General features: G+C 41.2%; 12 protein-coding genes, 9 non-coding genes and 1 pseudogene across 31 annotated transcripts; 15 read left to right on the top strand and 7 right to left on the bottom strand.

The window, feature by feature from the left end:
* The first annotated feature begins 8,486 nt into the window (after positions 1-8,486).
* fgd5a (FYVE, RhoGEF and PH domain containing 5a) lies at positions 8,487-43,090 on the top strand. 2 transcript variants are annotated; one of them, XM_072382688.1, is made up of 21 exons: positions 8,487-8,756; positions 10,663-13,459; positions 23,679-23,796; positions 24,752-24,810; positions 25,178-25,208; positions 27,710-27,861; positions 28,502-28,658; positions 32,148-32,238; positions 32,376-32,426; positions 32,595-32,653; positions 33,295-33,366; positions 33,575-33,643; positions 36,701-36,784; positions 36,890-36,969; positions 37,082-37,178; positions 38,626-38,763; positions 38,950-39,052; positions 39,136-39,272; positions 39,714-39,842; positions 40,221-40,375; positions 41,094-43,090. In XM_072382688.1, exons 1-21 carry the CDS (start codon positions 8,747-8,749, stop codon positions 41,128-41,130), a joined length of 4,626 nt encoding a protein of 1,541 aa, XP_072238789.1. In that variant the 5' UTR covers positions 8,487-8,746; the 3' UTR covers positions 41,131-43,090. The 2 variants fall into 2 exon arrangements, with proteins under 2 accessions (XP_072238789.1, XP_072238790.1); XM_072382689.1 differs by having other exon boundaries at positions 39,714-39,815.
* On the bottom strand, positions 39,412-39,483 carry trnae-cuc (transfer RNA glutamic acid (anticodon CUC)). The gene has a single exon. It is a non-coding gene; the product is annotated as a tRNA-Glu (tRNA).
* Positions 40,433-40,504, bottom strand: trnae-cuc (transfer RNA glutamic acid (anticodon CUC)). The gene has a single exon. It is a non-coding gene; the product is annotated as a tRNA-Glu (tRNA).
* Positions 43,091-47,988: 4,898 nt separating the features above from the next.
* Positions 47,989-65,326, top strand: LOC140303805 (protein kinase C delta type-like). The gene is made up of 17 exons (XM_072382710.1): positions 47,989-48,138; positions 56,966-57,096; positions 57,338-57,610; positions 59,530-59,698; positions 60,443-60,474; positions 60,596-60,681; positions 61,004-61,133; positions 61,281-61,381; positions 61,505-61,574; positions 61,750-61,868; positions 62,178-62,351; positions 62,581-62,672; positions 62,785-62,847; positions 62,982-63,120; positions 63,369-63,557; positions 63,669-63,797; positions 63,955-65,326. Exons 2-17 carry the CDS (start codon positions 56,988-56,990, stop codon positions 64,111-64,113), a joined length of 2,034 nt encoding a protein of 677 aa, XP_072238811.1. The 5' UTR covers positions 47,989-48,138; positions 56,966-56,987; the 3' UTR covers positions 64,114-65,326.
* On the bottom strand, positions 51,840-216,328 carry rpn1 (ribophorin I). 2 transcript variants are annotated; one of them, XM_072382712.1, is made up of 11 exons: positions 215,967-216,328; positions 215,218-215,282; positions 214,577-214,883; positions 214,276-214,485; positions 214,004-214,196; positions 213,560-213,659; positions 213,330-213,468; positions 211,980-212,099; positions 211,564-211,809; positions 211,274-211,474; positions 51,840-51,858 (listed from the first exon to the last, which is right to left on the bottom strand). In XM_072382712.1, exons 1-10 carry the CDS (start codon positions 216,318-216,320, stop codon positions 211,292-211,294), a joined length of 1,917 nt encoding a protein of 638 aa, XP_072238813.1. In that variant the 5' UTR covers positions 216,321-216,328; the 3' UTR covers positions 51,840-51,858; positions 211,274-211,291. The 2 variants fall into 2 exon arrangements, with proteins under 2 accessions (XP_072238813.1, XP_072238812.1); XM_072382711.1 differs by lacking the exon at positions 51,840-51,858 and having other exon boundaries at positions 210,468-211,474.
* Positions 58,099-58,170, bottom strand: trnae-cuc (transfer RNA glutamic acid (anticodon CUC)). The gene has a single exon. It is a non-coding gene; the product is annotated as a tRNA-Glu (tRNA).
* Positions 67,032-87,180, top strand: sfmbt1 (Scm like with four mbt domains 1). 2 transcript variants are annotated; one of them, XM_072382708.1, is made up of 21 exons: positions 67,032-67,283; positions 72,718-72,775; positions 72,873-72,967; positions 74,313-74,556; positions 76,002-76,090; positions 76,800-77,052; positions 77,672-77,769; positions 78,057-78,158; positions 78,420-78,579; positions 78,711-78,793; positions 79,775-79,901; positions 81,263-81,376; positions 81,547-81,589; positions 81,692-81,759; positions 81,863-82,002; positions 83,161-83,270; positions 83,608-83,783; positions 85,155-85,333; positions 85,428-85,652; positions 85,935-86,063; positions 86,203-87,180. In XM_072382708.1, the coding sequence occupies exons 2-21, from the start codon at positions 72,751-72,753 to the stop codon at positions 86,341-86,343; spliced, it is 2,601 nt and encodes an 866-aa protein (XP_072238809.1). In that variant the 5' UTR covers positions 67,032-67,283; positions 72,718-72,750; the 3' UTR covers positions 86,344-87,180. The 2 variants fall into 2 exon arrangements, with proteins under 2 accessions (XP_072238809.1, XP_072238810.1); XM_072382709.1 differs by lacking the exon at positions 67,032-67,283 and adding an exon at positions 67,894-68,077.
* stimate (STIM activating enhance) lies at positions 88,035-104,891 on the top strand. Of its 2 annotated transcripts, XR_011915213.1 has the most exons (9): positions 88,035-89,040; positions 91,859-91,907; positions 92,005-92,100; positions 92,237-92,358; positions 92,504-92,616; positions 95,952-96,029; positions 96,263-96,406; positions 101,145-101,310; positions 102,974-104,891. XR_011915213.1 is itself a non-coding variant. In XM_072382713.1 (8 exons), exons 1-8 carry the CDS (start codon positions 88,824-88,826, stop codon positions 103,085-103,087), a joined length of 933 nt encoding a protein of 310 aa, XP_072238814.1. In that variant the 5' UTR covers positions 88,038-88,823; the 3' UTR covers positions 103,088-104,891. The 2 variants fall into 2 exon arrangements, 1 of the variants encoding a protein (XP_072238814.1); XM_072382713.1 differs by lacking the exon at positions 101,145-101,310 and having other exon boundaries at positions 88,038-89,040.
* Positions 97,303-97,375, top strand: trnar-acg (transfer RNA arginine (anticodon ACG)). The gene has a single exon. It is a non-coding gene; the product is annotated as a tRNA-Arg (tRNA).
* trnar-acg (transfer RNA arginine (anticodon ACG)) lies at positions 98,467-98,539 on the top strand. The gene has a single exon. It is a non-coding gene; the product is annotated as a tRNA-Arg (tRNA).
* Positions 101,259-101,331, top strand: trnar-acg (transfer RNA arginine (anticodon ACG)). The gene has a single exon. It is a non-coding gene; the product is annotated as a tRNA-Arg (tRNA).
* mustn1b (musculoskeletal, embryonic nuclear protein 1b) lies at positions 106,614-108,213 on the top strand. Its single transcript, XM_072382714.1, has 3 exons — positions 106,614-106,726; positions 106,813-106,936; positions 107,888-108,213. Exons 1-3 carry the CDS (start codon positions 106,718-106,720, stop codon positions 108,001-108,003), a joined length of 249 nt encoding a protein of 82 aa, XP_072238815.1. The 5' UTR covers positions 106,614-106,717; the 3' UTR covers positions 108,004-108,213.
* On the bottom strand, positions 107,244-107,315 carry trnae-cuc (transfer RNA glutamic acid (anticodon CUC)). The gene has a single exon. It is a non-coding gene; the product is annotated as a tRNA-Glu (tRNA).
* LOC140303788 (inter-alpha-trypsin inhibitor heavy chain H3-like) lies at positions 110,438-120,533 on the top strand. Its single transcript, XM_072382690.1, has 22 exons — positions 110,438-110,650; positions 110,985-111,014; positions 112,538-112,561; positions 113,536-113,696; positions 113,852-113,956; positions 114,048-114,210; positions 114,313-114,423; positions 114,710-114,838; positions 115,068-115,184; positions 115,267-115,435; positions 115,554-115,679; positions 115,783-115,964; positions 116,072-116,257; positions 116,354-116,493; positions 116,672-116,832; positions 117,067-117,093; positions 117,188-117,250; positions 117,729-117,842; positions 118,048-118,249; positions 119,234-119,406; positions 119,756-119,867; positions 119,962-120,533. The coding sequence occupies exons 1-22, from the start codon at positions 110,537-110,539 to the stop codon at positions 120,098-120,100; spliced, it is 2,748 nt and encodes a 915-aa protein (XP_072238791.1). The 5' UTR covers positions 110,438-110,536; the 3' UTR covers positions 120,101-120,533.
* On the top strand, positions 122,960-128,798 carry LOC140303789 (inter-alpha-trypsin inhibitor heavy chain H3-like; annotated as a pseudogene).
* On the bottom strand, positions 188,413-201,198 carry gata2a (GATA binding protein 2a). 4 transcript variants are annotated; one of them, XM_072382693.1, is made up of 7 exons: positions 200,850-201,198; positions 199,497-199,613; positions 196,646-197,056; positions 195,298-195,873; positions 192,471-192,628; positions 190,335-190,460; positions 188,413-189,660 (listed from the first exon to the last, which is right to left on the bottom strand). In XM_072382693.1, exons 3-7 carry the CDS (start codon positions 196,872-196,874, stop codon positions 189,361-189,363), a joined length of 1,389 nt encoding a protein of 462 aa, XP_072238794.1. In that variant the 5' UTR covers positions 196,875-197,056; positions 199,497-199,613; positions 200,850-201,198; the 3' UTR covers positions 188,413-189,360. The 4 variants fall into 4 exon arrangements, with proteins under 4 accessions (XP_072238794.1, XP_072238793.1, XP_072238795.1 ...); XM_072382692.1 differs by lacking the exon at positions 199,497-199,613; XM_072382694.1 differs by lacking the exons at positions 199,497-199,613; positions 200,850-201,198 and adding an exon at positions 197,297-197,414 and having other exon boundaries at positions 192,471-192,616.
* A 284-nt stretch (positions 216,329-216,612) lies between the features above and the next one.
* On the top strand, positions 216,613-216,685 carry trnaf-gaa (transfer RNA phenylalanine (anticodon GAA)). Its single transcript has one exon. It is a non-coding gene; the product is annotated as a tRNA-Phe (tRNA).
* Positions 216,686-219,469: 2,784 nt separating this feature from the next.
* Positions 219,470-224,547, top strand: LOC140303794 (ras-related protein rab7). Of its 3 annotated transcripts, none has more exons than XM_072382700.1 (6): positions 219,470-219,521; positions 221,851-221,913; positions 222,093-222,219; positions 222,338-222,556; positions 222,753-222,881; positions 223,003-224,547. In XM_072382700.1, exons 2-6 carry the CDS (start codon positions 221,861-221,863, stop codon positions 223,096-223,098), a joined length of 624 nt encoding a protein of 207 aa, XP_072238801.1. In that variant the 5' UTR covers positions 219,470-219,521; positions 221,851-221,860; the 3' UTR covers positions 223,099-224,547. The 3 variants fall into 3 exon arrangements, with proteins under 3 accessions (XP_072238801.1, XP_072238799.1, XP_072238800.1); XM_072382698.1 differs by having other exon boundaries at positions 219,478-219,827; XM_072382699.1 differs by having other exon boundaries at positions 219,478-219,814.
* Positions 224,548-224,588: 41 nt separating this feature from the next.
* Positions 224,589-226,719, bottom strand: hmces (5-hydroxymethylcytosine binding, ES cell specific). 2 transcript variants are annotated; one of them, XM_072382697.1, is made up of 6 exons: positions 226,531-226,719; positions 226,050-226,193; positions 225,791-225,958; positions 225,269-225,423; positions 224,979-225,171; positions 224,589-224,873 (listed from the first exon to the last, which is right to left on the bottom strand). In XM_072382697.1, exons 1-6 carry the CDS (start codon positions 226,717-226,719, stop codon positions 224,688-224,690), a joined length of 1,035 nt encoding a protein of 344 aa, XP_072238798.1. In that variant the 3' UTR covers positions 224,589-224,687. The 2 variants fall into 2 exon arrangements, with proteins under 2 accessions (XP_072238798.1, XP_072238797.1); XM_072382696.1 differs by having other exon boundaries at positions 225,749-225,958.
* On the top strand, positions 226,716-233,231 carry LOC140303795 (tubulin monoglycylase TTLL3-like). The gene is made up of 14 exons (XM_072382701.1): positions 226,716-226,803; positions 228,126-228,249; positions 228,915-229,003; positions 229,110-229,275; positions 229,347-229,402; positions 229,498-229,626; positions 229,726-229,840; positions 229,959-230,063; positions 230,143-230,335; positions 230,439-230,587; positions 230,661-230,904; positions 232,007-232,266; positions 232,415-232,590; positions 232,676-233,231. The coding sequence occupies exons 2-14, from the start codon at positions 228,162-228,164 to the stop codon at positions 233,168-233,170; spliced, it is 2,265 nt and encodes a 754-aa protein (XP_072238802.1). The 5' UTR covers positions 226,716-226,803; positions 228,126-228,161; the 3' UTR covers positions 233,171-233,231.
* A 698-nt stretch (positions 233,232-233,929) lies between these two features.
* uqcrc1 (ubiquinol-cytochrome c reductase core protein 1) lies at positions 233,930-239,055 on the top strand. Its single transcript, XM_072382695.1, has 13 exons — positions 233,930-234,039; positions 235,209-235,349; positions 235,484-235,570; positions 235,677-235,806; positions 236,061-236,259; positions 236,619-236,698; positions 236,796-236,911; positions 237,257-237,400; positions 237,691-237,851; positions 237,990-238,075; positions 238,162-238,250; positions 238,348-238,423; positions 238,518-239,055. Exons 1-13 carry the CDS (start codon positions 233,977-233,979, stop codon positions 238,580-238,582), a joined length of 1,437 nt encoding a protein of 478 aa, XP_072238796.1. The 5' UTR covers positions 233,930-233,976; the 3' UTR covers positions 238,583-239,055.
* Positions 237,493-237,614, top strand: LOC140304274 (small nucleolar RNA SNORA26). The gene has a single exon (XR_011915267.1). It is a non-coding gene; the product is annotated as a small nucleolar RNA SNORA26 (small nucleolar RNA).
* Positions 239,056-243,793: the final 4,738 nt, after the last annotated feature.

Genomic DNA, 243,793 nt, shown 5'->3' on the forward strand with positions numbered 1-243,793 from the left:
TCAATACACACATCTAACTTAAGCACTTTTAAAGCCAAAATCTTGCCAAGTGGTTTACATGCGTAAGTAAAACTAAACAGCAAGTAAAGATCAACTAAAAAGAGTGACACTGAGTGACACACATAAGTCCATTGATTAAAAAACATTAATCAATGGATCATGTTTGGGGAAAATTTCACTGTGAGATTGCATCGTACATTTGCTAAATACTGACATATTGTCGGCCACAGAGACCATGCTCGCTTGATTATATTAGCAGTATGCAGTTTCTCACAGAGCATCTGACATGGCTTTTAAATTTAATTCCAGTTTTCACAGTGAGACTTCTCTTTGCCCTCCCACCTCATATGATTTAATTCATTACTCTAAATTAAGTTCCATACCATGTCAGGGGAAAAATGCATTTTTACAGTTCATTTTGTGCTCACAGCGTGAGCTCCTTTCATCTTTGAGCTGAAACACAACAAGCCATTTTACATGTTAGACAGCTAAAAAAAACTGTTATTTTGGCTAATTACATTTGCTGACAAAGTATAAACTACAATGTTTACATGATATATTGTAGCCTGCCCATTTTTACGACCTCCAGCCCCATGCATCACAATGATTTAATAGCTTTAAAGGCATCAACAATTTTCACCTATCACTTGTCTGCCAACACTGGAAGTCAATGTCATTATGTCTACTTATGTGTTTTGATTAATTGTTAGGAATTGCCTTTTCGGTGCCTTCTCCCTGTCGGTTACAGTACTGGCTGTTGGCAGTCATTACCATAATCATGTTAGAGTTTGGCTCTGCCCTTGTAGGGACTCTGTCCCATTGTAATTCCACACAGTAATGCATGCACATTGCAGATGAGATTGTGACAGCTTTGTCCTCTGTAGGTTAGGACACAGCTCACAGCTACACAAAACAAACTCCTTTCCTAAATGTGCTTTGATCTAATCAAATTTGATAATTCAATGAAATGTGAAAACATCTTACTGATGAAAATTTTTCTTGAGATGCTCACTTTTGGTGCATAGCTGCTGAGGCATGTACCCTGGAAGAGCAAATCTGACTAACTTATGATTTATGTTACGCGCTGCTGACAAGTGTCTGCTGGGAGCTCAGTGGCTCTGCTGTTATGTTCTTTGCCGTTATCCATCTGACTGAGACATCTCTTGTGTCATCTCAGCCACTACCTAAAGCTTCATTTCCCCTCATGTCACCATTCACTTTGATCACTGTCTGCCACAAGGACGCACTGTTTATAAAAGCCACACAGTATCTTTCATTTCACTGACAGCATTGTGCACCAGAGGTACAAGGCCTGAGCAGACCTCACCTTTAGCTTATAACATTAAGGAAAATTACAAATGTGGATAAATGTACACACACACACGCACAAACACACATTTCTGAGGGAGATTTAAAAAACGCTGACTAGTGTTAAAGCAAGCAGTTGTTTGTTTAGCACAATAAGCATATGTCCATACTGAGGAGAGCAGGAATCCAATAGTGAGGTGTGCCCCCAGGAAGATATAGTTTTTTTTATGGCCTGTTTATGTCTGTGTTGGCACAAACTTTGTAATGGAGCCCATAAAATGTGCATGCTGGTTAAAGTTACAGATTTTCTCACAGCAGGGATTTATGGCTGATACAATGAAAAGAGCACCGATGCTTGTCTAAATGTTCATCTAAACACTGTATGTTGTGCAGCACAGCCACAACTAGAATAATTTTTGATAGAAATGTGCAGTGATGCATTTTTAAATGATACAACAGAAACATTCAAACATTGTGCCTGACAACACCAAACCCTATTACAATATATGCTAAGGTTAAATCACTTTTATAAAGCACTATGCATACAAAGTACCAGCTGGAAGGGCTATATGATGATAATGACAGTCAAGCTTAATGGCAGCTTTCTAGATTTAATTGTTTAAGAAACAGCTCTGTAATTTGAATACAAATCTAGAACACAATTGGCCACATTTCTTTGGTTTACTGTGAGTTGTTGCCTCCGTTTCAGTCTTTATTTCTCTGGACAAAACAGATGTTAAGTCATCACATTGTTCTATAGGTTCAATTTGGCCCATTTGAATGAAAAAAAAAACAAAGATTAAGGCTTTAGTTTTTTTGGTTTTTATTATTTGATTTTGCTTTTTGTTTTGTCTGGTAGGCTGGCCATGACAGCTGTGCTTCACTTCCAGGTTTTACTTAACCTTGTTAGAGAAGAATGAAGAAAAGGACACCCACACAAGTAAGATTTAAACAAATATTTCAACCTTCACACATTTGATACTTAAAAAAAAACTTTCTCCTCAGCAATATATCTTTATTACCTACTTAAGCTTAAAGTGGCTCCATCACCTGATGTTTAAATCCTGGTTATTGCACCAGTTCTATACACATCAGAGCCACAACTGTGCAAGAAAATGACTGTGGGCATTACAGACAATGGCCACTGGGTCAATGAGGGGTGAGCAGAGCAGTGTGTCCCAGGAGGGAGAACAGGAGGGATTTTCATTGCTACCAATAATGACAGCACAATATCACTCCGGCAATGTGTTGTGACGACAGTAACGATTGATTGTGGTTTGTTGTATCAAAGGTGACCCTTGTGACCACATTGTTGCCATGGATACACATCATCTCTCTCTCTCCCTCTCAGAATGATTGCTGCTGATTGACATCAGCTGACAGAGTGTTGGGAATAACATCCATCACCTGGGGCTGATATTTCTGAACGACAATGTTATTTTCAAGTGGTTTCCCCTCCTCTTATTCACCTCTGAGAGCATCACAGCCTCATTGTTTTGCGGTCACAACATGAAAAAAGAATAGCAAAAAGCAGATTTTCTAACTGGATATGCAAAACATTTTGATTTATGTAACAAATGTGTACACACTGTGTCTCAAATCACTCAGGCCTTCATTATATAAAACTATGCAATCTTTTACAATTCATGGACATAAAATGGTTTAATTAAGATGCATTCTCTCAAGGTGGATATGGAGCTGCAAGACAGAATCATTAAAAAAACATTTGGCATTAACATATTAGCACTTTGCAAAATGCAATCTAAAATGTTAGTTAATTGAGTCACAAATAGGCTTCCTTCTCTTTGTTGATGCAAATTGCATTACATATGTAATTACATATATTTAAAAAATATATGCAGTTGCTACTGGTCAAACACTTCTCCGTTATCTTCTACCAATCTAATCACATTATTACAGTATAACAACACTGGGACCTGCATTATCATCATTATTTTACCCATGATCAAATGTACATGCCGAAGCATATTCCACAGTTTAGTGGTTTTGCAGCTTCAAAAGATGAAAATTGACCGCCTTATTTGTGCTGATGCTGTAGAAAGCGCATGGAGCATCTCACAACCACCACACCCCTCACCCACTGAGGCACATTGTACATGAGAATGCACAAGAGCCTCCGAGTGAAACCACTTCAGCAAAACCTGAGAGACAGGACAGTTAGACCACTCGATTCCAGTGTGTGTGTGTGTGTTTTGGACCTTTAAGTCAGGATATATATATATATATATATATATATATATATATATATATGTATACACAGTATAGATGTACATGTATACACGTGTATTCATATGAAAACAGTCTTATCAAGGAGCAAATTCATGTATACACGACCAAATCTCTTAGATTAACGTTACATCATTGCACAGACTACCATATGCCTAATAGTATGTTAATATAGATCTCTCTCATTTCCTGTCTGTCAGGGACCCGTCCTGATTAGAAAGAAGTTAATTATTTCAAAACAAAGCCTCCTGGAGACACAGAAGGAAGGTTATGGCGCTTGCTGTAGAGATTGTTCTATCAGACAACTCGAAGGGAGGAAGTCCTCCGTCTGAGCTGCCAGGCCTGGCTGCTTTTTGGGTGGGAGGCTAGGGGGGCAGGGTGTCCTGGGGATAAGAGACTGCCCTGTTATCTTTGTGTAAAAGGTCACACAGGTCGGGGGGAGGAACCAAAAGCAACAACCAATCTGTGTTTTCCACACACACTGGTGCAGCTATCTTAAACCACAGAGTGAACACACACATTCACACAGATATCACATCATTCATTCATATCTGCAAATGTGGGCAATATGATGAAAGATGCATTGTCAGACGAAGTTGGAAAACCCCCTCATATGTTATTACACTTGTAATGTGTGCACACCAGCATCATTGTTTTCAAAGCAACAATTTATGTACTGACTGCTGCTTGCAAAAATAGTGTCAGAGATGTGAGTTATGTTTGTTGCTCATATTGTGTGGGATGTCAGGCACTTTTTATGTATGAAACAAGCATTCAAAAGCAATATTTTATTTGGCAGCTCTGACAAACAGACAAATAAATAAATGGTTTAGTTCTACAGTTAATTTCTTCTAGCTATTGACTGGCATTCGGATGTATTCAACTCTCATCTGTTGGTGTAAATTAAACACTTTCTTCTGTTACATTTTGTTACATAAGTGAAATAATGCACTTTCACCTTGAACCAGACTTGCGTGAGATTATGTAAAAGCTCTGCCAAAGACTTGTGTTTCACTTGCAAGAGTATCCTTTGGCTGAGAAATGTAAAAACACTCACAGGAAGAGTAAATTCTGGCTCGGGGGCTTTTTTTCACAATCCCATTGTTTTCACTGCAGATCCTTTAGTGGTATACACAATATGAGTAGTGGCTGTGGACAGAGCACGCACTTGTCGAGTACACATTTGTAGATTCGTACAGCTCACATCTGCATAAACACAAAGAACAAAACTTGCATGCTGGGATTTGATGAGATGACTGTTCAAGGCTATTAATGATAAACAAAAGCATTTTGCAGTTTGAAATTTAAAATGCAGTAAAAACCTGCAGGGGAACAGACCACAAGAACTCATCAGTCGCTTAGAATGAAAGGTCTCCAAGGACATGAATGCCTCTGTTTGCTAGAGCTACTATAGAAATTTCTTTTTATCCAGTCGATGTCGGTGTGCAGTTCAGCTTAGATGGCCGTCTGTGCTGCAATAGCGAAAAAGAATAAAGAATTCATCCATTATCAAAGTCTAGCCTACTATCTGGTTTTAGGCCAATTAACCACAATGTTGGCAGCTATTGCACCAAACCCAGTGCAGTGTACAATAACACAATAATGCTCTGAGATTATTGGAAATGGAGAAGCGCTGCCACTTCCAGCGAATGCCAGACTAACACAAACGGCACTTCTGAAACTCTGTTTGACTTACTGAGTAAAGTCTTACTGTCTTACTGAGTAAAGTGTCACACCTCTCAGCTTTTATTTGGAAAAGTTGTGTACTTATTTTTTTTTTTTAAAGTGCTTGCATGTGCAGTCCACATATTGGTGACTACAGCATGAAAATAATTAACTTACCTAAACATGTTTTCTTTGATTTGATGCTAATTTATTATTCAGGTGAAAACAATAGTAGAGAGTAGTTTGACTGATTTGCTGTTGAGCTGTGAAGGCGCTTTGGGGAACTTAACCTGTATTTGCTGATTTTTGATAAAGTGCTTCCATGGTCCACCTGTTTACTGTAAAGCTTTGCTGCATGTACAGGCAGTCACTGGGGGATGCTTGGAAAGGGTCCCCTTATACGCTGCTGACAACAGGGTTTCATTTTCACTTTTGTTCTAGAAGGCTGTTATTATAGATAAAGACACCTGAACTGCTTGGGCAGGTGGTTATTGTGGTTGCCTTTAATAATGTATCATCTATCTTGTCATAGGTCTTTGTCGAGAACAACCAAGCTGTATTAATCTCAAAATAATCTCCACACTCTTCAGTTTCTGACATTTTAATAAAGTCTGTTGTCCTATCATACCCATCTCGTCTACTCTGAAGGCTCTTAATCAGAATTTAAAGCTCGGAGCAAATACTCAAGTCCCAGGGGAACGTGGCTGCTGTCCCTACTGGCTCTGCACAGCTGTGAATCAATAAAATGTGTCAATGATGATTCAATCCATTGCAGCAGTCAAATCATTTTCTATCCAATTTCAAAGGTGGTTAAAGTCACTTTAAAATGTGAAAGACCTTTGCCTGATTTTTGCTGAATATCACATAAATCAGTATCTGCATTTAATACACTATATTTAGTTTGTACAACCTTGTAATTCAATGACTTCTACTATCAGAACCACACATAAGAAACATTTCACATGCATGCCCTGCTGTATCCCACTAAACATACACTATCTAATCATCTGCTCTGTTTGAGTGTGATGTCACATAACTTTAGTCTCAAAAGGAAACAAATACGCTCTGCAGATCCATTGAGAACATTGTCTATCCACTGTTTAAGCAGGTGTTATGGTTTGTCTCAGCTCTGGGAACAAGCTGCTGACCCTTTTCCCCGATCCCTTTCCTGTTTGGTGTTGTGTGTGCAGGCGAGTGGAGGGGAGATAAAGGGAGTTTGTTCCTCACTACTACAGCATGTTTTTCTTAATATCTCCATTCGGTCTTTCTCTCCCAGTCAAGCTGCGTTCCAGGTGGGGTGACAGAACACAGCTCACAGCCACAGGCTGTCCAGGAAACTCGTGTCCTTCGTCCAAAAACATGTTTTGACCGTCTGTGACACATCTGGAGGGATATTTAGTCCGAAAGCCATTCTTTTCTCCAGCAACATGACACAATACTCTTGACAGGTCCTATTTGCACACCCTGCAGAAGCAAAACATATTTTGCTCAAATGAAAGCAAAAAAGGTCACATGTGCGTGATATGCTCTTGAGAGCAGTACATTTGGCTCTGCTAAAAGACCGGAGCAGTGCTATCTTTAGTCATCCAATTCAAAAACAAAAGGTTGCTTTATGGCAGCTATAAATGTGCTACTGCTGACACATAAAAAAAACACTGCCTTGGCTTCAGCACTACACAATAGCTATCACAGTATCACACTTATAACAAGTGGAGGCAAAACAACCATCATGATTCAATCATGGAGCATAATGCAAATGGCATTACTCAGCTTACACACAAATAGTTTTATTACTGCAGCAAACACAATAATCACATCTTCAACACATTTAATACCCTCTTTGGTGTCACACTAAATAATGTAGAGATTCCATCATTACAGACATCAAAGCATTTATTGTTAAATAAGATTGTCCTCAAGCTAGTAAAAAGTTAATATGAGCTGATTATGACATGAATACTCTCTAATCACCTCTATGAGTCTGACTGCGCTTGGCGCGTGCAGCAAAGCCCAACTCGTCCTGCACCAAACCATCTGGAATGGGAATTTCACTGTGTGTAATAAATGGGTCTGTATGCCACTGCAGCAGTCAGGACCAGAGCCCTGTTGCGATTCAGTTCACCCAATTCTTTTATTGTGCTTTTCAGCTCTTTCTCTATCCACTTCATCTCTGCTGTGTCTGCTGCATTGTTTGACCTTCCAGTGTGTAGCAGGGAAGGAGAATAGAGGTGAGATAGTCCCACCCTAACATGTGGCTGTTTAACCAGCGTTGGGAGCCGTCAAATCAAAGACCTCAAGTGATGCTCCCAGCCTCCCCATGTTGCCAATGGTTCTTCTGTCCTTGGATTCCAACTGAGTCCCAGCTTCGAGCTGTTCATTGTTTTGTTTTTTTGGTTCCTCAAACTATCCCACTCTGAGCTCCACCAGTCAATCAGCTCTGTTGAAAACTATTAAAAGGGTTAACACTACCAACCTTTCCCATATGTTGCTAAGGAAGTGTTGCCTGTTGTGCAGGAAACAGGGAGAGCAGTTTCCTGTTATGAAGAGAGTTTCTTTTTTTTTTTAAGAGTTGCATTCATTCAGTCATACAACAGATGCTGGCTCAGGAAGCCCAGCCACTAGCAAAAGCTTTTGGTGTCCTAGAGAAACTGTTTTTGGAAACTGTTTTTAGGAACCTTTCTATGTTCTACTCTGGTTCAGGAAATACTCCATGAGCAAAACATAGCCTACTATAGACACCTGTGAGAAAAATGTCTGCTGCACAGATTAAAATGCAACAATAGCCAAATCTTTTAAAGCATGACAGTCAGCTGAGCGGTTTATGTGACTAGGTATGTTTAAATTCTGTAACATCTTATCAATTGTAAATCGTTGAATGGACTCCTGCTGTGCACGCAAACATGAACAGCTGTCGTATAAGTAAATAATATTCTTTGAGCAGTAGCAGCAGACTTAATGCTGAATTTCGGAGAATGAACTGGACATGAAGCGTGGCTTACAGCTTACTAGTTAAAGTCCAAATCCTTCATATGTAGTGGATTTTTTTGCCCTGCGTTTGACCCTGTTACTGTGCTGTTTGCACACACGTGTCCTGAAACAAACCAGGATTGCTCGTAAGAATAACTGTTCGTTAATACCTTCGGTTCATAAACTGTTGTGGTCTGCACAGGGAGAAAAAAAAGTGAAACATGTCCTGAGCTCCATCTTCGCGCCGTGCTGAAGTCCAGCCTCAGGAAGCGCCAAGCAGCACCTCCCGTTTTCACACACACAGGAGCGCACCAGTGCGCCGTAAGAGTAGGAGAGGAGATACACGCTGACTGAGAGCTCAGCTGCCCGTTCCGCGAGAACAGACACCTTGCACGTCTACCTCCGAAGAACAACAAGACGATGACTCGTTTGTCGCAACTTGATCTTCTCGCAATGCTCGCAATGTATTTGGATTAAGTTTCCGCGTCAGTTAGAGGGACTATCTGTGTGGGGGGAAATGAGGACAGCAATCGGTTGCCGTGGATGATGATGTCCCACAATGAACGCAGGTTGGTTGTGAATTCGTAAGGTTCACGGCAAGAGTCCCGACACCAAACTTTAAATATTTTCTATCTTACAAAGTGTCACAGCGTGATAAAACTTGTGATGGTGTACGAGGGTGTTGTTAATATCTGAAAGTTAACTATGTTTGCAATTGGCCTGCATTTCATCTGTTTATTTTTCATATTACAAGCTGATGAGAAAGGTGGTGAAAAGATTTGTGTTGTGTGTGCGTTAACATATAACCGATGTAAGTACGAAAATGCCTGTTTTCTCATATCAACAGTTGTATTTAGATAAATGGCAAGCAAACATTGGCGTGGTTAAGATCTGTCCTGTAGGAGTAGATTTGAATTTAGACTCAGTTAGGTTGCACTTTGTGGAAGTCCAGAGAAAGTGTCAGCAGGGAACAGTCAGCATGTATGTTTGGGTTGGAATTAGCAGTCCATGTCTATGAACTAGGAAAGATTAAGGCTGTGGAAGATTACCTGTGTTGCAGGTGCTGTGGTACCATCCTCAAGTCCAATAAGTTAAAAAAGAAACGTTCTTGTATGTTTACTAGCATTTCTCAAACAGAATTTTCATTGTAAAATGGAAAACCAGCTTTACTCTACTCTGAAATGCTGCCACTTTAGATTTCAGACAGGTTGTTATGGTTCGATGGGTGACATTCATAATCAGAACGCAGTGTGAAATCATATCCTGTGAGTTTGGCACAGTCAAGGTCCCAGTGTCTATCTCTTCCTTTGTTTCTCAAACATTTGTTTTAATTGAATTCTTGTTGCATAATTCACATCCTGTTGTTTGCGGTTGTGTGTTTTGTCAGACTGGGATCTGTGTTTTCTCTCCCTTTTTTATTGTTCTCTGGCCCCCTTAAAGGGCCTTTTTCAGGAGAAAAAAATGTGTGCATACTTACATGTGTGGTTGTGTGTGATTCTGTGTGTATGAGAATCGAGGAAGAATGAGGAGAAGGAAGTCCATTTGTGTCGCGAAAATGCATGCTCCTAGAGAGGTTTATGGAGGAGTGATTGGGGGCCTCGCTGCTAATGTCCTTCCCCAGTGGACATCCTGTGTGTATTCCTTAAGTGAGGCTCAGCTGGACTGGTTAATTAACCTGGAGTTCTTGAAAGCAAGAATTGTGTGACGCTAATATTGGAAAAAATTAATTAAAGGCTTGTTGGGGAAAGTGATATTATGCTACCAAGAGATTATAATCTCTTGTGAAACTGATATCTGGAGAACTATAAAGAGAAATAACAGGAGCTCGGGTAGAAAGAGTGAGCGAGAAAACACTAAGAGATAACCAGAGTGCACACAGGGTTTAATAGGATGTGCGTCAGGGCAGGTACTAAATAACAGGAAGAGACCAGGGGTGTACACACTTTGTTAAGAACGGGTGTGTTTCAGGTCAAGTCTAAAATTCATAAGTAGTTATCTGTAGTGACTTTACAATTTTCTAAAACTTAACCAAAGTCTGGAAAATTATGTTTAAAAACTTAAGCCTCGCAGTTATTCATTATGTTGCTGTTTCAATGAACATAAGGAATTTTGACAAAAATAGTATTATATTGTTTTTAAAGTTTTGATCATAATCAGCCAATCAATTATTTATCCAATTCTTCTATAAACACCCAATCTGCATGTGTCATTTCCCAGACGGAGATGTTATTGTTCCTTCTCTAAGTACCCGGTGGCTCTGTTGTTTTTCCTGCTGATAATGTCCCCTGCAGCTTTCTGCTTGTCACTGCCGACTGTACTGGACACAACTTCCTCTCTTCATTCTGTGCAGAAGCATATGCTGCGTTTTTATCCTCCTATAACATTATGTAGTAAGCAAACCGTGATGAGTGTTTAGATAGTAAGAACGATTTGGGTGACTTTAACTTTTAATTTTCTATCACTCTTCTCATACAGATTTTCAAAATCCACTGCAAGTCCCTCGACCAAAGGCCCGCAGTTATCTCACCATCAAAGTGCAGTCCAAGCTGATGCCAAAAACTTGTCCACCTGTCCATGGAGCAAAACCTCCTGTTGCCCCCAAGCCTAGGCCCCAGTATCAGCCTCACGCACAGGGAGAGCCCTTCCCTCAACAGGGCCTCAGTAACGGGGAACTGGCTCACTATGATGGGGAAACAGGGGATCTCCAGGAAATGGAAGAAGAGAATAAGGGCAAAGAGACAGAATCAGAGGAGGAAAAAGAAGCACAGGATGGGGTTAGTGACAGTGGCACAAGAGGAAATAATAGAGAGGACACAGTTAGAGGAAAAAGTGCGGTGGAAACAGAAAAAGAAGCAGGAATTTTAGATAATGATGGAGATGCAGACAGCAGTGGCTCTGAGGACACAGTCAAAGCTGATGATTTGATCAACACTACTGAGGATGAAACCACTGACAATGACTCGATCCAGCCTGAAAGTGGAAATCACACCGATGATGAAAATACAGCAACGCCTTCAGTTCCTTCAGCTGAAGATGAAGCAGGGCACGAGGAAGAGGAACAGATTTTAACTGAAAAGACTGAAGTATGTTGCTGCCCTGCAGATGAAAGTGCAAAAGATCAAAACCTTGATCAAACACAGTCCTTCAGTCACAGTGGTGAGAACAGTGATACAAGACTTTCTGAAGCATGCGGACAACTAAGTGAAGACAGTCACAGTTGCTTAGTCACAAATGAGACTGAGCTGGAAGCTGGGGGATTTGCATTTGGATTCAGCGTACTTCCAACTGTAACTGAGGAGTATCCCTACGATGTGATTGGCCCTACAGATGATGCAAGTGATACATGTGAGTCATGTGACCCAGCTGAAACAGGGGATACAGAGGTCTGGCAACCAGAAAGAGCCACCAAGGATGTTTCTGGATGTTTTCGATTTACATCCAGCACTGAGGACGTGTTTGGGCCTTATGCTGTCATTGAGGCAGTTCCAGGTGATGTAAGTGGCACTGCAGACCCTGAGTGGGGCCCAGATGATGATGAGAAACCTTACACTCCAAGCAAAGCTGAACCAGATGGGGCCTCTAGCCAGGAACCTTACTACGTGTCATCAGATGATGTAGACAAGCTAGAAGACAAGCAAGCCCTCTCAGAACAGCATCATATTGAGGAGTGCGCTGAACAATGTAATCAACATGAAGAGAAAGCAAAGGATAATGAGTCGGCAGATGAGTATGCAGACATTGATGATTCACTCTGCCCAAAAGCAGATAACTTTGAGCAATCTGAATGTGTCTCATCTGAGGATTATGTAGAGATAGGCGACGATGATGAAGAGGAGGACACAGGAAAGAAACATATATGTGTAAGAAGTATAAAAGAGAGGACAGCTAAGCGAGAGCAGGCTTTCCACAACCAGAGAAAAAGCTGCCAGCCTCGTCTCAGGTTGTGCAACATCACAGTGCCAACAGACCTAGACCTGGGCCGCACCCCAGAGCTCACGAACAGAGTGGTGTTTGCGCACACCACTGAGGCCTTTGAAGAAGACATTGAAGAACTGGACTGCCATATTGTGCCTTACTATGAAGACACAGACACAGACTCAGACAGTGAAGAGCATATATATGAAGAGGCTGGATTTGACTCAGAGGGGGAGAACTTTGTGGCACTTGATCGAAAAACGATTGTCACGCGATCACGATCGTATTCTGGGAAAGTTCCAGGTTACGTCCCAGAAACTGTGCCAGAGGAGACAGGGACAGAATACCAGACCCATGACTACTGCACTGTAGCTATGGATAAAAACAGCGAACCTCTCAGCCCCTCACAGCAACCTGCAGTTAACTGTGTGATTCCATCTACGAAGTCTCGTCGCTACATGTTATACTCTCGGTCTTCAGAGGGTCCAGAACTGTCCTTGAGTGTCCCAACAGAGAAGGAGCAATTGCTGAAAGATGAGATCAGGCTTAAGAGGAAGGATGACACCCTTTCCCTTCCATGTGTCATAACCTCCTCTGGAAGCTTCTCTCAGCGTAGCCATCAGTCATCCAGTGGGGTTTCTACACCAACCTCTCTAGTGGACATACCTCCACCTTTTGAGCTAGTATACATCACTAAAAGACCAGTCACCAAGAGTTCACCATCCCTCTTAATCCAGCATGAGCCCAGTGAAATACCTAAGAAGAAAAAGTCCTCATTCAAACGCTTTCTGGAATTCAAGTTCAAGAAGAAGACAGATTCAAAGAGTTTTAGTGACGGAAGTGTCCGCTCCTCACGCTCTTCATCTGAGTCCAGCCACCATGGCCCTGTGAGAGTTGTGGAGCTTGATCGCAGAAGCACTGACAGCTCTCCCCAGCTTCAGTCCCGCATGGTGAACCCCCAGCAGCATCCCCCAGACCTGCCATCCTCTTTCATCTTCTACAAAGACCACCAGAGGAGAAAAGGAGACCCCAAAGCTTATGGCAGAAGCATTTCCAGAGTTGAGTCCTTTGAGGAGCGCTCTCGGCGCTCTGTCATGCCTCTTCCTTTGACCAAACCTCGTTCCACCTCCTTCCCTAGTGCAGATCGCTCAGAGTATGAAAACATCCCAGCCCTGAGTTCAGAATATGAGAACATCCAGATTCCAGGAAGACCTGCCAGATCCCACACTGTTACAGTGTTTTTTGAGAATTCAAACCACTCATCAGCTTCCTGCAATGAGAATGATGGATACGTGGATATGAACAGTTTCCCTGGGATCGACAGCAAGCCCCAGAGATCGAAAGCAGACACTGAAAGGTAAGTAAATGGTTAACTTATTTAGTTTCATCACAAGCAATCGTTGAATATTATCTGACATTTAACCTTGCTTCTCATGGTATCCAGGAATATTGTTTTTCATTTGCCTCGATTTTAGGATATGTTTTAGAACTATAAGGTGCCAACTAACAGTGATGGACAGAAATGACTCATAGCATAATGCTGGTTTGTTTTCTTTGCAAGTTACAACTCACTTCATCTTGACTCTAATTGCTTTTTGTACCAGATACTTTTCTTTACTTTGTTTTCTGTTTTGAACAGTACACCTTCACTGTGGTGCTGCATGCATTTGCCATAACAGACTGGGGTCAGAAAATTGACACATTTATTCGTTGGCACTCCAGAAATGTCTGATCAACTGTGAGCGCAGAAGTTTGGGGCATATTTTCAGAGCAAAAATATCTGTGTGCTTAACATCTTATCTCGGGTCAGCTGAGAAGAAAATAGCCACGTGTAAATGTGTACTCTTGTTTCATAAACCACACTCTCAGATTTGTAATCCATGCACATGGGTGGCATGGTATATGCGTGCCATACTTCTACCGGTGACTATTCTGTTTAACCAGTCAGTGCTCTACTGTGTTTTAACTTCATCTTTTAGAATCGGTTCAGCTAGTTTGGAAGTTCGACCACAGTAGTATCAAAAGAAGCACCAGGTTTTATCTTTAGTGGAAAACTCAGTTATAGTCAAGTCAAATTGAGCCAAATAATGCAGTGGAAACATGGCATAAGTACAAGAATGAATATATTTTTTTCCGGTGCTGTGAGCTTCCCAAATGGAATTCTACTCACCTGCATTGTATTGATGAACTGTGCTTACATAATTAGTCAAACAATCGATGAGCTGATTTACAGTAAAGCTTCTTTTTCAATTTTGGTATGAAATATAATTGTTTAAAGCATTTTAAAGCTAGTGCGCACAGGTTCGGACTCATGTGGAAGCAAATGTTATGTTATTGAGAATTTCTCTTCTGAACTGCTGTATGGACAAAACAAGCTATTTAACCCTGAACCATCATTCAGTTTCACAGGGAAATACAAATTATTCAGAAATTAAAAGTCACAGCTTTTTTGTTAGATAGCTTCAGTGTCATAAGGTCAGATAAGCTTTTTAATTTACGATCAGCTGTGATGTTTCACCTAATCTTATTGCATGTGCTTTTAAACTGTGTCCACCTCATCGTTCGAAGAAGAGGTGAGGCTGTTTTTCTCTGAAATCGATTGTAAACTATTCAGCTGAGTTGCTCGGGCCACACCTTTTCACTCAGAGGGACAACCGAGACAACTGTGCTGTTGACAGATTATCTCACTGTATCTCAGATGAGCAAAAGTCACCTGGCTGAATACAATTGGATCTATTCCTTGTTTCAAAGTATTCTGGGTGAGAAACGAGCAGCCTGTTGTGTCAGGCATCATTGGTTTTGGGAAGACAAAGAATGCTTGTGGGAGAGCTTAGTCCTGTTTTTCATCGAGTGAATTTAGAGGTCACATCTGGTGCTGCTGCCTCCGATGCAAGTCTGAGGTGATAGAACAGGTAATGGCAATGAGGTAGCTCACTGAGTGCCGCGTGTACACATTAGAGAAAGTCATTATGGATGCAATTAAAAGTGAAGAAATGGGTGAAGTGGAGGAGGGGTGTGTGTTCTTTCACACATTGAAATGGAGGAGGATAAAAGAGAAAGTGAGAGCAGCAGAGGAGGTGTTAATAGAAAGAATCTGAAAACAGGGTTTACAACAATTTAGCAGAATGGTAGGCTGTCTCGTATGAACAGGAGAAAGAAAGCAAGAGCAGTTCTGGTGTAATTGCTCTCCTGTACCTGACACTGATGTTTAAGTTTAGGAGAGCTTTTATTAAAGTAGCTCTCTCCTGAGTGTTTCTCTTTCACTGGACCCTTGAGGGGCTGCAGGATTTACTGCAGTGTGTCATGGAGGGAGGAGTCACCGCGATCAAACTCTACAAAATTATCCCAGCCTGTGCTACAGCTTCAGTCATTATAGAACATAGTCTTCCTCCAGTCTTAATTAAAAAAGGTTTGTTTGATTACCTCTGTGTGATCAGAAACCCGTCATTACAGAGAGTTCCCTGATAATCGTAACACAAAGAGCTTCTGCTTTAATTTGTTTTACATTTTTATGATGGTTTCAGTTTATAACTGATAGACAGAAAGCTTTTTTGTTTGTTTAATTGTTATTTTGTTTATTCTAATTTTTTTTCTGTTCTGTGCCTGTGGAGAAAATGTTTCAATCTCTAGTTTATATGATATAGAAAAAGCAGTTTACTGTGTGGCAGTACAAATTCACATCAGTTTTTTTTTTTCCTGTAAGCCAGTAAACTTTATACATACCTCAGCATTTGAATCCTTCCCATTTCCTAGACAGTGGTTACTCTGTGCAGGCGTTTTGTGTTATAGTGATGTTATCAATGTGGCTCCTTGTGTGCTTGAGGTTTCACACCGCTCACAAGGATGCAAAGAACCTATCCATCCTGTCACCTCGCCTTCACTGCATTCCCACTAGAGAGGCTGCTGTTGCCAGGGCCACGCTTTGGTGAGCCGGCACAGGCCTGGTTTATGTTTATGTGAGGAGTGTATGTAAGCACTCATATGGGAATAAAATATTGTGTAGTCAGTGTATGGGTTTTTGTTTGCTTTTGTGAGTACATCTTGCTCTGTACTCTTCAAATCTCGACACTACTACTGTCTTTGAGTCACTTAGATGACGATGACAATGACATATTGAAAACACATTCAACACAGCATGGCTGCAGACCCACTGAGGAACAAGTGGATTCTTGTAGTGAGGGAAAAGACCAAATGGCCTCAGAGCAGTGCACACAAAAGCACTATGCCTACAGTCACAGACGTGCATTTTAAGGAGAACTTACAAAGCTGCTGTCCCACAGGCTTGCTTTGTTTCTACTCGTGTGATTAATGTACACCAGTATTCAGACACTATGTTTAAACAAACTATGCAAAGAAATGTTCATTAGCAACCTACTATAGTGTACACTGTATAAACAAAAGGAACACTAATGATTCATCCTAATCGCAAAAAAGGTGCTTGTTTGTAGGTGTGTGTGTGTGTGTGTGTGTGTGTGTGGGCTGTATTTGCATGTATGTGCAAGACAACTAATTTAGAGTTCTGTGCTGCATTATCAAAGATGATGCTGCTGCTGAGGATACAGAACTGTTGTTGCCAAGCAGCCATGCAGCAACAAATCAGAGTGCCAAAAGATAATATTAGTACAGAGAGTTCAGGATTTCTGATTTTGTTCAGCTTAAAGACCTTTCGCTGTCCTGTATGGTAACTTTAAGCTGTGCGGTTTAAGCAGACTTAGAGCAGTAATGCAACTATGTTTCTGTCCCACAGTACAAATATTCTATGTTGGGATGTTTAGTAAGGTATTTTCAATGTTTGCAGAACCCTACATTTCTGGCTTAACCTTTGGCATGATTTTTGTTCAACACAAACCTCTTAAGAGTGATGACAAAGCCCTGGCATGGTCTTAAAAACAGCACCTCCGCCCACTGTTACGTTAGTCTTAGTGGTGGTGAGAGACCCATCTTAAGTGCATTGTTGTATTGGGCGGTGTACTGCACAGTGAGGTGGTGAACAGGGCGTGTCACTGGCTCGCAAGGCCTGGTGCCAGTCACTCTGAGGTCATTGCCAGGTCATCCCCGGGGAGGAAGCATCCAGCACAGGAGCTTCCCTTCCAGTCTGTTTACAGGAAATGCAGGAGGAGGGTGGGGTCCTGGTGTGGTAGGAATATGGAGAAAAGGGAGGACAGATAGCTTAAGGTGGGAGGAAAAGGGGTCAACATTGTTGAAGACTTTTCCTTTAAAGATAAAATGAGGTGTAGTTTAGTCAGGAATGTCAAGTCTGCTGTTGTTGCCACGTTTGAAGGTCTCCAGTCTCTCTTCATGTACACTGGAATTAAATTGGGTGCGTATGAAATGGTTCTTAGACATTTAAGAGTGAACTTATTCCTATCAAGGTCAAGGTTGTGCAATACTGACTATAAAAAGGTGAGGTCTGTGCTGGCATCCTCTGCTCTAAGTTTGAGAATATCGAAAAGGAGCAGCTGATGACAATTTAGCACCTCTGTAATTACACTCTCTCTTTATCATTATCAAATATAAAAATGTTGACTTTTACCTGCTGTTACCAAGAGGAGCATTTTAATTTAGATTTAGTACTTTCAAAGAAAAGGAAAGCATCTACATTCCACAAAATTCTAAAAAAAATAACAGAAAAGTAATAATGCCATCAGAGGAAATGCTTCAAAACAACTTGAATCATCTTTTTCTGGGAAATGTGGTTGACACATCGACAGAATTACAATATATTTAATGTTTCATATCAGAATTGATTAACCTGGAACTACATTTATGGGTTGTGTGCTGCAAGCAAAAAGCTTTCGGGGGTCATAATAAGAGGAAACTTTGAGCACTAGACCTAACTTCAATGTTGCAGTTATGTAGTAACCATGAATATTTACCCCAGTCAGTTTAACCCCTTTTTGTGTAACTCTGATCTCACATATGTTTACTTTAAACTTCTAGCATCCTCACATACTCATTTATCATTAAATCGCTTGTAAATATCGTTTCACTGTTGACCATAGTCGTCTTTTTAATGTCTTTTGAGCAAAAAATCCTCTTCAACATGAGTTGGGCTGTAGTGGGTGGCTCATTTGATCAAGATCTTTACGTCCACATATATCTGTGTATTAAGAGTGATGTGCAGCGCCATGTAAAATGAAAAACTTGTGCAGAGAAATTTCTTTATCTCTCTGGGAGAGTAATGTTACAGGCTGTCGCAGTAACAAAAGATTATTACACTTGCATACTGTATGTGGCTCTGAATCACAACCTATCATTATGTAGAATTGTCAATATTTGAAGCCAATCTTTCACAACACAGTCAAGACAGCAGCAGACTTAAAGCCACTGATCTGTCTTCACAAGTTATTTCCTGCAATAGCAGCTACAAAACCATCACAGTCTACCTGCTAAAAGCAGTAAACAATTTAACACTGCCTCCATATTCTTAATCCTCCCATTAGTATTCTAATCTTCTATAGTTAGCAAGCTAATTAGCCCATTGAGTTTGTCTGATTTCCTCTAATAGTGCCATTATAAGTGTGAAAAAGCTTGCCTTAATATATATTTTCATACTCAGAGTTTTGCTCAGAATTAAACATTACAAGCACCATCAAATTCACTAGGTACTGGTGAAATACTCGGTTGACTCTTTCCAGAGAGTCATTGTATCCTCCTCTAGATTTGACTCAGTAGATTTAACTTTGTCGTGTTATCAAACTCAGAGGGATGGCATAATTGCATTGCCTTAATAGTCTTGTGAAAAGTTTTCTGCAACTCCATACTAAAAAACTCATACTTGCTGGTTTATATGATCTATCATAAACTGAACACTTTGTAGAATATATATTTATTTGTATAAAACATTACTATCAGTAATTGAGATTGTGGTGTTGTTGATGCTTGAAGATGAAAAGGTGAAGGTGAAACTCCTCAGCAGAGAGTTGCTCTTAGTTATTTGATGAATTGTATGATAAATCAGAGCTGACAAATTATTTCAAAGAAGAACAGTCCCTCCAGTTTTCTCGCCTTCGACGCATCACTCAGGAGCCGAAGCTCGGCTGACCTGTCTACTCTGAGGTCAGTCATGAGTAATGGGCCGTAGGTGCTTTCACCAGCCCACCCAATAAGGCTGATAGGTGACTGTGTGAGAGAGAGAGAGAGAGAGAGAGAGAGAGAGAGAGAGAGAGAGAGAGAGAGAGAGAGAGAGAGAGAGAGAGAGAGAGAGAGAGAGAGAGAGAGAGAGAGAGTTTAAGCTATAGTGTCAGACTCATGAAGTATGAGTATGTCTGAATGGAAATTAAATCCAATGGCTAACTTTGTTAACCTTTAGTCTTTCAGAAGCCATCTACCCTTATTTCACTCTGGGGTCAGGTTTAAGGCATCACGGGTACACAGTCATTACCAGTTAATGTGAATGCATAATGAATTATTCATTATATGTTTCTTCAACTTATTTACATTGAACTTATAAAACTGGCCGCTTCATATATTGTATTGTTTATAGAAAACAGAAAGTTTCTAAACAGGGCTGCAAGTAAATGTTTTTGTAACTGGTTGAATTAAATAATTGATAATAAATTATCTAAATACAACATGTTATTTTTCTGTTACTTACCTAATCATTGTTCCAGATAGACAAGTGTAGAGTCATCTTACTTCAAAATCGGAGAATAAATTACAAAATGTTTTCATCTGACATATAGTTCTTGTGTGCCCTTGTGCAAAACAGTTGAAAAGGAATGAAACGTTTTGTCTGACTCTACTGTTGTAATTCATGATGAGTGAAAGTACAGAATTTGCTTGTAATTGGCTGATCAGGGGGATCATGTCTCAGTTTATGTGAGCGATAAAGGCAAAAAAATGAATACATAGATATTCAAGTAGTTTATATATTTTCTTCTCTTTAAGTGTCTTCTCTTAAGATAAAGGAAATCTGGTTTGTCGGTCTTATCCTCTCAAAAGAAAGCCCATACTGTGTGACAACTTAAGACGAGAGAAAAAAGTCAGTAGTTGTAAAGATATCTCAACAAGCTGATGTTCAATGTTCTGTGTTTTTAATCAAATGCAACTCCATTCTGCAAAATCAAACTCAACTCTTGCTTTAACAACAAACTTTCCACCAACATTTCCCCACAAACATTTCTTACACGGCAGATGTGTGTTAAGTGCTGGTGTGCCGGTATATGTGCGTTACTCGCTCCTTGCTGGTTGGCTTCTGGTTGTGTTGAGGAGTGTTGTTGTAGAGGGATCCACCATGCTATCAGAAATGTGATTCCAGCTGGACCAGCACGTTTTTTGAAGACCTTTAACATTGTCACTGTCTACTGAGACTTTTTTGTTTGTTTTGGCACTAGAGGCCTTCTAGCTAGTAGCTAAAAAGGAAGGTGAACAGAGAGCAGGGGATGATATGCAGTTAGGGTAACAGGTGCTAATCTGGAGTGCTGTAAAGATACCACAAAGTGTCTGTGCATGGGGGTACCTGCTGAAGCATATCTCTGGTATATTTCACTGCTGCATCATCATCATCTGCCTTTTAGGATAAATTGTATCTCATCTTCTGGATTTCTGCTTCTTCCCGGACATAAGTCTTCCAGAACATGGACATCTCCTCCCTTTCGATCTTGAAAGACTCCCTATCTTCATTCAAGGCAGCTTGTTCTGCAAAATGGCTTTCTGCTTGTTGTACATAAACCTGAGTTCCCTATCAAAGGCTCCTTCCTGTTTTTCCTCTTAAGCTTGAAAACCTTCTTTCATCTTCTGGAAGAAGAAGAAGAAGAAGAAAGTTTTTCCTTAGCTTATCCTTAGCTTGTGGTGTCTGCCTTCTCATGGATACCAGCCTTCCTCAGCATTGTCATCTCCTCCTTCTCTACCCTGAGGGTCTTTCTGTCTGCGGTCATGACATCATGTTCATCCCTCCTTTTATTTTATATGCTGTTCTCTGAACTCTATGTTAAAGACTTCTCTTTCAATCTCCATAATCTTCTTTCAGGTGTAAAGCTTGCTTCACCTTCTGCAGATCTGTCTGTTAGGATGTATTTTCTTAACTTATCCAGCTCATGTTTTTCCTTTCCTCAGACATGGCATCCTTTTCTGCAGTGAATGCTGTCTTCCTCTTACTCATAGCCTTTAGTTCCTTGCTGTTGGCTTTTCCCTCTATTCAGATTTTTTCTTTCTCTTGTTGGAAGTCTTGTCACATCCCCTGGATGCCTGCCTTTACCTGGATGTTGGCCTTCCTCAAGATTGCCATCTCCCTTTTTTCTACTCTAAAGGACTCTCCATCTTTACATTTTAGCTTCCTGTGCAACCTTGAAGGATTTTCCCTTCATACGATGTTCTCTCAGCTCCTTGGTGAAGGCTTATCTTTCTTTCTCTATGCTTTCCATCTCCAGATAGAAAGCCTCCCTCATATTTTTGATATTTGCTATGTTTTTGTCAAACATAACGTCTTCTTCGGCCTTCTTTATTCACTGATTCGTCCTGAATCCTCTCTTGAAGACCTCTCTCTTTCATTTTTGTTCTTTCCTCTCTGAGTGGGAGTCATTCCTCATTTTAGTCATTTGTGTGCACTATTTCTGGAATACATTTCTTCTTTTTTTCTCAACCAATAGCTGTTTAAAGATACAAACAAATAAAGATCAGATTGTGTTTATTCTTTATTCTGATGTTTAAAGTTAAAACGACTGCAGTATGAACCCCTGGTTGACTTGACATGGTATGTCGCTATTATTGTACCTTTTTTTTTAATGTAGTTTTGGTTTAATGAACTCTTGCTGACACTAAGTTTTTACTTTTGGTGAGTTCAGTCTCTCAACATCAAGATTCACTGCCACAGAAGTGATGTAACTTTAATTACAGGGTGTAGATCAATGGCCCTTACTTTGTCTTCTTGATTTTACTGACCACTTGACCCAAATTAAAGTCACACTGGTGCACATATAGCAGTATGTGATTATGATCTATCACAGAGTGGATCATAATATAATGTTTGCATGGAATAAAATTAACTTGTCTACTACAGTTGTAACTCTGTCAAAACTCTGTGAGCCTCCTGCTTCTTACAGAGTCCTCTCAATATAAATTTTTTTAGTGCAGTGTTTTAACTATATATGGGGAGTTGGTGACAGTTTTTCAAAAGTAGGTCAAGGGCAATAGGAAAATACTATAAAAAGTCCTTTTGTTGTATCAATGTCTGACTCTCCCCAGATCCCTGAGACTTTTGCCCCATTACTAAACACCACCCTTTAAAGTTATCTTGTGCAAAGAGTAGATCTCTGACCAGTATAACGATGGCAAATTTATAAAGAAGACATTCCAGGAAAAGCAGTTCAGTTCAATTGAATTGAACTCAGTTTATTTATGTTGGGCCAATTCCAACATATGTCATCTTCAGGTATTGTAAACAGAGAAGGACAAGGTCTATAATAACTAAAAAAAATATAGTTATAGTTAATTATAGTTGTATTAATACAGTGCCTATTCATTAAAATTGTCAATCTAAGGAAGCCAAGAGGTTGCATAGAAAGATCATCTGTTTGATTCAATTCCCATTCCTGAGCATTCTTCAGTCCGAAAGCTAAGCAATTTGATGGAGAAAAGGGGAATTTTGCTATTTAGAGCTTTATATGTAAGGAGATGGAATTTAAATTGTGTCCTGAATTTTACCGGTGCTCCAACAGGCTCCAACAATGGCCATTTGAAAAACTGAATGGAATTCTACCAATTTTTGTGAATATGATCCAGGACCTAGAATGGATCAAAATCTTCCATACTATATTTTTGTTGATGCATTGTTTATTAGTTTGATAAATAGATATTCGATTAGTCATGACATAGTATGTCTTTTTGTCAATGTGACAAATGACATAAATGATTTACATTTTATTTTGTTTGTTTTTAAGTTATGATAGTACTCCTCATATTAGTTATAGCTGAACTTAATGTACAACAATATTTTTGTCACTGTGGCATTGCGTTACTTTAAATTTTGCGACTGCTGGAGTCTATAGATTGTACATCATGAAAGTTTGCATCTGAACAACTCTCAACAGTGTTAAAAATGTGTTGCTATTTTTTTCGTTTTTCTTGTCTAGTTTACTTCCTGGCGGTCTGAATGCTGTTAACCACACTGTATGGCTCTTAATGGGCCAGAGAGCTTTAATTATTAGCACAGGTTGCATTTAAAGGGATTATATGTGAAATTACCTACAGCATATCTCCCTCAGGTATAACAGTAAACAAAAGGATTACCACCACAGGGCACATATGTGCCAACTCTGCAGGTACAGATCAGGACAGGGATTACAGTGTACCTCTGGAGGGTTCTGCATGATGACTGAAATGCTTAGAGACACACAAAGGAAAAGGAAAAACATACATTTGCAGAGGACTGGGAGTTTTGCTCAGTGCTCCTTTGAGAATGTGGTGGCTTTTTACTCTAAAAGCACTGTTGGGTATTTGTGTCCCTCATGCTGCCTTGCATTCCCAATTGAAGATGTTACAGGTGTTGCTGTATTGTTAAAAGTTTCTCCACACTGGTATGTCAGCATTGGTGCTGGTATGATGTAATTGTGCTTTTTTTCCCCCTCATTTGGCAGTGCCTATACAGAGCCGTTCCCAATGAACCCCATCTCCACTGGGCTCTCAGCTGATGAGGACCATGGCCGAACCTCAGAGGAGGAAGAGGGGGGTGCAGAGCAAGGTTATGACCGACAGGTAAGCGATGGGATACACTGTAAGTGGTTAATCTAGTCCCCTGAGCAGCTTGCTGGCCCAGGGAAAGAGCCTGTATCATGGAAGTCTGCATTTTTTAGTTGCTTTAAACAGACACCAGATTGGGAAAAATATCTTATAGTTTTTGATTTGATAAAAATGAATAAATACATAACAACCACCATTACATAAGTAGTTAATAACGGACACCTAATGACTTTTCATCTCTGTGATAGTATGTCATATTGACATTGTGCCTCACTTTCAACAGCCAATAATGCTACAAATGAGAAAATGAGCCTTGAATTCCCCATGTATTAGTACAATAAAAAGCAGCATTTTCCAGTTACATAGAAATGGACCCCACCTATGCTGCATCCTATAATCTCAACCCCCTGTTCTCATCATGTGACACAAATATCCTTGTTTTTTTGTTTTGAGAAAAGTTACAATGAAATGGAGAAAAAAGTCAAGGAGGAAGAGGATTAAAGAGACTTAAGAGAGTGTGTCTTTCATGCACAATTTGTGAAAAGCTACACATAAGAAAACATAGGAAAAAATAACACAGAAAAAGCAGAGGAGTCATGTCGGTAAGCCTTTAAATGATCTCAATGTCATGCTTTGGCTCCCATGTTTTGAGATCTTGTGATTAGCCTCTAAATCAATGGGGAGCACTGTTGCCGCCGTTACACACACAACCTCTCATACATAATGCATCTGGATTTAAAAGTCTCCTATTTGAGAGAGCCATCACGTCCGTGCTGCACTGTAATGAAATAATCAGTCTTATTTTGACAGCCCAAATCTGAAAAAAAAGTGAATTTGGTTTTTCATCAGGCTCCTTAGCAGCAGTGTTGCTGTTCCTTTCAATGTTTGAGAGGAGTAAGTGCCCACTGAGAGCCTTTAAACATTAAGCGCGTTCATTCATCTCCCACTGTTCTCCCTCCCTGTCACACAGATTGATGGTCGATCTCGAGTGTTCTTCATCGCCAAAGAGCTTACGGACTCAGAGAGATTGTGAGTATGCCTTTGTGGATTTCCCCATATGAGTTTGTTCTCCTGCATGCCATCATAAACACCTTGCTGTGTCAATATCCTAAGTTGTTTTTTTCTTTTCTGTGACCCAAAGCTGCGGTTCAATCTCTTCCTTCTAACTATATATTTCCTGTTTCTATGCTAATTCATCAAGCTGGATGCAGAGTTCCTGACAGCCAATTACACTAGTGTCCTCCTACACACTCAGCCATTCCTCTTATGTAGTTTTCTCATCAGGCATAATTTGAATAATTTAATGAGTCTTGAAGAGAAATGAACGTAGTTGTTAGGAAGGTTCTAAGTCCTCGACTAGTTTATAGCTAATGGTTCTCTCTTCTTGTTTTTCTAGACACGTCAGTGCCCTCAAGCACGTTCATGAGGTAAGAAGACCTTTTCTGCCAAACCACAAATGTGTCTCATAAGCTTAAGGGCCTATTAAACTTTCTAAAAAACCTGCTGATAGAATCCCATCCTGTGTGTCTGCTCCACAGTCTCTGTCTCCGTCTTCTCCTCCTCCCCACTTTGCAACGTTCTGTGCAGGTTTATCAGTGTTGTTGCAGTGACATCTGCTTCCTGGTCCTGACAAAGTTGTCATGTTGTACTGCGGTGTGGTCAGTTGTAAGATGCCCGAACCACGCACTCCCTTTTATCCTTGCTCATCTGGGGATGAATATATTCCTACTCACTCACCTGGCAACCCTAAATGCCATGACAGACTTTTGGGGCCTTTTAAAATAGGGATATTAGATGCACAGTGGGAGATCCTCATGACCAGGTTGGCCACCATATGAAGAATTTCAGTCTCTGTAGAATAACAAATAGAATAACAGGTAATGCTGTACAGAACATTTGAAGGTGAGGTTTGGTAAGCTCCTGCACAAAGGCCATGCTTCAAACCAACTATTTCTATCATTTCTTACTCAGTGTCTTTCAACACGTCACTTTGAGTTACAAACAAAAAGAGATGTTTACTACATAAAATGACCTTCATGCTGTGAACACTGCGGAAGTCAAACCAATTATTTATTACCTGAATTTGCATGTTGGGACCCTTCACCGTGATTCTGATGAAAGTACAAAGTATCTGGTTTTTTTATGTCTAATTTGATTTCCCTAAACATTATTAATGTTAATGTTAAACAGTGGAACCCTTTAATGAATGGAAAGCTGCAGTCTCATCATAATACTCAATTATACTGATTAGCTGCTGTTTGCCAAAGGGTTGATAGAAACATGTGCTATGAGTCAATGTGGATATTGGTGCATTAAATAGACACATTATTCAATGTGTGAAATATACTACAGTTAAAATTTGCTGCTTTCAGAAATGGCTTCTTTGTTTAATAGCGAGTGACCTTGGCTTGCTTCAGTCTTATGGAAACCAGCTTTTTCTGCCTTTTAAAAGGTGACACACAGCATTGGAGTCTCATTATTTGACAAACTTTGAACAGTGATCTTTTGAGATATGATTTACTGTCTGATGCAGGCTAATGTCATATACTATAATGAAAGTGAGTAATTTAGGTGGGAAGTAGCGGCACAGCGTGTTCAAACACACAGTCTGGGAAAAAAACCGAGGAGTAGCGTTAAGTGAGAGGCATACATGAGCTATTGTTCCATTGTTTGATAAGGAATAACAAGAATACAAAGAATTTCCAGACCCTGTCTCCACATAGGAAGGGAGGCCGTGCTCCTCTTCTAAATGACTTTCCCCATAACAGCTTCAACATATGAGGCCCAGACATATTTTTTCTTGCTTGTGACCTCTGACCTTTGAACAGTTTCTCTCTGCTGAGCTATGTCTGAGCATGACCGACTGCTCAACCAAGTGCTTAATGTTGTTTCTTGACTTGCCTTACGTGAGGAAAATGGGGATACAGTGACAAGCTGACAGGTTAAACGGAAGGTAGAGCTCCTCTTGTTCATTGATCTGAGAGTGGATTCTGGAAGACGGAGTCAAGCAGAAAACTGGCTACTCTTTTCCACCACAGACATGATGAATGGCAACTCATACTTGATCGATTGTGCATGATGAATCGCATGTTCTGAAGCACCCAGTGTTACCAGATTATCTCACAGCCAACTGGGACATCTCTATTTGTTTTATGTCTGTGCTCTACACAGAACTGGAATTGATGGGCTCCTGACAGTTATCATTCTGAGACACAACATGGCTCTCCACTCTCTACTCAGTGTGACATTAGTTTTGCCATACAATTTAGCTCACAGAGAACACTGATATTTCTCAAAGCATGTTGACGTTTTCTGATGATTTACCTACTTTCAGTTACTGTTTGAGTCCATTTGTAAGTAGATGAATTACCTCTCCCCAGCTCTTTCATTCCCTTGTGCCATAACTCGTAATGTTAGTCTCTATAGTCACTGACATTGCAGCTATTATCGCCCATTGCACATAGTTTATGTGCACAGAATGCACTTCAAAGGAGCCAAATGAGCTGTTCATCGCTGAGTTTTTTTTTAGTCTTGTCTACAGAGAAATGATAAGTGTGGGCTTAGTACAAAGCAGCATTGTGTCATTGAGTAAGGTCATTATGCAGCAACACCTGGTGTGCAGCTCTTCTGCAAGCGGGGCCACCTTTCCTGAATGCCTGGACGGAGCCCAAAGTACTGAGATGATATGAAGGGAGGGTGGCAGGAAGGATGTTTAGGAGGATCTGACCTTCCTTCCATTTTTCTCTTCGTTCCTCATTCTTTTGTGCCTTTCATTTCTCCTGGCCCCACCCCCCTCCCTTCCTCCTTCCATCCTCAAAACCATTTCCTTCATTCCTCACTTTGCCTTTCTACCCCAACAGGCAAACCCTAACCCTTTGTCTTGTTAAAAATCTCTCCCCACAAATCCTGTTTTCCCCCTCTTGTGCAGGACTTTAGGTTAGCGGTGACTGAGGCGGTGGATGAGCAAGGGGAGCCGGTGCTGGAGGGGCAGAGGTTGGGGGAGATACTGGGTGTGCTCCCGCAAGTCTACAGCCTCCACACCAGCATCTTAAATGAGCTGGAGGAACGTATCAGTCAGTGGTAAGAAACTTTACAGTCGGCTGTGCTGTGGCTAATTGCCTTAAACTACAGCGGATTCCTATTTTTCATAGAATTTAATAGAGCGGTTAGAGAGGATAGATATTGTTTAAGGAGACTGTCACAGTGATGATGAGTTATTCTCCACTGAGCCCCTAACAATGAATCTATACCTGTCTAACCCTGTTTTAAGATGCTCAGCAGCACAGTGGAATAACTGAGGGGTCCTTCTTCAACTGCAGGCCCAGAAAGGCAACTGAACGGAAGTGCCTTTGTTTTTCATTTGAAAAATTTCTTCTGTTGCGGATCCTAATTAACTGATTCTTATAGTTTTGGTCAAATTTAGCAGAATGGCTGCTGATTAAAGGTTTTAGTAAGAAATTGAGGAAAATGGTCTTTTGACATGAGCATAAACTAATTTCGATTAGCAGGTTTGTGCCTCAGTATTTGAGAAACTCAAATGATGGCATACTGTTTAAAAGCAAAAAAATCAGTCAGTAAGGCTCTGACTTGTGTACTGTTACTATACTCAATGCAATAACAACAATAATAAATCACAGAATTTAGTAGGACTCTGCCACATTACAGACTTTTATTTTCGGAATAGACTTAAGTGTGTTATAAATTATTTTTCACTCTGTAGGGAAGAGAGCCAGAAGATGGTGGACGTCATCTTGTGCCGTCGTGACGATTTTGGGGTGTTTGACACGTACATCTCCGAGTATGATCGCAGTATGTCGTTACTGGAGGAGAGCTGCCGAAACAACCCAGCTTTTGCCAGCATCGTCAAGAAATTTGAGGTAAAACACTGAAAAGGAAGACGACGACGTGAATGGATAAAGGCATCTCGTTGTTTTGTCTTTATGTTACTGTGCCAGTAAGGGAAGTATTTTAACAGTAACACATTTTTAATCTATACTTCTCTTTCCCTGCTTGTGGAGAGTAGGTGAAGCTTTGTGGGTGTTATCAGAGCAGAGATCAAACCTGGTATTTCCCCTGGCATTCACTCAGTAGCTCTCAACTTATATTTTTATCCCCCAACTTCCACTGGGAGATATTGGCCTTTATAAACCTTCTCTATCCCACTCCTCTTCGCGGACCTAACCTTTCTGCTGTCATGCTTGCATTTATTATACCCGCTCAACAACAAATGCTCATTCTTTGTAAAGCATGAATCTCTTCTTCCTTGATAGTTGCTGTTAAACACAGAGGTGGGATTTGGGTGAGGGGATCAGCAAGGGTTCAGTGTAATACCATCACAGGCCTCAACAAATTATTTTCCTGGTCATTTAATCAATGCTTTTTACTTGAATAGGAATGGGTGCAGTCTACGCTGATAACAATACAACTAACTACTTTTTTAAACTAAAGCACAAGATGTTTAGAAAGCCTAAGGATAACCCCACAGCTGTCTCATCTGTATATGTTGCATCCTGATCAATAAAAGTCTAAAATCAAAACTACTGTGAGACAGCACAATTTTAATCTAAAATTAATTTAACCATACATGAAAATCCTAAAGATGCCCAGTAACTCTAATGATTTTCTTATATATTATAGTAGATTATGTAATACAGATTGTTAACAAGCGCTCCCATGGCTCCTGTGCAATTTACTTTATTATTTATGTTTCTCAAAAAAAGCTACATATTCAACTCTACCCAAATGCATACTGATTTACCAGATTCATGCTGTATGCTGATTCGCTGAGTGGCTGGCACAATGGTTCCAGGGATTTTATACTTTGATAAGAAAGGCGAACGGACAAGTCACCAACTGTCTCAGCTCATGAATATTCAACAGCAGCTGCATCTTTCCAGAAAAACTAAACTCAGCCAGACTCCACACTGAGCACTGGCCTTGGAACCCTACAGCTTGTTTCCACTCTTCAAAACATTTAGCTCTCAATGACCTAGTTCAATTTCAGCTGAAACAAATTGACATAAACCTTGCATCATAAACCGGCAATAGCTTCCTTCAGCAACCATAAATGGCTTGATTTGCTACAGCTGTTAAAAGCGTGAACAGAACTCTTGACTGGCTTTGCTTTTCCTCATCATTTGGGATTGTGACTCATCACCCAGAGGGATATTCAAGCATGTGTTTCTAAGATTGCCTTTAAACGATGTAATCTTGGGTCTGTCCTTCCCACTTTCCAACAGTAGGGTATTCTGTGATTGTGATGGATGCCGTGCTGTTTCAAAGTACTGCTTTGGGAGTTGCGTGGTGTGTGTGACCCCACTGTAATGAGCAAAAAGGTGGGCTGAGGGAGAGCAAAGGCAAGCATATAGGTCATAAGATACAGTACACCTTCCACTGAGAGGGGTGGCGGTCATTTATTTGTTGTTTGTCTTGCTCTTATTCACACTGCAGGTACTTGAGGGAGTAACTCCATATGCTGTTTGCCTTTATTTTTGTTTATCTAAAAATGTGTATGCTTTGTTCATTTTAGATGTTTTCTTCTCTTAGTTCTTCTTAATTCTTCTCCTTAGTTTCAGGCATCTATTCCTACCGTAACACCTCTTTTCCCTTCCGTTTTCCTGCCCACTTACCTTTTACTCCTACAAGCCAAAATCCTGCTGTGTAAGTGTAGTAATTTCATTGTGGATGTGGTGATGACAGTGATGAAGTAGCCACAGTCCCTGATCAGATCAGAGCTCGACCCTTACAGGATTACAGCCTCCTCTCAACAGCTAGTTGCTTGTTTACTGCACCATCTATAAACATTGGCCAACACAACGCTCTGTGTGTGTACGTGTGAGTGTGTGTCGCCTCTGTGTGCCCCTGTGCTTCTGTGTCTGGTTGTGTTCCTGTGAAACTGGGTTTATGAAATCTCTTTCCAAAACACCTCAGCTTGGATTTAAATTCATGCCATAACCCGGGTTTGTGTAAAGCCTCAGTGTTTTCTCCTTGCAAGATGCCCAGGAGGAGGCCGTGCAGCAGGTGGACAGAGAGCGATGGAGTGAATTCCTTGTAAAGGCAGCTGGGCAATGAGGCAGACAGAAGCTAATTAGAGAAGCAGCCTCCTTTACAACTCCCCAATTAGATTGGTTGTGTGTGCTCAGGCAGCAAATCAGCTGGCTGTGACAGAGCCTGAGAGGTGTGCTTGTCTGTCTGTGCACGCGCACGTGTTTATCTCACAGCACAAGGCATCACACACTTCTTCGTCTCTCCTCCTTTTGGCCCACTCACCCAAACAAACCAAACGCTAATTACCAACTATGGAAGGCCACTTCCTCTGAACAAGTGTCAATTGGATGACAATTTACAAGTGACACTTGAGGAGAACAGACTTTCTGAAGACAAGCAGGGTTTAGAATGGGGAACTGGTTGTTTTTGTACTAAATGCATGTTGCAGCAGTCAGGTGAAGGCTGGAAAGACGAGACAGAAAAGTGATGGAAGTTTCAGATGAGAAAATAGCATAAGAAAGAGGAACAAAAGGAGAGAGGAAGACTTTTTGGGGGGACTTCTCATTAAAAGAAGTGTCATTTTTCTGTTTTACTTTTAACTTCCAGTGATGATGACAAAGAGTTTTTAATTCAAAACACATCTCTTATTCCATCGCAGGCCAATTCAGTGTTAGCTCATCACCAGCCCAAGCTCAGCGTGAGTCTCTGGCTGTGCATATGTGTGAAGGATGCGTCACAGACACATCATCTACATGAGTGTCTGCGTGTGTGTCTGGTGTAAATAACATGAACATGTTGTTTCCCGCAGGGTGCTATCTGTGTCTCTTTAATGAAGGATGGGACTTCATTAGATTAGAAAATACAGTGGTTATGTGTGTGTGTGTGTGTGTGCGTGTGTGTGTATATGTGTGTGTGTGTGAGTGTTTGGATGAACCCCAAACCCCCGCTGCTTCTCTACCGCTCGGGGCATAAATACCTGTCAGAGGCAATTAGGTCCTGATTGATTTTCTAAAGCTCTCTTTGATAGCGCCACTGTCTGTCCCCTTTCACCTGCAAATGACTGCACAGAGCAGAAGAAAGGGAGTCACTCTGGTTTTTGTGTGTTTGAAGGTCACCTTGACAGACAAATATACCTTGGTCATTGTCTGACCTTGGCCTGCAACACTGAATTAAAGCGGTCACTCTTGTTTGGATGAAAGAGAGTGGTGGCTCTTTGGGTGTGAGACTTTAGTGGTTTCTGGTTGAAAGAAAACTTGGAATTTCAAATAATCAAATCAATCAAATAAAAACATTTTCATATCAGGTTCAAAACATAACCATGTGTGAATGTGACATTAAAAATGTTTGAAGATATGATGAGTGTGTTTATGTGTGCGCAGACTAGAGGCCCAGAAGAATCTGAAGTCCCACTGAAGCACCAGCTTCTACAGGTCATAGTGAGAGTACTTCAGTATCAAATGCTACTTAGAGGTAACACATCTCAGACACTTTGTTCTCTTGTAACAGTGCAAACTCAGATTGTACATTGCGCATACATTGTAATTTTCAGTGGCCTGTCTAAATAATCTGATGGTCATCATTTCATGTCCTTGTTCTGTTTTCTCCAGATTACCTGAACAACCTCTCTCCTGATTCTAAGGAATATGAGGACACTCAGGGTAAACCTACAGGATGACCTCTGTGATGACAATATGACCCATATCATATGATTAATCGGTTTTCAGTATGCCCCCCATTCCTGTATGCCCCCAGTTGTTGTGTCACAGCCAATGAGTTGCCTCAATTGATCCAAACCCTCTCTGCTTCATTCTGTCTTTGTGTTGCAGCTGCCTTGGTGATTCTGTCTGAGATGGCAGACCAGGCCAATGACAATTTGAAACAAGGGGTGAGTTTCTGAGTCTGGATAGAGCCCTGTGTGTTCACATTGACTGTTTAGGTCAGGTTTAGTTTGGGAAATTCACTGCCAAGCATTGCTTTCTTTATATCCAGCCTAAAAGAGCAATTTTGAAGCGTGAAGACTCTGTATGAATCCCTCCCCTAAACTACTTGCAGGAGCAAAGGAGAGGTCTAATCCTTTTTGCCGATTAACACAAGGCAAGAAAAGACGTGTCACCAGAAAGTCCCAGGTGTATCATTACAAAGGGACCAGTGTGAGGGTGGACATGACTTACGCTGCCCCTGAAAACATGGGCAGTTAATGGAGATAATTCACAAACCCTCCCCTCATGTCTCTCTTGCCTCTCACACTGTCAAGCTCCCCTGTGCCTCTTTGGCTTAGCTCCTCTGTTTGTCACACTTTTTCTTCCTTCTGCACACATGCACTGACACAGGCACACACAATTTGACAGACAGGGGAAACACAGAGTCATTCTATTACTTCCTCCCCGTTCACTTTTCAGGATCCCTTCCCTCTCTGCTTCCGACACTTTAATTCACAAACAAACAGGGATGGTTTAATTCTCTGTCTCCTCATGCATTAATCCCTCGATAATCTCCCTCCATCTCTCTGCTTCCTTTCTCCCGCAGGAGAACTTGTTGCGTCTGGTCCACATAGAGTACAGCATGAAGGGGAAGAGGGACCTTCTGAAGCCTGGAAGGGTGAGCATGATGAAGCTGCGTCTGACAGCATTACTGTTTTACGATAAAGCGCTGCAACACATTGTTCTCCAACAACATGTGAATATCAGTACTTTTAAGCTCCAATGAAAGAATAAATGGAACGTGTTATGTAGTATTGTAATGTACAGGAATTGGTCTGAGTTTCATTTTGATAAACTAACATTTCTTATACTATTTCTTTTGGCAGATATTTGTCAAAGAGGGAACACTCATGAAGGTCTCAAGGAAAAGTAGACAGCCGCGCCACCTGTTTCTGGTAAAATTTCTGTCTTTGTCACTCCCACATTATGACATCAGGCACATATGAAACTCGATTTAAGCCTTAGATTGTTTTGTTTAGTTTTTCTACTTCCTCCTTTATTTAAGTTAGACATTCATACCACTCTGTTGTTTATGAATTACCAGTAGGTAAAAGGCTTAAAGATGTTAGCATAAAGAATGAAAGGGTGAATAAATTGCTTTTAGCAGCCAGGCTTCTTCTGAATGTTTTAAAAATCTTGTAGGGCTTAAAAGGCAAAGTCTTTTGCCAAGGTTAATGCATTCAGATAAAGGAGTCCAGATCAGATCTTCAACCAAATGTGTGCATTTTTCCTTTTCCAGTGCTCTACATACCAATTATTATGACAAGTCTGTAATAAAGATTAGTTGTGCATAATCTTTCTTACAGGTAAACAAACAATCTAGCAAACAGTTAAAAAAAACAGAAATATCTACACAAAACCTAAATGTTGACATCAAACAAGTAAGACTATGTTGTTACTAGAAATAAGAAAATTCCCTCTTAAACAAAGAGTTGTCAGATTTTCATGCTGTTGGATGCAGCCAGATTAGTTTCCCACTTTTCCAGAGAAGAGCTCTGCTGATTAACTTCCTGCTGGCTGCAACTTCAAATTAATTGCGCTGACATTACTTCTGTATAAATGTGTCATACACTGCTCCCAGCTAGAGAGCGGAGTAATGTCTTTCACAAAATGTCCAACTTTGAAGATCTGCTTCACAGATAGAATATTCTTTTCTGTTTTTCCAACTCTTTAATGGAAACTGTGATGTTTACGTCTTGTAACCACTGACTGGAACATATTCCATTCCAGTTTGCACACCTTTATTTTATTAATTTCATTATGCTATTTTATTATATTCTATTGTTATTTATATTATTGGAGCCATCCTTAGCATTTTATCCAAAAATGAATTGGTTGGGAACCTGAAAAAAGTTTCCACTGAGCAAAAAAATCATTTATGTTTGAACTTGGAAGATATCAGTAGTTGTTTTTTTTATTTTGCTGGAACCGGTTGAAGAACCAGCACTAATTAGCTATAAACAATGGCATGGCGGATAAAATAAAACCTATGTTCGTGGCTTTATTCAAATGCATTATGAATTTTTTACACACATTTGCTACTGTCCAGCCTCACATATTGGGAATCTTGAGAAACTTTGCAATGTCCATTAGAGTTTAAAATGAGCTTCATGTGCTCATTTGGATAAAGTATGGATGGTGAGCATCATTTGAATGACTGAGCCACCAGTGAGCTTGTTAAATTTGCTGCTACAGAACTTCAGTGCCTGCACGACGGCGCAAAGCACCTGCCATATTATTTAAGCAAAAGTGAAAACAAAGCCGGTATGATCCGCAAAAATGCAAAGGAATGTTGGGTGGAGGTAGGTGAGACTGGGGATGGAGAGGCAAGAGGCCAAGGCTGTAAGACCTCCATCAAGCACCACACCCATCCAGCAAGGGCCACCCTCTCCACTCTTCTCCTCTCAGGACTTGTTTTCGAGGGCCCCACTTCCTTACAGGATGTTTGGTGTGGGTCACTGGATGCCGGCTTCCTGTGTATTGGGAGGGGACTGACAGCAAAGTGAAGGCCAGACACTCTGTAGAATGCAGGGAGGAGGTGGCGAAGTAGGGGTGGTGGTGTTACACAAACACATAACGTGAAATAGAGAAGCCCACTCCATTGTTCCATGCGCAATCAGGGCTGTCTTATGTCATGAATTATGCTTGAGCTAGATATCCGCTATAGCTGCATTTATGGTTTCAGCTTATCCCAGTTAATACCAATAGAATATAGGATAGAGATGTTTGGTGGATTTATTTATGGTGTTTCATTTTGTTCTACTCAATCAGTCTCATAGTCTACCGCAGATAAATAATACCAAAAAAAGGTTACTGGTTGATACTTGCTGGTCATTATGGCTATGAAGCCATATTCTCCCTTGAAGTCAACAGCTCCATTGGGTCAGGTGTTATTTATGGGCTGTTAAGAAAAGAGAATTCAAACAGTGAAGATGAAAAGCCATCACTCATCTCAGAGAGAAGCTGCAACCATGTCACAAGCCTGGGCTCAGAGAATAAATAAAAGCCAGCTGAATGAGTGAGAGAAGAAATAAAAAGAAGGTGAATATCTTGACAGCCACAGGGGGAAGCGAGAGTGAGTGAAGGGCAGGTAAAGAAGGAAAAGGTTTACAGAATAATCTTAAATGCCACTGTTGAAACAGGTCAAAGGAGTCACATGGATGTCTCTCTCGTGAGTAAGCCTGTGAAGTCTGTTTACTCTGCGCTCAGCAAGGTTTTTTCTGTGGAAAGATTCTTTGAGTAAATGTGCAGCACAGGGTGGAGCAGATGAATTGCGGTGACTACAGCCAAGAGGTCGCAGGCTACGGCTCTGACTTGGCTATCATGCATTGTTTTGTCTAGAGCCAGTCAGCCAAAGAACAGTTTACTCGGACTGTTTGTGTTGTTGTTGTGGTAAAGGTGGCTGGTTCCACCCAGTCCTGGTTCTCAGTGTAGCCTAGGAAGGCTGTTAGGGTGAGGTGAGGTCTGGAGTCCGGAGCAGGGTGGAGAATTCCTGGATGCTGCCTGTACGGCCCCAGCGGATGTTTAGAGCACACATTAGGTGTGACCAATGATGTCATTTCTTTTGTCTATGTTATGAAATACCTTCCAAAACACAATGGTCTCTCAGTGTGTTCAGGGGATTAGAATACTTTTATTCTCACTTGCAAATAAACACTTCTTTACAGTAATGCTTGGTTTTGTTGAGTGCATGGGAGTTTTGAGATGGCAGGATGCACCGACATGTGTTCGAGCTGTGGAAAGACACAACATGTCTAAGTAGTTAAGCCCTGAATGCCTATTTGTACTGCATTTTTAGGAAAGGTTTTGGTAATACTGCCACCTTGTGTTGGTAAGCTATTACATGCTAAATACCTGATGATTATACATATGGAAATTGGTATTGTACTGAAGAAATAAGTGAACTCTTAAATTACAGACCTCTTATTTTGTCTTTCTGTGGTCCTCATCAGATGAATGATATTATGCTGTACACCTACCCTCAGCAGGATGGAAAATACAGGCTTAAGAATACCCTAACCCTGTCAGGGATGAAGGTGAGTAAACTTCACTTCTCTAACATCACAATCGAAGCTTATCTTAAGCATTGTCCACAAATTTTTGTGCTAATCTGTGATGCATTTTTTGTGCCTCACACGCAGGTGAGCAAACCTGTACTGGACAACGTGTTAAACTGTCTTAGGATTGAAGTGTCTGACATCACTATCACTCTGTCTGCCAGGTGAGCAGCAAACTGGAGATTAACCAAGACTGGAAGAAGAAGCATTTTCTTTTGTTTTTAAATAGGTCTATGCATGACATTGTATCAAAAGCTGATATTTTTTTCTTTTCAGTTCGGTTGCAGAACGGGAGGACTGGTTCCACACTTTAAGTCGAGCCATAGCGGACCATGCAGCAGGACTCTGCACATTTGGTGGACCCTGCACTGAGGTATGAAAAGTAGCTTCACTGTGGTCCAAAGTGTCTTGTTAAATAGGAAAGTTGTTTCATTTCAGGTGATTCACACGATACCTACTATGGAACTGGGCTTGTTGGGCCACAACATAAGATAGAGACTGAACACAAGGGGTTAAGAACTTACTTTTATTATTGTTAAAACCCAGACAGCATTACCTCAACAATACACTAGAAGCTGCAAGATTGGTGAACCCCCAGCAAGGCTAATAAGGATGCAGAGGGCCAAAACACCTGTATCAACTAACACAATTAGCAGGTGGTAATTAATAGGGTTTTAAATATTACAATTCCTTTTTTAAGAGTTTAAATGCTGCGGTAGATAGGTGTTAAAAGAGATTACAATTATTTGCAAATCTTATGAAACAATATTTTATTTACAATAGATCATACATAACAAATCAAATGTTGAAAGTGAGACAATTTACAATTCTATGAAAAGTATCAGTTCATCTTAAATTTAATGGCAGCAACACGTCTCTAAAAAGCTGGGACAGGGCCATGTTTGAAACTGTACAGCTTCCCCTCTTCTTTTAACAACAGCCTGTAACATGTGGGAACTGAAGAGATCAGTTTCTGGACTGTTGGCAGAGGAAATTTTTCCCATTCTTATCTGACAGGATTCTGGCTGCTCAACAGGCCCAGATCTTTTTTGTTATTTGTTGCTTTCATGATGCAACTCCTCTACTACAAAGCCATGATGGTGTAACAGATGCAGTATGTAGTTCAGCACTGTCTTATTGAAATATTCAAGGAATTCTCTAAAAAAGTGTAGCCTAGATGGAGCATTCGTATATGAAAACCTTCATATACCTTTCAGCATTGATGCCACCCCAGATATGCAAGTTGCCATTTCCATTATCGCTGATGAACCCACATACCATCAGACTTTTGAACTAAATATGGTTAACAAGCCAGTTTCCGGATCATGTTTTTACATATGTTTTGCATGAAATTCTTTAGCCTGTATTAGTGGATGGCACTGTGTTCACAGACATTGATTTCTGGAAGTGTTTTGAGCCCATGCAGTGGTTCCCATGACATAATTATACCTGTTTTTTAATGCAGTGCTGCATTAGGGCCCAAAGATCACGGGTACCTATGACTGATTTTTGGCCGTGTCCCTTGCACCCCAGATTTTCTAAATGTTTTAATGATATTACGCACTGTAGACAAAGACATGGAATTTTGTGTTGAAGAACCTTATTCTGAATTTGCTCCACAGTCTGTAGAAACAGTTTTTTGCAGATTGTTGAATGTCTGGCCATATTTACTTCTTAGAGATCTCGGCCTCCCTAAGATGCTCTTTTTATGCACAGTCATGATATTGACTCATTGCCAGGTAACCTGGTAAGGCCTGATACCTGTATTTGTTCTGTCATCTGTAAATATTTTCAATACCTTGCCAACATTGTTCCAACAGGCCCGTGAGAAATTGTGGATGGCCTTGGGTGAAGCTGCGCCTGTCCTGGTGCCAGTTTCTCATGTGATGATGTGCATGAACTGTACCACTGACTTCAGCCTCACCCTCAGACGACATCACTGTAATGCCTGTGGCAAGGTCAGACACACAGAGCTCCGAAAACTACTGCTACTTGAATGAGATTGGTCTTTATTAGGGTTTTGTTGTAGTTCACCACAGTCAGAAGGTCGCCAATATTACCTATTATTATTTATCTTTATCTTATCTTGATCAGCTTGAGGATATCGCATAAAGCCAATTTACAATTTTTTTCTCTGTAAGCAGGTGGTGTGCCGAGCTTGTTCCAGAAACAGATATCCTCTGAAGTACCTCAAAGATCGAGTGGCCAAAGTGTGTGACCACTGCTATGCTGAGCTCAGGAAAAGAGGTGAATGCTCGATTTCTGTGCCTATGTCCTAACAAAGCTCACAAGTTCTACATGTTACTTAATGACTTTATATATGTCTGTAGGCGGCAGCATTTCAGGAGCATGTGGTAACTCCAGCCCTCGGACTCACAGGGCCAGTCGTCCACTGTCTGCTGTGTTCCAGAGCCTGCAGCCTCCCAGTCTGTGGAAGTCCAGAAAGAGCACCTCAAATCTTAGCCAGGTGGAATACACACCTCTTCTATGTTTTAGTTCAACACATAGTTATCTCATTACCTCCCACTGGAGCATAGTTATACGAAGTTATACAGCATATCTAGGATTAGAATTTACTCACTATGTCACTGCGTAAGCAAAACATGTTCCCTGACCGGGAATCGAACCCAGGCCGCGGCGGTGAGAGCGCCGAATCCTAACCACTAGACCACCAGGGACTCCTGTGCATAGATTCTCAGGCTGTCGGCTGGAATGTCTGGAATTTATGACAGCTGATCAGCATGGTGCACAACAGCTGCCTGTAGGATTCACTTTGGCTCTCAACCGTTCCGCCTTTCTTTATGCGCTTGACTGATAACAGCAGTATTGTCAATTTTCCATTGATTCACTATGATTGTCCACTACGTGTTCTTCTTTATCAATGTCTGTGTCTCTAAAATGTCGACAGGTGTCACTTAGTGTGGAGGGCTCCACTATAAGCGGAAGCCTGCAGCGCCGGAAGAAGAGCAAAAGAAGGTGGAAGAGACTGTGGTTCCTCCTCAAAGATAAGGTGCTCTACACCTTCACAGCCCGTGAGGTGAGGGGGCACAGAGTCTCCCGCACCAGCCCCAAAAAACACTCAAATTCTCCCATCACTCACGCAGAGAGGCATTTCCTCACAACGTTTATCCATTCTTCTTCATATCTGGCCAACACATGACAACTGTGCTCAAACCACATTTCCACCTTTTCCATCTTTTTCCCACTTCATGGGCAGAACATTTAATAACTAATTCAGGGATTCTCTGTGCTCTTTCTCTCTCTTTCTTTCTTTTGACAAGTGCCAATCTGCGAGTTGAAATGCTTCGTTCTTCTGAAAGCATGATATACTTGCTTTTTTTTTTTATTGCTCCAGAGAGCAATGTTTGGATTTTTAATTGTTGTTGCCTTTCCTGTTTCACTCTGTTTTATTCAGGATAAAGTGGCTTCAGAAAGTCTTCCTCTGCAGGGTTTCACAGTAAAGCTGACTGAGAGGCCGGAGGGGGAAGAAAGCAGTAATATGTTTCAGTTATACCACAAGAAAACCCTCTACTACACCTTCAGAGCCGACGATCAACACACTGCACGCAGGTCAGTACCAGTGTTTGTAGAGGCACGATGATAACTGAGGTTTTTTAAATAAACACATTCCCTGACCGGGAATCGAACCCGGGCCGCGGCGGTGAGAGCGCCGAATCCTAACCACTAGACCACCAGGGAGCTGTTTGTGCACCAAACAGGTAGTTTTCACAGCAGGCACAGTGGTAAGGGTCCTACAAAGCATTGGGCCCCTATTTTAAAGGTTACAAATTAAGTTTGCATTTGGTTTTTATAACATGAGATGTTTAACCGTATCTCTTCCATGGGAATTTTAGCTCTACAAAAGGCATCAGTTATCACAATGTGCCATATCAGTTTATCTGGATCGTCTTGATGAGCACTATCAGCCTCGTTAAAAAAGGGTTTTTGTTGTGAAAAAGAGTTCAAAAGTGTGTGTATTCTTGTTCATGTGAACAGTAGCAAAAAAGTTATTTTCTGTTCAAGTAGAATTGATAAATAGGCAGCCACAGCTTTTCTTGTTTCATTAAGATTTTTTTCATACAAGTGACATCATTAAACAAGATCTTAAAGCCCAACGATACTGTCTCTAATGTGGTATGGTATACCTGAGGCATACATTCGTCAGACATTTCCTGCCTCATCTTATAAATGTCCTACTTCTAGTGTTGTGATTGAAATATTTAATACAGCCCAAGCCCAAAAGAAATAGAATCACTTTACAGTTTCCTATTTCATTACTGTGTTTCAGATGGGTCAATGCGATGGAGGAGGCTACAGTTTTATAGCATCTGCTCAGTTTAATGAATGACCCCCTACTGTCTGTGGCTGCTAGAACTCCTTTGTGGAGCACAACAAAACTACCTGCTGCAACTGAAACAGACCGTCAGAAAAGATTCATCACATATGGCCTGTAGATGGGCGGTAAAAGGCAAGCGAATCGTCACTGGATTTACGACAAGGCTGCCACCCTGTGGCAGTGAGATGAAAGTGAAGCAAGTCAGAAGGATGTTACTCTGTGGTAAAGAGAAGTGGAAACGTCCAGAAGGATAAGCTTCACGCATGAAGATTCTGTGGTTCCCAGTACACTGATCTAACACAGGAGCCTTCACTTTTTAGGGGCAGCTTGGATACATTAAATGCAACATTTGGGAGCCTAAGAGAGAAGATTTTTTTTCCCTGTTTCTTATTTTTAGAAGAAAAGCCATCCCGCAGAAGTCCACAGTTGTTCCAACATTGTTGTATTTTATAAAGAGAAATTATTGGCAAAAAAATTAAACAGCAAGAAATTTGTTGATCAACAACTGAACAAAAAAAAGGTTTCTAAATCTGTTTAAAAAAACATTTTAAAAACATTTGTATTTGCAGGAACTTTTATTCACACATTTTTAAACAATGTGATCAGATCTGTGAATTAGTACAGTCAGATTGTTACGTGGACATTTTTACTGTTGTTCTATGTGTGTGCAGAATACTTGGTAGCTGTTGTTGGTTGGAACAAGCAGTTGTTAATGCCCAAACTTATTTACAAATCATGGCACACGCTTGTAAATATTTTTTTTTCATTTGCTGATCATGTAAAGAGACATTTGTGGCCATAAGGAGACTAACTTCTCTCATTATTGTCTTTTGCCACTGAATTATCAAGCCACTCTTTTTGTTCTGAAGGAGAAAATCACATCACATCCTTCACATCACATCCTTTGCAGCTGTGCATGAAGCCATGTCTGCATCACTTATCAACGATATTAAAAGCAGCTATTCATGTCTTGTGAAAGGGAAAATGTTTTCCACCATTTTACAGATGCGTGGTCCTCTGAATATATATTGTGACTATACACTGCAGATACTGAAGGTAAATATATGAATTCTTTGTATAAAGATGGTGTTACACAATGCTCTGAGTAAGGGTTCACTTTATTCATCACTGTGTGTGAACATTATATCTCTCGTGGAGTTTTACTCAGCGTTACTCTAGAATTTTAGCTATAAAATGACCCTCAGCATGCCATTCACTTCATAGTACTTCCTTAAAGATGAAGACTTTCGAAAACACTTTGTATTTTAATCTGTAGGTTTTTTAAATCTTTTTTTACGTTTGCCATACAGTTCTGAAGTGCCAATTTCTTTCTTCAAGTCAAATGCAGTGCAGTTTGCAATTAATGATGAATGTGCCTGAAATTAAATTGTGCTCCTCGTTCTTTATGTTATCACAGTACTGTACGGACAGACCTTGTTTTTTGGGGTTTTCTTTTGTATCTACTCTTACATGCTGTACTCTATCTATTATTTTAAACAGTATAGTTACTCTCCAGAAACATAAGAACATAGTGTTGTGACATTTCTATTAAGGCATTTTTCCTGTTGTATATGTGCTGCTGGATGAAATCATTTCAGTGTTGGAGTGATATGAGCTGCTCACGTCTTCATTTGGAGGGGAGAACATTCGAATTCCATTTAAATATTTACTGTTTGGGCCTATTCAGATATCCACTCTTTCTCTTCAATAATAAACCTAAAGCAACTATCGGATCTATTCAGCGTGCAGCTGTACACATAATCATTCACCCATCATACGGTATTATTTTTAAAGCACATATTTGTTCATTAAGTTCTGCTCAGCTTTTCTACCCTTTTCCTATGGCTCACACCTACAACGCTATTATTATGGATTGTACTTCTAGCATATAGTGCATTGTAAATGTTTATGTACATAGATGCATATGGAAAATAAACAACTTTAAAAGGTTTACCTCATGGTCATTCCCAGAATTGAGTTATGATACAGAGTTATGATTAACATTAAAGTCTCCCTCTTCTAAAAGTCAAGTCTAGGGGTTATGTATGTGTTACAAATCACATCATCTGTAGAATCAGTCATCAGTGCTATAGCTGTGGATTTCTACCTTTAATCTGTAGAACACCACTTATATTCTCAGACATGAGCAAGTCAAGCTTGCAGAAGCTGGGACCACTGCAACGAGCCCTCAGCCACTAAATTGTGACCTCTCAAAGTTAGAGGCTAAATGAGCTGAGAAATCTGAGCTGAGCTCTCAGCAGCAAGCAGAGGCTTACTAATACTGTTGAAAGCCAAAGAAAGTGTACGCATGACTTTGATTCTTCCATACCAGATATTTCAAGATATTCCTCTTCCTGAGAGTTGTTCTCTGTTTCAAATATTTACGGCAGAATTATCCGTGCAGCAGATGCATTAAACAGGGCACTGAGTGAAAAGAGGAGCTGAAGTAAATAAGTGAAAGGCAAGCGTCAGCTGCTGGCAAACAGAGATGTGGGCGAGGTTAATTAGCATATTCATAGGTCCCCATTGGTTCATTTGTTTGAGGAAATGGGGGAGTCAGCACCTAGCCATCTTAAAACCATAAAGCTTTCTTTCAATTTTCTTTGTTATTTTTGTCGCCAAAACTTTGAAATGAACAGTTTTGAGTAACACAGATGAGTTTTTATAGGGATTCATAACTGCCAGAGGTCAGTAACACAAGCTCTTTCATAATCATTACCACTCCACCATAGTGCAAGATTATTAAAACAAAATGCAGTCTAGTAAAACAACACACTCCTCTCTAACAGACTCAAGAGTGACAGTATTGAATGAATTTACTTTGTGATAAACACCACTTGTACCTCTGTTTCTATTGTCTGGTAGAGGCAAAGGCAAGCTATGTAAGTATTTCTGTCATCCAGCAGGGTGCAGCAGTAGACCTATTCTGAACTGTCCTCACACCCAGCAGAAAACCAAAGATCCTCCACCAGGCCTGAACAAACAACATATGGTCTGTGTGGAGACTGTTTTACTTTAAAGGAATGTTTGTCTCAAATAAGACTAATGATATTAATTGAAACAGGTCTAAAACTTGAATTCATACCTGCATACGGATTATCTTTTCCCCCATCATTGATATTAAAATTGCATAAGATGTCATGTAAGAAATGTAGCACTCGTTTATTCTCCAAAACACACATTTTGTATTTCCAACACATATGGAAACCTCCTTTAGGTAAACTTATTGTTAAAGGTAACCTTTTAACACAGTTATTTTGTTGCAACTCCTGTTAGCATCAAGGAAGTTATGATTTCAAAGATCAAATATGTCACCACAAAAGAATATATAAGAATATATAACATTTATCTTTATGGTAAGCAGTTGCAATCAGAATTTGACAATATTACATTTTATCATTTTTACTCGACTGACCCATGGGAGATACACACTTCTCTTTTAGCTCAAGGGGATTACACACCATTAGTTTTAACTGTTTCCTTGTTGCAGATATGTTGGCCAAATATAGAGTACACTGCTTCCAGTACAGATCAGAAGCAGACCCTTTCCTTTTTCCTCCATATTTTTTTCCTTTCAAGCATCAGCCAGACTTCTGGGTAATGTAAGTCATCTGAGATATGTTAATTAGTCATTCTAAAGACACAGCAACAAGTCAGACAACATTTCAGACGCAAGGAAAGCAGTGGTTGGCTTGAATATTTAAATAGAAAGAATAAGCACAAAACATTTTTGCAAGTTTGTTTTTCCACATCTGCAGTATTATTGTTTGCTGAAGGATATAAAAAATAAGAGGCATGACCAGGCTCAGGATTCCATACAGCCATTTCACTTGTTCACTGATAAATCTAAAACATTCTGTGACAAAATGTTTAGGAAGCAAGTGAACAGAGGAGTGTTATCTAAAGGCAGTGTTAATGCAAGCATAGATTTCGACCAAAAGATCATTTCTTTTTAGTTAAGATGAAGGGATTGCATGTTAGCCAGAAAGTAGGCAGAACAGAAAATAGGAAGATTAGGGTTGCTCTAGATACGTGATCCCAGGAGTGTCAGCGACCCAATACTTTACTTGAAGTAATAAAAGAAAGACAGAAGTGGGAACAGCTTTGATAGCATAGAAAATTGTCCATTTCCTCCAAGCGCCTGGACATCTTGTTCAAAACCTCCACCCTCTGCTCCTTCCCACAGTTTTTAACACAAAGAAACAAATTCAGAAAACCTTAACATTACAAGCCAGGAAACCAATATCCTTCGGTTTCTGCCGTTTCACAGTGGTAAGAAAAGGACCTCTATAGACAGCTTCTCCCTACATACAACTGGAGGTTGCTAACCCATATCAAGGAGGCCAATACTGAGTCAGGAGTTGTATATGAGTGTCTGTCTTTCATCGCGAAAACTCTAATCTTGTGGGGGCAAAAAATGTTTAGAATCTAACTAAGTAAAATGAATAACTACAGTAGTAGGCAAAGTAAAAGACATCAGATTGAACTGTATTCTTCTTAATCTTCTGTATACTGGAAAATAAAAGGAACTATGTTTTGTATAGCACACAATTATGTAATAGACAGGTTAGCCACACCCCATGCCCTTATCCCACAATCTTGATCCAAAAAAATAAAAGAAATGTTTAAGCCTGTTTTTTCTTTTTTAAATATGAGGTGACATACTCAAGTTCAACGCTCACATGCACGAAAGCATTGGTGTCGAATTTGTGACACAATGGAGGCTAAGTAAAAATGGCAAGTGAGCATACTAATGGATACAAACCTCTGCTCATGGTCAGTCAGTTTCAACCAGAGGCTACACAAACACTTATCAAAATGCGTTCATAGTAGAGGAGGGAAGTCAATTTGACAGTAGCTTATGTAAAAAAAGAGAGAGTAATGCTGCTTATAGCACAAGCTCTAATGAAATGTTTCACCATCTTTGTTTTGCCATGTCTATGTTTGTGTACAAGCAGATCTGGTTAACCTCACAGCCATCTAGATGAAGCAAGAGTTGAACTTCTCCTGCCTACAACCAATGAGGTACCAGCCTAAACATGAAAAATTAAGAGACTCTGGGTAGAGAATTGTTAGTATGAAGGAGATGGAAATGAGGACAGATAGAGAAAGACAGATTTAGTCTGTGGCATGTCTCTTGATGAAAGGACCATTTTTCTCCTTTTTTAGGGATAGTTTTTTTTTCCCCCACCCTCCCTCTTTCTCTTCCTGTCATTACTCACTGTGATGTTTGCCCTGGCACTGCTGGGATGGCAGAAACGGCCATCACAACAAGAACCGTCTGGGTCCCCAGCCCAGATACAATTCCAACTCACAAAGAAGATATGAAGCCTGAGCAAGTTCTCTAATGCTGAGTCACTGTATGCTTCTCATAGGAATGACATGACATGAAGAGACTCAACATATTTATTCCTCTCGAAGTGCACAAACTGGTAAAACGTCAAAGATGAATTCCTACGGGCAACAAAGGTGTTTCTATTTTCAACTTTCAAGCTGCAAGAGGTAATTTTCCTTTACTGTAATTCCAATTGTTTCCATGACAGATTACCATCACATGGAGGGTGACATCAGAAAACAATGAACCTCTCTAACCTGCCTTTCTTCCTTAAGAAGGTAGTGATGACAAAATGTTTTTTTTCTGGCTTGCAGGCGTTCAAGGAAAAAACTTTAACTTCCCAAATTTAAAGTAGTTCCTGTTACATCTGAATGTTTGTGTATACAACCCCCCCCCCCCCCCCCCCCCCCCCCCCCCCAAGAACAAATCAACTCTTTATCAGTTAAGATAGCAAGAGGGGCAGGTTCATTTGATGAGAGGGGATGGGCAGGAATGGCTGACCAAGTCTGTGATAACTAGGGGAATTCTTTTTACAACTACTGCTGCAGCATGAAGTCATACGTGGTGATAAGCACATTTGGAAGAAGTGAAAGAGTCATATGTTCCTGTTGTAGGATTTTTTTTTTGTTTCATTGGTTTCATTAATGACGCAACAGGGCCTAAGTAAGAAAGAATCGTTTATCGTCAGCATCAAATTGAAGTTAAAAGAGATTTCAAGCCAACAATGTTCTATCGAACATTTCAAACTCTTTGTTACTGTGAGGTAGTTCTGTCCACGGCAGCTGCCCTTCTGCTTCACTTAATCCCGACCTCAGAATAATTGCGGTGTTGAGTGAGTAACTCCATGATTCTGTTGAATCTCCGTCAGCATTCAGCCATCATTACTAATTCTGTACGTCATTTTTATCCCTGTTTTTGAGCTATAAATAGCTCTTTAGGGAGCAAAGGCAAACAGTCTATTCTCTTACAGCCAAACAGTTTTGGTGGGTGGGGGCAAATGACTCAACACCACCTGATCAACGTGCTTAGTGTGGGCTTTAGAAAAATAACATGGATGTACCGTGAGCAGAGTCTATATGGAATTTCATGGCTGTTTGGATCAACCTATAAAATGTGCATACACAAAGCCGTAACTATCCTGGTTTGCTTTTTCCGACCCAAATTCAGTTGTTTTTTCCTCCTTAAAAGGAGTGACTTAACACTCCGCAGGCAATTGCCAAACTCTGTGTTCATTTCCTCGTTTTACTTTGAAAGTCGATATGAAGCTGTAGGTCTCACCTCAAGGTGCGACTCGGCAAACACACTCACGGTGCGGAGATGAAGGCCAGTTTTTATCACGTTATATCAAGTTTTGAACGTTGCCAGTCCAGTCACCCAAGTGGTTCAGTCTGACATTAACCAATCGAACAACTCATTGACTGCATCTTTTTATGTTTGGGTGCTTGTCTTGGAAAACGTACCTGGTTGACGTCACATGTTCACTCCCCCTGAGCTGTGTCTATAGAGCAGAAACGCTGTCTGCCGGGCAGACTACGGCGCGCGCCTGAATGAGCAGCAGGCGGCAGGAGCACTTCCTCAAACCCAATTAAGACCTCAAAGTCGTAGAGAGACTTGGTTTCCCTTACTAGACTCGCGACAGAGACCACACGTTACATAAAACAGGTAAGTTTTAGATTAGAGATAGATTAGAAGTAAAGCAGCCACACGTTGGAAAAAACAAACAAAACTTGCAGGTCGGCGTTAGACAGTTGGGACAACAAGCTTTGCTTGTGTCACAAGTCGCCCGTGTCTGTCCGTTCTGGGTGTTGCTTTGCTTCGGAGTGGAGCGAAGCTTGACTGCAAACCTCGGTTGACATTAAGTAGTAGGACTGTCCGGGTTTAGTGATGAGAAGAGGCTTTCTCTCACTGTGCTGGTTATGTTGGTGAGGGCTGCTTATTACTCTGAGCTCTGTGTCAGTGTTGCAGGTTAACGAGACCAAATGTCGCCTCGCGCGTTCATTTATCTGGAAGTGTTGTAACGCATGTGGTGGAATAGCTGAGCCAGCCAAAATCCCTGAATAAAAGGGCAGTATAGGTTTAGGAAGCTCTTCCTGTAAGATTAGTAGCCTAAAACTGAGAGCAGGCACTAAGGAAACGTCTTAAAATACGTGTCACTGTGAAAGATACACAGATATTTCAAGCTGATATGATATTGATATTGCATGATTATATTCCGAGTTCTTTCATTGTTATTGTTATTATTTATAGATGAATTGCTGATGTTGTTCGTTTAAGTTTCAGTGCATTCTTTGTAAGTAATCAAGCTGCTGCATATAGACAGAACTGACCGAGAACTCTGTATGTATTTCATACCATTTTGAATACAAGTCTATGTTCTGGTTTCATGTGGGGTTTGACAGGTGCAACGGCCCTTATTGCTCACTGGAGTTTCACTTGGACTGGAGACGGTTTATGTTCTTCTAAGCTGAGACCAAAGTCCACCAGTCTGTGATATCAAAGATTCCCCATTATAGCAATAAGAACTGCGTTTAGTCTTCTTAAAGCCATGCAACGTAATTGTATTGCCACAAAAACAGCATCAGTGTGTTGTGCGTTTTGTTTAGAGCTTCAATAACAAATAGGTGATGATTAGGGTTGGTAACCGAGCTGTGTGAGGGTTACCTTGCGTTGCCGTCTCTCGGCCTCCTGAATCTGCAGGAGCTTATGACTCTTTTGCTCACCAGTTACACTAAACACATTACCTTATTTTGACATGTTCCTTCCCCTCCTTGCAAAAGTCTTGTGACACACACTCCCGTGCTATTCTGCCTTTGTGGCTTTGAGTCTGTTTTGCGAAGGCAGCACAGCTTTGTGAGCACAGGTAACATTATCTCCAGACATCTGGCCGCAGTTACTGGTGTGTCAATATTGGCTCATAGCATGCTTGGAGGGCACAGTAGTGACATCTGCTCTTTGAGGAGCTGCCCATGCAGTGCCAATCTTATGATAGCGCAACACAAAGACATGAACACACACAAACTGGATTTGCACTTAGGAATAGTCAATCATTTATTTATATATGGTATAAAATCGCTGAGCTTGGAGCTGATTATAGAACCACTTTTAAGAAACAGCCAAACGCACGAAATGGCACATGAATAACATGACGTAGTGCTTTTTTCGACTTTTTTCACCCATTTCCTCATACATTCTTACAGCTCTTTTGGATTCTGCCGCACACTCTTTGACACAAGTTTGCTCTGTCTGATGACCCACAGCTGCCCTATGACATGTCGCTTGTTATTACAAGTGTTCTTCTTTTGCCATGTTATACAATGTATTTTCTTGACAGATGACACCCTGCCCTTAAGTTTTAATCCAACCATGACTATTTTGACAGACAAAATATGCCCAAAGTTGCAGAGTCTCTTTAAATAACGCCATGATACGCTCGCCTCTTGCTGTAGAAGGTGTGATCAAAGAGGATTGCAAATCACAAACAGTGATTCGGTTTCCGACTCAAAATCCACACAACCTTTTTAATAGGAAAAGTGGTACGACAGTGTGTTGGAGCCATTGGCACTATGTAAATGCTGTTGAGGAATTTGGTTCATTTGATTAAATGAAAAGCGTGTTTTGTGCAGTGCATCTCTGCAAACTCCTGGAACGACACGCAAGACTCGATTCTTCTTAGTATGATTCTTGCTCGTAACAATACACATACAAGTGGGTTTACTGTACATACTGTGTCTGGCAGGAATGTGAAAAAGCAGCCCCTGTCCTCAGTGGTCATCATAGTTTGGCTCATTACATGCGCTTGGACTCTTGTCACTGCCTGTCTGTCTTTCCCACACACACACTCACATCACAGCCTGATATCTTGCTCGGTTCTCCTCGCTCAGATGCTATTCTGTCCGGTTAACTAAGCTTTTGTGAACTGTAAGGGAGGCAGAAATGGATACCGGTTTTAATGCATGTAGAGAAAACATAGACGCGCGGTCTCACACACAGTGGCAGGATTCTTTCCATGCTGGTGTACAGCAGGTTTGACGCTGTGCCAAAGAGCTCAGTGGTTCTCAGAAACTAGCGGGAAACGATTTAAGAAATTATTAGTTTGCACTAACGAAAGAAATAACAGTGATGTAACCTTTTAGCAGCACATCTGTTGCTATCATGCGGACTTTTCCTTCCTGTCTCAAAATACCCTGGTCACTCTGTGTGTATTTTGTGTGTTTTTAGGGAGGGAGAGAGCATTTGGGCAGGGGCTGTTTAGATATTAACCTTGGTTAGAGAAAGAAAGGCAGGCTTTGATTCCTTCATGCCACTCTCCACTGAAATTCATTAAAGGCTTCTTTTGTTGGAGGTTATTAGTGTGTGTGCACAAGTACACTTATGGGCTTTTGAGACAGTGTTATTGTGGCAATAATACATGCCTCGGCGAAAGATATGTGGATTAAAGTAAGTTTTGTGAGAATTTCTTGTTTTTATTGTGATGGATTTGTCAAAACTGAGATGGAAAAGCAAAAACAAGTGATTAACAGGTTTCAGAAGCTCCCTCACCTTGAATAAGTTTTAGATTTAGTCTCTTTATATTTGCAGAGAGCACTCACTTTCCCACAGCTGCAGATTTTGCGAACGTTGGGAACTTAACACTTTTTGTAATCACTAGTCATTGAATTTCATAATAGCTAACAACATCAATACGTTTGCTTCACATGTTGATTGAAAAGTCTCGAGCACAAATGACTTGATCTTGTCTATCTTGCATACATGTAGCGTAGTTGATTGTTTTTCTGTACTGGTAACGTTCCAGTTGAAAATGTGTTTGATTTTCTTCATAAGCGTTGAGGTTTAGCTACTAGTGCAAATAAAAAAACTAACACCCATCTCTTATTGATTTCAGCATTCAGCCTTTTGTTAAATTGTCAGAATGTCTCATCATTCAACGTGCAAATTAGATTTAGAGTTTTCTAGGTTTATGTGAAGTGGTACCCCCGTCCTCATATCAAATGTTAGCATCACAGACATCTTTTCCACGACGACTATTTGATTTCCAGTGTGGAGGGAGCGAATTCTTTTTATTGTTTCTATACTTTCATATAGCGACTTGTTGTGGTGCAGAGTAGGCACACTTGCACAACCTCACACACCTGGTTATTAGCTTTGGACTGACTCTCGTCATGCTTATTCTGGTTTCGAATACTTGTGTGAAGTGTTTGTTCAGCTGTAATGTGCTCGGCCATCAACCAGCCCCAGGTCCCACAGGCTAATCTCTTTTGATTTCTCTTATTTTGCAATGCATCACACCTCTATTTCCTGTCATTATTTGCCCACTTCACAGTCTCTTGAAGTAATTCTAGAATGAAGACAAGCTGGAAGGACAGGTTTGTGTGTGTGTGTTATGTAAAGTGCATTCACAGGAAATATTTTTTTCTTCTTTATGTGTCCCGCAAGAACATTTCTTGATATTGTTTTCAGATTATGCAGCTCGCAGTGCACAAGTAATATCTAAACCTGACAGCTGTTTTTTCAGTAATGCAGATTTCGAATTGAGGTAGATTGGGTTGACTGATATTTTCAATACAGGTGTCCTACTTTTCACCTTTTACTTTTGGTCTCCTTCTGTCAGACCAGTTTTTAATTGCTCAAGGTTGTGTTCCGTCACCTCGGCAGACGTCATTTCCCACTTTTACAAGTTGAAAACTTCCGTAACAGCCTCCAACATACCCATTTCACCCTTTTTATTCGATTCAGACAAGCAAATATACTTTTACATTTTTCAGTATTTCTTAACCGTCCAGGTCTAACCTGTATTACATTTGCCCTTGTCACAGCAGACATTTTGGCTTGTTGTTGTAGGAAAAGCACAGGTGTTAGTAACAGTCTTTCTATTTAGATGTTTCATAGGCTGTAACAGTGAGCCTTTAAGATAGAATGGAGACATCTTTCTTTTTTCTTTTTTTTAACTTTGATCAAATATCTCTATCTATCAAAGTTGAATCTTGGGATTAAAGCCTTTGTCTGCACACATTTTGATTAATTACTGAAGGAAAAGGGCACATGACATTGACAATTTTAACAATGGTGGTGCTGTATTCAAGTGAGATACCTTCAGGGTCATAAGGCAAGGCAAATCTTTTTCTACAGCACAGTTCAACTACTAGGAGAATCAAAGTGCTTTACATAGAGCATTTAAACTAAATTTACAGCAAAAGAACACCAACAAAGTGTGGTGCAGTGACGGTCATTAATCAAAGTCGTTCAATGAAATCAATAGATTAAATTAAGTGGTAAACAGGAAAATCTTAAAGGTTAGAACAAAAAGAAGCAAGAGTTGAAGCAGATCTCTGTTTGTTTCATATATGCGGTGCATGTATGTACAGAAAAGTAAAAGTAGCCTCTCCGTGTTTAGTTCTGTGTTTAGAGCAAACCTGTTCCTGATGTCTTGAAGATTCATAATTTACGAGAGGATCTGAGATATATTCTGGCCCCAAACCATTTAAAGCTTTATAAACCAATACTAGTATTTTAAAATTGACTCTTTGATGGACAGGAAGCCATTATAGGCATGCTTTGTCTTTGATTAGAAGAAATTCTATAGAACATCCAGGTGTTTATTTGTTTAGGCACTTTGTTGGCAAGGGATTATTACTCCCTGGCAATATGAAAACGTAGATTAAAGTGTTGCACACACCTCTGTGGTAGCATATTATGTTGCTTTGCACAATCTGAGCCAATGGGAACGTTTAACGTTGCATAAAAGAGGTGCCAGAATTTAATCCTGTGGAACGCAACATGCTTTTTTGGATGTGTGATTACCTATAGACCCAAAGTCGTCTCTTTTGGATAGGATTCAAACCATTATAGTAAAATGGCAGAAAGTTCCACCCAGTCTTTCAGTCTGGAATCTTTTGCTTCATGCTGACTGACTGGAACTGGAGAATATTTGTTCCAGGAGCACAAGTACAACAATAAAAATAGACCTCTGACAGTAATTGTCTGGCTCACAGGGTTTACTGAAGAAAAGGCATATTCATGCCAAACAGCCTGGGAAAAGTATACAAATCATTACACCCTGAAGTCCCCATTAAATGATCTATTGATGAAAAATAAATAATCCCTTTACTGTGTTTTAATGCCAGCTCTTCATGTGCTTCTAAAAGTAGAAAAGCAGACTATTAGAATCTAAAGTGGCAGTAGTAATGGTCTCAAAAACAATGTGCTCGGTTTAAATTCCTAAAGATCTGCTGATAGAAGGCTGACACGGAGAAGCTCCTCAGCCTGCTAGGCCTGTTTGATCACTGCTTCAGGACTTACAGTCTTCAAACCCCTGTGAGTTGTTTGTGGTGCATCATTTAATGACAGCCTGTCTTTTGTCGACAGTCATCCATTTCTTTGTCTCTTAAGGCGTTGTTTTTAATGCAAGCACTGAAAGGTGTTTTTCACATCATTACCCGCAAGACTTCCTTTTCAAAAAGCTGAGACGCTGTGTGAAAGGTCAATAAAAGTATAAGGCAATTATTTTGTTAGACAGTTAATTACAAATTTTTAAAGGTTGCACAAGGACGACAACAACTCAAATGCTGAATAGGTTGAAAACCTTTTTATACACGTTTTCATGACCACTGACCTTGGTTTTCAGAGGTGTTCTTGAGCCCATTTGGTTGAAAAGTGATACCTGTTTTTATTGCAGGGCTACCTGAGGTCGTTCATGAATTGATTAATTGTTCTAGGGATTATCTTTTTGTATTTGTCCTCACTGAATAGATTTCTCTTTTCCTTTCGTCAGTTGTGCACAGAGCATATTATTAAAGAACTGGCACTCCTTAAATTTCATCATCGCTCCTGTGACAGATAAGATCTTCTTCAGTTAAGTGGCATTTAATGGTCCTAGTTAGACACAACTTGTAATTTCTTTCGCATACTCTGACCTTTTTCAATCAACATGTTTTTTTTATACATATATATATTTGTACAAAGTTAACGGAGACACCCAAACGCTAGAGGCCAAACCAGCTTTACTGTGCATTTAATGAACATTTTCAGTCCATTTTGTGAAATGCTCCCTGAGGACATGCATATAAACACCTTCTTTCCTCTCGGTAGTTGATTTCATTGTCGCTGAATTTGGTGGAAGTAAATCTGGTTTCCTCGGGGCCTGCCCTCCAGTCAGTAGTCAATATTTTTTTTTCTTTTCCTCTCTCTTGCCCTTTTCCTCTACCCACCCCTTCCCCATTTGCATGTGCTCATTTTTTCCACTCTCTCTGGGGAAACAAGGCTCTCTTTTCTGTGTAATGTCAATGTTTGTGTACACAAGAGAATGCATGTGTGAAGTATCTGGAAGTGGAAATAAATTTTCTCAATAAATATTTTGTGAATCCTTCCACGTGTCTGAGCCTACATGGCTTTAATCCTTATTTTTCAGTGTGTGTGTGTGTGTGTGTGTCAGCCCACCTGACTTGACTTTAGAGCAGTCTGAAAAAGCCTTTTGTTTAGGATTATTTATTTCAGTGTCTCTAAAGATATCACGTGATGGAAAAGAATCTAAACACTGAAGTTGCTTAAGGCTTGTGTGCTGTAATGTATTTCCTGGTTATTGAGTAACGCTGGACTGCTAGCACTTTTAAAGTAGTTGGTGGTTAAGCCCTCTACATAATGAGCACCTTGCTGACAACTACTGAGACGTCACTGTTGTTCATTTGCTCACTCATAACCTGCTCCTGTAGGGAATCACTGCCCCCTGCACACTGCAGATCTTGAGAGTAAGTGGGTTTATAAAGCATAAGTTACTGCACCACACAGTTGTACACTTAATGACACATATTTACACCTCAGACGTGGCCAGTGTGTGTACAGTAACATTTTCTACTGATAATAGTTGTCATTTGCACTAAAATTGATCCACTATTCCCTTTTGTGATAATGAAGTATTAATCTATCTACCTTTCTTTATGCCACCGCGCTAAGAAAATTTTCACCTCACCTCACCTCAGCGTATCAGGATGGGATGGAGATCCAGCCCGTGTTTACCTTTAGCTGGCTGAGCAGCATGTGTGTACATATCACAGCACGTTATAGTTCAGTCATTTAGATTCTCGTATTGCATGACAATCATCATGGTGAGAAACGACATGAACACAAGCAGAGCTGCTGCACTTATGAAGGACGACTTCATTAGAAACGAGGAGGCTCCGTGACACATCTATCCTCAGTCGGTGTACATATTCAGCTTCATCATCACAAGTCTGCATTTTGTATTTGGAAACTGATGTCCACAAATATCATTAAATAGTGGCGAGATATCATTCTGCAGTTCAGATAGGATGCTCTTCGTCTCAAGTTCCTGTTGTGACATCTCTGCATTTGCTTTTTGAAACAAAGCTCCATGTCTGTATAGATGATTTAAAAAAAGCACAAAAGGTACCATTTTGAAATTCTTGGTGGAATTCTGCAGGATTTAATGGATGATCTGGGAATTAGGATGAGGGGTAATGTGCTTTGGGTCATGCAACGAGCATCTGTGTGACTGCTTTGGAGTAAAACAGCCTTGATGACATGGAAGGTTCATTCAGCATTAGGACATTTTTAAGGAAACATTAGGGGTGACTGGCTGCCCTCTAAATCTATAGAATTTTAATCTGTTGTTCTTAAAAGAGAATTTTCTGTAATTTTGGCATTGTTTATGAAGTGAAAGGATTTACTATTGGAGAACGTTGTCCTGTAGTTCAAAATGTAATGTAATAAATGTAATAACAGTGCTGTTACTGTGAAGCAGCTTTGTTTATGGTTAATGTTCACAGCCTGACTTTGTGAAGTTTTCTTGTTGAAAAACACAGTGAACAATTATTTCTACAGTTTAATGCATGAATGTAAAGATTGTTGTATTATTAATGTATAACTCGTAAATAAAATATTAATTTAAGTTTTTATGGAAAACGTTTATGAGCACAACGTTTCTCTTAAACTCTGCAACTGTCATTGTGGTCTCCAAATGCATTTGAAAAACCTGATATCAGTTCAGCTTTTCAGATGAAGGACAGTGGAAAGACTACCCCACAAGGTTCGAGAGGAAGTGTGCAAAACTCACTGAAAGCAATACTCAATAAAACTGTTTGTGAAGCAGTTTTAGCCTCAGTAAAGCAAGGTTGATTCAAGCCGGAAAAACTTTTTTTTTCACATTTCTTTACTAAATTCTAAATTCTGGTTTTATTCAGAATTTGAAAATCAGAAATCGAATGCATTCCCGTTCAATGTGTGGACGAATACCTCTTAAAAAAATTAGAGTTCAAATCGGAAATTTGTGCTGGAAGGTACTACCTGCTACTGGAAGGTAGTTTCCAAACTTATGTACTGGGTTGTAAGCCTCTACTTCCTCTGTACTTCACATTTGAGGACACTGTCTGCTATAGACACTCTTCCTTCTTGTTTTAACTGCCGAACTTGCACAATGCAAATATGTGGTGTGTGTCTGTGTGTGATATATCTTAACTGCCTGTCTGTGTTTTTATAGGAGGCCTGAGTGAGTGGTCACCATGGCACCCTTCCTGCGTATCGCCCTCAATACTTATGATGCGGGTGCCCTGTCGCCACTGAAGGAACCTCCCATGTGTGCCATAAGGATAAAAGAGTCTGTCAACACAGGTATTTACAGAATATGTGTACATTTATAGACTTATCTACCTGGGGGAGTCGCGCAGTAAGCAGGAAAACGTTTTAGGTTGAATGGCCTTAGCAGTCACCATGTGCTTAGTTCAGAGCTCCATCAGCATATTGGCTCGACAACAGCTTCTGGGGCTTTGTGCTGCAGCCATTCTTGTACTGGACTTTCCAAAGTAAAAGACAGATCATTTTCATTTCCAATGATAATCTTGATCTTTTACAGAGCGAGGAAAGACTTTGGTTCAGAGGAAGCCCACCATGTACCCCTCGTGGACGTCCACTTTTGATGCTCACATCCATGAGGGGCGTGTCCTAGAAGTGGTCCTTATGCAGAGCACCGAGGAGCCATTGGCCAAGGCCACTATGGGTGTGTCTGTGCTAGCAGAACGCTGTAAGAAGTCCAAAACCAATGGCCGTGCTGAGTTCTGGGTAGACCTTCAACCCTCAGGGAGGGTTCAGATGGCTGTTCAATTTTTCTTGGAGGACAGCGATACAGGTACAACTTGTGCAACAAAAGTTTTGATTTTCTATCCTTACATGATTGGAAGGAGCCAATCCTAGCTGTCATTGGTTGAGAGGTGGGGTACACCCTGGATGGGTCGCCAGTCCATCACAGGGCCACACGGAGACAAAACGAGACACATAACCATGTGCGCTCACCAGAGCAGACCATCAGTATCTATTACTTATGTGTCGCTATAAGAGTTTGATTAGCTCTAATCATACTGTCAGGGGCCTAGAATCTTCTGCATGCAACCATACAACTGTCTTCAACTTTGGGTTCTGGCATTTCTGTATGTTAGAATACCTTTTTCTCGTGTGTGCATCCCATTTAAAAAAAATGAGAATAGAGCAGTTGCTTTTGTAAAATAGTCAAAGTAGCTCCAACTTTGATTTCAGGTGTTTTTATGGAGAACACAGATTTCCACGTCATGAGTAAAAAAAACTTTTAAAAAAACAATTGCAGGTTTTGAAAAACATTTGTTCCCTGACCGGGAATCGAACCCGGGCCGCGGCGGTGAGAGCGCCGAATCCTAACCACTAGACCACCAGGGAGTGGTGTCCAGTGTTTTTTTTAACAACCCGCCCCCCCCCCTTCGCATACCCTTACTCTCAAGCTAGGTCCCACTGTCTCCCCCAGTGTTGTTGTATACTCCCCCCTACTGGCAGAATGTGTAGCTCATAAAATTGGAAATGTTTGTTTTAACATTTGCTTTGAGGTTTTAATACCATTTTTTTCATAAACAATATAACACTGAGTTCACGAGAATTTGGGTCCATAAGATCTTCTTTTTCTTTTTTTTCTCTTGTAATTGAAGGATCTTAGATACCTGTGGACTACGTTAAAGCTAAATGTGGAATCATAGGGATATATACATATACATGAGTTTTTCGAGAGCACACTGTTCCTCATATGAATTTCACAACATATTCCAGGAATTTGTATCAGTGTTATTAACCAGCCAAAAAAATGTACTTGATTTCGCTTCAGCTGCTAAAGGCAGAGGTTAAGCAACACTGGCTGACTATTTCAGATGTCAGCTTAGCAACTCAAACTGGGAAGTGAACCTAAAACTGAAACTGATATATATATATATACTTTTTTTTTTTTTTAAATTTCAGTGGGAATTTCTGTGTGGGTGAAGCACAATTGGGGATCACTATTATAAAAGAGGCCCATGTGCCATCAGCTCCCTCCTACACACTTAGGTTTTCTGAAAAGCAGCCCAGAGTATTTTTAGGCATGTGTGAACAGCCCTAAACAAAGTCTACCTCCCCTGTCTGTCTTTCACTCTCTCTCCCTCCCTTTGCCTGGCTTGCTACCCAAACATGAACGTCTCTTTGTAGAATAGCTGCTAGGAAATTAGTTTATCTCCCTTACCTCATCACTCTTCCTAGTTTTCCCCCATCTGTCAGTTGTCTCTTTAAGGTCACTCCTTGTTTGAGTGTCCCTCTGTCCACCCCCCACTCCCCTCCCATCCACCCGCCTAACCTCTGATCTTTTCACTGTTTCCGTCTTCGTTGTTTACTGCTCTCACACCTCGTCCACTGTCTTCTCTGATTGACTGTTGACCCCCACCGTTTTGACTTGGAAGAAGGTTCTTTCAGTGTTTTGTCTCCATTTAGCGAAAGCGTCTTCCTCTAACTCGTAATGCTGACTTGGCTTGTAGAGCTGGAGACTCATTATTATAATGCCCACATCCAAATTAGACAAGTGATATCAATTGAAAACAAACAAAAAAAGGGGTAGATGATCAAGTACAGACTTCCACCCCACTGCATCTCTGGAAATCAGTGAAAAGTTGATTTGGAGATGTTGGACCTCACTGTGATGCTGTTTGACAAGCATGTTCCAACGTGTAGATGAGAAAGGAAATGCATTTACTTGATTTATAAATTGATTACTCTCCTCAGTGGCATGCCAGCAATCAGTGAAGGCTGCTCCTGAAGATGGAGTCATGACCCTCAACAGGAGGAGAGGAGCGTTCAAGCAGCCAAAGGTTCACTGCATTAAGGCCCACGAGTTCACTGCCACCTTCTTTGGCCAGCCAACCTTCTGCTCCGTCTGCAGAGAGTTTCTCTGGTAAGATACCAACCTTTTGTCACTGTCATGTCGCTAAGCATTTTGCATACTTTTGTGATTTTAGGATGACAAATCCTTTAACTTTCTGTATGTTTTACTGTCTTTTTAAATCTCCTGGAGAAACTATGGACATATGTGCTGTTTTGGCGTAATCTATCAAGAGACAGCTAATTTTTCTCACTCCTGGTTTCTCAGTAATACTGTGTAGTATATCAAGAAACAAGTGCAGGAGTGCCGTTGTGAGAATGACTCGCTGTGAAGGAAAATCCCACTAGGCTGTTCTGCCATATTCCAAATCTGGAAGCTAGATCAGTCTGGGAGCCAAGCTATTCCCTTTTTCTACAAACTGCAGCATTCGTCTAAGCTATTAGACACAGGCGGCAGGAAATCTGATGTTTTCTTTAGCCTTTGCATAAGAACATGACTCTGGTGCCAGTTATCAACAGAGTGTTCTAATTACCGAGTTTCATTCTAAGTTGAAGACACTTACTACAGTTTTGCCTGTAGTAAGTGTGAAATCACTGACCACATGTATTATGGAAACTGCTGCATAAATGGGGCACTTTTATACAGAAATATATCTCCAAGCTAACAAAGATATATCACTGTCATTAACAAAGTCCAAGTTTGGAAGTCGTTCTGGGTGCCTGTGTCAACAGAGGAATATTTCTTCATGTTTGTTTTTTTTTTAACGCCTATGAGCGTCATTGATATTTTCTTTGCTCTTCCTTTTCTCTCATGTAGGGGTCTCAACAAGCAAGGTTACAAGTGCAGACGTGAGTGGTTCTTGAATTTTAACTGAACTTTTTTAACATTGTTTATCGGTTTGCACATTTGTAACTTGATTGCACCCTCACATCACAGTTAACACAGAATGTCACCATTTGCTTCACTCAGAATGCAATGCAGCGATCCACAAGAAATGCATCGAAAAAATAATTGGCAGGTGCACTGGAACAGCGGCCAACAGTCGTGACACTATGGTGAGCAAAGTTAATGTTTTCCAGCATGAATGCAGATTGTCAACCTCAGATCTGGCATCGAGAGTGAAGGCCGTTATTTTCATGAATACTGGCTATTGTTGCCATTTATTTTCTAGCTGTGGTTTAAAAATGACATTTTATATTAAAGATTAAAGATTAAAGATTAACTCTTTTATTTTATGAATTATTCACAGTCAATAAATTGTTCTTCCATTAGATTATGTGTTAATTGATTCTGTGAAAATATATGCTCAGTTATTGCCCGTACAATTTCAGCAGCTATAACTATTTTGTGAGATTTGACAGATTCCTGTGTTTGTAGTTCCAGAAAGAACGTTTCAAGATTGACATGCCACATCGCTTCAAGTACTACAACTACAAGAGCCCCACATTCTGTGACCACTGTGGCAGTCTGCTGTGGGGCCTCTACAAGCAGGGCCTTAAATGTGGAGGTGAATCTAATAAGTTCTTTGTTTTCACTTGGATTTGTATCAAATGTTATGTTTATTTGCCTTTCTTCTGCTGTGCTTCTAACATTTTGTCTTTCAATGGATTCCCCATCTCTGCTTGGCCAATATGTTCTTCATACTGCTGAGTAGACTGTGCCATGAACGTCCATACTAACTGCCAGTCAAAAGTGGCCAATCTGTGCGGAATCAACCAGAAACTACTGGCAGAAGCTCTGTCTCAGGTCTCCCAGGTTGGTACAGTAGTGGGCTTTATGTTTGTTTACTCAATAAAATAGATATTTATTTAAAAAAATATGTCAAAAATCCACTTCAGCATGCTTTTTTTTCTTTTTCTTTTTTTTTTCTTACCCCAGAAATCTGTGAAGAAGCCTGATGACTCCAATGCAGCAGATATTGGGATCTATCAAGACGTCCAAAAACGTGGTAAGATGTGTGCTGTGAAGTGGTAATGTTGTTCTAAGCTGTCAGATTCTTCTATTAGTATTTTATCAAGTTTTTGTAATCTTGACTTCCTGTCCTTCGTTCTGCGAGTTTGCATGTAATTTTGCATCCAAGTTTGCATATTTATTTACTCAAAGTGGGAAATGTTTGTTTACAGCTGGTGACAACGACAACGGCGTGACTCCTTCCTCGGTTGCAGTTCCAGCTCCCAGGGTGCACCTCACCCTCAACCACCTGACCTTCCACAAGGTGCTGGGAAAAGGCAGCTTTGGCAAGGTATGCCCAGTGGTCATCATCTACATGTATTTTGCTTGATTTAACATTAAACTGAAGGCACAATTTCTGTGGATATATCACCTATCAAAAATAACCTTGGAGGCACTTGTTGTCTAAAAATAAATGCTGCCGGGCAGCTTTAACAAACACTTAGTTATATGAGGAAAAGATTTAATCATGGCAGCACTGTATTGAGCTCAATCATGTGTTCACATTGAGATACTCTTAACACTTTAACTCTGTTGACTTTGTAATGCAAGGATGCATTCCATGGATCTTGTATAATCACATTGGTTCTGACGCGTCCAGGTAATGCTGGCAGAGCTGAAGGGACATGGTCAGTACTTTGCTGTGAAGGTTCTGAAAAAGGAAGTAGTTCTCATGGATGACGACGTCGAGTGCACCATGGTGGAGAAGAGAGTCCTGGCCCTCGCCTGGCAGAACCCGTTTCTCACTCATCTCTACTCCACATTCCAGTCTAAAGTAAGCACACACGTACTCTACATCTCTACTAATAAAATATACTGGAGCATGTCCTCTAATGGGAGATAAACTCAGGCTGTTGTAGTGAGAGGGACAATTCCCAGCTCTTATTAACTAACTTATTAAAGCCCATACTCGCTTTATCTGAATGTAGCCTCTCTCTATCGCACATGCTCCATGGTCTCTTTGTGTCTGACAGTGAGCTGACAGTAATGTGTTGTTTGCACAGGAGCACCTCTTCTTTGTAATGGAGTACCTGAATGGAGGCGACTTGATGTTTCACATTCAAAGCAAAGGCCGCTTCGATATCAATAGAGCCACGTGAGTACACAGGGATATGATGTGAAGAGCTTTGGGTGTAACAGCAGTTCCCACAACTGAGCATCTGGAACATTTGAACTTCATCATAGTGAAACCGTGTTTAATTCTTTAGATTCTATGCTGCTGAGATCGTAGTGGGACTGCAGTTCCTTCACTCAAAAGGAGTTGTCTACAGGTAAGACCCAGTGATTTCTCTGCACCACTGTCTGCGATATCTGTTTTCAACCTTCCGCTGTAACATAGCAGACTGGAAAAATATCGTATTGTATTTTGCATCACTACAATTTTTCTTTCTAATTTTGTCTGTAGAGATTTGAAGCTGGACAACGTGTTGCTGGACATGGATGGACACGTAAAGATAGCAGACTTTGGCATGTGTAAAGAGAATATTTCTACAGATAACAGAGCCAACACATTCTGTGGGACACCAGACTATATTGCACCTGAGGTGATTATATTAATCACTATTACTTCTACTTAGAAGCTGTGCATACCTTTTTCTTTCTCAAAATCCTTAACTCTACCCTTGTGCCCCCTGGTGGTTATTAGGCAGCATGACAGCATCTACCCATTCCACAGAACAATTGTTATTCACCCCCCCTCACAGTGCTAGTGAAGAGCAAGATGCCTCTTGACTTCACGTGTCCATGTTCTTCTTACACATCTCTGATCATGATGAATTGTCTTTCACCTTAGATCCTGCTTGGACAAAAGTACACATTCTCAGTGGACTGGTGGTCATTTGGTGTGCTCGTGTATGAGATGCTGATTGGTCAGTCACCGTTCCAAGGTGACGATGAGGACGAGTTGTTTGAATCCATCAGGTCAGATGTCCCTCACTACCCTCGATGGATCACCAAGGAGTCCAAGAACCTGCTTGAGCAGGTGAATGCTTAGACTTTAAGCGCACACTATGCGGTATCATAGTGTTGCAGGCAGGGGCTTCGCTTGTGTTGTCTCTTTAATTATATTAGTTGTTTCCTGTCTACCTTTCAGTTGTTTGAGCGAGAGCCCACTCGCAGGTTGGGTGTGGTGGGTGACATCCGTGGCCAGGCCTTCTTCAAAGCCATCAACTGGACAGCACTGGAGCAGAGACAAATCGACCCCCCTTTCAAGCCTAAAGTGGTATGGGCCTGTGATTTTTAAAAATTGTCTTTTTTTCCACTACATGACAGCTGTACCTCTTTTATTTGGATATGATTTTATGCATCATGAATACTGATTACCCCAACACTGTAAGTTCCTTGAATCTAACTGAATTCCCTGACCTCCTCCTACACAGAAATCCCCCGGTGACTGCAGCAACTTTGATCGTGAGTTCCTCAATGAGAAGCCACGCCTCTCCCATGCTGACAAAAATCTCATTGACTCCATGGACCAGAATGCTTTCGCTGGCTTTTCCTTTGTCAATCCAAAACTGGAGCACTTGATAAGCAACTGAAGAAGCAAAATGGCAACCCCAGAATTGCGGTTTTAGCTCATCACTCTGAAAAAGTCTCTTCTATTATTCCCATTATATTCAATTGGTTTTGGGTCAACTGGGCATGAGCCTATGATTTTTACACTTTCTCTCTTAGAGGATGTCATAAAATGATACCAAGATGTTTGCTGGTGTCGGAAGCAATAATCTTGTCTCAGTGATCAAACTGTATGGGAATGTAACAGAGCATAAAGCTTCAGGAAAGTAAGGGAGATTCTTAAATCAGTATCATTATTGTATGCTGAGGGGACTGCTAATGGTGTGTTTAGTTTTTTTGTAACTTTCTGGTAATCTTTCCTTATGATCACACTTTGGATCTATATGAATCTTCTAGTGTGCTGTAGCATGACATTTGAATTCACAGTCGCAAGCAGGACTCCCTCATTTAGTCATAGTAATACTGTATACACCTGGCATAGCACATCCAAGCCAAAAAAGTTGAATAACGTGTGCTTTTTTTAGTGTATGTGTGTGTGCGCGCTATGTGATGATACATGTATGCAAGCGTGTGCGTACAGTAGATTTTTAGATGCCAGTGGTGCTACTGTAGCCAGTAATATTGTCTCTTGATGAATGAATCCTAATCTGGTCCAGCCTCTTTTGAAAGATTTGTACTGTAGTGTACTATAAAGATTAAATTAAATGAATTTCTTCTGTATATTGTGGAACTTTAAGTGAAGATTCATTCATTCATTCATTCATTCATTCCTAGGTTTCATATACCCTAAGAATTGACCACTGGTTTTTTTTTTGGTTTTTTTTATATATATTTTAATGAGTCCTATTGTCTTTTGTACACCACTAACGTCAAACGTTATTCTGTATGTTAAGATGAAAAATAGAACAATAGCTAAACATGAATAATCTGAACCCTGGTCAGATTTAGCGATAGGAGTAGCAAGGTGTGTGTGCTACTGCACCTGTACGTCTGTATACGTTGAAGTATGTATTATTTCTATGAAAGGTGTGTTTGGGTAGAACAGATCTTTAATATATGATTTTATGTATGTTGATGATACTTGAATGTAGGAATGTTAACACAAAAATATGCACATGTATTCCGAAAATTAATTTTTATTTTACCGTTATTTTACCGCTTTCTGTGAGTTGTGGGCCTTTTTTTTTACTCTCTTCATCTTTTACATTTGATTCACAATAAATGTACCGTAAACTCATAATGCCGTTTTGTTCACTGCTATTTAAAATGCATTTATCAAAAGCTTGTATTAGACCAAGCATGACATGCTAAAAGCTCAAAAACAATGGCTGCGTTGACCGTTCCTTGTATGTCACATTATGACTGCTTTTCTAATGCCGCACTGTGTTCTTACGGGTATCGTATGTCTCAAGGATTTTTTCCATTGGAAGCAGTATTAGATATTAGGAAATTTGTTTATTTATTTATATTTTTTGCTGTACACCAATGGAAATAAGACGTTCTACGCAAAGACACGAAGTCGAAACCAACTACCGCTGGGATTTTGTTAGAACAACAAACGCATGAGCAGTTACTGCCACCTCGCGGCCAGGTGCCTAAAATGCACGTCCCTGTCTTCTGGAAGAGCGAGGAGACGTTCTCGCAGCACGCACGACTTGTAACTTGTCCTCTGTCCCTTGCCCCATCTCACTGCTGCGGGATGTACAAAAAAACTGAAGAATTAAAATTAGATGTGTATCATCATGCAAACACTGCAGTTCCGCAACATTTGCACCACCAAAGTTGAATACCATTTTCAAGAAATGGAAGAAAGACCTATAGTTGCTGAAATGACAGCCAAGAATAAGAATATTCATTTACTTTTTGAAATTGTATGGTTTTTTTTTAATACTGTGGCCAGTTCTCGAAGTGAGTCTTTGTAATGGCTTCACAATGCCAGCACCTCTACTTTTATCAAATACAGGAATAAATCTGGGAATAAATGCCTGCTCTTTTTGGATTCATTCGTGGCTCGCTGAACGTTCGATTGTAAGTCCAGTTTTAATATGGGCAACGTTTTTTATTTCACCTGGGCGTATGCAAACATGCGCCCCTTTTTTCTTTTGTCATACTGGGTATCCAAAGGCTTGATCTATTGTGGAGGATTATGTGAGACAGTAGCCTTTATACGGCCCAAATGGGCGATTAAATGTGTTTCAGACATGGGCTTAAACTCGAACGCTTGAAGAAAGGCTTTCGAAGTCGAGAAATACACTTATTTCTTTGAGGGAGCGCGTATGTATTATCAAATGAATGGACTTTGAGCATTGCTTTCACTGTCAACGCATATTTCCAGCAGTTTCTCCCGCCCTCTCCTACAAAAAAAACGACTTAACATCTCTGTGCAGCACAAGTACCGCTGTGCAATGACACACAATTTATATTCGCACGCAATGATGAAGCGTTATGCAGATTTAATGGGGAACAAAGTACGGACTCAGTGACCCTTTACAGCGTGTTGGTGAGCGGTATCTTTAAAAAAAATTATTACACCAAAGGGAAATAAATGGGGGTTATCAGCAACACATTACATCGCCTGCTTCCTCACAGCATACGTTGCTTTTTGTGACAAAGTAAACCCCACTCATAGAAACTGGGTCGAGCAAATGAGCAATTAATTCCAGCTGAACCACAAACATTAACTAAGTGATGATACCGTTGGGGATAAACCCCTTTTTATGACCCGAACGGATCGTCCCCTCTGTTTATATGAATGAACGCAAGCGTGAAATGGTCGGCATTTCTCTTTTCTTTTGTGTGTGTGCTATAAATTTTAGTCTCGACTCCGGTTGTGTGATGTTTTATTGTGTGAGTGAAGATGGAAGTCGGTGTGATGATGAAGCCAGGCTCAGAGGCATATAGGCGGCAGAACATGCGCAGTGGCCACTTGTGCCATATTGGAATGAGGTCGTGAACGAGAAGTGCATCAAGCTAACGAGACGTTGCTCGAGCGACACCGGAAGCAGGGTGACTTTACTCCCAACACAAAAAGTCCCGCTCGTTGGTAGGGCAACGGTTGTGACCACGCGGACATCTTATTTTGAAGCGTTCAACCGGGGCTCCGACTTTTTATTCACGTTGAGTTAACATTGCTACGAGCAAGCAGGCGGAGAGGAACGGCATCTAAAAACCGACTTGGAAAAACTACTTAGCGGTAAGGAGCGAATTTTGCGACTAAATATTCACATACTCTGTGTTGTTTGTCACAAATTCCTAGCGGTGTTTTGCATAGAGGTGGCGCATTCGTCTTTTTTCCCGTCTCTCAAAAAGATGAGTCGGGTTCGGTCGAGTGTAAGCGCCCTTATTGCTCGCCAGGCTGCTCCTATTGCTCAAGCCGTGACGTTCAGTAACTTGACTCGGACACAGGCGATCTTGCCATGTGTCCAAAGAGTCCGCCGCGGCCGTTACACGCCAAGGGTGGTGTTTTTATTCATTAGACAGCAATTTGAGTCGGTGTGTGTCATGTTGTGCTCAGTGTGAAAGTTGGACCGTCAGCGCTGTAGTGTCTCTGCAAAGCCATTCATGGCCCATCTCTGCCTCTAAACGCTGCGGTTAGTCCGAGCAAGCAACGCAATCTTGAGCTGGATACAGTTCACAGATGGCACGGAAACGTACAGTTGTTTGGCCTCGAATAACTCAGAATATTTGGAATCTCGAAGTCTTACATAATGAAGGTTGCACGACCTCATCCGATTTGTGTGTCTGTGGATATAAACTAATTCGCGTTTCTGTGGATCTGCTTTTAAACGCTAATCAACGGCATGATGCGCTACGCGATTTGATAGTGTTGTTAAATCCCATGTTGACTCAACGCAACCTAACGTTCATCTGGCCCTTAACTTCCCTATTGTGCAACTTGAGTGATCCGTTGGCAGCAGCGCGCTGCTCCGCTTGACGTGCCGCTACGCAACTGCAAGGAGCAGCTTTCTGCTGCAAGTGCACGAAGCAGTTGGGTGAAATGTCTCTTATTAATCAGTGCTTTGTGTTTGTGGGGGGTGATATGTGCATTTTCTATTTCAGTTCCCCTGTTTGGTCTGGAGTTGTTGCCGGTCACCATCCCCACGAGCAGGGCAATTTTAAGTAAATTGGTAACCCTTTTTGTCGCCAACCATATATTCCATGACAGTGCTGTTGGGGAACATGGTTTTTTTTTTTTTTTTTCATTTTTTAAATTACCTTTGGAGGTGTGGGATATAGGCTGTCTCAGAAGCCGACGGGGGACCACCTTTAGGCTGCTCATTATATCACGTTAACAGCTTTTATGTGTCTTTGAAACAGTGCCACTATTTAGCCAAAAGGCACCATCCTCATCCGAAAGAGAGTGCAAAGCTCAAATCTGCAAAAAAAAAGTATATATATACTTTTTTATATATATATATACTAAAATAGGCAACGATAGTCTGCCTCTTTTCAGAAATAATTATCTTAATAAAAAGTAAACTCAACAGATTTGATTCGCCAGTTTAATTTGAACTACCTCAAAACTAAAAAAAAAAAAAATCTGTCAGGGTGATGGTGATTGATTGACTATTTAAGGAAAAGAAACATTAGGATGGTTTGATAGCACCTCAGGTCCAAATTCACATCACACTTCATGGTGTTTGAGGCATACAAATAACAGGGAGACGCAAATAGGTTTCGCATGTGTTGGATGTGTGTACGAAGAAGCATCCGCACTGAAATGACTGTATTTAACTTTTCTGTGATATATATTATGAAATGACTTTAAAAAAGAACACTGACCAGGAAATGCCAGAATGTCTTAAATGTGGGGGTGGGGGGGTGGGGGTTGTAGGCTAGTGCATCTGCCCAGAATTTCTACCTAATTGAATCAGTCTGAGCTGAAAATTTTGCTTTTACTTTTGACTCTTTCATAGCAAACTACTTGCTTGAAAGCAACAAAGCTGACTACTCCCGGACATGGAGGGAGAGCGAGATATATTTGCACACTGGTTGACTCATTGTAACACAATGGTTTTCACATAATCACTTCTCTATTAGTTCGGGCTCAAGCTTTCTTTGGAGGGTGGCATCTGGCTTTGTCCTCGTTTTAAAAGCCAGACGGTGATGATTTGAGCGATCAAATAAATTGGTGGTTTCATGTTGTGATCTGTTATCATCCAAAATACTTAGCTGAAAGTTAACTTTCTTTCTTAAATCTTTTGCCCTGTGCAGGCAGAACCCGCACGTTCATCCCAAGCAGCTATATTCTGTTTATAAGTGAAGTAGGTGAAAATGAATTCTGTGTATCCAAGAAAGTATTGGATAAATCTTAAATGATAAATTGTCGGATTGGGCAGTATATGGGCTTTTGTCAAACAAGACATAAAATTATATAGCACCGTTTATATCCACATACTCTGATGATGAGTTAGATCATCAGTTTCAGTTGGCTTGAGCTGGAAGAGGGTAGACAACAAGACATTTAATCACAAAGAGGATTATGTGTGAAAAAAGAGATAGAAATAAAACAGAAATTGGTGGAAAGCAAAGACAGTAGCTGCATTGGACAGTTTTAGCCATCCTTAAGACTTGCATCCGCTGCACCGTAAAGCATATCTTTGTTCAACATGATTCCTGTGGTTTCCACAGCATGGCAAAGCTAAAGGACCAACAGCTTCGTCACAAACTCCCACCTCAGGTTGTTCCATATAAGTTGTAGGACAGCCACCGAGTTGCAGCAAAATGCTTTGTGAAGCATCGTTGTAAAGCGGATGCATAACACTACTGAAGCCCTGAAGCACCTCCAGTGTTTACATCTCTCCTCTTTTACTCGGCTCCACCCTCTCTCCCCCTCTGTGCCTGCCAGCAAACCCACTGAGCTGCAGACTCACTCACAACTTATTCCTCATTGTTGCTCCATCAGGCCTACATGTTTTTTTTCATTTTTTGTCTTCCCAAAAAGGCACCCGGCAACAAATCAAGTGACTTTCTGCACTAACTGTAGCTACTTTCTATTGAAAAAAAAAGTCCCAACAGAAGCACTGGGAGCACAAAGGGTGGCTTTTCCCTCGACACCTCTCTCTGTCTGCCCCGCTCAGTGAGTGGCGGCAGCACATTCAGCTGACTGCATGGCATCGAGCTGCGCATGACTTCGCTGTGTGGCTGAGTGATTATTTAAAATTTAGATATCCCAGGAAATCAAAGCACAGCTATTGTCTGTGATGAACTTTCCACAGCATGTGTGGATTCTGCTGGTTAGCTTGAAGTCTTTATGAGCTGCAGTGGAGTCACTATTTAAACTGATGATTGTTGACTGATAACAAAATCAGAAAGGCGTGTAAATGTAAATTCAGCTGTATTAGAATACGTTATATGGGTAGGAGCGAGGCAAACGTATGCTACAGGCTCACAGAATGATATACTATTAGAATTACTATCACACCCCATATCTGTAAAAAAAAAATACAGTGGTATTACCAATTGATCTCAAGGTACAGGAATATAAATTTTGGACCATATCACCCTGTCTTGATATTACGTGCATCCCCGCTGACAAGAGAACATGCTAATTTGCTATCTATTTTCTGCTACATTACTGCTTACATTGTAAAGTCATCCACTGGTGAACTACACATGCCATTAAGTAGTGTTTGGGGAAATGTTCAACAGCTTTGAGTGTGTGTGTGTGCGTGTGTGTGTGCTGTCTGATTGTGCCGTGAGAAAGGCTTTTTTAGAGAAGCTCGATGGCATGTTAAGTGCTGATGAGAATATGATTCCGTAAGTGCTCGTAGAGAGGATGTAGCACGGTTCTCAGTTGTTTCTGAGTGCTTGTTTGTTGTGTGTATACTTTGGCGTTGGTGTGTGCACAGTTGGCCTTTTCTCTCTGAGGTTAAGTCGGCCTCGATCGGTGCAGCATTCAGGCTGACTGCTACCGCTAACTGTGGTCTACACAGATCATTTACTGTATGAAACAGGGGAAGTTGCTTTTCTTCCTGTGTTCCAGGGCCGAGCTGTTTTTCACAAAGTGATGTTCTACGGAAACCTACAAGCTACGCAGTCTAATAAGTGAAAGCAAATTTTTATGAGCTTTATTTGTTCAGACAGAAGTCAGAAGTGCTGTGGTTGGTGTGGCACTTACAAGTGACAGTCAAACACGGACGTTTTTTTATACCTGAGCATGTCTGAGTCTGTTGTATGTCTCTTAAGTTGCATCAAACACATTTACACAACAGAGAAAGGCAACAAAAGCCATTTAGAAGAAGGTCCCCCAAGTTTGTAGGTTTATAAAAGTGCAATTAATGTAACAACCCTCCATGAATTCATAAATTATTGAAAATGTAAACTCAGAATCAGCAGATAGAAGATAGCTTTTGAACCTAAGCTTTGTGTTTCTACTCTTTTCTCCATGGCTCTTTTTTTTCCCCCCTTGTGTCAGAACGGTGACCCCCCCCCCTCCCCTTTCCACAGGACAATGAGGCCCTCTGGTTTCTGTTTCTCAGTGCTGGAGGGAGGGGGAGAAAGACAGAGAAAGTCTGGTGCAGGGTCGTGGGTGAAAGGCGGCGGTGATCCCGGTGGAGCACGGAGGTCGCGGTGGCAGTCCGGTGGTCAGGAGGGGGGTGGTCTCTGATGGCGGCACTTGTTTTAATAGAGACGTCAGATGTGACAAAGACGAGCCTGACAGGGCGGCTGAATGGAGCTGCACCGACAGATCCTCAGCATCCCATACAGCGCGCTCTTTACCGCTGTCACGCCCAGCGCTCCGTCTTTCGCATTCATGCCACCTCTCTTGTTGCATTAACTTATTTCATCTGCTTTTCACAATGCCGTGGGTCAGTTCCATATGTCAAAGCTTGATGTGTGTGTCCACATTCATGTCGGGGCTCCGTCTGAATCTTCACATTGATGCAAGGAAAGGCATACGATTAGGGATTTAAAAAGATGAGCTCAAATGAGTCTCACAAGAAGAAGTGAGATTAGCATAGTTCCATATATTTTCCAGGCATCACATACCATCTGGAGTGCTACTTCGGTGCAAAGTCCAAGACCAGATAGAGGCTTTTTGAATATTAATGTTGTAACTTTATTAAAGATTTCGCAGCACTGTTATTAACACCCAGCTGTCCTTAATTCAGGACCTTCTGGTGGATTCAAACAGTTGCACAATCGTTTTGGCTTTGAAGCAGAGTTTTAAAATGAATGCTGTTGAATTTTTTACTTTTGTATGAATTTCCATCTGATTTGGCTGCTGGTTGCTCTGTCTTATCGTTAATGTCTTGATTTTGATGATGTCAGCAACCATAAAGTATGTAGTCGTTATAGTAGCCAGCTAGAGGAAGTCTTGATCACCATTTGCAGAGCTTTGCTTGACTCTTTGCAGATGCAGTCTGGCCTGTGTGGCGGTATGCTGCTGCAGTATCACCTGACACATCTTGTAACTGTTGAAAATCATGTTGATCTACTGGCAGTCATTTAATTAAGCACAAGCACTGCGAAATTGGACTAAAGAGAACAGTGAGGAGGGTGGCTAAGTTCAGAATATTCAGTTGCATCTTTCTTCTGTGTCATCAGATTTGTGGACCAGTGCTCATTCACTTCCTTTTGCTGGATAATAATCCTCTTCCTCTCTTTCCTCTCTTTCCTCTCAGAGCTCCTAGTCTTGGCCTTGAGGGGGCACCAGCATGAGCCAGGAGACACTGGAGTCTGGTAAGAACTGCTCTGTGAGCAGCTGTGTGAAGTGAGTGAGTGAGATTAAATGTTGGAAAGAGAGTTGGGAAAAGAAAAATGTTTCTATGCGTTTCAGATGGAGATTGTGCCCAGGATGTGGCTGACTTTAGCTGGGATGACTATCTGGAGGAGACTGGAGCTGTGTCTGTGCCCCATCACGCCTTCAAACATGTAAGTGACAACCTTGACAGCTAAGGGCCGGCATCCACATAGCGCTTCTGTCAGGCAGAAAAAGCACTGGCAGGGCGCTTGGAAGCGCTTGCTGCTGCCTTTTCACCAAGAAATTGCTCTGACGCAGCGGCGTTTGATAGCTTTAGTGCAGGGAGGAGGTTGTTGCGTGATACAATTCGCTGGAGACATCAATATAATAAAAAATGCCAATCTTGTGAAAGCGCGACTCTAAGAGGCCTGGTGTGGTCCTATTTAAGGTTTATTAGGGAACTGTTTAAGTTGGTAAACGGTGTCGGAGCACGACAGTCAGGGTGATGATTAGCCCCGCAGAGTGTCTCTTTGCCCCACTGTCACCTGTGCAGGTGATTTCTGTTTATTGCCGTCAACATTTAGTTCCCCAACAATCAGCTTCCTCAAATGGGCTATTTTTTGTTTGCAAAATTTCTGTCCGGCATATCATACCCCACAGCCGGCAATATTAAGGTGATAGTTTCTGCCCGTATTATTGGTTGCCTGGAGGGAAAAAAAGCAAAATTGACTACAACAACGCCTTGGGGGGCTCTATGTGGACATGGGCACTTACACACGTCTCTGAATAAGCTTAGATTGACAAAGTTTCCGGTCCGACAAAGTTTAAAGAGACTGATAATGAGTTTGAAACTACGCATAAAAATGAAAATATTACTCTAATATATAAAAATCAGGAAGAATTTGTTTGGATGAAGACATAGCAGCAGGAACAACTCGAACACCTCTCTACTGAGTTTTAAGACTATGAGCAGACAGAGACTGCAGTGAAGGAGGAGGATTACAGAGCTTGTTAACAACAGATCGTGTAATCCTGGACATGTCACTGGGATAGAGCCTCTCTGCACCCAGTTCCAGCCCGTGTCGTCTGCTTAGAGAGTTCACCTGTGTTACCTGCCAGTGCTGCACATGGACTCATCAGCTAAGAAAACCCCCAACCACTGATGGTGCCCTGAAGATATCTACCACCCCTTCTTCTCTGCTGCACTTCAACTTTTTCCATTTTTGTCAGCTGATTCATTGTTGATTTTGTTTACAACAGTAGGATATCTTTAAATTGTTATAATAACTAATGCTGCAGCCATATAATTTCCTTCCTGGTAATAATAAAGTAACATTGAACTGAATTGAATTGAATGCATCAGCTCATGCAGACACTAAAAAGCCTCTAAATCATCATCCACACAAAGTTACTGTAACGCTATAAGCTTTAACAAAGCATTTAGAGAACAGTTTCATTGATGGGTTTCAAATCCAGGTGACTGAAAGTCTGGAGTTTTCTTTTGATTCGTCTGTTTGTTTATTGCTTCTATCTCAGGTGGACCAGGGTCTGCAGACAGGACTGACCCCGGGCATGAAGCTGGAGGTGTGCGTGCGCTCAGAAAGTGACAACACTTACTGGGTGGCCAACATCATCACCACATGTGGCCAGCTGCTGCTGCTTCGTTATGAGGGATACCAGGATGATCGGCGTGCAGACTTCTGGTGTGACATCATGACAGCAGACCTCCACCCTTTGGGCTGGAGCCGGCAACATGGCAAAACCATGAGGCCTCCTGAGGGTAAGGGATTTTGGCTTCTTTTTCTTTTTTATTGGCGGAGGTGTAGTCAAAGCTGGTTAATCATAAAAAAAACATCAAACATTTGCAATGAATCAACCAAGAAATAGTCCAAATATGAACCTTTTTCTTATTTTTGAATGGATTTTTATCAGTTGATTTTTGTAAATGTTTGCATAGAGAATGTGAAAATGCACCACGCCATGTTGCATGCTGGGACAGGAGCTTATGAGGAATGCTAGATCGTTATCTCTATTTAAGACCATTGTTGCTTGCTTACATTTAGTTTTGTTTGGCTAAAAATGTTCAAATCTAGAAGAGAAGTGAGGAGATGGACCTTAGCAGTAGAAATTGAATGGAAGATCTGCTCATTAACAAAAAACCCCCGTTTTGTGTTCCATCCATCAATCCATCCACTATATATTCGCTTAATCGAATTCAGGGTCGCAAGGGGGGCTGGAGGCTCTCCCAGCTGTCACTGAGCATGATGAGGGCTACACCCTGAACAGGTCACCAGTCCATCACAGAGACAAACAACCATGCAAGGGTCCAAAATAAAGAAATTATAATATTTCCAAAGACTTTCAGCAATGTTTAGATTTTATGGGATGTACTTGATTTTATAAGTCATACTGAAAAATAAAAGATATTTTTTTCCTTGCAGTCAACAGATATTTATAAGATTTGGTTGTGAGGATCAGAAATGGACTGAGATTTGATTTAACAGGCTGACCCTGCAGTTTGAGTGTAGTAACACAATGCTGACTTCACGATGCTGAATTCAATGTTGAACGAATGAGTTCGATTCCAAACTAACTTCACATTTTCTATACATCATGTACATGCATTTTTTTTTATCTTGCTCATGTTGGGAATGCAAATGTCATTTATTGACAGACCGTAGAAAAACATGGACACGTCCATCTGCTGTTATACATAAAGTATATGAAGTGTCTTAAATTGCAACTCCAATGATGGCCACTGGGTGCTGACTTCAGTAGACTTCTATAACAAAAAAATACATCAGCTTTCTGCATGAAATACTACATTCAGTTCATCTTAATCTTATTTACAGTATTTGAGCAGCACTCGACGTAACAGTTGTGAAAACTGTTGTGTATTTCTGTTCAGTTTGACCTGTCGGTGAAACACTTCGGTGTCCTTCTGAGCTTCAAGTTTCATGAAAGACCGTTTTGTCTGGACATGGAAAGGCCATGTACAAATTTTTGTATGTAGTTTTTGAATAAATAGTGACCCGATTAGCACCTCGCTGCCTGCATATGCTAACCTGTTTAAGATTCACAAAAGAGATACTGAAGGACTTGATTATTACTAAATTCCCATTTGAGTTCCTGTTTTTCCAATTGATAGCTGATGCTTTGGTTCAAGTCAGCTCTACTGAACATTTCTCAATAAACTGAACGCTGTGTGTGACTCATCCACTTCAGGTGTGCGTGAGAAGCATCAAGACTGGGAAGCTCTGCTGGAAAAGGCCTTGGCGGAGGATTGCAGCGTGCCTGCTAGCCTGCTGGAACTGGTAAGGCAGGGGAGCGAAGCAACTGTCCGTCTTAGAGCTGAGAAGATACTCTCATCCAGGGCGTTAGGATGAATCTTTGAAATCTCTGTTATTGCCTAGAACAATCACCTCTGTCAGTACGGATTTGATTAAAAGCACAGAAAGCAGTGAATAAAAAAGTTAGACTACGTAGAATAATTTAGGTTGGGAGACAAATTCAGCAAATGACAGAAGAAAAACTCGACAGTTTATACCCTAAGGCAGTCCTCATTTACACACATATAAAGGAGAAGTTATAGTATTTACTGTCTTAGTAGTGTTGATTTGAATCTGCAAACGACTGTTGTGTTTTTGAGGCTGAAATGGACTGAAATGGAAGAAAAAAGCATCACTCTTAAAATGTTAATTGAAATCAGTTTTAATCTACACTAAATAAGATTTTCTCTGTCATAAAGTCAGACATCTGCACCTAACATGAAGTTTGTAGCATACAAGGCTTTGGGCATTTGTTTACACCATCAAGGTTGTGCTGTCGAAAGCAAATTTTCTGTCGGAACAGCCTGTGAAATTCCATTAGTTAGCTTTCAGCCACCCTGCGTCAGTTCTGCCACTTAGTCGTGCAGTGCATTCTCTCCAGTACAAATTCCTCTTCTTGCCGAGGCGTGTGACCACGTGCATTTGTGTGTGTGTGTAGTCCGCTTCTCATATACAACCTCTCATGCCCCCCCAGCCCCAGCGTGGTAGAGACCCAGTGGAGCTTCTGTGTGCAGGCTGCTATGTGGAGCTCCAGGACAGAGTTGACCCAGGACTGGCCTGGCCCGCTGAGGTGGAAGAAAACGCTGGGGGAAGGTTGAAGCTGCGCCTGGTGGGCACCGAAAGCCGCCCAGACACACCCGCAACCCTTTGGCTCTTTTATCTCCACCCACGCCTTCACCCACCTGGCTGGGCCAAAGAGCACGGCTGCACTCTGCGGCCTCCTTCAGGTCAGTGGCACGGACTAGGGTCAAAGATTTGTATTTGGAGGGGAAAGAAGAAAAGAGGCGTTTACTCCCACGAGAGGCATGAGTAATAACTGAGATGTTCAAGCACGTAGTATAACTCTGTTATCCCCAGTCACACCGTGATTATTTTAATAAAAGACTGCAATAAGAACAAATGTGTTTGATCGCTAATTGTTATCAGACAAGGTACAAGAGACTAAAATTCAAAATATGACAGTGTCCCACAGGACCTTTGAAATAAATCTTCCACACAAGATTAAAGAAATCATTCTTTAAGGACCGCAATCTGTAGATTAAATCATGTTGATATGCAAAATATATGAAGCACCTCAGGCTGGAGCTCTGTTTTGACCTATCTGATGTATCTTCTACAGCAAAAATTAGTCTTTTTTTTAATATGTATCTGGAAGATGTGCGTACACAAGTTATTCACAAGATATCGTGCAAATGCTGTACATGCCGTTATTTTCTGTGTGTGCTAAAACAGGCATATCGATTTTTGCTTGTAAAATGTGGCATTATGCCCTCGATAGTCAAACTAGCATCAGTCGGGAAGTCAGGCCTTGCTCTTCAACAGCTGATTTGTTTGTGTTTGTTTCAGACCTGTTAGCACTGCGGACTGAAGAGGAGTGGGAAGAGGTGAGACAGAGGATCAGTGACCTTCCCCAGGATGAAGCTCTTACTGCTGAGTTTACAAAGGTACTGCCAACACTGCTCTCATTTGTTCTTTCTGACATGAGCGTCTCTTTCTAGCTATCTATATATCTATAAGGAAAGTGTTGATACGAGACTTCTTGAATTAAAAATGAAAAACGTCATTATAAAGGGATAACCCATCTGTGAAGTACTTATGAGTAGTCAGGGTCTTACCTGCAATACTCAGCAGTCATCAGTTTTCAGAACCAGGGAGGAATGAAACATCATTTTAAGAGAGCTTTGCGTTTGAAGCTGACTTGCAGTACATTTGTTTTTGTTGTGTTTAACAGGATCAGCCAAGCATTGCTGCTCATTGTTTCAAGGAAGGGATGAAACTAGAGGCTGTTGACCCCACTGCACCTATTTCCATCAGGCCTGCTTCTGTCACCAAGGTAACAGACTTTCCCTTTGAATGTGTTTCTCCAGCGCTGCAATGTGTCTCTCTCTCTTGTTGACAGTATATTTGTCTCAGTTATTCATATTTCACATTTACATCCACATGCGAGAAAATCAATACAACGAGAACAATTAGCAAATGGTTTCTTTCATGACGCAGCTCAGGAGAGCTCCTTTACTTTACGATCAGCCAGAAGAGCCTTCGGTGTGTCGTTTGACCATTTCCAGGTGTTAAATTGATCTCCTGTATACTTCAGGTGTTCAACGAGAAATACTTCCTGGTGACAATGGACGACCTTTGTGGTATAGAGGAGTCAGAGGGTGCTGGCCGATCCTTCCTGTGTCACAGAGACAGTCCAGGGATCTTTCCTGCGCAGTGGAGTCTTAAAAATGGGCTCCCCCTCAGCCCCCCACCAGGTTTGCTCTGTCACACTTATCTCTTTATAACAACTTGATATTGAAAGGTGGCTGATAAAGGTGATTACACCCTTTTCTCCCAATCTGCCGTCACAAGCCTGTCTTCTTTGTGTCTACTTTATTATGAACAGGATACCAGGGTCCAGACTTTGACTGGGCAGATTACCTGAAACAGTGTGAGGCTGAGGCCGCTCCGCAGCATTGCTTCCCAACTGTAAGTCAGCCTCCTTTTTGACATTATTTACATCCATCCATTCATTTTTCATAACCGCCTAATTCAATTGAGGGCGGACAGGCAGGGGGTTCAGTTTTTGACTGTGATGCAACGATGCTAACCACCACACCACCGTGCAGGCATCATTTCCATCATGTAAAATATTAACCCATCACACACAAACCTAGGAGATGCTGCTCACAGATGAGGAAACAATGATTGAATTAGATTTTGTTTGGATTTTAATGTTATCATAATTCAGCCTTTTAAAGGCATAAAGTGCGCTTGTCTGAATGAATTGACATTTTACTAACTTTACACCCTGTAAGAGCTCCTCTTTTGTTTCATGCTCAAAACATTCCACCAAAGAGTTCAAGTGGAACAAAATCTTTGTATGTTTTTGTATTTAGATGTGACCCAAGGCTGAGGGTAGAACAGGAAAACTGGACACTTGTTTAAAAAGAAAACTGCATTAAAGGAACAGCAATCCTTTGAAAATTGTAGCCGTTTTGAATTGTGCAGTAAGAGTCTCTAGCCCAGCTTGACACATGGATGGGTTTGGTACAGCGGGAATCACCAAGTGAACACTGCTGTGATCACCATTTTACTGCATAGTCTTACCACTGCAGGCATGTGAGCGCTAATACTGGAAGACTTGTTTGGCTCGGCTTACAGTTTTGGGTCTCTCTTACTTGAAAGAGCATATGGCTCACATTTTGCCGTCCAATACAAAAGTGTTTCCTCAGCAACTTGTTCGTCATGAATAACAAAACGTGGGAAATCGGAGTGCTTTCATGTGACTGACAGCAAAGTGGAATACCAGTGATAAAAACGTGTCTTTAGAGTGTAATGGGGCTTTAAACGGGTGACCCATGCTGACTTTTACCAGAGACTGATTATGTTGTGTTTGCAGAGAGATAAATTTTACACAACACACAACCAGCTTCCACTTTGAAACAGACCCTTCTGTTTACCTTTCAGGAGCAGTGCGAGCACAGCTTCAAAGAGGCGATGAAACTAGAGGCCGTCAACCCGCTATCACCCGAGAACATTCACGTGGCAACAGTCACCAGGGTCAAAGGGCAATACATTTGGCTCAGCCTGGAAGGTGAGTTGGGGTAATGAAGGTATGCGTTTAGCCAAAGAAAGTGGATGAACATTAACAAGTTTAACTTCTGTGCATTGCAAAATACAGCTTGTAGTGACATGTGGAGAAATTACCTGGTAGAAATTTTAATTTTCTTCCTCTTTTTTTCAAAATAAAATTCAGCTGACATGGACTCATACAACAGCATATTTGGATTATTCACAGAAAGGATTGTTGTTTTGAAAATAATCCTGCACCAGCTCCAAAGCTCGATATTGATTTTTGATAATATTGTGTTTTTGACTAAATACCCAAAAGCCAAAGTTACAGATTGGAAAAACTATCCTTACTTCTAAATTAAGAACAGCTGCAACCGTTTGCTCAGGAAGTAAAGTGGTCCTTCACCAGTCCCAGTGTGAGTGAAGCGATCCCCAGCTTCACTCCTTATTTCAAAGTTTTGTCTCCAGCATTGTCTCTGCTATCATCTTCACTTGCAAGTTGCTTTTAGCATCACAATTTATCTATAGGAGAGAAAAAAAAACAGTTTTGCCAGCACATGTCACCCATTAGTTGGTGGACTAGCTTTTTGAAGCCTCAAATAGCTGTCACTATTTTATTTCACTGACAGATGACCCAAGGGCACAGTGTTTACAGCCACAGCACCCACCTGTCACTCAGAGTAACAACACACTTGTCAATAGCTGTCCAAAATGGATTCCATAACATCAATATGAAAACATTTATCACTTCTCATTGAGCCCTTTTCCCACCTCTGGTAAAACTCATGTCAAAAATCGTGCTGATAAAAAGAAAAAAGAAACAAAACAAGCAAACTGAATGAATTAAAACAGACATTATTGCCTCCTGCGAAATGAGATTCTGAGTTTTGTCCTGACATCTTAGCTAGCAAGTTGTTCAATGCCGTACAGGAAGTATGAGAGGAGAAAGCAGCTGTGGAGATGAGCAGTTTTTGGACCACACAAAGAAAAAAGAAAAAATTGTTAATTTAAGCATGCGGTCCATGAACAGAATGACTTCTGGTGGCCATTCAAAGAGGTGCAGTATTTTTCTGCCCTGGAGCGCCTAAATATGTTGATCCACAGATGTAGATTAAGTTTAACCAAACTTGGTGTAACGGATTTTTGTGTGATGCAGCGAGTATTTCTGAATATTTTATGATAATCAATTTTTATGGCAAAGCTAATTGTTATAGCTCAAAATTAGTCAAAAAGTAATACAGCATTTTATCCAGGATTTTAATCCCACTTCCAGTCACTCCGACTAAGCCATCTGTGCCAGTGTAAGAATTGATTTTGCGACGGCCCTTCCACAGCTCAATTGGTTGTGAAGTGATGGCTGAATAGCTGTGTGTGTTTTTGTAGGTCTGAAGCAGCCAATGCCAGAGCTGATAGTTCATGTGGATTCCCTCGACATCTTTCCTGTCAGCTGGTGCGAGACAAATGGCTACCCGCTGGTCTACCCCATCAAGCCCTCAGGTATGCAACACGAGTCATCACAGAAGACACTTGTGATCTTCAGAATGCTTCAGCACTGAGACTGTTGCTAAAAACTTGATGGACAATATATAATCTTTAGTTTACCCTGATCTCAAAATAAGATGGAATATTGTAACTGGGCATAAATGAGTCTTTTCCTTGTTTTTCAGTTGAGAAAGAAAGGAAAATCGCTGTTGTGCAGCCAGAGAAACAGTGAGTATATGAAAAAGGGGTGATGTATTGATTAGTTTATTGCTTTGAATGAATTAGATTTAAAAGCCTTTCAACATCTGATTAGTTTTTATCACTTTACAGCAGGACTCCTCCGAAGTCCTCATCACCTGACGCTGTCAAACAGCAGCTGGCAAACCAGTCTGAGATGGGTGAGTAGATCTTAGGATCTTAAACTATGCATGTTCTGTTTGCAGGATATCTGTTCAGTCTGTGGTTTGCTGCATTGTGTATATTTTTTTTAAACACTTGCAGGGCAGGGAAATGGAAAATACTGTTGTCCCAAGATCTACTTCAACCACCGTTGCTTCTCAGGCCCTTACCTTAACAAGGGGCGCATCGCTGAGCTGCCTCAATTCATTGGCCCTGGAAACTGTGTCCTTGTGCTCAAAGAGGTGAGAATCCAGCTGTTAATTTGAAGATTAAAACATTATTTACACACAAGTGAAGGGTTGTGGCAATTATTTCAGCCAAATGATTGTAACGCATGACCATACACTTATGTCCCAACAACTATTGGAAAGTATTTCTATTCATTGTCCTTTTTAAAAGTTAAAGTTTTGTGAAAACCTTTACTTCGTGAAACCCTTGAAACTCGCCTAGCTTCACATTTGTACCATTAAGGCCTGCTTTAATTTTCATCTCAACATCATTTTTTGATCCCCTCATTGTGGTTAAAACTAGCTCGGGTGTGGATCCTGTGTCACATTGGGATCCACAAGTTATTTTCTGACTGCCTGCGTGAAAACTGCCTTAAGGTCCTGCAACATTCCAATCTAAATGCAGCCCCATCGCACCTACCCCCACTTGACAGAAGCATTTTAGTATTTAGACGTCATATTACTTCGGTTACCTTGCCAGCAGGTGCACACGGCAGACTGAAACAGTTTGAATTAGGTTTAGTCGGTCATCTGCTTTTATTTCACTAAGTAAGAAAACAGTTAACTGTTGAATGTTTTTATCACAAAAGAGCTTTTAGAGAAACGAAAAAAAAGCTTCTCCACATTTTTTTATTTTATTTTATTTTTTCAATTTACGGGGAAAACTTTCACGTATCCTCCTAACATTGTTGCAGCCAGTGGCAACCAGTCAATCTGAAAAAGCAACCACACCTTCCTGCCGTGCTTTCTTAATGAGCTGACGTTTGTTTATGTGATGTAGATTAGCTTGCGTTACATTTCAGACACCATGAGTGCTAAACATCAGCAGCTTGTCAGTGTGAGCATGTTGTCATGCCTAAGTTAGCATTTAATGCAGAGAACTTCTGGGCCATAGAGCACAGCTAGTCCTTGAATAAATGTTCAACTAGTTTTAATATCAACTTGGCAGAAAGGGAGAGGAAAAAAAAAAGGTCAGCTTATCAATGATGGAAAATACAGACATCAGTAGAGGCCTTCGATAGCTTACCTCAACACGTGTATACGTACAATTGAACAGCAATGAAGGATTTCCAATATCAAGATGCAACTCATGAATCTATTAAAGAATTAAACCTAATCCTCCGACCTGCTCATAACTTTTTAGTGTCTCATTTCTATTCATCCTGTATTCAGGTATTGACTCTGCTGATCAACTCTGCATACAAGCCCAGCCGTGTGCTGAGAGAGCTGCAGCTGGATCAGGAGAGCCGCTGGCAAGGCCATGGAGAGACACTCAAAGCCAAGTGAGGAGAAACACCCTTTAATTGAAAGCTGAAAATACTCCGCTCTTTAAAGAACCTTCTGGTATAGTACAAGTGTGCACAGCTGGCCTATTTGGGAACACATGCTGAATTAAATACCCACTTGAAGCACAAATAGATACCTGCTCACACTTTGGATTCTTCAGTCAAGCAGTTATTAAGTTGACATTTAAGAGAGAGCCTCTGGTCACAGCATCTTTGTATGACACATGGATATAAGCCACATTTTGCCTTTTGTTTATGAAGGACTGCAGCTTTTTTTTTTTTTCAACCAGGATTAAGAACTACCTGTTTAACATTGCTTTTCTTTAAATATCAGGTACAAGGGAAAGAGTTACCGGGCCACAGTGGAAATTGTCCGCACTGCAGACCGTGTGGCAGACTTCTGCAGGAAAACCTGCATTAAATTAGAGTGCTGCCCAAACCTGTTTGGACCCCGCATGGTTCTGGAGCGCTGTTCAGAGAACTGCTCTGTCCTCACCAAGACCAAATACAGTAGGTGGTTTTGTACAACTACAGATGGGTCTTAGAGAGTATTAATCATATCATCTGCCAACAGAAGTAGAAAGGGAACCAGAGGCAACTGAACAAACTGCCTTGCTCTTATAACAATAAACAGGCAGACATCCATCACTAAAAGAAAATGTTAGAGACACCTCATACTCTGTGATTGATCACCTGTCATAGATAAATACATAAATATAACATCTAAATCACTGTACACACTGTCTTTCAGCTTAGAGGATGGTCGTTTTGTCAGATGAGGCTGCTTTTGGAAAATAAAGATTTTGTCAGGGCAGAACCAAACCTTGAAATGCTTTCAAATGAGACATTTTAATGGCAATTTCTGACTTGTTTTACTGCCTGACAACAAAAATGAAAAAAATAAATAAGTGAATGAGAGCAGCTTAATTGGGAATTTGACTGAATTAAGATACAGAATATGTAAACTCAGAGTAGGAGACAGCAAACCAATGTGAAGGATTAAATCCAAAATGGGAACTATGAAGACATGTCTTCATAGTGCACACTTCAAGGGTTGCTGTGTTTATGGTACTAAACCAAATCCTGTGACCTGTAATTTCAATTTTAATGCTGCTGGTTGTACTTTCATTACATCCATTTTGATAGTAGTTTCCAGATAAAGTGGGTCAGGGGTACTTGTACATTTATTAGGAAATGTGTTTATTTTTGGTATTTTTAGATTATGTATATATAAAGAAATAATCATAAGATAACACAATGCTTACTATGTAACGCTGCCATCACACCTGATGATATTTGGTAAAGTCTGCACATGGTAAAATTCTCCTTCCTTTGTGGTGATCATATTTAAGGACCAAATCTACAAAGCTAAATCTCAAACTAATTTGCTTTAAACATATTAAAACTTGTTAACTAATTTCTCACTTTTGCAGAAACCTTCCATTTGTTTCATGTGTTTTGGCCATGAATGACCATGATTCAAAGATGTTCTGAGGAATCAAAATATTGCATGACGCAGGGCAAAAGAGCTTTAGAATAAAATTGAAAAAGTAGGCATGATTGGTGGAAAATTGCGTTCTTTCATCTTGTTCAGAGCAGTTTTTGCTGGAGGAAATCACATATTTGTTTATTGCAGCTGCACTACAGTACAAGAACACTACATGTATGAATAGCAACCATATGATAGCAACAGAGAAATAAGTGCTCCCTTTGTCAAATCACTCAGACACACTTTAAAAGCATATTCATTAATGTCTCTCTCTTGAAAAATTCAGTGATTCAAATTTTTAATAATATTCAATTGATTTCCATGAATTGTATGTCTGATATGTTACAGTCCTTAAGATGAACCACATTTCACTGTAACCGTGTTTTCACCAGCATATTACTATGGAAAGAAGAAGAGTAAACGTGTTGGCCGTCCACCTGGGGGCCACTCCAATCTGGAGGGTGGTGTGAAAAGAAGAGGACGGAGGAGGAAGAGGCGAAAGCAGCTCTTTGTACATAAGAAAAGACGCTCCTCAGCTTCAGTAGACAACACACCTGCTGGGTCTCCACAGGTACAAGACATGGATCCTTCCTCATGAGGCTTGAGGCATTAAGTGATTGTCGTTTCTGTGTAAATGGACTGTTGTCATTATATCTGGCCCATAGGGAAGTGGAGAAGAAGAAGACTTGGATGAAGATGATTCCCTGAGTGAGGACTCTGGCTCTGAGATACAGGACGATCTGCAGGACGATTCTGAGCAGTCTGTTGGGAAATCTCAGCCCGCCACACCGTCCCCCTCCCCACCAGCAACACCCAGGCCCTCACGCAGGCGCCGGAAACCCCGCTCGCCTTCGTTCTCGGACGATGAGAACCACCCCCCTTCACCCAAGGTAAAATTACAAAGATAAAACAACTTTAGCAGTATTTTTAGTAATTCTTTTCTTTGTATCTGTGAATATTTTTTTATTTATGCACTATATTAAATTATCCTGGGATGGTGAAATGTGGAGAAATCTCATTTAACAGTTGTTCTTTTTAAAAAAAGCTTTTCAGCTCACAGAGACTCAATCTATATTTAATTTCTGAAATATTTTGGTCCGATACCTTCTTGGCATCAGTCTTAAGTGAGCTTTAAGATCTGAATCTTGCGTACTGTATTTGTGTATCTGTAGACTTCAAAGGTTGAGCCTCCTCAGAAGCTTTGTTTGGACACCAGCCCACTGGAGTGGAGTGTTTCTGATGTAGTTCGCTTCATCAGGACCACAGACTGTGCACCTCTTGCGAGGATTTTCTTGGATCAAGTAAGGAATACTTAATTTACTGCACAGACAATATTCATTTGGATTATTTTCACTGTCCGATTTCAAGATTTTGTCAGAGTATTTTAGACTTTTAAGTCGATAATAATGCGGCATCTCTCTTTAACTTATGTGATTGTAGGAGATTGATGGACAGGCACTGCTACTGCTGAACCTCCCAACAGTGCAGGAGTGCATGGACCTGAAGCTGGGACCAGCCATAAAGCTGTGCCATCACATCGAGAGGGTCAAACTGGCATTTTATCAACAGTTTGCTACGTAGTTAATGGGGAAAGAACATGGGACACGGCCGCATCCTTTTCTGCGTATTAATCCTGTGAAAATGTGGAAGATGCATTATCCAATTTTGACTTTTCTAACACTGGACATCCTTTAGAATCCTGCATATATCACATCCGCTCAGACAAGCATGGACCTAGTCTAGGAGAAGCAACAACTTCTAAACCTTTGCAGGGTGGATGGGGAAAGGATATTTCATGTCCTCTATGGGAAATGGTGGAGTGAAATGCTGATGGGAGGAAATCAAGGCACTTTGATGGCACAAATACATTTTAATTCAGCTTAGTGTGAATCCTTTAATTAAAAACAGCATTTTAATGTAAAAACAAACTATAATCAAGAACTTACAATCAAGTTGAAAACAGTTGGTTTCTAGTCATATTTAAATGTAGGTCTCTTTAACTTAACCTTCTGTCTCAGTGTGCCCCAGTTTCCTCTTCTTCTTCCCTTGTTACAACTACTAGTCTGTCCATTGACGATTTCCAACATGCCTTGCCATCTTAGAATGGAAAGGCACTGTATCAAAGCTTTTTACTCATATTGTACCAAGAATATTTGGTATATTCAATTCAACATTTACCATTTGTCTGTAGAATTCAGAATGAGTTGAATTTGTGTCCTAATCTTGTGATTTGGGGATAATTTTGTTGAAATGGTGTTGATATTTTTTATGCATGTGTCAGGCCACTTAGTTGTAAACAGTTTTTCAGAAAATGTGACTGGAGAAACTCCCAGCTGTTCATAGAATAACACATCAGAAGCCTTTATCATGTGGTCTTTTGTTGCAAGGGACCTGCTTATATTTAAAAAAAACAAAAACTCTTAGTTGATCAGTTGAGTGAAGACTAGCAATAGTTTCCTCAGAAATCACGCACCATTATCGGTACTGATACTGAGGTAGTATTAAAGAATAATATAATGGTGATTTACTCTTCAAAAGAAAAGCTTTGACACATTGCAGGTACTTAATTGAGGTGTGAACAACAAACTGTCATGACGCGTTGTTTGCTAACAATGTGTTTGCTAATCTAAAACTGAAATACTTCAAATGAAGCCACCTCCTAGTGTGCATAATACAAAAAGGCCCATGTTCTCAAGAGATCAAATCCTTCTACAGTATGGGAGAGCAGTCTATTGTGAGGATTCTGTAACACAAGCACAAGCTAAACCATGCACTGTAGGTCGACAGTGTATGCCTGTACATATGTACATAATCAAATATCTTCTAGTGCAACAGGGTGATTTAGAAGCTACATATATTGAATAATTGTCAGCAGAAGCAATGTGTAAATCTCCAGACTATACAGTATATTTGCACAGCATAGGCCTAAACTTTCATAAATTGGGTGTATGATTGAAAATAAAATAGAAAAGTATGAGACATGTTATCAGCAGAGCGATTTTAACAGATAATTGGCAGTTCTTATACTGCTTTTGTATATATATTTTTTAAATCCAGTTTGCCATTTAAAGTAGGGTGATTTCCTGTATGTTTTATTTTGTGTGACGACCCATCGTTTCTTTGTTTGCTAATTTGCTTGAAATTTCATCCGTTCTCAACAAAAAAAAAATTGAACTTATTTGTTGTTTGAAGATTATTACTGCTATTTAAAGAGAGCATTGCAATAAAAACGATCAACTGACCGGTCTGTTCTACATTTCCCAGCATGCAGTTTGTCGCTACGCCAAGGTCACATGACCCAACTCCTGTCAACATGAGTGGGCTCGGCTGGGCAGGGAAGCAGTTGGATATACGTCAGTCGCGACCTGCAATTTACATCAATTTTATTTAGCTTCTATAAGGAATGGTTTGTTTTTTCGGGGGAGGTGATCATGATGGAGCTTTGCACGTGACATTTTCGACGTTAGAAAAAAATTAAACATTGCTAGCTTAGCTTTAGCGTAATGGTACTGAGTAATTTGCTTAGAGGCTAGCGAGGTGAGCAATAGCCGCTTCTCAGTGGCTGGACCCCTAGACGTTTATCGTGCATAATTTCACTTATTACTGGTTGACCTACACTGTAATGCATTTAAAGAGAGTTTATACCACTGGTTCTGTCTGTTTAACTTGCTGCATTCACCCGTTTGCTTGGTGTTTTTCTTACCGGTGTTAGCGTAGATTAGACGATTCCAGGTCAGGGCAGGAAATACCTCTGCTGTACGGACCATATAAAACAGCAATGGCTCTTTAATTATACGACACGTTTGGAGCTAAACAATACGTGCTTGCAACTTCTTGTTCAGACAGCTTTACTTCCCCAATGATAAAGCGGCTATGGTCAGATGGGTGTGTGAAGCAGGACAATGAGTGCAAGCTTTCAAGGGAAAAAATGCAACCATCTTTCACTGAGGAGTGTCCTGCTTAACATATCGAATAGCTGACCAACAACTACGGGAGAGACTTGACTCTCTGGGCGACAAACCACTGCAGTCGGCTTTATTTAGTAGTCTAGCATCTGACCCATGGCTGCTGTAAGTGGTGGCAACATGCTCGGAGAGGTCGGACTGGCAGGTCCAGGAGGAGCGGGTTTACCAGCAGTGTCTGTTGCCAACACATCGGCGTCTTCCAGCCCAACGCCAGGTACTGACAACCGGGGCTGCGAGAACGGCGCCTTAATGGACTCCTTTGGGATTTTCCTTCAAGGTCTCCTGGCTGTGATGGCTTTCAGCACGCTGATGTGTGAGTATGGTCAGAAGTCTGCTGTGTGTCAGATATCTGACACGAGCTGCTGATGTGAGCGGGCATTATCCAATAGCACCACAGGAGTTAATCAAATGACATATTGACCTCAGCTGGCAGCATCGAAGCACGCTCAAACAGAACAACTCAAATGATAATACTTGCTGTTTGAGATGTTCTATTTAATATTCTTCCTCTACATTTACGAGAACATTTACAGTTTCTTATTAAACATGTATATTTTGCTCATTGTGTCTTCAAAACGCCATCTTGTGCTATGTAGATACTAAAGCATATTTCACTTTTCACCCAGTATTTTGCAGAACTCTTTTCGGTGCCTGAAAGGTTAGAAATTCCAACATGTCGGGACAGACTGGGTTTTTGAGGCGTTGCTCCTTTAAAGAGAAAGAAGGTCAAACGGAACAATTCAGCATAAAGTATTACAGGGTTTAAAATGGGTTTATCTAGAAAAAATAAAAATAATGCATGCAAACTTTTCCTAGTGGACCCAAATTGAAAAGATGAAGTGAGCACGATTCCCAATGAGAAACTGTGGTGGTTTTCACAAAGAGCTTTGTTTGCCAGTCAGTTGAGGGAGTTATGGCTGTGGAAATAAGAGTTGCTCACTTTGATTGTGTTCGCCTTGAAGTTGTGCAAATGCCGACTGAGTAAGAGATTGAAGCTTTCTCAAACACAACGCCAGCTCTGTAAAATTTGGACACTGCGTAAAATGTCATTAGAAACTGAATGCAATGATTTGGAAATCTCACTGACCAGTATTTTATTCACAGTGGAACGTCAAAAGAATATATCGGATGTGAAAAGAGACATTTTCTGAGACGTGTTAGCTCATTTTGATTTGGAACTTGTTGCAGCTAATTAGATTAATTGGAAACAGGTCAGTAACATGATTGGCTATAAAAAAAGATTTTTGAAAAAAGAGCACCTCAGAGAGACAGAGTCTCTCAAAACTAAAGATGTGCAGAGGTTCACCAGTGTGCTACAGACTGTGTCTACAAATGCTGGAGAAACTTCAGAAAAGACTTTTAAATATTCCATCTACACTACATGATATCAAAAGATTCAGAGAATCTCGAGACGTCTCTTAAAACGGCAGAAAATCATTAACAGTTGCCTGTAATCTTTGAGCCTACAGAACCGTTGAGTCACTCAAATCCTGTATTTAACTAGAGATGGGTGGCATTCCTCTAAGCAATGGGTGTCCTCCTCCGGTCCTCGATGGCCGCTGTCCTGCGGGTTTTAGGTGTTTCCCTGCTCCAACACACCTGATTCAAATCAACGCATCATTAGCAGGCTTGTGCAGAACTTAACAATTTTTTTGAAAAGACCCATTTTGTCTTAATAAAGGTGTGTTGGTGCAGGGAAACATCTGAAACCCGCAGGACAGCGGCCCTGGAAGACCGGATGTGGACAGCCCTGCTCTAAGCAAAGGTCCAGCAGCTGGTCTGAGTTCCCAGATGTTTACAGACTTTTGCTAAAAGAAGACGGGATGCCACACAGTGGTAAACATCACCCTGTCCCAACTTTCTGGAAACATGTTGCTGCTGCCGTCAGATGAGCAGATGCCTTTTATGACTTATTAAAATCTTTTTTCTTTAAACATTCGATTTAATTTTTTTCGCGTTCTAGTGTGAATAAAACATTGGTTAAAGAGATGTGGATACCATTGAATTATGTTCTTATTTATTTATCTTTTTCACAACTTTTTAGGAAGTGGCGTTGTAGATCTTGAGGGATTTATACGGTACGCGTCTCACAGTACAAAGTGAGGGAAGGTTAAGCGCTGTCTTCTAAAGCAGCTTCACAACAAATCATTTATTAAAGTGTTTTGAACATACATGTACAAACTACATTTTGATTATCATCTGATAAGCCCATCTTTGTTTATTTCTCCCTGTGGACAATCTACACATGTGACTCTTTTTGTTTTGTACAGAAAATAACTAGCCCAGTCTGGAAATCACATGGACAGAAAAATGCCTTGTAGTTATGTGTGTCCCGCCAGATACTCGGTTTTCAGGAATGTTGAGTAGTTTTGAGGGGTTTCTTTGCGGGAGACCGCTCTCCTCACAAGGAGAAGGCTGAGGCCTCCGCTTGCATTCGCATCACACCCAGCTGCACGCAGGGCGTGTTTAGTCTGAAGTCACACTTGTGTTGAGAACAGAAACTGAAGTCACAGCTTTTTGTGCTGCATAAAAGCCCCCAGTTTATGTTTAAGCTGTAGCTTTTTCGTCTGAATGGTAAAGTGCGATTGTTGGATGTCCAGCTGAGGGACTGCAGATTTGTAACATATTTACAGAAATTTGTGTCCTAACGTTTAAAAGCAGAAGAAGGAGAGGGGGGAAGAGGGTGAAAACAAGCAACCTTTGTGAAGAAAAGGAGGAGCCTAGTTAGCACTGGACATTTCACTGCTTTCATTAGTGAGTCATAAAACCCGTCATATACCCATGTATATTACCAGACCGCTTGGATTCTGTGCCAAAAGAACTTAACTGTTGTTTTGTTTTTCATGGTCAAACCATGATGCCCAGATACTGAGGAATTTTAGCCTGATCTGTCATTCTTTTTGCAATCTTGAAAGATTGCTTTTTGTTCCCTATTTCAAAGGGAGGTAAAATAAGTGGTATTGGATAAACATTTCATTGCTGCTGCTTAGGCTATTTATTAGTAGTTTTCAGTTTGATTTGAACAAAGATGTTAATGTGTTGTCCTTGCTTCATCCTTACTCTGCAACATGTGCCCTGTGGATAAGATGTGTAGTAACATCTGACCATTCATGTGGTACTCTTCTCTACAGTAAAACGCTTCAGGGAGCCCAAACATGAAAGGAGACCCTGGAAAATTTGGTAAGTCAGCTGAGACAACTAAGATCAATTTCTGTGCAAAAGCATCACCTTTATCTCGCTGAACAAACTTGGAAGCAACTGAACTGTGTCCCTGCAGGTTCCTGGACACGTCAAAACAGGCCATTGGGATGCTTTTCATTCACTTTGCCAACGTTTACCTGTCAGACCTCACAGAGGAGGATCCCTGCTCACTGTGAGTGTTTGACTGCTTTCCTCACAGTCGTGCTTATGCGTGCTGCAAACACATCACCAAGAATGCGTGTTCAAATTCAGGTGATTTAGTCTTGTAACTCTTTCAGTAGACTAAATCATACTTCCTTTTTCCACAGATACCTCATTAACTTCTTGTTAGATGCCTCTCTGGGTATGTTACTGATCTATGCAGGGGTAAGAGCCGTCAGCGCTATTGTAGAGTGGAGGCAGTGGGAGTCTCTACGTTTTGGAGAATACGGTGAGGCCTGGGTTTGAGAGTCAAGGGGAGTGCCAAGAGACTCCAAAAATACTTGCAATGTCCAATAGAGGGCAGGAGCTGCCCTCTGTACTGCTAAGTTGCTGCTTTTTTATTGCTCTTTCATATCTCCCATACGTGTGTGTAGGGGAGCCTGTGCAGTGCACAGCATGGTTGGGTCAGTGTATACTCTACATCCTCATCATGGTGTTTGAGAAAGTCCTTATCATGCTGGTTCTCCTCATTCCCCAGTGGAAGAAGGTAGGAAAAAGAAAAGTACTTGTTTGAAAAGGTACCATGAAAAACGTACGTGTATGTGAAGGCACACACCTGAGCTATTGTTAAACTACTCATTTTAAGGTGAGATGGACAAATCCTTAAGAAAGTAACTGTACATGTGGGCTGAACACGACCATTTATTCGGGCTGGTTTTCACTTACCATTCTGTTGTGTCAGCTCGTATCACTTGTCCTTTTTGCCTTACTTGAAATCATTTGGCAAGTTTTGTGTTGGTGTATTAAACAATGTTGTGGCAGATTTAAGGAAAAGGTAGCGGTGCTCAAATATGTACACATGTTCACACTAAAATATGTGCAAAACAAGACATTTAAAGAGTTGGAGGTGATTAATGGTTCATTTATTACTTAAGCACTCTAAGTCCAGACAATTTTGAATTCTACATTCTAAATGGATTCAAAAAGTGAATCGAACCCGGGCCGCGGCGGTGAGAGCGCTGAATCCTAACCACTAGACCACCAGGGACACATTAGAGAGCTCAGTTACTGTCAGATCAGATGTCTGCCTCTCCTGATGGACATGACACAGTTTGCCCTCAGTACACTTGGTGGGTTGTTAAAAACATGACCAGGAAAACACCACAAACAACTGTTGCCATTTCAAGGTAGAAATTAAAGTGCTTGTTGTACTGGTTACTTATTTTCTTGTGAATAGGGTATCACATTTGGGAACCTGCAGAAATTGTTTATAGATTTTTTTCTTATTCTAGATTAATGAGGTTCTGCTTCGATCCACAATCCCAAACACAAAAATACAGGCTCTGGAGTTGCTGTCAAAACCATCATCCTGCTATGCCTGTTTTCACTGAATTAGACATAATATGGTGTCATGGACGGAATAAAAGCCAGTTTACGACAATGAGAGTGCACAATTCTTAACACAAGAGCATAAGTGAAAGCTGGTAAAGTTATTTATGCATTTACACTTGTGCAGTGCAGTCTACTGCAGTCTAATGCATAAACATAATGCATAAACATACGTGGCATCCTTTAGTAAAAAGTTGAGCTTTTTGTAATTGTTCTTTGTTAGCATTGATTAATAAAACCATACCCATTAAACAAGTGAATTATACAAAGTGGAAGTAATGCAGGTAAAATTGATTTGTTTCCCTAATCTAAAAGAGTCAAAATAAGGAATGAAATCCAGACCTCATCAGCAGGGACACCAAAATCCCTTATACTACTCTACCAGAGACGCATGTTGAAGCCAATCTTAATGCAGATTTTTTTTTTTTGCCATTTACATTGATGGATTAAGCCTGAAGACAATGCTACCCTGGCTGCCCTTTCGACCAACCACACATTCTCCTGCACTTGGGACATCTGGGAGAGGTGGTAGAATGGGCCTGCTCTTTTTCAACAAATGTAAATACAACCAACTGCTACCTAATGCTAAATACAATACTTTGAATACACTCAAAACTGTGGAGATGACAGTGGACTTCAGGAACCCCCCCCCTTTAGGACCTAAAGTGGGCACCCAACATCGACTCCATTGTCTAAAAAGCCCAGCAAAGGATGTACTTCCTGCGTCAGCTCAAGAAGTTCAGCCTGCCCCAGGAGCTGCTGATCCACTTCTACACTGCAATAGCCCAGTCTGTTCTCTGCACCTCCATCATCATTTGGTTTGGATCAGCCACCAAACAGGACAGGAACAGACTGAGTCTCCCGAGAAGACCCTCTGCTTCCACCCCTATGGTTTCCTTCTGCCGCAACCTGTCGCCCACCCGCTTCTCCTCCGTTGTTGCCTCCAGTCTTCCGACCTCCAACACATTCTCATCTCTTGAGGTTAATGATGCCACGGAGTCCCTCTGCTCTACACTGAGCTCATGTCTGGATAGTCTGTGTCCTCTATTCACCAAACTCACTCGATCCTCCCAGTCCCACCCTTGGCCTAATGATCTTCTCTGAGCGTTGCGCACCAACCTCAGAGCTGCTGAAAGGAAATGGCACAAATCAAAAGATCCTGAAGATCTAACTAAATTCCAGGCACTACGGTCATCATTCTCATCCAGTGTTACTGATGCAAAAAAGGCTTTCTGCATTGACAAGATTCACAGTACTACTGACACCCAGAAACTTCAAAACTCTACTTAAGCCTCTGCCACCTGCTACCAATCTGACGGCAGACACCTTTGCCTCATTCTTTACAAAAACTATTGAAAGGGCAGTTTTAAGCAGGCCACTGATTACCTCTCACAAAACAGCTTCCTTGATCCAAACCAATCTGGGTTTAAAAGTGGACACTCCACTGAACCGGCTCTGTTGGCTGTGACAGAAGCCTTAGAAGAAGCCAGAGCGACAGCTAAGTCCTCAGTACTTATCCTGCTTGACTTATCGGCTGCATTTGACACTGTCACCCACAGTATCCTTTTGTCCATACTCTCTAACGTGGGCATCACAAGGAGAGCACACTCCTGGTTTGAATCATACCTCACTGGTCGGTCCTTCAAAGTATCCTGTCTTGTTCACACTTCTGCAGCACATCACCTCACCACTGGGGTCCCCCAAGTTTCAGTACTGGCACCTCTTCTCTTTGCCATATACACCACCTCAGACTGTCTCTCTGACATATCAACATGGATGAAAGCCCATCACCTCCAACTAAACCTCTATAAAACTGAACTGCTTGTCTTCCTAGCCAAACGACCATACACCACAGCATCTGCATCCAAACTGAATCCCTATCTCTTGCTCAATCAAAAGTAACTAGAAACTTATGTGATTAATGACCAACTAACCTTTAAAGATCATGTTACCTCCATTCCTCGATAATGCCGCTTCGCGTTGCTAGACATAAGAAAGATCAGGCCATACCTAACCCAACACGCCACCCAGCTCCTGGTGCAGGCTATGGTCATCTCCCGCCTTGACTACTGTGATGCTCTCCTAACTGGTCTACCAGCCTGTGCTGTGAAACCGCTGCAGATGGTCCAGAACTACTGCACTTCATCTTTCTGTACTTCCCTCTATGCCTGAACTCTATCTCTACACTGTCACCCCTGTCACCTCTGACAGAATCTGACTAGTGGTTTCCTTCTATGTAGCTTATTGTTAGCTTTGATGTTAGCTGTAATGTTATATCCTCATTTGTAAGTCGCTTTGGATAAAAGCGTCTGCTAAATGCATAAACATATCTCGAACATGTCGCTTGCCCATCATTTGCCTTGATAAACACAAGACTGTAAAACCGTCACTGTGCTAAGTATAGTTCAGACTGCATGCTGTAATCATCATTTGTTTAATGTTGTCAGTGGATGCAATGTTATGTCTGTGCTCACATATTTGTCTGTGTCCCAGCTGGCTCTCCTCAACCCCATAGAGAATCCCGACCTGGAACTGGCCATAGTCATGCTCATCGTCCCGTTCTTCGTCAATGTAAGTCCGATATCAACATGTGGTTTTCCAGATTTACATCTCCTCTATAACCTACAGTGCACATATGTAATGAGATCCCAAAACACCCTTGTTTTCTTCATACCATAGCCATTGTCCTGCGTGTGCATATGAATTTCTAGAAATCATCCTGTTTAGCTAACTTAAAATCAGTCCAGTTGATTTAGTCAGGAAACACCTTTGACCAGCGTTGTCTGTGTGTGTGTTTGGTTGAGGCCCTCATGTTCTGGGTGGTAGATAATTTCCTGATGAAGAAGCACAGGACAAAAGCAAAGCTTGAGGAGAGAGAAGAAGATTCCCGTGGGAACAGCAAGGTGCGCTACAGACGGGCACTGTCCCACGATGACTCAGAGTCAGAGGTAAGTCTTCCTGGAAAGTTGACATGACACAAGACAATTAAAGTCTCCATCAATCAGCTCGCTGAGAGCTATTTACCTTTGGGCATATTTATGTTTTTCCTGTAAAACTGAATAGTGACTGGAGCTAATTGCTCTATCAAGTACAGACCTCCATTCTACATCGGCTCAGTTGAATTTTCCCCAAACGTGTACGTGCATGCAAAGTAAAAGTTCGTTATGGAGAGAAAATATCATAACTGCAGTGTAGGTTTTAGCCTGCTTACTAATTCAAGAGATCAAGAGCAATAAAAAGTGAGCATCAACGTGGGTGTGAATTTGAATTAGCTCTCATTTTCCTCCTGTCCATTTGTATCTGTGAGTGCTGCTCAATTAGCTGCATATTTATTAACATTTTTGGATGTTTTATTCTCGTCTAGCATTCATAAAAAGATATATGACAGCATTTAAACTGACTGATGGTACGAAGTAAACTGAGGTAAACAGTTTGTTGGGAAAGCAAGACCGCCGCTGTAATCTGTTGTTTTTGTGAAGATGAACCGTCTCACTGCACTGTGGTCCTCCACAGAAATTTAGAATACAGTGGAGCCACGGTTAAACGTGTATTTAAAAGATGTTTAAAGTGTTTTCAGTTTGTCCCAGATGTCAGAGTCTAGTGAATATTCATTTGTGAAATGATGTTCAGCTGTTTAAAAAACAGAGTTGTATGTCTTGGTGTTCTTTATCAGTGATCTGCATGTGGCATGCTTTTTGTCATAAGATGATTTTTAAGGTTTTTAAACATAATGCAAATTAGTACAGAGGAAAGCCACCTGAAAGTCTCAATGTCAGACTGTGTGTGTGCTACGGAGAGCTGTACTCGAGTGTTTTTTTGTGAAGGGTGGGGGGGGTGTTTATGTGGGCCAGTGGCGCAATGGATAACGCGTCTGACTACGGATCAGAAGATTCTAGGTTCGACTCCTGGCTGGCTCGTGCTCCTTTTCTTTAATGTATTAAGAAAATGCAGCATCTACTGCAACAGTTAAACAGCATCATCTGTGGGTCAGTATGAAAGTCAATCATTCTGATCACTCTGATTGACACATTTTGGTGAAAAGAGAACTTGCATACTTTTAAACTGTTTACCCACATGATGTAAAATGGCATCAAGTCGTACACAAAATCACAATTTAAGTACTATAGACATTAGCCTAAATGTTTGAGGCTTAGTAAAGGAATTACAAACAAAGTAATTGTACACTATTTTAGCCAACCAGCTGTCCATCCTTTTCTTTGGGAATCCCATTAATCTCTGACAAATGTGTGAAAAAAAACAACTTTTTTTATTTCTTGTGGAATTTGCTTAGACTGCTTTGAATTTAAAAAGAAAAAAAAAACTTTCTGAGAGAAGCTTCACTGTATGCCAGGAAGGACAAACAAAGTAGAAAAAGGGCGAACAGTGATGTAAAGATACTTGTTGGCAGCAGCTAGTATAAATGGAGAAAGCAAAGTTGACTGATGTCATTGGTTTGTTTGACCTCATGTTGCTTCCTCTGTTGCTCTGAGGCTGTCTTTTGTTTGTACAGACCCTGAATTCTAACTTCAGGATAGTATTTCTACGCTCAAAATGTAGGATCATCCATCTACTGCAAGTTAAAGACACAATTTTAATGATTTTCAAAATGAAAACGTTTATTATCATTGTAGTAACTCATAAACTCCACTACATATGACTTATTATAATGAAAATATCGCTGAATCTATATGGTTTTATTACAATTTGGTTACTTCTATAAATTACCCAAAAGGACGAGGGTCAGACTTGTTGATTAACAGAGCTTGCATTTAGTGGTGTGATTAAGTCATTCCTGCTTTTTTTTAAACAAAATTTACCTTTAGAGTTTCGAACAGTTAGGCCGTGAGGTCAAAATGAGAAAGATGAGTTCAACATTTTAATTGTGGAATGGTTGTAGTAATACAGCCAAAGTCAGCTTCTGGTTACTTCCTGTTTCTGTGCTGCAGTGTTTGGCTGTGGGGGATGGGACGAGTCATTGTCTCATGCATCATTATCTTTTAAATAATGTGGGCCAGTGGCGCAATGGATAACGCGTCTGACTACGGATCAGAAGATTCTAGGTTCGACTCCTGGCTGGCTTGAGCTGTTTTATTGTTTTCTTTCTGCTTTCGTTTTCATCATAGTCATTGGCCTGAAGTGCACCATCAGCTTTGAGGCTACTGAGCTATTTTCACTTTTTAACCTGCAAAGTAATCAGCCCATCATCCCTTCACACAGAGAGTTCAAGACGTATTAAAGTCATTAGTCTGTTTTTTTAAGTAACTAAATTGTTCAGTTATCAAATTGTCGAATGTATGACTTTAAAAAATCTGAAGAATGAGAGGGTTTGATTATTTAATAATTCTGTAACATACTGTATGAAGGCTTAAACAGGATGGGCAAGAACTATAACATTATGCAGGGTCAAAGGAATAAAGAAAGAAATGAACTCTCGGTGGGCGGCCCTCTCACTAAAGCAAGAGCTTTAAAAACTCATTACAGCACACTGAAGGTATCGGAACTGCACAGAAAGAACATTGTGTGTCTGCTAGTGTAAGTTTTTCTAAGCTTCTTTGCCAAAACCAATATCTGCTGTTGAGAAAGTGATCAAAACCCATCTGCGGGTGAAACCTTTTGCCTAGTAGCCTCGGTTGGGCCATCGCAAAGCAATCAGAGTATTCAGGGGCTGTGAACGGGCAGTCACTCTCCTCTCTGAAACCACTTGGCGGTTAACTCTCGGTGGCGGTCTCAGCCAAGTGCAATTAGCTAACACATGAACGGCCGTGTCCAATTGTGCGCACAACATAAAATAAGGGGTGACGCCTGAAGTGTGATGACCAACTAACCGTGAAACATCACGTTACCTCTGTTGCTCGTTCATGCTCGTTCATTGCTAAACATAAGAAAGATCAGACCATACCTAACTCAACAAACCCAACATGCCACCCAGCTCCTGGTGCAGGCCTTGGTCATCTCCCGCCTTGACTACTGCAATGCTCTCCTAACTGGTCTCCAAGCCTGTGCTGTGAAACCTCTGCAGATGGTCCAAAACACGACGGCGCGTCTGGTCTTCGATCAGCCTAAAAGAGCACACGTCACCCCTCTGTTCATTGAACTCCACTGGCTACCCTTAGCCGCCCGCATCAAATTCAAGTCACTGATGTTCGCCTACAAAGTGCTTAATGGAACGGCTCCCATCTATTTGAATGCTCTTGCAAAGGCTTATGTCACAACTCGGTCCCTCCGTTGGTCCCAGGATTGTCGTCTAGCAGCTCCTACACCACGCCTAAGACAATCCAAACTCTTTTCATGTGTCGTTCCACGATGGTGGAACAGGGGCGTCCCTGTCTATCTTTAAGAAACTCTTGAAAACCCAGCTCTTCAGAGAGCATCTCCTATCCCAGCACTTACCTTGTATTTCCCTACCCCCTCTATCTCTGCACTCTATCTCTACTCTGTCACCTCTGACAGAGTCTGACTCGTGGGTTCCTTCTATGTAGTTTATTGTTAGCTTTTTCTGTATAGCTTGTTATATCTTCATTTGTAAGTTGCTTTGGATAAAAGCGTCTGCTAAATACATAAACATAAACATAAATTCCATCCCACTTTTCAACAATTGAATACGTAAGTAAATCTGAAAATGATTCAAATGAAACCATTTGATTTCTAATTTAGCGTAATTTTCCGGTTTATTCAACTCGAGGACGAGACCCAATCTCCTCACACTACAAGTAGCGATCTTCTTACAAAGGTTTAATGAACATTAACTCTAGCGTTTACTCATGAGCGGAAGAAACCGCCACCTTACATGACAGTAATACCTATATCAGCCCACTGGCTCAAGAGATACTCACGAGAGAGAAGAACGTCTGTCGTTACGACACTGAATACTTTATTACAACAACCTATTTACCCAAAAGGGGCACGGACACTGACTCAGAATGTTATGATGTTGCTATCTCTTTCCCCCACATATTTGGAGAAACCTAGATTTCTCTATTGATTTAAAAAAAAAAATAGTTAAGAGCATAGAAAACAGAAAATAGGAATTATAAAGACATCACTTGTCCTCCTAATGTTATTTAAGATATTTTTCAATATCTTTTTTTACTCTGTTTGATCCTTTTATAAAACTATTGACAAATGTTTATTTTCTCCAGACATTTTCTTTAGCGCTCAGCATCACAACTCATTAAACATTACCACAGCAACATGTCCGTCCCTAATGTGTAATTCATCAGAGATTGAAACTAAGTTGGTAACCTGTTCTTTTTTTTTTAGGAGAGTAGAAAGCCAATATAATACATCATTTGGATTTCTAATAAAAGTTGCAGTGGAATCTGCTACATCGTAGCCCACCAAGGCCCCAGTAGTAAGAGTGCTGAATCCTAACCACTGGGCCATCAGGGAGCGTTAAGCACATATTTCCTAATGATGTAGACGGTCATTTGGAAGGAAAGTAAATAACTGCAGTGTGGTGAGTCAGCCTTCTCACCTGCACACTGAGGAGCGCTTTCTTTTGCTTATTCTATGTCCTTAACATTGTTCCTTCATTTGTCTAAAGCTCTCTTTAGTATGTTGAAAGCAGTCATTTGTGAAGTGTTTTTGAAAAAAATATCCATAGAGTATAACTGTGAAAGCTTGAAGGCAGTGTACTCTTTTTTTTTTTTTGTTTGCTTTGTTTCACTCTGTGCTTGCATGCTGCAGCTGCTCTCAGAGAGTGAGCTCGCAGCCGCATGCTGAACTGAGGGAGTTGTGGGGGATGGGTTAGGCTGCGCTCTCACAACTCTCGGCCTCTCAGCTCTGACTCATGCACGTGGCGGGCCAGTGGCGCAATGGATAACGCGTCTGACTACGGATCAGAAGATTCTAGGTTCGACTCCTGGCTGGCTCGTGCTTCTTTTCATTATATTATTTCTGAATCGGGGTGAAGAAGTGCAGCTTGCACTGAAACTGAAAAACCTATGAAGAAAATCTATTGAGCGTGAGATATTACTCAAATACGAATGAGCAATGGTAACATACTTATAAAGTGAAATGACAACCCTCTTAGACAAAAGAAAGAAGGCAGATCATTGGACACTAAACACATTAGTCTCTATATTTGAGGGATAAGTGGAATGTTGCTGAATTATAAAACATCTGAAGCCAAAATAATCAAGAAATAGTATCTCGCTATTCGTCTCACATTGGTGTGATTGAGAAGTTATTATCAAAGACTTTTCCATACTGTGGATGTTCATGCTGCAGAGTGAGGGTGCGTTTTCAAAGGACAGAGACCCATTGATGCTGCACAGATGAAAGAATGCATGCCATTTTAAAAGAAAATCACAGTTTAAAGAAACAAGTGATTTTTGGGTGTCGACTTCAGGGCTATGGAGAGAAACTTGATAGTAAACTGAGAGTTAACAGTACTGGTACACCAGTTATATCTGTATTGGTTGTTTTTTTTTTTAAATTACATTTTCTGTATTGACAGCAAACGTACAAGAGTTGTAACTGTGACCAGAAGAGATGTAGCCAATAAGACACAATATTTTCATATCGTGTCTTATTGGCCCCTGACAGGGAGTCAAACCCAGACGCTGACATACATGCAGCTGCAACTGAACATGTCAGTGTCTTGTCTGAATGAGCCCACTGGTGCCCTTCTGAAACAAGTTGTGCAGCAATCTTGCTGGATTAGAACATTTATATATCACTTCACACCTGCCACCGGTCTGAACTGCATTCAGCCGCACACTGCGGACAGAACAGATTAGCCATGTTTTCAGCTGCTGTTATCCACCGCTGGTCTGGGTTCTGTAACTACAGTGAAGTGCACTTGTGTGAAGTGTTATGAACAACGGTAACACTGTTGCAGCCGGACGTCTCACTGTTCAGTGAGGGTGGTCAGATTTTCCTCTTTTATTAACAGTTTATTAAGTTTATTAACTCTTAGTCGTAACTGAACAGGAGATAAATAGACTGGGTGATTAGAAATGTTACGTCTGTGTAAAATCAACATAGCGTTAACAGAAATGAGCCGGGCGGAATCACAACTACGAGAACTGAAAAAGATATTCTGCCTTTATGGATGTGCTTTGAACTTTAAATGAAAGATCATATTTAGGTCATTACAGGTAAAATAAAGGATTCAGCATTTTTGGAGCCTGATCTAAATCGGCATATCCCAGATCCTGTGGGTTTATGAACTGAAGTGTGGCTTTATTTACTGTTTGCCTACCACTGGGGTGTGAGATGGGGTGTTCGCCGTGGTTATGTGGCCAGAAATAGACTGGCTGCTTATAGCCTCTTACAGATACCTCAGGGAATACACAGGCAATAATTTAGCTTCAGGAGTCATGGTCATTTTTAAGTCACTCTTTAACAGGACATTACACCAGTTATCATCAGCTTAACATGTAAATGGTTTTTCTTTGTTTGTTTTAAATTTTTCATATTTAAGAAACTTTTTGAAGGGTTTATAGAGTAACAGTCTTCTTTTCCAACTTCCAAAACCTTATAATTCTCCATCTCTTGCTCCTGTGTCTTAGATCCTTTTCTCAGCAGATGATGAAATGGATGAGTCGGATGAAGACGATGTCCGTCGACTCACTGGTCTAAAGACGGTGAAGAAGAAAAAGCATCGCATGGGGATCCCCGTTTGACCTGTGTGCCTAGCTTTACTGCGATGATCGATTTCCTCTGGTAGCTCTCACCTCACAAGACCACATTCATTCCCTGTTCCTCCACAGGTTATGATATCAGCCTTTGAGCCTTTTTGAAGACGAAAGGTTTTACTGTCCTGAAATTCCATTTTCTTTTGACTCCAGGAGGATAACTACATAAAACATGTCTGAACTGGGACACTAAAATATTAACCACGATCTTTGGATCACTGTTGCATGTTGACATGTTACTCCTGGTATAACGGTTGTGTTTAATGACAGGGGGGGGGAGACCCTCATGAACAATTATTATACTGTTAAAGCAGTAATGTATGGATAATAGGAGATAAATAGCACAGGTTAATTAATAGAACTTAAGTGGCAATTTGAATTAGTGTACTAGTCCAGCACCAAATGATTTGGACAAATGTTTCTGGTCGTAAGAGAGCAAAATACTACGCCTGAAACTCTTGCTATTGAGATGTTTAGGTTTTATACCATAACATGTTCTTAAAGTAAATGTATAACTGATATAGATTCCATGTGAACTTTATCCTGGTCCTTTTGTCCTCTCATGTAGACGTACCGCTATGGCCTGTGATATGTACTGTATGTATGTACGTGAGTGAGAGCGTGTGTACATTCACACACAGGAGAATTTTGTCAGTGTTCGAATCACTGTATTGATGCAGCTTGAACACTTTTCAGCACAGTCACACTCTTTACTTCTGTATATCTTGTATGTGATTTTACTTTTATGAAAGGGAGCACGGACATTCTTGCAGCAAGGTTCTACTTTTGTCCTCTAACAGACTTTAAGTCACTTTTTCAGCTATTAAACTCTTAAACTAGGACTGCAAACCATGCTGCCACATCCTTCTAATGTCAGCTCAGCCAGTGTTTGTCTGTAGATACAGTACAGCAGTCTCAGTTTGTTTGGGACTGTTTCATTCATGTGTTCTGCCTATAATGTTTTTGTTTTTGTATTTGAATGTTTTTTGTTTGTTTTTTTTAGTTTTGAGTCTTATTTTCGGGCCAAAAAGGTGAATATGCTTGTCTCCAAAGTGTTCTTCATTCCTTCACTCAGACAGAAAGAGTTGAGATGGGAACCATTTCTTGCACAATGTCCCATGCATTACAGCTTTCATCTTTCCTTTCCTTTTGTTTTGTGTGTGACTTTGTTTTGTTGTGTTTTTTTTTCTTTCAGTCATGTGCCTGGTTGAAATTACCAGCTGGTTTTTTGTTTGTTAGGTTCTGATTTCTTCGTTTGATTTAAGCAGAGCTCCAGATCTTCAGGCACGAAGCAGCATTCAGCGGGCTCTGATGTTAAGAATGTGACTTGCTTAGACCTTTAAACTGTAAAATGATGACTGTGGACCAGACAGCTGAGAGACAGGGAGTGAGTGTTTTTGTGTGTGCCAGGGTATGTGTATACATATATATATATATATGTATGTATACAGTATGCCTGCATGTACTGGTGTATGCTGAATGCATGCGTGTATTGTTGGGAGTGACTGCTGGTCCTATTTAAAAGTAAATGGAGTGACACAAACTGTGACAACTACGGTGCTGGTCATGTTTTCATTATTACGTTATTTTGGCATGTTGGCAAGGAATAAATGACGTCTTAAAAGGGGGAAATTACAGCACCTTGCAGCAGTTATTGTAACTCTAAGCTCATCCAGGACAAAGAGGGCTTACAGTATTTTGCAAAATGTAAACTACTAAGCTATTAAAAGGCAAGAGATGGAGGTGAATAATGATTACAAATGCTTTTCAAATAAAAGATGTGATACAGTAACGTCTTAGCTGATTCGTTTCCTCTGTAAAATTCAGTATTGTCTTCAGTGGTTTCCAGGAGAGTTCTCTGATGAGGAATAAAACCGATGCCGACCCTTAACCAACAAGAGCACCAGTGATTCATTTGGTCAAAAAGAATGGCAACAATTTGTCTAAGCCTAGTGGAATTTATAACCTAAGGAGTTTTTGGCTTTTCCCAGTGTTGATCGGTAAAGGCAGTCCATTTCCAATTAAAACCCTGTAAAAATGTAACCATGTTTATGCGCCCAGAAATACACATTTTGCACGTACTCAGTGGAAGACACAGACAGTAACTAACTGTCTGGAGTTATTCTTCAAATACCATTTTAACACCATTGATCATAGACTTCAACTGAAACTCGATCCTCTATTTTTTTCATTTCATTGTACATGCGGTCGAGTTGCTGTTCCCACACAAACGTGTGATTTTGGTGTGTTCTGTTGCAGAGATTGTAAAATCCTCTTCAAGTACAGGTTCTAACACCATGATTTAACTTAAAGAGGCTGCTAGCCAGTACTGGTAAATATATGCAAACAGAGATCCTCATTGTCTCAAACAGAGAACAACTGAGCCTGTAGCAAGTGTTATGAGATTCATTTGGCTCTGATTTTATATATTTATGTATATTTATATATTTTCTGCTGAAACAGCAGTGAAAGGTAACTAAGTGCATTTATTTAAGTTCAGTTTTAGGTTCTTAAACTCAAGTGTTTCCATGTGGTATCTGTTTTAACTTAACAGATTGAATCCTCTACTATTTCACTGATTTAGTCATTTTACTTTACGGATGATATACTTTCAGAATGCAACGCACTGTTAAAGTTTAATCCAGCGTGTGCAGTCCAGGTCACATTTCTGATATATACGAGTTGTCCACACGCTCACCAAACGCTGTTTTTGCGTCTCGTGTGGTTTGTTCTCTGTGATATAAAAATGAAGGATTAGGAAAAAGTCCAAAAACTAAAAGCAGATTTGTGTATAAAAACTTGATTGATTTATTTATTTTTCCTCATGAATCATCTCATGTCTTGTGACTGTATAAAATTGTATGTGCTGCCTTTTAGAACTGGATTCTCTACATGTCACTGACTTTTATTATTTGCAAAACAGTGAGTCAGTTGGTCCATCACCTCACTGCTTGCCACTTTATTTCAAATTACACAGCCAAGTGTTATGACTAATACTGCTTTAACTGTTTTTGTGCCAGCTTAAAATAGACCTTACCAAGGCTTTGATAAGCATTAAATAAACCAAAATAAGCGGCTCAATATTCATTGGTTCATCCAAATGATATGTTTAAAATGATTTAGCCAGTGGGTATGTTTTCACACGCAACTGACCCTCCTCTAACTTGGCAGTTGGGCAGATTTCCTAGTTTTCTTCTTGGTTCAGCCCTCATTTTGTTGGCCTATGCGTTAACTGTCTGGAAATCCTTTTCACAAGCTTTCATAAGGCAGAGTCCCAACTTCTGGAGTTGCAGGGAGGTGTTGCTGGGTGGGGGACACTTGATTTTCCTTTTAGTGCCAAGTTGCACTTGTGTCTAGAATTATCAGCTGTTGGCCCGTAAGCTTATGGGAGACCCATTCCAGCTGTACCATTCCTCACGTCACTCCTAATAATACATACTGACAACAGACAGCAATGACACTGATGGTAGAGGGTCTCACTGACTCACGGGGTGTGGACCAGGACTATATAATGTCAGGCTTGCTGAGATAAAGACACACACAGAGCATAACAACAACCAGAACATCAATTACACTGGAAAGCGAGTCCGTGGAATCATTAGCCCAACTTTAATAACCATGTCACAGGTATGTTAAACCATTCGTTTTGATTTTCATAAAAAAACAGATGTGAAGAAAACCAACCGTGTCTTTCATTTTATTCGTCACTGTAGCCAGGCGAGGTAAAAAAGAAGAAGCGCCCACCGATGAAGGAGGAGGACCTGAAAGGAGCTCGCAGTAAACTGGGGCTGAAGGGCGAGGTCAAGAGTAAGACCTATGAGGTCATGGTGGAGTGTGGTAAGTAAAACCTGATAAATGTTGTTTTACTTCCTACACAGAAACGTTAGGCAAATGGTATCACATCACGTCACACAGAGACTCTGTAGAAACATTTGGTCTTCCTGTCTTTGTAAGTGTGCTCATTGTTCACATTATGTTTGTTCTGGATTAATGAAGACGAGTTACAAATTATTAAAGGAAGATTAACATATTATCCTATGAATATAGAAATGCAGAAAAACGCGTGTAGATTTATAGTGATAAATAAAGGAATACAGAAGCGGTGGGATTTACACTATAAATACTCATTTTGGTCAAAAACACGTTCCCTGACCGGGAATCGAACCCGGGCCGCGGCGGTGAGAGCGCCGAATCCTAACCACTAGACCACCAGGGATAAATTTCGGAATTAGCTAAATATAACAAAATTATTTGATACTTCACGCGTTTCGTTTTTACAGTTCACTAATCCTTCCAGAGAACAGTTACCAATACAAGCGCATACAAGCTAACGAGCTAAACCTACGCACCGATATGTAAGGCTGCTACATATGGTGTTACTCAAACTGAATGTGCAGTAGCCCGACATAAAACACGTCCCTTTTCCTTTATATGTTTTGGCTAGACTCTTGTTATATTTGTGTTGGTAGTACTTGACCTCTTACTTGATACTCTTCCAAGCAACCTCGTGAAGCATCACATTCTTTGGGGTAACAACGTCCCGTATCAAACAGTACATGTACTCGCTTTTCCATAATTAAAACTCTTTCACAAAAAATGCAAATAGTGCTCATTGGAATGACAGTAAACTCAAATCGAAAGGTTGTGATACAAATAATATCTCAACTGTTCAAATGGTAATCACACATGGAACAGAAACTGTTCCCATATTCCTATATTAGGCTTCTGCCTGGAGATGAGTGATCGCTGCCATTAAACAACTGTTTCTCTTGTGTTTGTTGTGCGCAGAGCGTATGGGCAAAGTGGCACCGTCTGTGTTCAGCGGCGTGAGGTCCGGAGCAGAAACAGTGCTCACCACGCCTGCTGCTGCCAAAGATCCTGCGGCCAGTGTGTTCAGCAAGTAGTCACACTGCAGCAAAATCCGAATAAGAACTGTAGTCTTTTGTTTCATGCCTGGACAATGTGGATTTTAAAGTGTGTATGCTTTCTTGGTTCTTTAAATCAAAAAATTGTGAAATTGGGAGGTGATAAATGGGACAGCGTTGTGCCACTAGTTTACTTTGATATTACTGTTATGCATGCTGTGCAATGCTACGTGTTTGTTGTTGTTGTTGTTTTTTGTATTGCACACAACCGACTAATGCCCATTTTCCCTAATCATTTATTTGCCCTTTGTGCAAAGTTCTTGAATTTGCCAGTAGCAAACAGGATGATATGTGGATCGACAGAAATGACAGAGACTGCTGTCAATGACCTTTGCAGATGCACAAAAGCTACCGTTACTTTGAAAGAGTTTGATCATCCCTGTGTAGACAAAAGCATAATCAAAACCCTTAACTGAATAATGTTTCCCTCATTTTGTGCCACTGCTCACCTGCCCACAAGAAATGTTGACCAGTTGGCTTTTTTGTGCTGGAAAATGTATTCCTGTGAAAGACTTGGCAGAAATGCTCTCCAGCATGTAGTTAACATTGTAAATGTGCCCCTGACGCAAATGATAGTGTTCTCTTTATGTTAGTTTTGTAGCTACAACTAACCAAGAAGTTTCGGTGCCATTAATTAATGACAAATTAGAAAATAGTCATCTTTGTCTGCAGGAAATTGTTAGAAGCATGAATTATACCCGTGCTTACATTTTAAGATGTAAATGTAAATGATAAATCCATTCAGCCAGCACACCCCATTCATTGTAAGGCAGTGTTGCATTATCTGCCGTTTCTCCTCACTTTTTTAAACTTTTCTGCTAGAGCTTCAGACTGAAAGCTCTAAAAACAAACTTCTACCAAGAGTTGGCAAGACTCTTGTACCCTGGAATACAGACTGCCTTCAGAATGATGCTGACACATCGCATAATATAGGTGGGGTCGAACTTGGTGTCACAATCAAACACTCGTGAATTCATCAGGTGGTTGGAGTGTGACTCAGGCTAAAAGTCTTTTCACAGCAGCCCGATGTTGGGTGAAATACACCTATTTCATTCTCTACAGGAGATTAAACATGAATACTTCAAAAGAACAGGAAACCGGAAGCTAAATACGGTTATTGTAATTTCAGTGAAAACAGCTTACCTGGCATATGGGCCATAATAGTGTCTAAAGTTTGTGTTGGATTCAAATGGGTCTATCTGAAGTTAGAGTATTTGGGGAGTTTTATGGTGAATTGGGTGTAGCAACTCAGCAGACCCTTCCTATTTACTCGTAAGTTTTGGAACCCACTGCATATTTGCGTCAGTGTTCCCCCACTCCTTTGCCCCATCATCTCTTCTCAACTCACTTTCCTAAGCATTTGGGGAAATGAGGGACTAACAAAAGGCTTTAAAAGGGAGGCATCCAAGTGAAATAAATTACATACTGTACACTGAAATTACAGGGCAACTCCTGCCTTATTCAAATCTGGAATGAAAGATTTTGTTTTCTTGCTACTACAAACTATAAGCTGTTGACCACGAATCAATGAACAAAGTGAAGAGCGGGCATTGGTAGAGAACCTAGTGCAATGTGGTGGAATCGGATTACTAAATGGAGAGCAGAGTACAGCCCAGAGTAAATAGAGAAAAAGGTCACAGCAGCTCAAAAATGTTGCCAGAAGTTGCATGTCAAATAAAGGCTGATAAACATTCCTGGAGAAAATGAGTCGGTTCATACTTTCTATGTGCATGAAGGTGAAATTGCAAAGGGCAGCAAATTATTTCACATTTACCAGAATAGTGTGGCAGAGTATTTACACTTTTCTTACAGTCGTCCTCTTGTTGTCGTTTCCAGACAAATGACAAAAATGATCTACAACATGGCAGAATGGCAAATTGTAAAACCAATACTGGCCTTGGATATATTTCAACACAACTCTTACAACATCGACGCTTACAAAAATATGATCGAAAATCAACGCAAATACAAGGCTGTAAAATCACAGTGTGCTATGACATAAAATGTTTCTGTTATGTCATACACACATCTCATACCCTAAATAACAATGTTGGTCCCTGTAATTGGTGCTTTTTCTATATCCTTGATTGGACTTGAGGTTCCAGGCGTCCATTTCATTGTTATTTTGTCCTATGTGTAAATAGGTGTAAGTATAGCCTAATAAGAAACATTCAGATACTCAGGTAGGTTCTTTTAGCTTTATAAGTAGTTTGTATCTCAGGACCTCCTGCACATCTGGCTAAAACCTGTGGGTCAACAGTCAATGGGCAACACACCCACGCTGTCCCTCCCCCAGAGCAAAGAGCTTTTCTCAGAAGTGAAGTGAGTCAGTGTTCAGCAGCAGTTCAGTCTAACTTTATAAGTAGCATGTTTGTATCTCAGGACCTCCTGCACATCTGGCCAAAACCCGCTGGTCAACAGTCAATGGCAAACACACCCACACTGTCCCACCCCCAGAGCAAAGAGCTTTTCTCAGCAGTGAAGTGAGCCAGTTTTCAGCGGCAGTTCAGTCATGTCTGGTCCGTTGGGTGTTCGCTTGCTGCTGCTGTGTGGCTGTGCCTGCCTCTGGCTGTCTGCTTTGGCCTCAGGAGCCCTGGTCATCTCTGGGAACAGTGAAGCTCCACAGGTAACTTTGCATGCTCATCTTTGTTTGTATTCTCAACTTCATTTCAAACCACACTGTTCTGTGGTGTTTTGAAAATGTCATTTTGGCAGTATGGCTTTAATGTGATAGTTCCTGATGTGGTCACCAGTCTGTTTTCTTTGCCCCTTTGGTAGTATTTTCCATATGATTTGATCATGTGACTTTCTCCATCACATTAGTTTTTTTTCAAATGACACAGAGGTCCTTATGTGGGACAGATTCTGAGCTTTTTTTGTACAAGCTACAGTAGCTCATGTTTAAGTGCTTATTACCCTTTAAGGTCTTGCTGCCATAGTTGCTTCTATTTGTATTTCAGGAGAGCAGAGAATCTGTCAAACGGCTGCAGGTAAATAGCCAGACTTTTCACAAACAGTAATCTTACACTGATCGTGTAATGGGATGAGTTGTAATGTTCTGTTTCTGTACTAGGTATACTAGCAGGGGTGAAAGTCGTTTTAAATTCTTGCCGGTACTATTACATTTAATCAAACCCACCGATCCCCATAGCAACCGCTGTGTTTCGGAAGTAGACGCACATGCGCATTCTACTGCTGAGTGAAAGTAGTTTCTTTTCCGAGCTGCTATGTATGTATCATTAAAATTGAAGAAAATAACACGAAACACAGCTGCGTACTCTCCTACTGATTTTAGTTGGGACATTTTGCAACGAACGTAAAGACATTAAACGTGTGGTACACGTTTCAATGGCGAGGCGCAGAGGAGGCCGAGGGAAGGGGGAAGAGAAGCAGGGCAAGAGCCTCGAGGAAGAGAGGGAGATGCCCGGCCAAGGCTCCGTCCAGCATGGACTAAATTAAAAACACAGCACGGACAGTTCAGAAACCATTCGGAATGAGTTAAAAGGAATTTTTAAACAGAGTACAATAAGGTGACCAGACGTCCCCGATTTCCGGGGACAGTCCCCGTTTTGGGTGACCTGTCCCCGGTCAAAGCTGTCCCCGAAAATGTCCCCGATTTTGACACTGAATGGGGGGAAATGCGCGCAGACTCAAAGTAACACCGGTTATTACGGTAGACATTTAATGCATCGCCAGAGAAGACGTCATATGACATACAGACACAGCAGCGTCAACAACAACAATCTGGAGTCGGCAAAAAGGAAAGAAAAGGAGACCAACGGCCGTGATAAATGGTATGTTGTGTATTAACTTATTTATTTTGTGTGAACTGGCAGTAGACTTGGCTGTGAGCGTGTGTGTGTGTGAAGTGATGAAGGAAGTATGATTGTTTTTCTGAATTGAAGACCTAACGTAACGTTATAAAAGTCTGTGAACGTTAACATTAAGACACTGTTTTCATATCTGTCATTAGTGAAGCTGTAACGTTAACATTAGCATGACATTATCTGTTGATGACATGTTCTCCTCTGCTCTTTTTCTACCCAGGCTCCTGAGGTGGAGGTGGATGAATGAGGAGAATATCACTGTAATATCACAATTTTTTTTTTGATTGTTACCTTTTGTGTAATAAAAGCTGGTTAAGATACATAAAAAAGTACTTGTCCCTGTTTTTTATTTAATAATGATGATATTTGATGATTTTTCACCACTGCATCTCAGAAATCTGGTCACCTTTGAGTACAAGTACTTTTCAAGACTGCATATTGCTAGCGGAACCGTGACTGTCTCTGAGGCCTTTACAGCAGGCAGCCGCTGTACCATCTTCCTGGTACTGCGTACCGCCACTGAATCTTTTAGTAGTACGCGGTACCGGACCATTACTTTCACCCCTGTATACAAGTAATTTAAAGCCAAGACATAAATTGTCATTTTACACAATTCTAATTAAGCAAAATGTTAATTTTTTAAATTTTATTTCTCTTTTCTCTCTTTCGTCTTTTTTCTGTTACAGAAAAGAAGTACAGATGTGACTACAGTAAGAGAAGTATATGTATTGGTAGTGGCTTTGAAAAATAAAAATAAAAAAGTCTGAAGGGTCTCAGTACCTCTGTACTGGTGACAGTCGTGTAAACAACACATGCAAGCATCCAGTTTAATTAGCCAATCCCATCTTGTGCAATATGCCCACCAATTGGATGACTCACTTTGATAGGAAAAAGTCCCACTTCCATTCCACAGAGACCTCTACTAGGAACTACAGGGTAACTGAAATGCACTCATCATTCCTGCTCAGAGGACGCAGCCTGATTACAATACTCCCAGAGTAGAATCAGTGACTTAATGCTTTTTTTAAACACCTTTTCCAAGCTGGCATATTTTTTGGCACCTCTCAGTGCATAAAAAGTTAAAAACTATTAAAAAAAATTACAGTATTTTACTGCCCAAAATAACTATTTAAAAAGGTGAGCTCACAATTTTTCAAGTCAGTCAGTCGGGGAGCTGCACAGATGAACATTAGGGATACTGTGTTTTTTTTTTTAAATGAGGTTTGTATAAGTGGTCAGTGTTTTACCTGCGGCAGACAGCGGTCAGAGCATTTTGGAAAAGTGACTAGTTGAACTGCAATAAGTTTAGGAGGTTTGAGTAGTTTTGAACAGCTGCTAGCTTGGCTCCTCTCCACTACCAGTACTCCTCCCTGTTTCTCCTATCTGAAAGCACCCAGAGCACTCTCTGCTGCATGTAAAAGAGACTGGACCGGGGCACATTGAGGGCCAATCAGATTTCAGCAGGGACCACTCCCCCTCTGCAGCATACATAGCTGATACACAGGTCTCTTTTTTCTACTCAGAGGAAGAATTGTGAATCTAGGACATAAAGAAAAACTTTCACTAAAACACTTTCGGTTTAAGACAGACTAGAAAAACTGTTCTTTTACTATGATACTTTGTGATAAGGGCCCTTACATTTTAATTAGTGTTTCTAATCTTTCGTCCTTTCTCCTGTTTTCAGGCAGAGGTGGAGGTGCACAGTGTGACAGTGGAATGCACTGTGGCATCCCGCTTTGCCCACACCGTTATGACCTCGGTGGCTTTAAACAAAGCAAATTCGTCCAAGGAAATCTTTTTTGAAGTGGACTTGCCCAAGTCCGCTTTCATCACAAACTTCAGCATGTCAGTCTGTTGCCATCTAGTTAATATTCTGTCCACACACTTACCTTCATTGTGGTCCTTTTTACGAGGCCATTTTTATTTATATTAAAATTTTCACCACGATTCAATGAATTTACTTTCTTTAAGGTCCACCTTGTTGTCTTTGGGCTTCTCAGGGAAATTGAAGGTCGGACGTACGTTGGAGAGGTGAAGGAGAAAGAGAAAGCTAAGAAACAGTATGAGAAAGCTGTATCATCTGGGCAAACGGCTGGACTGGTCAAGTGAGTTCATCCAGATGAAATGTAACAGAAACCATGTCTTTACCCATAGTAGCCAACAGTTTGTTTTTTTTTTCTGTTTTTTTTTTTGCAGGGCTTCAGGAAGAAAGATGGAGAAGTTTTCTGTGTCTGTCAATGTTGCAGCAGAAAGTAATGTGACTTTTATCCTGACTTACGAGGAACTCCTTCAAAGGAAACTGGGCCAGTATGAGATTTTAAACCGAGTTAAACCTAAAACAGTGGTCCAAGAGTTTCGTGTGAGTCCATGTTCATGTTGTCACCTGCATCATGGTCATTTCAGCATTTTGAGCTATTTTACTAATAATCTCATGTCTCTGCTTTTACCTGGATGGAAACAGATCGTGACAAACATATATGAGCCTCAAGGCCTTTCCTATGTCGATGCCCATTCAACCTTTCTCTCAAATGATCTGCTCCCCCTAGTGGAGAAAACCGTCACCGACAAAAAGGTGCAGAGTTTGGCTCCACATGATCAGTGTTGGGCACGTTACTTTTAAAGAGTAATTAGTTATAGCTCCTACTTACCTCTTTCCCAAAGTAACTGAATTAGTAACAGGGTTACAGTATTATGAAAGTAACTAGTTACCAGTGAACATAACTATTTGTGCATGTTGGCATACTAAAACCATGAAACCAGTAATTAGTTCAATTTACTGGCAAAGAAAAATATTCTGATCAGTGCTCATCAGTTTGACAAAAAAATATTTTATTTGATTTATTTTATCCACTTGTCAGGCACACATCTCTTTCTCACCAACTATGGAGCAGCAGAGGAAGTGTCCTGGTTGTGATGGAACCCTCATTGATGGAGATTTCATCATAAAGTACGATGTGAACCGAGAGAAGAGTTTGGGGGAGATTCAGGTCAGCTGTCAACAGTTCATGGATTCAAAGCAACCTCAATATGCATTAAAGGCTTTTCTTTAATGTTCTTTTTCTGGATTATTTTGGCAAACAGATGCTTTATGGGAGGAGTTTGGATTGTTTAGTTAGATAAAAGTATACATATAGCCCATTCTCATGTTAGCTTATACCATTTTCTTTTTTTCTTATACCGTCATTTTAACGCATGTTGGACTAATGTTTCCTTCAGATTGTGAACGGATACTTTGTGCACTTCTTTGCTCCACCTGACTTGCCCAGAGTCCCCAAGAACGTGGTGTTTGTAATTGACCGGAGTCAATCGATGTCTGGTAAAAAGATTATACAGGTGAGAGATTGCTCAGACGGTTGATGTGCTTTGGATTAAGAAATGCTTACACGTACACATTTTGATCTCTGATTATTTGCAGACACGAGAGGCATTGGAGACCATCCTGAACGAGCTCAGTGAAGACGACTACTTTGCATTGATCCAGTTTGATTCCGCTATTGAGCCCTGGAGGGAGTCGCTTTCCAAAGCAACCAAGGAAAATGTGTCAGAAGCCATGGTCTTTGTGAAAAAAATCTCAGCTCGTTCAGGTTAATACAACAAAAAGTGCTCATATATTGTACACTGTATGCTATCTTTATTCCCTGAATGAAGAAAATGCATGAACATACAAAATTTTTTACATACTGATTTCTGTTTTTCATCAAGCTACCAATATCAATGATGCAGTGTTGAGGGGTGTAAATATGCTAATCCAAGACAGACAGATGAAATGGCTACCAGAGAGAAGTATTGATATGATTATTTTACTGACCGATGGAATGCCAAATACTGGTAAGCTTGCATAATGTGTACATGCTGTAGATGGATAGTTTATCTGATAATGAATTTTATATTTAGCATGGCGTTTATGTGTGCTGTGACTGTGTATCTGAAGGTGAGTCTTACATACCAAAAATCCAGCAGAATGTGCATTCTGCTATTGGAGGAAATATGTCTCTGTTCTGTCTTGGATTTGGAAATGATGTGGACTACAGCTTCCTGGATGTGATGAGCAAACAAAACAAGGGAATAGCTCGCAGAATCTTTGAAGCTTCAGATGCGGTCGCTCAGCTCCAGGTGAGGGGTTTAGTGTTGTCTTTTGTGCCATTTCTATGCCATTTTCATGCCACTGTTTATGAACAAATGCATTTACATGTTTGTATGTATAATGCATTTCATTCCAGGGTTTCTATCAGGAGGTGTCCAACCCACTGCTTTTAGAGGTGGATCTGCAGTATCCTGACAATGCAGTAGACTCTGTGACCACCAGCCACTTCAATCAGTTGTTTAATGGTTCTGAGATTGTGGTGGCCGGTCGACTGATGGACAACGACTTGGACAACTTCCTAGTGGAAGTCTCTGGCCAGGGGGTGAGGGGGAGGAGATACTTAGAAGGTACCAAAGTTTAGGATTGCCTGTTTATTAAGTTTTTTAACATTTTTCTTCATCTTTTCTTTATTCCATAGTTTGAAAATGACTTCATGGCACAGGGCGAGGCCAATGTCCTGGACTGGGGTGTGATGTACCCAGATGAGGCGTACATCTTTGGAGATTTCACTGAGCGTCTTTGGGCTTACATCACCATACAGCAGTTACTGGAGAAGAGGTCTGCCGGAGTCATTTTGCTTAAGCCACTGACTAAAATCAGCCTTACAAAAATATCTTAGATATTTTTTGGTCATTATTAACAGAAAAAAACTTAATCGTATACTATTTATGTTACAATCCATTGTGGTTTTCTGTTCAAGTCATTTGCGGGAACAAATATGTTTTCCTTGTCACAGCAAGAGTGGAGGACCAGATGAGAAAGCCAATGCCACAGCAAAGGCCCTGGATATGTCCCTGCAATACAGCTTTGTCACCCCTCTCACCTCCATGGTGGTCACCAAGCCCGAGACAGAGGATGTACCAGACAGCCCCCTCATCGCTGACAAACTGACTGAGGGTAATCCAATAAAACAAAAGAATGGCTTTAAAAAGTGATCAGGTTTTACCTAACATGACTGCAATCAAGTTTTTCTATGAAAGCTTAGATGTCAGTACAGAGCATTCATCAACAGTACAAGATAAACCATTTTCAACATATTATTTGTCTTTATTTGTCTTTCAAAGAATGGAATCTCAGCTTAAAACTGTGAAATGTATCAAGTTATGTTTTTTCATCTGTTTGTTTTGACAGAGCAAAGACAACAAGCAGAAAGATTGAGTAAGGCAGTCCTTTTGTACAATACAGCACAAAATAAGATTTCAGGAAATTTGATGTAATGCTCTAACGTCTGTTTCTTTATTCCTGTGTATAGCACCAGTACAGTATCAGTATGCATCCCCTTCAATGAATCTGCAAAGTTCTCCCACATATTTAGGTAAGCACAGCTCAGGGTTACTCGCTGCCTACCTCTGATTTTGTATCAGTCTTTAACAACAAGATAAACTGCCATAACTTCCCCCAGACTTTTCAGGGGTCACATTTTTTGCTAATGAAATATTTCAAGATCTACTGGACAGATATGACCATTTTTTTTGTATAGATATTCATGGTTTTCCTGGTTTTACATACATTTTCATTCACTTTCTGTTATGTTACATTGTACATTTCTCCATTGCATCTCTTTAAAAGACCCGGAAACCATTTAAAGTCTTCTCAACTTCAGATGTAGTTTGTGCTGGTGCTCATAAAATTATGAACATTCTCATAAGTAATAATGCATAGTAAGCATCTTTCAGTTAAGTGCAAAGTAGCTAGCATAGGTGAAGATTGTTGATATCATCAGTGAGACTTTTCAAAAGAGTCCTCCATCCATTTTGTTTATTGCTGTCACTGTGTTTTTGTTTCACCTGCAGTGGACGGAGATCCTCATTTCATGATAGAGCTCCCTGACAGAAATGATGCTCTTTGCTTCAACATCAACAGTGCACCAGGAACTATTTTCAATCTGGTCAGAGACCCAGAATCAGGTCAGCTCTCCATCCAGTTTATCACGTCTTTTTTAAATTTTTTATTAACAAGTTGAAAATACAGTCCCTACGCTTCTTTTGCCTTTTATGCATGTTTTTCTTCTTTTTTTTTTTCTCACTTAGGACTTGTCTTACACATAATACAGTTTGTACAAACAGGTCCTATTCCCTCGTTCAGTGAACCAATCTCATTGTATTTCCTCAGGTATTTTGGTCAATGGCCAGATCATTGGGGACAAGAAGATTCCCCCAAATGGGGAAATTAACACCTATTTTTGCAGTTTTGGCATCGTCCACCAGACTTTGGGGGTCAGGCTGGAGGTGAGCACTCAAGACATTTCAGTGTTCCAGGATGGCAAACAGATCAAGTTGCTGTGGTCAGATACAGCCTCTATCAAAGGGCTCAAGTGAGTGATCCCATTAACCATCTTTCCATTGCAAATTTCTTGGTATCCACAAGCTGGTTACTCGAACGGCTGCTCTGACTGGCCCCTTTGGCCTTTCTTTTTCTCCTCAGTTCGCATCATTTTCAAACGTCCATCTTAAGTTTAGTTCAGCTGCAGTTGCTCAAAGAGCCTGTTTATTTAGACCACTCTCCTTGTTCCCAGATACAAGGATGGGTGACTCCGATATGATAGGGGGTGATATCTTCTTTCAGCTTGTTTGTAATTTTCTTTTTCCTGATGACCATTTCGCTCAAAAACCCAAACATTTGACAGAAAGTTTAGGTAACAACTTGTGCCACGTCAGGTAGTTGTTACCAGTTTCTTCTTCCTCTGGATACCAGATTATTTTAGTTTCTCTGGTGTCCTCTGAGCCTAAGCCCGGGGCGGCATCTGTGAAGCATCTGCTGAACCTAATCCAGTTTGAAACCAATACAACATATGTGTGCAGGAGTACCTAGACTCCACAACAGATTGTCTGGATGTTATTCCGACTTTGAGAAATGTTGATGTTGTGCAATTTCAGTCAGACCAACACGCTGATATGTATCGTAGAAGTCCAGTTTTAGTCTGTCTAATGCAATAATTAGATTTTCTTCTTTCTTCCAATATCATGTAAACATAGTGATTGTTGTGTGTAGGATACATTATACTCACAATGTGAAAAGATAGTAACAGGTTGGACTGCAGCATCTTACAACAACTTATATTAGTGTAACTACATTCAATGAGACCAAAACAACAACATTGTTGGTGTCGATCATGTTTGAGGGGGAGCTATATTCTTCATCTTGCTCCTGATCAGTTTATTTTTTCATCAAAAAAGGGGCCTTAAGCCACAGAGTTGCACCAATCAACTTCCCAGTAGTTTTTTTTTCTCAAAGGCTCACACCCATAAGAAAAAAAAGCTCCTAAAGAGTAGATTATTCACTTTTTTCCTTGCTGCAGTGTGGATCTTCTGGTGACCAAGGATCGCAGCCTAACAGTAACTCTCCGGGACTCAGTTAAGTTTGTGATCTTGCTGCACAAAGTGTGGAAGAAGCACCCGTACCACCAAGACTACCTGGGTTTCTACACCCTGGACGGCCACCTCCTGTCCCCTAATGTCCATGGTTTGCTAGGTATGCCTTGGGTTGCAGACAAATGTTTATCACCTCCAGAGGAGTGATTTGTATTTCTAAATTAACATTCATTTCATTTCACATATCTCCTGAAAAATAAGATATTCTTTAAGGTGATTTTAAGATAAAACTAGTCTGTAGTTGTTGCTACAAAATCCAAATTTTGTAGAAACTGCATTTGTCATCTTTATTCACAAGGTGTTAACAAAGGGATTCTGAACAAAACCAGGGCAAGTAACCTGCCTAACATGATAGTATAATGGAAGGTAAATTTTACTCTATTTAGAAAAACATTACTAGTGATACATGATCTTTATTGTTTAAAACTATGCTTTAAATCATCTTTCAGGTCAGTTCTACCATGGGATTGAGTATGAGGTGACAGACTTGCGTCCAGGAGAGGTCCCAGAGAAACCAGATGCCACCATGTTTGTGAAAGGAGAGAGGCTTAATGTAACCAGGTACATTTAAAGCCAGAGACACACATGTCTCTTCAAAGTGTGGATGTGTGCATGTAGAGTCTCACTCTCACGATATGTCTCTCTGGGTCCACAGAGGCTGGCAGAGAGACTTCAGGACAGATGTGAAGAACGGAGAAAATGTCCCCTGCTGGTTTGTTCACAGCAATGGATCAGGCCTCATCAAGGGAGATGCTGCAGATTACATTGTATCTGGCCTTTTTAAAACAGTTTAAAAAGTTTAAAACAATTCTGCACCTGCAGTAAAACCACAAATACTCTTGTCATCATGTACCTACCCAAAGGAAAACAGGCTTCTTTCACTATGTTGTGGACAATATGAGTAACTTCTGGAATTAAACCTATTCCAAAACAGAGAGACGTGCTGAGAGATACTCTCAGTGATCATGTATATTGCAGTATATAGGACACACAACACCTACAGATTCACTCTGTTTTTTATTGTATGTCTTTACTGTTTTTTCCCCTTTCCACTGAAAGACTTTCTTGACTTTGGGTTTTCAAAAGCTTTTTCATCTTTAACCAATGTATGATGACGCTGACATGTCCTGATGTTTTGATTATGTCAAAAATGTTCAATGCATTTGAATTGCAAAGCATCTAAAACTTTTATTTGACACTGAATAAAAATTACGTTGGAGGTAACAACTTGTCATCCTTTTGCAAACTGTAGCATGAATTGAGGTGATTATAGGAACAAACACCCCTGCATACAGTGAAAGCACACTCCCAAAAAGCAAGTTACGACAGGATGTGCATATTTTCAGCTATCTAAATGCTCAGTCTGTTTTCAGATTTCACAAATATACCAACAAAAGGAAAGCAAGCACACAGACTCACACATTGTGAACGTTATAGGAGCAGAAGATCCCTTTTCCCTGAAGCACTTAGTGGGGGCGGAGTTACTATGGGAAGACTTGATTCCCAAATGCCTCAAATTCTTTGTACACTTATTTTCAACCATGCCCGAGGAAAGGCCTTCCTGCTTTCCAGTCATGTCTACAATGTGGAGAGTCCTGCTGCTCTGGATTTGTGTTTGCATCTGCCTTCCAGCCCAGGTCCAGGGAGCTCTGGTTATTTCTAAAAGAGAAACTCTGACAGAGGTATTTAAGCGACATGCTCATCATTTTCACGAAAACACGTGTTTGTTTTTGTTTTTTCTTTGTTTGCTGATACATTTTTATCTGATATTAAGTAAAAGTGATTTTAATGAAATGCAGGCATCCATTTACAAAATATAAACTCTTCATACATAGAGTTTATGTTTTGTAAATGAAAGTGTGCATTAGCAGCTAGTCTTTTCCATCCAAAAGTACATGGGGCATACAGGGGGTGATGTGGTCTTATTGTTTGACAGCAGCTGCTAAAAAGTTTCTGTTTATGATGACTAAAAACCCAGGAAATGTAATCAGAGTTACCAAACAATAAATCTTGCAGCTTAAAAAATCCTCAGTAAACCAAAACATTCAGATTTTTACTTTAGAAGTTGAAAGACTGCCCTATTTTTGACTGAGCCAAGTCATGTATAGAATGAACAAATTCTCTAAATCATTGTGGTTTATACCTTTGGGTTGACCTTGTAGGTGTGTGAATTTTTTTCCAAATTCTAGTTCCAAAATAGATTTGGTGACTGTTGATTTCTCCTTGCTTTTCTCTATGTGGTTTTGTTTGAGAGAAGCCAAAATTACACAATAAAAAGAGAAGATGATGAAGAGATCTAATTGGTGTTACAGCTACTGGCCACAAAGTAGTCAGTATGACTGCAAAGACTGCTCTTACTAATCTTTGCAATCCTGTTCCTTCTCTTCTCTTATACACATTAACATCCACTTCATGTTCTGTCAAAAGCTGGCTTTCCTTTGACAGCTTGTTTATCCCACTAATAGTTCAAATGTCTGGCGCATCTCCGTTCAGACGCCTAAATATTGTTGTCTGATTCCTCAGCATGTTTAGCACAGAGTCTGAGTCACCACTCCAGTTTTGCAAAATTGCCTCTGATGTTTGCCTCCCTTTCTTCCCTCACAGAAGTGGCCTTTTCTTCCGTGCAAGCCTGACTTTTGCGCACAATTATCTTTTTCCACTCCTTCACCAAGCTCTTTGTCTGAATCTGTAAAAAAGGTTTGGTTCCCACACATGAAGATGGATTGTTTTCTTCATACTGTGACAAAACTTGCTCCACAAGATACTTTGGGAAACACAAATAAAGCAGCTTTAGCTGTGGTGAAGAGTATCAAAAGGACTGATGATTCAGATCAGGATCATTTATTAAATGTGTATGTATCTGAGAATTTCATAGCAGGGTGTAATTCCTGGTAAAAGATTTTGCCCATCCAGAGTCTCTTTTCTTTGTAACACTGCATTTTGTGTTATGTTCTAGGAGACTAAAGAGGATACGGGCACCAGGCCAATAAAGGTACTCAGCTTACATACAGATGATTATGTAGAAACATCAAGTCATATATACTCATATGATGTCAACTGTAAAAATGTATCTGTCATTTTCACCCACAGAAAAGAATCACAAGCTCTGCAAATGTAAGACACCAGTTGTATTTATATAAATGTTCACATTAGTTAAATTAATTGTAAAACCTGAAAGTAATATTCAGAAATAAATGAGACAGTAGTCAGGATGACTGGTAGCTTCAATCTCATAGTAAATTATATTTTTAGCTTTTGCAAAATCGAGTCCACACTTCCCATAAACCTCATTGATTCCAGATGGCATTTGCTCGGCTCTGAGCCAAGTTTTTAACCATCCCTTTGACTCACTGGAGAAAATAAATATGCTGGCAGTAATTTGTTCATCTGTGCTTAGTTTACCAGAATGAAAAAACATAAAGTTTCCCATTGCATTGTGTTTACAGACCAGTGGTCTCTTTTTGTTTTGTGACACTTCATGACATCTGAACTAGAATTCAGGAGAGAGACAAATAGAAGCTGCCCGTTCTCCTGGCGACTAGTCTTGTTTACTGAAATGTTTTAGGATTTATGTTGTCATGATTTTCTAAAACATCTGACCTCTGCAAAATAATCAATTTCACAAGCATGCCATAATGTCTTCTCTGTCCATACTTTGAAAAGGTGGACGTGTACAGCGTTAGAGTGGCTTGCACGGTGACATCTCGTTTCGCCCACACTGTCATGACGTCCAAGGCTCTAAACAAAGCAAACTCCACTCAGGAAATTCGCTTTGAAATGGAGCTGCCCAAAACCGCCTTCATCACCAACTTTAGCATGTCAGTCAAATCTCTGTAATTTTGACAGTGAGCATAAGAAATGTCTATTTAGATTTTTACAAAAATGTACTTGTGCCTCACAGGGAAATCGATGGTCAGGTGTATTCTGGACAAGTGAAGGAGAAAGAGAAAGCCAAGAAACAGTATGAGAAGGCTGTTTCCTCAGGACAGTCTGCTGGACTGATACAGTATGTCTGAATTAAGAAAATGAAATTAAAGTTTGAAAAAAAAAAAAAAAACGTGGTTGTGTGAATATAAAATGATGGTCATCAATTTCCACTACAACAGGGCCTTTGGAAGAAAGATGGAGAAATTCTCAGCGTCTGTCAACATTGCTGCCAAAAGCAGTGTAACTTTCAATCTTATCTATGAGGAGCTGCTTCAGAGGAAACTGGGTCAATATGAGATTTTGACTCGAGTTAAAATCGAAAATCCGGTGCAGGACTTTCAGGTTGAATACACTCTCCTCTTTTAGATTTCATCACAATGACATGCATTTCCCAGTGTTGGTCACAAAGAATACTCACCTGATCTGTCTCAGTGAAGATGTGTGCATAAATATCTGTGTTTGGACAGATTCTGGCAGACATCTATGAGCCGCAGGGAATTACTTTTGTTGAGGCCAGTGCAACTTTCCTCACCAATGAGCTGCTCCCCCTGATAGAGAAAACCACCACAGACACAAAGGTAAAGAGTTGAATAGATTTCCCTCATTAAGGTTTTGCAGTGTATTGCACAGTAGTTGTGTTCAATATGAAATTATTATTTTATTTTTTTTTTTCAGGCACACATCTCTTTCTCACCAACAGTGGAGCAGCAGAAGTGTCCTCGCTGTGAAGGCACAATAATTGATGGATATTTCATCATCAAGTATGATGTGAAACGAGAACAGAGTTTGGGGGAGATTCAGGTCCGCAAAAGATAAATACTGTAAAAGGAATGAATTAGTGGATCAATACATCATTGTTCAGTGCTAATGAATTCAATTAAAACTCAAATAGGTGCTTGGAAATATCTTACAGCTTTGCATTTTTCGTCTTTATCTGATCTTTACTTCCAAAGCCCTGCAAACAGGCACTGATCTTGTGCTATTTGCTTGTATTAGTCTGAATCAGATGTGCTGTTTCCCTTCAGGCTGTCAATGGATACTTTGTGCACTATTTCTCTCCCCCTGACCTGGTCAGAATCCCTACGAATGTGGTGTTTGTTATCGACCGGAGTGGATCGATGTCCGGGACAAAGATTAGACAGGTAACATGATATATGTTTAAGAAACTTACTGTGCATATTGCTCCATGTATATCTTTATATTTAAACCTGTGAACTTTTGCAGACTCAAGATGCAATGGTCGTCATTCTCAGAGACCTCCATGAAGATGACCACTTTGGTATCATCCTGTTTGATGATGATATTACCACCTGGCGGGACTCTCTTACCAAAGCAACAAAAGCAAATGTTTCTAAAGCCATCAACTATGTGAGAAAAGCAAATGCAGATTCAGGTAGGAGGAACTTTTCCATGGAATCATTTTCTTTTCATAGTCAAAAATGTAGTTTGAATAAATGCATTATACATTTTTCCCAGTGTTTTTTTTATGCACTGTTTGTATACGCTCCTATGTCATCAATTCTGTTGCTGTTAAATATAAAAGCTGTCATCAATGTGAGGGTTCCAGGAAATATAAAGAGTCTCCAAAATGTCTTCACTAAGAGAAGACCATACTTCAATATGTTCTTGTCTATATTTAAAAAAACAACAACTTGGTAAAGCATTTTAATTTATAAACGTCAGTGGAGCCAACAGGAATTTCTTAGTTATTTTGGACAGAGTCAGGTGAGCTCTTTCCTCTCACATCTAGTCTTTACACCCAAGCCTGAGTTATTCTTATAAAGAATACAACTGAAGAATGGAAAACTTATTTTATCAATGTAAAAAGTTTATGTGCTCTTGTGTGTTATTTCATTTCAGCCACAGATATCAATGCCGCTGTATTGAGGGCAGTGAGCATGCTGAAGAGCAAAAGTAAAGACAAGAAACTTCCAGCCAGAAGTGTGGATATGATCATTTTACTGACTGATGGGATGCCAAACCATGGTAAGCTGTATTGGAAGATTTGATTAAAGTTTCTCGTATGCATGGTTCATGAACTTTCTAAAAACTAAATTTCTAAAAAGGATTTCATCCTTTTGATTTATTTCTGACACATCTACACATACCACATTAGAGTACACGTGCTTCTGTATCTGCAGGGGTGTCCAACACTCAGATGATCCAGCAGAATGTGCATTCTGCTATTGCGGGGAACATGTCTCTGTTCTGTCTTGGATTTGGAAATGATGTGGCTTATTCCTTCCTGGATGTGATGAGCAGGCAAAACAAAGGATTGGCTCGCAGAATCTTTGAAGCTTCAGATGTAGTCGCTCAGCTCAAGGTACAGTAAACACACACAGAGACACTGAGCAGATTTGGAAAAGACATTGCCTAATCTGGAGTTTGTCTTTGTTACAGGGGTTCTATGAAGAAGTATCCAGCACTCTGCTCTTTGACGTGGAACTGCATTATCCTGACAATGCAGTGGGCTCCTTGACCAAAAACCACTACAGCCACTTGTTCAATGGCTCAGAGATTGTGGTGGCTGGCCAGCTGACTCAAAATGACATGGATAACTTTTTTGTGGAGGTCTTTGCCCAAGGGGTGAGAAATTAACAACGGAGAATGTATTACTGACAATATGAACGAAACCTGTTGGGTGAAAATGGCAAACCCAGTGCTGCAACAGTCTTCACTCTGTTTCATTATCCAGTAATGCTACTAATGTCCTCTCCTGTCATTCAACCCCTTCTCTTTATAGCCTGAAGGGGATGTTCAGGTGAAGGAAAAAGCCAGCAGGACAGATTGGCACCTGATGTACCCAGAAAAGGAATACATCTTTGGGGATTTCACTGAGCGTTTGTGGGCCTATCTCACCATCCAACAGCTACTTGAGAGGAGGTTTGTCTGAAAATTTCCCTTTGAACTGTGACAAATCGCCTGAAGAGACTGCTCAGATCATTTCATAATGCTAAATTTGTATTGCATATGATGTACATAATTGAGTATGTAATTAAGAAACAATGATATCCTCTTTGTTCTTCTCTTTCAGTGACATCGGCTCTGAAGAGGACAAAAAGAATGCAACAGCACAAGCCCTAGACATATCTCTGCGGTATGGCTTTGTCACCCCTCTCACGTCCATGGTGGTCACCAAGCCTGAATCTGACAACAGTGCAGGAAGCTCTCTTATCGCTGATAAACTGACTGAAGGTAGGGTCACGTTTAATTAGTTAGCAGTCAGTTTCTTCTTTTACTAATCAATTAGGGGCTTTAGCATAGGTTGGTTACTGTGTAAATACACAGTCCTTACTGTCTTATTAGCAACTTGTATAATCAATATAACTAACCAGTGACATCTACCTAACGTTATGTTGTGTTTTTTTCTGTATTTCTGTTTTATAGACCAGCGACAGCAAGCTGAGAGACGCAAAAGTATGCACACTTTCCTTTAATTCAGTCATTGAAGAGGAATAGCATTCAACCTGATCACCTTCTCATAAAACTACTTGTGTTATGACAGCATCCAAGGCTGCTTCTGCTGCCCTTTCCCGTGGTAAAGGAGATGGTAAGCTTTGATACTATATGTTTGCACCGTTACTAAGAGTGAGGAACTGCCCATTTAATCTTTTTCTGTGTAACATTGAAAAAAAAAAGTCCATACTGATTACCACAACCTTATTTTCTCAGGATGTGTCCTTTGGCTTGTCTACACGTGAAAATATTCACACTTTTATTGGGGCATAGAAGATCCGTCACACCCAGGAACTGTGAAAACTTTGTTTCAAACGAATAAATATAACAATTACCATGGTCTGCCATATCATACACCTTGTGACGCAAGTGAAATTATTCAGTTTTCATGGGGTTTTACTTTCATTCGATTTGCTACATGATTTAATGACAGCTGCTCTTGTTTGATTCAAATTTTGAATTCTGAAAAAATAGGGGCAGGCTCCACCCTGTTGTTCTAAGGGTTTAACCCAGTTATTGTTTCTGTTGTGTCGCTGATGTAGCAGTGGATGTGACAAGAAGAGCCAACACACTAGAGCCTTAAACCTGCATTGTATCTGATGTCAGAGGGAGGCAACTTCTCTGGTTTTTACAAAAGGGTCTAACTGGTTGATTTATTGGTTTGATCCAATCACTTTTTTTCCTCCTTTTTTAATACATAGGTTTACTTTAGATTTTTATTTACAAGCACTTTAAACATCAATATATCATGCCAAACATGAGCTCTACTTTTCTATTTGCTCTTTGTCGAATATGATACTTTGGTGTTGATTTTGCAGTGGATGGAGATCCTCATTTCATGATAGAGCTGCCAGACAGAGACGATGCTCTCTGCTTCAACATAAACGACAAACCAGGGACCATTTTCAATTTGGTCAGAGACCAAAAGTCAGGTCAGCCCGTAATCCTACACACAGCTGTTTTAAAATACAGATTCTTTACTGTGTGAGATATAACAGGATGAATCGTTCTTATCAATTTTAGGCTTTGTGGTTAATGGGCAAATCATTGGCAAGAAGAAACTTGTTCCAAATGGCAACAACAACACCTACTTTGGTCGTTTTGGTATTATCCATCAAAAGCTTGGGTTGCGGTTGGACGTTAGCACTCAGGATATCTCAGTCTTTTACAACGGCAAGCAGGTGAGGCTGCTGTGGTCTGATACAACCTTCCTCAGATATACCGGGTAAGCAACACTGCTTTGCCACAGTTTCTCTATAACATGTTTAATTAAAAAAACAACAACCATACTCTGAACTTAGTTCTCACTGACAAATGAATCTTTGCCTGACATGGCTGTGAATAAGAAATGAAATAATCACAATTTTACCATCTTTTTTCAGCTGAAATTTAAAACTTTTGTTTCTGTCTTCTAGTCTGGACCTCAGATTGACTAATAACTGCAGCATGACAGTAACACTGAGGCACTCAGTTAAATTTCTGGTCGTCAAACACACAAAAATGTGGAAGAGACGGCATGACCAACAAGAATACTTGGGTTTCTACACCCTCGACAGCCACCGCTTGTCTCCTTCAGTTCATGGTCTACTTGGTAAGAAGATAGCAAGAAGGTTTCATGTTACGATGCACCGATATGGAGGGTGTTTATGGATTTTAATATTTTTTTTTAAGAAAACAGAACATTTGTAAATATATATATATATATATATTGTCCTCCAGGTCAGTTCTACCATGGAGTTGAATTTGAGGTGATAGAGTTGCATCCTGGCGAAATTCAAGATAAATTCGATGCCATCATGTATGTGAAGGAACAAAAACTCAACGTGACCAGGTGCACTTTACTAAGTTTGCATGCACATTGAAAACACAATTAAGATTTCAGAGCTTTCTTTAAAAAAAATCTTTATGTTTTAATATATTTTGCAGGCACTGGCAGAAAGATTTCAGCAGAGATGTGAAGCATGGAGAAAATATCCACTGCTGGTTTGTTACCAATGATGGAAGAGGCCTCATAGATGGGACAGCCTCAGACTACACTGTGTCAGACCTTTTTACTGTTTGAGTTTCAAAACCTCAAGATCTCAGTGGCATGTGAAGTTTAAATATATTATCCTGTTAGGTCTCATCTCTGAAATTCCACTCCTCCACCCCTGCCCTGCAATTCCTCTGCTACTCTTATGAACTTTAGGAGCCTCTCACTTGCCACTTTAAAAGAAACAATGAGTATGTTAAATCAGTCCTCTAGCCCTTTAGACTGCATCCCTCCAAGATTTCTCAAAGAGGTTTTTAACAGTGTTGGTCCCACGATTCTGTCCCTTTTAAATAGTTCCTTGGCTACAGGCTGTGTTCCCTCACGCTTTAAGCATGCAGTTGTGCACCAATTACTGAAAAAAAACAAATCTGGATCCTACCGATTAAAAATTTTTAGACCGATCTCAAAATTACCATTTTTATCAATAGTTTTAGAGAAGACTGTCCCCTCTGAGCTGAGCTCTTTTATTAACCAAATAATTTATTTGACAAATTTGCCAGAAAACTGCCAGAAACCTAGGTGTTACATTTGACAGCGATCTCACATTTGAGAAACAAATTTTAACTGTTGAGCAGGCATGTTTTTACCTTTTAAGATGGACCTAGGATTAGATCATTTCTTTTGCGGCCTGATCTTGAGAAGGTCATCCATGCTTTTATTTCATCAAGGCTGGATTATTGTAACTCTCTATATTCTATATGCTTGCTTTGTATGCTTGTTTTAAACTGTTGCTGTTCAGCACTTTGTAACCGTTGTTTTGAAAAGTGCTCCACAAATAAAGTTTATCATTATTATATAACAATCATCTTTTAAACACAATATACAGTAATTAATAGATTTTTTGGTAAATGGCTTGTTTTTATCAAATCCACTAATAAAATATCTAAATGCATCAGGATTTCACCTCATATATATTTGTAAATGACTGTCTAAAAGCAGTATCACACCACATTTTACATTTTGGATCCTCTCAAAGTCAACACAGCCTGTGATGACTTTTAGGGATTCCCTGTGTGCATGACAGCACTTTGACCTACCGGTGATATAACAAAAATAATGGCAACTGTTTTCCAAAAACCTGTGATGGTAAGTCATAGCAGTGTACTTTGTTAGAGTATGATGAAACATGGTATGTTTAGGTAAGACTGTGTTTTCCTGGTGTTACATGATCAGTAATCTATGTAAAGCACAGTAATTTCATCCTTTAGTTGTATGTATAGTTTACATCATGTTATATTCGCCATATAGTGATAGAGAGCACCTTGAGAGCCCCATGGCTGCATTGGGCAGCACAGAGGAGAAAGAAGATTCCGAACGCAAAGGTGATAAAAGTGTGAAATGATCACCAATTTGACATAATTGTAACTTTCCTAGAAGTCTAGTTTGAAAAAGACCTAAACATTTTTCAAAGAGATAAACATTCCCTTGAACTAGATCATTTTGATGACTTATGTGCTTGTAGAGATAAATCTTTTAGCATTTTAGTTTTTAATTTATTTTTCTTGAATCAAAAATCCTGTTCCTCGTACATTAAATCACACGACACACTGATTTCCCAAAAAACTGTAAAATCCTTCACTCTGGATGAACAAATATCTTAAACTAAACCTGCCAGTGTATGATACAACATTGAAAGACTAATTTATTGGGAACATTTTAAAGCCTGATTTGAGTGCATGGCTTTAGCTTTGCCAGAGCCATAAAATCCTCAAGCATAGAGCTCCTTGAGTAGGTCTGCGTCTGTATTCACATTTATTATAAAATCATAAAATATAACAATTTAAAGCCAGGTTTTACAGATATCAGCCTCAAAAGCAAAAACATAAAAGTAATTTCTTGCATGTTTTATATTTATTAAATATGAACAGACTTTTGCTGCATTTATTTGCCACTGTGGAGATAATTTTTCAAATTCAGTCAATTTAAAGAGTTTATAATCAGTAATACCTCCTTGTTCAACGAGACAAGAAATGTGATGGCAGTTCATTTATCTAAAGACTAAAACATCAGATTAGTCTAATTGTATTTTGATGCCGACACATCCCAAGCTCTCTAAATCTAAATTTTGTTACACCACAACCAGTAATTTGAATTAATGTGATTTGGGATTTGATGTATGCTGGCATTTAGAAAGTAGACCAAGAGGTGGGATGAAGTGAAAAGAAAAAAAGATGTTTTATTAAAATAAAAGAATGTTGAACAATAAATGTTTTATCCCTTTTGCTTTAAAGTCCTATATCACGGTTAGTTATCAAAGTGCTAGATCTGGTGTATTTACTCATGGTGGTGCAAGTGGGGCAACTGCACCCCATTATCAAAGGGGGGCACATAAACTTATCTCCATTTCGTTATCGGTACAGTAGACTCCCCGAAGTCATTTTATATTTTTCAAGAATCCTTTAATCAATTCTCATATTACTGTTTCAGAAACTGACAGAGGCAATGATCATCAGTCATTTGTAGTCAGATACCCCCCCATCACTGTCCCTTTTTGTGTGCGTTGGTTCAGTCCAACTCATCCAATAAGACAACATCAACTGGACTCAACAGCGTGTCAAAGCACACAGTGACAGGTTAACAGGTAAGAAACACGCCATTAAGCCCAACTTTATTCACTGTCTGGAAATAACACAGATAAAAGTGGGTTACTGTACGTTATAAGACCCTGTTTGTGACCCCAGGCAAATTAGAAATTAGGTCAAATTAGTGCTAAACTGTGGCAAAAATGCAGAATTGGTGTTTAAGCTAACTTTGCCAACCTTTCCGCTTAGCTTTAGCTCGCTAGCCGGTTGGTTTTCAGCTGTGGAGATGAGACATTGATGAAAGAGTCGGTACTTTTATGTCTTACATTGTTCACTGACCAAGTATCCGAGAAATGACAGGAGACAAATACGTGAAACCTTATTCTATTCAAGCGAGAAATATCTTCAAGTCTGTTGTGACTGTTTAATTGGGCTGCTCAGGTGAAGCAAGTCGTGGGGCTTAAATCCCTCACCTCTGAGGACCCGTACAGGTGTGTGAGCCACGAATGATGCGGGGATGCTCTTTGTTTGTGTCGCTTTTTAACTTGCGGGAACAAAAGATTTACAAAATCACGAATGTGGGCCCTTAAGTGATGAAATGTAGTTGTACAGAACAGTCTTTCAAACCTTAAACCAAATGATGGGGAGTCTCAAAGCTCTTTATTTGAGAAAATTCTAAGCTTAATCCACACAAAATATTTCAGGGTAGATCTCTGTCCTTCTTTCTATTTTTTTAGATGACTTTCTCCTTCTGCAGGATCCCCTGTCTTTGAACAATGTCGTTTTTGGGGCAAAACAAAGTGCAAGTCAGAGAACATAAAGGACAACCATGGATCATTAAGAGTGTACTGCAGGCCCTTTGGTGCCACTATGTGCCTTTAACATTTGGGTTCAAATTTCTCTGGTTCTGCATAGACATGGAAAATCTTTTTTGACCTCAACATCTCAGTGGCTCACATTGATACAGTCCTACCTGCCCATTCACATGATTTCTTTCACGCCCACTTGAAACTTGACTTCTTAGAGTTGGGGGTTAGTGGGCTGGGCTTCAAAAGTAACATGATAAACAAGTTGGATGGTCCAACTCCATCTTACATTAACCAATGCACACTTCATCAGATACACAAACATGCAGGTTAGTTTGTCATGAAAATCATATCTTGACTTTAAGGTTTCACTTATAAATTTGTGTTTCTTCTTAAATTTGTTGTTATTTCTTAATTACTTTCACACAACCTTTAAAAGAAACACAGCAGCGATATCAGAACATTCCACTTTCTGGCTACTTTGAAGTGAGCAGGTGCAGGTTTGGTCGGGCTTCTTTTTGCACCATCTTGTTGTTTCTAGAACACACACATCCATCAGCTACAGCAATGAGTCAAACTGCTCATCTTATTACAATGCAATGCTCTGCTGCATCCTGATTGGATGATACTTCATCACTTACCACATACTTAAACCTTTTTGTGTTTGAAAATAAGTTTGAGTTGCATTTGCAGACCAGTTCCCTCCCCACACCCACGAGTTTAGGTGTACTTCCTTACAGGAGAAGCCTCCATCTGCAGGATAGCCCTGCAGAAGCTGCTGGGAAACACTAAGAACAGCACAAATTGCAGGTGTTCGACTGTCCTCTAAACTCCCCATGATGCTCTGATGGGATCTGTGGGGAAATCAGCCCCATCCACAAAGAGCCTGCCCCACAACATACAGAAACCAATGGCTCTATTACTTCTGTTCTAGAACCAAGACGCAATAGGACACCCTTACTTCTTTGTCCACTCCCTGATTGGTCAGAGCTCATTTGATTGTTTTATTTTTTTTCTCATAACTTACTGGTTCATTTTTAATTTCTGTCAGATGAGTATTGACCGTGTCTGTGACAACTTGTTTATTCAGTTTTAATTTCTTTCAGAAAGTGGCATTATAAGCCCTCCTCGACAGCAGCCGTTGATCAGTCAGCAGGAAATTTGCGGTGGATCAAATTACGCCGACAATTGTTCTGACTCATAGATTCTCTGGCAAACTTGCTCTTTCTTTGCCTCTGCACTATAGCAACAGAGACATCCTTTTAAGGTGGCATGTTGCGATCTATTTCCAGGTCACAGACTTAAAGGTTGAAGGAGAGCGAAGACGAGGTGGCAACGGTTTAAAAACGAGCAACATAGCTGCTGATGTCTCCCCAAAAATGTTTGGTGCAACTGTTTTTTAAAAAAAAAAAATCTTTTCTACCTGCATGAAATTCTAATGCAGTTGTTAACATGATGTCAGATAATGTAATACCATCAAGAACTTTGTGTATTTCTGATCGTTTGGAATCAATTCTTGCCTTTGGGAAACATTTCAGTGCATAATGATGTCCGTTTCATTGTTTATCTTTCAGTAGCACCGATAGAGTTGAACCGCTGGTGGAAATGTGGCTCTATCTGTGAGCCGTTCACTCTGCACTGCAGTCATCCTGTCTGAGGTCCCCTTGTCCATCGTGCTGGGGTAGATTTGGCCTTTGGTTGCTTCTATGCAGTGAGTCTAAAATGTATTCTGTTAGTTTGTGGATGAGATATCTCCTTCCATTGCTCTTATTACGTTGGCGTGTGTGCTAATAGATAGATAGACAGACGACTTTATTAATCCCTTTGGGAGGTTCCCTCAGGGAAATTGAAAATAGATTCAGGGCAAGTGTGTTTACCCCAGTCATGTCGGAAGTTCAGGAGTTGAGAGGGATTTTCTGAAGGGGGATCTTTGCAGAAGTGTTGGCCTGTGTGTGTCTGACTCTTTACGTGTGTGTTTGTGTAAGCTTTGCTGATTAACACCAGATGTGCATGGGCTCATGGTGTCTGCAGTAGTTTCAGAGGGCCTCGCTGTACTCCGTTTGGCCTCTGTTGCAGAAAATGCTCAGGCAATGTCTACACATGGCTGAAATTAATGTTTTTGTTGTCCGTTCTCAACATATTTGCGAGGTTTGAAACCTCGGCTCGGTCTGAACTTCAGGAAGGTGGCGAGTTGTGCAGTCGGAACGGAATACTGGTGTAGGTCTCCTGCAGATCCACCAGAGGGCGAGAGAGAGCTGTAAAACATCTGGAGTGTCTCTGAACTGAGTCTCCCTCTGGGTTCACAACAGCAACTTAGATTTTTTTTTTCTGGGAGATCTTTGGAGTTTTTTAATTTACTTACAAACACCAAGCCATTGTTGGTTTTGTATTTTATTTCAGTGTATTAGTTAGTTAATTCATTTTTAAAGCAAAATAGCAGTTCTCCATAACACCACTGGAATATTTTGACTAAATCAAAGTTTTGTCACAACTCAGAGGTCACTTAATTTGCTTAAAAACTGGTTAATATATTTATGTCTTTGATCATTTTATTTAACAGTAAATCTGGAATGTTTTTAGAAGGCAAACATCCCTCATTCTCAGCTTCCAATTTCATTTAGATTGTTTTTATTGTCCTACCAACAGTTCACAACAGACCAGACTTAATTAACAGTCGTGCAAAAAAGGAAATGGAGGAAAACCTTTTTTTATTTTATTTTCGTACAACTAGTGATGTTCGTGATGAACTTTTTCAGGAGTAACTGTGACTATTGTACAGCATTTACTGGATGAATTGAGTCTTTCTGAAAAAAGCTGTTTAATTACAGACTTTTGAAGGCGATACATCAACAACATGATGGTGGCAAAAATGTCTCCCAGTGCTGTGCAGTAAGGTAGTTCTCTGAATACTTCACTTTGCTAAATGCTCTAATCTCATCTCACTTCCTCCGTTCTGGTCTCACTTTCTTAAACTCTGTCCTCCGTCTTCCCCTCACAGGTCTTCTCTCTCACCCACGCGTCTCTCTACCTTTTGTCCCTGTGTGAATATTTCACATTGCTGCTGCCGCTGGTGCGTGATGCGGGAGACTAAGCGCTCATTGTGTGCACGCAGTGTGGGTGCTGCGGTATGTGGCCTTGTGGCGTGCGGTGTGTCGTGACAGGCGTGTGGCTGCTGACGCCAGCCGGCCGCCCTCCTGTCTGTCTGTCCGTCGGTTCAGTTACACCTGACTGGCGATGACATTGCTGTGCGCACACACACACACACACGCACACACACAGCCCACACTCTCATGTACTCCGCAGCATTAGACATGATTCCCAATAGTTAAGTGATACTAGCTCACTGGTTTGTTGGCACTGTGGTCTGCCCTCACAGGAGTACAAGTTTACAAGAATCTTTGGTGTTTCCTTTGATCTGAATGAATGAAAATTTTGAGAATTTAATTTGGAAGTAATTTGACAACAGAAATCACAGAATTTGTTGTCGTTTGTTCTTTACAGCTGTTAGTTCCCACAGATATTATTTACGTACATGGCCTCTTTATCACATGCACTCATTGTTTCTCCTCCAGTGAATTTTTGTGGCATTTGCTTTTAAAAGGGGAAAGGGCATCGTTGAATGTTGGGGTTTTGAATTTTGCTGTGTAGTCTGCTCTGCAATGCGGTGGAAGACTGGCCGATATTGCAGCACACCTTGGTGTAATCCTCGGTATTTAGTGTGTTCTCTCAGGCTGCCGGGGTGAAAAGTTGAACCCAGTGTTGACCTTTTCTTGAGAGAGGGCTTAGCATCTGAAGTCAGGCACAGGCCAAAAGCACAGGGAGGATATTCTCAAGTTCCTCTTTCCCTCCCTCACGTGCTCCGTCTCTCTCCGCCACCCTCCCCTCGCACACGGAAACAATTAGCATCTGTGATAAGATGCTGTACATATTTCCACCATTTTATCCCCACTGGTTTTGTTTGTTTGTTTTTCCATCGGGACGAAAGTCTTGTGTCCTCTTGTCACGGCGTTGTTGATCACAATTCCATCTCATCTAGGTGTAAGGAGTTGGAGAGAGAAGGAAGGAGTGAGAGACTGAGAGGGGCCTAATGTTTATCACTGCGGGGAGTTGAATTCCAGATGTTGAGATAATGAAGAAAATAAGCAAACAATTATGCAAAAATAGACAAAGTGGGGGGAAAAACGCACACGCAGACTGACAGACGACAGGAGTTGGGCAAAACAGACTAGTTTTGATTTTGACTCTCGAGGCAAAGTTTAAGTCGCTCTAGTTTTGTCACCTGAAAGCAAGGGAAGAACTTTTATTTGTAATTCTGCTGATTTATCAAGAGATGGACAACTCTGATAGCTCTTGCCACCTTGACAAATGCTCTAGAGTGAACTAAAACGTTACAAACGATAAACTTACACAAGTGTACACTTATCTGAATTTTTACACATGAAGCTGTGCAATTATTTGAACAAGCTGTGTGTCCTCATAAAGGGCAGAGCTTTAGCCACTGTGTTAAACTTACAAATCTTATCATCATTTGCATCGTATGCCTCGGACCTGCTGATTCACTCTCCATTTTGCTATAACAGGATGACCAGAATTTAAAACCAAAACTAAGTCTGAAATCCTTTTTCAGTCCAATGGAGCAGGGGAAAACACGGCGTAAAGATACGAGTCTTGACAGTAGATGTTGAGTTGTGCATGCACTCTGTTCCCCATCTGTTTTAGTTTTGGAGTGGTTGTGATAACCTCAGCCTGACCCCTGATTGGTCTAATCTCACCCTTATCTTTTCTCACTGGTCAGCTGACAGAACACAGCGCTGCAATTGGCTGCAGCCCCGCAAAGAAGGAGTGACCTTTTTTAGCATTGTGTTGTTGTAACAGTTAGACAGTGAGAAGTTTAGTCTACTGTCTAAACCAAAGCAAAGATTCAAACCACAGAAGCAGAAGGAATGTTTGGGTCAAAATTTCAGAAGCCAAATACGTTCACTCAGTCAGGCACCAGCCGATGGAAAACACCCACAGTTGTACTGATCCCTCTCATTGTGCACAAACATGACTTTGTGTGATGAATTCTGTAAACAAGTTGAATGTACACGTCTCTTCATCTGGTCTAAACTTTAGAGAATTTTGCATCCAGGCTCTATTGTAATGCTGCATCATATGATAACAAAGGCTGAAGTAAAGGTAGTGTGGTGACAGTGCTCCTAAATGAAGAGTCACAACAAGCTGCTGCTCCAGGCAGCCTGGTTTGAGGGCTTTAGAGTCCGATTAGATCAGAGGACCACTCTGTTTGTTTGTTTTGTTTTGGGAGGGGCAGCACTCCTGAGGGACCCCCGCTCCTCCTACTATCACACTGCTATCCCTCCCCAGGATTCCCCCTCAGGGCACAGTCAACTGGAGCCCACCTGACCTCCCTGTCACCCTCTACTAACCCGTGTCAGCCATGGTATCCTCTGAGCAAAAAAAGCAAAATGAAGGAAGACTCTGCTGTGTCTTAGTGTCTGCTGAACCAAATCAAAACCAGACCGTTTCGTTCAGGGGTGTAGCCACTGCCACCCAGGCAGGCCCGCCCCTCTATCCCTGACCGGCCCAATAAGAGGTTCATCCTGGCTGCCTGACCTCTCTTTCATCTGCCTGTGTGTCTGAGGTGTAATCTCAAACCAAGTAGTCCTTCAAGGGAAAGGTGTTAGCTGGTTGAAAAGATTAGCTCAAGGTGGTTGCAACTGCAGTGCAGTTCTTGTGTGTATTCTTATGTAATCACCACAACTACTATCTAAATGTTCTTCTCTTAAATTTGGGGAGATACCAGTATGGATGGAGAACGCAGGCGTGTTGTTAACCTCTCATAAGACTGAAAATGGACTCAAGTTTCTCATTTAAAAGTTGATAGTTTGGTGGTCTTTTTTTTTTTTTCTTTTTACATTTTCAGGTGCTTTTCTGATAGTGTAAAGCCTTCATGGCTGACTAAATGCATCTCTCTTTCCGCCTATTCCCATATCTTTGCATTGACACACTTCTCCCATTTCTCTATCGTTCCATTTCTCTATTTTTACAAGCTCGATAAACGTCTTCAGCCAGAGGCACACACCTTCCCACATGCACACACAGACACTGACACACACACACACACACACACACACCTCTGTTGACCTCCTCTTCATCTCCCACATGGCCTTGGGGTGAGGCAGCCTGGCACCAGACAGTTATTCAAACCCTCAGGCAGCTTCACAACCGACCACAGACCGAGACAGAGAGATGTAGTGAGAGGAAAAGAGAGCAGCTGATTATTCACTGATTAACTTGTGTCTCAACGTCAGATGGGGGATGATGGATCTTTTTTTTCTTTATTTAATTTAATGAGAAGTGCGACTTTGAAATATTTTGGTAAACTCATGAGCGATTGCCTCAGTGTTTGCTGGACTCGCTTCACAATCTTCCCAGGAACGTATGAATTCAAAACAAAATTTTAAACCTAAACTAATTTGCTTCTTTGACCAATTATTACCTTTGTAGATGTTCTCTTCGTCTTTAAACCCATCCATTTAAAACAGGAAATGTTTTTCAGCTGTAAATTAATTTTGTGTTCAATATATTTCATTTAATTTCAATCCCTTGAAACAAGAAATAAAAGCCATGGGGATGCTTTAAAAGTCGCCTTTGTAAACATTGTGACCCATGTCTTTGACACGCCTTCTTGAGAAAAGCCTCTTCTTAACATGAACGCCAAGAGATGAAGGTGTCTTTTTGAGAAAGGACATGGGATGGGGAGGCAGACTTTGGAGCCTTTGTTCTGTACTGGGCCTGTGTTTTCTGTTGGTTTTATTCTTCTAAATCCTCCTTGGTTTGTGTTTGTCTCTGAGCTCTGCTTTGAGAGATTAGGGATGAAGGTCTGAGCAGCTCGTTTAAGTTAAGACATAATTTCAGCTCTTTATTGTGGCTTTGAATTGTCTTCCTTTTTTTTTTTTTATCAATTAATGAAACCGGTTTGAATATTAGCAACGTTGAAGGTTTGCGCTTTAAAGAGTTGCAACCAAAGCGCTTCCTGAATGTCTTTCTGTCAAATTAAACTTGAGGCTGATTTGTCCTGTACTGGTGTATATTGTATTGGACGAGTGATGTCAGTAAACCATGCCACCAGAGATGAGCCATATCACAAGAGGCATCGCTAGAAATCTGAGTTGTGCCATTAGACAGAGAGAAAGGCAGTATCTTGAGCGAGAGAAGGAGAGGGACACAGAACGGATTGTTCCACAACAGACTGACGGACCTTTTAGCCTTATCTTCCTGAGCTACTCTTACAGAAAACCAAGGAGAGAAGGCAAAAGAATGCCCTGCTCTTTCTCTCCCTTCCATTCCCCATTCTCTCATTTCTCCTGTCTTCTCTCCTCCTTCTTCATTTCTTCTTCTTTGTCCATCAGTCTTTACCTAGTGTTTCTTAAAAATCCTCTTAACCCTTGAACTCCTTCCATTGTCCCCTCTCCTCTGTATCTTACTTTGATGCTTTAATATCTTGTTTCTTTCCTCACCAACTACCATCCTTATCCCTCTGCAGCTCATTGGAGCACTCTTTTAGCCCGATGCTCCTACAAATTGTTAAAAGGAAGATTTGTAAGACACCTCTGAGTCTAAGCAGTATTACTCTCTGTAAAATAGATCCCTCTCTCCATCTCAGACTCACACTGTATACATGACAGCTTTTCAGGAGGGGTGCCCTCCAAACATAGGCACCGGTGCTTTTGCAAGAACACCTTATTTGCATTTGTTTACATGTGCCACTCTCTGCACATTTGGATTTTCTGCATGTCACAGTGTTTGGATGCAGCCTCTTGCCTGTATCCTGATATACACACACACACACATACACACACAGGCAACAATATTTCATCGCGATGACACTGTGAGTCGTCCCTCTCCTCCCTCTTTGACAGAATGAAACGGATGGATAATTAGATATCAAAGGAAGGCAGGCTGGGTGTGGCGAGGCGCGCGGGCCCCTACGATGGTAAAGCACTTATTAATGAGATAGGCCTTATCTGCTCTCCTCCCAGGAATTCTGCCTTTGATCGGCCCCGACTCTGGACTTAATACATTTTTGATTGATAGGCCAAGATGACAGAGAAAGGCGGTGTGGACGGGGTGCATGAGTGGAGGGGAGTCTGTGAGGGGGGGGGCAACCCTTAGATGCAACTGTAATAATGCCCTTCACATGATAAAATAACTTATGACCATAATGTTTTAGCGGATGGAATGGTGTACATTAAGATGAGCATACACAACTTAAGAATGTTTAGGTAATTGATAAATCTCTGTTCCATGTGCATATACATACTGTATAAACACTCACACATTCAGTTCCACATTCCTCTGCCTACACAGACATAAATTTATTTAGACAGTCCAAACAGACAGGCCTATTCAGTCATCTTAACCCCAACAATAACTCACACACCAGGGCACCAGAAAATCTTTTCCCCAAGACAAAGCTGGAGAGGGGCAGGCCTGTGGAGGGGGACTGAGATAAGGTCCTATCCCTATCTTGGGATGAGTTATAGCCCACCCAGGAGGATGTGGCTAGAGACGACCCACCCGTACACGCTGCACAGCTTGCTGGGATTTGTATGGTTGGTGTACTCCCCGTTAGTGAGGCAGCAGACGACCTCATCGACAGAGATAACAGCCCCACTCTCAATAACACCTTGACCAGAGGGAGGAGAGGCAACAGCATTGAATCATTGAGCCTCTATGAACGCACACACGAGCTTGGCGCTACACAAACCTAATCCACACACATCATACACGTCCGCCCCCGTCTCTGCCCAACAAGAGGTGACTGAGCATAACCATTACAGCACTGTGTCGGCGCGTTATGAGTCTCTGTCAGAGTAAGGCGTCGAGTAAATTAAATCCATAACTGCGGCTCCATCACCTGCCCATCAGCCCCCATTTATTACCATACCACAGGGCGAAGTGGACAGATTGATCAGTGGGACGGGCACATTTCAGGTCATCAGATCAATCACACCAATGAAGGCAGCTGAAAGAGGAAGTGTTTGTATAGGGCTACAGCTGTGTTTCTGGAAGAGTTAGGAGAAAAAGACCTGAACAAACCTTCCTGTCCAGTGCAAAATACTCAAAACTTCCAAGACTGTGGATCACTTTCTGGGTCTCAGTCTCATTTCACATGACTTTAGCGCCTCTGTTATTGTCGTGTTCTTTAGTGATCGCACAGTTTTCTTCTTTTTTTTGTTTAAAGTTTCATTCATTTGGCATGCGGAGATGGTTAATTCACTGTGGAGGGTGCTGTGTCAGTGGTCAAAGAACGATCACAGATACATTTTAAACTCGCACATCAAAGTTTTTATTTAATAGACAGACGGAGCTTTAATGCTGGACGCAGCATGAGAGAGCGGCTCCCTGAGAACCACGATGAAACAGAGGCAGTGCTGAACAGAGATGGGTTGGGAAGCAAGACTGCATGAGTAGGGGGTTAGATGATAAGAGTGAGAAGAACTGATAGAGTGGAAAAAAGGAAAATGATTAAAAACAGCAATCATCCGTTGGAGACTGATAAACCAACCATTCGTTAATTGGAAGCGTGCAACTCGTGGGGATATGGTTGGATTAGATTCACTTCCTCCCTTTTCTCTGTTTCTTTTTCGCCCGTTCCGTCTTCTCTTTTGTCCTCCATCGACTTAAATGTATGAGAGACGCGTCCTATTATCAACAGCTAAAATGATCACGATAAATGTAATATTTATTTTTTCCACACTTGCCAACCAAAGGAGGTAAAATTGAATGGATCCCATAACGTTCTCCTTTTTTCTAACTGTATATCTCAAACAAAGTTAGGAAGACAAAAAGGTTTAGTTAGAGGGAAAAATGGAACAGTCAGAGATGAAGAGACAAGCAGTGAGGAGGTAGTTGCTGTTTTTGAGTGATTTTGGTTTTTGGGGCATATAGGAGATGGGAGATGGTCCATAAACAAAGGGTTGACAGCCCACCCATCACCCCGGCAGGTCTGGCTTGTGCTGCTTAGATAAAGCGAGGCTGCTTCCTTCTGTATCAACACCATCCATCATCTATCTTCGCCTGCCTGCCTGCCCACCCTCTCATTCGCCCTCACATCCGCCACTCTGACTCCCTACACCTGCCAGCTCTGCGTGTCCTTTTACCCATTAGACCATGAACAAAACTTTCAGTAGAGCAACACAGCTATGTCCATTTTTCCTTTTTCTGTAAAACTTTCTCTGAAATCAAACTTTTGGGGAATGTCTGTGTTTTAAATGCAGCTGTCCATTAAAGCTGTTTGCTGCTCGTTCCTTCTTTTGATAGGATTTGGGGGCTGTGGTCCTTAGTGATTTATGCATCTTAAACTCAACTTTGAAAGGGATGAACATTAATCACTGACATGTCCACCATCCCCTGTGCCTGTATGTGTGTTCATTGAAAGGCATCCTTTTCTTTTTATTTCTTCTTGAATGTTTGAAGTCTATTTGCGCTTGATGTATTTTGCTTGTCAAATCAGACAAAGCCTGAGTTTGACTGAGCTTGGCAAAATTGTGTTTTCCAAAACTAACCTGACAAAATATTAACCCGTGATTTTGAAAATTGTAGCCACTACAAAATGACCCTTCAGGCCACCATTGTTCCTTCGTCAATTTAGTTTTTTGTATGAGCATCTCCTTCCTTTCTTTGTTGCTCATTGGGAATGGGAATTATGCAAATGGAGATGGGCACGACGAAGAAGGGATGTTGACATCTTCCATCCATGCTGCCCCCAACTCCACACACACCATTCAATAAGCTGTCTTTTGGCCCGGGTTGGTGTGTCTGTCTCTTTTGGCTGTCTCTCAAGCATACTTAAACAATTGGAGCCATATTGCAGTGCACCATCCTTTCTTCTACCCATCCCTGTCTATTTTAGTCTGACTAGACAGGTGCTGAGACGGGAAGACCGAATGCTGTCAGCAACTGAAACCAACAAAGCTGCGTTATCTAACTTTGGAAGGAGAACCGAGGACGTGAAAGTTGTCGTGTGTTTGAAGAAAAGTGTTCTTTGATTAGCTGCCTTTATGAATGCCACCTGTTCATATGCTCAAATTTGAAACACAGTGCCGTAGGATGAATAACACTTTTTCTTTAAACACAGAAACTTTGTAGATGTAGTTTTTTAATGTCTTTGGTGCTTCATTCAGTTCCACCTGTCAGAGGGGAATTAAGAGATAGAGAACAGACCTGGAGCCTAAGCAGAGCAGTGTGGTTGGGGAAATGGCTCAACTAAAGGATGAATTAAAATGAATAAAAGCCAAGAAATGGGAAAATGGGCAATCACTTGTGCAGCATAATGAACAAAGTGCAGATATCACTGTCTTTATGTGCCAGGGGGCTTGAAGCTCCATGTTCTCACACTAAAGGAACAAATGAGAGTGAAAAGAGCCAGAAACTATGATTGTCCATTAGTCTGTCCTTAATTCTACTTCCTGTTGTTGCTTTATGGAGACAGAATTTCTGTGCCATGCAAAACCCTTCATATGCCCTCAGTCCAGCTTCAGAGTAACTGCAGCCCGTAGAAAAAGATACAACATGTATTAAGTGTGTATTTCAGTAAGTCAAAAAAATACACATTTCGCTTTTTGAAATTTCTTTTCTTTTGTAGACATTTAAGCAGTTTTGATGCAAGGTTTTTGCTTTTTGCTCGACATTGTCCTAATAAACAACTACAGAATTCTCGTATACACATTGTAAGGAACGGACAGTGTGGAGTTTACAAAAGCTGGGATGCTGCATCCAATGCAAACAAAAACGGAACACAGTGACTTGCAAATCATTAAAACCTTGTATTTTTTTGTAAATTGCCAGAAGATTGCGTGAGAAAGGCTGAAAATGCAAATGTTTGCCACAGTGATGCAACGATGAGAGCGTCTGGAGACTGAAGTTGTTCATTGTGTTTTTAATTCCATATTACAAATGTTTTTGCTGGCCAACAGTGGCTGGATAGTAGACATGCCACTGTATCACTCAGGCTATTTCAGTACTGAGCCATGCCGTTGTAAGACTTCCAGAAAATATGCATTGTGTTGCTGAACTAAACAAGGCCTTCCCTGAAAAAGCCTTAATCTAGATGGCATTGGTACAAGTTGCCCATGCCATGTTCTCACTGAAACTATGACTTATACTAGCTCATAACGTGCTGGATGAATGCTCTCCTCTTTTAGCCCATTTTCTGAAGTCATGGAAGCGGTATCCATGACTTGCAAGAACAGTTTTCCACTTTGCCTCAGTCCATTTTCACTGAGCCCAGAGAAGACGGCAGACGGTGACGTCTTGAACTGGTACTGAGCCCGTGCAGAGACTTCTATTCCAGTGTTTTTAACGCAGGGCCACGTGAGGCCCCGAAGACCGCAGAGGTCTAATATTGATTTTTGAAAATTAGCTAATATGTTGAAAAAGGTCACACTTTCAACATTCAGTATGTTTTCTATGTTCTATTGTGAATAAAATATTGGTAAATGTTTGTATTAATTTTTTTTTACGTTTTGCACAGTTGAAGTTTAATCAATCAAAAAAAAGGGGTGAATTTCTATTTGTGCATCTAGTGATGCACAGCATTTTTTTGTTATTTAAAAAAAGGATAAAGAAACCGCTTATAAGCTATTTTTTTCTGAAAAATGCCTTGTTTAAGTTGCACTTTTTAAATCAACAGAACCTCCTGTACCCTAGCAGTGTGCGTTGTCTGTAAGGCCCAACCGTTCCTCGCTTCATAACACATCAAGAGACATTTAGTTTTTCATCTCATCAGAAAAAATGTTATTAGATACAAAATACAGACATAACTTGGCGGAGTTCACATTTACATGCTGACACTTTTCTTGCGTGAGTTAGTTATCCCCTTTGTTGATATGACAAATGAGCACTATCAGGAGTTCATGATGAGCTCATAGCTTCATACCCTCGTCTCTAATGATGATGATCTTCTGTCACGCGTGCTCAAAGGAAAAGCCCACTACAGTTAAGACTTCGTGCACTTGCCATCGCCTCCATTAACCCCCATGACTCAGCTGCTGACATTAACCTCACCCCAGCTTGATGTCCACACATCACACATCTATGAAGGACGACTCAGTCTGTGTGGTTGGATTGGCATGAGGGAGAAAGGAATAGCGTTTCACGATATTTGTGCTGAGGAATGCTATGTGCCGGAGGTCATGTGAAACCCTGCTGGCACTCTGAGTAACCTTAAGAAAAGCTACCACGACATGACCCGGAAGTTGTTAGGTCATGTCTCAGGGCAAAAGGCTCGACTCTGTTGACAGCACCCTCTCCAATCTATACACAACTCTCACTCCTCAGCTTCCTGGGAACCTTACTCCCTGGCTGTTCACTTTAAAGGGCTCCTTCCTCACAGGAAAAGACACGTTGACGTGACCAACTAAAGCATAGAGAGCTATTGTTGGCTGTTCAGATATCAGGGAGTCATCCTGTAGTACAAGCTGAGAGAAAAACTTCCCCCAGGAAGTGATATGGCAGAGCAATCATAACCATATCTTGATGTATCTGATTAATCTAACCTTCTTTGATCTACATTTTAAACCGAGACGAGGAGGAGAGGTCTCTCTGGCTTAGACTACACGGAGCATTGATAAGTGTATATGAGTTTAAGAGAATGGGTGGGAGTGGGTGGAGGAAGGGCTGACATAAAAATCGCATAGTTCAAGTTGCATGTTAAACAAACAGCGAGGACTTTTGAAACACTGGAGCCCGAGATTTAAGTTAAGTAAATTAGTGTAAATTAACCTAATTTTCAGAGAAAACAAATGGTGGAATTTTAATTGAGTGCAGTAGTGGTCAACTCACCAGTCGGAATGGGGAAAATGAGGTGAGACTGATGGAAAGACTAATGATATGTGTGGGCTGCTGCCACAGCAATTATCGCCAGCCTTCACAGGGTAATCTTCATAAAAAGGACCTCGTGGACAGTGTTACAATGAAGATGCTGAGGAGATTATTATGATACAAATTGCCATCATTAGTTAGTCCCTTTTACTCTGTAATAAGTAAGTTCGATGTGAGAACATTTGATCACATTTCTTTTGTCCTGGCGTTTGGTGGTTTTTGTCTCTTGTGAGTCCTGTATAAGACTATTGTCTTTTGGGGTTAGGAAAATATATTTTTGTGTAAAATAGAGCCTGTCAAAACTTGCACTGTACTCGCACTACAGATTGCTCGAGGAGCGCCCTGTGATGAGGTCAGAGAGACGCATCAATAAGGGGAAAGTAAGATTATACATATCACCCAATTTCGGGAGGTGTAAGCTGGCAATGCTTGACTCCAGTAACTAGGCCACTAATAGTTGTTATGACATTTTAAATGAAATTTTACAAATCTTTTTGTTTTGGCAGTGTGGTTACATCATGCTGCATTAACGACAACATTCTCGTTTGAAAGGAGGACAAATATTCTGTGATGTAGTTTTATTCTTTCCTAAAAAAGAAATTGTGAAAACAAAACAGTTAATTTCAAACCAATACGATTTTGGAGGGAAAGTTAGATGAATCATGCTTTTGAGCAACTTAAATGTGTGTTTTTGTGTGTGTGTGTGTGTTTAGCGTGGACTGTTTTTGTTACTTTGATAAAACAAAGAGAAGCCAACCTGCTGCATGTCAGTTACAGCTTTTTATTTCTTTAGTTCGGTCAGAGGAGCTCCACTTGTCAGTGTGTTCACATCTATGCAACATTCGTGTGTGCATTCTAATGTTTCTTTTAATGTTTTAACATATGCAACCCCTTATAAACAGTGTTTTATGCAAACAGTGGCAGGGCTCCCATCAGATAAGACTCCAGAACAGGAGAAGGAGGCTGCCTTGTGAGGGGGGGGGTTGAGCGAGGGGTGAGAGCAGAGGCAGTGTGAGAAATGAGCATGAAATATTGAGGCCAAGGAAATGTCTTTCTTGAACATTTTGGGACACCTCAGTGTGACATTCCTCGGAGCTACACATACTTTGGAATTTTCTTGAAAAAATGTCTGTATTGAAATTTGATTCCCGTGTCTCACCTGAGAAGGTGGACGGGGCCACGTTTACCACAACGTTGCATTCACAACACTCTGAGAGCGTTTGGAACTGAGGCGATCATGGGCCATATTCAACGTTCACCCACTTGTTGACTTGTTAAAGTGGTATCAGTTTTCCATTGCTGTCCAAAGAGTATCACAGATTTTAGGCGATTTTCAGAATTATCTCGGCTGTTGTGGTTATCTGATGGTAAGACACACCATTGCAATGGTCACTTTATCATTTCTAGCGTAATCTCTTGCTCCCCTCTACTTCCTCTACGAACACAACATAAAAGACCTCTGCCTGATAGAGAGAAATGCAACACAACAACTTGGCCTATTGTCGCCTGGGCCATGTTTCTCCCCTTCCTCTATATTTTTATCTTTCTTCAGCTCTCTGTTTAACTTCTGAGAGAAAATGCCTTGTGTCCTCTCTGAGTTTGATATGTGTTTTTCCTTCCGTTTTGACTTTCCCAGCATTTCTTCTCTCTGTATTTGCCTTTTTTCTCGAAGATTGAGGAAGCACTATGATGTTGACTGAACTAACACTCTGCCCTACATCAGCTAAATCTTTAACCCCCCCCCGCCGCCACCACCACCACAATTTCTGTCACTCCGGGAGACAAATGTGCATCTCTGAGTTCCCTCTCCCTGTGCCCACTGGCTCCCTCAAACTCAGTTCCTTTCTCCTTTGAAGTGCTGCGTGCAGAATGGAGATTCTTTGCATGGTAAATTCGCCTAGTTGCCTGCAGCGTATCCATTACACAAGTTTAAAGAATGCTTCTGAGTCGTTTTGGAAGGGTCCTTTTTTCCTCACTTCTCCACCAATTTCTGTGTTTTGAACTTCGGTAGTCATGAGCCATGTAATCTGTAAATTGGGCCCTTTCTTCCGAGCTCGCGCTTCACCATCGAGCAGCGTTTGATGTGCAATTATTTTGCTCATTACATGTTAATTTTATTGTTATAGTTTGCAAATGTTTCTTGGGGTCATGATGTTAAAAGTTTCTGAAGAAGTAAAGAAGCGAGAGAATTAGCGATTGAAGCGTACGTCATGGCAGCGCAGAGAGCTCATTTGAGATGCCAGAGCTGGCTATCTCCCCGCTCACTTTCAAGCCTTTTAGAAACAACCTGCTGGGTGGTTTGAATAGCTACGGAGAAGTTGATCTGGGATTTAGTGTGGCAAAGGGATCCAAGGCTTTTATCTGCTGTAAAAGGTTGGAAAAAATGAAGATTTGTCGTGTTTGTTTGAATGGAACCATAATCTCTTCCACAAAGATATCTTAGCAGGGTGGGAATCGTACGTTTATTTGGCCTTTTGTGCAGATTCTCTCTTCTCAAACATCTTAATAACCCGATGTGATTATGTATGTTTGCTGACACACAGAAAATTTGTCCTTTTTTTCTTTCAGAAATACTGGATTTGAATGGGTTGTTAATTTCAATTAGAAAGAGGATCAACACTCTACTGTAATTATGTCTGGCCCATGAACAAACCATTTGTTGAAGCTGGTTAATGCCATTGTTACAGCTTGGCAGTTCAAGGCTGCACATCATATAAACATGCTGCTAGGCATTAAATTGGTGTCACTGGCAAATACTGCCATGCTTGTTTAATTTTCATTTAAAAATTGCTGCTACATCCAATGATGGGAATGAGATTATGTTATTTCTTATTATTCTACTAAGATGTGATATACGAAATCATTTGGCATAAGACTGTACTGTTTTTCCTTTTGTTGGCTTTAATAAAGACATTTTGTTTAGTTTGAATGCTGTTTTATGTTTGATCCAGTCACCCAAACTCAAACACAATTCTAATTAGCCTTCAGCTGTGGGACAGAGTAACTAACACACCCGTGCCCACTTTGTTTGTAGGCGCTCCTTTTAATCTGAGGAAAAGATAGCGCTCTATGTGCTTTCTTTTACCCCTCTTTCATTTCTTCCTGTCTAATGGCAAAAGCAAATTCTGTTTGACTGTGTTCTTTAATACCATCAGTGCTAAATAAACTTTGTTGACAACAATAGCTTCTGGCAAAGCGCCTGCACAAACAAAGGGGAGCCAACAGGTTCAAAGGCAATGTATCACTCTGCTTCTTGCTCTTCATTATTCATCCTGCTGTCTTTACCTTTCATTCCTCATTCTCCTCTGCGTGTGTGTATGTGCGTGTTTTTTCTGTGGCTCTTTGTCTGTTAAACCGCTACATGGTCTGGATACTGAGGCTTATTAGCTGTTGAGTTTAATTAAAAAAGGCCATTCATATGAAAATGGGAGTCCGATAGCGATTGCTGTCCCCAGCAGCTTCCTCCTGTTACTTTTAATTAGACACCCTCTTGATTGACATCAAGCCTACTGGCGGCTCAAGCCTTGTATGCCTGTGTGCCAGAGAGTGTGTGCTAATTTACAAGCATGTAGGTTAGTTGAGTGTGTGCAGGCATTTTTTCTTCTTTTTTTTCTTTCACAAAAATATATGCATAGACGTGCAGAAATACCAGCTCTAAGGTCATTAAAGCATTACAGCGGGAGACTGGACATCAAAGTTCACTTTGTCGTCATGAGGTAATTATCTGCACAGTAGCACAGAGCCCGGCTGCCCACCTTGTCACTCATGTCCGGTGGGTCATGTTGAACAATGAACAGTACCCTTGTGATTATGAACAGGGTGTGCAGCGCACTCACGCCAGCACCACACGCCATGATGATGGAAAAGGTGATGAGCCACTTTTCTCTTTCTGTTTGTCTTCCCTTTCTTCCATTGCAACTCTGCACTCTCCTTGTGACTCTGGAGGGAAGTGGCTCTCTTTATCTGTTTTCAGTACACGCTCCAGCTCTTGCTACCTTATTATTATACTGTCAGTGGCACGTGCCCGGCTGATAGATGTTCCTCTCAACTGTTTACTACAAGCAGATGATTTAACTAAGGCTCTCTGTTCAACTTGACCTCTCCTCTTTTCTTCTACTAAAACAAGATGACTTCATTTGTTGTTTACGACAACTCCATTTTATAGGAGGAAATGGAGGAATATACTATATGGTTGATAGTTGTGCTTTAAGATGAGGGTGTGTGTGTGTGTAAGAGTGGAAATTGAGATGGCCTGTGTATGTACATGTTTTTTCCTCACATTACAGGGCAGATTGCGTGCAATGAAGACTCCTGTTTGTGCAGCTTTTATTTCCAAATACAACAGCTCATGTGCTGGAGTGCACCAATACCTTCAATAGTTCCAGCTCTCCATAGCCCAGAGTAGCAGCCTGTTTCATGTTAAGGGATCAGTAAGGCCCACCTCCACACAGACTACAGTCTCCAGCAGAAATGGCCCATCAGAAGTCACTGCTCGGTAAAGTTGTTTTCTCTTCCCCGTGTTTTGTTTTGATTTGCCTGACGTTTGGGAATGATTTAGGAGAGGGGCCTGATGGCGGCAAGCATATCAGAACAAAATGTGCACGATGGATTTGGTAATTGTTCCAATTACTGTCTTTCTTATGAGTTTGTCAGACACACAGAGGATCGTATTTCATGGTGAGTCAGGAAAGCCTAAATGTATCCTGATATCGGTGTGGAGACAGTCACCAATAGGGGGCACCTGAAGTTAAAAACATGAATGAAAAGGAACAATGCAAGTGGAAATACTGGGTGTGTGTTTTTTTTTTGTTATCAGGCTGGTTTTGTTGTTGAGTTTAGTCTCTTTAATCAAAATTTAATATGTACTGCATGAGTTTTTCAATTCCATTCATCTGTGAAAGAAAATCACCCAAAGTTGTTTCATTTTACTGCAGAAGAGTGTCATTTCAAGGTCCACAGGCTTCCTTGTTGCGTTACTCTGTTACACAGTGTTCTCTCCTTCCACTCAGACAGATTAAATCAGTTGTGTTACTCGGAAATGCTTCAAGCAATAAGGCAAGATGGAGCTACTACAAAAGAGCCTAACAGGGTTTGAAGGAGCAAGACAGAGAGTGAGACGGAGCAGTGTGTTGATGTAAAGTATCATTGTGGTGGGTCTTTTTGAGTTCACATCATTATCCAACCAGTGCGAGAGTCCAGCTGTCTCCCTTAGCCGTTGAGGTGAGTTACCTGGGCTGACTTACCTGGCCTCCCAATGCCCCCCAGCATACAGTGTTTCAGCCAGGCCCCGCGTCCTCCCCTTTCCACAGCACTTAGCAGTGATTAACCCCGGATTCAGCCAGCCCACCTGCCATCTGACTACCATTACAGCCCAGCTTATCTGCCTCTCCATCTCTCTACAATAGGGCCTGGGCTAAGGCAGGGGGATTGGGCAGGGGAAGGCTGCCTGCACTGTTTAATAATAAATCATTAGCTAAATACTTTTGTTCATTTGTGTCATGTTACATGTACTTCAGTTTTCTGCTCTGTCTCTGTCCATAACCCCCCCACACACACACACTCTCTGCCTTTTTCCCTTCTTTTTTCGTCACTCCCGCTGCCTGCTGCCACCATTCATCTTCAGCTGCTGCCAGTGTCTCTCCTCCTTCCTGTTTTGTTTTTGTCTCTCTCTCTATCCTTAAAAACCCTAAATGTTATTTTCAGCTCCCGACTATACATGTGACTGTTTCAAGTCATCGAAAAGGTTATTTTCTGTAAGCAGCCACATAATTGTTTGTATCCTATGTTTTGCCCAAGGGGGAAAAAAAGTTTACAAATCTTTTGAGATCTCAGAAAAAAAAAAAATCAATTTTCCACCTTTGGGTTGATAATTTCATTAGGCTGAATGGTAATCCAAGCAGACATGCTGCTTATCGTATTTGTGACCGTTTCTCAGAATTCTTCATTTTGAATGGCACCAGCTGAATTGGCCTGTTTAGGCTGAAACTGTGTCAACCCCAATCCATTCAGATATATCGCTAATATTTATGGTCCACTTTCTCTAGTCAAGTTCCCTGCACAAACACACCACAGAGGGCAATACACATGCAGCGTAGGCAATCTGGACAGCGAGGAGGAGATAAGTCTTTTTGTTCATCTAACTTGTATAAAGTGATTATGTACATACTGAGCCCTCCATATTTAGACTTCTTGACGCCCCCTCCTCAGTCAGCCCCCTGGTCGGACTGTTGTAATCTAATTTTCCGCTGACAGAGGCCGTGGAGATCCTTAGGTCACGGTGCAAGTCCCTCCTGCCCACCCCTGCTCACCCTATCCTGCACGCTTTAACTAAGAAGTCGCCATGGCGCAGACAGCACACATTAGATCTGTCTACCACTACGTCAGCTAACCCAACAGATCTAGAACCCCGCACTGCCTTTTTTTTTGCCGCTCCTGTCATTGCTCAGCACCTTACAATACCGCTGATTGTGAAAGACGACCTGAACGTTGCATATCATTTCAAATGTATCAGAGGATTTTTGAGGATAAAAAAGGGGAGAACAAAGTGTGAAAGGGAGCCTACAGTCTTCAGGCCACACCTGAAGTTTGCTGAACTGTTAACATGGCAGAAGAAAAAAATCGAATTATCCTGTCAGTCCAACTAACACTGGACTTTTAAAATGCTTGCAAACACATCAATCTGACTGAATCGTACAAAATTGAGCTTCTCAAAACTCGAAGAACTCACCCAGATTGGTGATGTAATCACTGTGTTTATACTCTCAAATACACTCATGAGCCTTGGAACTCCATCTTTTTGCACATTTTTCTAACATCAGTAACGTTATTCTGTCTGCCTCATGGTGTAGCAATGAAAGTAAACACGTTTTTCTTTGTCTTTTGTCAAACAGCTACATTCTTCAGAAACTGTGGTTTAAAATCAGCCCGTTAAGACTATGTGACAACATGCAGCCACTGAAAGTATTTACAGACTGATGCTCTGCTCTGTTGAAATCCTGTTTTCCTAACAGCAGCGTCATCTGACAGCATCTGTGCAGTGAATTTGGCTGTACTTTCATGTATGATGATGTCCCACTGAGAAAGTTAGAAGCGGCAGAATGTCTTGAATGTTAACTTGCACACTCCACAATGTTGTAGTGTTAAACATACTTCAGTCGGTAGCCAGATTCCGCTCCTCTGCATGTATACGAAGACGAGGACACAGCTTTAGTTAAATTACAGTGTAGTTGTTATCGTAGCTGTTCTCTGCCATGCATAAAACCATGCTGAGTGTTACCTACAGCATTTTATGTGCCAGAACCAGTTTGTCACAGGACAACAGTTGGGTTCTTTCGTTTTATTCACACATTGAAACACACATCCTGATCATTTGCTTGTCACAGTAAAAATCTTCCATACAAAACTCAGCCTGGTGTAGCCCTCACAGTTACACACTGGTTGGAGTTCTTTTTTTTCTTTTTTTTATTTAAATCAGCGTATTCTATCTTAATTTCAAAGGTTTTTTTTTTTCCTGTATCCTGTGCCTTCTGTTATATTCCTCCCTCATTCTCTCTGTGTTTCTCTCCCTCCCTCTCTCCTCCCGGCTGTAGCATAGCTAGTAGCTGATAGGCATCTCCTCTGGAGTCTGCTGTAGTCTGCACCGGTTTCAGACAAAGTGCCTCCATCAGACCACTGAGGCTCCCTGGGAACTTACCAGCAGACCCCCTGGCCCCACTACCAGTCTGCATGTGTGTGTGGCTGCGTGTGCATACAGTATATGTATCTGAGTGTGTGTGTGTGTAGATGTATAACAAGGACTCAGACTGGACCCTTTGTGTTTCAGTCCCAGTGTTGTAAATGGCTTTTGCAAACTGGGAGATGTGCAGTTTTAATGATTTGTAGGTCACACCATGAATGTCTGGATTATTCTGTTTTCATCTGGAAGCAGTGCTGTTACTGACTGTTTAGGTTAGTTTTCACGCACTTATGTTGGGTCAAGATTGACTTTTCTTTGTAGCTTTGAGACAGTGAAGCACACTAATGCAAAAGCACACATGTGCATGTAGTACGTACAACACACACTTCACAAGTCCTGCTCTCCTCTCCAATCTGCATTTGGCATCAGGGCACTTGGAAACGCTTGCCTTTTTGACTTTCATCATAACTAGAAAGAATGGGACTAAATGGACAAAAAAAAAGGGAAATCAGAAGAAGTGCTTTTATCAGGGGCCCAGAGTTCAGAGGCTGACACACATACACATACTCTTCCTGTACCTGACCCTCTTGTGACCCCCATAAGTTTCCAACATTTAGAAATGTAGTCAGGGACACTATTCTCCAACTGGATTATATGCATGTGTGTGTGTGTGTGTGTGTGTGTGTACGTCTGTGCATTCCTCTTTAGCTATCGCCCCCATCACTTGACAGGAATTATATAATTGCAGCCTGTGATCTCATTTTCCTTGAAGAGCATTTAGAAGTTTCTTTCCTCTTTTGGGCTTTTTGTTTCCTCTGTCTCCTACTTGTTTTAATGCCGCTCTGCAGCACATTAGTTCTCTATTCACATTTCTTTTTGTTTGGGTGTTTTTTTTTTTTTTTGTAGAAACTTTATTGAGTAAACCTCTATTGGGAGACTTTTATTTTTTTAATGAATGCAGCTCTGAAGCTTATACCAATAATCTCTTGATGAGTAGTGTAAAGAAAGCTGAGTTAAAGAAATCTGATTATGTTTCAGTTGAAGAAACTCTATAAATGCCGTGGTTGGTAGATCACTTCAATGTATTACTTTCAGAATTATTCTACATAAGTATTTTTTTGTTGTTGTGATGATGAGCAGTTAGAGTGGATTTAAACTAATTACAGATAAATTATTTGAAATTGATACAGGGACTTTTTTACTTTAAATTATTTAACTTAGCTTCTATGATATTAATGAATTATTTCACTGCCATGTCATCAGTTTTCAGAATTGCCTCTCATTTTTGTTTTTATGGAGACCACATAGTTCCAGTTCCAACATTAGGTGTAAATGCTTTAAATCAGACATTTTTTTTCTTTTCATGTTCTTCATACAGTAGTTTTACTCTCTGGATGCTATAGCAATGGAAACCTTATCTTTATATCTTAACTAATTCTACCCAGCAACTTCATTTCTCTTCAAATGCAGTCTTCTTCATAATCAATAGAGGGCAGAAGTGATCTGCAGAGGTTTGTCTGTATATGAGAGGAACCAGAAGCAATACTCGACATGTGTGCGCAGCCCTGTGATTGAGGATATGTGCTCATCTGTCTGTCTCTTTCCATGTTTGCTTCTTTATGCCTTTAACAGACATCTGTGCAACACTGATCCAAGACTTCGGGATTGTATTTAGAGGTAATGTGCCGCTAGCAGAAAAATTCAAACTCTTAGTTCATTTTTAGCTCTCATGGAGGTGAACTGTGTGATTGCATGCATATAAAAGCAATATTAGATTGATTTTTATGTTGTTGGCTTACAGAAACCTTTGTTCATGTCTTGCTTGCAGGGTGGGATTTTTTGTGCTCTTTCTTTATTCACCAACTAAACAAACTTCATGTGATTTGCCAAACGTGAGCTTTCTGTCTCGCACACCGACATCCTTGCTTGGGTGCTTTGAACAGTTTCAGGAAAGACAAAACTGCTGTGCCTCTGCTCCCATAAATCAAATAGCATCAAATGTATGGAAGAGTTCAAATCTGTGCCCACCCCCGCCCCTTGTGGTTTAGTGGCTTTATTGTCACACAGTCCTTATCTCTGGTTGACACCTCTGGAAATGTCCCAGGAGAGGGACAGATTTGCTGCAGGATTAAACTAATTTACCAGATGATTGAATGCGAGTCCAAAGCCACTCTGTTGGAAAAAAATGCAAAAGGGTCTCATGCCCCCCCCCCCCAGTAGACATGATACATGAATGACTTGGCAGTAATGCTTATATTTGTGTGAACATATGAGAGTGTGTTGTATATATAAATCTGCAGCATTCTATCCCTCACAAAATGAAAAGATGTTGGGCAGGATTTTTTGTTCTAGTTAAATTCATAGTATGTTCCAATATAATTCATGTGCTGGGTGCATATTTTGATAGTACTTTAACATGCTTTTTCATTGAGGTTTTGGAGATGCTGGTTTTAAAGAAGGCAGCCTGACACCCAATCCTGCCACCATCTCTAGATTTGCAGCATTAGCAGAAGACATGAATCATCATCAGAATTTAGAGCAGATGGAAATGGGGGAGAGATGGCTTTGGGACTGACAGTGAAGGAGAAGAAAGCTTCTCTGTAAGACTCCAGAGAGAGCAAATATGTCTCTGCTCTTGTACAGCATGTAAGCTCTGTATTTTGTTCACGTTCTTCATGGTCTCCCAAATATGTAAAAATACAGCAACATTTTCAGTGTGTCCAAACCAATTTGTGCCTGGGGGACGTTTCTTAATTGGAACACATTCAAGAGAACACTTACATGCTCCCGAGAGGTGTACAAAATATTACATTAATTAACATGCAAAACAGTCACACACTCGGCATATGCACACACGCACACCCTTGCATTGCAAGCACGCAGAAAGATTGCAGTGACAGCACAAAAGAGACCAAAAGGAAATAAGGGCAAAGAATAGGAAGGAAATTTGCTCGAAAATTTAGCTGTAAGCCTGCTGAAGATCTTATTACATAGGCCGAAGATAGAGATCTCAGCTGGAATAATACTTAGCACATGCTGCCCTTTTAATTAAGCAGTAATATCTGCAGAGAGGGGTGGAGAGCAAAATCTCCTTGTTTCTGTCTTCAACATCCTCACTCACTCACTTTCATATCACAGTTCCCCATCTTTACCCTCTGCTCCTCGCTCTCCCAATAATCTCCTATGAAAGGGATGGGCCAAGGTGTAGGATGGGGGAGGAACAGGGGGACACACTGCTCTGTGAAGTTAGTGTCTTCTTTGAGGCCTTACACGTGTTTCTGTGTTTCTGCCTCATTGGGGCTCTCTTAATAACCCTGCCGATGGCCCAAGGGCTCTCACTTTGAGGTGCGTTGAATTTGTATGTGTATGTGATCTGACATGCAAGCATCCACTCTGGTTAGTGAACACCATTTCTAAAGCTGGTGGGTGGTACGTGGGCACCTTTCGACCAGAATGTTTGCACTGATGCTCGGCCCCTGCGTGCCCTCGGGCTGCGATACCTCATGCAAGTGCAGGATAGGAACCAGTTGTCTAAACAGGTTTGTCCAGTCTACTGGGGTCTGAATATAAGGATCTCTCACCATGGGGCAGCTGTCGTGGCGTCAAGACCCCGGGCCTGATTAGGTTTAGTCGCCAGAGTGTTTTGATGTCAAACTCAACAATATTAAAGTTTTCTTTGTTTAACCTTTCGTGATCACAATAACTTTCTTCTGTTGTGGCTTTTGAAGTTTGTGAAGCAAAGTGAGACAGTGTCATAATAGTAATAGAACATAGTGGTAGTAATTACAGTAGGTGAGCTGAATGCTGGCTTGTTATACTGCATTGCTGTTCTTAGGTATAAATCCTTTAATCCTCTGAGTATGCTATTTAATCTAGTGGCAGGGGTGACGCCTCTGTGCACTTCCAATTGTATGACATGTAGCGCATAAAGCCTTTATTCAGATGTGTTAACCATTGCGCTGTGCTCCATACAAGTGCAAATTGAGTTAACGCTCTCTGTTCGCCTGTGTCTACACACTGTGTCACTACTCTGCTCCTACTGGCAACGGAGCTCATTCTGTAATTCTGCACACACACTCGGCACACACAGGAGCTCCAAAAGGCCACATGTTAATCAGCTGTGTGTTAAACTTGCAGCAGAGAAAAGACAACAGATCAGCTCAATTAACACAAAAAAGAAAGTGGTCTCCACACACACAAACACACACACACACACACACTGTCTTAGCCATTGCACCTGCAGCTGAAGGGGCATTGTTCCAGCATCCCCCTCCTCTCTCTTTCTCTTCCCTCTCTGTCTCTGGGTCTCTCTCTCCCTCTCTCTCTGGAGGAAAGCTGTTTTGTGGCTGCTCTTTTCTCTCCTCTTTGGGCCTTGGCCTTTCCACGGAGCACCCCTCCTTTCTCCCATTTCTCTCGGTCGCTACTTTCTTTCGGAGATGCAGGGCGCCCCTCGCCTGCTCTACTGCAAACACAGCTGACAGAGGGCTGCTCACGTGCCGCTCCACAGGGCCCCAAAATCCCTTTGAGTGTGTGTACAAGTGTGTGAGTGGTGAGGAAAAATTGGAGGTTTGTGTGTTTGAGGAGGATCTGTGCTATTCATTCTGTTTGTCTTGATGCAGCGGATGTCTGTCCATTTTCTATTGTCTGGTTGGATTGTTTACAAAAGCAATTATGTGATACAATTTCATTCTCTAAGACAATTTACATTGTGCTTGTAAATGCACGAGTGAATGCCGGTCCAGTCCGATGCTACCAGTGTTTAAAATTGTATCCTTTAAGTGAAAGAACTCAGTTTAAATCGTGAAAGTGTACTCAGAGATGTATGGTAGCGCCTGTGTGTTAATAAGACTCTCACAGCTGTCTTCACGCTGAATAATGTGAAAAAGAGAAAATGACTAAATGACTAATATCATGGCATTATTATTGACCTGTTCGTTCTGAGAAAGTATGTTTGGTCTCCACTCCTTGGAAAATCAATCCGTCCTTGGCTCTTATGCCGGTTTGCATTGCTCTCCTCTTTGGCTCCCTGTCCCATTTGTCACTGCAGCCCGTATTGCTCATTCTCACTGATCATCCTATCACGGCGCTATTTTTCATATTTCTCATATCCGCTCCCCTTATCTCTCCTCCAGCGCCTGAGCCAGACACGCAAAGCTAATACAGGCTCCAAATACGTGTGCAGAATTCAGTAACCAAAGATTACGGTGGTGTGAAATACATATAGATTTCGTATGTTATTTTGTTGTCGGTTGTAATAGGATTGAGCTTATCCCATTTCCAATACCTCAGTAGATAGCATGAAAGTAAACATTGATGATCAATGGAGAAGTGGCATTCCAAGCAGGACCTCAGACATTAATCAGCAAGCAAATTAGATGAGATGTTGTGCTGTTGTAATTATTTGCAATAGCAGTTATTTGCTGACCACTTGACGATCAGTTTGTGCATCTATTTTCCAGATAAATTCCTTTTTTTTTTTTAAAAAAAGAAGAAACGAGTCACTTAACAGAGAGTTTATTACATTGTGGGAGCGTGTGTGTGTGTGTCTGCGCATACACGCATATGCAAGTATCTGCCAAGGCTGTGACGGATGAGCTGCTGTAACTGTTGGTTGAGTGGTGTTGCTGGTATTCTAACCATGCTGCCTGAGTGATTTTACTGCCCTGCTGGGGTGCTCTTTACTGAAGACCCTGCCTGGCTGCATCTATCTCCTCAGGTTAAAACAAACACAAACGCCCACCACTACCATTCAGCCTCCCAGCCCAGCCTGCTTGGCCTGCCCTTCTCTTTCCTTGGCTCCAACAGCCCCGTCCAGGGGGCAATAAACTCGTTATCTCCCTCTCTCAGATCCTAATCTGACGGCCGGCCGCCCTGCGTACTGCCAGGTGACCTGGGGTGGGGTACATTTGGGGGGAAGGGGGATAGAAGTTCTCCTCTTCAGCCCTTACAGCTTCAACTCCAGCTCCCTCCACTTGCCTTTTAAATCCCTTCAGCTTTCCCTGCCTGTCAGCACCATCTTAACCCCCACCTTCTGAAACCCTCCCTCGCCTGGGGCTCTGAAGACCTCCTCTTTCGTTCACTCTTCTTCTCCTCCCCTTTTCCTTTCAGCAATTAATCCAGCTATTGATCACAGTGAAACTCTAAAGGCTCAGAGGCTGCAGGCAGACTGGTTGAGGTCTATTTAGGCTGGTGGGTGTATGAGGCCTCACTGCTGATGAGGCCTGAGCGTCACAGTTTATCTGTTCTTTGTAATGTTCATTAAGTCATTCAACTTAAATGTTTGTTTGAACGTTATTTACAAAACCTGACATTCTAAAAATGTTTGAAAATTTGGATAATATTGGCAGAATTCCAGTCAATGATCAGTTTTCTTTTGAAGAATGTTTCAAGATGCTGTCACACCTTGTTTGTGTGTGCTGGGTCAGGAACATTTTACAGTAAAAGCAGATAAAACCACACCGACGCTTCAACACTCCTTTGTCATACTCTGATTTAAAACATATTCAGACTAGTTAGCTAATAAGCCAGAACACCTCCTGTGATATCTAGAGGTATGTGAGGTTTTTGTGACCCAAGTAAAACACAAGAAAATTCCCCCAAGGTCTCGGGCGCTTTGTGTTCACATGCAGGTTTGTTTTTCAGTATGTGTGCTTCCAAGTAAGCAAGGGTGTGTTCAGTTCTCAGTAATCCTCTTCACTGTCCCATCAAATGTAACAATCTGTCTGGGGGTTTTCCATGGTGACAACAACTGCATTTGCGAGCTGCTGTGTTTCTCCATGGCTGGCGACACAGTCACCCTCTGTGCTGTGTGGAGCTGAGGCTGCCGTCCGGGTCTAGGTCTTTGATGTGAGGAGCGAGGCGAGCTGTTTGGGTGTTTGCAGGAGCTGGGACAGACGGGGGCAGAGTGTGATGGAGTGATTACTCTCCTTGCTGCTCTCCTGTCTGCCCTGGCATGAATGCCCTTCTTCATTCACCCTAAAAGGCACATTATTGGCCCGAGGAGAGTGGGATATCCTGGCCACTGACCCCAGAGTAGGGGTCAAGGGGAACAGGGGGGCAGATGAAAGGGAGCGTAATTATGGGCAAAAGACAAAAAGAAACCTTGTCTCCAAACAACTATTTTGGTGGGAAGGGGAAAAGGGTTGGGTGGAAGAGGGGTACAATTGAGATCAAGACATTTTCCCTGGCAAGTTATGTCCTTATCACGTCCTCTACCCCATCATGTGAAGCAGAGGACCAGCTCTGATTGGCAGAGTTGTGGTTCTTATCTGATGACGATTGGCTTAGACCCTTGGGCACAGGAAGTGACAGCATGGTTCCCACAGTCCCACCCCTGAGAAAGACACAGATCAACTTGGGAAATGAGTGTGTGAGTGTGTGTGTGTACGTCTCCACATGTTTATTTTATAACTTGTTTTGTTGCCTTTTTTTATTTGCATCTATTTATCAATATTGTCCATATATTTTTACTATTAAGTATACTGTACTTTTTTTGGATTTGGTATATATATTTTTTACAGCGTGCTTAGACTCTTTTAGATTTAAGCGTAAGATAAAGATAATTACTGACTTACAAACAGTTTTTTACCAGTTGTTGGCGGGCGTTCCTACTCGTCACTGAGGCTTTTAAGCTTTGGCCTCTGACTCTGTGCTGTCCTCATGGTTCACGTTTGTTTGACCCAACAAGCTCTTACAGGCCAAATGACGACCGGACTCTTTGTGGTGACGGTTTGTACCCCAGGGAATCACAGGTTTTTGTTTTTTGTTTTTTACTTGAATAACCCTGCAGTTCCTCAATTTAAGTGGTTTCAGGAGGTTGTTGATTGCTTTCAAACTCATCTGTGAAATTTAGATTTTAGTCGTTTTTTTTTTGTTGTTGTTTCATTTACACATTTACAACAAAAGAAACTAAAACGTGAAAGTGGAGTGAAAAAAAGACTTCCAGGGGCTTGTTCCCAGCAACCACCGATTGTGTTACACACACCAAAAGAAAGCCATATACACAAACACACAACCCAATCAAACCAGAACAAAACAGCAGTTGTAAAAAGAAGAAATAGAAAGGAAAGCTCTTTCGATAATTTAGCAGAGATAACGATAGTTCTTGGCTGTCTTACATTGTGAAGGTGTTAAAGCTCAACATCAAAGATGTTGGCAGCAACTACAACTGGGTGTTATTCATACTGCCCTGGGTGAAATTGTGTATTGCGGTTTGTCATGTTTGTTGGCTTTCCAAAATATTTTAGTTCAACTTCATAGAAGCCAAAGTGCTTCAATATTTGAGCTTAGTGCCAAAGGCTTATGTGAGATTTCTCTCTAGGTGATCTTGTTCAAGCTATGGACTGTCTAGAGGCCTCACTTCCGCTTTTCCAAGTTCCTCCTTTTGCATTCAGTCAACATTACCTTAGAAATGAACATAAGAAAGCTGTTCTCGACATCTGTGACTAGATTCAGAATCTTCCATGTCCGCATCTGGATGCATCTAAGAGTTGTTTATTTCCTCCAAATGCTGTAGGGAAATGACCTCCATTAGTCTTTTGCTGAATACTTTATGTTTGTAATGATTTGAAGTCAGTATTTTATTGCTGTAATTGATAGAATAAAGTCCAACTATTGCATATCAAGCTGAAACTCATTATTTACATTCATCTGCTGCTGATTTATGTATTTATTTTCATTAGATGAATTGATTGTGTCGTTTGGAGAAATTCTTCAAACTCTTTCAGTGCTTAAAGTAAACGTATCACCGTGCTTGTCTTTTCCAGCTAAAATATGTTCTGTGTGTCAAAGTCTTTTTGTTTTATAAGTTTAACTATGGCTGTCGGATCAATGTTATTAAATGGGTAAAATGTTCAATATTTTAAGTGAAAAGTCTCAACAATTGAAAATACTAACATAGAAGTACTTAAATTTTGTGTCAATTTGTTTCCCCAAAATGCAGCAGTTGTCACTATTTACAGACTTATTATTCAAAATGTTATTCCGTCGACCGTGGCCTCAAACTTCAGGTTCACAGTTTTACGCTCCTATACTTTCAACCACCAGCCGTCGCGGTTGAATGAATCATCAGAGAATGAAGAAAAAGAACCTCTGTTTAGTCATAGGTAGGACTCCCTCCCCCCAAATACAAACACTTTTAGCAGTTTTTGTTCTGTTGTAATCTGTTTGTCCTAAATGAAAACTTCCCAGTCTGTACATCCAGAAATCATGTGGTCTTTACATTATCAACAGTGATGACTTTAATGTTGACATTTAAGAACTAGTCATTACTCCTGATCAAATCTCTTTGACATTTGACAAAGAGGATGTAAATGTTTAAGAACTAAAAGATAATTTATTACAGTTAAACCAGTTACTAATGGTAATAAGTTATTGATTTAACATTTAAGCTATTTAATTAGCATCTATATGTGTACAAGTTGTGTTGTCGGCTGATAATACTTTAGCATAAAGGGGCACGCTGCTTTAGTCCACATCACAGTACAGTTTGATGATGTGATGGCTTCTTTTAAATCCTTTGTATTAGGGAATTTCCCATTATTAAAGAGTGACCAAGCATGTTGTTGTGCAGATTGGGAGTGATTATTGAGATCTTATCTACTTTGGTGGTGCCTAAACAAACGGTTTGTGTGTTGTGTAGCTGTGTATGTATTCTCCTCTTATTCTGTGTGCGAATTTCTAATAGTTGCAAAAACAAAATAGAGGAGTGAGGACAATTTATGGCAACTCTATGCAGTAATATTGTTCTGTTGATGTTTTTTTTTGCCCTTTTAAGACATGGAATACGTGACCTTCTTCCATCTGGAAACGTGTCCTTTTCATTAATCTTCCTTACAGCCCCAACTCCCACATGATGTTTGTCACCTGGTGCTTTGAGATGAAAATGTATTTATGTTATAGAGGAAGGTTTTCTGCATCAAGCTGAAGCACTGATGGATTTTGGGCCTTAAATAAGGAATATAGTGGGCGTGTTGGAATTCCTTTGTCCATTTTTTTTTTGTCCATCTTTATTTAATCTTCAGAGAGCAAGTTTAAATTCCTTTTTATTACTATCTGGCAAGTAAAGGCACTGAATTCCCATAAGTTAAGTAGTTACTCTGATTTTATTCCTACTTGCATACTCAGATTTTTGTGTGTGTGTGTGTTTGATGCTTACCTATCCGTATAAGATGGCAAAACTGAGAATAGAAAAATAGTTTATGCGGAGATTCTGTCTATCAGATTGACTGTGGTTTTGCAAGGATTTTGCGACTACCTGTGCCCTGGTTACACCTCACAGGAATAGTTTTCATAGACTGATCTGATATGAGAAGAGTCTACTCACCTAAACTTAAGTTGAAATTAATTCTTCCATGGTGTTTCTCATTTTCTTTGCAAAGAACAGATGAAGATGGTGATAATAGCCTAATTTTGTAAAAGTGTTCTTAGAAGTGGATTTGATGAATCTGGTGATAAGGAAGTATTACTAGCTTTGACTTAGCCTACCTTAAAGCATATTTCTGCCCCCTCCTCTCTGTGATCACCTGTAGTTTCTGTTAAATAGAGATGAACCCAGTACATAGCTGCTCTCATTTTTATAGATTTTTCTGCTTCCTTAGTCAGGCAAGATTGACTACAACTCATGCTTGATGTCGGAGAGCAGCCCAAATCCTGTGCTAATGGTCACACAACTGTGAAGCAGTGACAGAAAGTCTTTTTTTAACTGGTACGCTGCTCTTGGCCAGGCTTAAGTAATTGTTTACAACAGATCACTTGTCCCTCTTCGTACCAAGACACTCAGCGAAAGATTGCAGTATTTCCATTCAGGAGTATTTCCATTCCATTTATTTTATTATTATCTATCTTTGCATGTATAATTTTTATACTATTCTTTTTTCTTTTTTTTCTGTAACGTTGCTGCTGGAATCTTAATTTCCCTGAGTCAACCTACCAAAGGGATCAATAAAGTTCTATCTTCTACTTCTTCTTCTTCCATTGGATCAAATTTAGTGTTTTTCTTAAACTGTGTATGCTTCTTGAACTATAGTATATTGGACTGAGTGACTGTTGATGACTCATTTAAGATGCAGATAGGCTGCTGGGGGCATGAAAACGAATAATTATTGGCCTGAGCAGCCACCAGGCTTCATCAGTTTGAGATTACTGTCGTTAGTTTGATCATGCCAAGATTTGTCATAACGGAGATCACTTGTAGCACAGTGAAATTAGTATAACAGCAATCTGATGGCAGATTTCTGTGAATTATCTGCAGCAGTGATTTGGTCATCTGTTTCAGTTCCTTAAGATCCAGCTGTGGGAATTCACCTACATCCTCTTACTGTCGAACAAAAGGTAGCGCCTTTTAATGCAGAGGTGTTTTAGGGTATTTTGGACCAAGAATTTGCACTCGTTATGAAAACTGTACATCTTCAGGTTTTCCTGAATTATTGTCGGTCTTCTCCTCTTGTCACTATAGTACGTTGTAAAAAAGGGATTTGTTAGTGACAAGTCAAGAGCTGAATAGCCGACCACTTGACAGTATTATCTAACAGTTGACTGATTAGATAGTTGTGAGCCATGGGCTTGAAGTACTTTATGTTTTGACACCTGTGGGCTTCTAAAAGGTTAGACGCTGGAGGGTATGTGTTCAGTCTGTGTGTCTGCGTGAAAGCTGGTGCTGCATTCTGGAAGATGGATTTGGGATCCACTCATTGAATTGAGGTGAGCACTCCCCATTAAATGATGGATGGAGGTCAGGGAGAGGTGGGGCTCTCCTGCCCACCCAGGGAAGACTTTATAGGGGATAGGAGGAGTGCTGCCACAGGCTGTGTTACCAGTTCAGGACTCAGATTCCTTTAAGATTCATGATAGCCCTTTACAAGAATGTGGTCAGGCAAAGGGGACTGTGTGTGGGTGTGGATGTAAAGGTTTGTTTGTGTGGAGGGCAAAGCATATGACCAAATGCCGCGTTTATGCGTGTGCTTATGCGTGTTGCTACACTTGTGGATGTTTTTGCTCTTCACTGTGTATCTACCACTTCTCTTAAACCTGGATTGAGGGCTGACACTTGGGGAAGACTTTGTGGAAGCAATGAAAGGCAGCCTGGGCTTGTCTTGTAAAAAGGACAAATTTGTTATGAGGGAGAGACGAACCAGAATTAGGAAGGAACATTGGCCCGAGCAGCTTTATTACTGCCAGAGATTTATGTTCTACTTTATTCCACAACTGTCACTCGTAAAACTAAAGGAGAGGAGAAAAGAAGGAGGGGATGATATAGTAGTGCAGCCCTGTATGATAATCAAAATGAAACAGGAAATCAGTTGGAAGACTTCGCATGGATGAGGATGTCATAGTGAAGCTGCCATTATTTCTTATACCAGATTCAGGATGTCCACATACCTGCTTTCAAGCGTGATTGCTTTAATTCTCTCCCTAAAGAAAATGCAATGAAAAAAACCAAACCCTAATATGTATAATGTGACTGACTTCCTCACTGACTGCTTTATGCAATTCTATAATATCTGGATCATGTTTTATTCATTTCTAACATAAACATCATCTGTCACACACGCATTGACACGATAGTGACATATTCAAGAGACGTACCCTTGGATGATCTCTATGTTAGAAAAAATAGGAGGAAAAAGATGCTTTGACAACTCCAGGAAGAATTTGAGAAACTGTCCTGAGGAGTGTTTCTGAGAAAACAGATAAGATAAACCGATGTTCAATGAGGCATTCAGAGTGATCACCCCTTATGATAAACTAAAAGATAGAGAGAGAAAAGAAGGAAGCGATAGCACAGGTATGTGTGAGGTAGTCAGATTTAGGAGATCCAGTAGGCAGGTTTTGTGTACAAGATTGTTGTTAGATTTTGGTATCTAACTTGAGTAAGATGGATACACAGTGGTGGTAAGAATCACTTCTGAGCAGAGCATGAGCTTGTTAAAGGGGCTGTGTGCTGTTGTGCAGCCACTTTTGGCAATACGGGCCCTTCTCTCGGACTGCATTGTAAAATCACATTGATCTGGCCTGACAAAGCGTTGAGTCTTATCCCTGCAGCGCAAGCTTAGGGGTTGACGCCACCGGCTGAGGAGGATAGCGGCGGCGGATAAGATGAGGGAGAGGCGAAGATCCTCTGCCTCATCGGCCGCATTAAGAGATGGGAGGAATCTAAAGTGTAAAATCGGCCTCTTTTTGCGATCAGTTGGGATTTAGCACTGGTTTATGGCAGTTAGCGCTGGCGCTGAGTTCTCCTTCCTGACAGGGTAATCGCCCAGGGGCTTAGCGCCACAGGAAGAACAATACCTCCCACTTCCTCTCATCTCATCTCAAGGATGATCTGGACAAAGTACACGTCCACATCGACCATATCTGCCGCAGAAAAGCAGAAAGAGAGAGACGTGAGGATGACAGGCTGAGGCCTGAGAGAATACTTAGTCCAACATGCTGTCAGTGAGGTGCAAGCATGAAGGAGTGTTTGTTGTTATGTATTTGCATCTCCTTGTGCCTGAATATACTATGTATCTATGGATCAATTTCTGTGAGTTTCTTTTCTGTAGGCTGTTTGTGTGTGTACCTTATTAGTGTGTGTACACCTTACTGGTTCATGCGTATGTGTTTGCAGTATTATAGAATGTGCGAGCATACCTACACTCAGATAATATGCTCATATATGTATGTGAAGTAAAGGCATGCAAGATCCAGGGGGTCAGTGCTAATCTTCGTCAAGTTTTAGTATCTAGAATCCCTCCTGTTCCCATTAAAAAAGTGCACTAAATAAAGCTGTATATCTGACACATGCAAATGAACCAACACAGCAGTAAAAAAGATCAAAAGATGAGAAAGGCTGCTATTACAGTAATCTACCTCGGTGGAGATGAGAGGGTTTTATGTGTCCTAAATTAACTGGCTGATCTGCAGTCCATCATCAGCCACAGGATCAGAAGGTGTCAGGTAAAGCAGAACTGTACAAATGTGATTCCAACATAAAACACTAAAAAACAGCCGGTAGTCTGCTTTTATCAGCTCTCACTTATGCCGAGTGAACTCACTTTGAATCTCTAAATCTTTTTGCTTTATCCTTTTTGGTCCAAAGAGCCAGAAAAAGGGTTCATTATACAGAAATGTAGAGCTGCTAAAGTTGTTAAAGGAAAAAGGAACCGATCGCACACTGCACAGTTTTTCACACAGCACACTGATCGACGTCAGAAATATAAAGTGCTTCTTCAAGTTACGGAAGGGTCCTAATGACTGTTGTTTCTAGGATGTTACATCATCAAATCTTGTCTGAGACTGTTTCAGTGTGCAGGATGACCTTCGTTCTGTAAAATTTCAAGGACGCCTCTGTAGATCCTTGATGTTCTCAAAGCACCCACATTCCTTTGCTCCCATCCGAGATGCAGCAGACAGAAGATGGTTAGGTACTGGCATGATATGCATTTAAATATAGCAAAGATTGTTTTTATCATATTTTTGGTCACCTTAAAGTTTATTGTAATGTCCTACATCAAAGATGGCAAAACATAATTAGTCAGGATAAAAAGCCATTAGACTGCAGCACACAGCAGCCACCTTTTTAACAGAGATCTTTCAACTCTTGTGTGTGTAGGGTGTAACTGCAAGGCTTTGTTGCTGTGATGTTTCCTCACTTCTTAGGCCTGTTGATGTGTTTTTTAGTACAAGGAGGAACTCGTTCCTAGCCTAAGAAGGACATGACTTGAAAGGAACCATACGACTTAGGAAGTGTTTTAGAAAACACCTGTAGTCTGCATTCTTACTTAGTTAAAGTTTTACTGCTGTCCAGGTTTTCTGTATAGGTTTAGATGTCTGCATTCTAACTTGAGATATGACTGTCCTCCCCTCTTTCTCTCTGTCCAGGTGTTGAGCTTCACTGACCGTCTAAATCTGTTAAGTACCGTCTTACTCCTCTGTGTCTAGCACTGTGATAAGGAGCAGAGTTTCCAGTCTCTACCCCACACATGCATTCTCATGTAACCCAGCCATTACTTTGCATCATTGAGGTTTATTTTACCTGATAAGGACACTGAGGGACCATTCTTTCTGCTGTAAGTCCTGAAGAAAAGTAGCTGCCGTGATAGAAGTTTTAGCTGTCTGAGGTATTGCAACCATTTTTACGGCAGTACCTGTTGCTTTTAGCCGCTTGTTACTTCTCATTCAGGCTCACAGGAAAGTACCCCATTGTTAGCATAGAAACAATTAAGGGTAATTATGTGGTCGTAAAAGGTCGGTGCTGTAAGCGGGGGGTGAGATGGAGAGAGTGGTGTTTGCACACATAAATCACTGACACATCAACAATCATGCCCACGTCTGTGCATGCTGTAACAGAGTTGTAACATAGCCTTTCTGCACGACCCCTGCCCCGAAGGAGCTGCTAATATGCCCAAATGACTGCCAAATAACTTGGAAACATGAAGTGGCTGACTGCTCGACAATAATGACATCTGCCTCTGACCACCCCATTAGCACCACAAATGGCCACAAGAGGTCCTGCCTGTATGTGTCACTGTGAAGTCTATTCATGCTACTACTCTTATAATGCCAACTTCTGCACTTGTATCTGCTTTTGTTTGAGAGCTTCTTCATATTGGACACATGTCTTTGCCTCATGTTTTAGGGTGTGCATGTGTGTATTAATGTACCTGCCCCTTTTAGCTGGAAACTGTCACTGTCTCTGTCTAATCGGATTGGGAGAACACCAGCGGCTAATGCAGCCTGCTGCCATCAAGTCGTCCATTTAAAGCAGAGCTGATCTGATTGCTGGAGTTTATTGGAAAATGGAGCAAACAGGGGCAGGGCCAAGCTCCCCCACGTTCCCTGCACTACAGCTCTATTCACTGACTGAACACTGGGAAGTGCTTCTGCTTTTACCTAGTTAGCACCCTTATCAGTCCCAGTGAGTTTGGGGTCACTTTGGACAAGGACCTTGAGGGAGATGTTAAATGTAATTTCATCGACAGGAAATGGGACTTTTGATGCGATTAGATACTTGTGGGACAGGTAGGAGAGAAGAGAATTGCTGTTTGGAGTTTGTCTGAAAGCAATTTGAATGTGCAGCTTGCTGTCCTTTTAATTTTTCGTGGAACCAGCCTCACCAGAGCAGCGTTCACTTCAAACTCATGTAGTCGCTTACCATGCACTTTTCTTTGGGATCAAGTGAAAGAGTCCCAGTTGTTCTGTTGTCTCTTCGTTGAAATGTTTGAGACATTTTCTTTCATGTTTAATTTAGAGAGGGAAAATTGGTCCAAAGATTGCACAGACTGAAGTATTTCATTGAAAAATAGTGCTCCTCATTGAATTGCATTGAAGTGTATGAATGCGTGTGCAAACCCCCTTTAATGCCCATCTCCCTCCTTTTCTGTGACTTCTATGACTCCCCCACAATCTCCCCTCTCTCGCTTGCGGCCACCACTCTCCCAGTTTCTGTCGCTCTGCGATCTTATCACACCTCCTCTGATTTCATTTGACCGTCACCAGCTAATCAGAGGCCAACATCTGGATGGTTCCCATGACAACCGGCAGGACCAAATATACCAGGCCTTAAAAGGTGGGTCGAGGTCTCTTGGTGAGGTGGGGGGATGCAATGAGAAATTCCCTGAGATTGACAGCTTTGATGGAGAGAGAGAAACAGAGGCCTGAATGGTGCTCCACTGCCACTGTTTTCTTTTTTTGTGCGCATACAGTTTGTGTGTGTGTGGGTGTGTATGTGTTACCTCATTTCCCCTGAGTCCACAGCCCATCCCACGAACCCAGTGGGAAAGGGTGGAGTGGAGGGCTGTTTTGTTGTTTATGTATAAGAGAGAAAAAGTGCAGGGTTGTAGATGGAGCTATTTTCTAACTGGACTCCAAGCAGCCACAACAATGACCATGACTTATAAATACATTCATACGTATAATAGTGTTTGTTTTGCAACAGTGGAAGAAGTTGAAATGCACTGAGCAGTCTATAGACTTATTACTAAAAGCTTTATAGCATCTCCAAACTCTTCCATAATGTCATAACTGCCAGTATGCATTGGAAGTTTCATGTCTTGAGAATGCAACTTTGTCTTCTCACCAAGACAGATAGATTCACATTTGATTGATCAGTGGATTGACTGATCACTTCACCTGTTAATTACTGTCACTGTTCTTCCTTCTCCTCTTGTCTGAGCAGCCCTTCTTGCACTGGCCTGCCTCTTTTCTCCATGAATTCATTGACCAGTGTCCATTAAAGTTGGACTCCCCAGGGCAAGTAAAAACCTCATTTAGCACAGCCTGTTAAGCCAAGACGGGAAACGCCAGACCCCCCTTAGCCCTAACTGGATTAGGAACCAGCCAACGGATGGGCCGCGGGACAGAACTCCCTGGTCCAACCACTAAAGACCACACTAAACCAAAACAGAGCCGGGAAGGATGTTAGGAAACCAGTAGGCAGGGTCATCAGTGGGCATGAGCTGTCATTGTAGTATAGCTTATGTGCTCTCTTTTTTTTTAAAATTTTTATTTTTATTTTGCAACTTCAGTTTATTCCTTTTAAATCTAAGATGCAACACAACTTATTTGACTGAACATCCTTCATTAACTACTGGATCTCAGTGTTTTTCTGTTAAACTGCGCTGGAGTTGTGGGGGAACTTGCATAAGGAGGGGTCTGAGTTCCCTCTACTCTATTAAATCTTCTGAACTCTATTAAAATCAAATGTGTTTTGGAGGTAACTGATACATTACAAACGACCAATATTTTCTTTTAAAAATGATGCACTTTTAGAATGAGTATTATTCATGTTAATGAGATTAATAGTTTAAATAGATGTTTTCTCAAAGAATGAAGCATCATATAACCTCTCGTTGGCTGCAGCATGGCTGGAATTCATTGAAATTCATTATTACCACTTAGTAAGTATTAGTATAGACGAGAAACCATGTTGTAGAGAAAAAGGCTGCTGATGCGGATTGGACCAACAAGCCTTTCACAAAGAAACAGGAAACATTTTTAAGAGTTCTGATTCACCAGCTCTAGGTTGGTCTAGCTTTGTGTGTGAGTATATGTGTGAAAGAAAGAAATGTATGTTAAAGAACGTGCACCCATTGTTATTCTTTTTTTTCCCATCCATAACTTAACTGATTTTAAAGAATTTTTTGTGATGAACCATGCTGTTGTATAAAATGTTGTAAAGTAGGTAAAGAAAAAGCAATAGTGCTTATAAATTAAATTCCCTCAAAAAATATGTGTGCATGTATGTGTTTTTATATGAAATATCTTGTGCTATACATCACCAACATGCCCATCCTTTCGCAATTGTGGTAGAAAAAAAATTGTACTTTCCACAAAATTTTTTACATGATGCTGACTCATTTTGTCGTCAGCGATGTAATTTTGGTAGGCTTTGAATTTTTGTTTTATTTTAGGGGGTAAAATAAAGAAATGAATGAATGAATTTTTTTTCAATTTTTCATTCTTTTGATTCCATCAAAACGGAATGCTTTGTAGCTACAGTACCAGACCAATGTGATTTAGGATCTCCTGTATTTAAAGAAAATAAGATATAATCCAAGAAATCTTTGTTTATGATAAAATGCAAAAAAAAACGTGTTTCAATTAACTGTGGTCCTGCTTCATTGTAACTGTGGTCATTGTTAGTTTGTAGTTAGGTGAAACAACTTTTAACACATTTTAGAAGTTAATGAGCATGATGTTAATAAAATACTACCGAGGACTTTCACTAACCTTTGTAATTCACAGATTCCACAGACATTACCAGATAACTGTTACACTTTTGTAGGTGTCAGGCTGAGTGTTTGAGTGATCACTGTCATAAACAGGCCGGTATGTAAGAACTGCTCTCATCGTCCCAGCCCTCCCTCCTATCATCTCTTATCTGGCTCTCACTTGTGACACATTTTAAGACTGTTCTCTGATGATTTACATGTCTTTTCCAAACGGGCAAACAAAGATCAAAGGATTCCATGACACAGTCCCCTAACATCATTATCTCCCTTTTAGATTTTAGTCACATGGGACATTTACATGTTTTTATTAAGTGGGAAGAAAATTAGTTTGCTTTAATCCACAATGATTAATTTGTTATTGCTCTTAGTCATCTGTAACTGTTTGTATCATCGTAAGAACTATTTTGAAGTGGAATAGGTTTTTTCTGTGTACCTAATGTTTTCCTTCCGCTGTGCCGAAAAGCACTACAGCATTCCGACAGTTGACCTTTTTGACAAATAGATAGGAGGGACAAGAGTTCAGCCAGCATCCCAGATGGACAAAAATTCAACAGTGCCATTTCTAAAACAAAGTTTTGTAGGTAAAGATTAAACGTTAAGGGTTAAGAGTTTGAGACCAAGACAGGGTGGACAGTTTCTCTGAAATCACAGCATACCAAGATGAAGAGGGAAGGAGGAAGACACACTTTAGTCCTACACTAACAAAAATGTTGTTTGATCTGTCAGAAGCAGTAAGTCATGATAATATAATTTAGCACCGTTTCATCTCCCTTCCTGTCGCTTTCCCTTTGGTTCGACTCCTAATTTCCTCGCTGAGCTCTGACATTCTTTTAACAGCCTTTAAGCTTTAGTCACTTTGTATTAAGGTTCCCAAATGTCTGAATGATGAAAATCAGATCATTTAATTTAGGTAGTTGATCATTTAACTCACTCATCCTAAGTGCTTCAAAATGAAGATACTACGGTACGTGTGGTGTGAGTTCTCTGTGTTATGCTCACGTTTAGCTCCTACAGAGATATTATGTAACGTTGTTAGCTCATTACCAAGTAGGAACTCGAACACACAAGCATTAAGCCTCATTTAACTGTTATGGGAATTTCCTCGTTGTTGCCATGCACTATTGGTCAGTTTGAAACATTTTAAAAGAACACATGATTGCACACCGGGGAAAAAAAATCTGCAATGCCAACACCAGACAGGCCGTTACAATAATACCCAAGGGAGTCCAGAGGGCAGAGAAGCTGAAGGTGGGGGAGAAATAGGAGGGGAGAAAATGGAGAGAAAAACAGTACAGGTTAACAGAGAAAGCCATTGGGTATCAGGGGAGTTGCATGGATCTATTATGGTGAGCTATAATTAAGAGGGACAAACAGAATGTGTAGAAGGACTATTACAGGGTGGAAATGGAAACCGCAGCCCACTGGGATCAATAAGTCTCTATTCACATCAGGCTGGACAGGAGCTGTCCAGTTGTCTGAGTGCTGAGCTTCTGTCTGCCACGTCAAGCATAACCCAAGCTTAGACGTCAGGGACTTGTTAAAGTCATCCTTAAAAATGGGAAGTGTATTGAGATATATTATACACATTGCAGGCAGCTCATTTAAGGAACTGAATGTCTAGATAGATGTTGTAAGGAGCAAAGAGTATTTGAATAGTAAAAGACAAAGGAAGCAGCAGGGGAAGATAACAAAATCAAAATGGCAAGACAAGAGCAAAAGAAACCAGGAGCCCACATTGAGGAGAGGATGACAAGCAGAGGGAGGAGCACTGATAACCTTGCATGCTTAAAAGCTTCCTCCGAAGCCTAATCAGGCATCCCAATTACACAGACAAGCACCCAATGTCCTACTAACCACCCCCCCCCCCCCTCCCGCCCTCTGTTCCAGCGCCTGATGTCCCCCTCGATAAACGGCATTATTAATTAAAAGGCTCCAATTGAATCTGTCTGATGGACGAGCCTCAGGATGATTAGCAACAAGACCTGACAGAGCTTATTCCTACATGATTGAATCTGTCGATAAACAGGAAGAGACAGGTCAACACGTTGATACAATGTCATACACAAAAAGAGGTGGACAAACTGATACAGGCTTCTGAGATTGTAACAGAATGCTTTCTATTGGGATTTGTTAGATCTTCATTGTCATATCAAGAGGAGGTTTCTGTTTTCACTTGTCACTTCTGAGGCAAGTGCTGTTTTAAAATGTTATATCTTGGGAGGTTTTGCCTTCAACTGAAGGTATTAAAAGATGGTAAACAAAGGAAATGATTCAGCAATGCTTCTCTGTTTGAATCACAGCAGGAACATGATTGTTACCTCAGAACAGAAGAACAGCTTTTTAGTGCAAAGGGCACTGACACACCCCCATACCATCACAGAGCCTGGCTTTTGGACTTGTTGCTGACAAAAGCCTGATGGCCCTTTTCGTCTTTGGTCTGGAGCATACGCCATTCACTTTTTGGGAAGAAAATATTTTGAATAGTGACTGATCTGAATACACCTCCCTGATGTGTTTCTTTGTCCCAAATTTCTCCAATTTGATAAAAAGCAAGGCTCACCTGTGCTTAATTTTCAGTATGCGCATGACCTGAATCTTAAAAGGAGCTGATTGTTTCCAGTGTCTTTTTCACAGTGATGGAGGCAGAATAATAGCATCAGCCGTACTATTATCAGAAAACAGAAAAACTCCAAAGCTACAAGTGTCACTGTCATAAAACTTTGAATATCTGGCGCAAAGAAGAAACTCATTGCAAGAAGATCTGCGAAGGTGGATTAGGATTGTGGGAAAAAACACCAATAACAATCAATCTGGAGAGTGGTTCCAGTGTGCATCACACTCTTAACACTGAAATATATGTAGGGCTCCATGAGGGAGGGCCAATACCATACCACTAATGACTAAAAGGTACAAAGAAGCAAAAATAATGTTATGTATGTACATATGTAAAAACTGCCATGGATAGGCTGCAGTATCTCTGGGGTAATGTTTATGAACATTGGTAGAACGCTTTGGGAATGCGGTTCATCAGTTTGTAGCATACCACTTTTAGTAAAACATGGGGGAAGTTCAATTATGCTGTGGGGTTATAAATGCAGGTAATTAGCAAAGAAATAATGAATGATGTTTTTAGAGCTAAATAGGTTGTGACATTTTTACCATTTTCAACCATTATTTTTTAACCACAAAATATTGGATAAAAAAGGGAATAAAAGGACTTTTTTTAAATCGGTGTGTGCTGTCTGAAATCGCAGTGACAACCTTTGGAGAGAATTGAACTCTGCCAGAAACTTAGAGGAGACAGAACATCAAGAGGCTGCCATGGTTGCCAAATGTTCGGCAGCCAAAGGGTCCCCATAATCGTGTATGGGGTTGTATGTTTTCGTTTATTTTCTTTCTCACTATGGAGATATTCTGATTTGCTTTTTTTCTGTAGATTACTTACTTATACTTTCTATTCATGGATGTCCATCATTTTACACACGACTGAATATTCCTTTTTTATTAATGGAAAACAAGCAAGGTGAAATCAACATGTACAGCACTTGTGTTTGTAAATGGTGGACTGTAAAAACTTCTAATCCGTTTCTCTACATTTTTTTGTATTTAGGCATGACTGTTATTCATTTATTTCTTATTTCACCTCATTAAAGTGTCCATAAGTAGCTGCAACATTAAGATTGTCTAAACATCAATGTATTAGTACCAATAGCAGGTAGATCTCTTCACTCCTGATACATATGTTTACTTGATGTTTGCATGTGTGCTTTTTTAAGTTTTCCATCTATAGCTTTACTTGAGGACAGGATATGACTGTTTCTTCCAGCACTGAAATTTTTATTTATGGACCTTCTTGTTATCCCTTCATCATTTAAACACTCTATAAACATGTTTGTCCCTGTATTTTGATGCTTAGCAGACATAACAGGCTAATGATATTAAAGTATCTCATGACCTATATTACATAGTCAGACTGTAGAAACCATTGCTTAAGACACATTCTCACAGTTCGGTTGCATATTGTCAGGTAGTAGCTGTTTATTGGGTGGTATGTAGACATGGCGTGGCTTGGCTGGGATGCCCTATCACCTCCACCCACCGTCCTCCAGGGAGCCCTGAGGGATCAGATAAGACAGGGTTCCCAGATCAGGGTTGGATTGACAGTTGAGTGCCCGAGGAAGAGTGATGGGCTTGGGACTCCGATTGGGAGGAGGGTCCCTTATGCTTGATGACCCCAGAGGGACCTCAGGGGCTCACAGAATATGTTGACCATAATGGTGCTGATTGCTTGATTGGGGAGAAATAGCTTTGATGACAATTTAATAAAAAAAAATGCATTATGAGCAGAATTATCTGAAAAATGATTCACTTTTATACACCTGAGAGTCACTTTTGATGATTTGTTTATTGCATCCAATTTGTTCTTGCTTCTGAATAGGCAATAGGATATATATTAATTGAAATTGCATGACAAGAAAAATTGATTGTAATTGTTGTCTCCTGAAGCCCCCCTCTCCTCCTCCTCCTGTTCCATGATGGAATGAGATAGTTAGTTATTGAGAGCTTTCATTGTGGTTGATTCCCACATACATATCAACCACGAATGTAACAGCATGTTAGAAAAAAGGTCAAAGGGTGGATGCAAGGATTTTATCTAGAGAAAACAGTTCCTTCTAAGTAACAAGAATCCTCCCTCAGGGCAAAAACAAGACATGGCTGAGTTCCTTTACAGTGAGATGTAATGGTAGATTTTGACCAGCAACAAATGGACAAATGTGGTCTTTTGGGGGGGGGGTAACTGTACCCTTGTTATAATTTCTTGATGACTGAATAACTGTTTTTTATTATTAAAAAATGAAACACTTACTTTTGACAGTAAGTGAAAAGCAGGATGAAACCATGTTCCAAATGTATGTGTATAATCATAAGAGTGGCGAGTACTCTGAGCCCATCAAATATCTTGATGTTCTTTATCCTATAAAGAGAGTCTGAGTATACCCAGGAGAGGTTACCAGCCCATCACTGGACTGTTACGGAACAAGCGGTCTCCTAACTGCACAGGCAGTTAAGAATCAACTATTAACTAAATGTGTTTATCTTTGAAGCTAGAGCACACACATACAACCACTGCTGACCTGCTCTCTGGGTTACATTTAAAGCTGTTACGAAATGTTTAGCAGACTGCTATTCGATTCTTCAAATTCACGTTTCCTGTAAAAGCTAGATACAAGGGGACCACTCCCCTGCTCTGATTGGTCAGCTCCATTGGCCTGAGCAGCCACCACCCACCACAGTGCGTCTGCACTGCCCGTGTCTTACAGTCATGGAAAGAAAGCTTTTCACTGGTCACAAAGTTCGTACATACCCACAAGGACAAGAGGTCATCAAATTATTTTTAGCATTTTCCAAGAAACAGTAAACTGTAAAATACCACTTAGCATGCAGACAAATAAACTTTGTCATTGGGCTATACTAGTGTATATGTGACATATAGCACATGACATTTTTAACATTGAATTTGATTTCACGGAGACTTTTCAGGGGGAAAAAAAAGGAACTTTGCTACAAAGAGCAGGGATGCACTCTCAAGGCCATGGAGGACTCCTCCAGGGCTTCTGACTTAACGAGAGAAATAATGTTGCTGCAGACACAGACTGTATTATTGTCCTTAGCCTGCAGACAACCTTTCACATATTTTCCTTTTTGGTTGATGGAGCTTTGAGACTCCATGTCTCTGTTAGAGACACATACACATGCGCACACGCACTTGATTATATACACACATTCACGCTCCTCATAACCATGAACTGACCTATTAACCCAGTACACAGTGCCATTTACATTCAGTCACACACACGTATGATTACACTCTCATAGACTGCGCTGTGTACACAGAGTTGTGGACATACACAAAAATTCACGGGCTGTCTCCATGTGGCACACACGAGCTGAAACGCACACGGTGTTGGTCAGACAGACTAACTGGCTCTTGAGCTAATTGAGTAGAGTGTGTGGCCCCGTGTGGCCCTACTCTGACCCCTCTGTAGCCAGGGACACCACTGAGCCTCTGCTTTGATACATTTGATACGGTTTAAGTGAGGAATGACGACCTAAACCTGTTTACATTTGAACTGGATTAGCGTTGGGGTGACAGTTCAGTAACGAGAGAGAGTAACTGAAAGTGAGAGTCAGGGAGAGCAGAAGTATTGGTGCATATGTAAAAAAGGATCATTTGCAGTTTGTCATTGTTTCATAGATCTCTTTGTCATATTTTTTTAAATCTTTACTGGGTTCAGGCAGAATTTGAACTGAACTGATGTTTAATCTCTCTTGTTGAAATATAATTGTCAGTTTTGTGGATTTGTGCTCTTAATTGCAATGTCAACCTACAGTGAAGGGAGTGTGTGTATCCAGTGTTCTCTCAGTGATTTAGTTTACTTTGTATTACAGGTATCATTCCATTATGTATTAGTAAAATCGGTCCTTGCACATTATTGTAATTGAGTGACTGAAAACAGGAGAAATCCGATAGCTCTCTCTGTGTCTGTTTCTCTGTGTGTCTCTTGTTCTTCCTCTCGTCCTCTTTCTCTCTCAATCTCTCCTTTTCCCTCAAGTAATGATTTGATGTCGCTAATGGCTTCCTAAATTTTGTAGAAAGGGCAGAACCAGCACTGTCTAGAGTTTCAGACGCTGGAGGTCTGCCAGACGAGGAGGGAAAGTGAGGAGGGGGAGAGTCGAGGGAGTCTAAGCTGGGTTGGATTCTCTAGGTAAGGAGGTTGGATAATGAGTGTAAGGATCAACAGGAGGTTATTCTCATAATGGCCTTGTTTCAAAAATATTAATATTTCCTGTTGTTCTGACATCTATTCATTAAAAAATGGAGAAATCCCCCTAATAAATCAAAGCACTGAAAGGCTGGAACTGTCTTCGTTCTTAGAAATATTGAAGGCGAGTAAGTCGTCAAGGACACACTGTAAATACTTTGGAAACACTAGCATAAATTAACTTGTTGCATTAAATAAGCAGATGATTATTTCTAGATTTGTAAAGGCTGTAACAGCAAAAAATTCAGATTTTGCCTCAAGGTGTCTCTGGCCACTGCTGACAAACACACATGAACGCACAGCCTCGATGCTGCCAGTAGAATAGATTCTATTGTCGGCGTGTTCTACTCTTCATTCAACTCAACCCACATGAAAGAAGTCAATGGAAGGGGGAATGACGAATGAATGTGTTGGTGCTTGTAGTTTACATCTGCTGACGTGTGTGCGTGCGCGCCCGTGCGTGCACGCACATGGCAGCGTGTTTGTGTGTGTTTGCTTGTTTGTCACATGATGTCCTGTGGCGTTCACTAACTAACCGTACAGGCGCCAGTAGATGGTGAGGGTGGGGGGGCTGGGGTGAGAGACGGGCCTGAGAAGACGCAGTACAGGGAAAGAGGAGCATTGGAGCCGTGGAGGGGGGCACTCTGGCTGACTGCTGTCACATGATGGGCATATAATGAAGCCAAACTACATTCAAACTGTTGAATAACTGTGCAAATGACTCATGACCTGACTTAGCATTGTATAAACATGTGGCCTCTCTTCAGTCGTCTGAATAAACGAGAGGTTATACTTCTGTCAGCGCTAAGAACAGAGTAAATCCATGTAAACTTCACAGCTTTCCACCTTGTAAAAATCTGAAGCATGCTGAAGACCTTGCACACAGGTTTTGGACTTGCTGAAGTTCTCACTGTCCTTTGATACTGTGTCTGTGTGAGCACTTGGATCTACTGCCAATTTTCTGTACAGGGCCTGTGAGGTATGATGTTGGTATTAAAAAATACCAGAACATTTCACCACTATCAAATTAAAAACAAAATATAATGCCAAGGCAATATTTGTTTAAAAAAAAAAGGCCCAACAGGCTTGTCTCAAATCCAGAGTCAGAGGACAAAGGATGGACAAGAGCAATGTGCAAAACAAACAGCCAGAAAGAGCCACAGTGTCTATGGGACTCTTAATCACAGAAGCTTAATAACGCTGTCATATCTAATACTCACATTCCATTAATCACACAGCCTGTATGTGTGACTCGGGGTTGCATTTTGGATGGCACTGGGGAAGTGTGTGTGAGACTGCATGCGACTGAGGTGGTTGTGTTTACCCAGTGCATAAGCAGTGGTTGGCCGCAGGCCTGGTACGCCTGGCCATGATGGGCCACTGTGAAATGTGCCTGACAGAGGCAGCCCGTTGCCCTCTCCGCTGTAATTGTATGCTTGTGTTTAAGTGTGTGTAGACAATTGCCTCTGTGCATGAATGTTGCTGCTTGCATGTGGAGTTTATACTGTAGTTCCCACTAACTTTACTGTGTGGTTGCCATTTAGACATTGCTTCTAAGATAGATGTACAGACCTGTCTTTGTGTCAGTGTGCAGAGAGAAACCACTCATCTTCTTTGTGTTCCTTTCATCAGACCAGATAGACTATTTTTAATGCTGGGAGGAACAGCTGACACGAAGCTAATAGTTTATTAGTTGCAAAGGAAATATAGACAGTGACAGAAAAGTGGGAAAAGAAAAATGAGTCCGTGAAAACTGCCATTCTGGCTTGTTCAGCAGACCCCTCTCCACTTGTCTGTCGTCTAGTTTTTTTTCCCCATCTTTTCATTCTTGAGCTCTTGATCACTTCTCTTTCCCCTCTTCACTGCATTCCGCACAGTTTTGTCATCCTGCCAAGGAAACGAATCAGAGAGCCCCCTCCTAGCCACCACACTTTTCCTTTGTCTCATTCTTCTTCGTACTGCTCGTAGTTTGGGGCTGCACACCACTGGATCAGTACATTTCCCTGTCACAGGGGGTGGGGGGGGGGCAGCCTATGATGTCACACCAGAAGCAAGGGCTGTTGGGTAGTGACCGAAATTTAAACTAGCTGTTGTCCAGCAAGCATTTACGTTGTCTGAAAGCGTTTTGTTAAACGCTCATTCTTCCCTTTAAGGAAAGTGCTTCTCTTGTTTGGAGAAAGTGTCTCCTGTTTCAAGAAGTGAGTCCAGTCCTTTTAAAGAGTTTCAAAGTGGCTCCCGGATTCCCTGTTTTTCTTCTCCATTAATTTTATGTGTCTGTACGTACCGGTTATCATACTCCAGAGCTTGTTCTTTGCACCAATAATTGAATGAAGCTGTTTGCAGCTGTGACTTTTAATTAATTTCCATGCATTGTTTGCTTTTTTTCAAGATGATCTCCAGTGAACCATGGCAGTAGTGAAATGTTTTAATCAGACGGGTAAATGGAATAATTCTATCAGTCAATTTGGTCTTGTCTTTATTTTACATGGGTGATTAACCATGTTACCAATTGTTGAACTGGCATGGTGGATTAGCTGGATTATATGCTCTGTATTTGTGTGTGTGTGGTGCCAATTGATGATGATTTGGCAAGCTAAATGTCAATCAGCCGCCTAAACATAGCAAAGAGAAAGAGACTTGACTTGAAAGGAGCAGAAGAAGTGAATTATACCTGCCTGTGTGACTGCTGGCTTCTTTGACTGCTTGACCCAGCAGGGGGAACAGTACATAAGATGACTTTGATGTCTTTTTTTTTTGTCAGAGAACCCCAGTATGATGGTGAAACCTTCTCATTTTCACCTATGTTCTTTGCAGCCTTTAGCATTGTGTGAGAAGCTCAACACATTGCTCTGCTGTCTCTTTCCCAGCTCCTTTGAGTCCTGATAGCCCTCACATCGGCTCTCGTACCCGCACAGTTGGAGGTTCAGCTAGTCCCTGCAGCTGATGAAGCTGATGCAAAACCGCTCTGACGACAAGAGGACAGGGCCTTATCTGTCATTTTGGCCATGTCGTTATGATGGAGTGATGACAATCTGCTCTTGGCTAGGAAGGTATGAGTGCAAAAATGTACACCCGTGCGCAGACATGTTTGCACAGTGAGTGATCAGGTGTGCTACAATATCCACATGCATGACAACCATAAATACAAGCACTCATAATATTGCGCATCCTTGACTGGATATGTTTGTGTCGAACAGCTTCGCAACCAGGGAGTCGACACTGACAAGCAAATGATCACGGTCATGCAGAAACCGCAGGGAAGTGAGTTTATGTCAGTAGCCCGTTTTTTTGACTCATCGTGCTCACGCCGCGGTGTCTTTCTTTCCGACAAATATGACAGATGCATATCAAGATGTGCAGCCTGCTCAGGGGAGATAAGGACCGGTTAGGTGCTGGGGTTGCAACATCCCACTGAGCCAATGAGTGAGCACAACGCCTTTTTCATACCGATCCTCAACTGATAGGCCTGCAGTACGTGAGTGAGCGTGTGCGTGTGTGATGCCTCTGATAATTTCTGTCTCCACTGAATTCTGGCATCTGCTGTGTTGTGATGGCACGCCTGCACACATGTCCTTTTCCGAAATTTGAAGTAAAGCAGAAGTTGAATAAAGAGAGACAGTTGAAGAGAGGGTTGACTGTGTGGACTGTGTTAAGGTTCTCGAGGTAATAGATGCTACAGAATACAGTGATACTGATGCTACTTACCATAAGCTCAAATTACAGTTGGATGCCCTTGCAGAACCAGTCTAGCTGGAGTTTAATTCTTAAACGTTAGGTAATGAAAATCTCATTACTTTTCTTTTTAGTGTTTTTTTATGTGTTTGTTTAGACATATTGAGCTGTTTTAAAATGAAGCATATTGCATTTCACTTTGTGCTCCCTCTTCTTATAATCGGCCTGTGTCTGAATTTGTGTTTGTGTCTGCATTTCTGCATTAACTCACCAAGTAAACATAACAATAGACACAACAAAATGTCATCCTGAAAGTAAACAGAGAAAAATGTTGATCTAGGAATGCCCTCACCTCGTGTGGTGTTTCTGCATGAGTGACGTGATGAGCAAAGTTGAAATGAGGCCTAGCCGACTGGCTCCTGTGAGGGTAGTTGTAATGTAAACAAAAAACCTAGAGTCATTAGAACACCTCAGTCCATAAGGAGAAGCTATGCTTTGTTTTTAACTTGATCCATGAGAATGAATAAAATTAGTTCAGGATAGCTCTGTCACTTAATCCTCCTCGCAAGCAGCTTCCGTTAGTTTACAATACCATGCACAACAGCTTGGGAGTTTGAGTAAGGTTCATCAGGTCTCCGTGGGCCTCTACTGCCAACCCATTCTCTGTCTGGTCATCATTCCCTTTGGGAGTGTCCAGAGGATCCATCCAGGGGAGGGCAACTGAGTCCTATCCTCTCACTCTTGGCTGTTGTCCAAGATGCCCTTGACACCCCCGCGCACGCCTGTCTCCTGTTACCTCACAGTAAAAAGCAAAGGGGAGTGGGGCAGGGGCTGGGAATGCTGGGCGACATTATATGGGCGTGGAAAAGGATGGCAGATCCGGACGCCCACTCCCGGGAGCCCTCCTAGGTATTAGTACAGTACTTGCTCCCCAGTTTGTCAATGGGAACCTCCACATGAATGGGCTCATTTGTTCTCAGACAGTGGGGATGAATTTGTCTGTCGGAGCAGGTAAGCAGGAGGGCCTAAGCACAGCAGAACATGGCTTGAATGAGACTTGAACACTACCTGTCCCAGGTGGGCATACTGAATGTTCCCCATCCCAGGTGGGAGGAGACTGACCCAATTTTCAGGTTGAGTCGAGGGAGGGGTGCTCTGCATGTCCACACCCTCTCACACACTTGAAAGTTGTTGCAAAGAATGTATGAAAATCTCAAAAAGAAAAATCCAGAGACATTAGCACAGCAGCAGCCTTCCCAGCACTAGACTGAAGCAACTGAATACCAATTTACAGAGAGGGTAATCAAATGAGATTACAACATTAACAACCACAAAAACCCTGTCAGTCCATGCACAACTCATGAGCTTTTGTTATTGGAGCACTTTACTCAGAAGCCTTTGAAGACCACAAACTATGGCAATTAAGTGTTCCTCCAGCCATGTATGAAGGTTTTTGTTTTCTGTCCCCTTTTCAGTTTCATAGTTTCACTTTAAGGCATCCAAATTACTGATGCGAGTGAGAAATTCCACAGGGTTAAACATACTTTTGACTTTCCATTTTCTTCAGTATTTACATTTGTTTAAAGTTTTATCATTATATGGCAACATTTTCAGCATATGACACATTTAAATATACAAGACACAAAAAAATGTTTCACCATAAGTAGGCCAGATGATATTTTGTATTCTCAACGTTAGCACTGAGTGTGACAGCACCTCCCAGCACAGTTTTTGAGGAAAAACGTTCAGTAATCCTTATAAGTCAACAAATGATAATTAGACTTAGGTGCTTAGCAGTAGGTGTTCTTATTGTTAACAGGAAGATACCCTCCAGGATGAAACCTTTCACAGAATTACACTTAAATACTGTATCCCTTGTAAACAATCTGTTTTTACTGTCTCTGTTGTACCTCTATTGTCTTAATTGGTCCTAATAGTACTACATAACTACTTCCTGTTTGAATTTCTTGCTTCTCGGTTTTCATTTTTTTATACTACTTACAGAGGTCATGTCCTCAGTCAATCTTGTTATGCAGCTGTAACTAGCAAGTAGCCTTTCAACAGTGGTCTTGGGGTGGAAAAAACAAAGATTAAATGGCAATTAGGGTCACGGAGAAGCCGAAAATTACGCAAGATGAAAACACTTTCAAACTAACATTCGTCATATAGAGAGATCTTCTGTGAGATTTGGCATTTTGGCAGGTCAGAATACGGTCGCTTCCTGTCAGCATAGACCATCACTGATTATCTGCTGTCAGCTCTGTATCTCTCTGAGTGACAGTTATTTCTGTAAGAGCTCTGCCGATCACATCATCGCTATGTGGCATGGTTGATTAATCTTAAATGTGTTAGAGTTATTCAAGTGTCAAATGGTTGTATGTCTGGAGACATTTCCATGAATAGTGTGCGCCAGGTGTTTTACTGAATGTACCCTCCTTTTTCCTGTGATGCTCTGTGAAAGGGGTGTTTCTATGAATTTCTCTTGATCCGTGAAAAGAGGAAGTTTGTGTGTGGGTCTCATCACAGCAGAAACACTATGACTGGGTAACTATTGAAATTGTAACTTTTATAGGTATAGTTTCTGCTTCATCATGGTAAAGCTCAAGTTCTCTTTTTGCTCCAGGTCACAAAGTACATTTCTTACTTTATGGAAACTTAAGGCATGGATAGTGCATGCCCCGCACTTTTATCATCTAAATTCTGCCCTGTCTTGCAAGCTTAATATCCTTCTAGGGGTCTGAGGAAGGAGGGATGCTTTTCTAGCAAGGCCCAGGCAAAGGTCAATCCCCCCCACTGCAGCACACAAACTATGAGACCTGCATTTGAACTGAGCTGCACTTCCTTTCATCTTCTACGTCTCATTCTCTCTAACTCAACTTTGTGAGAGGATGGTCGGGATACCTTTTGATTCCGCTAATTCAATTTGATGTAAAAACAAATACACTGGGGAAGTGGGAGACAAGAAATGAGTGGGAGTTGTAGGGGGTGAAGAGATAGATAGTTACATGGAGCACAGAGAGGGAATGTGTGGTGGTGAGCAAGGTTGGCGAGTACAAACAGAGGGGAGAAAGAAAAGGAGGTAGGGAGTTGGGATGAGTTGAAACATCCAGTTCCAGGTTGAAGTCATAAACCTCTCGGTGCTCTGATCTAGGTGGCCACCATGTTCACCCCGCCGACGCATCCGAGATCTCTCCTCTTCATCTCTTCTATGGAATGCCACTCTGATAGTGAAGATAAGTAACTTCCTATTTTATGGCTTTTTTGTGTCACATAATTCAGGATGTGAGTTAGGAGGGGATGTCTCGCTCAGTGTAACTGTTGGTTTAGAGAGGCCTGGTAAGTAAAAAGTTTACAAATCCCTCACTTTAACAGAAACTGCATGAATTTAATGGGGTAGGAAATGGAGCAACAGTGGCATATGCTGACTATTAAAGACATGAACCCAAAGTGTGCTTGTTACGTCTGGCTTCTCACAAATAACAGAACATTTTTGAGAAAAGGTTAATAGAAATGGTAGGATTTAAACAAACCTACCTCCAAAGAAGAGGGCAGATGGAAATATTGAAAATAAGTCAACATGTTCTTATTAACGACTGTGACTCTGTTTGTTGCAGCCATGTGTGACATCACCTATACCACCACCACCTTCTGACTTCACTGTGCTGCTTATTTAATTTGTGCCACATTCTCTATGAAATGACATGTCAGAGGTTTCACTTTGTATTTGCTTGACAGTTGGATTGACATCAGGCCACTGAACCGATGTGTAGCCCTAAGTCCTCTGTGGTCACACACCATACCAACTTTGCATGTATCTTCACTTGCATGTTCATGTCTGTGTATGTGATCTGGGAGTCACTGGCCTGGCTGACTGCTGTATTATTTTTGGGAGGGCTGCTCCTTCCCTCTGGAGGGCCTCATTGAAGAGTGCTTGCTCTCTGCATCTCCCCCTCTCAGGCTCTGGGAGCCTGGCCAAGCTGTGCTTAGCAGGCTCGCTGGCTGCAGCAGCGCACAACAAACTGGAGTCGTGGCCTGTGCTCGGCCCAGCTCCCACAACTCTGCACTGCACACAGATGGCTAGACGGCTCACTGGCAGCCGTGTGTACTGTTACATTTTCACTGGTGTTTAGCAAGTGGATCAAGAGGATCCCACCTCCTCAGATGGTCAGATGCAGTCCTCCAGTCCTGCATCCATGTTGGCACAAAAAAATCGGCGTCAGGGTTTCCGCACTGTAGCATTCGCTAGGTGTCACGGGAAACAAAACATTTAACGATACAAATCCCTGAGTAAGTATTATTTACACATTAAACTGCTCAAACCTCTGGGAAACCTCAGCAGATGTGATGAGGATGGAGGGTTCAGAAAGGGGTAGCTGTCTGTTTTTAGCTTGTGCCGTGGGTGTGTGAGGGCATGCTGAACTCAGCGATGATGACCTAAAATTGGCCTTAATCGAGCAGACTCATTAGTGGCTAGCCGTGTTCAAAGTTTCTTCAGAACCCCCCACCACCCCCACCCCCTCTTCTTTTTTTTTTCTTACTGTAATCGTCCAAATGGGAGGCAGAGACAGAATGACCAACAAAGAAAGAAGGAGAGTGAAAGACAAACAGAATAAATGGGCGCTCAGAGAGAGGGAGCGAAAAAAATAAACAAAGAGAAAGAAAAAGAGGGCGAGATGAGGGAGAAACAGAGTCGACGCCTGCTTCCTGGCAGCCTCAGCTGCGAGCACATCTGTGTGTGAAGGGTTTGAGCAGACCCCCATGTGTTTGCTCAGGTCGCCTGATTGCCTTTCCTTCCTCTTCTCTCTCCCACTAAAGACCCACTGTCCTTCCTCTCACTCCAGTCATCACAGCCAAGAGCGGGAAGGCTACTCCGACTGATGATGGGAGCGAGAGTGGCTCGACATAACTGCACTCATGACTCGGTATTTTTCACGTCCGAATTTATAAAGAATGTAGCAGTTAAGAGATTTTTAAAAAAGAAGCTTGCATGGATTATTTCCTAAAATGTGGGTGTGAATTGGGATTTATGCTTGTGTGTGCACAAGCATGCGGGTGTGTGCATATGCATGACTGTGTGTGACTCCGGAGCCCTTCGCTGGAGCCTGCTGTCTGGGCACAATGGTCCACCCTGGGGCCTTAGCTCCACAAAGAGGCCTTCTCTTAACAACAAGCCATCACAGATAGAGGAGGAGCCTGACCAAAGCATTACCACGCTTTAGGGATCACAGAGCTTTCCTTGATGCATCTGATATCATTTATGATATTAATGACCAGGCACTCTTCATGGGACAGAGAGTTGAGGGCGATTTCTGTATGTGCAGTACCATGCCAACATTTTGGACAGTTTAACATTTATCTAACCCCAGACAGACAACCAGAATCATGAAGAAATATCTCTAGTGGCAAGAAGAGCGCAGAGTCCTGCAACATACCAAGCTCAGGTGTACCCAGGAGAATTTTTAAAGGCGATGGTTATCGCCCAAATATTTTTTTATTTGTTTATTAGTTAGTTTGTTTTGTTTCACTGCTTCTGGAAATCTGCATTCTGATAAATAAAGCATATTTTTATATACAATAAGAGTGACAGAAACAGACTTCAGTTCAGTATTAAACTTTATTTCCTTTTCTTTGTAAGATGGAAAAATGATAAAAATGTACAGCTCAGGGACTTTTCATCTAAGACAGGTCAGTGTTTTCTTTACATAATAACCATGAAATTAAAATCTTATGTTTCTATGTGTGTGTCTGATGAAAGCTTAAAGAGTGAAAATAAATTATCGTAGCAATAATTATAACATCAAATATAACAACAATAATAGCAATTAAGCTTTTATAAACACTCTATTTACTGTGTTGTTGTTTTTTTTTTTGTTTTGTTTTTTTTCTCCATAAAACTCTGTTATCAAAAACAGGTGAACATTGTGGTTGTGTACAATCCAGCATGTGAAGAGAGCACTGGTTTCTTTGTACTGTTTGTCTGACTGGTTTGCAACAGAGGAGCACGGGTTGTGTAGCCATCCCGTGTTCAGGCAGAACGAAAACTTCCAGCACTGAGGAGTCCCTCTGTCTGTCCGTAGCAGTTGTGGGTGACAGCCTGGGGATGGAGGGTGCATGTATCTCAGTATATAACGATATGGTCATGAGGTGAAAACAGCGGTTCTTTTAAGACCTCTCTTGAGTCTCCTGTTACAGGGTCAGAGAGAGGTGGGTACCAAAGTGACTCAGTAAAAATAAGCAAAAAAGAATGACAAGCATCTCCATTCACTCCTTTCCTGTTAGCCCCAGTCACCCGGGGACTAGCAAACCCCTCATCACATTAGCTCTTCACAAAGTCCGCTAAAGTCCAGCTCTCTGCAGCGTCCCATCAGTGAGGCCAGGCATGACGCGACCCTCAGTTATTCAGTCCAACTGAAAGTCTCTTCCCTCCAACCACTGGACATGACACAAGTCCGCTCAGCTTTCAAAGTGATGTGGAAGCCATTTAGTGTTTATGGCGATGTGATGGCCCCTACAGACGTAAGGGTTTGTGGGTTTGAAGGGGCCTCAGTGAGGCTCAGCCCAGACTGGCGAGCGATTGGAGTGGTGGGGGTGACCGAATGAAGGGTGAATGGGCGTGGGAGTGGGCAGCATGTGTCCTGAGTGGCCAAACGGGGGAAGGTGACCCATGTGGGTCATGTGGCTGGTAAGGCCGGGTCCGGCGCCAAAGGGAGAGGCCTTGTCCTGCATGCACTTGGACAGCTCGTCAAAGCCGTCCCCTGCTCGTTTGTTCCTCTTGGATTTGCTGGACATCTTGCGGTTGCGTGTCTGGATGCCTTCTTTCTTCATGGTCAAGGGTCTGTTGACCTGCAGAGGAGCAGCGCATTAGCTCAAGGCATGCCAGACAAAAGCTGCACTGACATGTGCATGTGAATGGTACATTATAGTAGTTAAAACTTGTTTACTGGCTAATAGATGAAAATGTCAACAGAAATATTTCACATGTTGCACTGCCGATACTCATCTACATGCTTTTCTGTCATGGTCGTCCAGTAGGCTGTTATAAATTACACCAGCATGCAACAAACGTTAAAAATAAGGAGCAGCTGTTTTGCATATCTAATAGATGCATTATGAGGCGAGTCAGGGGCGTTTTTTTAGCTTTTGTCTAATTGTCTAAACCAAACAGAACCGTCCTGGTCAATACGAATTCATGGGGATGAGGCCAGGCTGGGTTTGAAAGGAGCAGCCTCAGACAAATCCTCATCAGTGTAACCGACGCCGTTACACTGAATGACAGTCCCACCCGGCTGCCTCTCCGGGGAGTAACGCCCCCCATTGAAACAACGACGGATTAATAAAAAAAGACGACCGGTGGGTTCTGCTCGACAGGGTGAGCAGGCTTTGCTTCCACACGCTCTGTTTCTCTGCTCCTAAATCGATACGTGCTGTCCGCCCACTTAACCAGTTAAGGACCCCTCCCGTTCACCATCACCCCAAACCCCACAGCGTTTGTGTGCGTGTGTGTGTCAGCTACTTACATTATGCAGTTTAAAGTAAAGGCCGCAGGCGTTACACACCGGGTCTCCGTTCCCGTTGCGCCTCCACAGGGTGGTGGTGGTGGTCTGGCAGTTTGCACAACAGGTGCCTGCACGTCTAGCAGCGGACTGAAGGAACAAGAAAAAGTAGACATCGTGAATATTGACCCCAATACATGTCATGTCAATATCACCGTTTTAGAGGCACCTCTTTGAAGATCATTTTGTGCGTGTATCACATCGACGGAACCGCTGAAACTGCATTCGAACTTGCTTGTGACAGGATCAAAATCAGTGCGCCTTTAAGGCTTTCTTCTCTTCTTATTATTATTATTATTAATAAATGGCGACTTAGATTTTAGCTTTGATCACAAAATCATGTGCCGAAAACCACCAAAAACAGCGACGCCCAGACTCCAAAAATTACACAGCTCCGCCATTAAATCAACCGCGTGTATCCTGACCGCTATATAATCAAATTTAGTAAATCATCTCAACAAATGTGGAGACATTCTTTACATAGCCAGTTGTTTGTCAAGCTCCTTTTGTGGTAATTGCCTTAATCCAATGCATATAAATAAATATACTGTTATTAGGTTGTTATAATTGAGGCATGGTGTGTATCCTGAGCGAGTAAAACTGCTCTCATAAGTGGGATAAGACCCGATGTGCTCGACATTGTGCCCCTGCGTCCATTACAGATCAATTCTTCACACATAATAAGAAACATTAGTTTTACATCCAGGAACCCTCCGTTCTCTGGTTTTTTAGTTGTTTTTATATATGCAACATCCGGGTCCCCGCTTCTAATTAATCTCAGGTGCACTATTTACAATTGCCCTGTAGAACAACAAGAGCCTTTTTATAAGATGTTGATTTTAAAAAAAAGTATCGCGAGTGCGCATTAAGATTTGACCACAATCCACTGAGAATGACGAAGAGGAGGGGAACATAAATCCATTTATTTTCCAATGCCCGCCCCTTACGCTATGTCTCATCACATAAGCGGGTCCTCCAGTGTTGTGATAATCTCTTTACAGTATATGTCAGTCCGGCCACAGAGAATGCTGCGCGCTGGTTGAAGGCGGAAACAGCCGGGAGCCTGACTTCCTTATCTGGGTCGGCCAGATATCCGGATAGGAAACAACTGGATGCCCCTTTGAACACAACTCTGAAAAACACTTGAGCTGAAAATGCAAAAGCTTCGGCCACATGGGCCGACCCAGTGGAAAATATAGGCTAATGGACTTTTCACGTGGAGGAACGACGTGGAGGAGTTCAAGGAGCGACGCCACAAAATATATTAGTAAAGAGAGTAGATGGTTCCGAAAGTCCATGAGAAATAGCTGTAAAAATCGCCAAATAGCGGCCAGTCTCATGGCAGCTGCTGATATTAATGAGGAGCGTTTTTGCTCTGACTGCATCCAATCATAATTAGCGACGGTAAATGAAAAAGCTCCATTTCTAGGTGGTTACACCACCAACTTTATCAGCATCGTTTGATTTTTATAAAGCCATGATTAATGTTACTATTATTAGTATTATTGTTGTTACTATTTCTATTAGAACTGGTATTAGTAGTAGTACAAGGGAAAAAATATGTCAAAATAATAATAATAAAAAAAACCTATAGGAAATACTAAAAGAAAAAAAGGGAATGGTAAGCATATTTTATCATTAATATAGTCAGGAATAATAATAGTGTTTTATGCAGATGTGTCCTTCTGTTTCAGAGCACTTAGGTAGATAGAGAGATAAAGACATCGAGCCCAGCTTCAGAGTTGATGTCAGAGGTGTCTGAGCGGCTTTGAAACATGTTCTATACACCACCAGCATGCTTTGTGTCCTTGCTGCTTTTCATTTACTTGAGCATGGTGTTAACTGAAGCAGCCTGGGCATTGGTATCAGTAACAGTATCAGAAGTACCAGCAATAATGATAGCAGGAACAATGGCAATAGTAGCTGTATTGTAACGGGCCATGAAGGCGGATCATCGGGGGGTGAGAGGGACAAACAATTCCAGGAAGATCATAGGGAAAATATAACTTTCCTGGAATTGTGCTGCCGGCATCTGCTTTGTGCTCATATTTGGGTGCCTGCTCTCTGAGTAAAGCTACGTAGTGAAAAGTTAAAACTCACCAGTCTCCGTTTGGGCTTGATAAGGGGTCGGTTCTGGCCGTTCATCTTGTGGTACAGTCCGCAGGCGTTGCACAGGTAGTGGCCGGTGCCATCCCGCCGCCAGAGAGGGGTGGACGTGGCACCGCAGTTCACACATTCACGACCCTCTGCATATAGTTCAAGAGGGGGAGACAAGAAGAAATTTTATATAATTAAAAAATTCCACCACCATTCAGAGACAACACATAGCAGCTGCCCAGCGCTGTCAGGCAACTATACAATGCTGGGTGCCCCCAGATGGCCGTGTAATATGAAGTCAAAATCTGCCTCATGATATAGTGACAAAGTCCATATCAGTGTGCAGGTTTATTAAGCGTGCACGGCTGTCATGGACACAAACACCTCCATGTAAACCGATCTATAGCAGGGAGGCCAGGGACAGCCAGAACATGTCCAAAGGTGTCCAACAAGAAGAATGAGACACACCATCAAATTAGGGCTACATTATTCATCAGCTGAGTCGGCGCTCATGAGAGGAAACATACGTGGACGTTGGTGGGATTAAATGTGCCAACCTGTGTCGCAGGGTTTGATGAAAAGCTTGCATGCAACTAGGCTGCAGTAATGATACTGAGATGGCATTCACCCCAACACTATGTAGAGGAAGTTTGTATTGTTTCTAAATGGCAGCTGGATCAGAACTGCTCAGTCTTTTCTGAGTGAAGGAAAAATTAGATTTTTTTTTTAATTCACTCTCATGCACTTTTCTCTCTCATACAGGTTGGACTGACTTCAAAGAGCCTGTAGCTAAACCAACGATTCATTTAATTCAAGTATCCCTGTCTCCCTAGAGCATCATCTCATTATCCCTGTTATAATGCCAGCGACACCCAATGTCCCACCCTTGGTCTACAATGGAATCTGACCTGAGTAAAAAGCAAGGTTCCTTTTGAAATGCATCTCTGTGCCTTTTTTTTTTTTTTAATGTTCCTTCTCTTCCTCTTAAGTGTTTCGCAAGTCCAACAACCACTCTGAGGAGACTTCATTAAAGCTCAAAATATTCATCAGCAATGACTTACATGTTTTTTTTTTGTCTTATGCAATATTTAGTGTTGAAATAGGATGAAAAATAGGAAGGCAGAAAAGCTTTGTGCATAAGGTAAGCTGTACGGGGGAAGGAGTTCTGGTCTGAGGCTTGTTCAACAGGAAGCCACAGGACTGTAAGGTATGTGTGCTGACAGCTGAAATGTCATTGTGGCATTTTGTTCAACAATCAATCACCATTACTGGCATTGGGCTTCCACTTTACAGATAAGAAGCTTTTTAATGCCGCAGCAGATATGTTTGTGTTACTGAGTCAGAGAGAGTCTGGACAGCTCGTTTTAAATGTCACAGTGTAACATTTCTCCACCACAACAGCTCATATTCACTCAGATTAACAGGCACTGAGCATTTCCCAGGTGTATTTAAGATCTGGGTAACAATGGGTGTCAATGTTGATAACTGCACATCTACATTTGGAACAAGCTTGTTAACAGTCTGCGGTGTCTGCTGTTGTTATATTTTTTGTCCATTAATGCAAAGGACCACAGCTGGAACAATGCAGGGAAATTACTAACTCATTACCAGACAGACTTTTTTTTTTTTTACTCAAATTGGCTACCCATTAGTGTCCAGGAAAAAAAGTCTTAACTATTCCTCTAAATATCCCTTCCAGCACACCAGGATAATGAATCAGGTGCAAATCCAGACAGTCAAAGAAATGTTTGCTTCATTATAAGCAATTTTACCGAGCAAAAGGAAACCCAGCTATGTTCATCTTTAACCAGGGTTACTCAACACGCTGCAAGAAAATGCCTTCTCATCCTTCCAGAGAAGCGAGTCCGCAGTAGACTTGCTCAGCTCCACTTCATGTCTGTGCACTGGGCCAAGGCCATGCTTAAAAATACAAACAGCAGGGCTCTGTCGCCTGTGCTTTGTTAGTACTGCGGAGAGCGGTGGGCGGGGTGGAGGTCGTGATTTGTTCACTTGGAGGTATACAGGATATGGCAGGAGCCAGGGCGTCGTGACTCCTTTATTTTCTAAGCGCAATAAAGGGCAGATTTGAAAGAAAACAAGCCTGTGGCACGAATAGGCAGCAGTTTGTGGTAACAATTCAGCGTTCACGTGAAGGAGGCGCTGCAAAATGGTGTCCAAGCGTCGTGAGTTTCTATTGGGTTTAATTTTTGTTCGTAATATCTCGTGGTGATTTTTTTTTAAAGATACCCTTAAATCAATTAGTATTGTAATTGGGGCTAATCCCACTTAATTTAGCCTTAAATTATCCTGATTAGATTGATGGCTTTCATCCTGAAGGAGATTGCTCTGTTAAGTGACCCCGTTAAAAGTTGCATAATATGAGATGGGCCAGAGATAAAACTTTCCAGGTTAAAGTAGGAGAAGTGTCTACGTATATATATATATATATATATATATATATATATATATATATATATATATATATATATATATATATAAAATGCTTCAAAAGTGCTATATTGATCGGGAATCTGATTCTTGTAAGACCCAGCCTTCTAAATTCCTTTTTTTAAGTGAATGTCCTCCTGGCGCCACACACACACACACACACACACACACTCACACACTCAACTCAGCATGTTTGACAATAAGTTACACTGCTAATTTTTTTTTAAATGATAATGAAAACATATATCCATTGATAATCGATGGGGTAACGTACACGGTGCAATGCTTCACCGCTCAGCTGAATAAAGCATATCCACTGAATTAGGCCTTATCAATTTGATCTGCCATCTGATTAAGGCGGAGAAGCACACGTGAGACTCACCTGAGCTCGACCTGGCTTTGCTTTTGCATTTGGGGGTAAAGCTGGAGGAAGACCCGCCGAGCAAGCTGCCGGGGTGGAAGAGACTGCCGCTGTACTCGTGGGGTGTGGGCAGAGAGTAGGTCGGGTAGGTCGGGATGGGGTGATGCGTGGCCTGGGCCTGGCTGTTCATCGAAGCCAGGCCGCTGCGGAGCGGACTGCAGCTCTCCATTTTCATGCCGTCCGTCAGCGACCCCGGGTACTTGATCGACTCCTTTTCGTCCATCCTGGCCGAGGTGGAGGTGGGAGAGGTAGGGCCGGGATCCGGGGACACGTCTTTTGGAGGGGTGGGAGGGAAGCTGTAGAGATGCGGGCTGGAGTGGGAGGCCGGAGTGAGCGAAGACACAGAAGCTGTGCCGGTGCTGCTGCTGCAAGGGTAGCCGGTGCCAGCGTGGTGAAGGCCGGGTTTGCTGAAGTGACCGACCGCCCATGCGTTATGGTGGTGCGCAGCGGACAGGGCAGCTTTCCCTGGGTCAAGCCAACTAATACCGGGACTGTGGATGAGGTGCGGCCGGCACACTTGATTCCCAGTTAGGCGAGCTGAAAATCCACAATAATCTATTAATTCACTTTGTTATTATAGTGCATTTAACTCCACATGTAACCCAAATATTGCCAATCGTTTGCAAAGCTGAAAAAACGATCTTACCAGTTAGACGCCCGAAATTACTCAAATCCGACATTTAGTTCCAGATGTAGATGTAATATTCTGATAATAAATTTCAAATAGTCTCTTGATAACAATCGGTTAATTATCCAAAAAATAGTTTTCCTGAAATGACAATAGCCTCACACATTTCACCTATGTAAGAGTTAATACAGAGGCGCGCTGGCAACAGAAAACAGATAAAAGTAGCTCCCCGTCTGGGCAGTATCTTTTCATCCGAAGCAGCTCTCGGACTAAAGATTGTTATTAGTAAATTTGCGGTTTTTATTTTATATCCGGGAAGTGCCTCTCTCTCCCTCTAGAACCCCTGCCCAAACAGAGAGGGGTTAAGTGACATACTTCCCTTTCCTCTCGCTGTCATTTGCTAGAAATCCCTTTTATGTTGCTGAATTGGCCCAGAAAAGTCAGGAGGGACTTTTTTTTCTTTTAGAACAATTTGCTACAAAGCCCACAGTATTAACTTAAGGCGATTTTTTTCTTACAGAAAATGATCCACACAAATAAAATGCAAATCTTATTTTGTCCTATATCATATGGGTTACATAATTACAGGGTACAACTTTATATATATATATTTTTTTTTATTTTAACACATGTTACTCGTCACATGTCATACTGTGCATTATGAACTTGAGCGTATCTCACCGTGTGCTTGGCTGTATGTGACCCTTGCCCGAGAGTTGGTGTAGTACGGGTTCCCTTGTGAGTCCAAGTGGTTCAGAAACATGTCAACTTCGTCCTGGGGCAGCAAAGGCGCCATGGGCTCCATGTAGTTGTGGCTCAGACTGTGGTGGTGAGAGTCCGGGTGCTGGCCGTTCAGCACTGCGTGATGGTGCGCCATCCACCGAGACTGATCTGCCGCTGCGACCTCCATGGCTGAGTCGTCCCTCTCCTTTCCTCTGAATGCGTCTCTACTTAGGCAGCGTTTGCCTCCAAGTGGAAGTTCAGTCCTCCTTACAGTATATGTCCTTAGCTGTAAAAGTCTCGACTGTGTTTACTTGCTTCACAACTAGATTCCTTAAATAACACGTTGTCCTTCTCTCTCCTCAGTGATACCTGCAAAGAGACGAAGACATAATGTTAACCTATCCTTCCATGCAAACAAGAGGCACCCTTTATTTTTTTCTTCTTCTAAATCTTAAAGTATCAGATGACATGTCAAATGAACTTTGCATAATTTAGTGTCCTTGTGATCACAGGTTGAAAACAAAGTAAAGCGCACAGCCGCCTCCACGTCGATGCAAAATTGATCCCGTGTCGGCATTGAGAAAGAAACAAGATTTTTTCCGTTGATACCTGTTGCAGTTTTGATCAGCTGACGGCAAATGCAGCCTGGATGTGTAAAACCTCTTGATCCGCGCAGTGCTCAGGCTCATTAATGAGATGTGGCGCAGACTGATGCGACCGGCGCCAGTAAATTCCCATATCAAGCGACGTGGGGCGGAGCGTCGCTCTGGGCCAATGACATAGCACCCTGCTACAACTGGGCTCGCTGCATCCCAGCTCTCCCTCTTTCAATTTCAATTTCCCTGCACCGAAAAACTAAAAGACTTATCAATCAGCAGTGTAATTTCTCTGGGGTCTCTCTCTCTCGCTCTCTTTTATGAAGCACAAACGGAATGAACAATCTGCTCATGATAATCAGCTTTTTTGAGCGGCAAGTTATGAGCCTAAAGACAGACGTGTATCATGGAGGGGAATTCGGTTTGCTCAATGTACAGTATGGCTTATTATGACACTGAGTTTAAAAAAAAAAAAACTCAAAAACTTCATAACCACCTCACATGCATTGAAACACATCCCGAACATGTCGTTAAACCACAGTTCGATTATCTTTTATGGATTTGGGGCGATACTTTGAATTTGCACCCACTTGCAAAATGTTTTCCCTTTAATGACTAGGGCTGCTGAATTGGTCAAATGCTGCAACTGATAATAATTGTGTTGTTTTTTCTCATACTGATGTTATGTAAATAAACAGCTTTTCCAGCACCTTTAAAACCAACAGAGGAGGAGTCGATTTATGACCCCGAAATTGGCCCCATTGTTGTGAGCTCCTAATTGTCTTTAATTAGGAGCAGGACATTCCTCTTGTGAAAGCAGGGGGTTTGTCTCCGGGACAGAGCAGTTAAACACAGTTTGCATGCCAATGGCGCCGCGAAATCAGGGATGGGCCCACGGCCTCACCTGTGATAACCAGGGGGTCAAAGTGTCTCCTAACGACCCTCTTTAAAAAAAAAAAAAGACTTTCAGCAAATATAAGTATAGATCAAACAGAGGCACATGTGTCCACTATTTCATTTTAACATAAGAAATGCTGTGCTTGCGTAAAAGGGTCAGTAAACGCGTAGTTTTACTGTGCTTTCGCGCATTGACTTTGTGTCTATGCATGCGTGTGCGTGCGCGCCTTTGTGTGATTGACAAGGTATAATTGGATGGTTCTCGCAGGCTAGACTGTCAGCCACGCCGACGCCTAGACCTGACGTCACAGCATCACTGTGAGAGGTGGGGGTGGTCACGTGAAGCCTCAGATACCTGGGCGAATTCTCCAGGTAAAAATCCCCTCAGAACTCTGATGAAAAAGTGTAGGTCATTAGACCACATTCATTTTCTGATCTGATGTCATACCTGCTGTGAAAAATGTGTGTGCGTGTCAGTCATCAAACTTTAAATCACTGGCCTGTTGCCAGGGGCAGCGAGTTGATGAGCTCAGCCCTCTGATCTTGTCAGCCCTTAAAATCAACAAATGAGTGTGCCCAGCAGCAGCCGGCCGGCTACTGGAGGAACTGACATTCCAGTGACAACATGCTTAATTCAGCATTTTGTCCTTTCCACATACTACCATGCAATTCATATTTGATCAGTCATCAATAGTATTACTCCCAGCGATTAAATGCTGACACACATCTTTGAACCCCAAGCCACAATGACTCCCTCTGTCTGAGCCTGAATGAGCTGCCAGTGATGCTGTTGATCTTGTGGCTCATAGTGAAAGGACACTTTATATGCACACTGTAACATATCACTTAGCCAAGTGGTCAGCTTGTGTTGTCTGTGGTGCATTCTGGCTGCATTAAGTACTGGGCCTTGGAGAGAGGGTCAGGCTCAGGAGAGCTGCTGCAGCACGCCCATTGTTGTTTGCATGTTTGCCAAATGGATTACTCAGCAGGCTTTAGCTCTCTGTAATTTATACCTTCATTAATCCCATTTGTATCTGTGCTGGAACAAAAGATGGGAGAGTGTGACGGAGGTTTTGTGGTGGTGGTGGGGGGGGGGGGGGGGGGTGCTGCTGATTTCCCTCTGCCTTTCTCAAGGACACAGTATTGTTTCACCCAGGGATCCTAAACTGGAGAACACTATCCTTCTCACAACACCTCCTGAGCAGGGGTGAGAACAGTGTGCAACAACTGTATCGCTGTGCAGCCACAGTGGCTAATGAACAACAAGATTATCATTCCGATCCATGCTGTTATTAAATAGGATTGGCTTTATCTACCTGTTTGTTCCCATTGGGCACGGTCATCCATCATTATCCGGAGTGGAGGTGTGTGACTGCAGTGGCCGACTCTGTGTGTGTTTGGTGAAGGGGGGAGTGTGAAGAGCCACAGTGGGCCTTGTGAAGATAAGCAGAGCCAGAGAGAAGAGAATGACACAAACCAGCTGAAGCATTATTGTCCCCTTTACTCACGGCTAATTAGATCGAGCCAGGGCACTGGGGGGCTTTTTAGACACAAGCACCCAGACACAAGACCATATAACTGCTGAGAGAGGGGCCTGGACGGTGCTACAAGAGCAGCACTCACTGCCATTTAAGTAGTTTGAGCTCAAAATAATAACATTTTAGAGAAAGGGGCATGGACTGCACGCTTAACAAAAGGAGATTGTAGACCAGAAGACTGCCAGCTCTCTTTGGAGCTTGAAAAGTTCTGTATAATTCCATAACAGTTTGAACAGCTCCTCAACAATGCTGTTAAGTTCTTGTTGGGAAAAAAAAAGGAGTTTTTTTTTTTATTTTTTATCCTTCTCCTTTTTACAAACCTGTCTACAAAGCCTCACACACAATCAGCTTCCCCTTTAGTCTATTTCGATGCACACAAAGCGTCATGCAGACAGCGGCGCAGGTAATAGGTTGGCGTAAAAAAGGTGTATTCGCTCCAACCCCCGAATGCCTGTGGAGACCCCAGCCCGCCCCCGTCTCTGCTCCACCATTGTACCGATGTGATTGCTCTTTCTGTTCATGAAAAATGAGCGCTCCAGCCATTCTGCATTTTGAAGCGTGACAATTGAATACTTTTGTCGCTGCTAATATAAACCTGATGACACACTAAACCGCTGCACGATCGAGGGTTTATTCCAGGAGCAGAGCACCTTGCCCACGGCGACATGTGGCGGCTATAAAAACTGATTATTGGGATTTACATGACAGGCTGCATTCTTCGAAATTTTTAGAATCGCACATGAAAGACGCCTGTTATTATTCTTATTGAGATAAGGTGCGTTAATTAGCATATTACTACAGACTTCACTCGTTTTGTTTTTCGATCATTTTGGGGGGGGAAAGCAAAAAAGAATAAAAAAAAAAAAAAAAAAAGATATATCCAAACAAAACACAGCATCGTCATAATAGTGTAATAGTGATGGCTACTGGCCGACCAAATTAATTCATTAATGAGCCGTTTTTCACATCTAATCAGAATATGTATTGAATTAAATATTTAAGATACATTTATTAACAAATCACGCGCCTGATCCTTTCTGCGGTCGCTGCTGTTGTTGCCTTTTAGATCCCGAATGGCAACAATAGTTTCTAAATAAATGTTGAAAATGTCCAAAAAGACAATTCACTCACCACTCGCAGGTTACGTGAAACGTGTGGCAGCTCTTTAAAGTCAGAGAGAGTCCAGGGAAAGTGCGTCCATCCGATTCACTGCGCAGATGCGGACATTCTTTCTAAAGAAAAAATGATAAAGCTAAATAAACGAGCGATGCAGAGCAGTGTCCACGGGCTGTCGATGCTGGGTTCAATACGCGGTGGCCTCCGGTCGCTGCTCTCCTGTCGTCCGCGGGCAGAGAGCAGTGCGTCTCTGCGCTCAGCGTCTGCCTCCTCTCGCTCTGTACAAAGCTCTCTGAATATGAGCAAAAACTTCTGCGGCTGTATGAGAGGCAGCGGGCACACAGCAACGTAATGGCACGTCAGCCTGCAGCTTGTCTTCCGGGTCCCGGTGAAATACAGAAACTGGCAGCAGTACCAGTTCCCGGGAGGTGATCGACAGAGTTGGACTCATATATTTGTAGGTCAATACTCCCTTTGGGTTTCTGGGAACGTTGCTTATTGTGTGTGTGTATGATAGTGGTTCTGTATTTATTAATCAGAAATTTCTTTCACATGGAGGCAGTCAAATAAAAATAACCAAATTACTGTTTCATTGAGCAAATTGAGCAAGTATTTTGTAGAAGTTTCAGATCATTATAAACTTTAGTTTTTACATTTTCTTCTTCTTCATCATTTTTTTTTTTCTTTTTTTGGCTTCCTGTTGGTGGCAGAAAAAGTTGCCTTTTGAATAAAAAAAGTTGGGAAATGCGCCAACAGCAGCTATTGCTTACCCCGTAAACCACTCTTATAACATTTGTTTTGATCACAACTTCCCTTTTTTCCACCAGTTTTTGAGAACACTTAAATTTTGGGGAAGCCGGACAGCCTCTCTCCTAATTGACTTTGCCCCCCTCTGATTTTGCCTCATGACACTCGCCCGCTGCCCCCTCCTCCGTCCACTGTGTTAAATGTGCTAAAGAAGAAAAATAGGCCTCCCTCCCTCCTTTCCCCCCACTTTGCTTTGTACCCTCATACAGCAGCAACAACTTTGTAAAACATGCAAAGCCTCCAAAATCTCCTGCACGCGACCTGGGCTCGTGCGCGCCGCTAGAGCCAGGCAGGTGCAAGGAGCGCGAGGACCTCTGCAACTCGGGGCTCGTGCTCCCCAGAGTGCACACGCACACAAAAAGAGGGAGGAAAGAAAAGAAATGTGAAGTCTGAGTGAATTAGGGACATTTGTTTGAATGTTTAAAACCACCGGAGCAAAGATGTGAGAGCTTCTGTGGCACAGAAATGTGTTGGGCATGAATAATGTTAGAAGCGTTTTATGGTTTCAGCTTGACACACGCTGCCCTCAGGTAGAGGCCTTTTGATATAAAAAAAAATCTCTATTTATCTATTTATTTGGAGGTTTGTGTGGGCAGATTGTGTTGCTATCTGGATTGTGGAGAAAATGTGGCCTGAAGAAAACGCTTTGAAATGGTCTGGATTTGAATCATCTGGCCCATTTTTGCGTGAGGACATTTTTTTAATGTCTAGTTTCCATTCGGTATTAATATGATTATGCTGCCCAGACTCGGAATTTGAGACAGCTTTTATGTCTTTAATAATCTTATTAGTTTGAAATGATAACAATAAGGTCTTTGTCATTTGAGCTTTGGATCTAACAGCAGTCAGGAGCGATCAGTCTGGTTTGAAATAAATTAGATAAAAAGTAAATAAATATTTTATTGGCTTATTTATCATTACTATTATCATTATTATTGGTATTATTATTATCTTCATTATATTAAGATGGACTAATGATTTATTTAAAAAAAAAATCTAATTCACAACAATAAACCTGAATTCTATAGTTGTGTCTACTTGTAGTTGCTTTGTTTATCAGTTTATCTGCATGTTCCTCGTGCGTATATATGTATATACGTAATATATATATATATATATATATATATATATATATATATATATATATACATATATAGATATGTATATATATATGTGTATATGTGTGTGTGTGTGTGCACGATGATTTTCCGTCAGACAGATATTATATGCACACTGCATTAGATGCCAGAGCCCCTCTCCTTTCTGATTATTACCAGGGGTAATATTTCATCGGCACCACGCAATCTTTGTTCTCTGTGAAGATAATAAATGGCCTAATCGTTATCAGCAAACTGCTGGGGGTGTCAGCACCGACCGAGGCTGGAAGCAGGGTCCAAAGTGCTGCTGAATAAATTGGTGTTCCTTATCTCTCCCTCCCAGATTATCGCCGCCTTTTCAAACTTGCACAACAAATACATTCAATGCATCTAATGCATCATTTGTGTGTGGGGGGAGATCCCGCAGGTTGATAGAGACAGATAGGCGCACGGAATGAGACATATTTACACGTTTTACACCAATGGGCTCTATTTGGCATTAGAGGGAGTTTATTGGCCATGCCATTGGTACACACACTACATATCAATATAAGCCATATTAGCCATACATCACTGTGATGTGATGCATATCTGGTCTGATTGGTCTCATCTGGGACAGATGAAGGCCTTTCATTTTAGATTTAGTTAATTTTTTTTTTTGGGGGGGGGGCGGTCACTATGACTTTTTACAAAAATGAACACATTTTTTGACTTACAGCTGACTAATTTACTGGAATTATACTTAACCGACAAGTCTATATTCAACTGGGATATTAAAACTTTTTACAGCACGAAATGCAGATGAGTAGATAAGCTCAATTTCCAGCAATAATTAAGCTCTTGAAAAAAAAGGGGGGCCTCCACCCTAATAAACACATCGAAAAACGATAGCATCATCTTCAGCTCCACGACAGGATAAAGACGCTTAACATGCGCCGTTAGTTTTCTGGGATTTCGCTTTGTCTGCTCAGCAGGCCCAGAGCAAACGGGCCTCACTTCTTTCTTTTTTTTTAGTGCCCGTGTTATCTTTTGAATAAACTGTTGTGGCATTTTAGTCGACCTGTGGTTTATGTCTGTTTCCATTTAGAACATGGCAGACCTTCCAAATTTTTATAATTGATGTCAGGCGAGTGCGGTGTGATTTAACGAGTTGTGACAAGAGCGTCCTCCCCATTCACTTTTCTCACAGCTGACCTTTTCCTACGTTTTCCAAATGATTTTTACAATTTTACCAAGCTGGAGAAAATGATCACAATAGAGCACGTGAGATGTGATGCAGCATTTATGAGTGACACTTATGACCAAAAAAAAGCAAACATTTTCCCATAGACACGCCAACACGCTCTCCCCTTTTAATAACGTGGCATCTCCACCGGCCCCGGTGCTCTGATGGTCTCCTAGACAACCGAGATAACGGTGCAGCAGTTTTCCATATCGGTCCAAGAGTCTATTATAGCTTGGGATTAGCTCTCTTTCCGAAAAGGTCATAGACAAAGTCACCAAACCTGCTCTTTTCCCCCGCCATATGGGCCACGCGCGGGGGCACATTCATAAACATTCATGTGCCATTTAATTTAATGCCATTAGACTAATAGCGCCGCATGTTTTAATGGCCTAATGGAAACTAGAACGGTAAACAACAGTCTTCTAATGAGACTGCAGAACCCAGCAAGGCAGGAATATTCAGGACTGAGGCGGCAAGTTTCACACTGCAGGGGAGACAGATGTGGAGGAGGAAATGTGCTGTTATACAGCGACCCCTGGCGAGAAGGGGATGCACTACAGTAGAGCCGAGGCAGCGATGTGTGAGTTTCCGTGCATGCATAAGGAGTGGACCCGGAAAGCATTCAGACCCCTCACTTTTGTTCTTGAGCCACTCTAGAAGGTGTAATTTAATAGTGAAAATCTGCTCTTTGATGCTTTCACTATTCTATTTTGAGAGAAAAATCTAAATGTACAGAAGTATTCAGACTATTAATTCAATACACTCTGGAGACCCCTTTTACTACATTTACAGCACAGCTTCAAATGTTTAGTTCTCACAGAGGCGTTGCACTCCTGGACTTGGACAGTTCAGATCAGTTTGGCCTCCATCGGATCAGATTGGATGGGATTTGTCTTTGAGGTGCCATCTCAAGGATTCTCCACAGATGTTCTCTGGTGTACAAGTGTGGACTTTTGCTGGGACAAACTTACTTACTGAGTCATACTTACTCTGAAGCTGTTCCAGCATTGTCTCGGCTGTATGATCTGTGTCAGAGTCATGCTGGTGTTTCGGGGTCTTGAGCACTCCGACGCTGATTCTTTCAAGGTCCTCTTTGTGTGTCACTGTTTTTTTTTCTTCTTTTACTTCTGATTTGTTATGTCCCTTGTTATGACTCCCACTGTTTGATGTTGCCTCCACTTTGCCTCAGAAAAATGGTATTAGCAAGGGGATGAAAACTGTGTGGTGTGCACAAGAGCCTGCAATTAAAGTCAAATTTGAAAGATTTTCACTTCTCAGGTTAAATACTCTGCCTTGTTGTGCCCTCAAAGTCAGCAAATGCTGTTTGGAAAAGCGTGCTGTCTGCCTTTTACTCAAGTGGACTCTGTCTAGCTTGTCAACCATGAAAGCCATCAATACATTGCTACTGGTGGTAATGGTCCTACCTGACCATGGCCTTTACTGATCAGTCACTCTGTTTGACCCGTTGGCCAGCTAGACACTCTACTGGATTGGACATTAACAGTCCTGTATGCAGTTCCTTGCAATTCCTGGCTTGGCTTGTAGCTTTATTTGTATTAGGATTTTCAGGACCCTATTTTGTTTAATTCACCACAGGTGGTTTTAGAACAGGATGTAGTTGACCACGACAGCAGTGCCCCTCCCCGTTGCTGTTCAAACTGCGGAGGGTCCTAATACTTTTATAAATGTTTCTCTGTTTGTTCTGCAAATTTGACACAAGTATGTGGCGATATTTCTTTGTATGTTTGAATTTGCTCTTGATTGAAGTCTGATATGAGGAAAAAAAAAAAAGATGCTTTTTCCATTCAAAAGTACACCTACATCGGAATAAATTGTGAAAAAGGTAAAGCGGTGTGAATATTTTCTGATCCATTCTATTTGTGTGAATGTCTCTGAAGAACTGGGCAACAAAGAAAGTGTAATAATCCAGAAAGGGAGGGAGACCAGCGCACAGCTGGAATGTTCCAGCTGGGATTCCCGGTGACTGCACAGGAAGTTAGAGGAGTTCTGACAGGAAGAGTGTTCTCAGGGAGGGCCGGCATCGCGTGGAGAGAGAAAGGGAGCGATGTTTCCTGTTGGTTCCCTCCACATGTTTAGACGCCTCGCTTATTCTGACCGCCCTCCTCTTTCTGTTCACTTCACACCCAACATGAACACATAGTGTACTGAATGTACCAGAATGTCGGTGCTTTTTGGTAGCACCTTCCTGTGCTCACATATGATTAGGAATGCTATTAGGGGACGGTGGTAAGCCAAGAGAGTAAATCATGTACGTAGGGTAGGATTGTGTCACAGGATGCAGATGTCACCACATTAAGTGAAACTTCCTGCCCATCAAAGCAGTCAGTGCCAGTTTAATGGACTCACAATCTGCAGCCCGCAACACAAAGTGAGTATGGGTTCATGGAAATAAGGCCAGAAAATCTTGGTGGGGAGAGATGGTGGAGGAAAGGAGGAAAGAGCAAGTGAGGAGGGATATTGTAGGCAGAGATGTGATGGAGCGATATGTGGATTGCAAGAGGAAAAATCTCTTTGTCTCTCCTGAGCTGAGTGGACAATCAAAGTTTCCTATCAGCTCTGGAGTAGGGGAAATTGGCTGCCCTGGGAAGGAGAGGGCCACTCTCGCAGCCAATGGGAAGTGCCCCTGTCACTCTAATCAGGTCCAATAGAGAAAGTAGGAAACGTGTATGCGTGTGTGCAAGCGCTCAAAGGACAGTTAGTTTTTAACAGGGAGCTGCTTTGTTTCACTTGTCTTCGTTTGATCCAAGATGATACAAAGTCTGGAGTGGTATTAGACCTTCATCTGCAGCTTATCCTCTCCATTGAGGAACATAGATGGGCCACATGGGTGCATTTTTTGGCAAAAGTTGCCATGAGAGGCATGACCATCAACGCTTTGATGGAGAGCCATGTGGCAGAGATCAGTGGGTTTTAGTGGGAGCTGTGGACAGTTGCACACAAGGGCAGCAAGGGAAGAGGATTACTGTCTCATCAATACAAATCCATACAGAGAGGGTGGTTGACATCAGTATGCACACAGAGATAGAGGTAGAGGCTCTGAGCGAGAGCGTGCATGATGTAAACATCTGCACAAGAAGAACAAGACGGTGGACTTTGGTGCTTGCGTTTTTTTTTGTCATCCATCTTTCCTGTTGAACCTTCGTCCCCACCTCCTCCATACCAGACAAGAATGCATCTCTCGGCGCCCAGAACTCAATCCTCTGTTTGAAGTCCCATCTCCATCTCCGTGCTCCCCACACTGTCCTTCCCTTCCTCTGCCTGTCGACCATCTCATCTGTCAGCCCCGCTCCTTCCCGCCTCCTGCAGCTGCAACCAGGGCCACAGACACCTTCATTGTCCTCCTCTTCCTCACCCTCACGCTTCTGCACCCGGCCACATCACACCTGCCACCTGTGTGAGACACAGAGCCCTGGGACCTGAGCTGCAGGGCTTTCATCCACCCCTCGCCTCGCCCTTCAGAGCCTCTCATCCCCTCATCCCAGCACCCTGTCACTGAGGAATGGCCGGTGCAGACGGCCCAGACAGAGTGGGACACAGAGCTCCTGTTGTGAGGACGTGTGTTTTAGGCAGAGCCAGAGGGAATCGGTGCAGGTGAGGCGTGCATTTGAAGCTGCATTTTGTTTTTTAGATTCGACTCATATTTCTTCTTTTTGATGACATCCGTTCATGGCTGAGCAGCGGGACAGGATGAATTGAATTGAATGAATGTTGTGAAGAACTTGGACCCGAGTGTGTGTGCATAATAAAATACTGACAGTGAGGGTGGTGGCTCTGTCTCAGTGATTTATGAGACTGTGCTGTGAAGGGTCTTCTGAGCAGGATATTGTTCCCTGACTGGTGACTTCTGCCTCTCTTTGTATGTGTGTTTGATTGTGCGTGTGTATTTCAGAGCAAGAAAGATTAAGAGGGAAAGTACTGCAGGTGAGCCCTCAGTGCAATCAATCACCACCACGTCACTAGGCCCAGGACTTGTGGATTACCCCTTCACCTGATATCTACTTTGACTCCATAGTTTTTTTGCATATTCATTATTTCTGGAAGATAAAGAGAGAACACACTCTGCATCATTACTATACTTTGGGAAAGAAAGATAATAATCAACCCCATGCCTGAGGGGGATCGTGACAGCTCAACCACATGGCCCAACCAGTCCAACACCCTGCACACACCCCACCATCCACCTCAGCCTCTTACACACATACGGTTTGCCACATCAGGATACAGTGCTGCATATGAATTCCGGTTTAAACAGTATTCTGCTCATTTTACACCAACAGATAAACCGCAGGTCTTGTGCGACCGGTAATCATATCCTGGGCTAGAACTGAAAAGACTGAAAGGCCTCCAGTCAGCCACAACAAGACAATGACCTGTCAGTCATGCAACAACCATATGGGGAGGCAAATGCATTAACAAAAGGATGTGTGGCATACAGTGAGCCTGAACGTTCTGCCACATTCAAAAATGGCTGCTTTGTAGTTCTGGTAGCCAGGTAGTTCTGTCGTTGAGTTCTATCATAAACAGAATATGGGTGAATTAATTAGCTGAAAGTGAGGAATAAGAAATATGTATCATCGGACTTGCTCCCACTATTGCTAATCATAAGAACCGATCCCGTTTGCGCTGAGCAGGAGTCACAACATATGTAAGTAAGCTCTGATCAGGATTTTACTTTTAACCATCAATTAGAGGGGGAAAAAACATAAAAATGAGCCATGTAAAAACATTGTGTGATTTATAAGAGATCAAGTTTCATGGTCTGTGACAATGGTCAAATTCAACATAAAATGCATTGAATTGAGGTTTTTACAACTCATCTGTTTCAGAAGTCAGCTAAAAGCCTTCAAATTTCAAATCCTTTCGTGATGTCCCAACTGACTCCACCTCAGAGCATCCCAAAGCATTTTTACATTAAATCAAAGCAAATTTAGGAAATGGTTTCAGTATTTTTCAGGTTAGTCTCAGCTGGTATCTAATTTTAATAGTTAATATTTATTTCTTTTGTGATAAAACAAAGCCTTGGTCCAACATTCTCCTGATTACCTTTTTTCTAAAATGGGTTCAAATGTGGTACCGATACAGTCTAGCAGAAAAAGCTTCAAAGCAACTATATACCACGTAGCTCTGATTTGTTTTTCTCTTCAGAAATGTGTATCTTGAGGAAGTTTTTATTTTTTGTGATAGTTTCATGTCTAATTTCGGGAGTTTTGTGTTATATTTGGTTATTTTGAGTCCATTTTCTTTTCATCTTTTTTGCGGCATTTTGTAGCTTATTTTGGTAATTTGCCTTTGTCTGGTCCCTTTGTGATTCCTCATGGTGATTTTATAGCCCATTATGTCTTGTCTTTTGCTATAATTTGTCCAAGCTTTACATGACTTTATGGTCACTGTGTATATTTGTGGGCATTTTGTGTAACGTGTTCTCTGTGGTTACTTTACATCTCCTCATTGATGTCCATTTTGAGTCTGATTTTGTCAATCTTCCTCTCAGATTTCTACTATATAATTTTTTGGGATTAGACTTGATGCCTCCCAAATACTTGGGCTTTTTCTCAGCAGACTCATGTCAATAAAATGAGTCTTGACCTGCTTATGGAGGGCTGCCATTAATTTGTTCTCAAAAACGTGAAAGGTCTGACTGAATTATGCCAGAAAAACAACAAATTTACAGTTCCATCACTGACTCGATCCCATCGTTGCATAGTAGAGAGCAGACGTGAGCTCAGCGGTGTGTTTATTACATTCACTGGTGTTGAGGTGGACGTCACCAACGCTGTTCTCTGTTGTGAGAATGAGACTCTGCGGCTCTCCGAAAAAAATCTCCACTCAAGTACAAACACACAAACAAAACTGCCATTGTGTGGCCTTTCACCACCACCAAGCATCGGCGCTGACGGACATTGTCTTTGCTTTCTCGCTGCCATGTATTTTCAGAATGATTATTGTACGGCACATACAATATGTGAACACCATCATTGTGAGAGGAGCGAGGCTGTTATTATGGAACAGGAAATGACCTGCTGGGACCCCTGGTGACCTCGGAGGGAAAGTGATGACCTCAGACTGACCCTAGTGTTTGTCCTGGACTCAGACTGTGATGGAGGCAGGTCTGTGCTGCTCTGATGGCTGGGCAGGAGATGGGTTGATAGGTGGGGTTACACTAAAATGCAACAATGTGCAGGAAATTCCCTCTGAGGTGCCCGTTTTAGGAGGTTGTAGCAATGGTGCAAATGAGGCACGATCTTATTTTGGGATGATGTGCTTTTGATTTGTTCTTTGACAGCTGGGAATTAAATAGAACGAGCAGCTCTGTCAGAATTTACTGTGGTATTGCTCAAAGTTAAAAAAAGAAAAAAAAAGACAAATAGGTTAAAATGGTGGTTCTTTGCACAAAGACGCCCTCTTGTGATGAACCACAGGTATTTTACCCCAAAATAAGAAGATTCACCAATGGAAGACAGACACGGGCTAAAACTAAAGATGAGTTTTTCAAAACTTTATTTCAAATTTCGATCCACATCATTGCCCATTTCAATTTTAGTTTTGCATCTTCCATGTCCTGTCTCGCATAAGATCTAATCTCTTTTAGTTTTTAATCTCACAGTCAAAAAATGCCACTAACAAGAAAAAAAAAAAAAACAACAACTTAAATCATACAAAATGTAGAAAATATGACAGGAACGTCAAAAACAAGGGCTGTCGATGACACAGAATCAGAGCTTCAAATATAAAGTCAGTCCAGGGCAAGTAGAAAAAAAAAAGTGCAGAAGAGATTAGATTGAACGAAACTCATCTTCACACTTACAAGCTAGAACTTATTCAGGTTTGGAATATAGTGTGAGCAAAGACATGAAACCGAAAACAGTTGTGGCCCTTCGTTATTCCTTTCAAAAACAGTCCCATAACCATACTTTTTGGTGAAAGATTTAAAAAAAAAAAAAAAAAAAGAAAGTACAGATTTGATCGTGAAAACATCAAGTCTGAGCCTAGTGTGAAAGTGTGAGAGAAGCTGAGGAACAGAAACAAAAGACAAGCCAAAGGTTGTGATGAAGCTGCTCTAGAGCTGAGCACGCAGTGACCGGAAGTTTATCACCAGGCACGAAGGCACATGTTCAGATAAACCCATCACTACCGTTAGATGAGATGTTGATAGTCCATATGTGGCTGCAAGGATGGTCAAAAATGTTGACATTCCAATGCTTTTTTTGATACCAATAGTTGGTTTATGTTGTCAGCAGATGTGTTTATGTGTGTGTGTGTGTGTGTGTAAGAAAGAGAGAGAGAGAGAGAGAGAGCACAGGCATAGTTTAAAGGGCATCCAGCAGACTGTCAATGCGGCCGACCAGCTCCTGTCTCTTGCTGGTCAGGTTCTTCTCGCTCTCAATGTAAGCCTCCTTCTTGACTTTACCCGCCACGAGCCGCTCTGCCTCCTGGCTGGAGCGGTACACCAGATCCTTCACCTGGCCGTCCAGCTTCTGCACCTCTCCCACCTGAGGACACACAGAGGGGCTTAAGCATGGCCGTGCCCAAAGTCAACAACAGTTCACAACATTTCACTGAAAACATCCCCGTCACTTGCCTTATCAGCCAAGTCAGAGCCCTCTGCCTTGAGGCGGGCCTGCAGCGAGCTGATTTCATTGGTGAGAGCTCGGTGGTCCGCCTCGAGAGTCTTCCGCCCGCTGTTGAGCGCCCCCGTGTCGCGGGACTGCTTGTAGCGGTTTACCACCTCGTCCATGTAGCGGTACAGACCCAGACGTTTGTTGACCAGAGTCAGCACCTGCTCTGTGATGGAGGCCACCTTCATCCGCACCTCAGCGGCAGGATCCTAAACAAAGTTTAAAGAAGTTAAAACTGATCCAACAAAAATGAACCGTTTCCAAAACTAAATGCATGTATTCAGTGTGAGGAGTAGCTGTTAAATGAATGGAAAATAACAAAAGAGGCAAACATAAACAGGATGTTTTTAAGAAACATTTAGTTTTTTTTCCCCTATACCTTTGTGATAGCAAAATCCAGACGGACATAGATGATGACAGTGAAGAAAAGTATGTAGAAGGCCCCTACAACCAGGAGAGGCTCCTGCAGCATCAGGATCTTATTGAAGTTATAATGAACCTGGGAATCAGAAAGTAGGTTTATTGATTGAGATATTAATTCATATACATTCATTAAATCATCAACAATATTGAGGTATGTGCATGAACAACTTTCCGAATGACCATTTTAACCATTTATTCTTTAACACTTTTTAAAAATCAGGTGATGACAACATGTGCATCTAAATCTGGATTTTTATTTTATTTTAACCGTAAACCAAAACATAGACCCAGATATCGTAATGGCAATTACATAAGCTCTTTCATTCATTTAATGGTTTTCCTCATAACTGATGAATCAAGTCATTTATTTGGGTTCAATTACACATTTGCAAGGAAAACAAAGCTTTCAAAAGGTCCATTTTGTTTTTATTGCAGAGACCCAAGAAATAGAGCTTATTTTAAGCCCCTGCAATTTATCTTCTCAAAACCGTTAAAGATCTAAATTCAGTCAAGGAACCCAACAAAAATTAAAGATTCATTAGATCTCAAAGAAACAAACGAACAAAAAGAAATGGTAGCAACATCTCTCTGTGATGTGTTCCACAAGCAGGTTAACCAATTTAACTGGATATCGCCACAGGAAAAATGCAAATGTGGAATAAATATCGAGGTTGGGGGAGCAAAAACAAACAAACAGACCCTGATGATAACTAAAAATGTATCGTATTCAGTCATTCTAAAAGCTCAGCTCAACTTTGTGGGTTAGTTCATGAACTCGATTAAAATAAGACTGAAGTGTAGTGAGTACTAAGTTTCTTAAAAAATAGCACTTATCTTTTCCTGGACCTTTAAATCTTATTTTACATACTTGACTGTGTTATTCAATCATTCAAATATGGCTGGGTGTCCATTTTCTATTTGGTGGAGTAATAAGTAATTGATCAATTGCTTTGCAAAGACTTAACAATATTTAGTGACTGTCCATGTTTTCTAACTTATGTTGAAGCCAGTTTGAAAGGAAAAACACTAAGTTTTGCTGATCATTTGACCCCAATATATCTGGACTGACTGGCGACCTGTCCAGGGTGTACACGCCTCTCACCCAATGACTGCTGGGATAGGCACCAGCCCCCCCGCGACCCGACCGACGGATTAAGCGGATATAGAAAATAGATGGATATCTAGACTGTTGGAAAATAATAATGTACTAACAAAGTCTTATATCAAACTGCTGGTAAATACTGCAGACACACACGTCTATATACTATAGCACGCTAGCATATGTGTCTTTTTCTACTGTTCTTACCACAATATCCTGAATGTGCTGCTCCACCAGGTTGCTCTTTGTGGCCACCAACACTGGTCGGCCAAAGGTATCCAGATACGTATAGTGCAGTTGGTTTGGCATGCGATCAATTTTGTAAGGTGTATCGACATGGATGTTTCTGATAAAAACAAGATGGGACAATTTATTACACAAACTGCCGAGTTCTCTTCTCAATCTGGTATACAGGGGATTTGCCTGTAAACACTTACCTGGCGCCCTCTGGCAGAATGATTTTCATTGTCATATAGTCAATGACCTGGTCATCATACACATGGTCAACTAGTCTCATTTTCAGTGCATACTGGTCACCTAGGATACAAAATGATGCAAAGAGTAGGTAAATGTTTACACTGGAAGTATGGGAATCATCAGCCCTTTGCACACAGGCTGTTTCAAGGTGGAACTTATTTGCCTTTGTTGGGACTCAGATAGCATAAAGTCCCACCTTCGTTTGAATACCCCATCCCAAAGCATACATTGCTTTGTAGCTTATTTTACTATACAAGGGCCCACAATTTACTAAATTCTCATCAAGCCGAATTAAAGAAGATGAGAAACTAGAGAACGACAAGACCAACCCATACTAATAGTTAATTTTTTTGTGCATTACTCCACCCTCAAATATTTTCTCCTTAGGTTTTATCAGAACCTACCTAGGGTATAGAGGTACTCGTAGCTTGGCAGATTGTAGCCAATGATGTAATGGGTCTTCCAGCCTCCAAACAAAGGGAAACGAGGCCTCACCTCCACCTCCACTGAGTCATCCAGAACTTGGAGATGGGAGGTGGAGATGTTGCCGATCTCATCCCTGTAATAGACATCCTGAGCTGAGGCAGGAAGAATTGTCTGTGGACAGAAGTAGATGTAGTCATCATAATTATCAATAAAAACGGTGGAGTCAGACGACATGTCTAGAATATCAAACCTTGAAAGACTTGACAGATGAGATGCCGCTGTCTGACTGACGCTGGTAATCGTAACGTGAAAAAGGGCCCTTCAGAGTGGCTCCTGTATGCCTCAGGTCGATGGTTTCTTCCACAGCGATGTTTCCCCAGTGAGACACCTCAATGGTGCGAGTAATGCTGCTGATGGTGAGGAAGGGTGTGTTGTTTTCATAATGGATCTTCATTGTATCCTATAATAGTTGATAACAAGTAACACCAAACTTGTTAGCGGATGTTTTTGTAGCATAACTTGAAACTAACCAGATGTGCTCAGAGTTGTACCTCGCTAAATGGCGCGACGTCTCGGAAGGGTCCGTACTCAATAATCTCATCAGTCTTGCTGGGGTTGCCCAGCTTGGTGTAGCTCTCTATGGTCTTGGAGGCCAAGCGGACACGTGTGGTCTGGCTACGGGTGGGATACGGAGAGTACAGGTAGTGGTTCCCCTGGAAGACCACCAACTGACGCTCAGCCTGGGTGATTTGTGAGGGGAAAGGCCTCAGGACATGGCTAAATGTCATCTCCACCTTCGCTTTCAGCTGAGCACCAGCAGCCAAACTGGAGGGCAGCTGCACTTTGTAGAACTCCCCACTGTTATGAAACAGATGAAAAGCATTGGCTTTTAAGGATATTTCAAGAATTAATGCTTGGCCTCTTGAAAATAACTCAAGGACACAAACAAAGCAGTTAATAGATCATGCAATCTAACAAGTACCCAAAATATGTCTTTCTGTGCAACCCCAAATCCATAGGTTAGCAACCCCATGTTGAGTTGAAGAAATTTATTTAAACCGACTCCTGTAGCTATTCTTTCATTCATGGCAGTGTGTGGAATGAGCTAACAAGTCTCACTGGTAATCCAGAACCCTGAACAGGCAAATACACTTGTCATGGTAACTTTTGCTATAAGACTCTCATGTCATACCTTTGTCCCTGAACTGTTGTCTGCTGGAGTTCAAGCGTGCCATCCACCTCTTCATCACCCTTCACCTGTGAAGAATTATACACTTTAAGGCAACAGGAAGGAAATGCGGTAGCTTCATTATCTAATACAGAACAAGTTCTTTAAATGTGTGCTGCTTGTTATTATAGATCAAAACAGCGCATTGTTACGGTTTCATTCGGTGAAAGGGGGCAGGCCGGTGCGCAGTCACACACGGAAGTGAACTACCCAGCGCATACGTGTCATTCAGCCACTGACAGAGCATGGAGCCCTGCGGAAGTTAACATCTTGCTACAAGCACCCATAGATAATTAAAATTGAATAGATTCCGTCCAGGTTTAATTATAAAGTACATTTTTAAAGATAATGGGAATTTCATGCATTTTTAAGTGCGCGATTTTTTGCTGCCATAGGCTACCTTTGACTAACGGATTTCCGTGCAGATATGCAGAGCTCATTGTAACACAGGATCGTGCCTCTAAGCTAGTAGCACTGCTTTCATGCGTTCAATGAAATCATAGAAATGTTTTGATGCAGCATGCTAATGACCTCAACGCCTGTGCAGCTGAAAACCCAAAGAATAAACAAACACATGCGACCTGCAAGGTTTTGCAAAGCCATGATATGGAGGGCTTATGAGCTTACTACATAATAGCTAACAGGCTAACGCTAGTCGGCTACAGTATGGGTTTCTAAGCGCCTTTTTTTTTACCCACTAATATTTGGCTCACCGAAGCTCCGATATACGCCAGGTGCGGTGCCAGGTCAGCCTCTACTGCTAATATAAAGCTTTGGACGGCGGAGTGTCCCTGGTTGGACAGCACGATCTCCGCAGTGATCTTGGCCAGATGAGTGCTCAGGTCCACTGTCCTCTTTACATCCTCGTTCACCAAACCGTCCGCTGAAACCCCCGAGCTTGAAAAGACCAGAAGCAGCAAGCAAGGGGTGAAAAACGGCGACTTTCGTGTCATGGTTGAAAGAGATATGACCTGAAGTACCGAGGCTGGAGCGGCAAGATTGAAAGAAATGTAGAGCAGCAATAAAAGGCCACCGCTCTGCTCTACATCTGAAAGATGACGCTTCATTTAGTTAGACGTGATGATGTCAGCGCGCACCCTACGTTGTGCCGCACGTTGGGAAGGTTTTATGGAGATTCTCTACCGGACAGAAACGTGGTCATATAACGGGGACTCTCAAAATATACAAGCTAGTTTGAAAAATAAGATATGAGAAGTTCTGCCGTTCTGCCTCGGTCCTTGTTAGACCGTCGGACTTCGAAATTAACTATTGAGGGACGACTTGTCCCGGCCTACTAATAGTAATGTACTCTATCTAGTTACGTAGAAAATGTAACGTGGCTATTAGCATTAGCAGCTAGCCGAAATAGCTCAGTTGGGAGAGCGTTAGACTGAAGATCTAAAGGTCCCTGGTTCGATCCCGGGTTTCGGCAGCACGGGATGGCCCTTCTTTTTTTTTTTTGTCGTGGCTCAACGTTATAAATTGTTGACTGACATTACTGACTGTCTTGTAGTCAATTACTAAATTCAAATTACGTTTTATAATTAGTAAGACACACTTCTCACCCATAACATTATGACATCATCACCCTGGTATTCTTCATGTCAGTAAAACAGTACTGATCAGTGAGTTTGTTGATCAACAGAGTTAGTGTTCAACAGGTGCCAACCTGGATGGGTGAAATGCAGAGGAGTAATTTCGTGTTATTAAATATAGAATTAAATATTCGTCGGGAGGTGCTATAGCAATTCCAGACAATTATCTGTTTGAGCGGTACCGTTTCACATCACAGTCCATCATTTACATACACAACCTAATCCGTCCTAACATTTGCAACATTACCAACCAATCTCACATCCCAGCATATATTATGTGTTGCACTGCGTTTCTTTGCAAATGGAAGTTTTTTGTACAATGTCGGCGATGCAAAGCACTTGAGCAAGGTAACTGTATGCAGGGTGATCAGAGACAGCATATGCAATAATCACTTTAGAGTTTAAGTCACCATCTTCACCACCACCACATCAGTCACATAAAGATATAATACAAATTTAATTTGTTCTTCTTTATTTCCTACAAATACAATTAGTTCAGTTAATGTTCCAATACATAATTAACATAATTCACCTGTGACCATACACTCACCTCTAACTTATGTTTCAATATTTCAATTTCCAGATCTGTCTTCCTAATCTGGAGGTCCAAGTAGAGCATTTCTTTATTGTTTTATTGTTTGTTTTTTTCAGTAGGTACATTTTGCACATCCATCTCACTGTGTCAATCTGTGCAGTGGAAGCTGAGGGACCCTCCTGCTGCTGCCCATGCTCTGTTAAAAAAGGACGAGAATGCGTTCATACTTCAGTGTAAACTAAATGTCAACCAGAATCTTAAGAAATGTGAATGGGAAGAGAACTATCAGTAACATATGAAGATGTTACCTCTATAGGCCTTTCTGGATCCCCCTCTGTAAGGGCAGCAGACACAGTTTCCTCATCCTCTTCATCCGTAAAACGGATGGTGCAGATGAACCACCCGTTTTACGGGCATCTGCCTTCTTTCTGTTGGCTGAGTAGAAGTCTGTGTTAGTTTAAATAGGCTTAATTATTTAACAGAACATGATATAGATGAGAAGACATTTATGTGTGTGAAAACAGTTGGGATAAAACAACTGTACAGTCAAATGGCCACTTCATATTTACTTTACAGTGTACATGATCAAAATGAAGTTCCTTGTGCCGAGATCATCCCTGTTTGAACAATGTTTTTATATTTCATCTTAAACTACTGCCAAGTGCGCTTCTCCCCCACGGAATTGCACCTAAATGAAATAAATGAATAGGCTACCATTCAAGTAATTTTCCCCTGTAATATTATTGTGATTGCAAAGGACTACATTTAAACTTACGCATTGACCCGAGCAGCAATGTTCCCTCGTGCCGTCTCCCTCTCTTTTGCAGCGGTGTTGCACTTCTTCCTAAAAACTTGCTGAAATTTGCCGTATAAGCGCATTAAGATTTCCAATTCGAGGTTGGTGAAAAACGGAGACACGCTTCCCCGTTGCCATGGTGACTCGTCGGATCGTGGTTCCATTGATGCTGGCTTTTTATAGTTGTGGCCCACGCTCTTAACTCAAGGTGAGACTACTCAGAGTTGACTAAACTAACTCAAATCAGCGTTTCTGGAAGTTTGATGAACCTGCTTTGTGAAACGGACCCCAGGTGAACACTTTGAGCCCTTCCTGGACCCACTGTCCTGCTTGGGAAGGCTGCTGTTGAAGGTGAGTTTTGGATTTAGTTTTTTCACAAGACAATGGAAATGTGAGGGTAAGAGACACAAACTTAGAAAAATGCTGAAGAGTTAGTTGAATGGAAAGAACCAACCTGAAGTTATCAGTACATATGCCATTAGTCATCAGATACCCTGCTAAATTCTTGAAAATAATTAAATCAAGAGCTAAAGCAGCAATAATGATCATCTATTTTTTCTTTTATGAAAAGTGAAGCATTTCTCAATATGTTTGTAAACTGGTTCTCAAATATGATCTGCTAAGAGAATACCAACACCGCTAATATGTGTGGTGAATGTGGAGGAGGGGGGAGGCAAAAGGTCCATAAGCCATGGTTGGCACCATTAGAAAGAAAAAATATTGTTGATGTCTCACTCTGGCTTGAAAAGTCAGTATGTAAAGCAGTGTTGTTGTTGGTTTCCTTTACTAAGGTAAAATGCTAAAATTAATCTGCTAATGTGTTTTCTTACAAAAAAGCCTTGATTAAGTAAAGAATGTTACTTAAATAAAAGCATGTTAAGGACATGAAAATAAAAGACTTAAATGCAGTGGTAATTGAGTTGGTGTAACTGGTAACAACCTACCACTATTTTCAGCGGTGGTTTTCACGGGCCTCAACGAAAACTTATGTAAATCATCTTTATTGTCTCTCCTACAATTAAACGTGTTTCAGTCAGATCATAGTTTTTAAGTCTAACCTAAGTCAGTGGTTAATTCCCTCTCTTGTCAGTAGAGCAGCAGTTCAGCAGAATTCTGTTTTTTGGATTGAGAGTTTGTATAATCTGTATATAAAAATAATAAAATAATCTGTTTAATCGGTGGCACCGGTTCCACGACATTGTAAGATTTATTATCCGACATGTGTGTTTTGTTGGTCCTCCAGTCCCGTGCAACAAGGCGTGACCAGGGCGTGACGTCAGCCTCACGAAGACAGCTTGTTTTGGAGGAAGTGAACAGAGCTCGTTCGACTAGCAGCTAGCAGGTTAGCTTGACAGGAAAAGCGAGCGTCAACGGGAACTGAGCGAAACAGACCCATTTACCCAATCGTTTTACATTGGCATTGACAGGCCATTGATTTTGATAAGAAGGGTTATTAGAAACGCTAGTTATTAGACAGCTGTTCAGCTGTCGACACTCTAAACGTGTTGTTTTGTTGCAGCAGACATTTGTTGGAGCTGTTAGCCTGCCTGCTGTCCTGCGCGTTAGCTAACACGTCCATCCGAAGCAGAGGAAAAGTCCACCTTTGATATTTTTTTCTTTTTTTCACCTCCAAAGGTTCGTCGCCAAGGTTTGTTTATGGTAATCTAAGCTGTCGGTGTTACTGATGATATTTCTCAACAGTATAGCTAACGTTATTCAAGTTTTTCAAAGGTTAATAAACCTGTTTTAGCTAACGAATGTTAGCTTAAATTAAGAAGTGTAACGGTGACTTAACTGTTAACTCATGGACGTTTTGTGTAGAAACGTTAGCCGCCTTTGTTTTGGTCTGATTTAATACTAATGCTATTTACAAGTAATTTCCCATCCCTGCATTTGCTCACCTTACTGTGTAGCATTTTTAATCAACAAATGCAATGCTCATTCTACCCATCTAATAATTTATAAGGGTGTTTGAAGTGTGTGGTCGGTGGGTAAAATATCCCCGTGACTCCGTTTCAGTTTATAAAGAGGAAACATTTGCAGACTTATTCCAGTTATACCGGCAGCTTTATCTTTTCCAGGGACAGCACTTGGTTTGCTAATCATGCCTGCCAAGTCATGGTTCCTTTGGTCGTGTGTTTAAAGCCATGTGATCAGTCCCTGACACAGTGTCATGGGGTACAGATTATGCGAGCCGCTCAGACAGCTCTATGTTAGTTTTGCCTCAACCCGTGGCTTCTTGTTCGCGATGGCGTTTCGCCTGAAAAGTTAAAGGATGCGTGTTTGGAATCTTTAACTTCAGTATCGCTGTTCTCAAAGCTTTACCTGATCGGAATGATAATTTGAGTCCCGTCTGTAATAGAGTTTGGACTTTGGCCATTACAGCTGTATGAGGAGGTTATTATTGCGTCGCACCCACAGCCGAAGTCAGTAATGCTTTGCGGTGTTTTCCTTAGCTAGCCCGAACATGGAGGTATTTAAGACACTGTGTCTGGTACAGGATTAATCTGTATGTGATATGGATGGGTGTTATATTACAACTCCAGGATCTATGTGAAGCTGATAGATCTGACAATGGGGCAATAACATTTTAAGAGGAAGAATTAAAGAAAGCTTACATTGAGAATGAATTTCCTGAACACAGCTGTAGTAGCTTGGCATTTGCAGTTCAAACTTGCAGAATTATTTAGATTATTTCTGTTTGTTTGGGCAGATATAAATATCTGATGGAAAGTCATCGATATGCATTTTTTTGCGATAAATACAATTCACAGCAGCCTCCACTGTCTTTTGGAGTTCTCATTTTCCACAAGTGCAGTCATTTTGGGGTCAGACAGCTATTTCAGTGAATGGTTTGTTATATAAACATTACAAAAGCAGTGCTTTGCAGTATAACAAAAGAACCAGAAGAGAAAAAAAAATACGCAGGGACAAAAATGGCGAATGAAAGGCTCAGCTCAAATACCTCAACATGACATTGAAGTACTTTATTAAATCTCAGATGGAAAATACATTGTTGTAGTGTTTTTAAACATAGTCTGTACCGGTTCTTATTGCAGCCGAGCTGAAGAAGCCTCTCCCTGAAGAAACTCTACTGTTTCCTCAGTTTATGGTGCAGAACCAGTGTGGTATTGTCAGTTAGGTTGTTAAGCTTGTGCAACAGAGCTAGTTTTCTTTATCAGTTTGTTCTGTTTCTTTGAGACTGATGAGTTCCTGCCCTAACGCAGATGGTTAATACAAGATATTCATCACATCTTGCTGCAAATGCTGAAAGACCTAAGCTTCCTCAACAAATAGAGGCTTTTCTGTCCCATCTTCTCATCTTGGGTAGCCTCACTGTTGCCTGTCTGCTGTCCAAGCATCGTTGTGTGTAGACACATGAAACAATACAGTGCAGCTTGTTGTTTATTACTGTACATTTTGTTGTATGTGAAGTAAAAGGACGGCTGAGTAAAGGACATTTTGCACCCAAAGTGATTGACAGAATGAGCTCATTTCTTTGAGTTGTCTCTTGAAACAACCTCAAATCTTATAACTCTTCAGTAGAATCCCATATACAAAGGGTTATCACTAGGGCAAGGCTGTATTCATCTTGTTTTTAGCAATGCCAGTGCTGGTTTTCTAGAGAGGGCTTTTACTCCACCTTCTAATTTTGCTTTTTGTCCTGACAGCTGTGGCAAGATGACGTCAAGGAAGAAAGTACTACTCAAAGTCATCATCCTTGGAGACTCGGGGTAAGTTGAGAAGATCCCAAGAGGCCTGAATAGTGACCCATTATTTAAAATAAAATTTAAAACGGATAAAAACAGGCCATTTAAGGATTTCACCAATCAACTCGCAGTAGTGGCTGTGTATTTCACTCAATCTGGCCCATTATGTGTTCTGAATATTGTTCTGTGATGTATCTTTATAGAGTTGGGAAGACCTCATTGATGAACCAGTATGTGAATAAGAAGTTCAGCAACCAGTACAAAGCCACAATAGGCGCAGATTTCCTGACAAAAGAAGTCATGGTGGATGACAGACTCGTCACAATGCAGGTATTAACGTATAACAAGTATGAAAAATATCTTCTTCTTTTGGAGATTGGATCTTTTTCTGCATGTAATCTGTCCAAGTTTGCCTTAAAGCTTACATCCTGACCACCCTGTGTTTCAGATTTGGGACACAGCGGGTCAGGAGAGGTTCCAGTCCTTAGGTGTTGCATTCTACCGTGGAGCGGACTGCTGCGTTCTGGTGTTTGATGTGACAGCACCCAACACCTTCAAGACTTTAGACAGCTGGAGGGACGAGTTCTTGATTCAGGCTAGCCCACGAGACCCGGAGAATTTCCCCTTTGTGGTGCTAGGCAACAAGATCGACTTGGAGAACAGACAGGTACTATCTGATTACATGTTTACCAAGTACGACATTTATCAGGAACCTTTATTATCATTTTGTGTAGTTGCGCTTTAATCCAAAAAACAAATTGAGATTGACATAGCTTTAAAAAAATGTCTTGGATAACACTCTGCGATTGTCATTTACCTGACGTTTCCGTTGAATACTGAGAACGTGTCCCTCTGTCTTTCAGGTCACAACCAAACGAGCACAGGCTTGGTGTCAGAGCAAGAACAACATCCCATACTTCGAAACCAGCGCTAAGGAGGCAATCAATGTGGAGCAGGCCTTTCAGACTATTGCACGCAATGCTCTTAAACAGGTAATGGGACGCTAGCAAGGAAATCCAACAACTTGACTTTAAAATGCACAACAACTTTTAAAATGGAATGTTTCTGTTGAAGCTTGAGGGCACTTATTTTGTCTCTGTTGTCTGATCTCAGGAGACTGAAGTGGAGCTGTACAACGAGTTTCCTGAGCCGATCAAGCTGGACAGGAGTGAACGAGCCAAGCCGTCAGCAGAGACCTGTAGTTGTTGAGGACTCCGAGGATCTTAGGGGTCGCTGTTGCCCACACTACCCTGTCTTGCCTTGTCTATATACCCTCTTTCCCATGGCCCACTGTGTTATGCCCTAATGCCCAACATACAAGCAGCATCCCACTCTGAGAATATTACTACACACAAACATGCTGCACTCACCTCCTTATGTAAACAAATTACACATTTTCTATAAAATATGAGTCTCCCAGCCCAAAGAACACCTTAAAAAAGAAAAAAAGACATTATGGCATTAACTTCTATGATACTTATAACTTCCAAGAGTTTCTCCTTCGTAGCTCTGGTGGTTTGGGCTCATCTCACTTTCAGTTCCACGTTTTGCTTCTTCCACTCCCAGTTTTTGGTCCCAGCTGCTTTTAATTTGATACTTTGTGAGAAATCAGAGCATTACTTCTGTATTCGTTTGGATGTTCTGGTTTAAATTAGACAAATTCCTTCTCCTTTTTTAAAAAAAATAAATAATCGTGATTTCAGTAGCAGTGGTGGCCGTTTTCTTTCTCACAACCCACCACTGCTGCCCCATGTTTTACTCATTTGTGTTGTGGCTTAAATTACTTGTTACCATGGTTTCACCTTACCTCATTTAAAAGAAAAATATTAAGTTCTGATAGTCCAACAGGAGCTCATGTATGAAGGTGTGCGTGTAGATAACATTAAGATGCTGCCTGCTGATTCTCGTTAACAGAACACAGAATTGAGAATCCAGAACAACGACAAGTGCACAACGACGTGTGTGTACAGAATTTTCTTTCTTTTTCCTTTTTTTTTTTGCACTTTGCTGTCGTATTCAGTAACTGAAGACTTATTGAGACAACTCGTTTCGAGCCACAATAAACGTCATTGTAGCTCAGGTTGAGGACATCGTGTGAATACAGACTCGGCTCCTTGGTGTAAGTGCTGTTCCTCTGCTGTTGGGGAAATAAAGGTTTGTCTTGTAATCTATAACTGTTCATACAACATTTGACGTTGACATGAATCAAATCAACAGTGTGTCAATCTACCCGTTGTACCTAGAGGAAAGACTTTTCTCAAAGAAATTAAGTGAGTACTATTGGCTACAACATTTTCTTTTTACCGTCAACTATTATCTGCAAACCTCTCAATCATTGTGTGGGGAAGGCAAAAGGTTGTGTTGTAAATCTCCATATCTGACTGCCAGTTGCTCATGTCTGCAAACAATCTTAAGTGCTTGAAATTTCCTTTAAACCGATCAGATCTTTAACTGTCTGATTGTAATATATTAAAACTTAGAAATTCATTATAGTCTGAGATAGCATACATACTGTAACTCTGAAAGGTGAAAAAAAAAAATGGGGGAGTATTTGGCATTCATCATTATATTATTAATATGATGAATGCCCAGCATCTACATTGTTTCAAAATGTCTTTGCGTTTCATGTAATAAAGGATAATAAAAGTCTTGAATAAAGCATTCGGTGATGAAAAGTATTTATTGATCTAATGTTGTAACTTACATTTACAAAAAAAGTGAGCATGCAACGTTTCTCTCATACCTGTGAGTAGAAAAAATAAGGCCTAAATGGTCTTTTCAGTGTCAGTTAATATATTTCACTTGGTCTTTTGTTTCTTGCTGGCTCCCTGAAGCCACTGCTGAAGCGCTCCCTTGGACTTATGCAGAGTTCCTTGCTTGCTGTCTTGCTCTTCGTTGCCCGTGTCAGATGCCTTCCTCTTTGAAGGGGAGCTGCTCGATAGCCAGCTCATCATCATCTTATTGCTTGCGGTGGGTTTGGGCCCCTAGAAATCGAGGGTCAAATATGTCAGCTAAAACCTTCCGTCTTGCTCAACAAATCCGGCTGTCCAGTTTCATGTTCCAGCAGCAGTTACATTATTATTTCCTACCTTTTTGCTGTTGGGATCAACTGGCTGGAGGCACTCTGGGGTGTTGTTGCGTGAGTTATTTACTACAGAGGACACGGGGTGAAAGGACAAAATGTCTTTAGATTGAAGCAGTTCCAGAGCATCGGAAGACTTCACCTTCCCAAAATCTAGCCATCTTCTCACTTCTTCCTCTCCGTCCAAGATCGCCGGCATCCTAAAACACAATTGCAAATCGATTTGAGATTAAATATGAGCACAAAGAGAGAGAAAAAAAACAACTTTTTTTCCCCCTTCTTATCAGCCACTCTCACCGATTGTGGATGCTTTGCAGATTTGGGGAAGCATTCACAGTGATAACACTGTACGAGTACAGGGGTTCTCCACCATCTGGTGGTGTCCAGCAGTCAAACAGTCCAGCCATAGTCAGCAACCTCCATCCATTCCACTCACTTGGTGCTTCTACATCCTTGCCCACGCAAAACAATAGAGGGAGTGTGCTCAGTATTCTCAAATGAAAGAAATTGTAAAGATTTAATGAATATGTGTTGATGAAATGCTGCTGTTATGGTTTTGATTTTATTTTATTTTTTCACATCAATATCATAAGCACAAGTTTGTGTGTCACTTGAAATTTTGAATGAAGGGAGAGGAAAGAAAAAACAAAAAACACCTGGAGGACACATGCACGTTTTGCCTGACTCCCCAACAGGAAATTATCAGCAATGTCAATTTCCGCTAGATGAAAGAAATGTTCACTGTGCTTATATTGAAAAAGAAACATAGATGCAAACCTCGGACCAACTAGAGGAGGTTTCCTCTGGGGGGCACACTACCTTCTCCTTATTGCGTGCTGGAGTCACAAGGTCATCCCGACACCTTTTCTCCTGGCTGGAACCCTGAGGGAAGTAGATGAAGAAAGGCTGCTTCCCTTTTTCCACCCTCTGCCACTCATAGAAACCGTCTGCCAGGATCACACAGCGCTGTCCCTTCAGCATGGGATCCTTTGGAGAGAAGACGATTGGAAGAAAAGTCCTGTGTGAACATACTAAAAAGTATAGGAAATATCAAATAGCTTTCCACAACTCTGTGCACCTTGTATGACTTCTTCTCCAGTATATTCTCACTGCGACAGTTGCTGGTGCTATATTGCATCTTGCCCGGGTCGTTCGCCTTGAACCACGCAGGTATCAAACCCCAACGCATGGATGCCAGCACGCGTTCATCCATAGGTGCATTCTGAGGGTAAAACAAAAACATAAGCATAATTTACTACCATTGGTTTGTTTCATAGTGTTTGGGAATATGCTATAAAAAATGTATGAACTGTGTATCATGGCGTAGTGAAGCTCAGAGAAAATAATTCAACAAGCATTACAGTCACTGTGTCCATCAACTGAACAGAATATATTCATAAATGGGATCCACTTCTGTAACTTAGGGGAGACTACCTTTTTTTTTTTTACTTTTAGCAGCAACAATCTGAAACTCCGTCACGCACGGAAGGACGCGGCCAAAAGCAACATTTAACACACTTGAGCAGCGTTAGGACAACAGCTCGACTGGGCTTCGTTACCTTGTCAAAATGTCTCTGTGACAGCAGCACGGGACTCATGGACTGTGGGCTCTTGTTGTAAGAGGGTCGGTATTTGTCCGCGTCTCCATCCCTCCAGAGGGGCTGTTGCCGCTGACCCTCTCGGTTTCTGTAGGAGCAGGCCTGTCTCACTTCGTCAGGAGCAAGCGTGCACGCGGTTCTTCCACACATTTCAACGGGCCGAAACAAAACTCTTCCAGCACCTGAGGAGGTTCAACACACAGGCTCAGCTAAACATGTCAACAGAATTAGCAGGTTAGCTTGACGAACTTCTACCAAAGCGTATTTTCCTCTGACTGTAAAGACATTTTCGAAACAGAGCTGGCTTACCGGCGGATGTGCAGTGTTGTGGTAGATTTATATCAGAAAGTGGAACGTAATGTGTCAACGCTGTTGTGGGTGTGTGACTTTGTGTACAGCTTAGTGTGTATTTGAATACAGTGCGGGGATTTGCCTGGACGAGGCTCTGAAGCGAGTGCTTGAGGAAGCATCGTGACGTACGGCCGCCCCGCCCTGGAGAAAAAAATGGCGCCAGGTTACTTAACGTTAGACGTCATAATTAAGATTTTTCATAATATGTTGCCAATAGAGCTGTGGAGTATAGCTGTAGTTGCTGAGATTTGTGAAAAAGAATTTAGACTTTAACACAGTTCGCACATAAAGCCATTTGAAAATGTTTTAGGGTAGAATAGCTATGTACAAAAAAAGGTATTTGTCCTTTTAACCGTCGTTTTTTAATTCAAAACGTGTAAAGTCTGTATAACTGGATGAGTAACAATAACCTAAAAAAAATTGCTTTCCTACTATAATCTTAAAGGTTGGTGTTAATACAGCGCCCCCAAAAAGCCAACATTTGTATTTTTTTTATTTATTTTCTAAGCACATTTCAGCCAGAAATCACCCTCTTATCGTTTCACATCTTCCGGTTTTATTTCTATCCATAATCTCAGACTAATTTGCTAATGTAAACAGCTGTGAAAGTTAATCGGCATCGATTAGTTCCGGTTTTTAACCTCTTCATTTGTTGCGTATATCCTAGACCAGAGCTATAGAGTATATACAGTATAAACTGAGCTAAAGAGTATAGCTATACAATACTGTATATATAGTATATACTCTATATATCTGCCCTAGACGAGAAAAAATAAACACATATAACCGTGGGAAAACAAATTGGAGCCATTGTCTGGTGGTTGCCATAGAAACAATAAACAAGTTAATAGTCGAACTCGCCGTTAGTTTCTCCGGTGAAACTCAGCTGGCACCGAGGTTAATACACCTGTGTCTCTCAGGTGAGAAGAGCGATTTTACTGGGGTTTACTTAGTGCCACAGAACATTTTACTGATAGCTATTGGTGCAGTGTGTTACATTAGACACATTAGTTACACATTAGACACATTACATTAGTTTAAAAAAAATTATTAAGCTGAGAAAAAGACGCTTGAGATTTGTAGAGGACCGTGTAGTGCTGTAGTTGAACTTCAGCATTGACTAAAAACAGCTTGTAAGTTAGTCTCTTACAGACACAGCATCTACAAAACTGTAACTGTTTTTGCTGAAATGATTTGTCTTTCAGTTGTGCTCACCATTGCAAGAATGAGTTGATGTGAGTATGGATGCCACCAGTTTGGGTCAGTCTGTCCACCTTGGTCAGGAAGGACACCGGGCTACAGATGAATGCCGTGCAACATGTCCAGACAGTGAGTGAATATCAAAAGTATCAGTTTGTAAAGTGTTATTTTTTTCCTTCAAATGTTAATCATAACGTGGCTCCATCACCATGATTTATTATATGCTGTTCGAATCATCAGCTGCATCCAGACTGATTATCAGTTCTTGTATCTTTAACAGAAATCCAATTTTTTATTTATTAATTTGTTGTGACTTGGACTCCTCATTAAACAGAAGCACGAAAGGTCATAACAGCATGGTGTTACACCTCCGGAAACATTTGCCCGTTGCATTCACAGAGATGGGTAAACGATCACAAGCGCTGAATTAATAATGAAGTCACAAGCAGGGCAGGTGGCCAAATATTTGAACGCATGTATAAAAGTTTCATGACTTTACTCTGTATTTCTCCAAACCTTACACCTTTAGGTACAATCTCTCTACATCATGTCTGAATATGTAGCTTGCATGCACCCTTTTGGGAAACGCTTACTTGCAAGAAATCCGTATACATTTCTTGGAAAGCATATGTTACATTGTAAAAAAAGGAACACCTCATAACATGAATTACTAAGTTGGAGTGTGACAACTTGGTTTAAGGATTTATTAGTAATAATAAAGTAGATGGAAATTTGTACACGTCAGTGTGTAGTCTGTGATGATGGAAGCATGACTCTGTGTATGTGTGTGTCAGCAACACGTCCCGAGGCCAAAGTTAGCCGATCTGTTATTAACCCAGACAGACTGAGGACCGCCAAGGTCTGTGCAGATAAAGCTGTCAAGGTGAGCGAACATTTTTGTTAAGTGGGAATTTTTGCAGTCACATGCAAAATTTTAATTGCTCCCAGAGAGAGCGCCTAATTTGTTTTTCCGCTGTTTCTCGTCTCAGATGCATAAGATATTCTCCATCCAGGGTCCTTACCCTGTCATTAGGGCAGCGTTGAGAGCCAGAGGCTGGGTTGAGCAGCGCATGCACTGCTCCAAGAAACAAGCACATCAGCGTCGGTGCAGTGAGGGCAGAGCCAGCTCAAATAATGCTGGTGACAGCGATGAAGGTGAGCTACTTGTAGACGTGTGACTATCAAGAGGTCATATTTTGTTTTTACCCCATTAATGTTCTCCTCAGAGAACTCAGATGATGCTGAAAAGGAGCAGGACACCAATGGACTACATGATCTAATGGTAAAAAGCATTGGTTATATTGATAATACTAAAAATTAAAGTAGTAAAACTCTTATGAATTCAGACAACATTCCCTGCTTCTTCTAATTTTATAGTCTCGCATTGTGCGGAATGAAATGGTTTATTTTTACTGGACAAACCGGAGAGACGTCATCAGCACGAACATCTTGCAGAAAGAACAAATTATTAATCATTTTGCAAAGGCAGGCAGCTTCGCCACCAAGGTATGTTTTCTTAATGTTCAGTCAGTTTTTCAGACTATGAGATGCCTCCAATCTGCTCCACTGACTCATCTTTACAATTTTTTTCTCTCTCTCTGACAGGCAGGGTTGTGTGTAAACCTGAGGAACCTTCACTGGTTTGATTCAGCTGACCCAGACACCTTCTTCCCCCGCTGTTATAGACTAGCAGCCCAAGATGAGAGGCATGCTTTCATTGGTTAGATCTGATCTTACATCACTTATAGATTGACTACACTTATATCTCTCAGATATTTCTCCAGCAGCCGCCGACTTTCACTCAGGGATACTCATCTCTGTCTCTGTTCTCTGTGCAGAGGACTACCGGCGGACAGCTTGCACCAGTCTTCTGAAGTATATTGTAGAGAGGGACCAGCATATTCAAGAAGGGGGAACAAGCCACAACATTCAGGCTGTTCGTGGTATGATCATTTCCCACATGACCGTGTAGTTACTCTTTCAACCATAAATAGTGCTGTCACTAATCTCCTCCACATTCAGGTAAGAGGAAACAAAGCAAACAACGATCCAAACCGTTAGCAAACTCCCAAATGATCAACGGTGCACTCAAAGTTTGTCAGGAGTATCTGGATAGTTTGGAGCACAGTGACATAGACACGGGCATGGAAACACCACACACACTGACATCGGAGGAGTGGGCAGAGTTTATTGACAGTTACTACTTTGTTGTTCAGTGAGTGTTCATCAGTGTGAGCTTGAGAGAGAATAGATCATTTTGCAAAGCTATTTGCTCTTCAGGATCTCCACATTGAACCACTTTTTGCTTCTTCACTCAGTGGAGGAGCACAGATTGAGACCAGTGACTATTTTGTAAGCTGCTGCAAGGCCATGCTGAAGAGACTGGAAGAAGACAACCCACAGCTGGGCATAGGTGGCATACACAACATTTGGATCATCAAACCTGGGGCAAAGTCCAGAGGCAGAGGTAAGAAGTCAGAAACAATCGGACTTTGCATGTGTCACAAAGTCTTGCGTGACTTGTTTCTCCTTCTATCAAGGTATAAAGTGTGCCAAGCGCCTTGATCAGATCCTGAGCCTGGTGGACAGTGATCCAACACTTGTCAAGGATAGTAAGTGGGTGGTGCAGAAGTACATCGAGCGCCCCTTGTTGGTCCATGGCACCAAGTTTGATGTGCGCCAGTGGTTCCTTGTTACTGACTGGAACCCTCTGACTGTGTGGTTCTATAAAAAGTGCTATTTGCGCTTTTCCACACAGCCTTATTCGCTCGATATACTGGACAGGTAAGATAGCACTTACACTAATAATGAAAGAAACAGATATGAAAGCAGATTTATTTCAAAATAGATGAACGGGAACTGAGAAACAGAATATGGCAAGATGATTTTGCATGTCATTTTGGCGGGAGATTTGATTGTACATCTGTGCAAGATCTAAATAACTGCTAGGTCTCACCACATCCGTATGCATTTATAATCTAACTGCATCTGTGAATTTCAAATTGACTCAAAGACTGAAAGTAGTATCTGAAACTTCTGTCTACCAATGCACATACTGTATAGTGTGCGCTTCCCATGACTCAAGATAGATAATTATTAACTGCAAGCTCTTAGAAAGTGAGAGTAAGGCTTGAAAGAAAAGAACAGCGTTAGGCTGTATTTTTCTTTGCAAAGTTTTAAAAGTAAAAGGAGTCCTGTTAGGAGGGCTAAAGTTCTTTTCTCATACTGTAACTCGGGCTGTGTGGTTTAGACAGTTAAATGCAGAGACAGACAGAAACGAGTGGTTTTGCCATTGCGGTAATGTAGACATCAACATTAACCTAACCTAAACTTAATCTTGGTACATCTAGGTCATATCCCATCTCTTTTTATTTAAATCATTCTATTTATATTAATCAATAAAGGGTAAATAATGGTCTTAAACTATGAAACTAAAGTATTATTCATCCACATTTCTAAAAAAGTTGAGACACAATGTTTACACAATATCTGAAAAAAGAGCAGGAATAGATTATTGTCAAATTATTTAATCATTTATTTTAACAAAAAATAACAGAAAGACAACATGAAATACTGAAACTGAGATATTCTAATGATTTTTTTAAAATGATATGCTAATTTTTAGATTTAATGCCAAGAATGTCCCTACATTAAAATGTAGGAACAGGAATAACACTGGAACAGTCGTGTAGTGTGTACAACAAATGGGATCATTTCACAACTAATTATATCATTTGCACAGGGTTAAGTATAAAAAAATGTCTTCTATGTCATGTAACTATATTGTATTTACTAAACCTAAACATTGTCAGAGAATACTCGAACAACAGACCATGCATGTGTCTATTAACTTAGATTTAGTTTCCTTTTCCTTTTCATTCATCAGCTCTGTGCACTTGTGCAATAATTCCATCCAAAAGCACCTGAGGCCTTCTCAACAACGTCATCGAGGTATTCCAGTAGACAACATGTGGCTGGATGAGGAGTTCAAGGCCTTTCTGGCCAGTCAAGGCAAGGCAGCTCAGTGGGAAACGGTGGTGGTTCCAGGAATGAAGAAGGCCGTGATCCACACGTTACAGACTGCTCAGGATCTGATGGAGTCACGCAAAAACACATTTGAGCTTTATGGTGCTGATTTCATGTTAGGTATGATGCACTTGGTTTGTATGTTACTTTATACTTGTAAGATAATGAACAGGGCAGTGACTTCACAATCAAAGGAAACATAGGTTTTCTGAGTTCCTTAACTATGAATTTTACAGAAAAAATATTGTGATATAATCTTGTTTCTCAGGTTGTGACCTTCATCCATGGTTAATAGAAATCAATGCTAGTCCCACTATGGCACCTTCAACCCCAGTGACAGCGAGTCTCTGTGCTGCTGTGCAGGAGGACACATTGCGAGTCGTTCTGGACCGGAGGGTTGACCGCACTGCAAATACAGGAGACTTCCAGCTTATATTCAGGCAGGTAAGGTTTTAGTATGTAGTATGCATGTAAATAACCTAAATTATGTTGGTGACACAGTACTTTAGATATGACCTTTTATCTATAGGCAGCAGTAGAGGTACCTCAGTACATAGGAATCAACCTACTTGTTGAAGGGTGCGCCATTAAGAGCCCCTGGCCACTTCCTCCACTGAAGTCCTCCCACCGCTCAGCACTAAATCGCCGGGGCACCATCAGAGGGAAGGATCCTTCAGGAGAAAAAGTCATGCCTTTGCCTAAGATGCTGTTGAAGAGTGCAGAGCTCAAGAGCAACAGCAGTGAGACACTGCCAACTCCTCTTCTTCCTCCTGAACCACCTGTGCCCAGGCCAGTTCAAACCCCCACGCTTTACTTGCCAATTACAGTCAGTAAGTCTGTTAAGTCTGTTCCTCTTGATGGCAACTCACCTTCTGGGCTTTTGTGGAAGAAACAAGCCGAAGTATCAAATGTGTGCTTGGAGACAGTCCAACGGTGCACTATAGAGAAGCAACAATGTCCTTCGCCGCAAGAGATTATAGCTCCCAAACAGCCCAAAAAAGAAGTCATTGGCCCCACGAGTTAATTTTGGGGTGTGCTTTTTGCAGGGATGTTTTCACCTACCTCACAATAAAGCCAGGACTGAATCAATGGCCATGTGTTTTATATTGAATTTCCAAATCCACAGCAAATCTTTTTACTAATATGAGTAAAGTAAAGTAAAGTATAAAAGCAGTCATTTAGAACATGCTGTCACACCCTTAGAATTTCTTATCAAACTGAATTACTCTGTCACAGCTGTTGCTGGATCAGAGGCATTGTGTTTTCGTTAATCCGTCCACCCCATTCTCATTAGCACTATCAAACACCTACGTGGACAATTACAATTAAGGCAGTGATTCTAGTTTTATACAGTAAGGTCACACACCAAAGTATCAGGTTTGTGACAGGAAAAGAGACGACTAAGTCAGTCTTAAAACATTTATTTGCAGTATTTAGAGTTTGGATGAGATAATCTGACTTCATGGTAGTCTGGTTTAATTTGTTGTGAAATTAAGAAAAAGCTTCAACATATTTGTCTGACAGTTATTATAATTGAATGAGTAAAGGTTTAGAAGGCAGAGAATACAATTATTGGAAAATTGATTCAATTGTTTGTTATTGCTAATTCATTTAAAACTATTAAGATAAGAGTTGAGAAAAATAAAAGTGGAACTCATTGGAATCGTCAGTCAATACTCCAATTGGCTAACCTCATTGTCAATAACACACAATGAACAGTTGGTGGCGGTGATACCCATCTGAAAAGCTGAAACACTTTTTTTCCCACGAAGAAGAGACGAGACAGCGGAACAGTCGTGTCTGGCCTGCCTTCCTTAACCGAGCTGAAAAATGGCGGCGTCCGTGTGCCGAGTTGGGAGCACCGTGGGTCGAGCCCTCGCTAAAGCCCGCAGTGTAAGGATATTTAAAGGGACACGAACGATTACAATATAATCTAGGTTAGCGGGACATTGGTATTATTTTCCCCAACAATTAAAATATCTAAAGGGAAAGTACTTGATAAGTGGTCTGGCGAACTTGCTAGCTAGCTGAGCTGTCCGCTTTTCAGAGGCTATGATGAGTTAGCTAACCGGTTAGCATTGCTTAGGTAGCAGTGAACGCAAGGTCAAGAGTGAAATGAAGCTTTACCTCTTATAACCACTTGTTAACATGTGACATCCACTTCATACAGAGAGAATAGTCGCCGTTTCAGTTGTCTATGATTATTCACAAAGCAAGTTATTCTAGTATTTGTAATTTGTCCTCACTTGCCCTCAAAGCTTCGTGGCTAGTAGCGTTAGCATAGTGACTTTTGAAAGGCAGATTCTAAGTGACACTTCTGCAATGTTGTTGCGGTTGCTCAAGTGGTTTTGTTCGTGAGAGTTGTTTGTTGGAAATAAGAGTATATTGAAAAATTTACAGTGAATGAACATGATGTTTTCGATATGGCTGGTTAAGTCACATACATTTTTTACTCAGTAACTTGTGGACGCTAATTGAGTTCACTTTGTCGCCCGCTGTCGTGTATGTCCTGTGTCATTGATTAAAAACTGAGGAAGTTCCTTTGTCATCTTATCAGACATGTATAATATATTAATATAATGGCTTGAAATCACAAAATACAACATTTTACTATTCAGTCTGTTTTATTGTATGTAACACAGGAGTCGAACCGATATAGTGACAGTTTCTCGTTTTGTTTGTTTGTTGTAACTTTGATAACTTTAGTTAGTGGTGGTGAATTTGAGGGGGGCATCTAAACTTAAGATTTGGTCTTTAGCCAAACTTCCTGTTTAGCATTTAATGGTTCAGCAGCTTTATGATAAATTCAGAGGGTCATAGATGTGAACCTTCTGTCACTCAGTTATTGTATCCATTCTGCTTCTTTTTAATTACTGTAACCATTTTCAGTGATGAAGCTTAAAGTCAGTCCCCCTAATTCAAGCTGAGTCATTATTCAGAGCTTGCTATTTATATACATTACATACATAGTTATAGTCTGTAATGACATGCATGTGTCAGATTGCATGCATGTGTCAAATAAGATAAACATGCAGTAACAGGTTTTTATTCTGTACTCCTAGCCCATCCTGCTGTCTCTAAGGCGTGGGCAGGCCTCAGTCAGCTATGCCCAGAGTCTGTTGGGAGCCCCAGAGACTCATCTTACTACCCTGGACAATGGTTTGAGGGTTGCATCAGAAGATACTGGGCATGCCACTTGCACAGTAAGAAATTTATTTTTGTTGTTTGTATATATATATATATATATATATATATATATATATTCAAAAAAGGTTATTAAACTTTTTATTTTTGTACCACAGTAAATCTCATTCTCCTCACATCTTGCCAATCACAGGTTGGACTTTGGATCAGTGCTGGCAGTCGCTATGAGAGCGAGAAGAACAATGGAGCAGGTTTTTTCCTGGAGCACATGGCTTTCAAGGTAGACTTACAAAGTTTTTATTTTTACACTTTAAGTGAAACATTAGTAAGTACGTAAACATTGCCATTGCACAGCTTCCTCAATCCACGTTTTCTTTAACCTGCAGGGAACAAAAAATCATCCTCAAACAGCTCTGGAGCAGCAGGTAGAGTCCATGGGTGCCCATCTGAGTGCTTACACTTCACGGGAGCATACTGCATACTACATGAAGACCCTTACCAAGGATCTACCAAAAGGTGAGACGACTTACTGAGAAGGCAAGAAACCACATATTATTTTCTTAGTTATTATTATAAATTGATAATTACTTGACAATTTTTAAAGATATTCTTAAGGAAAATTAAGGCTTTCAAAATAAATCAGTCATTTGCAACATATTTACACTGAGTCCCAATTTCTTTGGTATTTGTTGTAATAGGCAGTATTTAATTTAATTATTATTTTTTTAAATTTTCTTAGCACAATCTGTGTGTGTTTCTCCCGTTTTCAGCTGTGGAGATCCTGTCAGAAGTCGTGCAGAGCTGCTCACTGAACGAGGCAGAGATGGAGCAGCAGAGAGGTGTGGTGCTGCGTGAGCTGGAGGAAGTTGAGGGCAACTTGCAGGACGTCTGCCTGGACCTGCTTCATGCCACAGCCTACCAGGGCACTCCCCTGGGGCAAAGTGTTCTTGGCCCCTCCAGCACTGCCAAGTGGGTGGAACTGCAAGCCCTCACACACATACACTGAAATGAGTAAATGTCTCAGATCAACCTAGAATTGCTTTCATTGGAAGCACAATAATGTCAAAGCTATTTATTGTTGTTATATGTGATTTTAGAACTAGTAGAATACAGAGCACATCAACATGATCATTTACTAAATTATTCTTCTCAAAGCCTACATCTTAGACTTGTGTGACCTTAAACGCTATGTTGAGCTAGTGCCTGCAGTAAGAACAGTGCTGGTACCACACCCTCCCAACCCATGTTCCCAATGTCCCTCAGTTTACAAGAAACAAACAGGAAATCAAAAGAGAATTCATGCCGTTCCTTGTTTTCAATGCTTCCAGGAATGTGACCCGCCAGGACTTAGTTGATTACATCAACAGCCATTACAAGGCCCCTCGCATGGTGCTGTCTGCTGCTGGAGGTAGAGCCTCCTCTTTCTAATATACAAGATCACAAGCTGCCTGTGGATTTTTAGTTTTCATGTGGTGGTTTGGTTTTCACCTGTGTTTCATTTACAGGTGTAAATCATGATGAGCTTGTTGGTTTGGCCAAGACTCACTTTAGTGGAGTGTCTTTTGAGTACGAGGGTGATGCCGTCCCTTTGTTGTCCCCCTGCAGGTTTACTGGTAGTGAGGTGAGATATTTTTGTTTTTCTTTTTGTTCTCTCTTAAATTATTTAACATGTCATCCAAATGTTGTTTATTCATCTTAACTTATATTCAGATGAATGATTGGAAGCTGGGGTTTAATTGGAGATATTGGGTACATTATTGAGTACATTATTAGAATACATATAACAATTATAAAATCAAGTTTGAAATGGCTAAAAATATAAAAATTGAATAAATTACTTTCACTGTACAGTTCTACTTTTTATACATGTGATTCTGACTTGTGACTGAGAATTTAGTACGAACTCTGACATTATATTTACAGTTGTTGTAAATTGAGGATCTGCTGCTTTTTTGCCCTCCCACAGATCCGCATGCGTGACGATGGTTTGCCTCTGGCACACATTGCCATCTCTGTAGAGGGTGCTAGCGCAGCTAGTCCAGACATTGTGCCCCTAATGGTGGGGAACGCCATCATCGGCAGCTATGACCTTACCTACGGCGGTGGAAAGGTTTGGTGTTTTCTACTTGTTTGGTTTTGTTTATGATGATTTGAAAAGGCAGCAATGATGAAACTTTACCAGTAATGGTTCCCCTTTAAGCTTTGCCCACTTGGGATTGTTTATGTCTTAAGTGGCCATTATGAAGGGGTAGAGCATATTCCTCTCTGAAAACCTGAGTCAGGGGGTCTTTCCTCTGTCTCTGGACCTGTTGAGAGGAACATTGCAATAGTTGAAATCTAATTCTAAAGCAGTCCTCTAAGAACAGTAGAACAAGAAGTGTGTTCCATCCTCTCTTACAGCACCTGAGCAGCCGCCTGGCTCGTTTGGCGGTGGAGGACAAGCTGTGTCACAGCTTCCAGGCCTTCCACTCCTCCTACAGTGACACCGGGCTACTGGGCATCTACTTTGTGAGCGATAGGCACCACATCGACGACATGATGCACTGGTCTCAGAATGCCTGGTCAGTGATGACTACATAACAGATACCTGATCTAGATACCAGTGACAGAAAAGTGGTAGATTACAGTGAATTATTGAATGAATACATGTTTATTCTCTTCCTTTTTGTTTTTTTTGTTTCTTTTTCTCCCCTCTGTAGGATGAACCTTTGCACTACAGTCACAGAGAGTGATGTAATCAGAGGCCGGAACGCTCTGAAGGCCAGCCTGGTCGGACAGCTTAATGGTATGTCATGTGTCCATCTTGTATCTCTATAAACACGCATACACAACAGCCATGAACTGGAAGTCAAGAGCCTGTTAATCTCTTAGGAACAACACCAATTTGTGACGACATCGGCAGACACATCCTGAATTACGGGCGTCGTATTCCTCTTGCAGAGTGGAATGCTCGGATTGATGTAAGTTTACTGAAAAATTCAGATTGGTGCTGTCTACTTTTACATCATGTGGCAGCCTTCTGATGTAAAACATTTTTAAATGTTCTTCTTTTTTCAGGCTGTGACCCCCAGGATGGTGCGTGACATCTGCTCCAAATATATCTACGATAAGTGTCCTGCTGTGGCAGGTGTCGGTGAGTTCTGTGCGATTTTGGTATCTTTGCAGCAAGCACTGGGCCCATACTGTTGTAATATTTCTAATCTTTCCTTTGCATTTGTCTCCACCAGGCCCCATCGAGCAGTTACCCGACTACAACAGAATGCGCAGTGCTATGTACTGGCTCAGATTTTAAGAGAAGTTGTGGCATTGCTCCATGTGTCCCGTGTTTGCTCCCTATCTTCCTCCTTGACCTCACTTTGCTTCCTTTCGTCATCATTGCAAGACCGAACATCTGAAGACTGTGCACATCATTGGGTGACTGCCATTCATCGTCTCTTCTGCCTGACTCCCTCTTTTATCCCACCTTCCCATTCCTCCATGTTGGCCATGAGGGGGCAGCCAGCAAGAGTATTGAAATTACACTGGTTACGAATCGGTTTTAATGCACAGGTACTCCTCATGTGATACTGTCTTGTAAAGGGAAGGGTAGTGAGAGTGGACTTGAGTACAGAACTATTATCAACATGTCACTATTCAGCCAATGTAGAATGAAACCAGTATGGAGCAAGAGTATATTTATAATTTCTGTAACATTTGTTTCTGTCCACTATTGTACATAACAGAAGCTGTCATTCCGACAAAAATAAAATAAAATGAAAAAAAATCGTATCAAAGGTTTGTCTCATCTTTTTATATTACATTCCAAAAAATAATTTTATTCAGGCCTGAAAATGTGTTATGAAAACTCTATGGGCTCCCATCAATTGTTACTGTAAATACCAAGCATGTTCAAGAGCAGGAGTAGCAAGAGTAGCATTATTTAAAAAAATAAATAAATAATAATTCTGCTTCTGTTTCTGCTGTTATCAGTCACACTGCAGTAAAATGTCTGAAAAGTATATAAAGTGGTTCTAAGGAGGACATAAAACCTCCCGAGACTGTCTTTGGAGGCTCCTGTGAGTTTAATGCTCTGACTAACAGCCTCCACGTTCATTTTTACAGTTATTACCACGACTGAAGTCCAAACAGGAGATTTAGTTCTGTTTACTGCATTTGTGCAAATGAGCGGAACTCATAGTTTGCAACCGCTGGCTACTGCGTACTGTCACTTGCAGATTAATTTTTCTTTTCAGCCCAAATTGTGAACTTAATCGGGCAAAAGATTTATGCATTTTTTTCTCAAATGATTTTTATTAAGCTTGCTGACTTCTTTGTCTAAAGATCCTCTGTCAGAAGCATCTTGCATCCCAAAGTAGGACCTGCTGTGACGTGTTTTCTCTTAAATCATAGACATGACTTGGTCCCAATTTAATGAGCTGTTCTGCGTCATATTGTATCCATGACAGTAATGACACTGGTATAGCATTTGTTTGCTGCAATATGACATTTATGTGACTCTTGATTGTTAATCTGTAGTTAACTGAGACGTAAGCTCAGGGCCCTTGAGGCTCCAACCATCGTTGTTACGCTGTACTTGTAATACTCCTATCATTAGTTGGATCAGGATAAGTCGTTTGATGGGCCGAACTGGATGTGATACAGGAAGCGAGGTAGGCTTTTTTTTTTAAATTATTATTATTCTTTCGGTCTTCCTCCTGGGCCTGCAGCCTCTTCCTTGTTGTTCTCCTCAGAGCTATCACTGCTCCTCTGTCCTGCTTCTCAATCCTTCCCTCCTCTCCTTCCCATAATAGAAAGACTTATGTACTCAAACAATTGCCGTGCAGCTTGAATGTTTCTATGCCATGCCTTAAAAACATCAAGTTTCCACACAGTGACACACATCTCATCATGCCCAAATTCATATGCAATAATAGAGAGCTCAGTTGGAAAAATCTATCTGATGCTCATTTTTAGATCTTCGGTCAAATCTGAAACAGGATCAGTTGATTTTTTTTTTTTTTTTTTTGCCTGTTTAGTAAGTTAAAGTTAGATTAGTAAGTAAGATTCTCCTCTCCCCCACCTCATCACCTTTGATAACAGCTGACCCAGCAAAGTTAAAGTCACTGTCACATTCATGGGGAAGGTGCACATATGATATTCATGGACTGAAAGCAACTAAATAAATTAAATCATAGCTTTTCTGAGCCTTTCTTATCATGGCGGTCATCTGAAATGAAGATGCTTTTTTTTTTTTGTTCCTGTTTACTGCTGTTTATTTGTGGTGGTGGAATCATTCTGGTTATTTGAGCTGTTACCAGCCTGCAGTACAATTTCTCGTAGTCCAAAGGACCACAGATGAGGCGATATTGTGCCTTCTTAAAGATGTTTGTGACTGTCATCAAATTTTCAAGCCTGCACCATTACTTAAATGTTCTTGAAAATAAATGAGAATATTCAATGACATAAGTTCATAATAACATAATATAAGAGACCAAAAACATAGATACCAGTAAACTGTAAAGACCTGAAATAGTCTGTTTGGATTTAACTCATCTTAAAGCTTGTTGGTGCTAAACTTCCAAACTGAAGCAACTATCCAAATCAATATAGGCAAGCTATTATGATTAGTATTGTGTTATTTTTAGAAAGGGAAAGGCGGCAATGACTTCAGAGGAGGTGAAATGAAATGAGGGGAGGGTGTTTGGGTGTAGGGATGTAAGAGATGAACAGAGAGGGAAGGGGCAAAACGGTGAATGAGCAGCCGACTGCTAAGTTCATTGGAACCTCTCACTGTGAGCCACACAGGTTGTTCCTCCAGCAGCTGAGGGAGAAGCTGACAGTCGGAAGATACGGTGTCACACTGCAGCTCAGTCACAGAGAGGTGATCGCAACCGGAGGACAGAGAAGTGCCTTTTTTGTCAAGTTACCAAGCTTTCCCAGTGGTGACACTGAGTGAGTATTGACACTTATCACCATCCCTCTCGGGTTTTTAGCTGTGAATGGCAGTAAACAGTGCATGATCAAACAGAAAGTTAGACAAAGTAATTGATGCTTTAAAGAAAGTGTAACTTTGAATTTAAAAGTCAACTATTTGACCTATAGTTTGGGTCAGTATAGTTTAGTGATACAACATGCTCTTCTCTCTAAACTAATCTCTGCAACATTTAGTATCAATAAAATGAGAATATCAAAGCTGGACATCATTAGTGTTGCATGTTTTTTGGAGGAATTGTTGCAAAAAAAAAGAAAAAATACCCGATGCAATTCATCACTGAATGATGCCTTGTGGAGTCACAGTAGTGTAATATTGAGCCTACAGTTGATTCTGATTCCCCTTGCAGACAGTCCTGACCATGAGAAGTGTGCGTGTGTGTTTCTGCCTGGCTCTGCTGCTGCCCTGGTATGCTCAGAGCCTGAGAAGCGGTCCATCCTTTGCCCAACTTGATGAAGACACACAGAGGGATGTGCTGGCCGTCGACATCTTAAATCGCAGCGATGTGTTGAACTCATTGCTCCGGTCAGAGCATCACTTGGTGCTCAGGCAAGCACGAGCCCCGCGCCCAGCTTCCCAGGTGCCAAAGCGAGCCCAGCAGGGCTCCCGCTTCGCCCTGTCCCTTGATGTCCCTACCAGCATCCTTAGCGTCCTCATTGATCTCGCCAAGAACCAGGACATGAGGACCAAGGCGGCAGCCAACGCAGAGCTGATGGCACGTATAGGCAGAAGGAAATGAAAGCACCTGGTAGCAGCTTGATGGAGAAAATCTCACCTTGCAGCAAAGTTAACACACTGTGGCATCAAAACCTGTCAGAAACAACATTAGTTCAGGTGAAACCAGTCATTGCGACCAGTATCTGTCCTTTAGAGCTTAGATCTACTTTACTTTCATACTTGTTCAAAAAACAACAAAAAAAAAACTTATCATACAACCTCATTCTACACATTCAACAGACTGACTCTTGAGGGACAAATAATTAGACATACTGATGCAAAACTGTCACATACACAGGACACTGCAAACAGTACAAGATGAAGCTGGTCTTTTGTCCGAAAGATTATTTATCACTGGATCAGAAACTGGTTTGAAAATGCGTCTCATGTGTTTGTATGTGTGATTTTGAATTCAAAGAAAAGAAGTTGTTCAATTAAATCCAATATGATAATCATATTTCTTCCTCAAGTCTAATTCATTTCCGCACTGATATCAGCCGTGCTTAGTAATAATTACAAGCATCAGCAGCCAATAAAGCCCAAATGAATGGGTCTTAGCCAAATGAGCCTGCGTCACCCACAACAGCATCTGATGTGTGATAACAGGACAAAGACACAGGCAGGATATTGACCTCTGGGAGAAGAACAGACCCTTTCTATAAAATTTGTTCACTACTACTTGATAAATTCGGCAAACAAGGCACAGCTATTTTGAGTTAGATTTGTTTTAGATTAGAATAACATCTGTTGGATGACTCATCTGTGCTCCTCTACAGTGAGCAGAAAAATATGAGGCAACAGAGGGAAATAAACTGGTCATCTGACTTACATTTGAGTTTGTTCCGTTTTTCCCCGGTCATGAAATTGAATCATTTCACGTGTCGTTTCAGGCTATTGCAGCGATACGTGTGTAAACACAAATAATATCACTGTGACTGAATTAAAGGGCAAATAAATCAGCGAGGCTCCTAAGCCACTGTTTGGCAACATCTTTGCTCACAAGCAAAGTATTACAATGCTTTTATTTTTTCAGTTCACTTGATAGAATTCCCTTAAGCATCTGCTGCAGCAGTTCGAACAGACAATAAAACAAAGAAAACAAACGAAAAAAATCTCTGCTTTTTCTACCAATCTTACTGTGCGTTTCAACTCGCATAACGAGCCTCTGGTTTCCACTCTGTGGCGTCTGAGGTCAGTTTCCGGTGAAGTGTACTCAGCAAACGCGAATTTCATATGGATAAATCTAATTACTCTAATTTTCATCAGGAGGTTATGGCAGTAAAGATTTAACTGGAGGCGGTTTTAATTTATATAACACCGCATGTGTCATCCTCTGAGATGCTCCGGTGTTTATTTGGCCTCTTTAGTTGCGCAGATCGGCTTGGACAAATGGATTCCTGCAACATCGAGAAATTAACTCGCAACTCAAGATGTTTCTAGCGGCAGAAAACAACCGAGAACGAGTATTTAAGTGCTCAATTGAATTTAGGCACACATTTCAGTATTGTGAGTGTTCACATTTTGTGATGGAGTATACAACTAACCGTCATTTTCACCCCTCAAATTTGAATTCGACACACATGGCTTTTTTTTTTTTTTTTTTTTACATTTTATTAGAAGTATGACGTGGTTTGCTCGAGACTTACCCATGCAATATTATATAAAGTCAAATTAGTTAATATGTACCAAATTCAAAATGAAAATGCTGCTTACACTTGAATACGTGACTATAAGGGTCTTAATTTGACACCATTTTCTGGAAGGCGCAGTTTGGAGACCTCAGCTGCGCTTCTTTGTTGCTAATCATGTCTTTCT

Source organism: Leuresthes tenuis, unplaced genomic scaffold, assembly GCF_036924035.1.
Source record: "Leuresthes tenuis unplaced genomic scaffold, fLeuTen1.0.hap1 SCAF_3, whole genome shotgun sequence".
In the NCBI taxonomy this organism is placed as follows: Eukaryota; Metazoa; Chordata; class Actinopteri; order Atheriniformes; family Atherinopsidae; genus Leuresthes; species Leuresthes tenuis.

Excerpts from the sequence above, each read along its gene's own strand:
- LOC140303788 (XM_072382690.1), top strand. The coding sequence starts at position 110,537 with ATGTCTGGTCCGTTGGGTGTTCGCTTGCTGCTGCTGTGTGGCTGTGCC. Across the intron at positions 113,957-114,047 it reads CAAACGGCTGGACTGGTCAA|GGCTTCAGGAAGAAAGATGG; the intron begins GTGAGTTCATCC and ends TTTTTTTTGCAG. Across the intron at positions 117,843-118,047 it reads GGTCAGAGACCCAGAATCAG|GTATTTTGGTCAATGGCCAG; the intron begins GTCAGCTCTCCA and ends GTATTTCCTCAG.
- LOC140303805 (XM_072382710.1), top strand. The coding sequence starts at position 56,988 with ATGGCACCCTTCCTGCGTATCGCCCTCAATACTTATGATGCGGGTGCC. Across the intron at positions 62,673-62,784 it reads TTCGATATCAATAGAGCCAC|ATTCTATGCTGCTGAGATCG; the intron begins GTGAGTACACAG and ends TTAATTCTTTAG. Across the intron at positions 62,848-62,981 it reads TCAAAAGGAGTTGTCTACAG|AGATTTGAAGCTGGACAACG; the intron begins GTAAGACCCAGT and ends TTTTGTCTGTAG.
- sfmbt1 (XM_072382708.1), top strand. The coding sequence starts at position 72,751 with ATGAGCCAGGAGACACTGGAGTCTG. Across the intron at positions 76,091-76,799 it reads CTGCTAGCCTGCTGGAACTG|CCCCAGCGTGGTAGAGACCC; the intron begins GTAAGGCAGGGG and ends ATGCCCCCCCAG. Across the intron at positions 85,334-85,427 it reads CACCTGCTGGGTCTCCACAG|GGAAGTGGAGAAGAAGAAGA; the intron begins GTACAAGACATG and ends TCTGGCCCATAG.
- fgd5a (XM_072382688.1), top strand. Across the intron at positions 24,811-25,177 it reads CTTACGGACTCAGAGAGATT|ACACGTCAGTGCCCTCAAGC; the intron begins GTGAGTATGCCT and ends TTGTTTTTCTAG. Across the intron at positions 36,970-37,081 it reads ACTATCACTCTGTCTGCCAG|TTCGGTTGCAGAACGGGAGG; the intron begins GTGAGCAGCAAA and ends TTTTCTTTTCAG.
- stimate (XM_072382713.1), top strand. The coding sequence starts at position 88,824 with ATGGCTGCTGTAAGTGGTGGCAACATGCTCGGAGAGGTCGGACTGGCA. Across the intron at positions 89,041-91,858 it reads GGCTTTCAGCACGCTGATGT|TAAAACGCTTCAGGGAGCCC; the intron begins GTGAGTATGGTC and ends TCTTCTCTACAG. Across the intron at positions 92,101-92,236 it reads GAGGAGGATCCCTGCTCACT|ATACCTCATTAACTTCTTGT; the intron begins GTGAGTGTTTGA and ends CTTTTTCCACAG.
- mustn1b (XM_072382714.1), top strand. Across the intron at positions 106,937-107,887 it reads TGAGGTCATGGTGGAGTGTG|AGCGTATGGGCAAAGTGGCA; the intron begins GTAAGTAAAACC and ends TGTTGTGCGCAG.
- uqcrc1 (XM_072382695.1), top strand. The coding sequence starts at position 233,977 with ATGGCGGCGTCCGTGTGCCGAGTTGGGAGCACCGTGGGTCGAGCCCTC. Across the intron at positions 237,401-237,690 it reads TTACCTACGGCGGTGGAAAG|CACCTGAGCAGCCGCCTGGC; the intron begins GTTTGGTGTTTT and ends CCTCTCTTACAG. Across the intron at positions 238,251-238,347 it reads AGTGGAATGCTCGGATTGAT|GCTGTGACCCCCAGGATGGT; the intron begins GTAAGTTTACTG and ends TTCTTTTTTCAG.
- gata2a (XM_072382692.1), bottom strand. The coding sequence starts at position 196,874 with ATGGAGGTCGCAGCGGCAGATCAGTCTCGGTGGATGGCGCACCATCAC. Across the intron at positions 195,874-196,645 it reads CACATACAGCCAAGCACACG|CTCGCCTAACTGGGAATCAA; the intron begins GTGAGATACGCT and ends GTGGATTTTCAG. Across the intron at positions 190,461-192,470 it reads TCAAGCCCAAACGGAGACTG|TCCGCTGCTAGACGTGCAGG; the intron begins GTGAGTTTTAAC and ends TTGTTCCTTCAG.
- LOC140303794 (XM_072382700.1), top strand. The coding sequence starts at position 221,861 with ATGACGTCAAGGAAGAAAGTACTACTCAAAGTCATCATCCTTGGAGAC. Across the intron at positions 221,914-222,092 it reads ATCATCCTTGGAGACTCGGG|AGTTGGGAAGACCTCATTGA; the intron begins GTAAGTTGAGAA and ends GTATCTTTATAG. Across the intron at positions 222,882-223,002 it reads CACGCAATGCTCTTAAACAG|GAGACTGAAGTGGAGCTGTA; the intron begins GTAATGGGACGC and ends GTCTGATCTCAG.
- LOC140303795 (XM_072382701.1), top strand. The coding sequence starts at position 228,162 with ATGGATGCCACCAGTTTGGGTCAGTCTGTCCACCTTGGTCAGGAAGGA. Across the intron at positions 229,276-229,346 it reads TGCTGGTGACAGCGATGAAG|AGAACTCAGATGATGCTGAA; the intron begins GTGAGCTACTTG and ends TGTTCTCCTCAG. Across the intron at positions 230,905-232,006 it reads TCGCTCGATATACTGGACAG|CTCTGTGCACTTGTGCAATA; the intron begins GTAAGATAGCAC and ends TTCATTCATCAG.
- rpn1 (XM_072382712.1), bottom strand. The coding sequence starts at position 216,320 with ATGAAGCGTCATCTTTCAGATGTAGAGCAGAGCGGTGGCCTTTTATTG. Across the intron at positions 214,486-214,576 it reads ACGTCGCGCCATTTAGCGAG|GATACAATGAAGATCCATTA; the intron begins GTACAACTCTGA and ends CAACTATTATAG. Across the intron at positions 213,660-214,003 it reads CGAGTACCTCTATACCCTAG|GTGACCAGTATGCACTGAAA; the intron begins GTAGGTTCTGAT and ends TTTGTATCCTAG.
- hmces (XM_072382696.1), bottom strand. The coding sequence starts at position 226,719 with ATGTGTGGAAGAACCGCGTGCACGCTTGCTCCTGACGAAGTGAGACAG. Across the intron at positions 226,194-226,530 it reads CACAGAGACATTTTGACAAG|AATGCACCTATGGATGAACG; the intron begins GTAACGAAGCCC and ends TTTTACCCTCAG. Across the intron at positions 225,959-226,049 it reads TGGAGAAGAAGTCATACAAG|GATCCCATGCTGAAGGGACA; the intron begins GTGCACAGAGTT and ends TTCTCTCCAAAG.